Here is a 288,358-nt window from a genome sequence, read left to right as displayed (position 1 = left end):
ATACATGTTATCCAGGGATACGGTACCCTTTCTAACCTTTGTGCAATCACGTGCAATCCATACTGGGCCTGACACCGTCTGAGCCTGCCTCCTGAGACATATATTTTGAATGTGTACGCTATCCATACATGTTATCCAGGGATACGGTACCCTTTCTAACCTTTGTGCAATCACGTGCAATCCATACTGGGCCTAACACCGTCTGAGCCTGCCTCCTGAGACATATATTTTGAATGTGTACGCTATCCATACATGTTATCCGGGGATACGGTACCTTTTCTAACCTTTGTGCAATCACGTGCAATCCATACTGTGCCTGACACCATCTGAGCCTGCCTCCTGAGACATATATTTTGAATGTGTACGCTATCCATACATGTTATCCAGGGATATGGTACCCTTTCTAACCTTTGTGCAATCACGTGCAATCCATACTGGGCCTAACACCGTCTGAGCCTGCCTCCTGAGACATATATTTTGAATGTGTACGCTATCCATACATGTTATCCGGGGATACGGTACCCTTTCTAACCTTTGTGCAATCACGTGCAATCCATACTGGGCCTAACACCGTCTGAGCCTGCCTCCTGAGACATATATTTTGAATGTGTACGCTATCCATACATGTTATCCGGGGATACGGTACCCTTTCTAACCTTTGTGCAATCACGTGCAATCCATACTGGGCCTAACACCGTCTGAGCCTGCCTCCTGAGACATATATTTTGAATGTGTACGCTATCCATACATGTTATCCAGGGATACGGTACCCTTTCTAACCTTTGTGCAATCACGTGCAATCCATACTGGGCGTGAGAACGGCTGGCGAGCTGTTAAGCAAGCTACAGCACCTGTCCAGACAAGTACAGGGATTCCCTAGCGAGGAGACTTATTTGATTGTTTTCAATGTTGGGACAGCAATTTTTGGGGAGCACTATACTCTGGAGAATGATAGATGGGGCCCACCATACACTGGAACATTCCAAAGGTGGACATCAGACACTGGAGCAGCATTTACAGGGCCCATTATACACTAGAGCATTAGAAATGGGGCCCATTATGTTTGGAGCATTATTTGGGCCCATAAGACAGTGGAGCTTCATCCATGGGGACCAACATATACTGTAGCATTATGTGGAGCTCATCATATACTGTTTCAAACATTATATGGGACCAATGATTCTGTATGGAGAAATAGATGGGCCTCGTCATGAGATGTAAAAAGTGAGGTATTTTTCATTGTACTATACCGCTATTTCTCTGCCGTATCGGAGCATGATGAGTTGTGGTATGTGTTAAAGGGGCGCTCTTTCGCCCAGGGCACATGAAAACCTGCAGCCAGCCCTCCCCCCCCCCACAACTTTAGCCAAATAACCCCCATTTTTCAGTGCGTAACTTGTATTATGAAGTTAATTAAGGTTGACAAGCTTAAGTAAGAAGAATTGATGCTTTTGGCATTCAAATGGGCACTGTAGGTGTGTTTCCTGTCCTCCTCTCACTGCCGACTTTTATTCCCCATTGACTTACATTGGGTTTCGTGTTTCGGGACGACCCCGACTTTTCCCTATAATCGGACGATCTTGCTCGACCCGACTTTTGGAAAAGTCGGGTTTCACGAAACGAAACGCGACCCTAAAAAACCAAAAGTCGCTCAACTCTAGTAGCGATGGCTGCAAAATTGGGTATGAACCGGCGATAATAGCCGGCGATCCCCAGGAAGGGTTACACCTGCTTCTTGTTGACAGGTTGTGGCCAGTCCTGAACCGCCTGAATCTTATCAACCTGGGGTTTAACAACACCCCTCCCAATTACATACCCCAAATACCGGGCTTCATCTAGCACGATGTGACATTTCTTGGGGTTCGCGGTTAGACCTGCCTCCCACAGGTCGTCAATCACAGCTTGTACTTTCAGGAGATGAGTCTCCCAGTCCAAGCTGTAAATGACAATGTCATCCAAATAGGCCGAAGCGTACCGCCTATGTGGCCTCAGGACTCAATCCATCAGTCTCTGGAAGGTCGCCGGTGCCCCGTGCAGTCCAAACGGCATATACACATACTGAAATAAACCTTCCGGCGTAGCAAATGCCGTCTTTTCTCTGGCAGCCTCAGCCAGAGGGATCTGCCAATACCCCTTTGTTAGATCTAGGGTCGTAATATACCGGGCTTTTCCTAACCGATCTATTAACTCGTCGACCAGGGGCATAGGATAGGCATCATTCAGTTTCCTGAAGTCATTGCAGAACCGGATGGTGCCGTCCGGTTTAGGAATTAGCACAATCGGGCTGGACCACGCACTGTGCGATTCCTCAATGACTCCTAACTCTAACATTGCCTTCACTTCTCGGGAAACGGCTTCACGGCGCGCTTCCGGGATTCGGTAGGGCTTTACGTGAACTGTGACACCAGGTTCAGTTACGATGTCATGTTTCATTAGCATAGTCTGCCCGGGTTTTTCTGAGAAAAACTTTTGGTTGTGAAGTAGAAACTGCCTGACCTCAGTCTTTTGCCGCTCCGAGAGAGTCTCTGCAACCCGTACCTCCGGTACGGTATGCGAGCAGACGGGACGGGCCAGCTCCGCTGACAAGGCAGACCGATCTTTCCAGGGTTTTATCAGATTTACATGATAAATCTGTTCAGGTTTCCGCTTACCTGCCTGGTATACTTTGTAGTTTACTTCACCAACTCTTTCCTTAATCTCAAAGGGGCCCTGCCAATTTGCCAGGAACTTACTGTCCACCGTGGGGACCAGGATCAACACCCTATCTCCGGGTGCAAACGTACGGATCTTGGCGCCCCTATCATAGATTCTTTTTTGGGCTCCTTGAGCCTGCATCATGTGTTCTTTGACGATAGGCATAACAGCCGCAATACGGTCCTGCATTTGTGTGACGTGATCTATCACTGTTTTAAACGGAGTGACCTGACCCTCCCAGGTTTCTTTTGCAACGTCTAACAGTCCGCGAGGACGTCGGGCGTACAATAACTCGAAAGGCGAGAATCCCGTGGAAGACTGGGGTACTTCCCAGATGGCAAAAAGCAAATACGGAAGTAAATAGTCCCAGTTCTTCCCATCCTTGTCTATCACCTTTCTCAGCATCTGCTTCAGAGTTTTATTGAACCGTTCGACCAACCCGTCTGTTTGAGGGTGATACACGGATGTGCGTAACGGTTCGATTTGTAACAATCGGCAGAGCTCCTTCATTATCCTGGACATAAAGGGGGTCCCCTGGTCGGTGAGTATCTGTTTTGCTATACCGACCCGACTAAACACATGCACAAGTTCCTTGGCAATCGTCTTGGTGGCCGTGTTACGCAAAGGGATGGCCTCCGGGTAACGAGTGGCATAATCCAAGATGACCAGGATATGTTGGTGTCCACGTGCAGACCGTGGAAGGGGTCCAACTAAATCCATCCCAATCCTCTCAAACGGGACTTCAATAATAGGTAGGGGTACCAAAGGGCTACAGAACCGGGGCTTAGGTGCAGAGGCTTGGCAGTCAGGACAAGACTCACAATATACACGAATATCGTGATGCATGCCTGGCCAAACAAAACAGTGTAATATCCTTTCGGTGGTTTTCTGGACTCCCAGGTGACCTCCCATCACATGTCCGTGGGCCAGGTCCAGCACCTGCCGCCGGTAGGGTTTTGGCACGACTAATAGTTGCACCGTACCTTCCCCCTTTTTCTCTATTTGATAGAGTAAATCATTCTCCAGAACCATGTAAGGATATGCCAGCCTAGAGCCAGGTTCTACGGGTACCCCGTTTATCACTTTTACATTTGTCCTAGCCTGAGAAAGGGTAGGATCCTTTATTTGCTCGCTTTGGAAGTCATCTTTCTGAACTTCTAAATCCGGCAAACGGGGAGGTGGACGGCTGTCGGCCTCCTCCTCTTCCCCGGTCTCCTCCGTATCACCCGCCATGACTGAAAACGGGAACTGCAGGTCATTTCCCGCAGACTCTTCCCCCGAGTCTTCCGGGGAGACCTCTTCCAGGGGTTCGGGACCCCCATGCGCCCTGGGAGAAGAATCATGTACACGATTACCCAAGGGCATCAACTGATTCTCCCACAATTGCCAGAAGTGGGGAAAATCCTGGCCCAGGATAACATCATGCAATAACGCCGGGACGAGTCCCACTTTATGTTGCACAGACCCATAGGAAGTAGTAATGCATATGACCGTGGTGAGGTACGAACAGGTGTCTCCATGCACACACGTTACAGAAAATTTGTCTGATGGTCCAGTCGGGGCTGACACCAGACTGGCCTTCACCAGAGTCACCACACTTCCCGAGTCTAACAATGCCACCACATTTTTGCCATCAACAGTTAAATCACACAAGTGTTTTTCCGCATCCTTTTGACCGGCATTCACACTCACTACCCGTGCAACCATAGACATGCGTTTTTTAGAGTCTGTGACGTCGCACTGCATGGGTTCAGTAGTGACCGGACAGTTCGCAGCAATATGTCCCATCTCTTGGCAGCGGAAACACCTAACGGGCCCCTTGCTTAGACCATAGTTCGTTACTCTCGGCCTCGCAGTGCGGGCAGTCCCATTTTCCTCCCCCACTGTCTTAGGGATTTTTCCATCTCCCCTACTCCCTGGAACAGTCTTACCGGTTCCACGTGGAGATGATGAAGAACGAGGTGGAGTAACGTCGTCTCGGAGTCCTTCCGCCATGGAGTAACGTTCAACCAGATCCACCAGTTGATCTGCCGTCGTAGGATTTCCATGGCTTACCCACTTCCTCAGGGCTGGCGGTAGAGCTCTCAGGTACTTGTCCATGACGACTCTCTGGATTATCTCTGGCACTGTCAGCACCTCGGGTTGTAGCCACTTCTTCGTCACGTGGATCAGGTCGAACATCTGTGACCGCGGTGGTTTATCTGGCTGATAAGTCCATTGATGCACTCTCTGTGCACGGACAGCGGTCGTCACTCCCAGCCGGGCCAAGATCTCGGCTTTCAGTTTGTCAAAGTCCTGCGCAGCTTCAGGCTCTAAGTCATAATAAGCCTTTTGGGCCTCACCGGAAAGAAACGGGGCAATCAGGCCGGCCCATCGTGCCTTCGGCCATTTTTCTCGTACCGCCGTCCGTTCAAACGTGGTCAGGTATGCCTCGACGTCATCTTCGGTCGTCATCTTCTGCCAGTACCGACTCACGTGAATCACTCTCGACTCGGCTTCCAGGTTAACCTCATGTAGGCTTGCCAGGCGCTGCGCCACCTGCTGGAGAAGCGAACGATCGGTAGCTGTCATGTCCACCAACTCCTTCAGCTGGGCCATCATCACCCGATTAGCTTCTTGCTGGACGGCGGTGGACTGTACCAGCGCTTTCAACACGTCCTCCATGCTCATGCTTGCAACGTGATGCCCGCGTTCTCCACCACAATGTGATAAAACACTCCGGGATCGCCTTTGCTGGGGTCAAAGGTCACGTGCGTTCAGCATGAAACTCAGGCACAGAGCTGGGGTTCGGGTATAACTGACACTGGGTCAGGTTTATTAATGGTGAAAGCAATGCATAAAGAAATAAAACATAAAACAAATCCTTGCCTGTCCGGCACTAACTAAACAAAGTACAACCTAACTACCAACTGGCGGGCTTCTCCCGTCCAGCCAAACCACAGTTGCAGTGGGCACTGCTTTCACTCACGTGTGTCTCTCACACAGACAGGCTCTCTGTGTTCCCAGGCTGAGACACTCACACAACCACCTGGCATCCTTTTATATCCACCTCCCATTATTCATTAGCAAGCAGGTGCGATACTGACCAGACTAGGCCACATAGGAAAGGTATCTGGGCGAGATATACCTGCCCTCATCCACTATTCCCACATGATTCTCACAGGGGATATTGGTACTGTTCATGTGGGGTTGGGGGCTGAAGGGGGCACAGAGTCTGTGGTGGACATGGCGCATCCTGTTAATGCTATTGAGATTGATGATGATGACAATAATAATGTGCAAAATGTCTGTGATTTCCCCCCTTTGGTTTCCAGCACACAAGGTGCAACAGGCCCCTCTGCTGCAGACCCTCGCCCTGTCAGTCAGCCCAGTGTGGCCCCACAGGTCCCTCCCAGTAATGTTTGGAGCCGTGGCGCTCTGTCCTTTACTTCCGGCGCCAATTACACCGGGCAGGCATTCAAAAGGAGGAATGTGGTGCGGTTCAGGCACAGAGGTGCCAAGGAGGACCTGCCGGAGAGGAGGCTGGTGGTCAGGGAGCTCCTGTGCCGCCAGATGGGGTTTGCGCCGGTTAATATCTTGGCGGTCATCAATCTGCCAGACAGACAGGACTATGATATCAGCTTTAAGCTTATGTCTGATCTGGACAGATTCTGGGCCAATTTCCCCAAGTTCAGGGACGCTGATGGCTGGAATAAGTTCAGCTTCATTCCAATATCTAAGCCGGATACCGTCACGGTTAATATCATCTTTTGGAATGAGGCTGTTCCCCCGCAGGACATTGTGATGTGGCTCCGGAGGCATTGCGATCTTGTCTCCGACCTCACCAAAAACAGGGATGAGGACGGTATATGGACCGGTGAGTGGAAGGTGCTGGTGAAACTGCACCAGCACAACAATATCACGGCTCACTTACCCAACACCTTCTTTATCGGGAGGGAGAAGGGGGTTTGCTTCTACCCTGGGCAGTCACGAAAGTGTTTTAAGTGTGGTAAAGTGGGTCACCTGACAAACACCTGTACCGTGGTAAAGAGCAGCCTGTGCGGGGAAGTCGGCCACTTAGCGGCAGATTGCCAGAACATCAAGTGCAACCTCTGTGGGGAGATCAGCCACCCTCACAGGGACTGTCCGGATGCCTGGCACAATATATGCAAGCTCCTTCCTGATGAGAAGTTAGTGACAGGGACAGAGGCTCAGGAGGAGGAGGCTTTAATGTCAGGGACAGTACTGACCAGGTCAGAGGTCCACCAGGGGTCCGCTCAGGTAACATCAGAGCAGCTTTGCACAGCGGGTACAGTGGGGAGCATGGAGGTCGTCCCTCAGGTCCAGCAGCCACATACAGCCACCACTTCAGTATCACCATCTCTAGCTGAAGAAAGTGGCTGTAATCAGGTAAAAAGGAAAAAAAAAGGACAAGAACTCCCCTAATCATGAGGAGGAGTATGTCACTAGCCAGGGTGGCAGGAAAAAAGTCCAGAGTTCGGCAGGTGTGATGGTCGTGTCCAATAAGTTTGATGTTTTGTCTGAGTCTGATGGGGACTTGGAGGAAGAGATAAAAAGAATAGAGACTGAGTATGACAGGGACGTAGCGGACCATCCCCCTACAAAACGGAAACCCGTACCTGCTGACACAGAGATACAGTCTGACATGGAGACCGGTGGTAGTCAGAACATCTGTGATCCAGACTTATGATGGCGGTTTTTACATCTCTGCTCCTCTGTTGTGGTATTGTGATGGCGGATTTCTCATTAAAAATAACATCCAGTAATGTGAACAGCATTAAGGTGAGGAGGACGAGGCACGCTGTCTATGACCATCTCCGATACCTGGACGCAGATGTCATCTTTCTGCAGGAGACGCGGCTGACGACTCAGGGGCTTATGAGGGAGGCTGAGAGGGAATGGCGGTCTGGTCCCACTTTTTGGTCACTGGCTGTGGAGCCGTACGCCGGGGTCGCCATTCTGTTTAACACCAGGGATGTGACAGTACATAGGATGACGGAGGTGGTTATGGGAAGGTGTCTGGTCCTGGAAGTCACTGTCCATGGGAGGCGACTCCGGCTTATTAACATCTATGGGCCACAGACGGTGACTGACAGGATACAGTTATTTAATGAGGTCAAGCCTTATCTGTTCACCTCTCTTCCAGTGATAATGGCGGGGGACTTTAATGCCATACTGACATCAGGTGACAGCTCCTCAGGTAGAACCGTGACGAAGGATGGTAGGATCTTGAATAACATAGTCCTACAGGCCGGATTAGGTGACGTCTTTAAACGGGGAGGTCGAAAGCCAAAATTAACCTATTCCTGCTCCAATAGAGGCAGTAGAATAGATCTGGCTTTTGTAAGTCCCATGGAAGTCATTGGTGCCATGAGTGAGAGAGTCGTCCCATACTCAGACCATCTTGCTCTATATTTCTGCCTGGGGGCCACTAAGCGAGCTGATGTTGGTAGGGGGTTATGGAGACTTAATTCCAGCCTCCTCCATGATGTCTCTGCCCAGAGTTGTGTCCACTCCCTTTTGCAGGGTCATCTACAGAGAGTGGACTTCTATGACAACATGGCCGACTGGTGGGAGGACGTCAAGGATGATATCAGACACCTATTGAAGAGACTGTCAGTTAAGAAAGGCAGGAGTAAGTATAGCCAGTACCTAAGGCTGCGCAAAGAATTGGAGTCACTCTATTCTGAGGGCGGGGGTAACAAAGAGAAGATCGACCGGCTGAAATCTGAGATAAGGCAGTATCAGTATAGCAGGTATACCTCCTTGGTTCTTGAACGGGATTATGGGGTCTTAGGGGCACCTGATCCTTTTGAGAATTGCCGGGAGCGGGTGGCCAATAAATTGGTCACAGGTCTTATTGACTCCCAGGGTGTATTGCAGGAATCTCGGGAGGGTATCCTGGGGGTTGTGAAATCTTATTATACTGACTTGTTTCAGAGTAAGGCTTTGAATAAACATAAAATGACTCAATTCTTGGAGGCAACTCCAACGCCTGATACTAATGATCTGGACTTTTTTCTTTTGACAGCAGAATTAACGGTGGAGGAGGTTAAGGAGGCCATTGATAAGTTACATCTGAAGAAGGCACCAGGTCTGGATGGTATAACAGCAGAATTTTATAAGAAATTCAGAGACCTCCTGGCTTCAATTCTTGTGTTTACAAAAATTGTCTAGAAAATCACCTGGTGCCTCCATCCATGAGAGTGTCCTCATTAATTCTGCTGTCTAAAGGTAAGGAGCCGAGCGACATCAAGAATTGGAGGCCAATTGCCCTCTTGAATGTTGACAGGAAGATTCTGGCAAAGATCCTGTTTTCTAGGTAAGGCTGGTTTCACATTAGCGCTTTTTAAGCGCACGCACGGCCGGGGGTAGCTCCGCCCCCGAGCCGGCTCTCTGCCCGGCGTGCCCGCCCCTTGCTTGTAGCGCCGCCTCCTAGCAGACAGCGGCGCCTGCGATCGGCGCACCCTATCTTTAGCATAGGGTACGCAGATCGTGCGCAGGCCGTGCGCTAGTTGCGCTTTGACCTGCGCTGCGCACTTTTGACGGTGCGCCGTGCGCGCCAAAATCCGAAAAGTTCGATTTTGGCGCGCACGGCGCACCGTCAAAAGTGCGCAGCGCAGGTCAAAGCGCAACTAGCGCACGGCCTGCGCACGAACTGCGCACCCTATGCTAAAGATAGGGTACGCCGATCGCAGGCGCCGCTGTCCGCTAGGAGGCGGCGCTACAAGCAAGGGGCGGGCACGCCGGGCAGAGAGCCGGCTCGGGGGCGGAGCTACCCCCGGCCGTGCGTGCGCTTAAAAAGCGCTAATGTGAAACCAGCCTAGGTCTGTTTGTCCCCGGCACTGTTGGTAGGCTCTCAGTTTGGCACGGTAAAAGGGCGGAACATCTCTGGAGCAGTCATCTCGATACGGGAGATGTTTGAGAGATGTAAAGCTCTGCGGTGTGGGAGATATGTTGTCAGTCTGGATCAGGCTAAAGCCTTTGACAGAGTTGATCATGATTATCTGTGGGCCACTTTGTCAAAGTACGGCATTCCTAGACAATTTGTGGATTGGCTGAAGACTTTGTACAGAGAGGCGGTGAGCTTTCCTCTGATTAATGGTTGGCAGGGTGGCACTTTTGGAGTTGAGGAGGGGGTGAGACAGGGCTGCCCGCTGAGTCCACTCCTGTATGTTTTTGCCATAGACCCGTTTTTGAGGTCACTGCAGGAGTGTAACTTTTGGGGGGTGCCGGTCCCCCACTGCTTGCCTCTGAAGGTTGTTGCCTACGCGGATGATGTGACGCTGGTGATATCTAATCCTCATGAGGTGCAGATGTTGTCTGCGGCCATCAGAAGTTACTCAGAGGCCTCCGGGTCTCTGGTTAACCTTGAGAAGAGTCAAGCTCTGTGGACATTGCAATCTGACCCAGACTTTGATCTGCCGCAGTTTGTTAAGGCTTCCACCCATATTAAGATCTTAGGGGTTAAATTTGGGAGGGAAGATAATGCCAGCCTAAATTGGGAGGAAAAATTGGAGACTGGAAATGCAAAGGTTCAGCGATGGAAGAACTGGAGGCTGACTTACAGAGAAAGGGTTGCTATGTTGAAGACTTACCTGGTCCCCGTCTTCTTGTATGTCTCCGTCGTTTTTCCTTTGCCAGAATCCTTCTCGGCGAGGCTCCTCAGCCTGTTCTTCCAGCTCTTGTGGGGGAACAGGATGAACGTGATAAAGAGGGAAATAACGTACCTACAGCGGAGTGAGGGCGGGCTGGATATGTTAAATCCAAGGGTTTTCTTTGACTCCTTGCTTCTGAAAGTAAATTTTGGGGGCATGGATTCAAACAGTAGCTCCCTGTGGGCGAATAGTATCAGGTATTGGATATTGCCTTTTGCGGAATCTTTGGTGCGAGGCGGCAGTCTCAAGAGGAGGAGATGGACAGGTGACCACCTCCCCCAGTATCTGGAATATGGTCTGAAGTGTGTCAGGAAGTGGGGACTGGAGAGGTCCTACATTGAGAGTAATAAAAGGAAAGATCTGTGTGCTCATATATGTAGGACTTTCTTCTACTCTCCACTGGCCCTAAGAGATTGTGCCAACAGGACCCTTCAGGACAGTCTCCGATTCCTCAACGGGAGGCGACTTCCAGCAAAGTTTTTTGACATTGCTTGGCTGTCGCTACATGGGAAGATCTTTGTGATGGGGAACTTAAAATATTTAAGTGTTTCGGATCGGAACTGTCCCCTTGGTTGTCAGCAGAAGGAAACCATGGAGCATTTTATTTGTGATTGCTGGGGAGGTAGGGAAATATGGACGGAAGTATCGACCAAGCTGAAAATCCCCAGACAGCTGTCCCTGAATTACCCTGACATTATCTATGGAGTCCCATCCACTGACGGTAACATCGACAGGGGGACAATGTACCTGATCATTACCACCATTAAGTATTACCACTGGCACATGAGAACCCGAGTGTCCCTCCACAGCGAGCCCTTCCATCCCGTCACCGCAGCCACAAAGATACTGTCTGAGCTCAGATGGATAAGAGCGTTAGAGATAAAGAAAAGTCAGAGTAATGAGAGACTATGGAGGAATGTGTCTGTGGGATAATAACATGATCGTGTTACTAAAAGTGTTTATTTCATATTCTTCCATCCACAGGAGTGAACTCTAAGTTACCTTTATTCCTAATGTATTAATTTACTTCTATAATTCTTGTCTGATGCATTCATGAGAATTTATGTTTTGTGTTAAGGAAGAATTCTGTTTATTTTAATTGTATTTGTGGGTTTTATACAATAAAAATTGCCCCTATGTACAAGAATATAACTACTATAATACTGCTCCTATGTACAAGAATATAACTACTATAATACTGCCCCTATGTACAAGAATATAACTACTATAATACTGCCCCATGTACAAGAATATAACTACTATAATACTGCCCCCTATGTACAAGAATATAACTACTATAATACTGCCCCTATGTACAAGAATATAACTACTATAATACTGCTCCTATGTACAAGAATATAACTACTATAATACTGCCCCTATGTTCAAGAATATAACTACTATATACTGCCCCCCCTATGTACAAGAATATAACTACTATAATACTGCCCCTATGTACAAGAATATAACTACTATAATACTGCCCCTATGTACAAGAATATAACTACTATATACTGCCCCCCTATGTACAAGAATATAACTACTATATACTGCCCCCCTATGTACAAGAATATAACTACTATAATACTGCTCCTATGTACAAGAATATAACTACTATAATACTGCCCCTATGTTCAAGAATATAACTACTATAATACTGCCCCCCTATGTACAAGAATATAACTACTATAATACTGCCCCCCTATGTACAAGAATATAACTACTATAATACTGCCCCTATATACAAGAATATAACTACTATAATACTGCTCCTATATACAAGAATATAACTACTATAATACTGCCCCTATATACAAGAATATAACTACTATAATACTGCCCCTATGTACAAGAATATAACTACTATAATACTGCCCCCTATGTACAAGAATATAACTACTATAATACTGCCCCTATGTACAAGAATATAACTACTATAATACTGCCCCTATGTACAAGAATATAACTACTATAATACTGTCCCCTATGTACAAGAATATAACTGCTATAATACTGCCCCCTATGTACAAGAAAATAACTACTACAATACTGCCCTATGTACATGAATATAATTGGACTATGAATCTGGGAAAAGTTGTTTTTTTTTTTTAACTCTTTATACCCTGGGTCGTAAGTGTTACAATTTTCTGGAGGGTTTTCTATCCTCTGTTACCACGCAGACATGGAGCGTTCAGGGACCACAGGAAGCAGTGACGGGGCTTCCTAGTAGCGTATGCAAAATATAAACTGTCTGTTGTTATTCTACAGGGAGAGACAGGCTGGAATTTTAGCCACCAATGTGCATCCAATCAGCCTTTCAGATCCTTAATGATTTCTCAGTTCTCTGCTCTTCCATTTTCTGTCCAATTAATTCTTTTATTGTGCACCGGATAAAGGCAGACAAAAAAAAGAAGCCTTTCCCCGCAATAATGAATCATTAAAATTCAGCAGCTCCCCTCTGCTGCTCCCTGGCCGGTCCCCAGAAGACTAAACTATTTTGCATTTGCTCTGCCCAAGCTGAGATCATTCCCTCATTTAACCCCTGGCAGGACAGAGTAATAAACAGAGGACAGGTCATTAAAGGGTGAATCTCGGCAAAGTCAGTGAGGACCATAAGTCCAGATAATGAGGAGATCCAAGGACAACCACCATCTTTGGTGCCATTTCCCTAAGGATTAGTAGAGGTCTACAAGTTGGGTCCTCACGAGTGCCCCTCAAAGATCTCCAACTTGTGGTGGCACGTTTTTGGAAACCAATGGATAGCAATGGTTGACACAGTCCCTCGAATTTCCACAAAAGTGCCATCAACATACTGTAGTTTGGTGATGTGAATTTATGGAAATTTGGAATGCCAACTCAAGTCATCTTTCACATGCCTCAATGAGTTGTCAGGAGGGACGTATCAGCGAAAGACCATTCTTGGATAGAAGGAATCCAACATCATCCCTTTACCGTGAAACATCATGGAGCCATAGTATCCGAGAAGTTAAATATCGCTTTAAAAGTTGAAATTCATGAATCCTTAAGTCGAGAAGGAAAGTTCCTGTTCAACCAAACGTAGCAGAGTACGAGGGAGATGTATTCCCTAAATGTTATGGAGCCTAGAGATAATCCACTTCTTTACCCTATTCAAGAAGTTTTTGGGTTAGACGGCAGGTGGGCACGTCCAAGATAGGGGAATGTCGGAAGGCAGCCGAGCAGTCCTCTATCAGGTTTCTGTACTAGACGTGAAAGCCAAAGTTGGTCATCCGATGAGTCCTTCACAAAGATTTCCAATATTTCATCCATTTCTTGAGTTTTGTGGGAACTGACCTATTTTGGAGGTTAGATGAAAATTGTTGGGCACCCATAGACCTATCCAAGACAAGAAGGTGGGTAGGGTGATGGTTTCTGTAGACCTCCACTAGATGTGGGGCCAGAGTCAAATGTCCTATGGCTGTTTCCTTCCCTCCCCCAATCCCAACTGTCTATGGAAATAGAGTATATCCCTGACAAAATGTGTAAGTTATGTATAACTTTTGGCCAGTTCGTCTCGCAGATGTCCCCACCGAGTTATCGTTTACAGCTGTGGTTTAATTGTTTTACAATTATTGCCAATAAAATGCACAGAGCGATCGAAGGACAGGAGAAGCAGATACATTTCCTGGTGGGAGATCCCCCTGAGACCACGTAGTCACACTATGTGCTCCAGCTCCGCATCCTGCTCATCTACGTTTTCATGGACAAAATGACCAGATGACTGTAAAAGCTATTCATCACAACGATGGACTCAAATGGGAAAATTAGCTTTACGTCATAATACTTCCAATAATGTAAAGAAAAAACCTACTATAATACTACCCCTATGTACAAGAATATGACTACTATAATACTGCCCCCTATGTGCAAGAATATAACTACTATAATACTGCCCCTATGTACAAGAATATAACTACTATAATACTGCCCCTATGTACAAGAATATAACTACTATAATACTGCCCCCTATGTACAAGAATATGACTACTATAATACTGCCCCCTATGTACAAGAATATAACTACTATAATACTGCTCCCTATGTGCAAGAATATAACTACTATAATACTGCTCCCTATGTGCAAGAATATAACTACTATAATACTGCCCCTATGTACAAGAATATAACTACTATAATACTGCCCCTATGTACAAGAATATAACTACTATAATACTGCCCCTATGTACAAGAATATAACTACTATAATACTGCCCCTATGTACAAGAATATAACTACTATAATACTGCCCCTATGTACAAGAATATTACTACTATAATACTGCCCCTATGTACAAGAATATAACTACTATAATACTGCCCCTATGTACAAGAATATTACTACTATAATACTGCCCCCTATGTACAAGAATATAACTACTATAATACTGCCCCTATATACAAGAATATAACTACTATAATACTGCCCCTATGTACAAGAATATAACTACTACAATACTGCCCCTATGTACAAGAATATAACTACTATAATACTGCCCCCTATGTACAAGAATATAACTACTATAATACTGCCCCTATGTACAAGAATATTACTACTATAATACTGCCCCTATGTACAAGAATATAACTACTATAATACTGTCCCCTAAGTACAGGGATCCTTAAAGGGGTTGTCCACTACTAGGACAACCACTTGAACAAGTGTTTGGTCATGATAAAAGTACCCTATACTCACCTCCCGTGCGGGTGCTGTTCAGGGGTGTCATGCGGGGCTCCTGTGCCGTTTCAGCGCTGGCATTACTGTCCCCGCTTTCGTACAGATTGAACATGAAGAGCAAGTAAGGGATCTGTAGCAGCCTGGACTTCCTTTTCATATTTAGTGAAGGTGGAGTTACTGTTTAACCATCTTAAAGGTGTATATACAAATGTATAATATTTTACAAATATCGCTTAAGAAAAAAAAAAAAAAAAAAAAATCTGAACCATCAACACAAGTAATTATTTCATCAATTCCCCATACATTCAGATTTTCAACGCCAAAGTTTGCATCCGGCCGAAAATGAGCCAATGACACACATTCTAAATTAATTTTACAGTCACTGAATTTCAGACCAAAACTGAAGCAATATCTCCTTACAGCTAATATTCCCCGAGTGCTTGTATCTCTGGTAATACAAGTCGTAGATTGAGTTATCAAACCGTCACATTAAAGTTTCTTGTAGGATTTTTTTTTTTTTTTTTTATTAACAGCCCATTATTCCAAAGTGAAAAGTTTGGCAAACTTTAGAAAACTTCTCAATTAAAGTTTGTAGACTCCTGGGGCACATCAATTATAAGATTAGGGTACATTTTGACAATGTTATTTTACCAAAATTCTCAGGGTAAAAAAAAAAAAAAAAAAAAAAAAAAATTTAAAAAAAATTTCTTTATATTTACCAAAAAGTTAAATTTAAAATTTTTCCTTTTTTCCCCCCCCCCTCCTCATTCAGATGTATGAGTCTTCATATAAAATGTGAACTCAATAAAGCAAACCACAATTCAAACATCTCTATCCCAAAGCAAATAATCTGGAGACGAGGCGCGCGAATAAATTTTTTTTTACGCTGTATTTTGTGCCACATCTTAGGTAAATAAAGCAACCTGACAAATACTTTCCACATTTTCTTAGACTTAATTCAGACTGGGCTGGTCCCTGACTGTCTTGGTTTCATGGATATATGAATCCAATTTAAGAATCAGCCCAAAATAACAAATCTGAATTTTTTTTTTATTTTTTCAAAATTAGAAACCAATTTAACCCAACACTTTTTTTATATTTATTTTTTTTTTATTTTATTTATTTTTTTTTTAAGTTTATTTTTTGTAATTAACGCATGAAGAAAAAAAAACAGTCAGTTTTAATAAAAAGCCATTTTAATTTTCTCGAAGAAAGCATATACAAAAGTTAGCTTTATGGAAGAAAAAAAAAAAAAAGTAAATCAGCAACGTACATCAAACGAATGGAATCGTTCACATGAACTGAAAAATAGAATTTTGGCAGAATTTCACTAAACGCAGAGAAAAAAAAAAAAAAAAAGAAATCTGATGACTTTTATATAAAAAGAAAAGTAGGACAAAAATAATTTGTAGATTTTTTTTTTTTTAATTTACAGAGTTCTCTTTTCTCACATCTTAAAAAAAGGCACAAGTTACCGTAAAGTAGAAATTATATGCTCAGCATACAATAAAAAAAAAAGGAATAAAATAGCCCAAAAATAATATTAGTCATAAAAGTAAAAAAAAATAAAACAATGGGAGAGGATTTTAGTGTCTTAGCTTAAGTGGGAAGACTCTGGTCCCTGGTAATCTATGGATGAAACGGAAGAATTGGCAAAATATATAGGATGGAGTTAAATAATTGAACAAGGCGATTTTTTTTTGGCAAAGAAAAAGGCAACCAGAAGCGATCATTTACTATTAGACATTTGCTGGTCTGACAAATTCAAGATTAAAAGTAAAAAATAAGTTTTTCCTACTTTTCCCCCCCAAAAAGAGTGAAAGATTACCAATTTTCTTCCCATATTATATTTTCTCCCTGTTCTACAGTTTTATTTTAATGAATAAATCACTTATAATATATGGCACATAAATATATTTTATATATATTTAACAGATCTTAAAAAAAAAAAAAAAAAAAAAAAAAAGGTTAATTACAACCAAACATTTTGCCTAAAAATTCACCAAAAGACTATACGTAGTCCAAGCCTGAGACACAATGAAATGGCGGTGGGAAAATAGAAATCAGTATTTTTTTTTTTTTTTTTTCTTTCGGGTGCACCCATGTGTAAAATTTTCCAAAAAGTTTTTTACACTCCCGTTTTGGGAGAATTCTATTGCGTTAGGTCGAGAGGAGAACGAAGGGACTGTGTTAAGTTGACCGTGGATCGGCCCTCTACCCCAGCGCTTCATGAAATGGGCGAGTTGGTCATATCGCTTGGTCTGTATCTCATGTTCTGGTAAACAATAGAACTTTCAGAGTTGTGCCCAGTCTTCATGTGAAAAATATCTGGTCCATCCTTCACGGTAGGTCATGTCGGAGTCAAAAATTATTTAAAAAAATTCTCTAGAAAACTCAGATGGAAATGCTCTTAGCTGGAGATGTTCTCATTTTACTTTTGAGTTTGTTTTTTTTTTTTTTTTTTTTTCAGCAGGCACTTATATAACAACTGGAACAGCGCCTCCTACCTGTACATTCTGTCTTTAGTGCACATGTCTTGGAAGACGTCTTGACAACCAGACATATCTATGGCATGAGTCCTCAGGTTGAAGAAATGGAAAGTTCCTCTAAGGCCTGGTTAGGGTTGTGTAGACCGGCTGATCCCAGTTGGAGTTGGGACTGTGGGACGGAGGAATGGACAAGCTGTTGAGGATGGGAGTGGCGTAAGGGCGCCGAGAGGAATGGAAGTAAGGATACTGGTACAAACTGGAGGGGTAGCTTGTGTAAGGGTTGTAGTAGTTGGAGCTTGGGAGGTCTGTGTAGTCACACTGAGAGCTGGAGAAAGGACTGGGTATTGTGGAAGTGGACACCGTGGTGGCACAAGCCTGGGAACTGTAGGAGGTGTAGTCAGAATGAGTAGGAGATCCATGAGATTGGTCACTGTAATGACTGGGACTCAGCTGCTCCGTCTTGATGTGAGGTCTTTGCTGACCAGACTCGGAAGATGAGGTGGAATTTGAAGGACTTTTATGGTTCCAAACAGGCACTTGTGGGGTTCCGGATGGGTGTGCATATGGCGCGGCATAAGGCGGTCCAGTAGGATTCTGCCCATGGTCAGCTGAAAGAGGCCCATGGCCGTTAAGAGGCAAGTACTGGTCAAATTCATGGACATCGAAGGTCTCAATGTTATTGATGACCTCACTGCTCAACTCGTTAATGTCCACGTTACTGAAGTCAATGTTCTGACGCCCATTGTCCATCAACCTCCGTCCTTCATGTTTCAGTTCTTGTTTCCCACCATGGTGTAAGTCAGTTTTGGGGGTGGTTGGTGGAGTTGGCGGTCCATGATTTTGACCTAGAAGAACAAGAGAATTAGAGTGTTATTCCCATTATCACATATTGTATCCTTTATTGCAATTTAGCAAGCTTTATCTAGGGAAGTTTCTAGAGCTCTTCCAAAAACAGGATGTCTACCTCCAAAAATAAAAAAAGTTTATCGGTTGACGCGGTATCTTCTCGACCATCATGTGTCTAAAGTTAACTTCATGCTTTAAGAAAGAAATCTTAGACGCATATAGATAATCTGTTTCTGGAAAGTTTTGCCTCCTGGGCTTGTGGCTGAGCAAAAAAAAAAAAAAAAAAATTCTAGACAACTAATAGCTTCTGGCTCCAAGTAGCTCTTTTTTTATATATATATATATATATATATATATATATACACACACACACACACATACAGGAAATCAACTGAACTTTAGAGAAGCCGAATAAAAGAAAATATCAGAACTTAAGGTCAAAAATAGCCAAAAAGTCATTATCTGATTATTGTAAGAAGCTGCAATGCTGCTCCAACATCAAGTACATGAAATTCTGGATTGATGAGGTGCACGTTGATCTTAAAGTGGTGTTCTGGTTTAGGAAACACACCCTAAAAATGACAGGGGGGGGGGGGGTTCTCCATTCAGGACCCTCATTTATTAGTCTATCCCACTGAAGGACATATGTGGGTCATACAGACAGATCGTTTACAATTAAACTGTAATTATTCATTTCACCTGCGGGGGCACTGCAGGATAATCAAATACTTGTGCACAATAATAAACAGACTATCTGCCTGTTGAAACCTCATTACCTGCATGCTCTCCATGAAGATGACCATCTCCCATTCCAGAGTCAGACTTGTACATTTGGGAACCAGGGTGGTGGCCCAGTTCGGCCCCAGAATCGGAATCGCTTTGTCCGGCTTTGACGCTCTTCCTCCTGCGCGGTTGATACTTATAATCTGGGTGATCTTTCTTGTGCTGAACTCGGAGCCTCTCGGCCTCCTCTACGAAGGGTCGCTTTTCGCTCTCGCTCAGTAGACTGTAGAAGGAGGGAAAGAGAGGACCGTTAGTTGGAGGCTATATATATATATATATATATATATATATATATATATATATATATATATATATATATATATATATATATACACACACACATATACATATATAATAGGTGCTCTAGTATGTAGACCGGCGGTCAACTACATCTCCTACATCGTTCCATTAGCCCGAGGCAGTCAGGGCCTTCTGGAAGTTGTAGTTTGTTTTTTTTTTTAAACTGTTGTTGACCGCTTGCTTACTGGTTTCTAAAGCAGTTCAAAAAGTATGTCCAACACCTCCAAAAATTATTTACCGCGATGGGGGGGGGGGTCTAACCTACCACCAATTACTATTTGAGTTGGTGGTGTGGAGTTCACCATTTGTCAAATTTTGCCATTAACTTCATTGCGGTAAGAAAGTTTTTGCAAGTCACTGAAATATTATATATTTTATTTTTTTTTTTTTCCACAATTTTATTAAGTTATGGAATTTGTTTTAAATATTACAGTTTAATTCCTTCGACAGCCCCGGAACGTTTCATTTCAAAGCTCCGCTCAGTAACGCTCCATCTTAAAAGCAGACAGGAAAATATTTTGTGGTTTTGCCTTTGGGATCGAGTCATTGTTTTTGTCTCTCTTGAGGTTTTTTTTCTGCAATGAATTTAATCCTGCTTTTCCAAACGTGGCTTAAAAAAAAAAAAAAAAAAGAATTCTAGTCTGAGATTTTTTAATTAGTATTTTTTATTATTTAGTCATTACACGTGGCTGATATACTATTTTAATATCCGATTTGTGTATTTTCTCTTCATTTCTGGCAGGGTTCTCTATATGGATCAACTATAACTATATTATAGAAAAATTTATCCAACCACCCGCTCTGATCCTCTCTCAAAAAAAAACAAAAACAAAAAAAAAAAACACCCCTCTTCAAAATTCCACTTGTTTCCCTCAGTCACATTGTATCACAATCCCAATCCTTGTGCCTCTGCATCTCAGACAACGAGGGGGGTTCATGCTCTCTCATACCACCCTACATATGGTCCACTTCCAATCCTGGCCTTGAAGGGTTAAGTCCCATGTACAGAGAGGTCAGTCCTGAACCAAAAGGTGCAAAAAAAAAAAAAAACCTATACCAAAAAAAGTTTTCTATAACTCCAGAGATGGGCACAGTCGCTAAATATTTATTTTGCAACCCTTAGAGGGAAGGTAAGGAAATGCAGAGGGTTTTATTTTTTTTTTCCCCAGGAGGGTTAACCCTTTCCTTACTGCAGCAGTAAAACTTTTTCGTTTCAGGAATACAATTGACATAACTGATTTATTGATTTTCTTCATCAAAACTTTAATATTTACTACATGTTACACATTTTTATTCTGGAATATTATCAGGTTTTTTTCTAGTATTACGTGTCACCATTACATAATAATAGTATTTTATTTTTATAATTACTTTTCTCATTTAGCGTTACACATTACTCATTTTTTTTTTTGGCATTTTAATAAAAAAAAAAAAAAAAAACACACTGTATCTGTGGCCCCAGTGCAGACCACACAAATAAAAAGTCTGACACTAAACATGAGCTCTATCACACACCTAGTATATAGTAACTGCAGCTCTAGATGCGACTAGAGTATGAACAGAAGAGCAAGTGCAGCTCTAGATGCAACTGGAGTATGAATAGAAGAGCGAGTGCAGCTCTAGATGCAACTGGAGTATGAACAGAAGAGCAAGTGCAGCTCTAGATGCAACTGGAGTATGAGCAGAAGAAGAGCGAGTGCAGCTCTATTTGCAATTGGAGTATGAACAGAAGAGCAAGTGCAGTGGAGACAGGTCTCCTATGCCCCCAGTAAATAATATTAAGCTAGAAAATAATCAGGAAATGTATTTCCCGGTTTCATGATGAGAAGACAGATGGCGCTAGAAGGGTTAACATTACAGATGGTCTCAAGTCAGAACGAGATATTAGGAAATTGAATTAAAGGACCTTATAGAAGGGTCTTATGATGGATCATTTATATGGGGGGGGGGATACTAGAAGCTCAGTTATATGGGGCACACCAGGAGCAGGGGGCTCATTTATATGTGGGGGGACACAAGGAGCAGGGGGCTCATATGGGGCATTTATAATGCAATTTTTCTTCATAAATAGGTATACATGGAGGAGCCAGGGGAATATTGGTAGCAGAATAACTGGGGGCTAGAGAGGCATTTGCTCCAAGGGGGCTCCAGTAAGTCACCTACTGTAGCCAAGGTGTTAATATCCAGGAAAGTCTAAATTACTGCAAATTATTATTATATTGGACCAGTTGTGATCTTGCGGTGTTTTAGCGACAGCCGCCATCATGTGGTTGCAGAACAGAGATTACGATAGTATCGGGACTAGATTTTTGACAAAACAATAAGTGCATTAGAAGTTCACCATAGTAGGAACATGTGGCATGTGCATCTTCCACCAAAAAAAAAAAAAAAAGCAGCAAGGGGTCCCATCATACCACAGCAGCCTTGTCCCACCCTGGTCGGTGGCCATGCTGCAGACGCATGGAGCCACCACCAGACTTCATCCATAGGGGAGAGTCATAGTCTCCACATATTACACTTCAGAGTCCATATGGCTCATGGCCGTCGGACTTAACCCTTGTAAGCCTGAACACAAACAAGTGGACACAGTGGTCATATAAAAGATATTAACCGTAATAAAATACCCCACAGATCATCCCATCGCCAGTAATATTTTTGCACCGAGTTAAACCCAACGAGGGGCACAGGAGCAGCACTGAGTGCTCAAGATCTGTAAACCCAATTCACAAGGAAGGATGGCACCGCAATGGGCACCACAAACCAGCCTTATACTTCAGCCCCTTCATTACTTTATGGGACAAGTAGAAAATAGGGAAAAAAAAAAAAAAAAGGTTGTAATTGCTGCACAGTCCCTGATGCCATCGAAAGGTTACAGCGCTGAGGAATATGTTGGCACTTTGCAAGAAAAATATGGCAAACGGCGCTGTTTGCCCCCATCAGATAAGGCACACTTGTCATCTGCGGTTTGACTTAGTCCCATATATCCAGCCACTTTGTTCACATGAGAGATTGGCACAGTATTATGGAGTGAACACATGTTGGCACAGATGGCACCGAGTGGCCATAAGTGCGCCAATTTGCCCTAATTGTTGCAAGCAATGAACAATTTCACACACCATCAATCATGACCTGTGACCAATACACTTATGGTAAGTCGGTGAGATCATTCGATATGCCACGATTTTGGCACCAAGGATGCAGTGTTTATCAATACTACCATGTCTATCATTGGCAGGAGAAGGGGTTGGTACTCACCGCCAGAGTTTGCCCAGGGTCTTGCTGAGCTCCGCATTGTGTAGATGCGGGTACTGGTCCGCCAACTTCCTTCGAGCCGCCTGTGCCCAAACCATAAACGCATTCATAGGTCTCTTGACGTGGGGTTTGGCTTTGAGGGATCCAGATCCCCGGACTGGCATGGGCACCAAGCTCCAGTCATACCCTTTCAGCACCTGGGACACTGCCTCCCGGATACAAGCTGGGAACCGCTCATCCATGGGCCCCTCGGGGTCATTCTTATTAATACCCCCTGGTCTGTGGGAGTCGGATCCAGCCGGGGACAACGGAGAGTCCGAGTCGGAGTCGGAAACGTGGGACATGGAGCTGGCGGTGCCCGCCGGGCTGCAGGGCGCCTCGGGAGCCTGGTCCTGCTCAGAGCTCATGTTCAACATCTGGGAGTCGGGAGATGGAACTTGCAAAAAATAAAAAATCAGTCGCAAATTTTTGGGGAGTTTGCACCAATCTGGTCCTAAGGGATAGACAGTCCGTGGCACGGGTGGTGCAACGCAATCCAGCCCCTAAATCTAGGCTGGCAGGCACAATGGTTGTGGGCACTGATTGGGCATGGAGACCACTTATTGCACTCAGTGGCTGCGAAGGAGCAAAGACATTTCCAAAGGCTCACCACAACCCCAAAATCCAGCTCTGTACCCTCTGCTGCTCTGCCTGCCAGCCCAGCATTAAGTAGGGGAGCGCTGCTCTCCACCCCTAGCGCCTCAAGCTCTCATTGGCTTCTGCCAGGGAGGGGGCAAGACCAGGACTCTTAAAGGAGACACTTTCCCTTTGCACTGCTTTCCCACGTGTAGTATCTACTTGTGTGTTGTGATTAGCAGGAGAGGGAAGGAGGAGGAGGAGGAGGAGGAGGAGGACACCTGTTAACCCATCGTGCAGCAGAGAGCCTGGTCCAGAAAATAAAGGGTTACAGGCGGCTTGTAAAATATCCAACGATGAATCTGCGCGCACGCTCCGCGGAAACGCTGGCACGTTTGTATGTTTCGCGCGCAGACGTAGCAGAGCTGAATTTGTCATCCAATAGAACTCGTTAAAAAACGACGCGACAAACTCCTTGGGCACCGATTCCTCATTCCGAAAGTCACTTTTCTTTTTCTTTTTTTTTTAACCTTGCGGTATTCGTTGACCGTTTTTGCAAAATTTGCGCAAAATTCAAAATGCTTTTCTTGTTTTTCCATATACTTCAAAGTTGGAGTATTAAAGTATAGATTATCAGCGGTCAAAAGATCGCAGGTTCGAATCCCCCCAGGAGAACTAAAAGACTACTTAAAAAAAAAATAATTAAAAAAAAGTTCGAAAACTTCGTAGTACAAAAAAAATAAAAATAAACAGGTTCGGCTAAAATGTCACAACGTGTTTCCACCCACAATAATATAGACGTACGTAAAATCAGACTGGAGAAGATTTTGAGCAAAAGTTTTGCAACTTTTTTTTTAAAAAAAAAGTTGCGGCTGGAAATGTCCGGAAAGCAAAAACTTTGTGGACAATGGTGAATATAATAATAATAATAAAGCGAATGCGTAGAAAATAGACAAATAAATAAGGCGCTAATAAAAAGGCGAAAAACACAAATAAATAGACGAAAAGGTGCGAATGTAATTGTTTCTGGTGCTGCTTTTCCTTGCGGAGATCCAGCTGGTGGGGAGGCTTCATGGCATTGCTCCCTGGCATCTTGTATACGGACAATTACTGAGGCGCCCCTTCATTGGGGGGTGTAGCGATACGGAGCAGCAATAGTCGTAGTATAATCATTATTCTGTACTAGTTGTAATATTAGAATTATCAGCAACAGTAGAAGAATTATTATTACCAGTAGCAGTGACACTATGCTGATCATAATGGAAGTCGAGGTATTGAAGCTGCATAATATTGGGTAGTAGTAGTATAGTAGTAGTTGGAGCAATACTAGTAGCAATGATATATGTGATATTAGTAGTAATATAATTAGTGCTGCAATTATTACTAGCCTAAGCATTGCATTATCACTATTAGTAGTGTTGGTAGTAGCTTTAGGGTTAGTAGTAGTATTGACAGTAGCCATAGGGTTAGGATTATGGCCAGGGTTAGGAGTAGTATTGGTAGTAGCTGTAGGGTTAGGGCTGGGGTTAGTAGTAGCATTGACAGTAGCCGTAGGGTTAGGATTATGGCTAGGGTTAGGAGTAATATTGGTAGTAGCTGTTGGGTTAGGGCTGGGGTTAGTAGTAGCATTGACAGTAGCCGTAGGGTTAGGATTATGGCTAGGGTTAGGAGTAATATTGGTAGTAGCTGTTGGGTTAGGGCCAGGGTTAGGAGTAGTATTGGTAGTAGCTGTAGGGTTAGTAGTAGTAGTATTGACAGTAGCCGTAGGGCTAGGGTTAGTACTAGTATTGGCTGTAGCTGTAGGGTTAGGGTTAGGGTTAGCAGTAGTATTCACAGTAGCCGTAGGGTTAGGGTTAGTAATAGTATTGGTAGTAGCTGTAGGGTTAGGGCATTGACAGTAGCCTTAGGGTTAGTAATAGTATTGGTAGTAGCTGTTGGGTTAGGGCCAGGGTTAGGAGTAGTATTGGTAGTAGCTGTAGGGTTAGGGTTAGTAGTAGTATTGACAGTAGCCGTAGGGTTAGGGTTAGTACTAGTATTGGCTGTAGCTGTAGGGTTAGGGATAGGTTTAGCAGTAGTATTCACAGTAGCCGTAGGGTTAAGGTTAGTAGTAGTATTGGTAGTAGCTGTAGGGTTAGGGCTGGGGTTAGTAGTAGCATTGACAGTAGCTGTAGGGTTAGGATTATGGCTAGGGTTAGGGTTAGTAGTAATATTGGTAGTAGCTGTTGGGTTAGGGCTATGATTAGGGTTAGTAGTAGTATTGACAGTAGCCATAGGGTTAGGATTTGAACTAGGGTTAGTAGCAGTATTAGTAGTAGCCATAGATTGGGTTCAGGTTAGTAGTAGTATTGGTAGTAGCTGTAGGGTTACAATTAGGGCTAGGGTTATTGTTAGTGGTAGTATTGGTAGTTGCCGTGGGGTTAGGGTTAGTAGTAGTAATACTATTCTGATCATTGAAGGAAGTAGAGGTATTTTAGCTGTATAATATTGAGTGTAATAGTAGAAGTCATAGGAGCATTAATAGCAACAATGATATCTGTGATATTAGTAGTACTATAATTAGCAATGCAATTAGTATTAGCCTAAGCATCGGCATTCATTATTAGTAGTATTGGTAGTAGTTGTAGAGTTAGGGCTACTACTAACCCTAATGCTAGCCGTAACTCAAGCCCTACGGCTACTACCAATACTACTACTAACTTAGTAGTAGTAGTATAGGTAGTAGCCGTAAGGTTAAGATTAGTAGCAGTAATACTATTCTGATCATTATTATTAGTAATTGCAGTAGAATTAGCTGTACAATACTGATGGTGTGAGCATTATTATTAATGGTAATAATACTAGTAACAGTAGTAGCTGCATATAGGAGTATAATTAGTAGTACGACTAGTATTAGTACTAGCAGTGGCATTATTAGCATTATCTATCAGAGCAGGGTTAGTAGTATGATAAGTAATAGTAATAATACTGTTAGGATCATTATTATTAGTGATAGCAGAAGAGCCTGAGCAATATTAATGGTAGTAATAGTACAAGTAGTAGAAGTAGTAGTAACACCATGATGATCATTATTAGTAGATGGAGTACTAGAAGCTTTATAATAGTATTAGTCTGAGCATTATTACCAGTAGAATTAGTACTAGTGTTATTAGTAGTACAGCAAGTATTAGTGCTAGTAGCGGCATTATTAGTATTATTACTATCAGTACTATTAGTCGTAGTGATAGTATGAGTACCAGTAAGATAGCGTGAATATTAGCAATATTAATAGTAATAATGTTGGTATTAATGTTAGTATTAGCAGTGACAGTAATAATACCGCATTAGATACAGCAGTATCGGGAGTAATGACAGCAGCGGTAGTAATAGGACCAGCAGTGATGTGATTCTGCCCCTCAGGAGTATTGTGAGCAGCATGTTACTGAATACTGATAGCAGTGGCAGTGCAGCACAGTATGGCAGCATTATTTATACTTATACTGTCCAGCACATAGGAGTGATACGGAGATGCTCCGGTGTAGGCAGCAGATTTGTGTGACCCTCAGGATATTAACCCCTTGTTGATAAGTCAATAATGTAATGTATTTGGGGTGGGGGGGATGTTGGGCATGCTGGGAGTTGTAGTTTTGCACCTGTACAAGAACAATATCTGGGCCCTTTGCAGTCAAATAATGTGTCTGTGACAGAGGGAGGTGTTGGTGGCCCCTTATCTCAGGGGCCCCTGAGGATGGTGAAATAATACAAAGGCCTGTGTTATAAAGGGCTGGAGCCCCGCTGGCCGGTGCACTGGCCCGGACAGGTGCAAGCACGGGCAGCCGGAACAGGCTGTAAAAGGGACAAGAACAACACCCTAATAATAGCATTGGTGATTGGTGGGTTTATTGGGGCGACCTGAGAACAACAGGACAGCTGTGGGGTGGACACTACAACTCCCAGCATGTCCTGGCAGCTGATGTCTTGCTGGGGAATTACTTTGTAGACAATTGCTCAAGTAGCAATCCCTCAATACTACCAGATTCTCTTCCTTTAGCTGCAGGAGCTATAAAGTCCTGATATTTGGGCAATTGCTTGAAAGGCAACTCCCTAACATATCCTGCAAAGATAAGGAGCAGGAAGGTCCAGGATAGGACGGGACTTTCCTTATCTCAGGCTAACACAGAGTAACACTATGAGCAGTCAGTATCGTCATGTAAAACTCAGAGGTCAGATACTGAGAATTATGCAATTTAGTTTTTTAGCAGCATCTTGTGCAGCACAGAAAATGCCAAAAAAAATCTCATAAAACAACCGAAAGTGTCCAACAATCCTATTAAATTAGTGTTCACTTTAAATCTTACAGCGAGAGATACTAATTATTGTAAAATGACTAATTTAAAAAAAAAAAAATGCAATTCTCACGTTGACCATTGGGGGCAGTCTTCCATTTCAATAGGAGCAGCCACTGCATTTGCTGTTGCAGGACTCCAGGCTCCCCCCCCCCCCCCCTGACTCTGCCATCACTAGAGGTTGTACAGCAATATGTCATTTATGAGAGGGAATGGGGAAGTTTAACCCCTTACTGCACGCCGGAGAATAAAAAAATGGACAGAACAGACGTAGAACTTGTTGGGTTTTGCTTTAGTAAGGTAAAGTAAAGCATATGTGGCAGTATTATTTATAAGAAGGGCTCTGAAGAGTTACTCTGTCTTCAAGGACTGGCATAAAGGATCTGTTGTTCCACAAGCTCCCTCCCCCCACACGTTTATACACTAAAATACTGCCATACAATGCCAAGTAGTACTATACAGTGCGCACACAATACTATCATTCAGTGACCAAATAATACCGCCATGTAATGTTTAACTAATACTGTATATAAATAACACAACCATATAATGCTTACATAATATTGTCATATGCTGTATTGCCTAAATAATACCACTATTCCATGGCAGAAAATTACCATTTAGTGTCCAAATAATACCACCATACACTACCTATGTAATACATCCTTATAATAGTAAATAATAGTTCCATAAAGTGCCACATATTACAGCTATATGGTGTATTTCTTAGAAATCTCACTATTCAGTACACAAATAAAACTACCACTCAGTGCTCAAAAAGTATACTATTATTCATAGCCCTAATCATATTGCTGTACAATCCTAAATTATACTGCCTCCCATTAGTCATATAATAGTACCATGCAGTGCAACGTAGCAGTACCATATACTATATCAGATAAAAATCCCACCATTAGGTTCCAAAATAAAACAACCAAAATAAAACTACTACTCATTACCCGAATAATACCGCCATACACAACCTCTATACAGTAATGAAGTAATAGTAATATATAGTATCAGATAACACTGCCTTATACTATATCACCTATATGATACTGCCATGCAGAGCACAAATATTACCGCCATACACTACCTCCATTCAATGATGAAATAATAGTAATCTATAATGCCATATAACACTGCCTTGCCTTATACTATATTACATATATAGTACTGCCATCCAGAGCACCAATAAAACTACCATTAGGTTGCAAAGTAAAACTACCATTTAGTGCTCAAATAAAACCATCAAACACTACCTCCATACCGTAATGAAATAATGGTAATGTATATTAACAGATAGCACTCCCGTATGCTATATTACCTACATGCTACTTCCATCCAGTGCCCCTAAAAAACTACAATTAGGTGCCAATATAAAACTGCAATTCAGTGCCTAAAATAATACCGCCATATAGTACCAGAGTAATGCCTTCATATAGTACTCAAAGAAAGAAATATATATGACCATATATTACATAAATAATACCACTATTCAGTACCTAAATAATACTGCCATACACTAATACTACGCAATACCTTTTACAATAATAGTACCATATAGTGCAACATAAAGCTGCCATATACTCCCTGTAAGAACACCGCCATTCAGTGCCTATATAATACGGCCATACACTGCTGCGAAGTACCTTTTACAATGTCCAAATACCACTAGAATACAGTGCAAAATAAAGCTGCCATATATTCCTGATAAAAATGCCGCCATAATAATGCCACATTGGTAATGTGGTAATGTCTCTGAGTGAGGGTGCACATGCTCCACAGGCCGGGGACCGCCGCTGCACCACTCGTCCCCCCGCTATAATACGTTACGTCCGGGGGTTCAGGCCCGGCTTGTGATGTGGTTTTGCGGCCTGTAGTGTTTCATTCCCCTGTAATAAGGGTGTTAGTGGCAGATCTCCAAATCCCACCGCAGAGAACACAATATCCCATACAGGGGCGAGCTCTCTGCCAAGGAACACGCGGGGTGAGCGGGCACCGCCTGGCCCATACGGGGTTAAGCCTTGGCCACGACGTTCCGGTCACAGGAATCCCGGTAAAGCTGGCAGATTCGGTGTTTACGTGAATCTCAGACCCCAATCAGCTCGGTTCCTCCTCTGATCAGCCTTGTTTATCCCCCATACACAACATTTTCCTTCCTGCCGTAAACATTTCTCCCGTCAGACTGAAACATTTTCGTTCTGGAAAGATCCGGGCGGATTTCCTAAAGACTTTGGGATTCATGTCAAAATTGTCCAAATTTTGATGAAAACCATGAACCTACATCCCGTAAATGAATGCCATTCATTCGGATGTACCGCCCCTTTAAATGTCACATTAAGGAGTTGCCATGCAAGCGATTGCCTTGTATGGTTGGCAATCAATCACATTAGGAGCAGAAGGGATTCTTCTCATGGTAATCAATTCTTGTACCCCGCCGCTGCCCTGCAGGCGACATCAGCAGGACACAAAAAGCCCCCCCCCCGGGGTATCATTAGTTTAATTGCTTCCATTGCCAATACTCTGGGAAAAATGCTTATAAAGCAATTCCATAATCAGACCTGGCAATTAACATGAGCCTAGAAAATAACTTAAAGGGGCACAGGGGGTGTAATTGCATCAGGACCCTTATGGTTAAGGGTTTCTTCTGCACATAAGGGGGCAGTAAGGAGCCCACCTTTTGGGATTCGGGCCCCATACCTTGAAATTATACCGTCCTTTCCTTATCCAAAGCGTCTATGTGTAATACCCCATTTCTCCTGCGACACATAGGGGGGCGCTAAATATGACATCCGGAAGATGAAGGGAGCAACTACCAAAAGTCATACATGAGACAGAAAATATGTACCTGTGAATAAAAAATGGTATGCGTTCCTGTCGGTAAGGATGGAGACCACGTTGTGGTGGGCTTCAGAGACCCCAGGGCTCATTTATTAGGATTGGAAAGTTATCAGAGGTCTCCAGTTAATGGAATTTTCCATAAAAAATAAGCTAATCACAGTGATCGACGTTGATCTGTAGAACAAGCGAGTGTTCAATTTTACTGCAGTGACACTGCTGGTCAAATGAAGTATTACACTATTCTATTGACATAAGTCATCTGTTTATTTAATGCAGGGTCCTCCACAACCAGGGACAACTCTATAGAGCCGCTGTAACAGAAGAGAATCCGAAAGCCTAAAAGAATGAACACAACCCATTATAACGCAGCTGAAGCCAAGGGGCTCACAGAGGAGCCTGAAGGTTTTATGCACCGCGCTCCCAAAATCTGCTTCCTCCAGATCTCCGCGGAAGCATGGGAACGAGTCTCACTGCGCTGCAAGTTGGGAAAATCGCCAAAACACTTAAAAATTCATTTTGTGTTTTGCTTGTCTTATATTAAAACAGAAACATATTGGCCCGAACATTAACTCCTAATACCAGATCTAATAGCCTGCAGGCGCTCCGACCGGTCTGACTCCTGCAGCTCCCTGCAACAGGCTGCTCATTATATGTTAACAACCACTGAAAGACGCCCTGATACCTTGTAAGTCTCTACACAAGACAACCTCAGGGGGATATGGAAACTCTCCCCTGCGTCCGGTCCGACCGTACAGGCAGTATTATAGTAGTTATATTCTTGTACATAGGGGCAGTATTATAGTAGTTATATTCTTGTACATAGGAGCAGTATTATAGTAGTTATATTCTTGTACATAGGGGCAGTATTATAGTAGTTATATTCTTGTATATAGGAGCAGTATTATAGTAGTTATATTCTTGTACATAGGGGCAGTATTATAGTAGTTATATTCTTGTACATAGGGGCAGTATTATAGTAGTTATATTCTTGTACATAGGAGCAGTATTATAGTAGTTATATTCTTGTACATAGGGGGCAGTATTATAGTAGTTATATTCTTGTACATAGGGGGCAGTATTATAGTAGTTATATTCTTGTACATAGGGCAAGTATTATAGTAGTTATATTCTTGTACATAGGGCAAGTATTATAGTAGTTATATTCCTGTACATAGCGGCAGCATTATAGTTGTTATATTCTTGTACATAGCGGGCAGTATTATAGTGGTTATATTCTTGTACATAGGGGGCAGTATTATAGTAGTTATATTCTTGTACATAGGGGACAGTATTATAGTAGTTATATTCTTGTACATAGGACAAGTATTATAGTAGTTATATTCTTGTACATAGGGCAAGTATTATAGTAGTTATATTCCTGTACATAGCGGCAGCATTATAGTTGTTATATTCTTGTACATAGCGGGCAGTATTATAGTGGTTATATTCTTGTACATAGGGGCAGTATTATAGTAGTTATATTCTTGTATATAGGAGCAGTATTATAGTAGTTATATTCTTGTACATAGGGGCAGTATTATAGTAGTTATATTCTTGTACATAGGGGCAGTATTATAGTAGTTATATTCTTGTACATAGGAGCAGTATTATAGTAGTTATATTCTTGTATATAGGAGCAGTATTATAGTAGTTATATTCTTGTACATAGGGGCAGTATTATAGTAGTTATATTCTTGTACATAGGGGCAGTATTATAGTAGTTATATTCTTGTACATAGGAGCAGTATTATAGTAGTTATATTCTTGTACATAGGGGGCAGTATTATAGTAGTTATATTCTTGTACATAGGGGACAGTATTATAGTAGTTATATTCTTGTACATAGGGCAAGTATTATAGTAGTTATATTCTTGTACATAGGGCAAGTATTATAGTAGTTATATTCCTGTACATAGCGGGCAGTATTATAGTGGTTATATTCTTGTACATAGGGGGCAGTATTATAGTAGTTATATTCTTGTACATAGGGCAAGTATTATAGTTGTTATATTCTTGTACATAGCGGGCAGTATTATAGTGGTTATATTCTTGTACATAGGGGGCAGTATTATAGTAGTTATATTCTTATACATAGAGGCAGTATTATAGTAGTTATATTCTTGTACATAGGGGCAGTATTATAGTAGTTATATTCTTGTACATAGGGAGCAGTATTATAGTAGTTATATTCTTGTATATAGGGTCAGTATTATAGTACTTATATTCTTGTATATAGGGGCAGCATTATAGTACTTATATTCTTGTACATAGGGGCAATATTATAGTAGTTATATTCTTGTACATAGGGGCAGTATTATAGTAGTTATATCCTTGTACATAGGAGCAGTATTATAGTAGTTATATTCTTGTACATAGGGGGCAGTATTATAGTAGTTATATTCTTGTACATAGGGGGCAGTATTATAGTAGTTATATCCTTGTACATAGGAGCAGTATTATAGTAGTTATATTCTTGTACATAGGGGGCAGTATTATAGTAGTTATATTCTTGTACATAGGGAGCAGTATTATAGTAGTTATATTCCTGTATATAGGGTCAGTATTATAGTACTTATATTCTTGTATATAGGGGCAGTATTATAGTACTTATATTCTTGTACATAGGGGCAATATTATAGTACTTATATTCTTGTACATAGGGGCAGTATTATAGTAGTTATATTCTTGTACATAGGGGCAGTATTATAGTAGTTATATTCTTGTACATAGGGGGCAGTATTATAGTAGTTATATCCTTGTACATAGGAGCAGTATTATAGTAGTTATATTCTTGTACATAGGGGGCAGTATTATAGTAGTTATATTCTTGTACATAGGAGCAGTATTATAGTAGTTATATTCCTGTACATAGGGGCAGCATTATAGTAGTTATATTCTTGTACATAGCGGGCAGTATTATACTGGTTATATTCTTGTACATAGGGGCAGTATTATAGTAGTTATATTCTTATACATAGAGGCAGTATTATAGTAGTTATATTCTTGTACATGGGGCAGTATTATAGTAGTTATATTCTTGTACATAGGAAGCAGTATTATAGTAGTTATATTCTTGTACATAGGGGCAGTATTATAGTAGTTATATTCTTGTACATAGGGGCAGTATTATAGTAATTATATTCTTGCACATAGGAGGCAGTATTATAGTAGTTATATTCTTGTACATAGGGGCAGTATTATAGTAGTTATATCCTTGTACATAGGAGCAGTATTATAGTAGTTATATTCTTGTACATAGGGGCAGTATTATAGTGCTTATATTCTTGTACATAGGGGCAGTTTTATAGTAGTTATATTCTTGTACATAGGGGCAGTATTATAGTAGTTATATCCTTGTACATAGGAGCAGTATTATAGTAGTTATATTCTTGTACATAGGGGGCAGTATTATAGTAGTTATATTCTTGTACATAGGGGCAGTATTATAGTAGTTATATTCTTGTACATAGGGGCAGTATTATAGTAGTTATATTCTTGTACATAGGGGTCAGTATTATAGAAGTTATATTCTTGTACATAGGGGCAGTATTATAGTAGTTATATTCTTGTACATAGGAGCAGTATTATAGTAGTTATATTCTTGTACATAGGGGGCAGTATTATAGTAGTTATATTCTTGTACATAGGGGCAGTATTATAATACTTATATTCTTGTACATAGGAGCAGTATTATAGTAGTTATATTCTTGTACATAGGGGGCAGTATTATAGTAGTTATATTCTTGTACATAGGGGCAGTATTATAGTAGTTATATTCTTGTACATAGGAGCAGTATTATAGTAGTTATATTCTTGTATATAGGAGCAGTATTATAGTAGTTATATTCTTGTACATAGGGGCAGTATTATAGTAGTTATATTCTTGTACATAGGGGCAGTATTATAGTAGTTATATTCTTGTACATAGGAGCAGTATTATAGTAGTTATATTCTTGTACATAGGGGGCAGTATTATAGTAGTTATATTCTTGTACATAGGGGGCAGTATTATAGTAGTTATATTCTTGTACATAGGGCAAGTATTATAGTAGTTATATTCTTGTACATAGGGCAAGTATTATAGTAGTTATATTCCTGTACATAGCGGCAGCATTATAGTTGTTATATTCTTGTACATAGCGGGCAGTATTATAGTGGTTATATTCTTGTACATAGGGGGCAGTATTATAGTAGTTATATTCTTATACATAGAGGCAGTATTATAGTAGTTATATTCTTGTACATAGGGGCAGTATTATAGTAGTTATATTCTTGTACATAGGGAGCAGTATTATAGTAGTTATATTCTTGTATATAGGGTCAGTATTATAGTACTTATATTCTTGTATATAGGGGCAGTATTATAGTACTTATATTCTTGTACATAGGGGCAATATTATAGTAGTTATATTCTTGTACATAGGGGCAGTATTATAGTAGTTATATCCTTGTACATAGGAGCAGTATTATAGTAGTTATATTCTTGTACATAGGGGGCAGTATTATAGTAGTTATATTCTTGTACATAGGGGGCAGTATTATAGTAGTTATATCCTTGTACATAGGAGCAGTATTATAGTAGTTATATTCTTGTACATAGGGGGCAGTATTATAGTAGTTATATTCTTGTACATAGGGAGCAGTATTATAGTAGTTATATTCCTGTATATAGGGTCAGTATTATAGTACTTATATTCTTGTATATAGGGGCAGTATTATAGTACTTATATTCTTGTACATAGGGGCAATATTATAGTACTTATATTCTTGTACATAGGGGCAGTATTATAGTAGTTATATTCTTGTACATAGGGGCAGTATTATAGTAGTTATATTCTTGTACATAGGGGGCAGTATTATAGTAGTTATATCCTTGTACATAGGAGCAGTATTATAGTAGTTATATTCTTGTACATAGGGGGCAGTATTATAGTAGTTATATTCTTGTACATATGAGCAGTATTATAGTAGTTATATTCCTGTACATAGGGGCAGCATTATAGTAGTTATATTCTTGTACATAGCGGGCAGTATTATACTGGTTATATTCTTGTACATAGGGGCAGTATTATAGTAGTTATATTCTTATACATAGAGGCAGTATTATAGTAGTTATATTCTTGTACATGGGGCAGTATTATAGTAGTTATATTCTTGTACATAGGAAGCAGTATTATAGTAGTTATATTCTTGTACATAGGGGCAGTATTATAGTAGTTATATTCTTGTACATAGGGGCAGTATTATAGTAATTATATTCTTGCACATAGGAGGCAGTATTATAGTAGTTATATTCTTGTACATAGGGGCAGTATTATAGTAGTTATATCCTTGTACATAGGAGCAGTATTATAGTAGTTATATTCTTGTACATAGGGGCAGTATTATAGTGCTTATATTCTTGTACATAGGGGCAGTTTTATAGTAGTTATATTCTTGTACATAGGGGCAGTATTATAGTAGTTATATCCTTGTACATAGGAGCAGTATTATAGTAGTTATATTCTTGTACATAGGGGGCAGTATTATAGTAGTTATATTCTTGTACATAGGGGCAGTATTATAGTAGTTATATTCTTGTACATAGGGGCAGTATTATAGTAGTTATATTCTTGTACATAGGGGTCAGTATTATAGAAGTTATATTCTTGTACATAGGGGCAGTATTATAGTAGTTATATTCTTGTACATAGGAGCAGTATTATAGTAGTTATATTCTTGTACATAGGGGGCAGTATTATAGTAGTTATATTCTTGTACATAGGGGCAGTATTATAATACTTATATTCTTGTACATAGGAGCAGTATTATAGTAGTTATATTCTTGTACATAGGGGGCAGTATTATAGTAGTTATATTCTTGTACATAGGGGCAGTATTATAGTAGTTATATTCTTGTACATAGGGGGCAGTATTATAGTAGTTATATTCTTGTACATAGGGACAGTATTATAGTAGTTATATTCTTGTACATAGGGGGCAGTATTATAGTAGTTATATTCTTGTACATAGGGGGCAGTATTATAGTAGTTATATTCTTGTACATAGGGGGCAGTATTATAGTAGTTATATTCTTGTACATAGGGGCAGTATTATAGTAGTTATATTCTTGTACATAGGAGCTGTATTATAGTAGTTATATTCTTGTACATAGGGGGCAGTATTATAGTAGTTATATTCTTGTACATAGGGGGCAGTATTATAGTAGTTATATTCTTGTACATAGGGGCAGTATTATAGTAGTTATATTCTTGTACATAGGAGCTGTATTATAGTAGTTATATTCTTGTACATAGGAGCAGTATTATAGTACTTATATTCTTGTATATAGGGGCAGTATTATAGTACTTATATTCTTGTATATAGGGGCAGTATTATAGTACTTATATTCTTGTACATAGGGGAAATATTATAATAATTATATTCTTGTACATAGGGGCAGTATTATAGTAGTTATATCCTTGTACATAGGAGCAGTATTATAGTAGTTATATCCTTGTACATAGGAGCAGTATTATAGTAGTTATATTCTTGTACATAGGGGCAGTATTATAGTGCTTATATTCTTGTACATAGGGGCAGTTTTATAGTAGTTATATTCTTGTACATAGGGGCAGTATTATAGTAGTTATATCCTTGTACATAGGAGCAGTATTATAGTAGTTATATTCTTGTACATAGGGGGCAGTATTATAGTAGTTATATTCTTGTACATAGGGGCAGTATTATAGTAGTTATATTCTTGTACATAGGGGCAGTATTATAGTAGTTATATTCTTGTACATAGGGGTCAGTATTATAGAAGTTATATTCTTGTACATAGGGGCAGTATTATAGTACTTATATTCTTGTACATAGGAGCAGTATTATAGTAGTTATATTCTTGTACATAGGGGGCAGTATTATAGTAGTTATATTCTTGTACATAGGGGCAGTATTATAGTAGTTATATTCTTGTACATAGGGGGCAGTATTATAGTAGTTATATTCTTGTACATAGGGACAGTATTATAGTAGTTATATTCTTGTACATAGGGGGCAGTATTATAGTAGTTATATTCTTGTACATAGGGGGCAGTATTATAGTAGTTATATTCTTGTACATAGGGGGCAGTATTATAGTAGTTTTATTCTTGTACATAGGGGCAGTATTATAGTAGTTATATTCTTGTACATAGGAGCTGTATTATAGTAGTTATATTCTTGTACATAGGAGCAGTATTATAGTAGTTATATTCTTGTACATAGGGGCAGTATTATAGTAGTTATATTCTTGTACATAGGGGCAGTATTATAGTAGTTATATTCATGTACATAGGGAAAAAAGAATGCAGGAAATGTACATTGGAGGCTGTCAGTAATCAATTCTCGTATTTTCCAGTCATTATATTTCACTCGTTATGCGGGTAATGAGCTTACAGAAGGTGTAGAATATTTCCTCCTTCTACGTAAACACTCCCTGTTTAATATTGTGCCAAAAATTTTTTACCTTGATGTCAGTAAGTCGTCACTGAGATTACCTATCAGTAAGGAAGCAAACTCTGAAGCCAAGATCAATATTGGAAATCTGTTGCATACATCTTATTAAATATTAAAGAAAAGTAAATAAAACAAGACGTCTTTATGTTCTAAGAATATAAGAATATTCTTAACATCAGCGCTTTACTGTGTAGTTTCTACAGTGGGTACGGAAAGTATTCAGACCCCTTTAAATTTTTGACTCTTTGTTTCATTGCAGCCATTTGGCAAATTCAAAAAAAGTTCATTTTTGTTCTCATTAATGTACACTCTGCTCCCCAACTTTACTGAAAAAAAAACAGAAATGTAGAAATTTTTGCAAATTTATTAAAAAAAGAAAAACTGAAATATCACATGGTCATAAGTATTCAGACCCTTTGCTCAGACACTCATATGTAAGTCACATGCTGTCCATTTCCTTGTGATCCTCCTGGAGATGGGTCTACTCCTTCACTGGAGTCCAGCTGTGTGTAATTACACTCATAGGACTTGATTTGTAGAGGCGCACACCTGTCTATATAAGAGCTCACAGCTCACAGTGCATGTCAGACCAAATGAGAATCATGAGGTCAAAGGAACTGGCCAAGGAGCTCAGAGACAGAATTGTGGCAAGGCACAGATCTGGCCAAGGTTACAAAAGAATTTCTGCAGTACTCAAGGTACCTAAGAGCACAGTGGCCTCCATAATCCTTAAATGGAAGAAGTTTGGGACCACCAGAAGTCTTCCTAGACCTGGCCGTCCAGCCAAACTGAGCAATCGTGGGAGAAGAGCCTTGGTGAGAGAGGAAAAGAAGAACCCCAAGATCACTGTGGCTGAGCTCCACAGATGCAGTAGGGAGATGGGAGAAAGTTCCACAAAGTCAACTATCACTGCAGCCCTCCACCAGTCAGGCCTTTATGGCAGAGTGGCCCGACGGAAGACTCTCCTCAGTGCCAGACATATGAAATCCCGCATAGAGTTTGCTAAAAAACACATGAAGGACTCCCAGACTATGAGAAATAAGATTCTCTGGTCTGATGAGGCTAAGATAGAACTTTTTGTTGATAATTCTAAGCAGTATGTGTGGAGAAAACAAGGCACTGCTCATCACCTGCCCAATAAAATCCCTACAGTGAAACATGGTGGAGGCAGCATCACGCTATGGGGGTGTTTTTCAGCTGCAGGGACAGGACAACTGGTTGCAATTGAAGGAAACATGAATGCGGCCAAGTACAGAGATATCCTGGATGAAAACCTCTTCCAGAGTGCTCTGGACATCAGACTTGGCCGAAGGTTCACCTTCCAACAAGACAATGACCCTAAGCACACAGCTAAAGTAACAAAGGAGCGGCTTCAGAACAACTCTGTGACCATTCTTTACCGGCCCAGCCAGAGCCCTGACCTAAACCCAATTGAGCATCTCTGGAGAGACCTGAAAATGGCTGTCCACCAACGTTCACCATCCAGCCTGACGGAACTGGAGAGGATCTACAAGGAAGAATGGCAGAGGATCCCCAAACCCAGGTGTGAAAAACTTGTGGCATCATTCCCAAGATGACTCATGGCTGTACTAGCTCAAAAGGTGCGTCTACTCAATACTGAGCAAAGGGGCTGAATACTTATGACCATGTGAGATTTCAGCTTTTCTTTTTTAATAAATTTGCAAAAATTTCTACATTTCTGTTTTTTTTTTTCAGTCAAGATGGGGTGCAGAGTGTACATTAATGAGGAAAAAATGAACTTTTTTGAATGTACCAAATGGCTGCAATGAAACAAAGAGTGAAAAATGTAAAGGGGTCTGAATACTTTCTGTACCCACTGTAAATTTGTTTTTTTTTCTGATGATACCATTAATCCTAAAGACCAACTGACAGTGAACCTGCACTGTTTACCTGCAGTCACCACTAGGGGGAGCTTTGGAGCTAACTGTATACAATTTATACATTGAACTCAATAATAAAACTGTATACAGTGGGCTCCCCCTAGTGGTGGCTGCAAGCAGTGAGACGTTTATCATGGTCTATGCAGGGGATTCCGAGCACATAGGTGACAAGTTGTCACAAGAAATCCTAGATAGTAACGGGGGATGGGGACGGCTTTCTGGTTTCCTTTCTTCCTCCTGGAGATTGATCCATGTTTGATAACACATGGCCGCATCTATTGATTGCACAGAAAAAGTCATGAGAAAATCCCTGGAGTTATTGAGCGGTCTGGTTACATTTTGAGGCAGAAGATGGAGCGGCTGCGGAGATCTGTCCTGAGAAAAACAGATTTACAGGAAAGTTGTTGCCAGTCGCTCTCAGTGGGGTCATAGACTGGTGCACGGTTCTGTGTGTTATATGTCATATTATCTATCTATTATCTGTGTATCTATCTATCTAGCTATCTATCTATCTATTATCTATCTATCTATCATCTATATATCTATTATCTATATATCTATCTATTATCTATCTATCTGTTATCTATCTATCTATCATCTATATATCTATTATCTATATATCTATCTATTATCTATCTATCTGTTATCTATCTATCTATTATCTATAATGTTACCACTGCTGGTCAGGTGAGGAAAATCTCCAGGAGTGGACCCTCTGGACCGTGGCACCGAGGGGCCCCGGGCGAGCTGCCAGGTGGAGCCGACCCCTATACAGGGATCGTTAGGAGCAGGCCCAGGGGTTCGGGTACCACTATAGCTGGTACTGAGAGGGGTGGCTCAGAACGGACTGGAGTAGGAGCACGAGACTGTAGAAGGTAGGACCAGAGTAGGATTGCAGGGCTGGACCACGGATAGCAGGACAAAGCAGGATCACTGGAGACAGGACCGGAGTAGGACTGCGGGACTGGAGCATAGACAGCAGGATGGAGCAGGAACACGGGAGGCAGGACTGGAGTAGGACTGCGGGACTGGAGCACAGACAGCAGGACAGGATGGAGCTGGAACACGGGAGGCAGGACTGGAGTAGGACTGCGGGACTGGAGCATAGACAGCAGGACGGAGCAGGAACACGGGAGGCAGGACTGGAGTAGGACTGCGGGACTGGAGCATAGACAGCAGGACAGGACGGAGCTGGAACACGGGAGGCAGGACTGGAGTAGGACTGCGGGACTGGAGCATAGACAGCAGGACAGGACGGAGCTGGAACACGGGAGGCAGGACTGGAGTAGGACTGCGGGACTGGAGCATAGACAGCAGGACGGAGCAGGAACACGGGAGGCAGGACTGCGAGACTGCAGCAGGAACCACGGAATACCGGGCTGCGGGAGACCAGTGAGTACACGAGGGAGCAGGGCCCAGTGTGCTAGCAAACACGACGATCAGGCACCAAAAAAAGGCCAAACAACATTAAGGCCCATAATTGCCACAATGATCCAAATCCAGAAAAAATGTTATACACACAGCGGCATATTCACATCCTAGGAGCAAACGGGGAAACGCGTCGGGTGGCCTGAACATACGCTAAGTTCCAATTATCTGTATTATTGTATATTGCTCTATTTTTTAAGGCCTTATGTCCCTATGATTGAGGGGCTACCTATTGGTATTACCATAAGTGAATAAGTCTTTTTATCAATGGGGGAGGTTATTGCTCCTAGGTTAATGAATATGCCGCTATGTGTGTAACATTTTTTGAGGTGGCCTAAATATATGCTAAATTTCAATCATTTGCATTATTGTATATGGCTCTATTTCAAAGGCCTTATGTCCTTATGATTGAGGGGCTGTTACATTGATATTATCATATATGAATAAGTCCTTTATTTATGTTGCTCCTAGGATGTGAATATGCCGCTGTGTGTATAACATTTTTTCTGGATTTGGATCATTGTGGCAATTATGGGCCTTAATGTTGTTTGGCCTTTTTTTGTTGCCTGCTAATTCTGGGTTTGAACCTACTAAATGAAATGTTATATATTGTGTAAGGATCTATTCCTTTCATTTCTTTTCTTTGCTATATTGTTTTCCCCCTTATATTGATAGGGTGATATTAGGGGAGAGGGACAGTCCACGTTGAGTGGGGGCGCCAAAAAATCGTCTCTTAGGGTGCCAACCTCCACGGCATGGAAGGAGTCAGTGAGGCATATTGCAGGGTTATTGCAGGCAATTTTGTGTGTCAATATTGTGGGTTATATAGGGTATTTTTTACCCTGCACACTGGGATAGGTGTTTTTTACTATAATAAGGAATTAAAATTGTTTTTAAGGGAAATATATGATCACTATTTGATTCTCCAGGAATAATTTTGTTAAAGTGAGATATTTTTAGGACAGGAGGCCACAAAATCAAGCACATCTTGGTGGAGCGTAGGCCACCAGTAGTGATGCGTGATAAGGGCAAGCATCTTCTTAGTTCCGGCATGTCCCCATAGAAGGACCTTTCGCCTGAGATTTTCAGGCACAAGAGTCTTGCCGGGAGGTGGAGATAGCCAGTTCACTAGAGCCACTGTGATGATTTTAGTGGGCTCAATAATGTGCGAAGGTTCCTCCACTGTTTCGATTGGCTGGAAGACCCTGGATAGGGTGTCGGCTCTGGTGTTCTTGTTGCCAGGGCAAAAACGGAGCTCGAAGTCAAATCGGGCAAAAAATAAGGACCATCTGGCCTAACGAGGATTGAGTCTCTGGGCAGACTGGAGATAGGCCAAGTTCTTGTGGTCAGAGAAGATTACAAAGGGATGGACAGCCCCCTCCAGGAGATGACGCCATTCTTCCAGGGCCAATTTTATGGCCAACAGTTCACGGTCGCCGATCGAGTAGTTGCACTCGGATGGAGAGAAGGCCTTTGAAAAGAAGCCACAGGGATGCAGACGGCCGGAGGCGGATGTCTGGGACAATACTGCCCTGGCACCTGTTGAGGAAGGGTCCACCTCGAGTACAAAGGGTTGGTTGCTTTCGGGACGGTGCAACACCGGGGCCATGGAGAAAGCCCGTTTTAGGGTCTGAAAGGCCTCCTCCGCCTCAGTAGTCCAAGCATTGGGAGTTGTCCCTTTTTGGGTGAGAGCGGAAATAGGTTTGGTTATTGCGGAAAAGTGAGAAATGAATTGCCTGTAATAATTTGCAAATCCGAGAAACCGTTGCATCGCTCTTACTCCAACGGGGCGAGGCCATTTGAGAATGGCCGTCAATTTCTCGGGATCCATCCTTAATCTAGCGTCGGAGATAATGTATCCCAGAAACGGCAGAAAGGTTTGTTCAAAGAGACATTTCTCTATCTTAGCATACAAGCGATTCTCCCGAAGACGCTGTAACACCAGGCGAACGCTCTTTCTGAGGGACGAGAGATCCGGAGAGAAGACGAGGATGTCATCCAAGTACACGACCACACAGGAGTACAAGAGGTCACAGAAGATCTCGTTGACGAACTCTTGGAACACCGCAGGAACATTGCAGAGACCAAAGGGCATGACCAGGTACTCGTAATGGCCGTCTCGAGTGTTGAAAGCCGTCTTCCACTCGTCACCTGCGCGGATACGGATCAGATTATAGGCTCCCCTAAGGTCTAGCTTGGAGAAGACCCGAGCCCCTCTGAGACGGTCAAACATCTCCGGAATGAGTGGAAGACGATACCTGTTCTTGATGGTAATCTCATTCAAGTCCCTATAGTCAATTCACGGCCGAAGAGATCCGTCCTTTTTCTTGACGAAGAAAAACCCGTCTCCCGTGGACGAAGAGGACTTCCATATAAAGCCTTTGGCGAGGTTCTCCCAGACGTACTCGGACATGTCTAAGGTCTCTGCGGGAGACAGGGGGTAGATTCTGCCCTTTGGAGGAGTCGAACCGGGGATTAGTTCAATTGGGCAGTCAAAAGGCCGGTGTGGGGGAAGAACCTCTGCTTCCTTCTTATCAAAGACATCAGCTTAGGAAATGTAGGCTGAAGGAAGGCCCACAAGGTCAGGAGGTGGCCGAGGGGCGCCCGCAAGACGGACAGGAGTCAGGCAGCGAGCTTGGCACGGGTGCCCCCAGCGGAGTACCTCCACTGAAGACCAGTCGAGAACAGGCTGATGAGTCCTTAACCAAGGGAGACTGAGTAGAATCGCATGGAAGAGCTTGGGCAAAACGTAAAAGGCTATCTTCTTTCGATGTAAGGCTCCGACTTGCAACTCCACTTCCTCCGTGACCAAGGTGACGGTCTCCTGTAGCGGTTTGCCATCCACTGCGGCTATCAGGCGAGGATTACATAGGGTAACCACGGGAATTTGGTACTTGTCCACCTCTTCACGCCGGATGAAGTTACCTGCCAAGCCCGAATTCACGTAGACCACCTTGGACCCATGTCTCTGCCCTGAAACCACAATAACAGATATAGTAAGAGGTTGAGAGGAATCATGAGCACCTAGGGAGGCCTCTCTTACCTGAACTAGGTGGAGGAGATTTTCGATTTTTCACGACAGGTGCGGACAAAATGTGACGAACCTCCGCAATAGAGGCATAGTGTTAGGAGTGGCGGAAGGCACTAAATAAAAATATAAATAAAGTGCCTTCGCCACTCGGGGTCCACCGTGCAGAGGATGTAATAACTGCTGCTAGGTGACGACAGAGCAATCTGGCGGTAGTGTGCACAGGGTTAACTGCACCCAATGTGCACTGCACAGACTCTGTTGAACTCACAGAGTCCTAGAAACAACAATAAACACAAAAATGCTGAGTCTGTTAAGGACACAGAACTACAGCGCTGCACCCGCGGTATCTGGTCACAGGAGTAGCACTAGATGACGGTACTTACTCCGTCTAGACCTACCGACAAGGATCGGGTGTAGAGCGTCGCAATTGCGAACGCACGCAGAGCTGCAACTGCAGCGCGGCAAAAACAGAGCCGCTGCAATGACACTGCTAACTAGCAGGCGCAATGCTGACGCTAGGCTGCTGAGGCAATGGAGCAATAGCGCGCTGGCGCAGATACTGGCAATAACTCAGGCACTCTCACAGACGTAGTATCAGAGGGTAGGGGTTTCCAATCAGTCATTCACCAGTCCATGCATCCATCAACAAACATACATCAGCAGTATGGCTATACTAGCGCATGGCGGAACAGCCATGCGCGCTTTTTATAGCGAACGGGACCTTCCGGAAATCTCCAGGTCTCCAAGAGGAGCCAATGGGATCCGACACAGGACCTGAACACCTGACTCCTGAACTCCAATGAGAGTTCGTCCCATGAGCATGCTCAGATGCAGAGGTAGAGGACTTAGCCTCTGGAGAGAGTTGCCGCAAGGCAATCTCCTCTGCAGTCTCCTCTACAGCAGATGAAGAGCAGGAGACTGCAGAATATGAGGATCTAGATGTCAGCAACGGAGAGGCAGAAATCTGACTCCTAACACATAGGCCTTGTGCCCGCCTTTCCCTCTGACGCAACTCAGCCAACTTGAGGTCATCTACCTGCATGGATTCGACCGAGGAGGGAGACGAGGACCCGGCAGGACGGGGACTAGTGGACCGGTTGGAAAGTGAATCCGGTCTAGTGGACCTCCTGTCTCTCGCTGACTCCCAGGCGCGTTCCTGGAAGTGCAGGTCAATGCGGGTGGCCAGCGAGATAAGGTCCTCCAGGATGGTCGGGGTATCCCGACCCGCGAGTTCATCCTTTATTCTGATCTAAAGACCGTGCCAGAATGCCCCTACCAATGCCGTGTTATTCCACCCAAGCTCAGAGGAGAGAGTGCGAAAGCGGATCGCATACTGCCCGACCGTGAGAGAACCCTGATGTAGGTTAAAAAGAGACTCGGTAAGAGAGGCTAACCGACCCGGCTCATCGAAAAGAAGACCGGAAGACTCGAGACAATGGGGTCGTCCCGTTCCCAGAGAGGGTTCAGCCAGGACAGGGCCTCTCCCTCCAGATGGGACATAATGAAGGCTACTTTGGCCCGGTCAGAGGGATATTGCTGAGGCAACCATTCAAAATGGAGGCTACACTGATTTAAGAACCCCCTGCAGAGCTTGGGATCGCCATTAAACTGAGGTGGCTTGGCAAGACGGGGTGCCGGGAGAGCTGTAGACACGGGGGGGGGGGGGGTGGAGTCGGGAGCGCGGCGGCAGACTGGAGGACCAACAAGCGGCTATCAACGGAGGCCATATAACTCAAAATATGGGCTTGAGCATCTCATTGCTGACCCAGCTCTTGTTGAAGACTGGCCAGTTGAGTAGCATTTCCAGGATCAGCCACCTGCAGGGCCGACAAATGGGTGTCCATAGACTTCATGACAGACATGATGCGTCCCTGATTCTCCCATAAAAAGAGCAACTCCTTTTGGGTAGCAGCAGAAGTACCGACGGAGTCCATGGCCTGATCGTACTGTTACCACTGCTGGTTAGGTGAGGAAAATCTCCAGGAGTGGACCCTCTGGACCGTGGCACTGAGGGGCCCCGGGCGAGTTGCCAGGTGGAGCCGACCCCTATACAGGGATCGTTTGGAGCAGGCCCAGGGGTTCGGGTACCACGGTAGCCGGTATTGAGAGGGGAGGCTCAGAACGGACTGGAGTAGGAGCACGAGACTGTAGAAGGTAGGACCAGAGAAGGATTGCAGGGCCGGACCACGGATAGCAGGACAACGCAGGATCACTGGAGACAGGACCGGAGTAGGACTGCGGGACTAGAGCATAGACAGCAGGACGGAGCAGGAACACGGGAGGCAGGACTGGAGTAGGACTGCGGGACTGGAGCACAGACAGCAGGACGGAACAGGAACACGGGAAGCAGGACTGCGAGACTGCAGCAGGAACCACGGAATACCGGGCTGCGGGAGACCAGTGAGTACACGAGGGAGCAGGGCCCAGTGTGCTAGCAAACACGACGATCAGGCGCCTCCCTCAAAGGGGAACGGCCTGATATGCCCCTGTCTGGTCTGCCATTGGTCTGATGGTGCTTCCGGGTCAGGGCATCGCTGGAGCACAAGTGACAGGAGAGAGGCGCGGCCGCCGCCTGCGGCGTATGCACATTGCATGCCGAAATGCCGTCGGCCGCGGACCTGTCAGAAGGGACTGCCATGGCTGTCGGGGGCTGGGGGCTGCAGCGCCGAGCCGAGGCCGGGTGAGTATACAGTGGCGGCATGACATATATATTATCTATCTATTATTTATCTATCTATTATCTATATATCTATCATCTATCTATTATATATCTATCTATTATCTATCATCTATCTATCTATTATCTATCTATTATCTATCTATTATCTATCTATCATCTATCTATCTATCTATCTATCTATTATATATCTATTATCTATCTATCTATTATCTATCTATCATCTATTATCTATCTATTATCTATCTATCTATCATCTATCTATTATCTATCTATCTATCTATCTATCATCTATCTATCTATCTATCTATTATCTATCTATCGTCTATCTATCTATTATCTATCATCTATCTATTATCTATCATCTATCTATCTATTATCTATCTATCGTCTATCTATCTATATATCTATCGTCTATCTATCTATCTATTATCTATTATCTATCTATCATCTATCTATTATCTATCTATTGATGTACCGGTGTCAGTATTACACCGGTGTCCGCCCCGCTTGTGTCCCCGGCTCCTCGCTGATCTACATGCTGACGCCTCCTTACTGTACAGTAATACTAATGTCCCTTTGGCCGCATTTGATTTCAATTACAGCTGAGCCCATAATTACACAAAGCTGAAAGCAATTAAAAAGTAAATTCTATTTAGTGCGTTTTCTTTCCAGATTTTGTTGGGTAACTCTTAAAACACACAGAAATCCACAAAATGTACAAACTAAGAAATTGTTTACCGTTCCCCGAAACTGTTTATTTTAGTATGCAGATGCTTGTGGGGAGGACGCACTATGTGGCGGCACAGAGACAGCGCTGACGTCAGGGTCTGGTGGCAGACAATCTGGCAGAAATCACATGGGGGGTGGTCTGGTCACCTATTCTTTTGCACACACTGGGGCCACCTTGCTGATCTTGCTCATGGGTGGATCCCTCTTTGGACCCGCCTTAATACACTAATTAGCATAGTGCCCATGAAGCTGCTATAGGGCCCACAGAAAAGGGGGCCACCGCTCATGTTGGCTATATACTGGTTTCCTACATGGGGCAGACATATTGCACTTACAGGGACACGGAGATAAAGGGGACGAGAGCCACCTTCTTCTTGTCCAATGACCATCGGGTGCTTAACTTGCTCATGGGCGGATCCTACATTCAGGACCTATGTAATAAATGACCACAAAGGGGCAGAGAGTCGAGTCCTCTGGGCCGAGGGATGTCACTAACAGTGTCCTTGTACTTAGGAGACTCGTCCTATAAGCTGCCGACATCGGGTCAACGAAAGATTTGCTTAAAATAGTCTAAGAGCAAAAAATAAAATAAAATCTACTAAAGTAAAAGGTGAAATGTTTAATGCGTGAATATTTCATCCTAAATCTAAACATAAAGTCCAGAAAATCGCATTGTAGGATTTTTACATAATTAATTTGCATTTTATTGCATGAAATAAGTATTTGATATAATAGAAAACAGAACTTAATATTTGGTCCAGATACCTTTGTTTGTAATTACAGAGGTCAGACGTTTCCTGTAGTTCTTGACCAGTTTTGCACACACTGCAGCAGGGATTTTGGCCCCCTCCTCCACACAGGTCTTCTCCAGATCTTTCAAGTTTCGGGGTTGTCGCTGGGTAATATAAAGTTTCAGCTCCCTCCAAACATTTTCTATTGGGCTCAGGTCTGGAGACTGGCTAGGCCACTAAAGGACCTTGAACTGCTTCTTACAGAACCAGTCCTTAGTTGCCCCTGGTTGTGTGTTTTGGGTCATTGTTATGCTGGAAGACCCAGCCACAACCCATCTTCCGCGCTGTTACTAAGGGAAGGAGATTGTTGGCCAACATCTTGCAATACATGACCCCATCCATCCTCCCTTCAACACGGTGCCCCCTTTGCAGAAAAAAAACACCAAAGAGTGATGTTTCTCCCATCATGCTTCATGTTTGGGATGATGTTCTTGGGGTTGTACTCATCCTTCTTCCTCCAAACACGGCGAGTGGAGTTGATAGCAAAAAGTTCTATTTTGGTCTCATCTGACCACATGACCTTCTCCCATTTCTCCCTTGGATCATCCAGATGGTCATTGGTGAACTTTGAACGGGCCTGGACATGTGCTGGCGTGAGCAGGGGGACCTTATGTGCCCGGCAGGATTTTAATCCATGATGGGGTAGTGTGTCACTAATGGTAATGTTTGAGACTGTGGTCCCAGCTCTCTTCAGGTCACTGACCAGGTCCTCCCATGTAGTTCTGGGCCGATTCCTGACCTTTCTCAGAATCATCCTTACCCCAGGAGGCGAGACCGTACATGGAGCCCCAGAGCAAGGAAGACTGACAGTCACCTTGTGTTTCTTACATTTTCTAACAATTGGGCCAACAATTGTTGCCTTCTCACCAAGCTGCTTGCATATTGTCCTACAGCCCGTCCCAGCCTTGTGCAGGGCTACAATTTTGTCCCTGGTGTCCTTAGCTAGCTCTTTGGTCTTGGCCGTGTTGGAAAGGTTGGAGTGTGATTGATTGTGTGTGGACAAGTGTCTTTTATACAGGTAACGAGTTCAAACAGGTGCAATTAATACAGGTACTGAGTGCAGGGTAGGAGGCTTCTTATTGATAAAAAACTAACAGGTCAGTGAGAGCCAGAATTCTTGCTGGTTGGTCGGTGATCAAATACTTATTTCATGCAATAAAATGTAAATGAATTATGTAACAATCCTACAATGTGATTTTATGGATTTTATTTTTACATTCTGTCTCTCACAGGTGAAGTGTACCTACGATAAAAATTACAGACGTCTCCATTATTTATAGGTTGTAAAACTTCAAAATCGGCAGAATATCAAATACCTATTTTCCCCACTGTTTATCTATCTATCTATTATCCATCTATCATTTTTCTATTCTATATCCAACATCTATTATCCATCTATCTATTATCTATCTATCATCTATCTATTATATAGCTATTATCTATCATCTACAGTATATATTATCTATCCATCATCTATTATCTATTATCCATCTATCATCTCTCTATTATATAGCTATTATCTATCATCTATATATTATCTATCCATCATCTATTATCTATTATCCATCTATCATCTCTCTATTATATAGCTATTATCTATCATCTATATATTATCTATCCATCATCTATTATCTATCTATTAGCCATCTATCTATCAGCTATCTATTATATAGCTATTATCTATCATCTATCTCTATATTATCTATCCATCATCTATTATCTATCATCTATTATCCATCTATCTATTATCTATCCATCATCTATCTATTATATAGCTATTATCTATCATCTATCTATTATCCATCATCTATCTATTAGCTATTATCTATCTATATATTATCTATCCATCATCTATTATCTATCTATCTATCATCCATCTATCTCTATATTATCTATCTATTATCCATCTATCATCTATTATCCACCATCTATCTGTTTATTGTACACAGAGTTCATTCCGCAAGGTCCTGATGGAAACAATATAAATTGTGCTACAATGGAACAAACAAAGGCCCCTCATCACCGCTGCTGGCTCCCACTCAACCACCTTGATGGTACGCTGGGCGCACCCTGGATGACATCACTTATTTTTTTGCAGAGCGCTGGACAGGAAAATGAGGCACATTGTTCCATGGAGAGGACTCACTCCATCGACCATGACTGAGCGGGCACAGCAAGAGCCCGGCCGGGGGGCTGCTGCGGTTTACTGGAAGGCTCCGAAGGGGCGACTCCGTGTTTTCCTGCAGGCCCAAGGCTGGTGCTGGATATTCAGTGGCAGATGACGCCAGTTTCGGTGGAATCTGTGCCCACTGGGCCACCAATATGACCCAAGGGCCTGGTGGGCCGGAGATTACCTGGGGAGATCCTTGCTTTGCCCCATCCTCAAAATATAAATCGCGGCCACTGATCCCAGGCGACCGCGCCGATCCCCCCCACACACACACTGCGCCGATCCCCCCCACACACACCGCGCCGATCCCTCACACACACACCGCGCCGATCCCCCACACACACACACTGCGCTGATCCCCCACACACACCGCGCCGATCCCTCACACACACACCGCGCCGATCCCCCACACACACACCGCGCCGTTCCCCCCCACACACACACCGCGCCGATCCCCCACACACACACACCGATCCCTCACACACACCGCGCCGATCCCCCACACACACACCGCGCCGATCCCTCACACACACACCGCGCCGATCCCCCCCACATACACACCGCGCCGATCCCCCACACACACACCGCGCCGTTCCCCCCCACACACACACCGCGCCGATCCCCCACACACACACCGCGCCGTTCCCCCCACACACACACCGCACCGATCCCTCACACACACACCACGCCGATCCCTCACACACACCGCGCCGTTCCCCCCCACACACACCGCCGATCCCTCACACACACACACCGCGCCGATCCCCCCCCACACACTGCGCCGATCCCCCACACACACACTGCGCCGATCCCCCACACACACCGCGCCGATCCCCCACACACACCGCACCGTTCCCCCCCCCAAACACACCGCGCCGATCCCCCCCACACACACACTGCGCCGATCCCCCCCACACACACACTGCGCCGATCCCCCACACACACACCGCGCCGATCCCTCACACACACACCGCGCCGATCCCCCCCCCACACACACACTGCGCCGATCCCCCCCACACACACACTGCGCCGATCCCCCACACACACACACTGCGCCGATCCCCCACACCGCGCCGATCCCCCACACACACACCGCGCCGATCCCCCACACACACACCGCGCCGATCCCTCACACACACACCGCGCCGATCCCTCACACACACCGCGTCGATCCGCCACACACACACAGCGCCGATTCCCCCCACACACACCGTGCCAATCCCCACACACAGGGCAGATTCATTATTACATTGGCGCCTTTTTTTTTTTTTTATTTGCACCTTACTCTTCTTCTTTGCTTTCACCTCTTTTTTTACGTTTCTCCATTGATCTTTTATTTTTTTCAGTTTTCATCTGATTCATCAACGGCAACTATTTAAAAAAAAAAGTCACAAAACTTGGAGCAAACGTTCTCCCGCCCTCGTCCTAGACTTACGAACACCTGGATTATTTTGGGGGTTTTTTTAGTGCATTTTTGCGACATTTTAATTCATCATGTCAGTTTTGTGCTAAAAAATTTGCAAAAAAAAAAAAGGGTTAAAAACAAAAATATTGGCCCTGATGCCTCATTTATGGGGGGGAGGGGGGGTCATTTTCTATTTTTTTTAGTTTTTTGTTGCTTTGCGCCAAATTATTGAAATAGCGCAGGCGGATCGCGAGTCCGGAATGCTGTGCAATTAGTTTTTTTCTGTATTTTTTGGAGGAAAGTTACATGTTTCGTTGAAATGATGCAAAAAAAAAAAAAGTAGCTTAGATCTCTTGGAAGGGGAAATGGAGGACAATGATCCGACACGTGACAGAAACAAGTGACAGGACGACAGGGAGCGACCACCCACTGACTGGATAATCTCCCCGGGGTTTCTGACTAGATTCCCCCCTTCTCCAGGGTGTAATATCCCGGTACTCTGGGGACGTGCAGTCTCCCCTCCCGCCCGGTGTCCGTCCTGCCGGACACTGAGGGCTCCGCTCCACTGCACAAGGGAGAAGGACAGGTGACGCATGCGCAGTGTGAGGCACAAGATGGCGGCGCCCAGCGGCGAATCCCTGCTGAGGAGAAGGAAGGGAAAAGAAGTGGAGGCTGAGGAAAGGAAGGAGCCGGAGGAGAAGCGGCATGGCAGTCACAGGGATTCCCTGCTACCTGACACTTACTGGCTCACTAGGATAGTGTTGCTGAGAGCTGTGGCGGCCATATACTGTGAGTGTATATTGTGCACTGTATACTAGTGTGTATAGATATATAGGTATATAATCGTCACTGACCCCCACCACACTTCACTGTAGGCGTCACAAGCCCCCACCATCCTTCATTGTAGGCATCAAGAGCCCCCCGCCATCTTTCATTGTAAGCATCAAGCCTCCAGCCATCTTTTGCTGTAGGCATGACGAGCCCCCCCCGCCATCATATACTGTAGGCATTACAAGCCCCCGATATCCTTCGCTGTAGGCATCAGGAGCCCCCGCCATCCTTCACTGTAGGCATCAGGAGCCCCCACCATCCTTCACTGTAGGCGTCACGAGCCCCCGTCACCCTTCACTGTAGGCGTCACGAGCCCCCGTCACCCTTCACTGTAGGCGTCACGAGCCCCCGTCACCCTTCACTGTAGGCGTCACGAGCCCCCGTCACCCTTCACTGTAGGCGTCACGAGCCCCCGTCACCCTTCACTGTAGGCGTCAGGAGCCCCCGTCACCCTTCACTGTAGGCGTCAGGAGCCCCCGTCATCCTTCACTGTAGGCGTCAGGAGCCCCCGTCATCCTTCACTGTAGGCGTCAGGAGCCCCCGTCATCCTTCACTGTAGGCGTCAGGAGCCCCCGTCATCCTTCACTGTAGGCGTCAGGAGCCCCCGTCATCCTTCACTGTAGGCGTCAGGAGCCCCCGTCATCCTTCACTGTAGGCGTCAGGAGCCCCCGTCATCCTTCACTGCAGGCGTCAGGAGCCCCCGTCATCCTTCACTGTAGGCGTCAGGAGCCCCCGTCATCCTTCACTGTAGGCGTCAGGAGCCCCCGTCATCCTTCACTGTAGGCGTCAGGAGCCCCCGTCATCCTTCACTGTAGGCGTCAGGAGCCCCCGTCATCCTTCACTGTAGGCGTCAGGAGCCCCCGTCATCCTTCACTGTAGGCGTCAGGAGCCCCCGTCATCCTTCACTGTAGGCGTCAGGAGCCCCCGTCATCCTTCACTGTAGGCGTCAGGAGCCCCCGTCATCCTTCACTGTAGGCGTCAGGAGCCCCCGTCATCCTTCACTGTAGGCGTCAGGAGCCCCCGTCATCCTTCACTGTAGGCGTCAGGAGCCCCCGTCATCCTTCACTGTAGGCGTCAGGAGCCCCCGTCATCCTTCACTGTAGGCGTCAGGAGCCCCCGTCATCCTTCACTGTAGGCGTCAGGAGCCCCCGTCATCCTTCACTGTAGGCGTCAGGAGCCCCCGTCATCCTTCACTGTAGGCGTCAGGAGCCCCCGTCATCCTTCACTGTAGGCGTCAGGAGCCCCCGTCATCCTTCACTGTAGGCGTCAGGAGCCCCCGTCATCCTTCACTGTAGGCGTCAGGAGCCCCCGCCATCTTTCATCCACATTTCACAGTACAAACAATATGAACGTTTTCAACTTTAAAGGGAATCTGCCACCCCATTTTTCGAGTATCAGCTGCGGCCACCGCCATCAGGGGCTTATCTACAGCATTCTGTAATGCTGTAGATAAGCCCCCGATGTAACCTGAAAGATAAGAAAAACGAGTTAGATTATACTCACCTGGGGGTCGGTCCGGTTTTGGTCCGATGGGTGTTGTGCTCTGGCGCCTCCCATCTTCTAACAGTGACGTCCTCTTCTTTGCTGCCTGTCGTGGCTCCTGCGCAGGCGCACTGCTCTGCCCTATTCAGGGCAGAGCAGAAAACTGCAGTGCGCAGGCGCCGGACTTCTCCGGGCGCCTGCGCACTGCAGGACTCTGCCTGGCCCTCAACAGGGCAGAGCAGTGCGCCTGCGCAGGAGCCACGACAGGCAGCAAAGAAGAGGACGTCACCATTAGAAGATGGGAGGCGCTGGAGCGCAACACCCATCGGACCAAAACCGGACCCAGACTGCCCCTGGGTGAGTATGATATAACTCATTTTTATTATCGTTCAGGTTACATCGGGGGCTTATCTACAGCATTACAGAATGCTGTAGATAAGCCCCTGATGGCAGTGGCCGCAGCTGATACTCGAAAAATGAGGTGACAGATTCCCTTTAAAGCTCTAGAAAAAAAACAAATATGAAGAACCACAACCTTTCTGCAAGAGACATTAATTTTTGGTCTCTGCAATAAGGCTACTTTCACACTTGCGTTTTTTTGCGCTGCGTTTTTGCGCATAAATGCGCAGGCGTTTTTCCCCCTATATTTAACATGGGTGCGCATTGTCATGCGTTTGTACGCGCATGCGTTTTTTTGTAGTCTGCGTCTGGGCGCACAAAATGCAATCCTGTTGCATTTTTTGTGCGTCCGACCTGTCTCAAAAAAACGCATGCGCACTAAATTCACCCAAAACCCATTAAAGTCTATGGGAGCGCTGACGTGCGCATAGTCATGCGCACGTCAGCGCAATAAAACGCATGCGTTTTTTTTTTTGCAAAAGCCATGCGCAAAAAACAAGAAAACGCATTAAAAAACGCATGGCGCGTTCTTATGCGCGTTCAAAAAAGCGCAAGTGTGAAAGTAGCCTTAGTCAGGTAAAAAGCAAAAAGGGACGTAATCGGAGACATCACAAGCCTCCGCCATTCTTTGCTGTGGGCATCACCAAACCATTGCCATGTATCACTGTATTCAGGGTGCTCTCTTCAGCGTGTGCTTCGTTCTTCCTCCTGCAGGTACACCAGAGACACTCGTCATGCAGGGGTGAATAATTCGGAGACTGCAGCAGTCAGTAAAAGCGACACTTGTGTAGGATTTGTAGAAACCTCTTGTTGTGTTAGTTGTAGTTCAGCTCTTTACTTTGTTCTTGTCTATTTTGGATAATCGTTGTCCTCTTTCCTGAGATGGGTGAAGCACATATATGTGACGGACGATCCCGCTCTCTGGATTTTCAGCCTTCGCTGTGGATTTGCTGAGGGTCACGTTGGTGTTTAATGAAAACCATTTTTGCAGCCGTGATTTCACATGAGGGACCTGCCGAGTGGACGAGCGCCGCATCTCCTGGCGGAGGCAGTGATTGCACTGGAACATTCCTGATAACCCCGCCAGCTCCACGGGGATGTTTACTTGGCACGTGCCCCTCTCGATTACCCCCCCCCCCTATGATTCTGAACGCTGTCTTGAATTAGGAACCTTAAACTGGGCAAAATATCGTAAGCAAACCGACCTCACATGATGCATTCCTGGCCCGATGCCCCGTCCGAGGGAATTATTCACATTGTACGGGGACAATAGCAAATCATTTTGCAGATTCACCAGTCTTTATATTATCCCCTTCCTGACATGTCGGGTTTTTGGTAAACTAACAAAGTTCTTTGGTGATTTTTCATTTTTATGCAGCAAATCTGCATTAAAAAACGCAGCGAAATCTGCTTCAGTGGATTCAGACGTTAGATTTGGAAAGATTATTATTATTTCAAGCAGAAACGCCTGAAGAATCAAAATGTTGCTTTTCCTCACACACCCCACCATGTATTCCCTCTGAAATGCCGAGGAAACTTATTCAAAGAATATTTGCAGCAGTTTTTCATAGCCGAATCTGCTCCAAAATCCATCTAAAAACTCTGTGGGTCAAAAGATCCGAGGGTGAATACGGACATCAAAGATTTGTTGCAGATTTTTTGTTAGGCTGCAAATCTGTTCCAAAAACCGCACCAGGATCCTCACGTGTTACGGATTACAGATGGAGATTTTGCTGCTGATTTCAGCCTGTACTTTACAAGGGAACAGATTTTGCCCATTCTTGTCAAGCTGCTGTTAGAGTTAAACCTCTTAATGAGTGGCCGATTTGTTAATATTTTTTTTGCTTTTTCTTATCAGCAGCCATCGTTTTGGATTTTTTTTCCATTGTTTTGGTTATTTGAGGAATTTTTTTAAGCAGAACAGATTTTAATATATATTTTTAGCGCTATCTTGTATGTGTAAATTATTGAATCATTTTATATAATTTTTGTTTGCGATATAAATATTGCAAAAAAAAAAAAAATTGGCTTGGTTTTTGTTTACATTTTTTACTGTTCGTACTTCCCATTGTCATTATTACGGTCATTCGGATACTTTATCTGTAATTTTTATATAAATAATTATATTAATAAAAATGTATTCTATATAGAATTTTTTTTTATGTAGAATACATTTTTTTTTCTGTAGATGTTTTATACATGTTTTTATTTTTTACATCATTTGTCCCCCAAGATATCGAAAAAGATTTCCGGAGAATACATTTTTTTCTTTTATTGTTCCCGGCTGTAACTGGGGCATCCATAGGTGCCCCGGTTACAGGGAGAAAAAACACTCCCTTGACAAGGCAGGCCTGGCAGAGATAATTAGGGTCTGGTAAGACCCTGCAGCTCTGCCAGGGTGGCAGAGACCAGAGATCACGTGATTGCCAGGTCCTACCGAGGCACAATCCTTTGTGCATATTTTTCACTGTGGATTTTAGTCTTTACAGTACATAGAGTAAAATCTGCGCTAAAATCCGCAGCAGAATCTGCATCAAATACACTTGGATTTTTTTTTTTCATATCTAAGACAGAAAGCAGATTTTGTTAAGGGCGCTAATACTTTGTCAAATTTCCTTACAAATTGTCAATAATTGACTCTTTGCTGCACATTTTGCACCCGGTGCGGCGCGGCACGACACGACAGCTGTACTTGTGTGACTTGTGTCCTGGGCGTTCCCGCGGAGGACTGCTCATGTGTGGAGCTCCTTCATTACAGAGGAGAGGAATTTGCGCCGTCCCTCCACTCTCCTGAGAGCTCGTGTTAGAAATGTGGCGGAAAATCAGATATTCTCCCCGCGACGAAAAAAGCTAATGTTCCACCCCAGCTGCTCCAGCTGAGAACAGCTTGAGATGGGAACTGGGGGGGGGTGCAAAAAGGGGTCCAAAATTGACCCTTTTAGAAAGCAGTCAGGCTATTGTGTGAGAATCGGACGGAGTAGGGGGTGCCCTGATTTACACCAGTCTCCATTAGTTAGTTCTTGGGGTATTGCTGTCTCTTATTACTACGACATACCCTGAAAGTGGAAGTTTCCCTCCTGGTACTTCCAAGATTTGAAGGTACAGCAGCACTTCGGAAGCAGAACAGGTCCGTATATAGAAGTGAATAGCAGATCGCTTGCAGTACCATTCTCGACCACTACATAGCGTATGGCGCTGTGCCACTTCCTGTCTTCTTCGATCATATGATCGGTGATCATCACTCTTTAAATCCCAGAAGAATCCCTTTAGGGTCTTCGTATAAACATGCTGATTTAGGTGGGGTCATTTAAACAATTTTTACTCCAATGTCCGTAGAAAGAAAGAAAGATCGGGCATGTTGGATGTCAGCATGCCCAGTCCTTTTGATGTAAAGGGGAAAAAGCTGCCACCAAATGTGTCCACATTGGGATGTTAGTAGTACAGGACTGTGACAGCCAATAAGGCTTATGAAGATAGCTGCCACCCAAAATCTAAGAGCAGGAGACAAGAGGAGCACAAAATTAGAATAGAGTCTCATATTTTTTTTATTCATTTTTCACTTTTGGGGTTGGAGACAGCGCTAGTTCCCCGATAACTTAAATATCTGGCATAAGATTCACTGCTGAAGCTTTGACGTCGCCTCATATTATCACATGTTTGGCAAGTGTACGATTCTGGACTATCTTCTAGGAAATCTTGCGGAGTATGGCTCCTGTATTAATGGAACTATAGGAAGTTTTACGTAAAAATTCCTAGAAGGCGGCAGCCGTGTCTGCGCCACGATCATTACATCCTTATAACGGAGCAGACATCGGACTCTTGTGTTCCCGTCAGTCCAGCTGATCTATGTGCATGAACTATACGACTCTCCTCCTAAAATCGGCCGCCCCACTCCCCTTCTCCCCGCTCTCTTAATTGGCCGTGGTTTCACGCAGCTCTTGAGAAATTTTATTGAAATAACCGTGGAAAATGATATTTTTGGTGAACGTTCATGTTCATAATTAAAATTGGAGCTTAAAAAAAATAAAAAGACTCCGATGTAAATCCTTTCGGAGGCCTCCGTCTTCCGCCGGTGATTAGCGGGGAGAGCGCTGTTGTGTCTGGGTGGCATTTGGTGCAAAAATGAAGCAACTTTTCCAAGTAAAAGTTAAGAAAAAAATCTCCTGTTTTGTGTATACAGCTCCCTGTGTAGATCCTGTTGCTATCCTCCCTTCGATCTCTGCTGGGGCGCAGACTGCCCAGGGTTCCTTTGTAGACTATCACCATGGACACACGTCGGTCTGCATAGGAGCTGCGTACATAAAACGGTAGGAGATTTTTTAAGCAGAATTGTTAGAAAAGATAGAGCCCCCCCACATTGACCCATCCATTTTTTGTCCTACTATGTCTTGGCCTCTCTTTTTGAGGCCTCCTAGATATTTTTGTAGCCTTTGTTCTATGTTCTGGGATTAGGATGATCGTGGATGATTGTACGTCGTGTTTCCAGATCGTGCACAGATAAATGCCCACGTTCAGCATTTAGCGCCCGATGATCTCCCGGATGTGTAGGGGGTTCCCGCCGCCTCGGATTTACTGTTATTACAGGATTATGAAGATTTATTTTTATTTTTTTTTCTGCTGATGTCGGGGCTTAAATAGATCATGGCTGAAATGATGAAATAAAATACGGTGAAGAATAAGTTGACCCAAGGAACCGGCACATAAAGGATGAGCTGTACACGGGCACGGTGCCGGAGATCCACCCTAGCTATGATAATGGGGTGAGAAGTCTCAGTTCTTCTACCCTCCCTGATTCCTCAATGTGTCACTGGCAGCGTCCACAATAAGGGTCACTCCACAGTTTCCACAAAGCCGGTGCATGCAAACACATGTACAGCTCAGAGATGACATGCTCCGGGCACCGTGTGCTACTCCATAACTCGTGATAGGGCATTTTATGGGACCATGGTTTTGCATTCTTTGGGACTGTTGTTTGTGCCCTCTAAAGGACCTCTGGCCACCCTGTGGGACTGTTGTTTTGGGCCACCCTGTGGGACTGTTGCTTTGGGCCACCCTGTGGGACTGTTGCTTTGGGCCACCCTGTGGGACTGTTGCTTTGGGCCACCCTGTGGGACTGTTGCTTTGGGCCACCCTGTGGGACTGTTTGTTTTGGGCCACCCCGTGGGACTGTTTGTTTTGGGCCACCCCGTGGGACTGTTTGTTTTGGGCCACCCCGTGGGACTGTTTGTTTTGGGCCACCCCGTGGGACTGTTTGTTTTGGGCCACCCCGTGGGACTGTTTGTTTTGGGCCACCCCGTGGGACTGTTTGTTTTGGGCCACCCCGTGGGACTGTTTGTTTTGGGCCACCCCGTGGGACTGTTTGTTTTGGGCCACCCCGTGGGGCTGTGTGTTTTGGGGCCACCCCGTGGGGCTGTGTGTTTTGGGGCCACCCCGTGGGGCTGTGTGTTTTGGGGCCACCCCGTGGGGCTGTGTGTTTTGGGGCCACCCCGTGGGGCTGTGTGTTTTGGGGCCACCCCGTGGGGCTGTGTGTTTTGGGGCCACCCCGTGGGGCTGTGTGTTTTGGGGCCACCCCGTGGGGCTGTGTGTTTTGGGGCCACCCCGTGGGGCTGTGTGTTTTGGGGCCACCCCGTGGCATTGTTTTGCATGCTACCGGACTGCTTGGACAGTGTGGCTCTTTTGTGGGTTGATCACGTTCAGCTGCCCCCCTGGAAGTCATTGCGGTCCCTCTGACATTAGGGCCACACACTGTCTCCTCTGTAGGATCCTGTTCCTCTGCAGGCTTAGTACGTTCAGTCCGGGCACATGATCCTGTTATGCAACAATCGGCAGATACTTCTCTGAATTCCCCTAGCAGCTTTCAGCATTGATCTTGAGGAAATGGATTTACTGGACGTCTCTGCCTTGTGCTTGTGTTTTGGGTAATATCAGTCTGTCTCAGAAAATTATATTCTGCTTTAATATCCCAATTGATGATCCCCTCGCCCCATCTGCTCTACGCCTTTTATCTCTAACCTCCTCCTTCGGCCTTTCACAGCTCACTAACGCTCCCACACATGAAGGCGGGAATATGCTGGACCTGATCTTCTCCCGGCTGTGCTCACTGCATGACTTTACTAGCTCCTCTCTCCCACTGTCTGACCACAACCTTCTTTCATTGTCCATCAAGAACTGTCACCCCGCTCAGGACACCCCCACTTTCCACACATATAGAAATATATATGGCATTAACACGCAGAAACTTATGAAGACTTTGCAGTCATCATTGTCCCCTATCTCCTCCCAGGACAATTCGATTCATTCCCAATAGCCACAGTTTTAAGCGTGGCCTAAAAACCCCTTACTTTACACTCTCATATCGCCTAACCTCACTTATCTAACTATCCCTGTTTTGCTCATGCAGAATTTTCATCAAAACCAGAACCGGGGAGGTGGGAAATGGACTTCCGTATATCATCGAGGGTCTGCGACATCCCCTCATTGATTGATGGCACATCACCACTAACCCTTTTTTTTTTTTTTTTTTTTTTTTTTTTTTTAGCTTTTGGATTTTAGCAATAATATTTCTAGCAGGGATCCTGAACACAAAGTATGCTACAAAGTTGGAATCCTGGACAAAAAAATATATAAATAAACTTTTTGGGGGATTATGATGGTGACCGTGGGGTACTGGGACGTCGCTGGGTACAGAAAAAAATGCAAAAAAAAACCAAAAAAAAGAGTTAATGCAGCCGCTCTGAGCTGCGCTTCCTTACACGGGTTTGGTCCCAGGCTCAGGGGCTGTAATTAAATCCCTCAGACAGACTGCGCAGGAAAAGCGCTTCCGTTTGGCCGCGGCGGCCGCGTTTACGGGGCAAATAATGTTAGTCTGCTGCAATGAAAGTGGCTTTATTGGCAGTGGGAGGCGCTGGCACTTTTTATGACTCCTCCATGCCAGGTCTTGGACTAGCTCCTCTACCTTCTGAAACGACCTGGTAATGTTTTTAGGATAGGGGCGAATGGTTTTGACCACACGGACAGGTTGGGATAAAGGTCTCCGGGGACCAAGTCTGCGCTCTGGGGTGGGGGGACTCGCTGTGGACCCTTCTCACTTTCTTTAAGCCAGCCTTTACTGTGCTACATTATAGGGCAGGGGTGCTGAGGATGTTTTAGAAAAGATCCACTTACTTCTGCCCCCAAATTCATTGATGCAACACCACTCATCTCATAAGGACCGTCCATCCCCCCATTTGTCAGACCCCATATAAAGCCCCTAAGATGATTCAAACCCCCACATTACTTTCGACCCTAGGCCTCAAAATGCGGTTACTAGAAAAATTCTCATACTTCCTAAATGAGCGACCCCATACTAAACCCCTGAAATGAATTCAGACCCCAAAATTACGTAGGACTCTAGGCCCCCAAAATCAGTTGCACCACAGATCAAGACTATAAACTCATAAAGACCCTACATTCTCAGTTAGACCCCATTCCAGTCCCCTAAAATAATTCAGACTCCTCATAGGACCCTAAGTCTCCAAATACAGGTACACCACAGATCTCATTAAGACCTTAAATGAGCACCCCCCCAAATCAGACACACCCCATACTAAGCCCCTAAAAATGATTCATACCCCAGGCCAGACCCCTAAAATGAATTCAGACCCCAAAATTAGTTAAGACCATTGACCTCCTAATGCAGTTACCCCACAGATCAAGATTATTAAACTCGTAAAGACCTGAGCTCAGCCCCCTTAATCTGTCAGCCCCCTTACCAAGCCCCTAAAATAACTCAGACCCCAGAACAGACCCCTAAAATTAAATCGGTCCCAAGGCCACCAAATGCAGTTACTTCACATATCTCATAAAGACCCTGGATCAGCTTCCCTTCTGCAACCTCAGACCCCATAACAAGCCCCTAAAATGATTGAGACCCCAGGCCATACCCCTAAAATTAATGCAGACCCCCAAATTACTTAGAAATTTAGGCCCTCAAATGCAGTTACCCCACTTATCAAGACTATTAAACTCCTACAGACCCTAAATCAGTCCCCCCACCCCAATCTGTTAGACCCCAAACCTCAAAGGTTAAATATATATCCCAAACCAGGCCCTTAAAATAAATTTAGGCCCCAGCCCAAACCCCTATAGGTCCAGACCCTATAAATTATTTGTATCCCTGACCAGACATTTAAATAAATATATACCCCAGACTAGAGCTCTAAAATTCTGATTTCAAACTATACCTCTAAGACTATTCAGCCCCCAGACCGTACCCCTAAAATACATTTGGACCCCTAGACCAGACACCCTAAAATTAATAAGTCTTCAAACTACCCTTCTGAAATTACTCAGTCCTCCCAGATCAAAGCCTTAATATGAATCCGACCCCCAAACCAGGACCATCAAACCCAAGATGAAGTCACATCATATCCCTAAAATTAGTCTCCAGACAAGACCCTTAGAATAAATTTAGACCTCTAAATAAAAATTAAACTTAAAACTAGACCTAAAAAATGATTCAGTCCCCAAACCAGACCCTCTACGATAATTTTAGACCCCCTGGGCCAGATCTTCTAAAATGGATTGGACTTCAAAACAGTCCTCTAAAATTTCTCAGGCCCCCAGACCGTACCCCTGATTGGATTCCAGACCAGACCCCTATTCCAGCTATACTTGTCAGGTGTGAATAAAATGCTAGGATGCAGTGCAGACTGACACAAAGTGAGCGCAGACAGAATAATGCATTGCTGTGGCATTTCCTTCTGTGGATCGACCCCCCCCCACTTACTCGTGTCTCTTCCTCTCTCGTAGTCGTGGCTTTTCTCGTGGCTTTACATCAAAACAAGCAGCTGATCGGGGATCGGGGATTACTGCCATGCAAGACGCACCTAGAAAACATCAAGCAGTACTGCGGGGGCAAGATTGGCATGGAAGCCTTCAGCCACGCGCCCACCGTCCTCTGGTTGCTGGACTGGTCCACCATGGATGCCCACCTGGATAACATCGCACTGCTGGGTCTTGTAGTATCAGCCTTCATTGTAATAACTGGATGTGCCAACATGATCCTGATGGGGGCGCTGTGGGTCCTGTACCACTCTGTAGTGAGCGTGGGACAACTGTGGTGAGTGCCCCGGTCTAGTCCACCATCTGTGGAGCGGTATCAACACATCATGGCGCGGGCTTACACTGGTCATTTCATAGTGAGTGCTGCTCTGGGGTATAATACAGGATGTAACTCAGGATCAGTAATGTAATGTATGTACACAGTGACTGCACCAGCAGAATAGTGAGTGCAGCTCTGGGGTATAATACAGGATGTAACTCAGGATCAGTAATGTAATGTATGTACACAGTGACTGTACCAGCAGAATAGTGAGTGCAGCTCTGGGGTATAATACAGGAGGTAACTCCGGATCAGTACAGGATGAGTAATGTAATATTTTGTATGTAACTGGACAACTCCTTTAAGAATTCCCCTGGTGTCTGACTGCACCTGGAGGGAGTATTAGTTGCATGTCGCCCCATAAGCAGCTGTCTCTCCGTCCTACCATTGGGCCAGATTCCCAGACAGCACTGGAGCTCAAGCCCATTGTGACAATCATACATCAAACAACATATTAGTTTCTTTTTTATGCTCAGAAGGAAACCCAGCAGAAGACGTCTCATTGCTGGCGCTCACTGGTGCGTACTTGTACCTTTCATTACACAGCGGCCATGGGTCAGTGACAAGGAGGGCGCATTATGATTGTGCACACACTGTGACACACATGATGGGCAGCTTTATCAGGCTGCGCTCCTGTGTTACGGAGAGCAGGTACCACTCCCCGTATCTGCCGACTGACCCGTCACTGCCCGCACCTGCTCCCCGGCAAGGCCCCAGATTGCCGATACTGCTCACCTGAGCGCTGGCACCGTTGCTTGTACCCAGGCACGCTTGACTAGTCACAGGTGAGATGTTTTTGAGCTCGCTCCCAGAGGGCTGTTTACTGGCAAAATGTGTGCTCGCCCGTAGCGAACCATCAGGGATCGCCCTTGATTTATGGTCGAGGAGACAGGTGCAAGACGATTGGTTAATACGGGTTTGTAAACATTTTTGGCACCACTGTGCAGGGTAGACCTCAATCAGCGCTGTGGCTTCTTCCTTCTCAAGATCGTTGGGGTCTTAAGGGATGGACCCCCATCGATCCTAAAGTGGTGCCACTACCACTGTTCATCCTGAGCTCTCTGGTTCACCAATGCAAAAAATGACAGTAAAAGCAGACCATGGTAAATTTCTCATCGCACCCTACAGTCACGTATTCCCAGAACATACATATCCATGGAGCACGTGCGCATTTACAGGATGCACATCACAGATCTGCTGCAGTCGGAGCGCTCAGCGCCCTCGATGCTCGGTTAATTGCCCATTCCTACCTCCTTTTATCTGTCCCTTCTGTTTGGCCCGGGGAACAGAGTCGCCTTTGTTTTAGTTCATGTTTTTCACAGACTTGAGGATAGAAGACAAAAAGGGAAGCAGATTATCCGCGAGACTTTTAAAAGTCAATGTACAGGGCTCATAGGGGGTCATCCTTCCTGCAAAGGAAGAAGCGTTGAGGAAACTTCCTGTGTCACCAGTGAGAGAAGAGGGGATCAGTTTCAAAGCCAAACTCACACGTCCCTTCTTCCTTCTAGAATGCTGGCGAGACGGTGCCAACGGCATTGTTCCAGCAGCTGAAGGGTGCTACTTTACTATGACCACCAGAAGCATATAGATCGAAAAGAAATCCATACCTCTAAATCCCCAGTATTATATTTATTGATTGGGCGTCATGACCGTAACCTGGAATGCCGATCAGATTGCCTTGATGAACCTCCAGGTCCTTCTCATTCCCTAACACATTCCCATGATGATTCTTGAGGTCATTCTCATTCTGTAGAATGGACCATCACGTAATTTTCATTTCCTTGATGAACCTTTATGTCATTCCCATTTTTTCTTTTGTGGATCTTCTGGTCAATTTAATTTCCTTGTTGGACCTTCTCATTCACTTAATGGACCATTATTCTCATGCTTTTGATAGACCTTCACCTCTTTCTAAAGCTACCGATGAACAGTCAGGACATTCTCACTCATTTGATGGACCTTCAGGTCATTCTTATTCTTTCGAAGGACCGTCAGGCTATTCTCATTTCCCGATAAACTTTCGGGTTACTCTCGTTTTTCTGGTGAACCTTTAGGTCATTTTCATGCTTTTGATGGATCTTCAGGCTGTTCGTTTTCTTTTGTTGGACCTCTAGGTCATTCTTATTTGCCTGATGAACTTTTTGGTCACTCTCATGCTTTTGATGGGTCTTCAGATCATTCTTATGCTTTTGATGAATCTTCAGATCATTCTCATGCTTTTCAGGGATTGTGAGGCGATTCTCATTCTTTTATTTGACCTTAGGGTTATTATTGTTCCTTTCATTTACCTTCGAGTGATTCTCGTTCTTTTCATGACCTGATGACCTTTCTTATTGTTATTATTGACCTGTGGGTCATTCTCGCTCTTTTCCTTGACCTTCGAGTCACTCTTGTTGTTTTTTTGGACTTGTGTGCCATTTTCATTTTTTTCGTGAACGTTCTTGTCGATCTCATTGTTTTCATGGACCTGTGGGTCATTCTTGTTGTTTTTGTGGACCTTCAGGTTGTTTACATGCACTTTATAGACAATCGGGTCATTTTTATTCCTTGGTGAGTTTTCGGTTCGTTTCATTATGACGCTTCTGGTCATTCACATTCCCTGGATGGACTTTAAGGCTATTCTCATGCTTTTGTTGAACTCTCTGATTATTTCCCTTCTTTTTAGGGACCTTCAAGTAATTTTCATTCTGCTAGTGGACCTTTGAGCCAGGCTCACTCTTTTGATAGACCTTCATTTCATTTTTAGTCTCTTAATAAACCTTGAGGTCATTCTCCTGCATTTGATGTTCCTATTTCACATTCTTTTGATGGACCTTCAGGTTATCTTCATTACCATTCAGTTCATTTTTTTTTTTTCTGGATCTTCAAGGTCAGTTTTATTCCCTTGATTGATCTTGATGTCTTTCTCATTGCCTTGACTGAACTTATTGTTATTCTTTTTTCCCCCTGATGGATCTTCATATCTTTTGGGATATTTCTCATTGCACCTCCAGATGATTTTCATTGCTGTGACAAACATATCTGGTTATTCTCACTCCTATGATGAGCCCACAGATTATTTTCCTTGAGATCTAATGTTTGATAATTTAGTAACCTTTAGGATGACCCGAAGGTTAATGAAAAGAATAAAAATGAAGAATGACCTCAAGGTCCATGAAAGGGATGGGAACAGCCGTAAGGTCTGTGAAGAGAACAAGACTGGCCTCCAGGTCCATGAAACAAACAAAAATGACCTTGCAGTCCATAAAAAGAATGACAATGGCCTTTGAGGTCCGTGAAAAGAATGACAATGGCCTCGAGGTCTGTGAAAAGAATGACAATGGCCTTTGAGGTCCGTGAAAAGAACGACAATGGCCTCGCGGTCCGTGAAAAGAATGACAATGGTCTTGAGGTCCATAAAAAGAACGACAATGGCCTTGAGGTCCGTGAAAAGAATGACAATGGCCTCGAGGTCCTCGAATAGAACGACAATGGTCTCGGGGTCCTTGAAAAGAATGACAATGGCCCCGAGATCCGTGAAAAGAACGACAATGGCCTCGCGGTCCGTGAAAAGAATGACAATGGCCTTGAGGTCCGGGAAAAGAACGACAATGGCCTCGAGGTCCGGGAAAAGAACGGCAATGGCCTCGAGGTCCGTGAAGAGAACGACAATGGCCTCGAGGTCCGTGAAGAGAACGACAGTGGCCTCGAGGTCCGTGAAGAGAACGACAGTGGCCTCGAGGTCCGTGAAGAGAACGACAGTGGCCTCGAGGTCCGTGAAGAGAACGACAGTGGCCTCGAGGTCCGTGAAGAGAACGACAGTGGCCTCGAGGTCCGTGAAGAGAACGACAGTGGCCTAAAAGGTAACTGCCCAGTAAATTAGCTTGGTCTTCTGAGACTAGATATATGTTGCTAGATATACGTTGCTTAATTACAACCTCCGTATATAAGGCTGTCAGGCTGCACATCTCGCAGGTCGTCAACTCAAAAATATAGCAAATCCCTTTAAATCTTCTCCCTGCAGTCAGACAACTGAGCTCTGTAATGCATCCCAATGTTTGTGGATTTCCAGAATCAGCACAATATTCCTCTCCCCCAGGGGGGGTAGAACGAATGAAGAAGCACTGCTTGCCTTCACATCTTTTAATCTGGCCCTTACATAACTTGACAAAAGCCAATTTCCACAATGAAAATCGTTGGCCGAGGGCCATTCATAGAGATATAACCAAATCAGGCACCAGTCCGCCTCGCAGTGTCCTGGTGAAATAGGGCAAAGATCCTGGCAGCGACTTAGATTTAATGAGATAATTCACTTTCCATTTCTCTTCCTTGTATGGGAAAGTTTTTATTTTTTCAAGTGTTTTTCTCGTCCAGTCCTCTGACACTTCTGTGTCTATCATGGGCTGCTTCTTAAAAAGTCATTTAGTGGTTAGGTAATATCATTCTGGACCACTTGAAATAATTGGGAGGAGCGCCCCTCTGGTCCTGCTGAAATAGTGATGTTAGATTTTGTCTGAATGTGGATTTTGTGACTGTAGGGACCGGTAAGATTAGGACTACATTATATATGATAATTTAAAGGGGTTTTCACCATCGTCATAAATGGGCTGTTGTCTGATAGTTCTTGCAAATACAAGCAATTTTGCAATTTACTGCATGTTAACATTTTTAATCGTTCTTGAGATATTAACACTTTTGTTTACAGCCTGTTGCATTGGAGACTGACCACCGCTGCTCTTTTCTGTTCACTTTGTAAGCGCTCTTTTGAAGCTGGAAACCGTGGTTTCCTCCTAATCCCAGCCAGCTTAGGTGTAGTGCTTACCCAGAAGACCACAGCGGTGGTCGGTCTCCTAGGCAACGAGCTGGCAACTAAAAAAAAAAAAAAAGTGTTACCGTAATTTTAAGAATGGTTGCAAATTTTAATAAGCAGTAAATTGTAAAAGCTTTTACAGGGTATTTGTTTCCCTGCACATTATACTTTGTGTTCTGTGGTCATAAATCAGCTAAGAGGAGCTCAGAAAAACCTTTCTGGTCAGAACGTGCTCACTGACCGATTGACAGTTAACTCATTCTGCAGCCAGCAGAAGACAATACATAGGCTATAGGACATAAACAATACAACATTCTTGTTTTTTAAAGAAACCCATTTGCAAAATTATGTTTGGCGCAAAATACATACATTTATTAAAGAAAAAAAAATCTGCAAAGCCAGACAATCCCTTTTAAGTTGTATAAGGATCATTTGCATTTACAAGAATCTGGGTGATAAAGCAATTGGGAGATGGGGATAGCATGGCAGGACTACTAAAGTTAAGCTGCTTTTAAAGTCACATGTGACAGTTTGGTTTCTAAGGAATGAGCAGCCTAACAACCAGAGTCTAATCTATGGGGCTGTCGGGCAGCTCTTACATAGCAGCCCGTTTGTATTAGTTTACTTAACTAATAATTATCGTTTTTTTTCATAATTGTATTGTAACTGTCATTTCAGGAGAACTTGCAGTAGAATGTCTGTCTGCCTCTAGCTCCTCCCTCTGTAACTCATTTCAGGAGAACTTGCAGTAGAATGTCTGTCTCTGCCCCTAGCTCCTCCCTCTGTAACTGTCATTTCAGGATAACTTGCAGTAGAATGTCTGTCTGCCTCTTTCACTGTCATTTCAGGAGATGTTGCAGTAGAATGTCTGTGTTTGTCTCTAGCTCCTCCCTCTGTAACTGTCATTTCAGGAGAACTTGCAGTAGAATGTCTGTCTGCCTCTAGCTCCTCCCTCTGTAACTGTCATTTCAGGACAACTTGCAGTAGAATGTCTGTGTCTGCCTCTAGCTCCTCCCTCTGTAACTGTCATTTCAGGAGAACTTGCAGTAGAATGTCTGTCTCTGCCTCTACATCCTCCATAAAACTTTATGAGCACCAGTTGTCATCTATCTTAGTAACAGGAAAAAAAAAGTCTCTTCTCAATGTAAAATTTACAGACTTTGACCGTGAATTGAAAGATCCCACTCTAGTGGTGTGACTTATAGTAAAGTCATAAAGAAACATTTAAAACTACAGAGGAAAAAAAACAAAACAAGCCTTCGCACAGCTCTAAAATAAAATAAAAATAAAGTTGCGTGTTTTGGAAAATGGCGGCTCAAACCAATTTTTAAAAAATCAAAGTTCAGAATTGTATTTTCAGCCAATAAAGAAAGTAATGTTTTTTTTCTATCATTGGTCCTATATATATTTTAGCACATTATATAGTAGCATGAATGATGTTATTGAAAACTATTAGTAGTTCCCTCTAAACCCCCCCCCCCCCCAAGAAAATAAAAAGTTTTCATAAGGCTGCGGAGATGGAAAAATAAAGTTATGACTCTTGGAAGAAGGGGAGGAAAAAAAAAAAATTGGCTGCGTCATTAAAAGGCTAATCATGTGTAGAGTCATTTAAGGTCCTTTACGCAATGCTGGACCCCCAGTGATCAGTTGTGATCGGTTTGGAGACCTGATAGTAAGTGTTCAGTTTTGCTGCAGCACTACCACTGGTGAAATGCGGTATTGCACAGCGTACAATCAAATCAATATCAATGCATTGTGGGCTTAATGCAGGTCAGGTCCTCCAAGGAAAAGGAGACGCTCTTGCTGACTGCTCTCCATCTTGGGCAAGTGAGGGGTTAATTCCGACTCTTGTAATTGCAGAAAGGAGCGTCCCAGATCTCCGAATTCCACAACCCACAATAAAGTGAATCCAGAAACCAGACAAGTTTCATTTACTACCATTCTGTGTTCGCTTCCTTCCCCCTTCTTAAAACCACGTTGAGTCTGCCCGGGCCTTGGCAGCAACGGGAAACAGCTGTCTGAGATTGCCGCTGCTCGCACCACACGCATTACGGCCCGGGCGAGACCCCACCATCCAGTCCTGGAACCAAGAGCGCCGTCTGTTACGGACATTAGGTGCAGAGTTCGCAGACGAGTCTGGGGCGCTCTCCGTAATTTAGGACCTTTTTTTTTTCCTGGTATTGAGCATTTGCTGTAAGGCAGCATTATCCTATAAGTACCGTACACAGTATGGTCGGATCTCCACGGTCGACCTCCAGTGCCAGGAGACCCTCAGTCGCCCACCGGGATCCAGATTTCGTATTAAGGAATTATTTTTTGTGGGATTTTTCTTTATTCTTTAAAATAAATAGCAAAAGAAAACCCCCAGACCTGACATGTGACTGGTATGAGAAATCGAGGCCGCCCATCGCACAAGGTTACGAGAACTGTTGATCCGGAGCTTTGTGTGCACAATGCCAGGCTGAGGCGATAAAGCTCGCACTCGTCTGTTAGGGTCACGGAAACACCTTTTATAGAGTGTATTTCTACGTTTTGTGCCAGACTATTGGAATTTAGCTTTACAAGTCCCTTATCCGCTTTCCTCCATCAGACGCCGAGCCCCCTTGCACCATAATTAGCCCCGCGCCCCGGTCACTGCCCGTTTAGCGCTGACTTTCGCAGACACTGTAATGTGTCGGAGTGATTTGGGTGGTAACAGTGATTAGCGGGAAGTCATAGAGCAGATCGTCCTATAAACGCGCAGACCCTGTGATTTGTCTGAGCGGCGGACTTTACGGTATACTGCCCCGGGATGATTACTGGAAAAATAAAAGTGTACGGGTCACGTAATATAGATATAAAGAACGTTCCCTGCAATTAATGAAACATTTCAGCTATAAACCTCTAAGTGCAGGAAATCGCGTCCTGCTAGAAGTGTTCACAAGTCATCCAGGAGCAGCGGAGGGATAGAGAGATGGATGTTACATAGAAAGGTAGATGAGTATTAGCTATCAACTGTAAAGCGCTGCGGAATATGTTGGCGCTATATAAATAAAGATTATTATTATTATTATTAGCTATCAGAGTGAGATAAATAGATATTACATGCTACATAAGAGAGAGATGGATAGAAAGATATGAGATAGAAGGATGGATTATGACATAAGTAGACCTGATTTAGTCTTAGAAGGTTGGCATCACATAGATAGAGATAGGTAAACGGATAGGTAGACAGATGTGAGTTGGATGGATAGGTAGACAGATGTGAGATGGATGGATAGGTAGTCAGATGTGAGATGGATGGATATGCAGACTGATGTGAGATGATGGATAGGTAGACAGATGTGAGATGATGGATAGGTAGACAGATGTGAGATGATGGATAGGTAGACAGATGTGAGTTGGATGGATAGGTAGACAGATGTGAGATGGATGGATATGCAGACTGATGTGAGATGATGGATAGGTAGACAGATGTGAGATGATGGATAGGTAGACAGATGTGAGATGATGGATAGATTGTGAGATGATGGATAGGTAGACAGATGTGAGAGGATGGATAGGTAGACAGATGTGAGATGATGGATTGATGTGAGAGGATGGATAGGTAGACAGATGTGAGAGGATGGATAGGTAGACAGATGTGAGATGATGGATAGGTAGACAGATGTGAGAGGATGGATAGATGTGAGATGATGGATAGGTAGACAGGTGTGAGATGGATGAATAGACAGATGTGGGATGGATAAGTAGACATGTGAGTTGGATTGATAGGTAGATGTGAGATAGATGGATAGACAGATGTGGGATGGATAGGTAGACAGATGTGAGATGATGGATAGGTAGACAGATGTGAGATGATGGATAGGTAGACAGATGTGAGATGATGGATAGGTAGACAGATGTGAGATGATGGATAGGTAGACAGATGTGAGATGGATAGGTAGACAGATGTGAGATGATGGATGGGTAGACAGATGTGAGAGGATGGATAGGTAGATAGATGTGAGATGATGGATAGGTAGACAGATGTGAGATGATGGATAGGTAGACAGATGTGAGATGATGGATAGGTAGACAGATGTGAGATGATGGATAGGTAGATAGATGTGAGTTGGATGAATAGGTAGACAGATGTGAGATGATGGATAGGTTGACAGATGTGAGATGATGGATAGGTTGACAGATGTGAGATGATGGATAGGTAGACAGATGTGAGATGATGGATAGGTAGACAGATGTGAGATGATGGATAGGTAGACAGATGTGAGATGATGGATAGGTAGATAGATGTGAGTTGGATGAATAGGTAGACAGATGTGAGATGGATAGGTAGACAGATGTGAGATGATGGATGGGTAGATAGATGTGAGAGGATGGATGGGTAGATAGATGTGAGATGATGGATAGGTAGACAGATGTGAGATGATGGATAGGTTGACAGATGTGAGATGATGGATAGGTAGACAGATGTGAGATGATGGATAGGTAGACAGATGTGAGATGATGGATAGGTAGACAGATGTGAGTTGGATGAATAGGTAGACAGATGTGAGATGATGGATAGGTTGACAGATGTGAGATGATGGATAGGTAGACAGATGTGAGATGGATGGATAGGTAGACAGATGTGAGATGGATGAATAGGTAGACAGATGTGAGATGGATGAATAGGTAGACAGATGTGAGATGATGAATAGGTAGACAGATGTGAGATGATGGATAGGTAGACAGATGTGAGATGATGGATAGGTAGACAGATGTGAGATGATGGATAGGTAGACAGATGTGAGATGATGGATAGGTAGACAAATGTGAGATGATGGATAGGTAGACAGATGTGAGATGATGGATAGGTAGACAGATGTGAGATGGATGGATAGGTAGACAGATGTGAGATGGATGGATAGGTAGACAGATGTGAGATGGATGAATAGGTAGACAGATGTGAGTTGGATGAATAGGTAGACAGATGTGAGTTGGATGAATAGGTAGACAGATGTGAGATGATGGATAGGTAGACAGATGTGAGATGATGGATAGGTAGATGTGAGTTGGATGAATAGGTAGACAGATGTGAGATGGATAGGTAGACAGATGTGAGTTGGATGGATAGGTAGACAGATGTGAGTTGGATGGATAGGTAGACAGATGTGAGTTGGATGGATAGGTAGACAGATGTGAGTTGGATGGATAGGTAGACAGATGTGAGTTGGATGGGTAGGTAGACAGATGTGAGTTGGATGGATAGGTAGACAGATGTGAGATGATGGATAGGTAGACAGATGTGAGATGGATGGATAGGTAGACAGATGTGAGATGGATGGATAGGTAGACAGATGTGAGATGGATGGATAGGTAGACAGATGTGAGATGGATGAATAGGTAGACAGATGTGAGTTGGATGAATAGGTAGACAGATGTGAGATGATGGATAGGTAGATGTGAGTTGGATGAATAGGTAGACAGATGTGAGATGATGGATAGGTTGACAGATGTGAGTTGGATGGATAGGTAGACAGATGTGAGTTGGATGGATAGGTAGACAGATGTGAGTTGGATGGATAGGTAGACAGATGTGAGATGATGGATAGGTAGACAGATGTGAGATGATGGATAGGTAGACAGATGTGAGATGATGGATAGGTAGACAGATGTGAGATGATGGATAGGTAGACAGATGTGAGATGATGGATAGGTAGACAGATGTGAGATGATGGATAGGTAGACAGATGTGAGATGATGGATAGGTAGACAGATGTGAGATGATGGATAGGTAGACAGATGTGAGATGATGGATAGGTAGACAGATGTGAGATGATGGATAGGTAGACAGATGAGATGATGGATAGGTAGATAGATATGACATGATGGATAGGTAGACAAGATGTGAGATGATGGATAGATAGACAAGATGTGAGATGGTGGATGGATAGGTAGGTAGACATTTGTGAGATGGATGGATAGACAGATGTGAGATGATGGATAGGTAGACAGATGTGAGATGATGGATAGGTAGATGTGAGAGGATGGATAGGTAGACAGATGTGAGAGGATGGATAGATTGATGTGAGATGATGGATAGGTAGACAGGTGTGAGATGGATGGCAGACAGATGATGGATGGATAGGTAGACATGTGAGATGGATGGATAGGTAAACAGATGTGAGAGGATGGATAGGTAAACAGATGTGAGATGATGGATAGGTAGACAGATGTGAGAGGATGGATAGGTAGACAGATGTGAGAGGATGGATAGGTAGACAGATGTGAGAGGATGGATAGGCAGACTGATGTGAGAGGATGGATAGGCAGACTGATGTGAGATGATGGATAGGCAGACTGATGTGAGATGATGGATAGGCAGACTGATGTGAGATGATGGATAGGCAGACTGATGTGAGATGATGGATAGGCAGACTGATGTGAGTGGATGGATAGGCAGACTGATGTGAGATGATGGATAGGCAGACTGATGTGAGATGATGGATAGGCAGACTGATGTGAGATGATGGATAGGCAGACTGATGTGAGATGATGGATAGGCAGACTGATGTGAGATGATGGATAGGCAGACTGATGTGAGATGATGGATAGGCAGACTGATGTGAGATGATGGATAGGCAGACTGATGTGAGATGATGGATAGGCAGACTGATGTGAGATGATGGATAGGCAGACTGATGTGAGATGATGGATAGGCAGACTGATGTGAGATGATGGATAGGCAGACTGATGTGAGATGATGGATAGGCAGACTGATGTGAGGTGATGGATAGGCAGACTGATGTGAGAGGATGGATAGGTAGACAAGATGTGAGATGATGGATAGGTAGACAGATGTGAGAGGATGGATAGGTAGACATTTGTGAGATGGATGGATAGGTAGACAAGATGTGAGATGATGATAGGTAGACAGATGTGAGATGGTGGATGGATAGATAGGTAGACATTTGTGAGATGGATGGATAGGTAGACAGGTGTGAGATGGATTGATAGACAGATGTGGGATGAATAGGTAGACTCATGTGAGATGATGGATAGGTAGACGTGAGATGATGGATAGGTAGACAGATGTGACATGATGGATAGGTAGACAAGATGTGAGATGGTGGATGGATAGGTAGACATTTTTGAGATGGATGGATAGACAGATGTGGGATGGATAGGTAAACAGATGTGAGATGGATGGATAGTAGACAAGATGTGAGATGATGGATAGGTAGACAGATGTGAGATGGTGGATGGATAGGTAGACATTTGTGAGATGGATGGATAGGTAAACAGATGTGAGATGGATAGGTAGACAAGATGTGAGATGATGATAGGTAGACAGATGTGAGATGGTGGATGGATAGATAGGTAGACATTTGTGAGATGGATGGATAGACAGATGTGGGATGAATAGGTAGACTCATGTGAGATGATGGATAGGTAGACAGATGTTGGATGGATAGGTAGGCATATGTGAGTTGATGGATAGGTAGACAGATGTGAGATGATGGATAGGTAGACAGACGTGAGATGATGGATAGGTAGACAGATGTGAGATGGTGGATGGATAGATAGGTAGACATTTGTGAGATGGATGGATAGGTAGACAGGTGTGAGATGGATTGATAGACAGATGTGGGATGAATAGGTAGACTCATGTGAGATGATGGATAGGTAGACAGATGTTGGATGGATAGGTAGACAGATGTGAGATGATGGATAGGTAGACAGATGTGAGATGATGGATAGGTAGACAGATGTGAGATGATGGATAGGTAGACAGATGTGAGAGATTAGATATGGTGTGTTAGATATGACTTGGTTGCACATTGTATGGGTGACAGTGTCAGGACTTCCCATTATGGCGGGATTGTTCTTTCTATAATAGTTTCTTCTGAGGTGAAACTTTTACATTTGTTCTTTACGTGTCATTATTGATCCTGTCAAAATTAATTTCTCGTTTAATTTTGCGCTGCTTATGATGTACGGAAAAGCAGCACATGACTGCACAGAAAGTGTCCTCGTGAAAAAGAAAAACTTTCTTTTTTTTTTATTTTTTTTTTTGTCTTTTGCTTATTTAAAGAGCAGACCTAAACAATCATTGTGCGTCGGGCGCTGTCTGGATCGGTTTGAGTTCTTGCACTCGGGGGAGGGGATTGGATTTCAAAGATTCATTTCATTATAAACAGCCAGAGCATCCCTGCAGCATCCTGTGCCCACTGCTAATGCCGGCTCCCCCGTCTCCGGGGCTTCCTCTAATAAGTCTGTCTTGGAAAGCTGAATTGCAGTTTCTTAAGGACGGAGAGATATGGTTCACGGACTGTCCTCTGAAGTGGGACCTTCCAGGGTGCACTCACTAATTAATAGCACCCCCCTCCCTTAAATGCTGACATGTGTCTCATTTTTCTTCAATCATCAGTGACATATCGGCATGGAATTTCAAAAAGGAAGTTGTATGAGTTTATGGGGGTTGTTTGAAATTAAAGGGGACCTATTACAAGCCATAACGTATTACTATTTTTTTTTACCCGGTTTAAAAGCCGCTGATCTCCTGAATCCGGCGATGTTTTTCTTTTCTTTGTGCACCTCTCCATTCCGGAGATATGGAAATATATAAATCTGCTCTTTTTAGCCAAGTGGGTGTGGTCCATAACTTCGTTTGTGTGTATTCATAGCAGCCAGGCCCATTTGGCTAAAAAAAAAAACAGATTTATGTACAGGAAAGATGGAGACATATCTCAGGAATGGAGAGGCGCAGAAAGAAAAGAAAAACAATGCCGGATTCAGAAGAACAGCGGCATTTACCCCGGGTAAAAAAAAAAATATTTGATTAGTTGTCCTGATTGAGGAGATTGTGAGAAATTGAAGCCCACCATACACATTAATAAGCTTTTGGAAGTGCCGGATCCTTCTCTCCCCCAGTATGATGGATAGGAGAAAGAATTGGGAGGCCTACAGATCTACATGGGTATGGGGGTCTTATGAAATTGAGGGTATAACATTAAAAGTTGTAAGAAATTGAGGGATCGTGAAGGACTAAAGGGTTTTTATGGGATTACGGAGTTTTTATTAGTAGGATTGTATAATGTTCTAGGATTAAGTTCCTAACTGGGGTATGAGATTATTAGGCTTGTATCAGATAGAGGCCCCCATACATGAAAGATAACAGCTGTCTGAAATGGACCATATGGAACGATCGTTGGATGTTTCAGTGCAACGATTATTATAATCCAAAACGCCAATTGAGGATGTTGGATTTTTTTTTTCAGCCAATTGTAAGCACTGACAGCTTCATGAGGCGGAAAAAAATCCAACATTGATAGTAAATCATGTTTTTCCGCCCTCATTTGGGCAACCAGATAAATAAATTGTCTCAAATTGTATTCATTGTTTTGAGAATTGATGCAGGAATTTATAGTGTTGTATGTAGCACAGCCCCTCATGGGTGGGTCTGAGTTTAGACTTCCTCCTCATTGCTCATGGGCGGGGCTCTAGTTTTTCTTTGCAGACATAACCACTGTCCGTACCAGTCTGCCTTAATGTATTAAACGTTCACCCCTTATATAAGCTCTATAATTGTTTAATGTGTTGCTCTTCTAAAGTCCTGCTTCCTTCTTTTTCAGGTACTCTTTTGGTAAGTGAAACCCCTGAGGAACTCAGCCATTGGTTTTTACTATCATTGTATACTGGGAAAGATGATTTATGGGACTGGTGACTTCTCCACTGCAATGGGGCCATGACCATCTATGACCATGACGAGCAAGTATGTAAAAGGTTAAAGGGGCTCTCTACAACGATGTAAGTAGGAAACTGAATGTAAGAACTGATATCTGAACCTTCAGCTGTGGACCCTGGACCTGAATCCGGGACACATGTTCATTGTCCTCATTTGGGTCAGACTTGGCTGAAACTCCTTTTGTTTCTTTCCTATCGAATTGCGTGATCGCTTTTTTCTTTTCTTTTGCAGTAAGCAGATTTGAAACAACAAGATATTCAGGCTCTTGCGACACATAGGTGCTTTTTCTCTCATCCCAAAACTTGCCGTCTTTCAGTAAATCTATAAAGAAGAAGCAGAAGTTTTCAAGGCTCCTCGTAAAGTTATAATCAGACGTTGAAATGTGGAACTGTTGTTTCCTCAGCGCCAAGGATTGGGCGTTTGCTGGATGTGGAAGTGACCGGGGGACCTCCTCAAATTTACTTTGCCGCATATTGTCCTTTGTGAACACTAGAAATCAGCTATTTCATTGTTCTGTCTGCCGAGAAATCTGGGTGACATCAATGGCCAATTTTAAAGTATGGCTGGTATAAAAGGGTTCCTCGGGCATTTAATGGCTGAAATAAGGGGGGCCCATCCTTTGATTCTACCTGCCAGAATATCTCCAAGTTATCAGTCGTTCCATAGACATTCCTATGGAGGACCACCGTTCCTCTACTGTTCGTAGAGCAGGGTTCCTCAACGTTCCTGAGCGTTGGTCCATCAGAGGTATAGGTTGGGTAATCCTGCCACTGAGCACCATGTTCCCATTATTGTTTGCCAGCTTTTTCGTCCGAAGCTCAGTCCCAACAAATAGAACTGGTTTGCTTTAAGCTACAGTATTTTTATGAATAGTCTCCCGATAATTTATCTTTTCGACGATTCTTCTCTGGACACGCGATGTGAACTCTTCAGCAAATTTTTCCCCTTTCTTGGCCAAACACTTCTTGCCTTCTGATCCGCGTTCCCCTTCACCTGCTTTCCATTTCCTGTTCCTAAACAATACATAGTGTTTTGTCACCCCGGAGTATACACGGACACCCATTTCCTTCATCTCCCCACACTCTTTATAACCAGTGGGACCCCTGTTTTTCTTGTCCTTGGCTAAGATGTTCCTCAAGATCGAGATGAATAAGATGTAAATCCGTCTTGGCTTGGGCAAAACACAGGAAAACCACAATATTATTTGCGTTATGATTTACTTGGAACAACAAGTCTTCTCATGATGCGATCGGCTTTATCTCGGGGAAGGATTCCTTCTGTCTTTCTGAGGTTTGAGAAATGGTTGATGAAGACTTCAAAGAACAATGCTTTGAAAAAAGAAATTCTAAGACCTAGCTTTGTAAGCCATGTCCCTTCCTGTTCTCCGCGGGAAGACGGGCTTTTGAAATCTTATTTCTTTCTTTTCTTAACCCAATTTGAATATCAGTTTTTCCTGTATACACCATGAGCCAAAAAAGTCTCCATCATCAAAAAAGATGGAGAAGAAAGGTCCTCATCAGTATTGTGACCTTGTATATTTGTAAAGACTCATAGATGTAGGTTCTTGTTTTAGTCGAACCCTACTGATAAGAAGATGACTGGTCCTTTACTTGGTATCATGATCATTTTATATGGTATCTCCACATTAACAGCCTTTTCATCTATGATCATTGGCCTGTTCTTAGGCAGTTGGATGGATGGACAGTCATTTTTTATGCCTACTTTTTGATAGCGCTTCATTTTCATGGCAGTATTGTTTTTATAGAGAAACGTTGTTCAACTTTGTCTTTGGAAAATTCAGCTGATCAACAGACGTTGGTTTCTCCTATACCATCTCTTAAATCTAAATAGAATGATGAGTGAATTTGGAACTGTGTTTTTGCTTTTTTTTTCATCTGTGACCATGGACCTGATCTTTGGCTTGAAGGCCAAAGATTATTTGTGAAGACTGATATGTCTACTTCGTGGTTCACCTTCTAGACTAACTTGTTTGTTTATTGAAGCATTCCCCAACTGTGGTCTTTGAAGATGTCAACTAGTCGACAGGCGTTAACTTCTACTCTCTCATCTTTTAAATCTTGATAAAGTCTGGTGGAATTTGTGACTTTTTTTCATCTACGACAATAGACTTGTTCCCGATTTGATAAACTGATATTGTTCTTGGAAGTGTTCATTGGTCATCAAAACTTTGGATTCTCCTATTTCATCACTTCTTCCTTAAATATTGATTTACATATTCTTTTTTTTTTTTCCATCTATGACAATAGAACTGATTTTGGACTTGAAGGTGGATGATTATTTCTGAAAGGGGACATGTATACATTTTGGTAATCATTCATGTTCTAGACAAACTTATTGTTGATGGAACCATTGGCCAACTTTGTGTTCTTGGAGATGTCAACTAATATACAGGTTTTGGATTTTCTTACATCACTTTAACTCAACCTGATTTTATTGAGATTTATGTTTTTTTTTATTTTCTTCTGTGAACATTGACTTGTTTCTGGACTGGTAGACCAATGATGGATGATCATTTGTAAAAAGAGGGATGTTTACGTTGTTGGGACCGTTCATTTTGTAGACAAACTTGTTTGCTGAGGGAACAATTGTCCAACATTTCATTCTTGGGAATGTTAATCCATTGACAGGTGTTGGATTCTCCTCGATCATCAGTTAAATCTAGGTAACATATTGTCTTTTTGGTTGTAGCAATAAACCTGTTCTTGACTTTAAAGGCTGATGGTGGATGATCGTTTGTGAAAGCGGGCTTGTCTACTTTACTTTATAAGCAGAGTTGGTTGTATAGGGAACCATTGACCAATTTTTGTCTGTAGAGATGTCAGTTGATCTAGTTGTGTTGCCTAATTTTCTCTCATCACTTGCATGTAGGTCAGTTGTTAAATAAGGTTGGATTTACGTATTTTTTTCCATCTGTGACCATAGGCTTATATGTGGACTTGGAGGTCAATCGTAGATGACAGATGTCTACTTTGTGTTAACAGTTCTTTTTCAAGTTCTTCCTATGCAGACTTCTTCATAAAGGGAACCATTGACTATCTTTTTGCTCTCGGATATGTCAACTTTTTGATAAGTGGTGGATTCTCCTTTATCTTCAATTTTCTTTACATCTAAATAAATAGTATACTTGAGTTGGATTTATTTTTTCATTTTACATCTGTGACTTTGTGTTAATCGTTGATGTTTGTAGACCAGCAGTCAAAAAACAGGTCTCCATGATCAAAAAAAGATAGAGAAGAATGGTCTGCTAGTGATGTGACCTTTATAACGACTGTTTTACTTTGACCCTGCACGTGAAAATAAGATGATCTTCTACTTGAACCTTCCAGCTAACCATAACTCAACACTGTGGCTCTCCATAGAATCTTTTAAATCATGGTTCCCCAACCCCAGTCCTCAAGGCCCACCAACAGGTCATGTTTTCATTATTTCCTTAGTATTGCCCAGGTGATAATTGCATCACCTGTACAATACAAGGGAAATCCTGAAAACATGACCTGTTGGTGGGCCTTGAGGACTGGAGTTGGAACCCTGTTTTAAAGGATATTTCTACATTCAGGCAATGATTTGTGTTTTTTTTTCATCTGTGACCTGATCTTCGGCTTGAAGGCTTTAAGATGGATGATTATTTCTGAAGGCAGACTTAACCGCTTTCCCTTCAGCTACCACGGCAGTTCACTTTTCAGACATGATTGACTATATCAAGCATCGTAGGTCAACTAATGGAAACTGATCGAAAGCGGTGGTTTCACCTCCAAGGGTCGTTTTTAGGTTTTATCATTTGTTTTTACAAATGGCTCATCATATAGAAGGTTCTTTTTTGGTTTTCTATGGAGAATGTCTCCCATTGTCCCACCAAGGGAGGTTCATGATGGTCCTTCACAATCTAACGAGAACAAGGATGGGTTTCATTGGATTTTTTAGGACTTCTAATATTTTCACGAAAAAAGTGGTATTGTCTGTTTGGAAGGCTCTCATCTCTCTTGCACTTTTGGCCAAGCCCAGTCTCTGAGTTGATGATGGCTTTCGGCAGTCTAATGACTACGGCCAGCTTTAATTGCTAAATATCCTGAACATAGACACTTGCTTCCCAGTGTTTTCAATCAGTTCTTTACCACTCACCAGAATGGGTGACTTACATATTCCCGGTGACCTCGTGCCCTCCCTTCTCTTAAATTCATGCTCTCAGAACAGCTTAATGAGGGGTTTACTGGTCCAATTGGATGTTTTTATTAAAACCCATTAGTGCACTGAAGCAGTCCGCCTGAAGGAAGCAATTAGCGAAAAGTAAGTGAGGTTGGAGATTTCCCTAGTTGTAGCAGAAACATCCCCCCCCCCTCCCTCCCCATGTTCCCCTTAAACTATTCCAGACCAACTCAACAACCAGGTCCTGGCAGCGCCATGTGGATGGAGGTTCTCCGTGCTTCCTACAATATAAACCGTCTGTACGCCGAGTTTTCACGTTTAGCACGTTGTGTCGTGTTAAATAGACACGAATGTAAAATTTGCCAGCGCGCCCGTTTTACCAAATGCCCTTTAGGTCGCATAAATAGACGGCGGCAGGCGCTTGGACTTTTGGAAATTTAACACTAAGGTCTTATATTTTTACGGTTGAGGAGAAGACCAGAACGGATTGTCTTATTGTTTCCAACGCAGATTTATGAACACTTTTACAATTTTTTGACTCGAGGTCCATTCTTTTTTTTAGATAGCTTCCAAAAAGAGCGCCACACGTAAATACTGGTCATGTTTGGTATTGCATTTCCACACCATTGGCTTCAAGAAAGAAGGGGCTGAATTACCACCGACAATTTGTGGGCAGAAGGGGGTGTTGTTTTTGGAAGAAAGTGGCCATGTTTTTGTTATCTTGTACAACCCTTTTACATTTTTCTGGTTACTTTGGGCACATTTATAGTTTTTCTTTGACTTCTGGATCTTTTATTTTTTTTAGGTCTTGTTTTGTGGGGGGGGATTTCTCAGACATACCGGTGGATAGAGATCTCTTATTATAAAGTCTTATTATAAAACTGCGGTTGAGATGTGTGACTACGACACAAGGTCATGTCGTCTTCATGGACTGTATGGTCCTGGGGGTGGAAGGTGATAATTCAGCCTAATTTGGAGAGTAACATGGCAAAATCTGGTGTTCAGTAACTAGATGAAGTCCCTTAGTGGAATAGATGGACATCATTGTCTAGAGTTGCGGATTTCTACTAGAAAAAGGAGACTCGAATGTGGGGGTGACCATGGCGGATCCCAGAAAATTACCAACCAAGGGGATGAAAAAGGGGTTAAATAGTTTTGGCAACTATTCAGCAAGCAACTAACTTTGTGGAGTAGATTAACTGAAATTGACCCTATCATTAATGGACTCCCAACTCCAGGTCCAGTCAATCCCTTTTATTTTGATTTTTTTTTTTTCTCTTTTTCGTTTTTATTATTATTATTATTATTATTATTATTATTATTATTATTATTATTATTATTATTATTATTATTATTTTATTCTATTATTTTTAGTACATTTTATTATTTTATTTTCTATTTTTAGTGCTATTTCTTATTACTAATAATAAAAATTAAAAATAAGTAATAAAATAGCATAAAAGAAAATAAAAATTAGAAAAATTATAAAAATGATTAGTTTATTTTTATATTTTATTCTATTTTTTTTTCTATTTCTTATGCTATGTTTTATTACTTACTATTTGTTATTATTAATTAATAAAAATATCATAAAAAAATAAAAATAGAAAATAAAAATTAGAAAAAAAATATAAAAATGATTAGTTTATTTTTATATTTTATTCTATTTTTTTTCTATTTCTTATGCTATGTTTTCTTACTTACTATTTGTTATTATTAATTAATAAAAATATCATAAAAAATAAAAATAGAAAATAAAAATTAGAAAAAAAATATAAAAATGATTAGTTTATTTTTATATTTTATTCTTTTTTTCTATTATTTCTTATGCTGTTTTATTACTATTTGTTATTATTAATTAATAAAAAATAGCATAAAAAAATAAAAATAGAAAATAAAAAAATCTAAAAATAACAAACTATAAAGAATAGAAGAAAAAAAATAAAAAGAATAGAAGAAAAAAATATAACAATATTGCTATTATATTTTTATATATTTTGTTTTTATTCTATTAATATTTTTTTTATTATATTTGTTTTTTTATATTTTTTTTTTGTGCTCTGTTTAGTTAAAAAAATAAACTGGAAACTTGTATTTATTAATCCCGTCCATCATAAAAGACCCCAACAAAATAAAACCCATTTGTAAAATAGGCCCATACCGATTGGCGTTCCTTAATCCTGCCCTGTGTGATGCAGAGCAGTGTTTTGGGGGAGATCAGTGGAGCCCCCCGATGCAGCGCTCCTGCTACATTTCGGATTTATGTGTCTCTCATTAGCCTGTCTGCTGACCTGGTCAGACTCCACGTAAAATAAGATTGCAGTAATTTATAACCAGTGATTAGAGGCATGTGCACGGCTAAAGGCCTTAGGGGGGGGGGTAGCGAGAAGCAGATCCGACCATGGAAAACACCAAGCCACTCATTTCCGCAAGTCGGACCCCGCTTGTGGCTATTTCCCCTGCTCCCAACTGATTGGGATAAGGTGATCTAACCGCATTGTGGTGTATTACTGGTTTCTGATGTAATGGTAAATGGGCTAACTGGGAGAGCTCTGGAACGTACGGCCCTGTTCATGGTCTACATTAATATGAACAGCATGGAAGAAGCAAGATGGGGGGCGGGGGGCACGAGACGTGTTCTGGAGACAGAACGTTGTAAAAAAAGTTCTCCCTTAAAATAAAAAAATCCTTTAAATAAGAACTTAAAATGTCATCCATTTTTAAGGAAAGAAAGCATTGTGGGTCCTGTACGGTTAATTACCCTGCTTTTTTTTAGACCCAGAAATACAAATTTGCATCAATGTGAATCACTGCAGCCGTTCATTGTGCCCAACATTCATTATAATCTGCGGGGGGATCTAGAGAGCAAGCGTTAAGATTCCCTGCAGTGCCCCCACAGGGGAAATGAAGCATTACATGGTTATTATGGAAATCAAAGGGCTGTAGATGTCATTCATGATCATGCAAGGTCCTCCAGAATGAAGGCTACTCTTTGTAGCTGCTCTGGCTAATAGATGAAGGTCCTGAATGTGGGCCTCTGCTTTATGAGAATAGGACGTGACAGGTCCTTCAGAAGAAGTGACACACTTGCTAGGCAGATTGGCTAATAGATGAAGGTCCTGTATGTAGACCCCAGCTTTTTGAGAATAGGACATGACAGGTCCTTCAGAAGATGTGACACACTTGCTAGGCAGATTGGCTAATAGATGAAGGTCCTATATGTAGACCCCGGCTTTTTGAGAATAGGACGCGACAGGTCCTTCAGAAGAAGTGACACACTTGCTAGGCAGATTGGCTAATAGATGAAGGTCCTGTATGTAGACCCCGGCTTTTTGAGAATAGGACATGACAGGTCCTTCAGAAGAAGTGACACACTTGCTAGGCAGATTGGCTAATGGATGAAGGTCCTATATGTAGACCCCGGCTTTTTGAGAATAGGACGCGATAGGTCCTTCAGAAGAAGTGACACACTTGCTAGGCAAATTGGCTAATGGATGAAGGTCCTGTATGTAGACCCCGGCTTTTTGAGAATAGGACATGACAGGTCCTTCAGAAGAAGTGACACACTTGCTAGGCAGATTGGCTAATAGATGAAGGTCCTGTATGTAGACCCCGGCTTTTTGAGAATAGGACATGACAGGTCCTTCAGAAGAAGTGACACACTTGCTAGGCAGATTGGCTAATGGATGAAGGTCCTATATGTAGACCCCGGCTTTTTGAGAATAGGACGCGATAGGTCCTTCAGAAGAAGTGACACACTTGCTAGGCAAATTGGCTAATGGATGAAGGTCCTGTATGTAGACCCCGGCTTTTTGAGAATAGGACATGACAGGTCCTTCAGAAGAAGTGACACACTTGCTAGGCAGATTGGCTAATAGATGAAGGTCCTGTATGTAGACCCCGGCTTTTTGAGAATAGGACATGACAGGTCATTCAGAAGGAGTGACACTCTTTGTAGGCAACTTGGCTAATAGATGGCCGTCCTGAATGTAGGCCCCCATTTTATAGGACATGGCAAGTTCTTCTGAAGGAGTGACAATTTATGTAGGCAATTTAGCTAATAGATGAAGGTCCTGAATAAAGGACCACACCTTCATTAGATCTTAATTATCTTACAGGGTCCCCATTATTAGAATAATACACGCCGGGTCCTCCAGATGGAGTAACATTTTTTTGTGGCCGCCTTGGCTAATGGATAACGGTTCCTGAAAGTGAGATCTTCCTTTATTACGTGAGACCTTTTTAATAGGGTCTTCCCATGACCTACGGTAGGCTATCCATGTCACGAATGGTCATGTTAGGTCCTCCAGGATTAGTGGGTAATACGTGAGGGGTCCTAAATGATGGGCCACATTTGTTTTTTACCCAAGCTCTAAAGACATATTAATAAATTATATATTTTTTAAAATATGTATATAATAAATTGGAAAAAAATAGTCTTTTCTATAAATATGTGCCCCCCCCCCACTCCGGCTCTTGGCACGTGTAGCGTTACTATCAGGATCGTCAAGATCCATAGTGTGAAACTGGCCCCGTGCCTTCATGGCTCGTCCACCTCGAGGTTAACGTCTAACTTCAGAAAGCTGCTCTGCATTTCAAGAGCAGGAACTCCGAGTACTGAGAAATGTTAATTTGCCATGCCCCGAAGCGGAGAATATGCTAAATATTCTGAATATATCAAGACTAAATGGCCCCGTGTTGCTAGGCCCAATTTCCGCTGAAGGGAAGCATGTTCTTCTTCATTGCTGCTCCATTAGGCTGAGCGAGGCCATTACCACGGCATTTTTCTTTCAGCCTGGCCCCCGTGGCACCTGTATGGACTTAAGCCATCTGCAAGGAGGAAGTTTGGTTGCCACGGCGACTGGAACTTTAAAAAAAAAAATAAAAGTACCATGACAAAAGCAGAATAGGCCGAAGGGTCAGTGCGGAGGGTGAGCCGGTCATTGGGGTCACTTCCTCTCCACCACCTCCCCCCTTTTTAATAAGGCCGTGGAGAAGAATATGCAAAACATTACAGCTGCCGGCCTCCGGTTGTCAGGCTGCAGTAATGCGGATCGGGTCGTTTCGCTACTTCATTGATGGAGATTTCAAGGCTATAATGTAATAACCCTTGTAATTTCTGGCATTTTGAAGCATTTTTTTTTATCATGTCCTTGCAGGGGAGGAGAGAGCACTGGTGTGATTTTCTGTGTGACGCCTTAGTGACTATAGCACTAAAAATGACTGCTGTTACTTAAAGGGAATCTCTCCCTTCCCATAAATATGTAAATTTTTTTAACTGGTGTAAATGCTGCTTTTCTGCTGAATCCGGCAATGTTTTTCTTTTCTTCCTGTGCCTCTCCGTTCCTGAGATATGACCCCTTCTTCTGGGTATATAAAACTTATCAGCTCCTCCTCGTGGGCGGTATTTTTATGACCACGCCCACTTAGATGACAAGGCCTAGATTTATATACAGGGAAGAAACGGCCGTATCTTAGGAATAGAGAGGAGCAGGAACAAAAGAAAAACATCGCCGGATTCTTGAGGACAGCGGCATTTTCACTGGGAAATAAGATGATATGTTTATGGCAAGTGGCATGTCCCCTTTAAATAGGCCCTGACACTGAGGAAAGTTGACATGAGACTGAAAAGAAAATCCTGATGTGGATTTGCAAGAAAATATGTCTAGTAGAAATCCAAAGCTGACCATAAGATGGATCAGAAGCTTGATATGCTACGGATCCACACTCAGATCAGACCCATTCAATAGGGCTAATCCACACTTGGCATGTACCTTTAATAAATGACTTGTCAGTAAATGTCGAATTCACCTTAACCGCTATCTTTCCCGGCTTCCCCATACACATGAACACTCAGTTTGGCTGAGCGTGCATGTGATTTCAATGGGCAGGAAGCCATTGTTAGACTTTGCTAGAAGTGACTTCTCTCCACTTAAAGTGAAGGGATGGAGCATGTTGAAATCAAAGTGCACAATCCTTTTGTCCTTCAGCATTAGATGATGAGTTTTCAGTCTAATATGTATAAGGGGCCTTTAGGATGTGTTCTGACACGGACTCTGAACCAAAATCTGCACAAAATCCATCCACCCCGTCACTTATTTACTAAATTTTTTTGGTTATTGCACAGAGCTTACGCCTGACTTCTGCAGTTTCGGAAAAGCAAATTATTATCCTCCTTTACTGATAAAGGAGATACTCTGTATGGATCCATGTTGAAAAGGCTGTGCACGCCTCCTATGCAACCTCTCTGTCTGCGTCTGGCCAGGGACGAGATACCTGAATTTCTCTTAAAAGGGTTGTCCACCTTTTGAGGCCAATTTTTTTTTTTTTTTTACATTTGTGTCTAAAAATTATCTTTGTAATTGGGTTTCATTCAAAATTTTGTACATTTTGGCTTTTACAGGCTCCTTGTTTTCCTGCACATTCAACTTTGGTGTGGTCTTTGGTCATAAATAGGCGCCTTAAAAAAGACTGCTAAATGACTGTCACAAAGGCGCTCACTGATGGATTCCCCGTTAACTTACTCAAGTTATCAATAGACAGTATTATACAGAAGGCAAATGGTGCCAAAGTTTTAATGAGACCCAATTTCAGAAATAAATTTTAGGCCTAAATATATGAATAATTTTTAGACCTAAATATATGAATAATTTTTAGACCTAAATACGTGCATTTAGGTAGATAAAAAAAGACAACAAAAACTGAAATATTGGGTACTATATCCTGATGACTGTAGTCCAGCAGTATCCCGTATCATTAGTGTTTTCCCCAGGAGGGGCTGAGATCTTCTGCACACGGTGGGAATTTTCATGTGTCGCACATTTCCTTTGGGTAAATGATATGAAGTCGTCGTCTCTCTCTTGAAACACTCTTTGTGCAAGATCAAGGATTTCCTCGCATTGAACGCCCACAGATTTGCTTCTGCCATTGATATGGGGTCTTTATTTTTCAGAAGTTGGCCTCCTTTTATTTTCCTCTACAAAGAGCGACCAGTGCCGCTACCTCTACCCTCCTACACACAGGTGGGCATTACAGCCCCAGGCTGAAGAATGATGGAAGAGGCGGAAGAACACCTCCGACATTGTCTTTGGTTTGGAGTTGGGGGGGGGGGAAAGTCTTAAAGTTTTAAAAATTAAAGAAACATTTAGGTTTTGTAATAATCCAACACCTGTATGATCTATACCAGTGATTTCCAACCTGCGGATCTCCAGCTATCGCAGAACTATAACTCCCAGCATCCCCTGTCTGACTCTGAGAGTAGTCCACACTTCTTTCTTGACCACTGTATATGGGATATTGCTTGACAGGTCGTCGGATACGCCATTCCTGGTAGTGTCGGGTGCTGGTTTAGTGCGGAGCCGTAGTGTCAGCTCCCTAATGGCTTTACAAGCTGCTGTGACACCTGTGACAGTGACGGCTGGGCCGGCTGCAAGTGTCCTGCTGTCACTGAGAGCTGACGACAGCTTCTACGGGACGGTGGTGTCCAGACCGCGCGTATCCTCAGTGAGCAAGTCCTGTTTCCCTCCAATAAACCCCTCTGAGCTCTGCCCACCTGCCCCGAACACCCCACACCTGTGAGAAGGATGAATTTAGACACACAGTCTTCTCTGTCTGTCATCCATAAGTGTCAGCGTCGTCCCGTACCCCCGAGTGTCGCTGTCCCGTACCCAGTGTGTCGGCGTTGCTGTCCTGTACCCCATGTGTCGATGTCGCAGTCCCGTACTCCGTGTGTCACTGTCCTGTACCCCATGTGTCAGTGTCGCTGTCCTGTACCCAGAGTGTTGGCGTCGCTGTCCCGTACCCCGAGTGTCGCTGTCCTGTATCCCATGTGTCGCTGTAACGTACCCTGAGTGTCGCAGTCCCGTGCCCCGAGTGTCGGCGCCGCTGTCCCGTGCCCCGAGTGTCGGCGCCGCTGTCCTGTATCCCATGTGTCGCTGTAACGTACCCTGAGTGTCGCAGTCCCGTGCCCCGAGTGTCGTCGTCGCCGCAGTCCCGTGCCCCGAGTGTCGTCGCCGCAGTCCCGTGCCCCGAGTGTCAGCGCCGCAGTCCCGTGCCCCGAGTGTCAGCGCCGCAGTCCCGTGCCCCGAGTGTCGGCGTCGCAGTCCCGTGCCCCGAGTGTCGGCGCCGCTGTCCCGTGCCCCGAGTGTCGGCATCGCAGTCCCGTGCCCCGAGTGTAGGCGCCGCTATCCCGTACCCCGGGGATCGCCGTCCCGTATCCCGAGTGTCGGTGTCGCTGTCGCGTGCCCCGAGTGTCGGCGCCGAATGTCGGCGCTGCCATCCCGTACCCCGAATGTCAGCGCCACCTTCCCATACCCTGGGGATCGCTGTCCCGTATCCCGAGCATCAGTGTGGTCGCTTTTAGGATATGTTCACATGTTGTGCTTTTGCTGTGTTTTACTTCTGCAGATAAAACCTGCTCTCTGGCAGTAAAAACACACAAACAACAATGGAGCCTATAACCCATAACCACGAGTCTGTATATTTTCATTAGATATAAAGATGTTTTATTAAATACAAAAGACAGACTACAATTATTTACTTCATGTGATAACCATAGAGAGCAGATGGTGAAGATCCAGGTGCACCGGTAACTACAGCGCACTGTGACGTGGGCCAGCAAGAAACACCACCCTATAGAATGTCCATATCATGGTGAACTACCATATAAGTGAGACCTCAGTCATATGCAATGCCAGTGCCGTCTTAAACATAAGAGTCAATCCACAAAGTAGGGAACATAGGGGGGATAATAAAATCTGATGGTTAATCACCCATGCTGGATGTTTGACTAGGCATTTGGTCATATTATGCTTTCTGTGCTCGAGTTCTTGTTTCTCTGGCAGTAAAGAAGCCGCTTACATAGTAACATAGTTAGTAAGGCCGATAAAAGACATTATTCCATCCAGTTCAGCCTATAAAATTCTGTCAGAATAAATCCCCAGATCTACGTCCTTCTAAAGAACCTAATAACTGTAAGATATAATATTGTTACGCTCCAGGACGACATCCAGGCCTCTCCTGATCCCCTCGGCTGAGTTCGCCATCACCACCTCCTCAGGCAGGGAATTACAGATTCTCACTGCCCTAACAGTAAAGAATCCTCTTCTATGTTGGTGGAAAAACCTTCTCTCCTCCAGACGCAGAGAATGCCCCCTTGTGACCGTCACCTTCCTTGGTATAAACAGATCCTCGGAGAGATATTTGTATTGTCCCCTTATATACTCATACATGGTTATTAGATCGCCCCTCAGTCGTCTTTTTTCTAGACTAAATAATCCTAATTTTGCTAATCTCTCTGAATATTGTAGTTCCCCCATCCCCTTTATTAATTTTGTTGCCCTCCTTTGTACCCGCTCTAGTTCCATTATATCCTTCCTGAGCACCGGTGCCCAAAACTGTACACAGTACTCCATGTGCGGTCTAACCAGGGATTTGTACAGAGGCAGTATAATGTTCTCATCATGTGTATCCAGACCTCTTTTAATGCACCGCATGATCCTGTTTGCCGTGGCAGCCGCTGCCTGGCACTGGCTGCTCCAGGTAAGTTTATCATTAACTAGGATCCCCAAGTCCTTCTCCATGTCAGATTTACCCAGTGGTTTCCCGTTCAATGTGTAATGGTGATATTGATTCCTTCTTCCCATGTGTATAACCTTACATTTATCATTGTTAAACTGCTTCTGCCACCTTTCGGCCCAAGTTCCCAACTTATCCAGATCCATCTGTAGCAGAATACTATCTTCTCTTGTATTGACTGCTTTACATAGTTTTGTATCATCTGCAAATATCGATATTTTACTGTGTAAACCTTCTACCAGATCGTTAATAAATATGTTGTAGAGAAGAGGTCCCAACACCGACCCCTGCGGTCCCCACTGGTCACAGCGACCCAGTTAGAGAATATACCATTTATAACCACCCTCTGCTTTCTATCACTAAGCCAGTTACTTACCCATTTACACACATTTTCCCCCAGACCCAGCATTCTCATTTTGTGTACCAACCCCTTGTTTGGCACGGGATCAAACGCTTTGGAAAAATCAAGATATACCACATCCAATGACTCACCTTGGTCCAGTCTATAGCTTACAACTACAACGATCAGGTTTTGCTGCGGTTTTTTTATCATTTACATTTATCTCTTGTTCATGCTGATAATGTTTAGTGCCCCTACAAAAAATATTTTTCTGCATGAAAAACAGAGCAAAACCCGATACCTGCTTTTTTTTTTTTTTTTTTGCTGCGATTTTGGCACTTAATCATTTCTTTCTATGGGTGAAAAAATGCTGAAAGTGTCATGCTGCCGATTGCAAACACGCAGGAGTTTTCCAATTCAGTGAAGAAAAAACCTGTGTGCGTGCAATGAGATTTCTGAGATCACACCGCTTTTGCTGGTGCTGTAAAACAAAGCTTACCTAAAAACCTGCAGCAAAAACACAATGTGTGAACATAGCCTTAGTGTGGACATAAGTACTTGCAGACTCCTGTGCAGTATTGGGGCGGACTTGTGCCCTCGCACCAACAGATGATTGCACAGGAGGGGTGCCGGGTTCCGGGTCTGCAGGTAGCACCACACCACCCCCTGTCACAGCCCTCACTGACAGGCTCATTACACCGAGAGCGATCTGTCAAAGTGACAGACGCCTTCATCAGAACGGAGGAGGGGAGCGGCACGGGATCCATTAGAAGGGTAATTAATGATAAAACCTCTCCCTGAATCATCCACCCAAGCACAAAGTGGAGGATGTATTCCCACGGCACCAGGAGGGGAGGCAACCGAGGAAAGGCTTTTTTTTTTTTTTTTTCCCCCCTTGAAAAAGTTTTGTTGCTTCAAATAGATTCCAGATAATTAGAAAATGGCGAGCGCTCCAGCAATGATGACGATGGTAAGGGCTCCAGCGATAATAGCGAGAGCTCCGGCAATGATGGTGAGGGTTCCGGCAATGATGGCGAGGGCTCAGACAATGATAGCGAGGGCTCCGGCAATGATGGTGAGCGCTCCAGCAATGATGGCGAGGGCTCTGGCAATGATAGCGAGGGTTAGGCAATGATAGCGAGGGCTCCGGCAATGATGGTGAGGGCTCCGGCAATGATAGCGAGGGCTCAGGCGACGATGGCAAGGGCTCCAGCGATGATAGTGAGAGCTCCGGCAATGATAGCGAGTGCTCAGCTAATGATAACGAGGGCTCCGGCAATGATGGCGAGGGCTCAGCCAATGATAACGAGGGCTCCGGCAATGATAGCGAGGGCTCAGGCAATGATAACGAGGGCTCCGGCAATGATGGCGAGCGCTCCAGCAATGTTGCGAGGGCTCAGGCAATGATAGCGAGGGCTCCGGCAATAATAGCGAGGGCTCCGGCAATGATGGTGAGCGCTCCAGCAATGATGCGAGGGCTCAGGCAATGACAGCGAGGGCTCCGGCAATGATGGTGAGGGCTCCGGCAATGATGGTGAGGGCTCCGGCAATGATGGTGAGGGCTCAGGCAATGATAGCGAGGGCTCCGGCAATAATAGCGAGGGCTCCGGCAATGATGCGAGGGCTCAGGCAATGATAGCGAGGGCTCCGGCAATGATGTTGAGCGCTCCAGCAATGATGACGAGGGCTCAGGCAATGACAGCGAGGGCTCCGGCAATGATAGCGAGTGCTCAGGCGACGATGGTGAGCTCTCCAGCAATGATGGCGAGGGTTCAGGCAATGATAGCGAGGGCTCCAGCAATGATGGTGAGGACTCAGGCAATGATAGCGAGGGCTCTGGCAATGATAGCGAGGGCTCAGGCGCCGATGGCGAGCTCTCCAGCAATGATGGCGAGGGTTCATGCAATGATAGCGAGGGCTCCAGCAATGATGGTGAGGGCTCAGATGATAGCGAGGGCTCAGGCGACGATGGCGAGCTCTCCAGCAATGATGGCGAGGGCTCAGGCAATGATAGCAAGGGCTCAGGCGACAATGGCGAGGGCTCAGTTGACGATGACAAGGGCTCCAGCAATGATAGCGAGGGCTCAGGCGACAATGGCGAGGGCCCCAGCAATGATGGCGATGGCTCTGGCAATGATGGCGAGGGCTCAGGCAATGATGCTGAGGGTTCAGGCGATGATGCTGAGGGCTCAGGCGATGATGCTGAGGGCTCAGGCGATGATGCTGAGGGTTCAGGCGATGATGCTGAGGGCTCAGGCGATGATGCTGAGGGCTCAGGCGATGATGCTGAGGGCTCAGGCGATGATGCTGAGGGCTCAGGCGATGATGCTGAGGGCTCAGGCGATGATGCTGAGGGCTCAGGCGATGATGCTGAGGGCTCAGGCGATGATGCTGAGGGCTCAGGCGATGATGCTGAGGGCTCAGGCAGGGATAGTGAGGTCCGCGGTGATGATGACGAGGCGCTCTAGGAATGATAGTGAGGGCTAAGGCTGTTTTTAATCAGTGCTGGATCTTACCTGCCCTTTACATATGTAGGTTTTGCCCCGGGAGAGATGTGGGATAAATATTAGCTTTTTAAGGTCTAATCAGAGAGAGGGTCACCTTGTCATGGCTGGTGGGCTCTCATGAATTGGCCAATTTGTGTGGTCTAAAAATAATTCCTGTATTCAATATTTTCATACATGTTATCACACATTTATGGAGACCATAAATTAATCGCCACTTGGCTTTTCTAGAAACCAGAATGGATCCCCAGATTTGGCAGCGTCTGCATGACATTGTGTGGGTCTATATCTGTTCCCATCATTCCATCAGGGTGCCCCATGTTATAGGAGGCAGATCAAAGGAGAAATCACCCTGAAGATGAAAGGTTCAGCAGTGAGGGGGTTAATATTAGATTGGGAGGTGCAGCACCATCCAGCGCTGGGGGAGCCTCTTATTTATATCTCACTTTTGCCTTGGTCCGGCACTGACAATAGGGCCCTTTGTGCCTCTCCATGCAGCTGCCAGGACTACGGCCTCCCAGTTACTGCTGCACATAGGAGCAGGTGGGCCAACAGCTCCGAGCCGTCCGCAGCCACGGCTCCTATCTGGTTATGGTGGGAAACCCAGTACGCTGGTGACTGGGAGAACTGGTCCCCACCATCAAACTTGAATAGTCTGTTGTTCCCGCGTGTAGGGAAGGAGCGACGGCGGTAGTGATGGTTAATAGCTCCAGATGTAGTAGAGCTGAGTTTGTCACATACTCCACACTGATGACAGTATAGATAACATTTATTATGCAAATCCCTATCATCCTCCAGCGTCATTTGGGAGTAGTCCGGGGGGCGACAGCTCCAGGTGAGGCTCTGGCCTCCGCTCACCGTTATACTCCGCTGGGTGTTTTGCCTTTCAAAGCAGCTGCATTTCTTATCGACTTTCCTAGAATCCAAAATGCAAATCTTCTGTTTGCATATTAGAAGATCAGTGTCATAAAAATCCTTCCGTGGTAGACATCCTGTGTGTGTCAGATAGGTACCTGTCAAAGGAAGACCCATAACAGAGAAAAACAGAATGCTAGACCCCTCTAGTTAATGTGCTGAAGGGTCTGCTCAATGTCGCCATAATAGTGTCATCATAGGTATATCTGATATTGTTTCCTATAGTTAATCTAAGCTTTCAGAGTAATTCTGTAGTGATGTGTACCACAATGCCCCCGTAATGCGTCTACTGCAGGGCCCTCGTGTTGTGCCCACCACAGGGCCCTCATGTTGTGCCCACTGCTAGGACCTCATGATGTGCCCCCCACAGTGCCTTTATGTCGTGCCCACAGCAGTGCCCTCGTGTCGTGTCCACTGCAGTGCTCCCGTAATGCGTCTACTGCAGGGCCCTCGTATTGTGCCCACCGCAGTGCCCTTGTGTCATGCCCTTCACAGTGCCCTTGTGTCGTGCCCACAGCAGTGCCCTCGTGTCGTGCCTACCACAATGCATTCATGTCATGCCCCCCGCAGTGCCCTCGTGTCGTGCCCACAGCAGTGCCCTCGTGTCGTTCCCACAGCAGTGCCCTCGTATAGCATCCACTGCAATATCCTGATATTAGTGCCAACCACAATGTCCTATAACAGTGACTTCCATATTATCCCAGGGCAGCCCTGGTACTTCCGCATTGTAGTATCGACTGCTCTCCTGGACAACACAAGGTTGTCGCCCCTTTAATTCTGTCTGGCTGTAAATGTATTTTGCAATCTTGTCTCACATCAAGCATGTAATGATTAGATAAGATTGTGACCCGCTCACAATCACCAGCATTGTCCGGGATCACTCTGGAGCATTATCAGTAATTAAGTGATAATTATTGGGATTTTTCGCATCCAGTCTGTGAATGATCCTGTTAGAACGAACCAAGCGTTAACGGGCAACGCGTGACCTGCCACACCGGGCAGCCTTCCTACAGTGTGGGTTTTATGGCATCTTCTTATCTTCTCTCTGCAGGTTGGGAGTCTCAGCTGCTGGAAACAGGATTTCTTGGGATCTTCCTGTGTCCTCTCTGGTCCTTGGCTCGAGTTCCAGATCGTACCCCTCCATCGGGCATCGTCATCTGGGCCCATCGCTGGCTCATCTTCAGGATCATGCTGGGAGCGGTAAGTGGCACTGGCTGGAAGCTACAATTGTCCACAATGTATTGTGCTGGAGCATTACGATTTTGCAACACTGGAATTAAGAGGCTGAGGCCGCCCCCTGATAACAGCCCATAGCATTATCCTCCTCCACCGTCTGTACGGGGGCACAATGCAGTCAGGGGGTAACGTCCTCCTGGAATCACCAAACCCAGACTCGTCCATCAGACACAGATAGAGAAGTGCGATCCATCACTGCTCAGGACACGTCTCCTGCAAAGTCCAGTGATGGCAGCTTTACACCACTCCATCCGACGCTCGGTATTGTGCATGGTGATGTACGGCTGCATGCAGCTGCTCGGCCATGAAGCTTCCGGCGGGACGCAGTGTTTGTGCTGATGTTATGCTAGAGGAGATCTAGACTCTGCAGATGTGGTCAGCAGAGCGTTGGTGACTTTTCTGACCTCTGCTTTTCAGGGGGTCGGATGTTATTCATCGGGAGGGGGTAGCGGCATGGAAGGGAAAACTTGAACCTGTGCGGACCAATAATCCAGCATCGGGGTAATCTGCTTACTCTTAAAGGCGAAGAGACCACAGCAAGAAATCCCAGGGATTCTAGGTAATGATCCATATTAGGGTTCACCTGACATGAGACCCTGCAGGAGCACGAGGGCGGCCATTGTGCCCGCACTTGGCACGAGGGCAGGCTCCGAACTGAGCCCGTATGGCAATGTGTAGTGCGAGGCTGGTAATCCCACATGTTGTCCCTCAGTGTTTTCACAAGATAAGAGGAGATTACCCTCTAGCATAATAAAACGGTGGAATACTGGGGGGTTTGTCTTCGGCTGCTTTCCTTGGCTCGGGCCCGGGGCTTTATCTCGCTCTGCTGCTCCGCTATCGAGGCGCACACATGTGTAATCCTGCAGCTTTTCTATAGGTGCACAAGCAAAGGTTGTAACATGTGGCATTAAAGAGAAGCAGGGATCACAATGCAAACACAGGGCTCCGCGCAGAACAAAGGGCCCACCAGTGCCCCCTGGACCGTGATTGACAGCTCCTCGCCAGAAATGAGACCCCCTGTAACCCTTAATAAGCTGCGCTCCTACGGAGGACCCTACGTTTGTGTGCCGTCCTGTATATATTATATACTTTGTTTTTTTTTCATCTGTCACATGGAACTGCCAAAAAAGAATTGACCCAAATATTGCCCTACAAATACCACCGCCATCCAACGCCTGAATAATGCAGATATCTGAATAAAACTGCCACAGAGTGCCCATGCTACACTGCCGCCTTTCAGTACCCATAATGTCTAACCTGTTTCCCAATTATAGCAACATACAGTGTCTGAAAATCTTCGATACCGTAACCTCAAAATACTGCGTTACAGCCCATATAATATTGCCAAATAGTGCTGAAATTAAACTGAGGTATACTGACATCCTACATAATACCAATTACTATGTACTATTCAAATAATCTGAACTTGCCTAATACCGCCACATGGTGCCAAACAATCTGCATTAAACATAAATCATATCATTATAGACATAATGCCGCCGTATGATGTCCATATAATATACAGTATTCATTAATACTCGCATCTCTTATTTGGTCTACAGTGGCCATTTTCTACTATTGTTTTATTCCCGCTTTTCTCCTCAGTTTTCTACATTTTGCTCTTTAAAAATCCACAGTATGCAGAATTTTTTATTTAGAGGTAGTTTTTCTAGTCTTTTGCCACAAGGGCGTGTCTCACAAGATCCTCGGGGGTGTGTCTTTAGGCTGCTCTGCATAATTTCTTAGTAAGCACCGCCCCTAAAGACCTTAAAAGATGGCACTCATTAAAAAGGCCCATATCTCTGGAACTGTATGGCAGATTTTTAAACGTGAAAAAAACTAAATATTCAAGAAAAGCAGCGGGAATTAAAATAAAATAAAAATCTGGATACTTTTGCCCCAATGACAGATCTCCTTTAATGCCGCCATATAGTGCTCAAATAATTTTTTTTCTAAAGGACCCGCATAATACCACCCTATAGTGATGAAGAATAAGCAGTATTAATACTTTCTTATATGGAATACTGCTATATGGTGCCCACATAATATGCTGTATTTAATGCCCTCTTTAAGAATAGAATTAATACCACCATATAATTCCCAAATAATAGACTGTGTTCAAATATTAATACCCCCTTAAATGTCTTGCATAATACTGACATACAGCGCCCAAATAATAAGCAGTGTTTGAATAATACTTTCTTAAAGGGACCGTGTAGTGCCCCAAAAATGTGAAGTGTTCAAATAACACTTTCTTGTAAAGCCAACATAATACCGCCATCCAGTGCTCAGATAATACCCCTGTAAATGTAATACCAGCATCCGGTACCCAAGTAATATGCTATATTCAAATCATGCTGAAGTAATACCACCAGATAGTACTCAAGTAATACTGCATATAGTGTCCACATAACCTGTAGTATTCAAGCAAATACCCCCTAAAAGAATACACCGCCATATGGTGGCCAAATGTGCAACATTGGGGTAATGCTCCTTAGTGGAGCCCACATAATACCGCCATATAGTCTCCACATAATGCACAGAGCTCAATAATGATGGATGGCTTTAGGTTTCGCATGGGGTTCCTGTCCTCAGGGAGGGGCCTCGTAGTATTGGGGCCATTGCACAGTTCTGCCAGTATGGCGGCACACCGGGAAGACATTTTTGTTATTGAGGACTTTCGGAAAGCCAGGTGGCAACCTCCGAGGGAGCGGTATCGGCAGATATTATTTTTTTTAAAGGGGCATGCCTGATAATCCTGTTTCCCACCAGAGTCCTGCAGGTCCTGGATCGCCCGGCGTTGGTCACATGAGCCCCCGATGACAGGTCAGTGTGACGCCGCTGACGAGCGAGGGATGGGAAGAGCATTAACAGGCAGTGTAATCCCCGCGACTACAGGCGCGTGATTGATGGCAGCGCTGTCACCGTGAGCCCGAACACTTGTATGTTTCCTTCTCCGAGGGGATAATGATCCTGACAGGAGCTGTAAAGTCGGCCTCATGCGTGAAAGTAACGTTTCCTTCCAGGCTGGAGCGCACCTGTCTGGGGGGCCGGGGGGCACGTTTTATGATTTGTGCCCAGAGCCAGCTGAAGGGCCGACACATGGACCCGAGGTCTGCGCCCCTGACCAGCGCAGGCCGCCCTCAGGAAAAAAAAACGAGTGGAAACATTACATGGCGGGGTGAAAATCACAGGGGAAGGGGGTTAGCTGCTGCAGAACCTCATAATACAGACCTCAACTGCTGCAGAACCTCATCATATACCGCTCTACTGCTGCAGAATCTCATAATACAGACCTTCGCTGCTGCAGAACCTCATCATACACACCTCAGCTGCTGCAGAACCTCATCATATACCGCTCTACTGCTGCAGAGCCTCATAATACAGACCTTCGCTGCTGAAGAACCTCATAATACACACCTCAGCTGCTGCAGAACCTCATAATATACAGCTCAGCTGCTGCAGAACCTCATCATACACACCTCAGCTGCTGCAGAACCTCATCATACACAGCTCAGCTGCTGCAGAACCTCATCATACACACGTCCGCTGCTGCAGATCCTCATCACACACAGCTCAGCTACTGTAGAACCTCATTATACACAGCTCAGCTGCTGTAGAACCTCATAATATACAGCTTAGCTGCTGTAGAACCTAATCATACACACCTCAGCTGCTGCAGAACCTCATCATACACAGCTCAGCTACTGCAGAACCTCATCATACACACCTCAGCTGCTGCAGAACCTCATAATACACACCTCAGCTGCTGCACGACCTCATCATACACAGCTCAGCTGCTGTAGAACCTCATAATATACACCTCAGCTGCTGTAGAACCTCATCATACACACCTCAGCTGCTGCAGAACCTCATCATATACCGCTCTACTGCTGCAGAGCCTCATAATACAGACCTTCGCTGCTGAAGAACCTCATAATACACACCTCAGCTGCTGCAGAACCTCATAATATACAGCTCAGCTGCTGCAGAACCTCATCATACACACCTCAGCTGCTGCAGAACCTCATCATACACAGCTCAGCTGCTGCAGAACCTCATCATACACACGTCCGCTGCTGCAGATCCTCATCACACACAGCTCAGCTACTGTAGAACCTCATTATACACAGCTCAGCTGCTGTAGAACCTCATAATATACAGCTTAGCTGCTGTAGAACCTAATCATACACACCTCAGCTGCTGCAGAACCTCATCATACACAGCTCAGCTACTGCAGAACCTCATCATACACACCTCAGCTGCTGCAGAACCTCATAATACACACCTCAGCTGCTGCACGACCTCATCATACACAGCTCAGCTGCTGTAGAACCTCATAATATACACCTCAGCTGCTGTAGAACCTCATCATACACACCTCAGCTGCTGCAGAACCTCATAATACACACCTCATCTGCTGCAGAACCTCATCATACACAGCTCAGCTACTGCAGAACCTCATCATACACAGCTCTACTGCTGCAGAACCTCATAATATACAGCTCAACTGCTGCAGAACCTCATAATATACAGCTCAACTGCTGCAGAACCTCATAATACACAGCTCTACTGCTGCAGAACCTCATAATATACACCTCAGCTGCTGCAGAACCTCATCATACACACCTCAGCTGCTGCAGAACCTCATCATACAAACCTCAGCTGCTGCAGAACCTCATCATACACACCTCAGCTGCTGCAGAACCTCATCATACAAACCTCAGCTGCTGCAGAACCTCATCATACACACCTCAGCTGCTGCACGACCTCATCATACACAGCTCAGCTGCTGTAGAACCTCATAATATACAGCTCAGCTGCTGTAGAACCTCATCATACACACCTCAGCTGCTGCAGAACCTCATAATACACACCTCATCTGCTGCAGAACCTCATCATACACAGCTCAGCTACTGCAGAACCTCATCATACACAGCTCTACTGCTGCAGAACCTCAGAATATACAGCTCTACTGCTGCAGAACCTCATAATACACAGCTCTACTGCTGCAGAACCTCATCATACACACCTCAGCTGCTGCAGAACCTCATCATACACACCTCAGCTGCTGCAGAACCTCATCATACAAACCTCAGCTGCTGCAGAACCTCATCATACAACAGTTCTGCTGCAGAACCACATCACACACAGGTCTACTGCTTCAGAACCACATCACACAGACCTCAAGTGCTGCAGAACCTCATAATACACATCTCAGCTGTTGCAGAACCGCATCACACACCTCCGCTGCTGCAGAACCTCGTAATATACACCTCAGCTGCTGCAGAACCTCATCGTACACACCTGAGCTGCTGCAGAACCGCATCACACACACCTCAGCTGCTGCAGAACCTCAATATACCCACCACAGCTCCTGCAGAACCTCATCGTACACACCTCAGCTCCTGCAGAACCTCATAATACACACCTCAGCTGCTGTAGAACCTCATAATACTCAGCTCAGCTGCTGCAGAACCTCATCACACACACCTCAGCTGCTGCAGCTCCAGTTTCAGAAGGAAAGTGCATCTTAAGGGCCTGCTGCGTTAAGCAGAATGGATGACTGTCCCTTTAAGAGCAGTGTTGGGGACCACACTGAATATCACCCAGCTTTCCCAGAATCCGATCGATCTCCGTACTGTACTGATGAGTGGAGGACGCCGTCCGGGGGGTCTCGGGTGGAAAGTTCTCCTGATTATTTCTGGTTTTGCCGAGATGCAGAGCTAAGCTCATTCTGCCCTCACCCCCTGCTGATAACGTCATCGCTCATTGTTTTAAAAAAAAAGTGTGAATTTTTGGAATATTTTCAGAACTCTGCGTTGCTCCTGTCGCCTGCAGCGGGGAAGCGGATCTGATGCCCCCATTATCAGCTCACAAATGGTTAAATGGCTGTGACCACAGCAGGGGGATTAGCACAGGATGCAGCGGGCGCAGCAGTCACCGCACGGGGCTTATGAGGGGTGAGCAGGTCACAGCACCGGGTGTGAGGAGCCGAGCCTTGATTGACAGCAGCAGAGCAAGCAGCAGGTTGCAAATTGTCAAGGAAATGGAGGGAACAGGGTGAGTTATGAGGCCTGATGTCACTGCATTAACCCTGTGCTCGCTCCACTCCCCAAACATATGTATCCGCACCATTGCATCATTACTGTAAAGCAGCAGGGGCATGCTGGGGGTTGTAGTTCAGCATTGCTGTGAAAAAAATGAAATAAAAATTAAGCGCTCTGTATTCTCTTCTAATAAAAGCCTCAGATGCTGCAGAACAGCATAAGCCAAGAGCCCACAGCCGAGTGATCAGGAGCCCTTTCAATATTCACTTGTTGCTAAGTGACGGCCACTTCTTCCCATCTCCCCGGCCTCATAAAGTCGCCATCGACTCTGAAAGAAAGCAGTCAAGATAGGCTGGCAGATCACTGAGGTATCAGATTACAGCTGCCTATTAAAGTCTATGGAGAGTGGAGCACTCGTGCAGACAAGGGCAGGTCAAACTGCAGCTTGAAGCACATTTATTTTTACTTCAAACCTGGATTCACAGTCGTGCTGTTTAGTAATGCTGTTTAACAGGCTCGATGTTGCTGCTTTTTAGTAAGCGTTTCATCTCACACAAGTGCTGAATTCCCAGCTTGACTGCTCAATACTGCTAAATAACATCCTTTATTCTGCTTTCTAATAACATTTTAATCTCTCTGTTGCTGGATTCACAGCCACAGTACTCAGTACTGCTGCTTAATGACCTTTTTGCTACTTTCTAGTAAGAGCTTCATCTCACCCCTGTGCTGGAATCACAGCTTGACTGCAAAGTATTGCTTTATAACATCCTCTATTCTGCTGCTGCTTTCTGGTAAGAATTGATTCTAACCCTTGTGCTAGATTCTCAGTTACACTGCTCAGTACCAATGTATAATGATCTATATTATGCTGCTTTCCATTAGGAACTTCATCTCAACCTGGTGCTGGATTCACTGCTATACTGCTCAGTACTGCTGTATGCAGCCTGTATTCAGCTTACTAGTATAAGCTTCATCTCACCTAGGTGCTGGATACACAGCTGTACTGCTATATAGCATCCCCTGTGCTACTGTTGCTTTCTAGAAAGAGATGCTGCTTTTGCATATGAGTTTAATTTTGCCCTGGCACTGGATTTACAGATACACTGCATAGTACTTCTGTTCTGAACTCATTTTCTGGTTTACCTCTGGCTTCTGGTGAGGGTGGTGGAGCTGGCTGTGTTGACAGAGGAGTCGTGAGTTCTCCATCCGGGCTCCCTCTGGTGGTGACAGCAGGTAATGAAGCTGATCTAAATGGCAGAGACCTGCCACCTGAGGAGGAGGACTGTGATTGGACATCAGGAGTCTCTGACTGGATTTAAGACAGCCGACTCCCTAATTTTGTGCTGGTGATTTTTTCCTGCCCTGTGGTTCTGGTTTCCAGCTCTGTTTCTGCCTTCTCAAGCTAAGTGTGCTCTGCTATTTTTTCACATGAGATTTGGTCTGGTTTGCTCAGTTTTTGTGGTCAGCCAGCCCCTGCTGGGGCTGTGCTGAATTTCCATTCTTATGTCTCTGTTTATGCCAGTTTGCTTTTTGTCCCTGATCAGATTGGTCTCTTTTTGCTCTGTCTTCAGAATGTACCAGAGTGCTGATATAGGAAATTGAAGTCTAGCGACTTCAGGGTTTTTGTTATCAGAAAGTGTTGGACATTTCTTGGCAGGGTTTTGTGCGTGATTGCAGACAGCATCTTTCCTTTCCTGTCCTTTCTAGTTAGTGTGGGCCCCATCGTTTGCTCAGCCTATTTTTCTGTCTGTGTTTTCATCTTGTCTCACCGACAATACATGTTTGGGGGCTGTCTATTGCTTTGGGGTCTGCTCTGGGGCAGTTTAGATTTCCCCTTTTCTTGCTTTAGGCTTATTTAGTTCTCCGGCTGTGACAAGGAGTCTAGGATCATCGTAGGCACGCTCCACGGCTACTGCTAGTTGTGTGGATAGGATCAGGGGTCTGCAATCCGCTTAGTTACCAACGTCTCTGGTTTTCTGGGGCTTAGCTTGTTTTTGTTTTTCCTCCTCGGTGACTCATTCAAAACAACTTCTGTATAATGACCTCTGTGCTGCTGCTTTCTAGAAAACGTTTCATCTCATCCCAGTGTTGGATTCACAGCTATACTGCTCAGTACTACTGTAAACACCCTTAATTCTGCTGATTTTCAGTAATTTTTTTTCTCACCTTGCTGTTTATTAGTTTGTAGATGAAACCAGAGCTGCATTCACAATTCAGCTGGAAACCATCAGCAGTCTTGCTTCCTCATTACAAATATGAACGCTACACTTCCTAGAGTGTAAATCACAGTATTGAGCTCTGTTCAGACACCGAGTAAACAGAAAATTGTGCGAGATTTCAGCTCTGAAGCCTGCAGAATTGCATTTAGAAAATGCTAATTAGGCAATCCCCTGGCTTATTCTCCAAACAGGATCTTTTCTTTGCTGCTTCCAGCCTGGCACTGTGAGGGTCAAGTCCGACTGGAGATTTTCCTCTTTTATTTTACCGTAACAAACTCCGAAAAAGAGTATGAGAAATAACAGGATGTGATGGTGAACCTCAGACCGCGCTCTGAATCTTATCTGTAGCTGGCAGCGGGACGCGGACTCCTGCCCATCTCATTGGCTCAGCCTTCATCTGATTTGCTTGCGGTTTATTTGCTGTGGTTTTTCTCTCTCCCCCTTTTTTTTTCTCTTCTGTGACTCGGCCAAAAGGCATTATTTTTTTGCAAAACTGTCCTCATTTCAAAAAGTATTTCCTCATTTTTTTATTATCAGCAGCCGATGCCAGCGATGACACACGGGGTCCGGGCCCCTAACTGGAGAGAAAAATCTACAGGAAGAAAAAAGTTTTCATGTTCTACAAAGAGAAACCGGACATAAAAATCTACAGGAGCAGCCGGTAATGAGCGATGGGGGAGAGACCCTATGTAAGACTGCGCAGAGGAGAGCGGGGAGAAGAGTATAGACACACAGTGCTGACCCTGCACTGATCCTGACTCACATCCTGTATTATACCCCAGAGCTGCACTCACTATTCTGCTGGTGCAGTCACTGTGTACATACATTACATTACTGATCCTGAGTTACCTCCTGTATTATACCCCAGAGCTGCACTCACTATTCTGCTGGTTCAGTCACTGTGTACATACATTACTGATCCTGAGTTACGTCCTGTATTATACTCCAGAGCTGCACTCACTATTCTGCTGGTGCAGTCACTGTGTACATACATTACTAATCCTGAGTTACATCCTGTATTATACCCCAGAGCTGCACTCACTATTCTGCTGTAAATTCTCAGTTTCTCTCCTCTTACCCCGGCTATCCTGCGGCTGACCTCCTCCCTCCACGTCCAGTCTGTGGACCCCGCCTCGTGTCATGGGCGCTGATCTCGCTGCCCCTAGATGAAGCGGCGCTCATACTAATTAGCTTTATTACATTAGTGGGGGAGGAAGTGAAGAAAGACGGCTTTCTTGTGCTGCCCCCTAATTATTCATACAGGGCATCGGGGCTTCATGGGATTTTTTTTTTTTTTTTTTTTTTTGGGGGGGGGGGAGTGAAGTCTAAAATATGTCAGCCTCTGACTCCTTCCCACTTGCACCCCCCACCCCTCTTCGTCATCCGGGGGTCCCACACTCAGCAGCTCTTTGTCTCTGATCTTCGCACTGTAACGCTGGAAAGTTTTAATGACTTCAAAAAGTTTTATTTCTCTTCTGTCATCTCTTAAACTATAAATTCAGGTTCTGGGGTCTTCGGGGCTTCCGGAATCCCCCTTTATATTCCCCATAAGGGTCCTCCGCAGTCCAGCAGATAATGAATGAAGTGGTGGCGACCACCCTAACTGGCATTTAATGGTCCCATTATCAGGATCGCTGGGGGTCTGAAAGATAAATGTTCACCTATCCTATGGAGACCCCTTAAGGGGAACCTGGGACCATATTTCTGCATGGAGGCCGTGGACCCACCGCTGCTCATAGGTCAGAATTTTCTAATCCCTTTAAGATCTCCTGTCGTCTTCTGCTTCGGCACGTCATCGGTTAATAATTCAGAATTGGATCATTTAGCGAGATGAAGAGGATTGGAGGCCGGTGGGATCCATGCCGCCACGTTACGCTTCGGAGCACCTCGACGCCAGCTGAGACGCGCTGCTGGCACCTCAGCTCCTCCGCCGTCACCACCGGAGTAATGATCACTGGGTTTAGGGATGTTCACCTAACCTGCTCCAGCAATAACAAACAGCGAGCAACAAGGGAGGATCAGCAGAATAGTGAGTGCAGCTCTGGAGTATAATACAGGAGGTAACTCAGGATCAGTAATGTATGTACACAGTGACTGCACCAGCAGAACAGTGAGTGCAGCTCTGGAGTATAATAAAGGCTGTAACTTAGGATCAGTAATGTAATGTATGTACACAGTGACTGCACCAGCAGAATAGTGAGTGCAGCTCTGGGGTATAATACAGGATGTAACTCAGGATCAGTAATGTAATGTATGTACACAGTGACTGCACCAGCAGAATAGTGAGTGCAGCTCTGGAGTATAATAAAGGCTGTAACTTAGGATCAGTAATGTAATGTATGTACACAGTGACTGCACCAGCAGAATAGTGAGTGCAGCTCTGGGGTATAATACAAGAGGTAACTCAGGATCAGTAATGTAATGTATGAACACAGTGACTGCACCAGCAGAATAGTGAGTGCAGCTCTGGAGTATAATACAGGATGTAACTCAGGATCAGTAATGTAATGTATGAACACAGTGACTGCACCAGCAGAATAGTGAGTGCAGCTCTGGAGTATAATACAGGATGTAACTCAGGATCAGTAATGTAATGTATGTACACAGTGACTGCACCAGCAGAATAGTGAGTGCAGCTCTGGAGTATAATACAGGATGTAACTCAGGATCAGTAATGTAATGTATGAACACAGTGACTGCACCAGCAGAATTGTGAGTGCAGCTCTGGAGTATAATACAGGATGTAACTCAGGATCAGTAATGTAATGTATGTACACAGTGACTGCACCAGCAGAATAGTGAGTGCAGCTCTGGAGTATAATACAGGATGTAACTCAGGATCAGTAATGTAATATATGTACACAGTGACTGCACCAGCAGAATAGTGAGTGCAGCTCTGGGGTATAATACAGGATGTAACTCGCCTCCTCCTGCCGCCTCAAACTCAAAAATATTTCCCGGATCCGCTCATTCCTCAACCATGAAACCACAAAAGCACTAGTGCATGCTCTTATCTCTCGCCTCGACTACTGCAACCTCCTACTCTCTGGCCTCCCCTCTAGCACTCTGGCTCCAGTCCATCCTACACTCTGCTGCCCGACTAATCCACCTGTCTTTTCGTTATTCCCCAGCCTCCCCCCTATGCCAGGCCCTTCACTGGCTTCCTATCGCTCAGAGGCTCCAATTCAAAACCCTAACCATGACATACAATGCCATCCACAACCTGTCTCCTCCATACATCTGTGACATGGTCTCTAGATACCTACCCGCACGCAACCTTCGATCATCTCAAGATCTCCTTCTCTACTCCCTCATCTTTTCTTCCCACAACCGCATACAAGACTTCTCCTGTGCTTCCCCCATACTCTGGAACTCTCTGCCGCAACACATCAGACTCTTACCATCAACGGAAACCTGCAATAAGAACCTGAAGACCCACCTGTTCCGACAAGCCTACAACCTACAATGATCCTCAGTCTACTGAACCACAGCATGACCTGCTCTACCCTCTGCTACTGTATCCTCACCCATCCCTGTAGACTGTGAGCCCTCGCGGGCAGGGTCCCCTCTCCTTATGTACTTGTGTGTCCCTTGTCTTACACATGTTTACTATACTTGTCTATGTATTTCCCCTTTTCACATGTAAAGCGCCATGGAATAAATGGTGCTATATAAATGCATAATAATAATGATAAAAATAACTCCAGATCAGTAATGTAATGTATGTACACAGTGACTGCACCAGCAGAATAGTGAGTGCAGCTCTGGAGTATAATACAAGATGTAACTCAGGATCAGTAATGTATGTACACAGTGACTGCACCAGCAGAATAGTGAGTGCAGCTCTGGAGTATAATACAGGATGTAACTCAGGATCAGTAATGTATGTGTACACAGTGAATGCACCAGCAGAATAGTGAGTGCAGCTCTGGCGTATAATACAGGATGTAATTCAGGATCAGTAATGTAATGTATGTACACAGTGACTGCACCAGCAGAATAGTGAGTGCAGCTCTGGCGTATAATACAGGATGTAACTCAGGATCAGTAATGTAATGTATGTACACAGTGACCGCACCAGCAGAATAGTGAGTGCAGCTCTGGAGTATAATACAGGATGTAACTCAGGATCAGTAATGTATGTACACAGTGACTGCACCAGCAGAATAGTGAGTGCAGCTCTGGGGTATAATACAGGATGTAACTCAGGATCAGTAATGTAATGTATGTACACAGTGACTGCACCAGCAGAATAGTGAGTGCAGCTCTGGGGTATAATAGAGGATGTAACTCAGGATCAGTAATGTAATGTATGTACACAGTGACCGCACCAGCAGAATAGTGAGTGCAGCTCTGGAGTATAATACAGGATGTAACTCAGGATCAGTAATGTATGTACACAGTGACTGCACCAGCAGAATAGTGAGTGCAGCTCTGGAGTATAATACAGGAGTAACTCAGGATCAGTACGGGAGGGTTCCCATCTTTTCCCCTGTAGGCCCATGCTTTTTGTGCCTTGCTGATCCTCGGACAATGGCTGACTTTGGGATGTAGGATGGATGCTAATATTCAGTGCCGTCTTGTGGATCCACGCTGTGATGAGCGGTATCTTCGGTGTCCTGTAGACGCTTATCCCCGGTGCCATTTCTATATCCCGGCATTCGGCCCATTAATTAGCAGTGTTGGGACCAGTGTCATAATCAGGGTGTCAGGATACAGACATCTGCTTGGATTGTGGAATTTCAGGACCCTCAGACCTTAATCTTTATAACATGGAGGGATTAAAAATGAAAAAGAATTTAGAAAATATTCCTGGCCTGCGCCTGTGGAGCTGACACTCTGCTGCCCGGTACTGACGCCGGGGGCAGTGTCTGCCGATCCTTGCCACTTTCCCAAGCTTTTATCAATGGAATTTTTACAGGCGTAGCGGAGGGTCACCTAACTTCTCGGGCGTCCTCCCTCCCCATTGGCCTGTCCGTGCCATCTCGCCCCCTCCTCATCCAGCTTCACTTTGGGCTGAGAAGGGGCTGAATGCCGGCTTTGTTCCTCTGACACCGCAGAGAAAAAAAAAAATTCTAAAATCCGTGGAAAATCTGACATCTGTATTGTGGAGAAGAAATCAATAGATCCGGATAATATGGTCGTTCCCCACTTGTGAAGGAATCCCGTCAGCTCCTCATGTCGGCTTAGCGCTCCGCTGACATTTTAATTATCCCCCATTTTGCCCTTGTTGGGAAACAAAGTGCGCAGACGTCTTTTTGCAGATTTGCAATCTTCTTTAAAGGGACGGTGTCAAGAGAATGGCTGTGTATGAAATGCATGGCATCGCTTTTTGCCTTTTACCGATGCGGGGTATCGTGGGTGTCCCATATGGCGGTAGTATTTATGGCGAGGGACCAAATACCACTCGTCTCGTAATTCAGAGGGTTATTCATTCTCTATAGAATAGGTGATAACTTGGGGTTCCAACTACTGGGACCCTCCATGATCGGGGTTCTGTACCCCTGTCCCGACAGTAGCAAAGGGGACCTCACTCCATTCCTTGTCCTTGGCTTTTTCCATCAGCCCCATAGACAATGACGAGAGCGGATGCCGCTCATGAGCATCTTCGCTCCATTCGGGATGGGGCCGCAGGTCTCTGAATCGATAAGGGGTCAAGCGGTCGACTCCCCCAGTGATCACCCAGGTATAGGATAACCATTTTTGAGGCATACTCCTTTAAGGATGCACTCCGAGCAGTAACTGGTTCTAGAGAGGAGATCCTTGGCGAGGCTTAGGATTAAGGATGGAAATATTAGACCAGTGAACTTCTACTTGTAGCTCTTGAGCTATTATGAAACTACAACTCCCAGCATGCTTGTCGGGTCTTGCAGCAGCCTTTGTTAAAGACCCTCGGACCAGAGCGAGCAGGGAGTTGCCTAGATGGGAACCGACAGACATAATCAGATTTTTGTATGTTTTCAGTCTTCTGATGCCCCAGTTCGTCAATCCGTTTTCCCCAGAATTCTGACGTAAAACTGAAATGTCACAAAATGTATAGTTTTATTTCTGACCCGCACAGGGCTGTTTTTCGCCTCCTCGTACAACTTCATTTAAAGACGAACTGTCACTTGTGATAAATAAGTCATGTTTTACCTGGTGTAAATGCCGCTGTTCTCCTGAATCCGGCGATGTTTTTCTCTTCTTCCTGCGCCTCTCCGTTCCTGAGATACGGCCCCTTGTTCCGTTATATATAAATCTGGTCTTGTTAGCCAAGTGGGCGCGGTCATCAACGCTCCTCTGGGTACGTCTTTTTATAGACCACACCCACTCAGTTAACAAGAGTAGATTGATCTACAGGGAAAAAGTAGCCATATCTCCGCAATGGAGAGGCGCAGGAAAAAAAGAAAAACAGCGCCGGAATCGGGAGAGCGGCAACATTTACACCAGGTAAGAAAATTACATATTTATGTCAAGGGACTGATGCCCTTTAAGTGAATATTCCTGTGGGGCCAGCAGGTTATGATGGTGGGGGACCCCTTTTTATTGGTCTGTTGGTTTTTGGGGATACAGGAGGGTAATAATTTGGGATGATAATGTTCCCTATAAATGGGTAACTTATAAATGAGCACGCTCAGCTCCCGCCGTCCGCTACTTGGTTTTATGACCTTTGGCAGGTAACATGTATCCTCCTGGACTGAACACCATTTTAATCTAACAGAGGATTGTCTACACTGGACACAATTGTACCAAACCCTCAGCTGCTAACAGTATTTGATCAGCCACAGCAGAATGCAAGCAAAAATGAATCCGCTCATGGGCAGCAAGCAGAGATCTTGAAGGAAGAAGAATTACTTTGGAATATTTTATGTATTTTTCCTTTTTTTTTTTGATGAGGGTCAGAGGTTGATTTTAGGTACAGGTGGTTTGTGTCTGGTGATGTCTAGAGGGAAGAATTGTATCGGGGCAGAGGGTCTTGGGAATGTCCGATAACTCTTTAAAACAAAAAAAAATTAATTTAATCCAGGTTCTCCCATCCAGAAAGTAATTGCTAGAGTTTGCGAGGGCCTGACGGCGACGGGGGTCGACCTCCCTGGTTGGGAATCTCTGTGCCAGAGGCTCGGCGGCAGAGATTGCATAAATTGGGTTAGGGACGAGTTTTGTGGTCTTCAGAAGGGGAAGGGTCAAGGTCTTAATCCAGTTAGGGCACCTGTTTCCTGTTCTTTATCGAATTTTACTTCTTCCCAAGAGAACTTTTTTTTTTTTTTGACAATTTTGAAAATTTTCATTAGAAAGGTCCAGCATCCAAACGGGGGCTGAACCTTGGCCCTTTTCTATTTCTGTTCAATTGGAAACTGGCTTATTTTTCTGCTAGTACGGTAACTATATAATAGAACCAGTTTGTGCCTATAAGGTTATATGGACATCATAGAAAGAAGAACCTCTGGAGGACTCATTTCATGCTCTATTATACATCTGCATGCAATGCCAAACTTCCCCTGTAGTGGCCGCTGTTGGGAAACCATGAAGCTTTTCTCGATCGCGATTGATCACGTGCGGATTCTTGATTAGAAAGCCAGTTATCCTGATAGCTTTTTTAAAGTCAGTCCCTTTCTCGACGTGACAGAAGGTTTTTTTATGTATAGTTATTGGTAAAGGAGAGAATAGTTGGAATTAGATGTAAAATTCAGCATCAAACAATATTCAAGGGATCGGTGAGAAAACGTCCGATCACTGGGAGCTCCATCGATCGAGAGGGGGAAGGCTCCAATGGAATGGAGCTGTAGTGAGCGTGTGCGACCACCATGCCTATAGACACTGAGTGGTCGCACATGCTCAGTACAGCTCCAGTCGCCCAAAGCTGGGGAACCATATTTATGGACCCATCCCAAAAACGACCAATAGTCCCTAATATTACGTTTTCATCCAAAACCCTGCATCCAGCGCCTTCTAGAAATGAGGTTCTGCCACCGATCTTACACCATTACGGGACCGGGAGCCAGAATACACAAGTCCTGTTTCTGGCCGCTTGTAAAAGCTGCTTTTGTGCCGCTGTCAAGTAGACGGAGATAAAGATCAGCATCGTGGCAGCTGTGTTCTGTATTGGAGCATTATCGCTGATACGACAGGTCCAGGACCCGGCGTCACCACCCTGTACTGCGCCTGCCCACCTCTGCCCCTCTGGGCTCTGCTAGCCGTGGGAGAGTTTCTCTTTGACTTTGCATTTTTGGAGCAGGAGATTAGTACATGCACGCTCCTGATACCGTACAGGACTTATCAGCCATTCAATCCTACAGGAACACTCTCGCCAAGCAGTCCCATGCAAGCCCTGGATCCAAGCAACTGATCATAGGCTGCACCGAGAGCGGCAACTTCACTCTCAGGAGGAGGAAGGGAAGCGACTACAATAATAACAAGATCCCCCCCCCCCAGTAGAAGGTCACCTGAAAAGAAAAAGTAGGGTGATCCGTGTAAATATCTAGGAAGCACCCTCAGTTAAGAAAAATTACAGGGACAGCCACATATTGGTTGGAGGCCTCAAGGCAAAATGTGTGGGATTAAATAAATCCACCAACATGTGCCAAATAATAGTGCAGCTAATGCAGTGGCCACATAATACAACCATGGAGTAGCAAAATAACTGCGCATTAATGATGCCACCAGCGTGTCCGATAAAAGTGCAACAAATACAGCGCCCACGTAATACTGCCGCAAAGCACCCATGTAATATTGCCGCATAGCACCCACGTAATACTGCCATCTACCCAAATAACACTCTCATGGTAGCACCTGTACTTGCTCAATATATCAAAACATAGTGCCCACATAATAATGCCTGCGCAATACCGCCATATTGTGCCCAGATAACATTGCCAAATAATTACACTTGAATGTGCCCATTAGGAGTGCAAAAAGCATTAGCGCGCAACTAACACTGCCCTGTAATGCCTACATAAGACTGACATATGGTACCCAAGTACAAGTGACTAGTATGTGCCCAATTAAAGTACAACAGACACAGTGGCCACATAATAGTGACACACAATTGTCTATATAATACTTCCATATAGTACCCAAATGCCAGTGGCAAAAGTATAGTGGCCACATAATATATTACCTACATAATCCTGCCATATAGTGCCTCCATACTACTGCCATATAGCACTGTCATAATACTGCTATATGGTAACACCATTATACTGCCATATAGTAACTTCATATCACTGTCATATAGTGGCTACATAATACTGCCATATAGATGCAACGTAATACTGTTATATAGTACCGGCATAATACTTCCATACAGTAACAGCATATTACTGCCATATGGTGCCTACATAATACTGCCATATAGTGTCCACATAATACTGTCATATAGATGTGACATAATACTGCCATATAGTGCCTACATAATACTGCCAAATAGTATCTATATAATACTGCCATATAGATGTGACATAATACTGCCATATAGTGTCCACATAATACTGTCATATAGATGTGACATAATACTGCCATATACTGCCTACATAATACTGCCATATAGTGCCCACATAATACTGCCATATAGATGTGACATAATACTGCCATATAGTGCCTACATAATACTGCCATATAGTATCTATATAATACTGCCATATAGATGTGACATAATACTGCCATATAGTGTCCACATAATACTGTCATATAGATGTGACATAATACTGCCACATAGATGTGACATAATACTGCCATATAGTACTGGCATGATACTGCCATATAGCATCTACATAATACTGCTTATAGTATCTAGATAATACTGCCTTGTAGTACCTACATAATTCTGCCATATCCTGCCTACGTAACACTGTCATATAGTGCCTATGTAGTGCCAAGGTAACACTGCCATATGATACCTATGTAATACTGCCATATGGTACCGAAATGTGCCGCATGGTAACAAAAAAGACATCACCTTTGCCTAAATTTACAGGCGGTTTACACCTTTTGGGGCAATGCAGACATCACATGACCAAGCTGCGCTAACAGTGTGACAGATCCCACAATGCACTGCTGTGAATTGAGAAGAGAAAAAAAAGTAATCAGCGTCCTCTGCAGGTCTGTTGCCCCTGTGGACAGTTTTCCGGATTCTTGCGGAGTCTTACATCATCTCTAGAAGCACCGATCCGGAATAATCACTCATTAGCGAGTGCTCGCTGCTTCTTCATCGGAAGGGAAGCCCATCGTGTGTCATATCAGTCAATGGCAGTCACTCGGCAACTGAGACCTTGGTCAATAATCCACGGCTGCACAAACAAGAGAGAGACCTGCTCAGACCTGCACATCCCAACTGTACGCGGTCACTGACGCCATGCGTAGTGTGCAGTTACTGATTGACACGATCACGGTGACTACTGACTGTGAGCAAGCTGCAATCAAATACATATTTACTGATGAAGAAAAGCCACACAACTCAAAGTGGCAACCCGACCTGCGATCAGAGAAGTTATCCCTTTTTACCCCTGCATTATACAATCAGTTCAGCAGTGAGAGCAAGACAAAGCTCCTCAGGGGCGTGTTGTGACGTGCCGTGATGTGATTGGCTGCAGAATGTCCCGCCCACTCGGAGTCTTAACGTTCCATAAATGAACCAGAAATGTTCTCATCTGATCTGTCCCTCTTTCATGCAAATTGCTTAGCTAGGGGGCGACAATGAGTAGCTTCTTTATATACACATGTAGCAGCGTTAGTTTTGTTATTTAACCCTTTGACAATGCCCTGTTAGTACAGCGGGGAAAATAAGTATTTGATACACTGACGATTTTGCAAGTTTTCCGACCTACAAAGAATGGAGAGATCTGTAATTTTTATCGTAGGTACACTTCACCTGTGAGAGACAGAATCTAAAAATATTAATCAGAAAATCTCATTGTTGGATTTTTACAAAATTAATTTGCATTTTATTGGATGAAATAAGTATTTGATACAATAGGAAAACAGAACTTAATATTTGGTACAGAAACCTTTGTTTGCAGTTACAGAGGTCAGACGTTTCCTGTAGTTCTTGACCAGGTTCACACACACTGCAGCAGGGATATTGGCCCCTTCCTCCATAGAGATCTTCTCCAGATCTTTCAGGTTTCGGGACTGTTGCTGTGCAACATTGTCTTTCAGCTCCCTCCAAAGACTTTCTATTGGGTTCAGGTCTGGATTCTGGCTAGGCCACTCCAGGACATTGAAATGCTTCTTATGGAGCCACTCCGTTGTTTCCCTGGCTGTGTGTTTTGGGTCATTGTCATGCTGGAAGACCCAGCCACGATCCAACTTCAATGCTCTTACGGAGGAAAGGAGGTTGTTGGCCAAAATCTCACGATACATGAACCCCATCCATCCTCCCTTCAGGATAGTGCAGTTGTCTTGTCCGTTTTACAGAAAAGCAGCCCCCAAGGTATGATGTTTCCCCCACCATGCTTCACGGTTAGGATGGTGCTATTGGGGTTGTCTTTCTTCTTCTAAAAATGCAGCGAGTGGCGTTAATACCAAAAAGTTTTATTTTGGTCTCATCTGACCACATGACCTTCTCCCATGCCTCCTCTGGATCATCCAGATGGTCATTGGCGAACTTCTAACCGTCTTGGACAAGTGCTGGCGTGAGCAGGGGGATCTTGCATGCCCTGCAGGATTGTAATCCATGACGGCGTAGTGTTTTACTAACGGTAATGTTTGAGACTGTGGTTCCAGCTTTCTTCAGGTCATTGACCAGGTCCTCCCGTGTAGTTCTGGGCCGATTCCTGACCTTTCCCAGAATCATCCTTACCCCTCGAGGCGAGATCTTGCAAGGAGCCCCAGACCGAGGAAGACTGACAGTCATCTTCTGTTTCTTCCATTTTCTAATAATTGTGCCTACAGTTATTGCCTTCTCATCAAGCTGCTTGCCTATTGTCCTATAGCCTGTCCCAGCCTTGTGCAGGTCTATAATTTTGTCCATGGTGTCCCTAGACAGCTCTTTGGTCTTGGCCATGGTGGAGAGATTGGAGTGTGATTGAGGGTGAGAATACGAATACACTGCTCTGCATGACCATCTCCGCTCGTCTACCCTTTGCAAGTTCAGCCCTGATAGCTCTTGATAAACTTAGCTCTGCTACATCTAACCAATGAAGCAGAGCTGCACTGTACAAACCTGGCACATCCTACTGCAGTGCATCAGACAAACTCAGTTCTGCTACGTCTGGGAAAATTCAACTTGGCGCCATCTGCAGAACTCTGCTGCATCTGACATTCTCATGTCTGCTGCACTTCTCTGGTGTCTCTGGTCATTGGTGGGTCCAGGGTTGCAATAAATCCTGTTTTTTTTTCTTTTAGAGGGAGGCATAATAAAGTGCAAAACGTAAAAAAAAATTTTTTATTTTCCAATTAGAGCGGGATCTGCTCCCTCCTGCCGCCTGCTCCGCTGCACATAAGCGCCCAGTGTTCTATAAACAGCCTCCGCGCGGCGTCCGTCCGTCCCTTGGGTGGAGATAGAGGCCGTGTTTATAATAAATGGCTGACGCCATACCCCAGCAATTTGGAGCTGCCGTACTGTACCGAAACAGCTGTTCTGCTGCAGCAGCGGGCGGTAATTAACCCGGAGCCAATTAGCGAGGCCTTCATTCATCTCATTGACTCTTGATTTATGTAGAGATGGCCGCTACTTGGAAACCTCTTACGAGCTGACGCCAATGCGCCAATCGGAGGCGGGACGCCATCTCCTCTCCATACCACTTCTTATATCCTTGTATATATTTATCTTGCTTTCATCGGCCCCAAAGTGTCACGTCGGTTTCCTGCCTGGCTATCAGCGATGATGGATGTGACCTACTGCTCCAAAAAAGAAAACTTCTCCAGATCTAAAACTGGTCATACGTGTTACATGGCCCCTAGTCTTTGTTGATTCTCTTATACACATGCGCGCTCAGTTCGACTGAGAGTGCATGTCTTCTGAAAATGTGGACAAGGAAGTAATGCATGGCCAACATTTCTGGTTGTCGATTATCTCCCTGGAGACCATTAGGATGGGGCACGTTGAAGTCCAACAGCCTGATCCTTCTCTCCCGTGTCATCATACACAATAAATGGTCCGCCGAGACAGCTGAATGTGGCAGGATGTGCTGATATTCATTCGTATATAAGCCCGTGTAGTGCAGGTAGAGGACACTGACCTCCTTTAGCCTTCTGATCGACTCCATTCCCTTCCTTACATTGTATCACTATCCTTCCCCTTTGTAGAACTAGACAGGTCAGTGTCTCCCTCAAGAACAGCACACTCTTCTCCTGCTGCTGACAGTATACTCACAGTCTTATTGGCTACAGATAGTTTTATCCCACTCCACATCTTGTTTGCTGAAATATTCTGTAGAGAATCCTGCTCTTTGTTAGCATGTGCTCACTGACACATGAAGAACTGGTTACTGCCTCCTGCAAGATCAACACACTCCTCTTCTGCTAATGACAATATACCCAAGGTCTTATTGGATACAGATAGTTTTATACCACATCACAACGTTTGTGATTAAATTCTCTGTCGAGTAACCTGATCTCTAACTTTTGCTCAATGGCAGATGATGGACAGGTCACTTTCTCCTGCAAGATCAGTACACTCCTCTTCTGTTGCTGACAGTATACCCAAGGTATCATTGGCAACTTCTGTGATTAAATGCTCTGTAGAGAATCCTTTTATTTCTACCTTGTGCTCACTGACACATGATAGACAGGTTACTGCCTCCTGCAGGATCAGCACACTTCGCCTCTGCTGCTGACATTATAACTATGATCTTATTGGTTTATCCCACTTCACATCTTCTTTGCTGAAATACTTTAAGAAAATCCTGCTTTTTCTAACTTGTTCTCACTGAGACATGATGTGCAGGTGACTTCCTCCTGCAAGATCAGCACACTCCTTTTCTGCTGCTATTTTTCCCAACATTTGATTAGTTACATGGCATTCTACCTCTGCCTACTTCTTTTCTTGGTGAAGAATCTTACTTTTTCTAACTTGTTCCCACTGACCCCTGATAACTGCCTCCTGAAATCCAACACACAGTCCTCTTCTGGCGCCGACATTGTTCCCAACGTTTGATTGGCTACAGATTGCTCTATACTCGCCCACTTCACAACTCCTTTTCCCGTGGAGAATCCTGCCCTTTCTAACTTGTATTTAGCGACAAACGATGGACGGGTTACTGCCTGCTTCAAGATCAACACACTCCACTTCTGCTGCTGACATCATAACCAAGATTTGATTGGCTACAGGTTCTTCTATACTCGCCCACTTCACAACTTTCTCTGTAAAATATCCTGCTCTTTCTAACCTGTGCCCACTGACCCATTATGGACAGGTCACTTCCTCCTGCAAAATCAACACACTTCTCTTACCGCTGTGCTCTTTGCTAACTTCCTACTCCTCGACCACTACTTATCTCTGCTAACTCTAACAAGTGCAAGGGGAAAGTGGGGAAACCAATCAAATTGAAGCTTTACTTTTTGAGACCCCTTTCATAAATCAAGCCAGCAATCTGATTGGTTAAGAGCTACTTAATTTTTCAAGTGGGAGTCGTATTGTGACCCTGATGCTGCCCTATACTTTTTTTTTTTTTTAAAGGTAGCATATAAATGGTTAACTCCGAAGTAGGGCTATCCAAAAGTGTTTTTTCTATCCTCCTATTACTTTTCTCCGCATTAAATAAGGCGCTCCCCTCCTCCATCTTTACATCTAAAGCTGAAGGAAGCTGGCAGCAAGTAAGACGGGGCAGTGTAGACTGGTGAAGATCGCTGCCAATGACATTACCGCCTGGGCGCGTGATCTACTGTCACAACACAAAGGCTGGACGGAGTCCGTCACCGGCCTCTGTAATTACTGGGGATGATTATACACATCTACAGCTTGCAGGACATTCAACTGCAGACCAAACTGGCAATGGAAGTGAATATCTGGATGAGCAGAATTAACTAACTTTTCCCTCAGAGCAGCCATTGTAATTCAACTGTAGTGCATGCACTGATGAGGGTGGTAAGAGCGAAACATGTCTGTAAGGAGATCTACTTAATGTTCTACTCAATGCCCCATCTACTCTACTCTGTGCCCCATCTATTCTTCTCAATGCCCCATATATTCTCAGTGCCCCTCATCTACACTTCTCAATATTCTCATCTACTCTTCTCCATGCTCCATCTACTCTTCCCGATGCCACATATACTCTTGTCAGTGCCCCATCAAATCTACTCAGTGCTACCATCTGCTCTTCTCAGTGCCCCATCAACTCTTCTCAATGCCCCATCTACACTTCTCAATGCCTCCATCTACTCTACTCAGTGCCCCAATATACTCTAATCAATGCCCCATCTACTCTACTCAGTGCCCTATCTACTCTACTCAATGTCCCATCAACTCTTCTCAGTGCCCCATCTATTCTACTCAATGCCCCCCGTCTACTCTACTCAGTGCCCCATCTACTCTACTGAATGCCCCATCTACTCTACTCAATGCCCCCTCTGCTCTACTCAATTCCCCATCTACTCTTCTCAGTGCCCCATCTATTCTGCTCAATACCCCCAACTACTCTACTCACTACCCCCATCTACTCTACTCAGTGCCTCATCTACTCTACTCAATGCCCCCTATCTTCTCTACTCAATTCCCCCATCTACACTTCTCAATGCCCCCATCTACTCTACTCAATGCCCCCATCTACTCTACTCAATTCTCCCTCTACTCTACTCACTTCCCCATCTATTCTTCAGTGCCCCCTCTACTCTACTCAATCCCCCCCATCTACTCTACTCAATCCCCCCCATCTACTCTACTCAGTGCCCCTATCTACTCTACTCAGTGCCCCATCTTCTCTACTCAATGCCCCCTATCTTCTCTACTCAATGCCCCATCTACACTTCTCAATGCCCCCATCTACTCTACTCAATGCCCCCATCTACTCTACTCAATGCCCCATCTACTCTACTCAATGCCCCATCTACTCTACTCAATGCCCCATCTACTCTACTCAATGCCCCCTCTGCTCTACTCAATTCCCCCTCTGCTCTACTCAATGCCCCATCTATTCTTCAGTGCCCCCTCTACTCTACTCAATCCCCCATCTACTCAATCCCCCCCATCTATTCTACTCAGTGCCCCTATCTACTCTACTCAATGCCCCCTCTACTCTACTCAATGCCCCCTCTGCTCTACTCAATTCCCCATCTACTCTACTCAGTGCCCCATCTTCTCTACTCAATGCCCCCTATCTTCTCTACTTAATGCCCTATCTACACTTCTCAATGCCCCCATCTACTCTACTCAGTGGCTCATCTACTCTACTCAGTGCCCCCTCTACTCAATTCCCCCATCTTCTCTACTCAATGCCCCATCTACTCTACTCAGTGCCCACTCTCTACTCAATGCCCCCTATCTTCTCTACTCAATGCCCCATCTACACTTCTCAATGTCCCCTATCTTCTCTACTCAATGCCCCATCTACACTTCTCAATGCCCCATCTACTCGACTCAGAGCCCCATCTACTCTACTCAATTCACCATCTACACATCTCAATGCCCCATCTACTCTACTCAATTCCCCATCTACTCAATTCCCCATCTACTCTTCTCAGTGCCCCATCTATTCTACACAATGCCCCCCCATCTACTCTACTCACTACCCCCATCTACTCTACTCAATGCTCCCTATCTTCTCTACTCAATGTCCCATCTACTCTACTCAGTGCCCCCTATCTTCTCTACTCAATTCCCCATCTACACTTCTCAGGGCCCCCATCTACTCTACTCAGTGGCTCATCTACTCTACTCAATGCCCCCTATCATCTCTGCTCATTGCCCCATCTACAGTTCTCCATGCCCCATCTACTCTACTCAGTGCCCCATCTTCTCTACTCAATGCCCCCTATCTTCTCTACTTAATGCCCTATCTACACTTCTCAATGCCCCCATCTACTCTACTCAGTGGCTCATCTACTCTACTCAGTGCCCCCTCTACTCAATTCCCCCATCTTCTCTACTCAATGCCCCATCTACTCTACTCAGTGCCCACTCTCTACTCAATGCCCCCTATCTTCTCTACTCAATGCCCCATCTACACTTCTCAATGCCCCCTATCTTCTCTACTCAATGCCCCTTCTACACTTCTCAATGCCCCCATCTACTCTACTCAGTGGCTCATCTACTCTACTCAGTGCCCCCTCTACTCAATTCCCCCATCTTCTCTACTCAATGTCCCATCTACTCTACTCAGTGCCCCCTATCTTCTCTACTCAATTCCCCATCTACACTTCTCAGTGCCCCCATCTACTCTACTCAGTGGCTCATCTACTCTACTCAATGCCCCCTATCATCTCTACTCATTGCCCCATCTACAGTTCTCCATGCCCCATCTACTCTACTCAGTGCCCCTTCTACTCTATTCAGTGCCCCCTATCTTCTCTACTCAGTGCCCCCTATCTTCCCTACTCAGTGCCCCATCTACTTTACTCAAAGCCCCAATATACTCTACTTAGTGCCCCCATCTACTTTACTCAGTGCCCCATCTTCTTTACTCAGTGCCATCATCTTCTCTACTCAGTGCCCCCATGTTCTCTACTCAGTGCCCCTGTCTACTCTACTCAGTGCCCCATCTACTCTACTCGGTGCCCCATCTACTCTACTCAGTGCCCCATCTACTCTACTCAGTGCCCCATCTACTCTACTCAGTGCCCCATCTACTCTACTCAGTGCCCCATCTACTCTACTCAGTGCCCCATCTACTCTACTCAGTGCCCCATCTACTCTACTCAGTGCCCCATCTACTCAACTCAATGCCCCCATCTACACTTCTCAGTGCCCCCATCTACTCATTGCCCCCATCTACTCAACTCAGTGCCCCATCTACTCTACTCAATGCCCCATCTAATCTACACAATGCTCCCTCTATTTTATTCAATGACACCCATGTATTCTTCACATTCCCCCCATTTAGGACCCCTGCTAAGATAAAGGTGGTAATTTTTACTTTTGTATACATTCAGCACTTCATCCTTATGATGTAAATCTGCTTTTCCTGTACTGAATTCTTAGCTGGATATTCAGCAGCCATTCTAAAAAAAAAAAAAAAAAAAAAGCAGAGCTGCAGTGTAAAGTAAGGCGATAGATAAAACAGCAGCCCATCTGTGTCTTCTCTTGGATTCCCAGAAGTCACAGCCCCATTAATAAAATCCTTGTGGTACATTCTGCCACCTTTAAAGGGGTGGTCCAGAAAAGAAGGGGGTCTTTCTTTCAGGATCCACATTTCTTGTCCAGGTAGAAGAGTGGTTACAGAGAATTTCTCTCGCTCTTTAGGACATATCCTGGATTACACATATAACTCATTAATTTCAATAGACGCTGTGTAATGCTTAATGTCTCCTGCGGGGGTGCTGCAGGAAAACTAAACACTGCCAGGTTTCCTTAAAGATTATAGTTGCTTGCTGATTAACACTTAATGATCGACTTATTGTCATGGGACCCAGAGCGGAGAACTTTTTTTTTGGGCTTTCAATATGATCACAAAATGTAATAAGAGTAAAATATCTAATATAGACACTACTAGGGGGAGCTCAGGAGCTTACTGCATACAGACTTTACATTGAAATCAATAATGACATAGTATGCGGTGAGCTCCCTCTAGTGGTGGCAGAGCTGTATGTATCTTGTAGCTGTATGTCCACAGCAGGAGGTTTGTAGCTCTGCATCCCGATTACTTTATATTGATCAATTATGAAATGAGTTGGCACAGAAAAATTGGACTTAAAAAGCAACATGAAGGCAGTCAAAAAAGGTGCAGATTCCCCTTTAAAGCCACCTGTTTGCGGCTGGAGATACAGAGGAGCCTTGTCTGAGGGATGACACCCGGTGATGAGCAGAGATGTCTCATTATTAACATGTGCGCTCAGTGATGGCCGCTCCTCTGTGCAGCCGCTCAGATGAAGAGGTGAAGACATGCTTTGTGTCAGGCCACATGTGGCCGCCCCTGGATGCCGCCTTCTGACCGTCCTTCATCAGAAAGTTTGTGATCTTAATCAGCAGAACGTTTTTTATTCTCAGATCAAAGCAGAAAGGAGACAGAGGCCTGGCCCGAGGCAGAGAGCGGGGCACAGAGTGTACAGTGTACACAGTGACTGCACCAGCAGAATAGTGAGTGCAGCTCTGGGGTATAATACAGGATGTAACTCAGGATCAGTAATGTAATGTATGTACACAGTGACTGCACCAGCAGAATAGTGAGTGCAGCTCTGGGGTATAATACAGGATGTAACTCAGGATCAGTAATGTAATGTATGTACACAGTGACTGCACCAGCAGAATAGTGAGTGCAGCTCTGGGGTATAATAAAGGATCAGCAGGGCAGAGAGCGAGTCAGGGAGCGGGGCAGAGAGCGAGTCAGGGAGCGGGGCAGAGAGCGAGTCAGGGAGCGGGGCAGAGAGCGAGTCAGGGAGCGGGGCAGAGAGCGAGTCAGGGAGCGGGGCAGAGAGCGAGTCAGGGAGCGGGGCAGAGAGCGAGTCAGGGAGCGGGGCAGAGAGCGAGTCAGGGAGCGGGGCAGAGAGCGAGTCAGGGAGCGGGGCAGAGAGCGAGTCAGGGAGCGGGGCAGAGAGCGAGTCAGGGAGCGGGGCAGAGAGCATGTCAGGAAGCGGGGCAGGAAGCGGGGCAGAGAGCGACTCAGGAAGTGGGGCAGAAAGTGAGGTAGAGAGCGAGTCAGGGAGCGGGGCAGAGAGCGAGGCAGGAAGCGGGGCAGAGAGCTAGGCAGGAAGCGGGGCAGAGAGCGAGGCAGGAAGCGGGGCAGAGAGCGAGGTAGAGAGTGAGGCAGAGAGTGGGGCAGAGAGCAAGACAGGGAGCGAGCAGGGCAGAAAGTGAGGTAGAGAGCGAGGCAGGAAGCGGGGCAGAGAGCGAGGCAGGAAGCGGGGCAGAGAGCGAGGCAGGAAGCGGGGCAGAGAGCGAGGCAGGAAGTAGGGCAGAGAGCGAGGTAGAGAGTGAGGCAGAGAGTGGGGCAGAGAGCAAGACAGGGAGCGAGCAGGGCAGAAAGTGAGGCAGAAAGTGAGGCAGGAAGCGGGGCAGAGAGCGAGGTAGAGAGTGGTGCAGAGAGCGGGGCAGAGAGTGGTGCAGAGAGCGAGGCAGGGAGCGGGGCAGAAAGTGAGGTAGAGAGCGAGGCAGAAAGTGAGGTAGAGAGAGGGGCAGAGCGATGCAGGAAGCGGGGCAGATAGCGAGTCAGGAAGCAGGGCAGGGAGCGAGGTAGAGAGCGAGGCAGAAAGCGGGGCAGAGAGCGAGGTAGAGAGTCAGGAAGCAGGGCAGAGAGTGAGGCAGGGAGCGGGGTAGAGAGCGAGGCAGAGAGCGAGGCAGGAAGTGGGGCAGTGAGCGGGGCAGAGAGCAGGGGCAAGGAACGGGACAGAGAGCAGGGCAGTGAGAGAGGCAGGGAACAGGGCAGTGAGCGCGGGGTGGGGCAAGGAACGGGCAGAGAGGGATAGTGAGGCAGGAAGCTGGACAGAGAGCAGAGCAGGGCTGGGAGTGGGGCAGGGAGCGGAGCAAGAAACGGGGCTGGGAGCAGGGCTAGGAACGGAGCAGAGAGTGGGGCAGAGATCAGGGCAGGGAACCTGGCAAAGACCATGGCAGAGAGCGGGGCTGGCTCATGTCCCCTGCCCAGCGTGCCCAATTGTCTTCTCTGCTCCATCTTAGGTCTTCATCATTAACCCCATATGTGGAGGAATGTATTAGTCCGAGCTTTTCATACCTATGGGATCATAAGTTGTCGTCCAGCTTTTCTGGACTCCCAGCTGTCAGTTTTGCACAGCTATGAATCCGGCAAAATAAAGTGGGTCATAAGGGTGCAAAAAGTAACCGGGTGTACACGAGTGAAGGGTGGGGATCGGGAGGATCACTGTGCAGCTGCCATATTTATGTCGCTGATGTTTAATGGGGTCTTTTTTTCTCTCGATTTCAGGGTCTTATTAAAATCCGAGGAGACAAATGCTGGAGAGATCTGACCTGCATGAACTATCACTATGAGGTCAGTACACGAAGAGCGGCCTGTTGTGAATTCGCTTTCTTGCCTACCTCTGGTTACTAGTGGAGGTAGTGGAGCTGGTCAGATTGACAGAGGGGTCGCGAGTTCTCTTTCTGGGCTCCCTCTGGTGATTACTGGAGGTAATGGAGCTGATCTGATTAACAGAGGCTTGCCACCTGATAATGAGGAGGACGATTGGAGATCTGGGGTTTCCGACTGGATTTAAGACAGCCGACTCCCTCTATCCCTGCTGGGGATTTTTTCCTGCTTCCTGAGGTCTTAGTTTCCAGCTCAGTCCCTGCATGCTCAGCTAAGTGTTCTTTTGTTATTGTTCACATTTCATCTGATTTTGTCTATTTCAGTTTTGTGCAGGTCAGCCAGCTCCGGCTGGGGCTGTGCTGAATCTCCATCCATATGTTACTGCTTGTACTAGTTTGTTTTTGTCCCTTATTAGATTGGCCTCTTTTTGCTCTGCTTTCAGAATATACCAGAGTGCTGATATAGTGGGCGAAGTCGTGCGACTTCAGTATTTTTCTATCAGACGTGTTGGACATTTTTTGCAGGGTTTTTTGCGTGATTGCAGCCAGTGTCTTTCCTGTCCTTTCTAGTTAGTGTGGGCCGCATCGTTTGCTCAGTCTATTCTCCTACCTGCGTTTGTGTTTTCATCGTGTCTCACCGACAATATTTGTTTGGGGGCTGTCTATTCCTTTGGGGTCTGCTCTGGGGCAGTTTAGATTTCCCCTTTTCTTGCTTTAGGCTTATTTAGCTCTCCGGTTGTGTTGAGGCGTCTAGGATCATCGTAGGTACGCTCCACAGCTACTGCTAGTTGTGTGGATAGGATCGGTGGTCTGCAATCCGCTTAGTTACGAACCTCTCTGGTTTTCTGTGGCTTAGCTTGGTCTTGCTCTCCTCCTCGGTGACCCAATCATAACAGTGTACACAGTGACTGCACCAGCAGATTAGTGAGTGCAGCTCTGGGGTATAATACAGGAGGTAACTCAGGATTAGTAATGTATGTACACAGTGACTGCACCAGCAGAATAGTGAGTGCAGCTCTGGGGTATAATACAGGATGTAACTCAGGATCAGTAATGTAATGTATGTACATTACATTACTGATTAAATTTGCTGATGACACAAAGCTAGGAGGGATAGCTAATACTAGAGAAGAGAGAGAGAGGATTCAAAAAGATTTAAATAAACTGGAGAAGTGGGCAGCAACAAACAGAATGGTTTTTAACAGGGAGAAATGCAAAGTACTACATCTGGGCAATAAAAATGGAAAAAGCATATATAGAATGGGAGGAATAGGGCTAAGTGACAGCACATGTGAAAAAGACTTGGGTATACTAATAGATCACAGACTGAATATGAGTCAACAGTGTGATGCAGCAGCAAAAAAGGCAAATGCAATTCTAGGATGTATTAACAGAAGCATACAGTCTAGATCACGTGAAGTCATTATTTCCCTCTACTCCTCTTTGGTCAGACCTCATCTGGAATATTGTGTCCAGTTTTGGGCACCACATTTTAAAAAAGACATCAACAAACTGGAGCAAGTTCAGAAAAGAGCGACCAGAATGGTGACCGGTCTGCAAACCCTGTCTTATGAGGAAAGGTTGCAGGATTTGGGAATGTTTAGTTTGCAAAAGAGAAGACTGAGAGGAGACTTAATAGCTGTCTACAAATATCTAAAGGGCTGTCACATTGTAGAAGGATCAACTTTATTCTCATTTGCACAAGGAAAGACTAGAAGCAATGGGATGAAACTGAATGGGAGGAGACACAGATTAGATATTAGAAAAAACTTTTTGACAGTTAGAGTGATCAATGAGTGGAACAGGCTGCCACGAGAAGTGGTGAGTTCTCCTTCAATGGAAGTCTTCAAACAGAGGCTGGACAGACATCTGACTGGGATGATTTAGCGAATCCTGCTTTGAGCAGGGGGTTGGACCAGATGGCCCAGGAGGTCCCTTCCAACTCTACGATTCTATGATTCTATGATTCTACACAGTGATTGCACCAGCAGAATAGTGAGTGCAGCTCTGGGGTTTAATATAGCATGTAACTCAAGATCAGTAATGTAATGTATGTACAGTCATGGCCAAAAGTTTTGAGAATGACACAAATATTAATTTTTACAAAGTCTACTGCTTCATTTTTTCTAATGGCAATTTGCATATACTCCAGAATGTTATAAAGAGTGATCAGCTTAACAGCAATTACTTGCAAAGTCAATATTTGCCTAGAAAATTAACTTTATCCCCCAAAACACATTTCAACATCATTGCAGCCCTGCCTTAAAAGGACCAGCTAACATCGTTTCAGTGATTGCTCCATTAACACAGGTGTGGGTGTTGATGAGGACAGGGCTGGAGATCAATCTGTCATGATTAAGTAAGAATGGCACCACTGGACACTTTAAAAGGAGGCTGGTGCTTGGCATCATTGTTTCTCTTCTGTTAACCATGGTTATCTCTAAAGAAACACGTGCAGTCATCATTGCACTGCACAAAAATGGCCTAACAGGGAAGAGTATCGCAGCTAGAAAGATTGCACCTCAGTCAACAATCTATCGCATCATCAAGAACTTCAAGGAGAGAGGTTCCTTTGTTGCCAAAAAGGCTCCAGGGCGCCCAAGAAAGACCAGCAAGCGCCAGGACCGTCTCTTAAAAGTGTTTCAGCTGTGGGATCGGGCTACCTGCAGTCCAGAGCTTGCTCAGGAATGGCAGCAGGCAGATGTGAGTGCATCTGCACGCACTGTGAGGCGGAGACTCTTGGAGCAAGGCCTGGTCTCAAGGAGGGCAGCAAAGAAGCCACTTCTCTCCAGGAAAAACATCATGGACAGACTGATATTCTGCAAGAGGTACAGGGAGTGGACTGCTGAGGACTGGGGTAAAGTCATTTTTTCTGATGAATCCCCTTTTCGATTGTTTGGGACATCTGGAAAACGGCTTATTCGGAGAAGACCAGGTGAGCACTACCACCAGTCTTGTCTCATGCCAACTGTCAAGCATCCTGAAACCATTCATGTGTGGGGTGGCTTCTCAGCCAAGGGAATGGGCTCTCTCTCAGTCTTGCCTAAAAACACAGCCATGAATAAAGAATGGTACCAGAATGTCCTCCGAGAGCAACTTCTCCCGACCGTCCAAGAGCAGTTTGGCGATCAACAATGCCTTTTTCAACATGATGGAGCACCTTGCCATAAAGCAAAGGTGATAATTAAATGGCTCAGGGAACAAAACAGAGATTTTGGGACCATGGCCTGGAAACTCCCCAGATCTTAATCCCATTGAGAACTTGTGGTCAATCATCAAGAGACGGGTGGACAAACAAAAACCTTCAAATTCAGACAAAATAAAAGCATTGATTTTGCAAGAATGGACTGCTATCAGTCAGGATTTGATCCAGAAGTTGATTGAGAGCATGCCAGGGAGAATTGCTGAGGTCCTGAAGAAGGGTCAACACTGCAAATATTGACTTGCTGCATTAACTCATTCTAACTGTCAATATAACCTTTTGTTACTCATAATATGATTGCAATTATATTTCTGTATGTGATAAAAACATCTGACAAACACAAATAAAAACCAGAGGCCAGCACATCATGTGAAAATATAATATTTGTGTCATTCTCTAAACTTTTGGCCATGACTGTATGTACACAGTGACTGCACCAGCAGAATAGTGAGTGCAGCTCTGGGGTATAATACAGGAGGTAACTCAGGATCAGTAATGTAATGTATATACACAGTGACTGCACCAGCAGAATAGTGAGTGCAGCTCTGGAGTATAATACAGGAGGTAACTCAGGATCAGTAATGTATGTACACAGTGACTGCACCAGCAGAATAGTGAGTGCAGCTCTGGAGTATAATACAGGATGTAACTCAGGATCAGTAATGTAATGTACACTCACTGGCCACTTTATTAGGTACACCATGCTAGTAAGGGGTTGGACCCCCTTTTGCCTTCAGAACTGCCTCAATTCTTCGTGGCAGAGATTCAACAAGGTGCTGGAAGCATTCCTCAGAGATTTTGGACCATATTGACATGATGGCATCACACAGTTGGCGCAGATTTGTCGGCTGCACATCCCTGATGCGAATCTCCCGTTCCACCACATCCCAAAGATGCTCTATTGGATTGAGATCTGGTGACTGAGGAGGCCATTTGAGTACAGTGAACTCATTGTTATGTTCAAGAAACCAATCTGAGATGATTCGAGCTTTATGACATGGCGCATTATCCTGCTGAAAGTAGCCATCAGATGTTGGGTACATTGTGGTCATAAAGGGATGGACATGGTCAGCAACAATACTCAGGTAGGCTGTGGCGTTGCAACGATGCTCAATTGGTACCAAGGGGCCCAAAGAGTGCCCAGAAAAAATTCCCCACACCATGACACCACCACCACCAGCCTGAACCGTTGATACAAGGCAGGATGGATCCATGCTTTCATGTTGTTTACGCCAAATTCTGACCCTACCATCCGAATGTCGCAGCAGAAATCGAGACTCATCAGACCAGGCAACGTTTTTCCAATCTTCTACTGTCCAATTTCGATGAGCTTGTGCAAATTGTAGCCTCAGTTTCCTGTTCTTAGCTGAGAGGAGTGGTACCCGGTGTGGTCTTCTGCTGCTGTAGCCCATCTGCCTCAAAGTTCGACGCACTGTGCGTTCAGAGATGCTCTTCTGCCTACCTTGGTTGTAACGGGTGGCAATTTGAGTCACTGTTGCCTTTCTATCAGCTCGAACCAGTCTGCCCATTCTCCTCTGACCTCTGGCATCAACATGGCATTTCCGGCCACAGAACTGCCGCTCACTGGATTTTTTTTCTTTTTCGGACCATTCTCTGTAAACCCTAGAGATGGTTGTGCGTGAAAATCCCAGTAGATCAGCAGTTTCTGAAATTCTCAGACCAGCCCTTCTGGCACCAACAATCATGCCACGTTCAAAGGCACTCAAATCACCTTTCTTCCCCATACTGATGCTCGGTTTGAACTGCAGGAGATTGTCTTGACCATGTCTACATGCCTAAATGCACTGAGTTGCCGCCATGTGATTGGCTGATTAGAAATTAAGTCTTAACACACAGTTGGACAGGTGTACCTAATAAAGTGGCCAGTGAGTGTATATACACAGTAACTGCACCAGCAGAATAGTGAGTGCAGCTCTGGAGTATAATACAGGATGTAACTCAGGATCAGTAATGTAATGTATATACACAGTGACTGCACCAGCAGAATAGTGAGTGCAGCTCTGGGGTATAATACAGGATGTAACTCAGGATCAGTAATGTAATGTATGTACACAGTGACTGCACCAGCAGAATAGTGAGTGCAGCTGTGGAGTATAATACAGGATGTAACTCAGGATCAGTAATGTAATGTATGTAGACAGTGACTGCACCAGCAGAATAGTGAGTGCAGCTCTGGGATATAATACAGGATGTAACTCAGGATCAGTAATGTAATGTATGTACACAGTGACTGCACCAGCAGAATAGTGAGTGCAGCTCTGGGGTATAATACAGGAGGTAACTCAGGATCAGTAATGTATGTACACAGTGACTGCACCAGCAGAATAGTGAGTGCAGCTCTGGGGTATAATACAGGAGGTAACTCAGGATCAGTAATGTAATGTATGTACACAGTGACTGCACCAGCAGAATAGTGAGTGCAGCTTTGGGGTATAATAAAGGATCAGTAATGTAATGTATGTACACAGTGACTGCACCAGCAGAATAGTGAGTGCAGTTCTGGAGTATAATAAAGGATCAGTAATGTAATGTATGTACACAGTGACTGCACCAGCAGAATAGTGAGTGCAGCTCTGGGGTATAATACAGGATGTAACTCAGGATCAGTAATGTAATGTATGTACACAGTGACTGCACCAGCAGAATAGTGAGTGCAGCTCTGGGGTATAATACAGGATGTAACTCAGGATCAGTAATGTAATGTATGTACACAGTGACTGCACCAGCAGAATAGTGAGTGCAGCTCTGGGGTATAATACAGGATGTAACTCAGGATCAGTAATGTAATGTACAGTATATACACAGTGACTGCACCAGCAGAATAGTGAGTGCAGCTCTGTAATATACTACAAGATGTACAAAAAGTAATGACCCCAGGAATGAATCCTGTAAGTGTAGATGAGCTGACTTTGATTTAATTGACACACTCATCTCGGCTTCATCTCTCTGCATTAGTTGCTGTGTGTGGAATTTATGACCTGGCACAAATCTGCTATTTCATCCTGTTTTATGGACCCCAGGTACCGTCCTGGGGCTGTGCTGTCCTTTGTGTCCCTGTGGGGGGCTCGTCTTATGGAGACATAATGGCGACATTAATGTGCTGACGTTACAGGGCTGTCATGTGTAATCAGGACGTAGCCGCGACCATGGGGCAGATTATAATGTCATCGGGCCCCATGTAGTCATGTAGAGTACCCAGGATTGGAGGGAGGGTCCCTTTAAGACCGTCCTCATCATCAGAAAGCCTCAGTCGTCTGTCGGTTTCCCTTGATTTCAGACTATTGCAGATTTAGTTGGTTTTATGGCGACTTCACCACTGATCACTGGAGTTCCCCAAAGTTAGGTGTAAAAAGGAGGAAATAAATAGAAATTTGCCCGGGGAATTTGTGATTAATGGTAAGAAAAATGTATTCCCGTCATGGTGAAAAGTGCGGCCCCAGAAACCGCCCCGGCCCCTCGCTGATGTCTGAGATTAGCGCAAGTGGCCATCACTTACTGTAAGAGGAAATGTGTAATGTCTAATATCTATCTATCTATCTATCTATCTATCTATCTATCTATCTATCTATCTGTCTATCGCTATATATCTACTGTTATTTTTTGTACTCACATAGCGCCATTAATTCCACATCGCTTTACAGACATTATCATCGCTGTCCCCGATGGGCGCACAATCTAGATTCCCCATCCGTCTTTATAGTGTGGGAGGAAACCGGAGAACCCGGAGGAAACCCACGCAAGCACGGGGAGAACATACAATCTCCTTGCAGATGTCGTCCTTGGTGGGATTTGAACCCAGGACCCCAGTGCTGCAAGGCTGCAGTGCTACCCACTGATCACCCATACAGTGCTAGATACTATCCACCGTGCAGTGCTAACCACTATGCTACCCTACAGTGACAACCACTGACCCATCATACCGTGCTAACCACTGAGCCACCGTACAGTGCTAACCACCGAGAGCTCTTTATCTCTATAGCTTCATCTCTCCTTTCTCTGTCTTCCTTACTTTTTCTCCTCTTACTCTCTCTTTTCTCTCTCCTCCCTTACTCTTTCACTTCTTCCCTCTTTAACTCTCTTCCTCTCTGTCTCTTCTCCTCTCTTTACGTCTTTCTTTTCCTCTGTCTCCCTCTCCGTAGCCTTCTATCTCCATGTCTTTCTTCATCTTTCTCTCTGTCTCTCTCCCTTCCTCTCTTTTTCTCTCTCCTGTCCTCTTTTTATCTCTATTCTTGTATTTATCTTTATCCCTCTTTCTTTCTTTCTTTCTCTTTTTCTCCTTTTCCCTCTTGCTTTTTTTCTCCCACTTCTTCTGTCTGTCTTTCTCACTCTTCCTTTCTGTCCCTCTATTTTGCTCTGTTTCCTTCTCTTTCTCTTTTTCCTCTGTCTTCCTCTTTCTCCGTAGCCTTTTCTCTGTCTCTTCTTTTATTTACCGTATCTCTATCCCTATCCTTCTTCTCCTTTTTCCTCTCTCCGTGTCGCTGTTTGTCTCTCCCTTCCTCTTTGTCTCTTTCACTCTTCCTTTCTGTCCCTCTCTCTCTTCCTGTTTCTTTCTCTTTTCCTCTGTCTCCATCTTTCTCTGTAGCCTTCTCTTTCTGTCTCTCTTTCTTTCTTTTTCCCTGTCTCCCTCTTTCTCTGTAGCCTTCTCTTTCTTTTCTCTTTCTTTTCCTCTGTCTCCCTCTTTCTCTGTAGCCTTCTCTTTCTTTTCTCTTTCTTTTCCTCTGTCTCCCTCTTTCTCTGTAGCCTTCTTTCTTTTCTCTCTTTTTCCCTGTCTCCCTCTTTCTCTGTAGCCTTCTCTTTCTGTCCCTCTCTCTCTTCCTCTGTCTCCCTCTTTCTCTGTAGCCTTCTCTTTCTGTCTCTCTTTCTCTGTAGCCTTATCTTTCTGTCCCTCTCTCTCTCTTCCTCTTTCTTTCTCTTTCTTTTCCTCTGTCTGCCTCTTTCTCTGTAGCCTTCTCTTCCTGTCTCTTCTTCTTTCTTTCTCTTTTCCTCTGTCTCCATCTTTCTCTGTAGCCTTCTCTTTCTGTCTCTCTTTCTCTCTCTTCCTCTGTTTCTTTGTTTCTTTTCCTCTGTCTCCCTCCTTTTCTGTAGCCTTCTCTTTCTGTCCCTCTCTCTCTTCCTTTGTTTCTCTTTCTTTTCCTCTGTCTCCCTCTTTCTCTGTAGCCTTCTTTCTTTTCTCTTTCTTTTTACCTGTCTCCCTCTTTCTCTGTAGCCTTCTCGTTCTGTCCCTCTCTCTCTGCCTCTGTCTCCCTCTTTCTCTGTAGCCTTCTCTTTCTGTCTCTTTCACTGTAGCCTTCTCTTTTTGTCCCTCTCTCTCTCTTCCTCTGTTTCTTTCTCTTTCTTTTCCTCTGTCTCCCTCTTTCTCTGTAGCCTTCTCTTCCTGTCTCTTCTTCTTTCTTTCTCTTTTCCTCTGTCTCCTTTGTTCTCTGTAGCCTTCTCTTTCTGTCTCTCTCTCTCTATCTCTTCCTCTGTTTCTTTCTCTTTCTTTTCCTCTGTCTCCCTCTTTTTCTGTAGCCTTCTCTTTCTGTCTCTCTCCCTCTCTTCCTCTGTTTCTTTCTCTTTCTTTTCCTCTGTCTCCTTCTTTCTCTGTAGCCTTCTCTTTCTGTCTCTCTCCCTCTCTTCCTCTGTTTCTTTCTTTTTCTTTTTCCCTGTCTCCCTCTTTCTCTGTAGCCTTCTCTTCCTATCTCTCATCTTCTTTCTTTCTCTTTTCCTCTGTCTCCCTCTTTTTCTGTAGCCTTCTCTTTCTGTCCTTCTCCCTCTTTTCCTCTGTCTCCCTCTTTTTCTGTAGCCTTCTCTTTCTGTCTCTCTCCCTCCCTTCCTCTGTTTCTTTCTCTTTCTTTTCCTCTGTCTCCTTCTTTCTCTCTAGCCTTCTCTTTCTGTCTTTGTTCCACTGTTTCTTTCTCTTTCCTTTTCCTCTGTCTCCCTCTTTCTCTGTAGCCTTCTCTTTCTGTCCCTCTCTCTCTTCCTCTGTCTCCCTCTTTCTCTGTAGCCTTCACTTTCTGTCTCTCTCTCTCTTCCTCTGTTTCTTTCTCTTTCTTTTCCTCTGTCTCCCTCTTTTTCTGTAGCCTTCTCTTTCTGTCTCTCTCCCTCTCTTCCTCTGTTTCTTTCTCTTTCTTTTCCTCTGTCTCCCTCTTTCTCCGTAGCCTTCTCTTTCTGTCTCTCTCCCTCTCTTCCTCTGTTTCTTTCTCTTTCTTTTCCTCTGTCTCCCTCTTTCTCCGTAGCCTTCTCTTTCTGTCTCTCTCCCTCTCTTCCTCTGTTTCTTTCTCTTTCTTTTCCTCTGTCTCCCTCTTTCTCCGTAGCCTTCTCTTTCTGTCTCTCTCCCTCTCTTCCTCTGTTTCTTTCTCTTTCTTTTCCTCTGTCTCCCTCTTTCTCCGTAGCCTTCTCTTTCTGTCTCTCTCCCTCTCTTCCTCTGTTTCTTTCTCTTTCTTTTCCTCTGTCTCCCTCTTTCTCCGTAGCCTTCTCTCTCTGTTTCTCTTTTCATCCTTTTCTCTCTCCAGCACGACCACATGAAGCGCGCGGTGTCGGTGCGGCAGCGTTTTCCACCTTTTCCCCTCCTTTCATCAGTGACAGCAGCAGCGCCGCCCTGTCATCTCCCCGTCCTCATCCGGCAGCTCTCAGGCAGCAGCGATGGCTTCCAGGTGACGGTCAGATAATCAAATCAGCTCCTTTGTTGCCCTAAGCCGAGTCCTGGAATGCAAATCTTTATGATGCAAATCTCGCCGCCCCGTGGACCCGAGCAGAGGAGTTTGCATATAAGAACCGAAAATACACAAAAAAACTCCGCAGGACAGCTACACATGCAAAACCTGCCACCAAGTGTCATTTTCATGGGGCAGAACATGTCGTCATGTCTGACGTCATCTTCCCTCTGGGAGCTCAGGACTGACAATAAACCCCAAATTTTAAGATTGTGGTCCGGAGTCGGCTGAGGACTGTGAAGCGCGCGGTGTCGGTGCGGTCACACGGCGCCGGTCGTATTCCTCTTTATCGTTACTTCCCTTCTTACATGTGGGTTTTCTCAGACTATATTGGTTTGATGGAATAAAGAAATGCGACCTCCGAGATAAATTCCCCGGCTGCTGCAGAACATCATTACGGCTGGTACGGAGCGACAGTAAAATGCTTCAGATTTGGTGATCAGTGGGATCCCGGCGATCACACTTCCCGTCCGGTGAGATCTCGATAACTCACCCTAACCCTATAACAGAAGAGGAGCGAATCGATGCCCAGGACCCAGGCCCAGCGGCCCCATCAGTTTTCGGATCTCGGCCGCCTCTTCTGATTGGGGCGTGATATAATGATGGTGGAATGTAGGAGGTAATTCACAGATCTTCCATCCAGCGGCCACAAAATAATTCAACTTTTTGCCATGACGGCGTAAAATGAGCATGCCGCAATCGCATGGGTGTCGAAAGGGACAGCCCCGTCCGTCTCCAACCTGTTAGATGCCGCTGTCACGATTGACAGCAGCATCTAAGGAGTTGAACCGCTGCAGTCAGGACCCCATAATGTGCGCACCTATGGTTGGAAATCTGGTCCAAGTAGAGCCCCCCCCCCCAGGCAGTGGACCCCGATATTTAACTTGTGGCACATAATGACTCTCTGGGGGACTGTCGATAAAGCCGCTTTTTTCCGGAAGCCCTATTTCTGTTCGCCCCCCGTAACCTTCCGACACAAGACAATGGAGCGAGAGCCGCCGTTAATGACCGTTACCCCCCAAATCTGGTATTTTATTAAACGCAAATAACGCGTTTCGGAGGGGGGAAAAAAGAAAGTTGCACAAACATGGAAAGCAGTCGCCTTCCGTCCCCCCTCCGTAACTCGGAAAATAAACTCCATCTGGGGGAACTTAATTAAAATTACAGATCCCTTTGTTATTGTTATATATCTTCAAAGTGCCTTGATGTCTGCAAATCGGCGGCCGAGGGGTTAACCCCGTCGTATTAAAAGCCTCGTTCTTAATTAGCCGTCTTCTCATAATTGCTGGCAGGAATGGAGGCGCATGCTGAGTTACACTGCGCCGGGGCTAATAAGACCAACATCTTAAGAGGTTGTAATTACTCAAGATACAGCCGAGATCCGACTCCCGGCAAAGGATATCTGCATCCTGGTGTCGGCAGCGCCATCAGTAGACGGCAAGAATCCGCTCATCCAGATTCATTATTACACATTCATGGAAAAAAAAAACAGAATTTGGAACAGCGCCCCTCTCGTGTACAGGTTGCATGCGGTATTGCAGCTCCACTGATGTGAATAGGGCTGAACTGTAATACCGCACTCAGCCTGAATGCAGAGTGGCGCTCTTAATAAAAAAAAAAAAAAGAAAGAGACCGGTCATGTTTTTCTGTTCCTGGGAAACACAGAAACTTCCTGACCATTAAAGGGGTTGTGAAGAGTTACTAGCAATTTTCACTTATGTAATTGATAGGTGGCATGCAGTAAGATCAGTGGGGGTCTGACTGCTAGGAACCCCACTAGGTACAAGACCTGGGGTCCTAGTACATGTTTTTTTAGCTCTTCTGCTCCTGTCGCTGCCAGAGGTAACCGAGTGCTGACTTCTGAAGCAGTAGCTCTAATGCTTGGCCTCTGTTTCATGATACCTGACCCCCTTTTGGCGATCAGTTGGGGTCCCATCGATCAGACCTCCACATTGATCTAGCATCTATAAACTATCCAGTAGATAGGTAAAAATTGGTAATAAACCGATACAGCACTTCCCACTACTAGGTTGTTTTTGGTCCTACCCTCATGTGACCACTGCAACCAATCACCGGCCTCAGCAATGGAATATCAATGAACTATTTAGAATATGGTCACTGGAGAACAGCTAGTGAAGTCTGGTGGGGCAGCAGGAGCGCTGGTGGATATATGGGGTCATTAAATATTGTTTTATTATTTTATCACACAAAAAAATGATATTGTTGCTACCTGCAGACACCACTAGAGGGAGCACAGTGCATACACTGAACTCAGCAGTCATACAGAATGTGGTGAGCTCCCTCTAGTGGCAGCATGGAATATCCAAAAGGAAACCGCTGTATATTTAGGCTGATTGGCCATTCAGGGCCCTGGAAAAGCTGGGTAATAATCAGAGAACTGGAAGTGCACATTTATTAGTAGAAAATTTTGCAATAGTTTTTTTTTTCCATATCCCGTTAGCAAATTTATAAGAAGGCCTTAAATGTAAAATATAACGGCACGAAGGAAAAAGCCGGCGCGCTCCTCCCGGGCATGTTACGTGGTCATCACTCCTGGATAATAACCTTTTCCATGAAGTGCAAGAGAAAGACAAATTGTACCGATTAACACTCATTGAGGCTGATTGGAGCGCGGCTCGCGACGTCTGATCCGGATTTCTGGAAGGAGTTTTTTTTCGTCAGACCATCCTGAAGCAGTAAAACCTCAGACCTGCATGTAAGCAATTAACAAGCGGCTTCCCGTGCAGGACGGGCGCACAGGCAGGAACGCTGGCAGATAAATGTCAACATGCCATCAAAACCTTATTACCCGGAGTCTGGAGTTTGTATTCAATGCTCAGCTTTATAGAACTTTATAATGGTCCGCTGAATCCTTAATGGATCCCAGGTGCGGACGGCGCACAACTGTTTGCTGATTGGAGACGCGGCGACTAAAAATCCGCCGGGCGAAATGTACTAAATGACGCATTGTGGTTATGTAACTTGTTCATATAGAACTACTCTGATTTAGTCACAGCCAGAGCTGCATTCAGAGTTCTGCTCAGCTCGCATCAATGCTTTAGCTCCACCCTTCTTTCTGACATGTGATTTCATAACTCGCCTCCCACAATGCACTGCTGCCTGATAACAGCCTATCAGAATTCTGGGGGCCACCCAAGTGCTATGGGGCTGGTGGGTTAATCCCGCTTTCGGCCTGCTTCTCTAAATATTTGTCGAATATATATAAAATATATATATAGCAAAAAAAGGAGGATTTCTGTGCAGCAGGCACTTGCTCCATACCACTCTCCGGTAACGTGTTTTGATTCGAGTTCCCTCTGTTTGCATCAGTTTAACTCCTTTTAGATGCCACAGTGAACAGCGAGCACGGCATCTAACCGGTTAGTCCCTCTGTCACCCTGATTAGACCTCTGTATTTGGAAAAAATTAGGAGGATTTCAATGCAGCTGGCGCTTGCTTCATACCACTCACAGGTAATGTCTGTGATTGGAGCCGCCTCTGTTTGCATCACTTTAACTCTTTTAGGTGCCACAGTGAACAGCGACCACAGCATCTAATCGATTAGTTCCTCTGTCACCCTGATTAGGCCTCTGATTTTGGCAAAAATAAGGAGGATTTCTTTGCAGCAGGCACTTGCTTCATACCACTCACTGGTAACATATTTGATTGAAGCTCCCTCTTTTTGCATTGGTTTAACCCCTTTAGATGCCACAGTGAACAGCGACCACGGCATCTAAGCTGTTTGTCCCTCTGTCACCCTGATTAGGTCTCTGCAGTGTGATCGTGGGATCCCAGTAGTTTGATTAGTGCCAGCCAGACGTTCCCAGGTTTCCACATACTCCCCTGACACTGACCGATTATGTAGACAAAACTCATGAACCCCTAACTCAAAATAAACTAGGACCAAAGCTGCAGGGATTGTGTCATCTACCCATGTGACCACCGGGGCCAATAATTTGTATATACACTGATATATGGAAATGTTTTATGGTATAAAAACTGTGGGGATAATAATGGCAATAAAAAAAGACCGGAGTCTTTAGAAAAAGATAGGCATGTCTAAAAGATGTATTTTAGGGCACAACTAAAATTATGGTAGTTGGAAATTATTCTGATTAACTGGGGTAGCAAATTCTAGAGAAGTGGTGCAGCACAAGAGAAGTTATGGAGAAAGGAGTGGAAGGTTCGATTGTGGAGGATGTTAGTCTTAAGGTTCCCATACACATTAGACTAATGTCAGCCAAAGCCACCAATGTCAACAGTCTAATGTGTTTAGGGGTGCCGACAGGTGATTGTTGGAGGGGAGATAAGGATCCGGCATGACCAATTTTGGACTGCCAGTCCTTTTCTTAAGCCCTCGCCAGTGATGTCCTTCCGGTAGTGGCTCTATTATAGAGAACACAGGAATGTTTGGCAGAGAGCGGGGGGAGAGTTAGGCGAAATAGCTGCCGGCCAAATGAGCAATCTAAAGTGTATGGGGTGGACTTCACATCATTAGTAGAGCGGAAAGCTTGGGTCGGGTGGTAGACCAGGATTGAGGGAGGAGATCATAGAATCATAGAATCGTAGAGTTGGAAGGGACCTCCTGGGCCATCTGGTCCAACCCCCTGCTCAAAGCAGGATTCGCTAAATCATCCCAGTCAGATGTCTGTCCAGCCTCTGTTTGAAGACTTCCATTGAAGGAGAACTCACCACTTCTCGTGGCAGCCTGTTCCACTCATTGATCACTCTAACTGTCAAAAAGTTTTTTCTAATATCTAATCTGTGTCTCCTCCCATTCAGTTTCATCCCATTGCTTCTAGTCTTTCCTTGTGCAAATGAGAATAAAGTTGATCCTTCTACAATGTGACAGCCCTTTAAGTATTTGTAGACAGCTATTAAGTCTCCTCTCAGTCTCCTCTTTTGCAAACGAAACATTCCCAAATCCTGCAACCTTTCCTCATAAGACAGGGTTTGCAGACCGGTCACCATTCTGGTCGCTCTTTTCTGAACTTGCTCCAGTTTGTTGATGTCTTTTTTAAAATGTGGTGCCCAAAACTGGACACAATATTCCAGATGAGGTCTGACCAAAGAGGAGTAGAGGGAAATAATGACTTCACGTGATCTAGACTGTATGCTTCTGTTAATACATCCTAGAATTGCATTTGCCTTTTTTGCTGCTGCATCACACTGTTGACTCATATTCAGTCTGTGATCTATTAGTATACCCAAGTCTTTTTCACATGTGCTGTCACTTAGCCCTATTCCTCCCATTCTATATATGCTTTTTTCATTTTTATTGCCCAGATGTAGTACTTTGCATTTCTCCCTGTTAAAAACCATTCTGTTAGTTGCTGCCCACTTCTCCAGTTTATTTAAATCTTTTTGAATCCTCTCTCTCTCTTCTCTAGTATTAGCTATCCCTCCTAGCTTTGTGTCATCAGCAAATTTAATCAGTTTACCCTCAATTCCTTCATCTAAATCGTTGATAAAGATGTTGAACAATACAGGGCCCAGGACAGAGCCCTGTGGTACCCCACTTGAGACATTCTTCCAACTGGATGTGCAGCCATTTACGACCACTCTTTGGGTCCGATCACTAAGCCAGTTATGAATCCACCTAACAGTTGGATATAGGGCCTTGCTGCATGGTGGACAGCTTTGTATGGGAGTGTGATAAGTTTATATTGCATTGTATAGCGGCAGACTGTAGTAGTTTGGGCCCACCAGAGAAAATTATTTTTGGAGCCCACCATGCATAAGTGGTACTAAAAGCAGAGTCTGCCCTAATCTTTATCTCCTGTCCTGTCAAGTTGATAATCGGGGAATGAGCAATTCATAGGAATGATTCTTCCCAACTATTGACTTCCAGTAATCGCTTGACAAATCAACAAAACGCAGCTGGATAACCTGTGCAATGACTGGCACACGGTTGAGGCATCATTGTAGCTGCTGGATAGAAACCTTTGTCTGGCTGCCTCAGAATAGATTGGAGAGTGAAGACTTTAGTGATGGGCACATGCTCTGCCACTTTTCCCTTTTGATGGGAGTCCTTTTCGCCAGACCCCTAGCGGTATACATACTAGGAGCAGATGGGTAATAAGTTGTGATCTTCGTTCAACCTCTCAAGTTTCAGGCGCAAGATGCCATCATTTGATCCCCCTGACCGGAAGAGATGGTCGAGCATTGACGTCTCTCACTTATGTTCTGTTACGTCTTTAGGTTCTATATAAAATCGGCGTTGGTATGGTAACCAGTCCCAGAAAGTGTAAGAAAGAAATGAGCACTTTATATAACGGAGGGTGACCACAGATGCCCAATGAGTCCTGCGGGGGGACCGGTCACCGATCGGACACTGACGGCTTCTACGGTCTATACGTCACCAGTGAGTAAGTAAGTGACCCCCTCCCAGTCATTATGGGGTTATTGTACGTGCTCGGGGTCCTATAGGTTGATCACTTCATCCTTGGTCGTAATCAGTTCTTCCAGGAGGGATATGGCAGCCGTGGCCGGGAGCCTGGGACTGTCATGGTGGAAGAGAAATTAGGGCCCTTGCTGATGTGCGGAGACAGCGTCTTGTCGAGCAGTTAATTGACACAACAGACGCCCGGGGGCTATATTTTTAATTACGTCAGTGCAAATTCCACAAGATTTGGGATCTATTGTTGCTGCTAATTTTCTGTCCGCCCCCCCGCTGGGCTCCCATCTGCAGCCCCCTAGCAGCTTGCATTCCCCTCTGTGAAGCTTGCGGAGCTTCTTCTACCAGCCCGGCCATCTTCCTACGCTGGCAGTCACCACTCGTGAGCTGCCGTCTGCTGCTGCGGGCGCCTCGTATTGCAAGCGTCCTTAGATTGTAATTTTATTTAGTGATGGATTTAAAAAAATTGCCCTAAGTTTTTTTTTTTTTATTTTTAGACCCCGATCAATCACCCCAACCATACATTAGTAAAATTAAAATTTTCCAGAGATCGAAAAGTAAAAGCTCTGCTCTCTCCCAAGAAACAGTGCCTCCCTTGCTCACAGGTTGTGTGTGGTATTGCAGCTTAGTCCCATTCACTGTTTTAGTTTTATAATGGCAGGCGGGAATGCTTGTTAGTGGATATATACCATAATTGTGCCCAGTCCGCCCTGTACACACTTATCTAGTACTGATTGGGTAAAGGCATCCGGGGGTTGCTTATCCCCCACATGTGCTCACATGTCAGCGCTCACAACATCATGCAGCCATTAACATCACTGACCCCGCTGTCTGCCCCTATAATCAGCCCCGCGGAGCAGAGAAACAACAATCCTACTGACCCGGGCTGAGCGATGTGTCAATAATCGCATCAGTCCTTCTCTGGGTCTGGTATAAGGATGACCTGCAGTACCAGCAACGGCCATAGACAAGAGCGGCACTGTGCCAGGAAGAAAGAAAAAAGCCAGTCTTATCGTGCCCCTATTACAGAGCCAGTCATATCGTGCCCCTATTACAGAGCCAGTCATATCGTGCCCCTATTACAGAGCCAGCCATATCGTACCCCTATTACAGTGCCAGTCATATCGTGCCCCTATTACAGAGCCAGTCATATCATGCCCCTATTACAGAGCCAGTCATATCGTGCCCCTATTAGAGAGCCAGTCATATCGTGCCCCTATTAGAGAGCCAGTCATATCGTGCCCCTATTACAGAGCCAGTCATATCGTGCCCCTATTAGAGAGCCAGCCATATGGTGCCCCCATTACAGAGCTCACCATATAGTGCCCCCATTACAGAGCTCACCATATAGTGCCCCCATTACAGAGCTCACCATAGAGTGCCCCCATTACAGAGCTCACCATAGAGTGCCCCCATTGCAGAGCTCACCATAGAGTGCCCCCATTGCAGAGCTCACCATAGAGTGCCCCCCCATTGCAGAGCTCACCATAGAGTGCCCCCATTGCAGAGCTCACCATAGAGTGCCCCCATTGCAGAGCTCACCATAGAGTGCCCCCATTGCAGAGCTCACCATAGAGTGCCCCCATTGCAGAGCTCACCATAGAGTGCCCCCATTGCAGAGCTCACCATAGAGTGCCCCCATTGCAGAGCTCACCATAGAGTGCCCCCATTGCAGAGCTCACCATAGAGTGCCCCCATTGCAGAGCTCACCATAGAGTGCCCCCATTGCAGAGCTCACCATAGAGTGCCCCCATTGCAGAGCTCACCATAGAGTGCCCCCATTGCAGAGCTCACCATGGAGTGCCCCCATTGCAGAGCTCACCATGGAGTGCCCCCATTGCAGAGCTCACCATGGAGTGCCCCCATTGCAGAGCTCACCATGGAGTGCCCCCATTGCAGAGCTCACCATGGAGTGCCCCCATTGCAGAGCTCACCATGGAGTGCCCCCATTGCAGAGCTCACCATGGAGTGCCCCCATTGCAGAGCTCACCATGGAGTGCCCCCATTGCAGAGCTCACCATGGAGTGCCCCCATTGCAGAGCTCACCATGGAGTGCCCCCATTGCAGAGCTCACCATGGAGTGCCCCCATTGCAGAGCTCACCATGGAGTGCCCCCATTGCAGAGCTCACCATGGAGTGCCCCCATTGCAGAGCTCACCATGGAGTGCCCCCATTGCAGAGCTCACCATGGAGTGCCCCCATTGCAGAGCTCACCATGGAGTGCCCCCATTGCAGAGCTCACCATGGAGTGCCCCCATTGCAGAGCTCACCATGGAGTGCCCCCATTGCAGAGCTCACCATGGAGTGCCCCCATTGCAGAGCTCACCATGGAGTGCCCCCATTGCAGAGCTCACCATGGAGTGCCCCCATTGCAGAGCTCACCATGGAGTGCCCCCATTGCAGAGCTCACCATTTAGTGCCTCTATTACAATGTCCTCCCTTACAGGATGTTCCCAGACTGCTCTCACCTAGCGGCCACCACTGAGTCCTTTATGCTGTTACTCCTCGCGGCCTGTAGCCGACGTCACAGTGTTGTAGATTTCTCCCACTAATCGGGATAATCCTTCTAGTTCCCCTTCGAAGCCACTTAATCAGCTCTTCACCCACAGCGTCTAATTGGTTTTTAGCTCATTGATCTGGCTCGTTAAGCCGCGAGGATACAGAATCACCTTCTCCAGTTCCAGGCCTGGAATCCCTGGCTGCCGTAAGCTGGAGATGGAGACCCTCGCTGTAGCTGTATTGTTTCTGAATTTTTGGGGGTATGTATTAAATCAGTTTTCAAAGTGGCAAATTATGGTCCAAATTGGGTCGATGACGCCAAACGCAAGTAGTTTCAGTTAACCCCCATTTTCCGACCTGCTGGATGACTCTTTCAGAAGATCTTCCCAGACATTTTGACTTCCAACTTTTTTCTTTGTGTATTGGAGGCGTATGCTCTTCTATTTGACAAAAAAGTCTCGCCAAGAGACAAACATGAAGTTTTTGTCTTTTTTTCTGCATTTGTTTAATAGATTGTTTTATTATACCCTGATTTATAGAGGTTGTCCCAACTTGACAAGTTATAAACTATCCACCGAGCCATGGCTCAGCATTAAAATTCACCAACAGGACAGGGATAATACACACAGTGATGTCACAGTACAGGGACAATGCACACAGTGATGTCACAGTACAGGGATAATACATACAGTGATGTCACAGTACAGAGATAATACACACAGTGATCTCACAGTACAGGGATAATAGACACAGTGATATCACAGTACAGGGATAATACACACAGTGATATCACAGTACAGGGATAATAGACACAGTGATGTCACAGTACAGGGATAATAGACACAGTGATATCACAGTACAGGGATAATAGACACAGTGATGTCACAGTACAGGGATAATAGACACAGTGATGTCACAGTACACGGATAATACACACAGTGATGTCACAGTACAGAGAAAATACACAGTGATGTCACAGTACAGGGGTAATACACACAGTGATATCACAGCCCAGGGATAATACACACACAGTGATGTCACAGTACAGGGATAATACACACAGTGATATCACAGTCCAGGGATAATACACACACAGTGATGTCACAGTACAGGGATAATACACACAGTGATATCACAGTCCAGGGATAATACACACACAGTGATATCACAGTACAGGGATAATAGACACAGTGATATCACAGTCCAGGGATAATATACACACAGTGATGTCACAGTACAGGGATAATACACACAGTGATGTCACAGTACAGGGATAATACACACAGTGATGTCACAGTACAGGGATAATACACACACAGTGATGTCACAGTACAGGGATAATACACACAGTGATATCACAGTACAGGGATAATACACACAGTGATATCACAGTCCAGGGATAATATACACACAGTGATGTCACAGTCCAGGGATAATATACACACAGTGATGTCACAGTCCAGGGATAATATACACACAGTGATGTCACAGTACAGGGATAATACACACAGTGATGTCACAGTCCAGGGATAATATACACACAGTGATGTCACAGTCCAGGGATAATATACACACAGTGATGTCACAGTGCGGGGATAATACACACAGTGATGTCATAGTACGGGGATAATACACACAGTGATGTCACAGTGCGGGGATAATACACACAGTGATGTCACAGTACAGAGATAATGCACACAGTGATGTCACAGTACAGAGATAATGCACACAGTGATGTCATAGGACAGAGATAATGCACACAGTGATGTCACAGTACAGGGATAATGCACACAGTGATGTCACAGTACAGGGATAATACACACAGTGATGTCACAGTACAGAGATAATGCACACAGTGATGTCACAGTACAGAGATAATGCACACAGTGATGTCATAAGACAGAAAATGCACAGTGATGTCACAGTGCAGAGATAATGCACAGTGATGTCACAGTACAGGGATAATGCACACAGTGATGTCACAGTATAGAGATAATGCACAGTGACCCATTTAGGTCCCCATCAGGAGTAATGTCCTCTATTGTGCCGTTTTTCACAAAGAAAATAAATTCTCACCAGTCCTTCGTCCCCTCTGCGTCTTTTCTGCACATGTGGTCTGTAGGCACTGCAGACCCCTTGAAGAATGTGGCGCAGTTCAGGAGGCCAGCAGTGTCAGCTCTATTGCGTGTCCTTGGAGCTGACATCGGTGTGCTGGTCCTGAGCAGTGAGGTCATAAGCCTCCACGCCAGATCCCCGATGTCAGCTGCTGGCCTCTGCCATTGGTATCTCTGAGCGACAATACATTCAATTGAATGTGGGTCCCAGGATCGCTTGGAGACCCCACTGATCAGCAGGTTATCACCTGTCGTGTGGATCGGTGAGAAGTATCTTGCTAGGTTGGGACACCCCCATATTTCCCAAATGAGAACCAGACATTGTCCAAAAAGTTTCCCGGTAATTTGGTTATCGGGACGCTTCTTCTATACGTTCTGCTGGTGTGTGCCAGGAGGAAAGAATAGGACTAGTGCCATGCAGGAACATGGCACCATTGATTTCCATCCACATGCCATGTTACCGGCACCAAAAAAATGGTAAACACAAGTTATCTATATGTCTGTGTGCCCCGCAGTCGTGTGCATGGGGCTGACCCCTCGTCTGAGCAAATAAATCACCTGGCAGCCCCATTATATGTAGAATCGTAAAGCTCTGCCGGCACAATGGGCGCCTTTGTCTTCCACTAATTTAATTTATAGCTCGGACTTTCTGAGCAGTAGCAAACAAAAGCTGACATATTATACGCTCCCCTCCAAAACTGGCACAGGACCCAGTAACCTACATGGGACATTAACTGCTTCACTGCATCCAGAGTTCAGCCGTGTCCCGATACTGGAGCCAACAACGGGATCTGTCATTACTCGTAGGGAAGCGCTCCAAAAACGATAGATAGCCGGGACAGCATGGCGGAAATCTATCCACAGCTTGTCTGTGACCACACAGGGCTATCTAGTGTCACCCAGCCCTGAAATATATAATTATACCAGAATTATAGTAGTTATATTCTTGTACATAGGGGCAGTATTATAGTAGTTATATTCTTGTACATAGGGGCAGTATTATAGTAGTTATATTCTTGTACATAGGGGCAGTATTATAGTAGTTATATTCTTGTACATAGGGGGCAGTATTATAGTAGTTATATTCATGTACATAGGAGCTGTATTATAGTAGTTATATTCTTGTACATAGGGGGCAGTATTATAGTAGTTATATTATTGTACATAGGGAGCAGTATTATAGTAGTTATATTCTTGTACATAGGAGCAGTATTATAGTAGTTATATTCCTGTACATAGGAGCAGTATTATAGTAGTTATATTCTTGTACATAGGGGGCAGTATTATAGTAGTTATATTCTTGTACATAGGGAGCAGTATTATAGTAGTTATATTCTTGTACATAGGAGCAGTATTATAGTAGTTATATTCTTGTATATCGGGGCAGTATTATAGTAGTTATATTCTTGTACATAGGGGGCAGTATTATAGTAGTTATATTCTTGTACATAGGAGCAGTATTATAGTAGTTATATTCTTGTATATCGGGGCAGTATTATAGTAGTTATATTCTTGTACATAGGAGCAGTATTATAGTAGTTATATTCTTGTACATAGGAGCAGTATTATAGTAGTTATATTCTTGTATATCGGGGCAGTATTATATTAGTTATATTCTTGTATATAGGGGCAGTACTATAGTAGTTATATTCTTGTACATAGAGGCAGTATTATAGTAGATATATTCTTGTACATAGGGGCAGTATTATAGTAGTTATATTCTTGTACATAGGGGCAGTATTATAGTAGTTATATTCTTGTACATAGGGGACAGTATTATAGTAGTTATATTCTTGTACATAGGAGCAGTATTATAGTAGTTATATTCTTGTACATAGGAGCAGTATTATAGTAGTTATATTCTTGTACATAGGGGCAGTATTATAGTAGTTATATTCTTGTACATAGGGGCAGTATTATAGTAGTTATATTCTTGTATATAGGGGCAGTATTATAGTAGTTATATTCTTGTACATAGGGGCAGTATTATAGTAGTTATATTCTTGTACATAGGGGACAGTATTATAGTAGTTATATTCTTGTACATAGGGGGCAGTATTATAGTAGTTATATTCTTGTACATAGGGGCAGTATTATAGTAGTTATATTCTTGTACATAGGGGCAGTATTATAGTAGTTATATTCTTGTACATAGGGGGCAGTATTATAGTAGTTATATTCTTGTACATAGGGGCAGTATTATAGTAGTTATATTCTTGTACATAGGGGCAGTATTATAGTAGTTATATTCTTGTACATAGGGGCAGTATTATAGTAGTTATATTCTTGTACATAGGGGCAGTATTATAGTAGTTATATTCTTGTACATAGGGGCAGTATTATAGTAGTTATATTCTTGTACATAGGGGGCAGTATTATAGTAGTTATATTCTTGTACTTAGGGGGTAGTATTATAGTAGTTATATTCTTGTACATAGGGGCAGTATTATAGTAGTTATATTCTTGTATATAGGGGCAGTATTATAGTAGTTATATTCTTGTACATAGGGGCAGTATTATAGTAGTTATATTCTTGTACATGGGGGTAGTATTATAGTAGTTATATTCTTGTATATAGGGGCAGTATTATAGTAGTTATATTCTTGTACATAGGAGCAGTATTTAGTAGTTATATTCTTGTACATAGGGGGCAGTATTATAGTAGTTGTATTCTTGTATATAGGGGGCAGTATTATAGTAGTTATATTCTTGTACATAGGAGCAGTATTATAGTAGTTATATTCTTGTACATAGGAGCAGTATTTAGTAGTTATATTCTTGTACATAGGGGGCAGTATTATAGTAGTTATATTCTTGTACATAGGGGGCAGTATTATAGTAGTTATATTCTTGTACATAGGAGCAGTATTATAGTAGTTATATTCTTGTACATAGGGGGCAGTATTATAGTAGTTATATTCTTGTATATAGGGGGCAGTATTATAGTAGTTATATTCTTGTACATAGGAGCAGTATTATAGTAGTTATATTCTTGTACATAGGAGCAGTATTTAGTAGTTATACTGCCCCCTATGTACAAGAATATAACTACTAAATACTGCTCCTATGTACAAGAATATAACTACTATAATACTGCTCCTATGTACAAGAATATAACTACTATAATACTGCCCCCTATATACAAGAATATAACTACTATAATACTGCCCCCTATGTACAAGAATATAACTACTATAATACTGCCCCCTATGTACAAGAATATTATAGTAGTTATATTCTTGTACATAGGGGGCAGTATTATAGTAGTTATATTCTTGTACATAGGAGCAGTATTATAGTAGTTATATTCTTGTACATAGGGGGCAGTATTATAGTAGTTATATTCTTGTACATAGGGGGCAGTATTATAGTAGTTATATTCTTGTACATAGGAGCAGTATTATAGTAGTTATATTCTTGTACATGGGGGACTGCACATAATACCGTCACATTCCTCATCCATGTCTTGTATTCAGCATGGTTCATTACATCAGCAGCTTTGTCCTGGCCGTGAGGGTCTGGGGCTGGGATGAGCTGCAGCAGGTGGGGTTGCGCAGGTTGGCCTTGTTTTGTGGCAGCGTCAGATGAGTTCGGCAGCCATACGTATTCGTGTGCCTCTGCTTGTCCTGGGGCAGATAATAAATAATGCTCTGTCCTCACATGTTTATCCACCGATAAAGTTGGCTTTGTAATCTAATATATGATCACCCTAGAGATGTAGGAGATAGTGCGGACCCGTCTCTTGGCAGAGTGACTCCTTCATGAGACGGATAGTCCCATAGTGGCGGTGGTTATGGGGCGATGAGGACAATTCTCCTTCACTACATTGGGTACATACAGTGTGCCGCCACACCCCCCCAGTCTTACTATGTCGCTGTACCGTGCGATTATTAGTGACATCTGCGCCTCTCTCGCCGTTCGTGGCTCGGTCAGGAGACACAGTGCCCATCAGTCTGCAGAATCCCCCTCCAGGACCCTATAACCGAGCTTAATGATTACTACAAGGGGTCATCTCCAGCCGGGAAGGTCGCCACTAATTTGTATCTGCAGGCTGCGCCGGGGAGGTGAGAATCCCACTTGTGAGGGCTGGACACAATGTCTCTGCGGGGCGTCAGTGAGCGTCCTATGTCCTGGAGATCGCTCCTCACATGCCGCCAGTGCCCGCAGCGCCGACCCTCAGACGTGGGCGGATAAATGGCCGTGCCCGGGGTCACTCGTCGCTGCCTCCTCTCATTTATAAGACCTGCTGGACGGGACGGTCATTTCTAGGATGGATCGATTTATAGAAATGCCATAGATATGATAGGACGTCCAGGACTCTCAGACGGTCTATCACCGCCATATAGTGCTGTGCAGTCGGGATTCTCAGGATTGGCGATCTGATCAGCCAAGAAGAGAAATGTTACTAATTATTATCAGTGAGGAAAGCAAATGTATTAGAAACATGTGCGACTACCACAGCCGGCCGGCCCGGCTCTGCGCTGATTGCCCCTGACTGACAGAGTGGCCACTAGAGGCCACCGCACCCCCTGAACATCCCGGGGCGTTATTAAAGTCCTGTCCAAACACTGAGCACAATGGCAGCTCCCGGACGTCAACATGCTCATCTCTTCGCAATTGGGTAAATCACATTTCGTCTGACAGATTTGATTTGATCTTCACAGCTCTGCTGCATCTCACCCTGTCTGCTCTGCTACTGCTAATTGACTCAGCTCTGCTACCTCTCACCGTGTCCGCTCTGCTACATCTGACTGTCTCAACCCTGCTACATCTGAGCATCTCAGCTCTACTACATCTGACTGTCTCCTTTTCGCTACATTTGAACGTCTCAACTCTGCTACATCTTACTGTCTCAGCCATGCTAAATCTGACTCTAACGGTTGCAGCCTCAGCTCTGCGACATCTGGCATCTCAGCCCTGCTGATGTCTCTTCTTTGTTACATCTGACCATCTCCTTTTCTCTACATCTGACCATCTCAGTTCTGCTTTATCTCATTGTCTCCTCTCTGCTATATCTGACCGACTCAGCTCTGCTACATCTGGACATCTCAGCCAAGCTACATCTAACTGACTCAGCACTGCTACATCTGACCGTTTTGGAGCCTCCGCTCTGCCACATCTGACCGTCTCCTCTCTGCTACGTCTGATTTCAGCACTGCTACATCTGACCGTCTCAGCTTTACTACATCCATTTATTTATTTCTTTCCTCTTCATTTTCCATCACCTCTTCCCAGTCCTCGGCTGGTTCAGACACCGTCCAGTCTGTGCTGCGCTCCTTACGAGCGCTGAGGTCCTGTTTCCCAGCAGGAGGATGGCGGGCTGGAGAAGACAGGAGACTGCAGCCGGCAGGAGGACGGTGGGCCGGAGCGGAGATCAGACTGCAGCTGGCGGTAGGACGGTGGGCCGGAGCGGAGAGCAGACTGCAGCCGGCGGTAGGACAGTGGGCAGGAGCGGAGAGCAGACTGCAGCCGGCAGGAGGACGGTGGGCCGGAGCGGAGAGCTGACTGCAACCGGCAGGAGGACGGTGGGCCGAAGCGAAGAATAGACTACAAGCTGGAAGGAGGACGGTGGGCCGGAGCGGAGAGCTGACTGCAGCTGGCAGGAGGACGGTGGGCCGGAGCGGAGAGCTGACTGCAGCCGGCAGGAGGACGGTGGGCCGGAGCGGAGAGCTGACTGCAGCCGGCAGGAGGACGGTGGGCTGGAGCGGAGAGCTGACTGCAGCCGGCAGGAGGACGGTGGGCCGGAGCGGAGAGCTGACTGCAACCGGCAGGAGGACGGTGGGCCGAAGCGAAGAATAGACTACAAGCTGGAAGGAGGACGGTGGGCCGGAGCGGAGAGCTGACTGCAGCCGGCAGGAGGACGGTGGGCTGGAGCGGAGAGCAGACTGCAGCAGGCAGGAGGACGGTGGGCTGGAGCGGAGAGCAGACTGCAGCCGGCAGGAGGACGGTGGGCCGAAGCGAAGAATAGACTACAAGCTGGAAGGAGGACGGTGGGCCGGAGCGGAGAGCTGACTGCAGCCGGCAGGAGGACGGTTGGCCGGAGCGGAGAGCAGGCCTAGGCCTAATATGTGCCATACCGTCTAGTAAACCAGTGTGCGGTGCTGTCTGGTGTCCCGTGTATCTAAGCTTATGAAATGCCATACATTCTGATATAGCTCTGTATCTAAGCCCATCACATGTGATACAGATAACCAAGAAATTACTGCATTCACAATCAGGTGCTGCTGAGCCCTTGTATCTAAACTTATCATGTGTGATAGTGTATCTAAGCTTACCATGTGTGATAGTGTATCTAAGCTTACTATGTGTGATAGTGTATCTAAGCTTATCATGTGTGACACATGTCTTATTGTATCTAAACCTCAAATGTGTGACACTGTTTTAGAGAAAGGCTTAGATACAATGAGACAGTATCACATATAATTGGCTTAGATATCATAAGACAGTATCACATAATTTAGGCCTAGATACACCGTGATACACTTAGATACAGTTTAGGCTTAGATACACAGCTGGGGTACATTGGATAGTTGTCTTTCTTGGGGAGAGCTAATTTGCATGCTGTTTCCCATGATGCACTGCCAGTAAGTCTCCGTACTGCAGCTGAGGATCAGTCCCCTTTACCCGAGGCAGAAACTGAAATGACAAAAGGGGGTAAAGGATGAGGGTCACCCCAAGATCAGAGACGAGTGCAGCTCTGGAGGACTGGAGGCTTCTATAAAAACCGGAGCCTCCCCACCCCATCACTCTTCCCAAGTTATGTGATCCGCACAGCGCCATTAATGGTCTGATGGTGGGAATATCATGAGACCGCAGCCGCCAGGCTTTCATATTCACATATAACTTTTTAAAGCCTTATATTTTTTATGGTCACTGTCCCTTTAAGAATGATTTTAAGCCCCTCACCCCCCCCCCCTTCCATTATAGGGAACTGACAGGGATTCCAGGTAATTAGTCTTGACCTCTGACCCCGGCCATTGCCCGAGAGGGAGATGATGGTGACGGCCGCATTGCTTGGAGATCCCTCAAAGGCGGAATCAGTCATCTTTCCATAGATGTAATATTCCATCATTCCGACGTGTGACGCACATCTGTCCAGTGACGGGGGCTGGGGAGGATGGGAGGCCAGGGAGGATGGGGGCCAAGGATCCTGGGGACTAGGGATTCTGGGAGCCAGCGAGGATGGAAGCTGGGAATGATGAGAGGCCGGGGATAATGGGAGGCTGGGGGGCCGAGGATGATTAGGGGTCGGGAATGCTGTGGGCCGGGATGCTGGGGGCTGTGGATGCTGGGGACAGGGGATGCTGGGGACAGGGGATGCTGGGGACAGGGGATGCTGGGGACAGGGGATGCTGAGGGCCGGGAAAGCTCAGGGCCAGGGATGCTGGGAGTCGGGAAAGCTGGGGACCAGAGATGCTAGGGGCCATGGATGCGGGGGTCGGGGATGATGGGGGGGGGGAATCCTCCGATGCTGTAGAACTCACATAATGACTGGTCCATACACTTTGTCAGCAGTGACAGTCGCTGCACAACACTGCCCTCTGTAGGAAGTTTTCAGACCTGCACGTATCCATTACACTACATGAGAAACAGGCGGAGAACATCTGTGCTGCAGGGGGGTGCATTTACTTGATTCTCTTACGTTTGTTATGGCATTTGCTAAATTGCAATGATGACGAGGATTATTAACCCCTTACTGTCCAAGACCCCCCGGGGCATCCTGCTGTTGGCTTTAGCGGTCCCATGACAGTGTCGCTCGTCGCAGTAACCAAGACGATCGCCTCCATTAATACATATTTTACAAACCCATAATAATCTGTGTGAGCTAGAAAGGGTCAGGTCGGTGTTTCAGCCTCTACAGGTGAACAAAAAAAAAAAAGTTTTCATTCTCTGATTTCAAGCAAAGATCTTGAAAATGGAAAGGAAACACAAAGTGTATGGCGAGGTTGTAGAACTTTTTGTTGCTATTTGCATAAAACTTGATTATTCCCTTCAATAAGCTTCTCCCGGAGGCAGTTACCGTCATAGATCACCCAAAATTCAGCACTTTCCTATCAGCGTAGGAGCCATTTGTCTGTCTATACAGATCCTCCTGGTTCATGGCGAGTATAAGCCTCTATGCAGTTCAGGGTTTGTGAAAAGATGGTGTTACTCACCTCTGCTATTCTGGGTATCAGGTTACCTTGGAAAGCTTGAGAATTTGGGTAGTTGGCATTTGCCGCTTTATTCCTGTTCCGGTATTAGATTTACACTGCTGTAAACCCAGCTCTGCTGTATTGCTGAGTCATCTATGAAAAACTACTGTGCCGTCTCTGCATTAGTGAATTCTGCTGCAAACCCAGCTCTGCTATATTCCTGGATCTCCTCTACAAAACTGCTGTGCGGCTCTGCAGTAGAGAACTGTACTGCACACCCAGCTCTGCTGTATGGCTGGGTCATCTCTGCAGTTGTGGATTCTGTTGCAATCCCAGCCCTGCTACATTGCTGGGACAATTTTGCAAAACAACTAGGACTCTGTTGCAAACCTAGCCCTTAGATATTGCTGGGATATCTCTGCTGTATGCCTTATCAGCTATACAATCGTGGATTCTGCAGCCAACCCAACTCTGTTACATTACTGGAACAACTCTGTAAAATGTCTGTTCCAGCTCTGCAGTGAGTGACTCTACTGCAAACCCAGCTCTACAATATTGCTGGTTTAGCTATGGTGTATTCTGTGCCAGCTCTGCAGTTGTGGATTCTGCTGCAAGGTCAGCTTTGCTACATTGCTGGGACAACTCTGTAAAACTATGCGCCAACTCTGCAGAAAAAGGACTCGGCTGAAAACCTTGCTCTACTCCATTGCTTGGTAGAGCCAGTTCTTTAATTGTTAATTTTGGTGCAAACCCAGCTCTGCTATATTCCTGGATCTCTTCTACAAAGCTGCTGTACCAGCTCTGTAGTAGAGGACTCTACTGCAAACCCAGCTCTGCCGCATTGCTGGGTTATCTCTGCTGTATGCCATGTCAGCTCTGCAATTGTGGTTTCTGCTGTAAATCCAGCTCTGCAACATTGGTGGGATAACTCATCACTGCTGGGCCATCCCTGCAATCAAGGAATTTGCTGCATACCCAGCTCTGCTATATCACTGGTTCAGCTCCACAATATCGGACTCTTGTTACAAACCCAGCTCTGCTACATTACTGACCTAACTTGGCCATATGGCTGGATTAGCTCAAGTGCAATTCAGCTCATCTAAGGCGGTTCCTCTCTGCTGAGGATGCCCAACTCCCATACACCTGTCACCTTCCTGCCACCAACTCCCCATGTTCCCACTGGGTCGCCCTGCTGCACCATCGCCGTCTGTTCATGTGGCTGAACAGCTGCTTGTCCTGACTGAGGGCTTCAGGGACCGACATCGACATGTGAGGCACAACAGATGGGTTCAGAGCATCACAGGTCCTCAGGACAGGTCATCTATACCAGATCCAAGGGGGTCCGACACCCTGCACCCCAACGATCACCTATTTGATGGGCAGGTGGCAGCCAGAGAGTGTAAGCACTGTACAGAGCCAGGCACAGCTCCATACACAGTGTAGTGGCCGTTCTCGGGTACTGCAGCTCAGATCACATTCACTTTAATAGGAGCTGAGTTGCAGTACCCGAGAACGGCCACTACATAGTGTACGGCGCTGGGCTGTTCTCGCTCCATAAACTCTCCGCCCATAGAGAACAAGCACTTTGTTGTGTTGCGACTTTACCTGCGGCCGCAGAGACATTGGCTACTGTTACCCGACCCAGTTGATTTATTGACTCTGCAGTCTGGGACTTGTTAGGTTACATTTCTGACATGGAATGTCTAAAGGAAATATACTGTATGCCGAATATCTAACCCCCCTCCCCAACCCGGCCCCTCCAAATCCACCGCTCCCTTCCCCTGGACTTCGTCCAGATCTGACATGGCAGACAAGGTGTTCAATGAAGCTGGTCCGCTTCAGCACAGGAGGGGTTAATGGGACCATTGCCAGGACTCGTGTTACTGGCATTGCCCATGGTGGCCAAAAAAGCAATATGTCACAGGCACCTTAAAGGGGTTGTCTACTAGGATACCTGTGACCTGGCACTCCCACCTGTCAGCTGTAAAAAGCACAGCTCCATACATGTAGTGGCCGTTACCCGGTACTGCAGTTCACATCACATTTACATCAATAGTACCCAAAAATGGCCACTACACGGGTGCTCTGACTCCATTCACTGTGCCGAATTTGGGACCCCCACTTATCTGATATCAATCACCTAATTTAAAAAAAAAAAATAAAACTCATGAAATAGGCCTGGACAGAAATGATGGTGCCCTTGAAAATAATGTGACAAAAGGGACATGTTACATAGCAGTGTGTCCACTAATTAGCATCACAGGTGTCTACAATCCTGGAATCAGTGAGTGGCCTGTATAGGGGCTACAGATACTCACTGTGCTGTGTGGTGACACGGTGTGTGTCACACTCAACATGGACCAGAGGAAGCGAAGGAAAGAGTTGTCTCAGGAGATTAGAAAGAAAATTATAGACAAACATGTTACAGGTAAAAGTTATAAGACCATCTCCAAGCAGCTTGATGTTCCTGTGACTACAGCTGCACATATTATTCAGAAATGTAAGCTCCATGGGACTGTAGCCACAGGAGAATTGATGACAAATCAAAGAGACGGATAATACGAATGGTAACAAAAGAGCCTAGAAAACTTCTAAACAGATTAAAGGTGAACTTCAAGATCAAGGAACATCAGTGTCAGATCACACCATCCGTCGTTGTATGAGCCAAAGTGGACTTCATGGGAGACGACCAATGAAGACACCATTGTTGAAAAAAAATCATAAAAAAGCCAGACTAGAATTCGCCAAACTACATGTTGACAAGCCACAAAGCTTCTGGGAGAATGTCCTATGGACAGATGAGACAAAAATGGAACTTTTTGACAAGGCACATCAGCTCTATGTTCACTAATGGAAATTGAAGCACATCAAGAAAAGAACAATGTCCCTACTGTGAAACATGGAGGAGGCTCTGTTATGTTTTGGGGCTGCCTTGCTGCATCTGGCACAGGGTGTCTAGAATCTGTGCAGGGTGCAATGAAATCTCAAGACTATCAAGGGATTCTAGAGAGACATGTGCTGCCCAGTGTCAGAAAGCTTGGTCTCGGTCACAGGTCATGGGTCTTACAGCAAGATAATGACCCAGAACAAACAGCTAAAAACACCCAAGAATGGCTAAGAGGAAAACATTGGACTATTCTGTAGTGTCCTTCTATGAGCCCTGACCTAAATCCTATTGAGCATCTTTGGAAAGCGCTGAAACCTGCTGTCTGGAAAAGGCAACCTTCACACACGAGACAACTGGAGCAGCTTGTTCTTGAGGAGTGGGCCAGAATACCTGTCGAGAGGTGCAGAAGTCTCACTGACAGTTACAGGAATCGTTTGATTGCAGTGATTGCCTCAGAAGGTTGTGCAACAAAATATTAAGTTTAGGAACCATCATTTCTGTCCAGGCCTATTTCATGAGTTTTACTTTTTAAAAATTCTGGGGAAGCATGGCTGAAAAGCAATGTCTGACTTTCATTTGTTCATTTTCATAGATTTTTATTTATAATTACTTTTGTCATATTCAAGTTATTTCTGTCACCATTGTGGATTTTTCTGTCATTAAACCAAGGGTACCAACAATTTTGACAGTGTAGCTCCTCCCTCTGTAACTGTCATTTCAAGAGAACTTGCAGTAGAATGTCTGTGTCTGCCTCTAGCTCCTCCCTCTGTCACTGTCATTTCAGGGAGAACTTGCAGTAGAATGTCTGTCTCTGCCTCTAGCTCCTCCCTCTGTAACTGTCATTTCAAGAGAACTTGCAGTAGAATGTGTCTCTGTCTGTAGCTCCTCCCTCTGTAACTGTCATTTCAGGAGAACTTGCAGTAGAATGCCTGTGTCTTTCTCTAGCTCCTCCCTCTGTAACTGTCATTTCAAGAGAACTTGCAGTAGAATGTCTGTCTCTGCCTCTAGCTCCTCCCTCTGTAACTGTCATTTCTAGAGAACTTGCAGTAGAATGTCTGTCTCTGCCTCTAGCTCCTCCATCTGTAACTGTGATTTCAGGAGAACTTGCAGTAGAATGTCTGTTTCTGCCTCTATCTCCTCCCTATGTCTCTGTCATTTCAGGAGAGCTTGCAGTAGAATGTCAGTGTCTGCCTCTAGCTCCTCCCTCTGTAACTGTTATTTCAGAAGAACTTGCAGTAGAATGTCTGTGTCTCCCTCTAACTCCTCGCTCTGTAACTGTTGTTTCAGGAGAACTTGCAATAGAATGTCTGTGTCTGCCTGTAGCTCCTCCCTCTGTAACTGTCATTTCAGAAGAACTTGCAGTAGAATGTCTGTGTCTGCCTCTAGCTCCTCCCAATGTCTGTCATTTCAGGAGAGCTTGCAGTAGAATGTCTGTGTCTGCCTCTAGCTCCTCCCTCTGTAACTGTGATTTCAGGAGAACTTGCAGTAGAATGTCTGTGTCTGCCTCTATCTCCTCCCTATGTCTCTGTCATTTCAGGAGAGCTTGCAATAGAATGTCAGTGTCTGCCTCTAGCTCCTCCCTCTGTAACTGTTCAGAAGTACTTGCAGTAGAATGTCTGTCTCTGCCTCTAGCTCCTCCCTATGTCTCTGTCATTTCAGGAGAGTTTGCAGTAGAACGTCAGTGTCTGCCTCTAGCTCCTCCCTCTGTAACTGTCATTTCAGGAGAACTTGCAGTAGAAAGCCTGTGTCTTTCTCTAGCTCCTCCCCTTTCCATCGACTTCTAAAAGTACCAGCTGTCGTTTACTATGTAAGTAATGGGAAGATCTGTCTTCACTGAATACAGAGTATACTCATTAATTGAAAGTGAAAGAGCAATGCAGGATGAGAAAGAAGCAGATTTTTCTGCTAAGATATATTACAAAGTTTCTTATTGTCACGCGTACTATTGATTTATGAAATAAAAAAGGAAACAAAGTTTCCACTGTAAATTTGTAACAGTAGTATATAGGGGCCTTCAGACCTCCGCCGATTCCAAAAATTTAAAGGGCCACAAAATTACAAGAAACCAAAATTATAACAACGTTCTTAAAGCGCGCCGTCCCTTTAATAGTGCTATTTCCATACTTTTCGGGCGCTGATCAGCTGACGGCTCTCGGTTTTGTTTGCACAGAGATGGATGAGGGGTAAACAGGCCACAACCCTCGGCAAGGGGGGGATCAGTCTACGCCTTCACACCAGACACTGGTCCCATTGAGGCCGGGGAGGAGGATTCGTTACAAGTCGTCAGGTTAATAGCCAACGGTTTGGCGTTACCCCCTTCCTCCATCACTTCTCCTGCAGACTGGCTGTCAGCGCGGCCCAGGGGATGTTTATTTTAATGGTCACTTGTGGTTCAGACTGGTGCCAGTCGTACAGCAGAACGGGCGCTGGGGTGGGGTATCAGACCCCCATCTCCCACCCCCAAAATATTTCTTGCAGCACCTTTACTTATATATTCCCCCGTATACAATAAGACACTTTATGTTTACATCTTCTTCGCCGGAGTTGGGATAACAGGAGTCCTGGCGGCTGCGGCACAGCTGGCACCCGCCGATGGAGAAAGGGGATCACCCAAAAAATGGTCTGATTTCTGTTTTTCGTTACTCCAGGAGCGATCCGCTGTGAAGTCTTCATTAGGACAGATGCAGCGAGGCCATAAAACATGGAGACATCCCGTCTCATCCGCCTGGGAGACTGCAGAGCCCCCGCACTTCGGCGCTTCGTGCGTTTTATGGGGTTTAATCAAGTCCGATAAACCCCACCTAAAAAATAACAATTCTGGATTTTATCAGTCTCCCACCCCGGAAAATGTATAGAAAAATCATCTCTGATGTCGGCTATTGTACTAGGCCGATAGTGAGTCCTTCCATGAATATAATTCCAGATCTGCAGTAAGAACTGACACGTCAGTCTACATGATCCCCTCACAATGCAGATGCACCTGACCACCAACATCTGAGTTATCTCTGATCTCAGGCGTTGTTCCTGGACGTTTATCTGTCCATTCATTTCATCTTTCCATGAATATAATTTTAGAATCGCGGTAAAAACTGACACATTAATCTATATTATCCTCTCCTAATCCAGAGTCATTTGCCAAACAAGATCTGACTTTTCTCTGATGTCAGTCGTTGGTGTAGGAGGCCGGCGGCTGTCAGTCGCCCTTCTTTATAGCACTTTCCATTCTCATCATCCTTCCATGAATATGATTCCAGATTTGCAGTAAATACTGACACGTCAGTCTATCTTATCAGGAAGATCCATATGATAACCCATCACGTTCCCGCTTCTGACGGTTTTGTTTGATGTCATGAGCATGAGCTTCCCCATCTGACATGGATTTAGTGCGGGGACGGTGGTCTGCCAGCAGTCTGTGGCTTTGTTGGCCCCCAATCAAACTAGTTTCCAAAGCTCAACTCAGCGGTTACAGGAGTAGTGTGTGTCTGATGAGAATGAAGAGGCCGGGTCTCACTCATCACCTGCAATCCGCACAGATTCAGGAGGGTCTCCCCCGCTGTATCCGATCCACGATGTTCCTGAAGTGGCCGACATGACATAGCGGCATCCTACAGTCTGTACCCCAGGGAGCCGCAGCCAAACATACAGCACAATGGTGCACATGTTCCCGATAAGTGCCTTCATCTTATAGGAAACAGTTCTGCAACTTTCTACATACTATAGTAATTCTATTCTTCTACATAGGAGCAGTATTATAGTAGTTATATTCTTGTACATAGGGGGCAGTATTATAGTAGTTATATTCTTGTACATAGGGGGCAGTAATATAGTAGTTATATTCTTGTACATAGGAGCAGTATTATAGTAGTTATATTCTTGTACATAGGGGGCAGTATTATAGTAGTTATATTCTTGTACATAGGGGGCAGTATTATAGTAGTTATATTCTTGTACATAGGGGCAGTATTATAGTAGTTATATTCTTGTACATAGGGGTAGTATTATAGTAGTTATATTCTTGTACATAGGGGCAGTATTATAGTAGTTATATTCTTGTACATAGGAGCAGTATTATAGTAGTTATATTCTTGTATATAGGGGGCAGTATTATAGTAGATATATTCTTGTACATAGGAGCAGTATTATAGTAGTTATATTCTTGTACATAGGGGTAGTATTATAGTAGTTATATTCTTGTACATAGGGGCAGTATTATAGTAGTTATATTCTTGTACATAGGAGCAGTATTATAGTAGTTATATTCTTGTACATAGGGGTAGTATTATAGTAGTTATATTCTTGTACATAGGGGGCAGTATTATAGTAGTTATATTCTTGTACATAGGAGCAGTATTATAGTAGTTATATTCTTGTACATAGGGGCAGTATTATAGTAGTTATATTCTTGTACATAGTGGCAGTATTATAGTAGTTATATTCTTGTACATAGGGGCAGTATTATAGTAGTTATATTCTTGTACATAGGAACAGTATTATTGTAGTTATATTCTTGTACATAGGAGCAGTATTATAGTAGTTATATTCTTGTACATAGGGGTAGTATTATAGTAGTTATATTCTTGTACATAGGGGGCAGTATTATAGTAGTTATATTCTTGTACATAGGAGGCAGTATTATAGTAGTTATATTCTTGTATATAGGGGGCAGTATTATAGTAGATATATTCTTGTACATAGGAGCAGTATTATAGTAGTTATATTCTTGTATATAGGGGGCAGTATTATAGTAGATATATTCTTGTACATAGGAGCAGTATTATAGTAGTTATATTCTTGTACATAGGGGGCAGTATTATAGTAGTTATATTCTTGTATATAGGGGGCAGTATTATAGTAGATATATTCTTGTACATAGGAGCAGTATTATAGTAGTTATATTCTTGTATATAGGGGGCAGTATTATAGTAGATATATTCTTGTACATAGGAGCAGTATTATAGTAGTTATATTCTTGTACATAGGGGGCAGTATTATAGTAGTTATATTCTTGTATATAGGGGGCAGTATTATAGTAGATATATTCTTGTACATAGGAGCAGTATTATAGTAGTTATATTCTTGTACATAGGGGTAGTATTATAGTAGTTATATTCTTGTACATAGGGGCAGTATTATAGTAGTTATATTCTTGTACATAGGAGCAGTATTATAGTAGTTATATTCTTGTACATAGGGGTAGTATTATAGTAGTTATATTCTTGTATATAGGGGGCAGTATTATAGTAGTTATATTCTTGTACATAGGAGCAGTATTATAGTAGTTATATTCTTGTACATAGGGGCAGTATTATAGTAGTTATATTCTTGTACATAGTGGCAGTATTATAGTTGTTATATTCTTGTACATAGGGGCAGTATTATAGTAGTTATATTCTTGTACATAGGAACAGTATTATTGTAGTTATATTCTTGTACATAGGAGCAGTATTATAGTAGTTATATTCTTGTACATAGGGGTAGTATTATAGTAGTTATATTCTTGTATATAGGGGGCAGTATTATAGTAGATATATTCTTGTACATAGGAGCAGTATTATAGTAGTTATATTCTTGTACATAGGGGTAGTATTATAGTAGTTATATTCTTGTACATAGGGGCAGTATTATAGTAGTTATATTCTTGTACATAGGAACAGTATTATTGTAGTTATATTCTTGTACATAGGAGCAGTATTATAGTAGTTATATTCTTGTACATAGGAGCAGTATTATAGTAGTTATATTCTTGTACATAAGGGTAGTATTATAGTAGTTATATTCTTGTACATAGGGGTAGTATTATAGTAGTTATATTCTTGTACATAGGAGCAGTATTATAGTAGTTATATTCTTGTACATAGGGGCAGTATTATAGTAGTTATATTCTTGTACATAGGAGCAGTATTATAGTAGTTATATTCTTGTACATAGGGGCAGTATTATAGTAGTTATATTCTTGTACATAGGGACAGTATTATTATAGTTATATCCTTGTACATAGGGGCAGTATTATAGTAGTTATATTCTTGTACATAGGAGCAGTATTATAGTAGTTATATTCTTGTACATAGGGGAAGTATTAAAGTAGTTATATTCTTGTACATAGGGGGCAGTATTATAGTAGTTATATTCTTGTACATAGGGACAGTATTATTATAGTTATATCCTTGTACATAGGGGCAGTATTATAGTAGTTATATTCTTGTACATAGGAGCAGTATTATAGTAGTTATATTCTTGTACATAGGGGAAGTATTATAGTAGTTATATTCTTGTACATAGGGGTAGTATTATAGTAGTTATATTCTTGTACATAGGAGCAGTATTATAGTAGTTATATTCTTGTACATAGGAGCAGTATTATAGTAGTTATATTCTTGTACATAGGGGGCAGTATTATAGTAGTTATATTCTTGTACATAGGGACAGTATTATTATAGTTATATCCTTGTGCATAGGGGCAGTATTATAGTAGTTATATTCTTGTACATAGGAGCAGTATTATAGTAGTTATATTCTTGTACATAGGGGTAGTATTATAGTAGTTATATTCTTGTACATAGGAGCAGTATTATAGTAGTTATATTCTTGTACATAGGAGCAGTATTATAGTAGTTATATTCTTGTAAATAGGATTAGTATTATTATAGTTATATTCTTATACATAGGGGGCAGTATTATAGTAGTTATATTCTTGTACATAGGAGCAGTATTATAGTAGTTATATTCTTGTACATAGGGGGCAGTATTATAGTAGTTATATTCTTGTACATAGGGGCAGTATTATAGTAGTTATATTCTTGTACATAGGGGCAGTATTATAGTAGTTATATTCTTGTACATAGGGGAAGTATTATAGTAGATATGTTCTTGTACATAGGGGCAGTATTATAGTAGTTATAATCTTGTACATAGGGTCAGTATTATAGTAGTTATATTCTTGTACATTAGGGCAGTATTATAGTAGTTATAATCTTGTACATTAGGGCAGTATTATAGTAGTTATATTCTTGTACATAGGGGCAGTATTATAGTAGTTATATTCTTGTACATAGGGGCAGTATTATAGTAGTTATATTCGTGTACATAGGGGCAATATTATAGTAGTTATAATCTTGTACATAGGGGCAGTATTATAGTAGTTATAATCTTGTACAGAGGGGCAGGATTATAGTAGTTATATTCTTGTACATGGGGCAGTATTATAGTAGTTATATTCTAGTACATAGGGGGCTGTATTATAGTAGTTATATTCTTGTATATAGGGGTAGTATTATAGTAGTTATACTCTTGCACATAGGGGGCAGTATTATAGTAGTTATATTCTTGTACATAGGGGGCAGTATTATAGTAGTTATATTCTTGTACATAGGGGGCAGTATTATAGCAGTTATGTACAGGGTCAGGCTTGACAGAACACAGCTCAGCTTTGCTGAATGTCTCCACTGTACATAATTAAGAATAAATCGCTGTGTGTTGGGCGTTATCTCAGAATTCGTGGCCCCGGACCCTGCTGCTGAGGGTCTCCTGTTCTGTGGGAGGCTGCTGTATTTTGACAGGGGGTGAGATAAGCGGTGCTAATCTGCAGAGCAGTAATGATTATAGGGTTAGCTCATGTGAAGTGTGTGGTCAGTCTCCCGGCTCGTTAATATTGTGATGTGCAGAATGATAACATTAATGATGATGTGAGCCAACATGACCCCACTGATATTCCATGTGCATAAGGCAGGTGGGACTTAGTCATGAGGCCTGTGGGTCAGGGTGTAATCCCAGTGCTCGGGGGAGAGACATTATGGGGTTCCCACCTGGGAATAGGGTTGTCCGCCTTTTCTGGGGTTGTTCGCACATATGGAAGGCATTGTGCTGGGAACACACACACAGCGAGCGCCCTCAGCCTCCTCTCTGCAGGCTCCCTACCTCGGATACACACTGCCTCCCCTATTAACCTCCGCTTAACCCCTTAATGTCCACAGCGGTGCAATAAAAATGGCGATTCCATCGTTGTTCGGCAGCTCCAGTTATTGCTGTCAGAAATCTGCAAAAATATAATAATACCTATTATCCTATGAAAAGAAAAATGGGGTATATTTAGACAAATAATTTATTTCCACTAGGTGGCAGTATAGAGCACAAGACGTCTGGGAGCCCTGGTGGGCTGGTGGGTTTGGCGCCAAATTCTTCCAAATTGTCAAAATGGCCTTGAAAAATTGGGGTAAATTCTAAAATGTATTTGAGGCAAATTTATCACCGAATTTGTGCCTTTTATTATTTTTTTAGCTTTTTTGCGTAACTCATTTTTATGTGTTACACTTTTTTTTTGCCTCTTTTTTTCAGTTTTTTTTAAATTATTTTTTTATAAGTTGCAAATAAATAATAAAAGGAAAACTCTTAAAAAAAAAAAAAAAAAAAAAAAGAAAGAAGAAATACCCAAAGTTCCAAAATTATATTTCCAGGGTTACCATGGGGGTAATTTTTAAACTGATATTTATTTTTTATTTATTTCTTAAGGATTATTCATATTTTAATGGTAAAGTAGCGTAAAGCGAGCACAAAAAATATGAGTTTGCTTAAAAAAAAACCCAAAACTTATTTTCTTACTATTTTGATTTTTTTTTAGGGATTAAAATCACTCGATCCTTTTAAATAAGCTTTAAAATGTTGCACTTTAATCCTGAACCCCTCCAAAAATGAAGACTCTAATGTACATGTTTGCAACATTTTGAAATGTCAAAATTAATAATTTATTTCTATTTTTTCATTTAATTTTTGGAATATCACATGGCTGTTTAAAGAGGATTGTCCAATAAAACCAACATGTATCCACTATCGTCAGGATAGATGGTAAATTTGAGGCTGTTGTGGGTGTGGCTGCTCAGACCCCTATCGATCCCGAGATCAAGAAGGGTCATAGTCCTTTAAAAATAGAGCGGTACTGAGCATGTGCGACCATCCTTCCTATAGAGCAGTGGTCGCACATGCTCACTATCGCTGCGTTCACGTAGGGGACTTTAGAGCAGGGCTGTGGAGTCGGGGCTCATTTTTGTGGAGTCGGTATAAAATGGACCGACTCCTAAAATATATAATAAATTGGGTACAGTATTTCAATGCAGAGTATGCTGAATATTTTCATAGGAATTTGGGAAAGTTATGAAATGTCCTATAAATGACTGTTATATTCCTGATCTAAGGCTACATTCACACACAGCGTTTTTGCTGCGTTTTTTGAGGATACGTTTTTCAGCTGCAAAAGCAGATCAGCTTTTTAAAAAACCGCATCACCTGAAAGGTTTTTGAGCTCATAGATAATGTTTTCAATAGCAAAAGCAGATTAGAAATCTGCTCTATCTATCCATTTATCCATATCTGTCTATCCATATCATATCTGTACCGAAAAGAATGAAAGGCAGGTAGCACACAGACTAACACTCCTTTTTTTTTTTTTTTTTTTTTTTTTTTTTAAGCACCAGTCAGGTACACCTCATAGCTGCCCAAAAGGACGCCCAGGACAGGCATTGCTCGTCTTCAGTAACACATCCACATCAATTGATAGTTGGAATAAACAGACTGCATTCATTACCACATCTTCTTAAGGTGCAGGCTTTATTTTCAAGTGTAGGGGTGTGCAGTATGAGGTTCTGCAGCAGCTGAGGTGTGCAGTATGAGGTTCGGCCCCCCCTTGGTTTGAGATAGATAGAGAGATATATATATATATATATATATATGTCACGGGGTCCTTCTCTGGTATCACACAATCAACAGAGCAAGCGAAGAGCGAACAATTCCAAGACCTTTATTCAGGCAAAAATACGAAAAGGTCCATATTCAGTCCACCACACAAAGGATAAGATAGTCCAGAATAAGAATGCAGTCAAGTATCAGGATAAAATGTCCAGGGAAACGAGATTCCACAACTCTAGCATTCAGAGGATAAAAATGGATCCTTCTCTCTGAAATGCAGCCTTTTCACCATCATGTCTATACCGGAACTGACCTGTCCAGCTGCCGTTCTTCCCCCCACCCCCTTCCTTGTCCAGGGGTAGTCCAACAAGTTGCCTCCCAGAGGACAACAAAAGGCCGTAGGGATTAATGCACTACAGGGGGTCATCAAGAGACAGATACAGTGAGGCTGTAGACTTACAATGTAATAAGAAAAACACTATGAAAATAACTGGAATTGTTAAAAATAGGAATATACAAAAAATGACATCCACATAACATATCACACCATCACAACCTCTCCCCCTCATAATAAGTGAGCACACCATGAGGTCTACACAGACCTCTGGCCTGCTCACTTTAGTCCACATTGCTCAGTTATTTATAGTTCCTTGTACAGTGGCAGGGGTAGGTCGGCCTGGGGAGCCTATGGTTCTTCTTGTCGAGACAGTCCATCGGCGTTCTGGTGTTGGCTTCCTCGCTTGTATTGGATGGAGAAGCTGTAGGGTTGTAGGGACAAGCTCCACCGCAGCAATCTTCCATTGTCCCCTGATACGCGGTTCAGCCATGTGAGGGGGTTGTGGTCTGTAACAATTGTGAAGTTTCTGCCATACAAGTAGGGCTGCAATTTTTTTAGCGCCCATATGATGGCAAAGCACTCCTTTTCAATAGTGGCATAGGCAACTTCCCGATCCAGTAGTTTCCGACTGGCAAAAGCAACAGGATGTTCTTCTCCGGCGGCGTTCACTTGGCTAAGTACTGCCCCAATCCCAAAGGTGGATGCATCTGTCTGCACGAGGAACCTGCGGTTATAATCCCGGGCAGCCAAGACAGGAGCAGTGACGAGGGCAGTCGTTAACGCTGAAAAGGCATCCTCGCATGCCGTCGTCCACGTCACATTCCTAGGCATGTTCTTGCGGGTCAGGTCGGTTAGGGGCTTGGCCAAGGTGCTGAAGTTAGAAACAAATTTGCAATAGTAACCAGCAGTATCTAAAAATGCAAGTACCTGCTTTTTTGTCTGGGGTCTACACCAGTTGCTAATGGCTTCCACCTTGGTAGGCTCAGGCCTTAGTGTCCCACCCCCTACTCTATGCCCGAGGTACTGCACCTCAGCCATCCCTATTTGGCACTTATCAGGGCGAATGGTCAGTCCTGCAGTAAGGATACAGTCTACCACTATGCCCAAGTGTTTAAGATGTTCCTCCCAGGTTGTGCTAAAAATGGCAATGTCGTCTAAGTAAGCACAGGCAAAGTCCTGACATTGTTGTAACAGTCGATCTACAAGTCTCTGGAAAGTAGCGGGGGCAGTTTTCATCCCCAAGGGCATTCCCAGGAACTCATAAAGCCCAAATGGAGTAATGAAGGCTGAGCGCTCCCGAGCGTCCTCCGTTAGGGGTATCTGCCAGTACCCCTTGCTCAAGTCTAAAGTGGTCACAAATTGGGCACTGGCCAGACGATCCAATAAATCATCAATCCTGGGCATGGGATAAGCATCACTCTTGGTGGCATCATTTAGTCGTCTGTAATCAACGCAGAATCGTGTTGTACCATCCTTCTTGGGGACCAGGACGACAGGAGAGGCCCAAGAACTGTGAGATGGCTGAATAACTCCCAGTTGTTTCATCTCCTCCAGTTCGTTCTTTATCATGCCTTGAACAGCCTCTGGAACCCGGTAGGCAGCCTGCTGGATGGGGCGTTGTCCGGGGGTTTCCACCTGGTGACTGGTGAGAGTAGTCTTCCCCGGCTTTGAGGAGAAAGCAGCAGCCCTCGGCCTTAGTACGGCGACAATATCGTCCTTTTGTATATCCGATAAATGGGAGCCCAGGGGCACTTGTTCCAGTGATCCTCCCGCTTGGGCAACCTGGAGGAGATCTGGGAGATACTCGTCGTCGGCGGTATCACTAGGGGGGTGGCAGACAGCTAGAACAGGCAGAGATCGGTCGTGGTAGTCTTTCAGCATGTTAATGTGGACGGTTTTCTGTCGCCGACCACTAGAGTCCAGGGCAATAACATAGGTAGTGTCATTAATTTTCTTGACAACCTGATAAGGGCCTTCCCACACTGCTTGAAGCTTGTTGGCAGGGGAAGCAGTAATCATGAGCACTTGCTGTCCTTCCATAAATTCCCGGTTCCTGGCATTACGGTCATACCAGGTTTTTTGTCTGGACTGGGCCATTCGCTGATGTTCTTTAGCGAAGGTAGCTAGCTGGGCGAGACGGTCTCTGAGCTCTAGAACATAGGGAACGATGGGCATTCCGGTATCTGAGATGTCTCCCTCCAAATGTTCTTTCAGAAGAGTGAGAGGCCCACGGACCTTCCGGCTAAACAGTAGTTCGAAGGGAGAGAACCCTGTGGACTCTTGGGGAACCTCCCGATAGGCGAAGAGGAGATGTGGCAGGTACTTTTCCCAGTCTTTTTCAACGTCAACAAAAGCCCTCAGCATATTTTTTAGGGTTCCATTAAAGTGTTCACATAGTCCGTTGGTCTGCGGGTGGTATGGGGTGGTGCGAATGGCTCGAACACCACAGGTATGCCATAGGGACTGGACCAGATCTGACATGAACTGAGTGCCTTGATCCGACAATATTTCACTAGGAAACCCTACCCGGGTAAAGATGGTAACCAGGGCCTCGGCTACCTTTACTGCTGTAATACTGGACAGGGACACAGCTTCAGGATACCTAGTGGCATAGTCCACCACGGTCAGGATATATTTTTTCCCCGACCTGCTGGGGTGGGCCAGAGGACCTATGATGTCGACGGCTACACGTTGAAATGGTTGCTCAATTATGGGCAGGGATTGCAGGGGTACCTTATGTCGAGCTCCTGGATGCCGCATTCGCTGGCACACATCACAGGTGCGGCAATAATGGGCTACCGACTGCGAGACGCCCGGCCAGTAAAAACTTTGGGTGAGTCTCTTTTCAGTCCTTTTTCTCCCTTGATGCCCAGCCAAGGGGATGTCATGGGCCAGTTGAAGTAGCTGTGCCCTGTACTTCTGAGGCACAATGAGTTGCCTGGTCGTTGCGTCAGGGTTGCCCTGGTCACTGCCCTTTGTTACACGATAATACAGTCCGTTTTCTCGAGTGAAGCCATCCCCATTATCTCCCATGTGCCCAGTTTCTGCCTTTCGCCTAAGGGCTGCTAAGGTACTGTCACCCTCTATTTCTCTCCTAAACTCCTCTCTGTCCCAAGACTCTCCCAATGTAGTAGCAGCGAAAGTATTGCTTACCGACTCTGATGCGGTTCGTGGTGGTTGCTCTCCGGTGAGGTCCGGATGATGTAGTGCTTGTAGGGCCTGTAGTCGGGTGACTGCTCCCACAAATTGGCACTGTAACTCCCCAATGTCGTTCCCAAGGAGGATATCTGCAGGAAGTCCTCCCATAACTCCAATCCAACACAGTTTTTCTCCACAACCATAATCCAAACGCACAGAAGCTCGCTGTATATATTTGCGGGCACCGCCCCCCAGGACAATGGGAATTCCCGGACCCTGGTAAATTGCCTCGGGTCGAACCACACGGGGGTCAGCGATAGTCAAGAATTCCCCCGTGTCTCTAAATCCTGACACTTTGTATCCATCAATAAAGACATCCTTCAGGTGGCGCTGCCGTTGCTCTGAGTAGCTAAAGGACAAAGGCCAGAGTCCGTACACTCCAGGAGGGGTATCTATGGTGCCGTGGTCGGTGGTCCACTCTGGTGTGGGTGGTGGTAGCTCTTCCTCAGGTGTGGTGGAATGTACAAGATGCACTGGACGAGGTGGGGCTGCGTGGGGCTCCCTCCGAATCTTGGAGGGGCAGCCAGACTGCAAATGTCCAGGTTGCCCACACCCATAACACCTCCTCTCTGTGATACCCCCAAGTCGTGGTCGGAACTGTTGGGGCCTAGGATTGTGAGGTGTGATTGTCATCGGCTTGCGACTAGGTGGAAGGGCAGATATAATTGGAGGGGGACGGGCGCGGGAGCAGGCCGTGGTTCATTGTCTAGAAGCCTCCTCCATTGCGGCCGGATAGTAAGGGCTTCATCGGCCAGGGCTGCAGCTCTGTCCACGGTACACGATGTGCGCTCCCGGACCCATTCCCGTACCTCTGCAGGGCACTTGGCAAGAAATTGTTCTATAAGGAACGCCTGTATAACATCTTCCACAGTAAAGGTGTTTTCTGCTTCCAGCCATCTCCGACATGCCTCGGACATCTTATGTGCATACATCCTAAACGATCCACCCGTGGTGCCTGGGAGGTCTCGGAACTTGGCCCTATATGAGTCTGGGGTGATAGCATGGTAATCCAGGATAGTCCGCTTTACAATGTTATAATCCCGATTCCGCTGTGCATCAATGGTTCGGTAAGCCTCCGCCAAGCTTCCGTTCAGGAGCCCCACTAACAAACGCATCCAGCTAGAGTGGGGCACCTCCATCACAGCACACTGCTGCTCAAAGTCTTTGAAGAACCCCTCCACATCTCCAGAAGCCTCATCAAATGGCTTAAACTCTGTCCGGGTGATCCGTACAGGCTCCCGGATTGTTGGGGTTACACTCCACATTTCGTTACTCCCTTTTTCAAGCTCCATTGCTTCCTGTCTCTGCTGTGCCCGGCGGGCAGCCTCCTCCTTGTACTCCTGAGAGACGCCGGGGCCAAGAACCGCCATCTCTTCTTCATACCACACCAACCACTGGCTTTTCTGGATGGGGATCCTGGTCTCCAGTGCTCGTCCTTCAGACATCTGTGAGGAGGTGGCCGGGCTAGCGCCCACCAGTAGATCGATTAAGGCCTCTTTAGTCAGTTCCTGGTAGTTCAGGCCCAGGTCTCTGGCTCTCTCCTGTAAACTGCATACTGTCCAATTTCTGTACTCACTCTGTGGGTGGTTCTCCATTGGGTTACGCTCTGTTGATCCCACCGCTGCCGCCAGTTGTCACGGGGTCCTTCTCTGGTATCACACAATCAACAGAGCAAGCGAAGAGTAAACAATTCCAAGACCTTTATTCAGGCAAAAATACGAAAAGGTCCATATTCAGTTCACCACACAAAGGATAAGATAGTCCAGAATAAGAATGCAGTCCAGTATCAGGATAAAATGTCCAGGGAAACGAGATTTCACAACTCTAGCATTCAGAGGATAAAAATGGATCCTTCTCTCTGAAATGCAGCCTTTTCACCATCATGTCTATACCGGAACTGACCTGTCCAGCTGCCGTTCTTCCCCCCACCCCCTTCCTTGTCCAGGGGTAGTCCAACAAGTTGCCTCCCAGAGGAGAACAAAAGGCCTTAGGGATTAATGCACTACAGGGGGTCATCAAGAGACAGATACAGTGAGGCTGTAGACTTACAATGTAATAAGAAAAACACTATGAAAATAACTGGAATTGTTCAAAATAGGAATATACAAAAAATGACATCCACATAACATATCACACCATCACACTATATATATATATATATATATATATATATATATATATATATATATATATATATAATTTTTTTTTTTATATAATTAACAAAAAAGTGTGAAACAACTGAAAATATGTCTTGTATTCTAGGTTCTTCAAAGTAGCCACCTTTTGCTTTGATTACTGCTTTGCACACTCTTGGCATTCTCTTGATGAGCTTCAAGAGGTAGTCACCGGAAATTAATCATAGATCATAGAATCATAGAATCGTAGAGTTGGAAGGGACCTCCTGGGTCATCTGGTCCAACCCCCTGCTCAAAGTAGGATTCGCTAAATCATCCCAGTCAGATGTCTGTCCAGCCTCTGTTTGAAGACTTCCATTGAAGGAGAACTCACCACTTCTTGTGGCAGCTTGTTCCACTCATTGATCACTCTAACTGTCAAAAAGTTTTTTCTAATATCTAATCTGTATCTCCTCCCATTCAGTTTCATCCCATTGCTTCTAGTCTTTCCTTGTGCAAATTAGAATAAAGTTGATCCTTCTACAATGTGACAGCCCTTTAGATATTTGTAGACAGCTATTAAGTCTCCTCTCAGTCTTCTCTTTTGCAAACTAAACAATCCCAAATCCTGCAACGTTTCCTCATAAGACAGGGTTTGCAGACCAGTCACCATTCTTGTTGCTCTTTTCTGAACTTGCTCCAGTTTGTTGATGTCTTTTTTAAAATGTGGTGCCCAAAACTGGACACAATATTTCAGATGAGGTCTGACCAAAGAGGAGTAGAGGGAAATAATGACTTCACGTGATCTAGACTGTATGCTTCTGATAATACATCCTAGAATTGCATTTGCCTTTTTTGCTGCTGCATCACACTGTTGACTCATATTCAGTCTGTGATCTATTAATATACCCAAGTCTTTTTCACATGTGCTGTTGCTTAGGTCTATTCCTCCCATTCTGTATATGCTCTTTTCATTTTTATTGCCCAGATGTAGTACTTTGCATTTTTCCCTGTTAAAAACCATTCTGTTAGTTGCTGCCCACTTCTCCAGTTTATTTATATGTTTTTGAATCCTCTCTCTCTTCTCTAGTATTAGCTATCCCTCCTAGCTTTGTGTCATCAGCAAATTTAATCAGTTTACCCTCAATTCCTTCATCTAAATCGTTGATAAAGATGTTGAACAATACAGGGCCCAGGACAGAGCCCTGTGGTACCCCACTTGAAACATTCTTCCAACTGGATGTGCAGCCATTTACAACCACTCTTTGCGTCCGATCACTAAGCCAGTTATGAATCCACCTAACAGTTGCCTTGTCCATTCCATACTTAGTCATTTTTTCAATAAGGATTGTATGAGAGACTTTGTCAAATGCTTTGCTGAAGTCAAGATATACTATATCTACAGCATTTCCTTGATTCACCCAATCAGTGATTCCATCATAGAAGGAAATTAAGTTAGTCTGACATGACTTATTAGTTACAAACCCATGCTGACTCTGTTTAATCACTTCATTCTTATCCAGGTACTGACATACATGTTGTTTAATAATTTGTTCAAAGATCTTTCCTGGTATAGAAGTCAGACTCACCGGCCTATAGTTGCCTGGGTCCACCTTCGTCCCCTTTTTGAAGATAGGAACAACATTTGCTCTTCTCCAGTCTTCTGGGAGTTCTCCTGTTCTCCAAGAATTTTCAAAGATTATGGAGAGGGATTCAAAAATTTCTTCTGCTATCTCCTTCAGTACTCTGGGATGTAATTCATCTGGACCTGGAGACTTGAATTCATTTAGGTTAGCTAAGTGTTTCCTCACTATCTTTCTGTTTATAGATATCCTTGATTCTTCTATTCCCTTAATAGGACAGTGAAGAACAGCTGATGTTACATTTCCTTTCTGAGAGAAAACAGATGCAAAATAGGAATTTAAAAGTTCGGCCTTCTCAACATCCTGTCTTACCATTTCATCATTTTCATCCTGTAAAAATCCTATAGCATCTTTGACTTTTCTTTTACTTTTGACATATCCCCAAAATCCTTTATTATTGCTTTTGACATCTCTTGCAAGTCTCAATTCATTGTCAGCTTTAGATAATCTGATTTGTGCCCTGCAGGTTCTGCAGACAGCATTATATTTTTCTTTAGATATGCCTCCCTCTTTCCATTTTTTAAACATTTTTTTCTTCCTTTTTAGCATGTGGTTAAGTTCTGTGTTCATCCATCCTGGCTTCCTTAAATGCTTCCTATTCTTCCCTCTTTTCGGAATTGTTAACAATTGTGCTTTGAGAATTTCATTTTTCAAGATTTCCCATCCTTCCTGGACATTTTTGTCTTTAAGGATATCCAGCCATTGGATCCCTCCAATTCTCTTTCTGAATCCCTTAAAATCTGCCTTTCTGAAATCTAACCTTGACTTCTGAGTCTTCACAGGTCTTCCGCCTCTAGTTATCCAAAATTCTAAAATAGCATGGTCGCTACCTCTTAGGGTTCCAGCCACTTTTACCTCCTCAACCATTTCCTCCCTGTTTATAAGGATTAGATCCAAGGTAGCAGTTCCCCTTGTTTTCTCCTTTACCTTTTGGAAGATAAAGTTGTCAGCAAGAGAGGATAAGAATTTCCTTGACCTGTTAGTTTTGCCTGAGAGAGATTCCCAACAAATGTCTGGATAGTTGAAATCTCCCATGACCACTATGTCATATTTTTTGGAGAACTCGGCCTTTTGACGCATAAAGAGTTCATCCATATCTTCAGCTTGCACAGGCGGCCTGTAGTAAATGCCTACAATGGTGTCCTTTCCATTGTTCTGTCCTTGTATTCTTACCCAAACAGTTTCCACAGAACTCCCAGTCTCTGAAGCTTCAATCTCTGTTCAGATATACGCGTTTCTAACATACAATGCGACACCCCCTCCTCGTTTATCAAGTCTGTTTCTTGCAAATAAGTTGTATCCTTCTAGTCTTGTATTCCAATCATGTGTATTGTCCCACCAAGTTTCAGTTATTCCAATGACATCATATTTCTTTTCCTGTGTTAGTAGTTCCAATTCTCCTTGTTTGTTGCCCATGCTTTGTGCATTAGTATAGAAACCTTTTTTGTTTGTGATTGGTTTCTCTTTCTCCAATATTTTTATTAATTAAATTCTTTTGTCTTTGTTCTTCCTTTCCACTTCTAATAGCAGAGTTCTCAATAGCATTTGTCAGGTGTATGGCTTTTTCTGGTCTTTTGCTTCCCTTCCCATGTTGTTCTAGTTTAAAGCTATCCTTATAAGTGTAGAAAGGCGACTTCCAAATACATGCTTTCCAGTCTTCGTAAGGTGCACCCCATCTCTAGCAAGTAGTCCATCGTATAAGTAGTTCACTCCGTGATCCATAAATCCAAATCTTTGCTGACGGCACCATCGACGTAGCCAGTTGTTCACCTGCAGAATCTTATTCCACCTCCTTGTTCCATGGCCATCCACTGGGAGGATGGAAGAGAAGACCACCTGCGCTCCCAGTTCTTTCACTTTCTTGCCTAAGTCTTCAAAGTCTCTGCAGATGGTTTCCAGGTCGTTTCTTGCGGTGTCATTTGTCCCCACATGTAGTAGCATGGTTTTCACTTCACAGGTGTGCCCTGTCCGGTTTAATAAGTGTGATTTCTTGCCTTATAAATGTGGTTGGGACCATCAGTTGTGTTGTGCAGAAGTCTGGTGGATACACAGCTGATAGTCCTACTGAATAGACTGTTAGAATTTGTATTATGGCAAGAAAAAAGCAGCTAAGTAAAGAAAAACGAGTGGCCATCATTACTATAAGAAATGAAGGTCAGTCAGTCGGAAAAATTGGGAAAACTTTGAACGTGTCCCCAAGTGCAGTGGCAAAAACCATCAAGCGCTACAAAGAAACTGGCTCACATGAGGACCGCCCCAGGAACGAAAGACCAAGAGTCACCTCTGCTGCGGAGGATAAGTTCATCCGAGCCACCAGCCTCAGAAATCGCAGGTTAACAGCAGCTCAGATTAGAGACCAAGTCAATGCCACACAGAGTTCTAGCAGCAGACACATCTCTACAACAACTGTTAAGAGAAGACTTTGTGCAGCAGGCCTTCATGGTAAAATAGCTGCTAGGAAACCACTGCTAAGGACAGGCAACAAGCAGAAGAGACTTGTTTGGGCTAAAGAACACAAGGAATGGACATTAGACCAGTGGAATTCTGTGCTTTGGTCTGATGAGTCCAAATTTGAGATCTTTGGTTCCAAACACCATGTCTTTGTGCGACGCAGAAAAGGTGAACGGATGGACTCTACATGCCTGGTTCCCACCGTGAAACATGGAGGAGGAGGTGTGGGGGTGTGGGGGGTTCTGTTGTGAGTTCATTTTCCCCTTCACTACTGAGGCCCGAGGAACTCCCTCTTCTGGTGAAGAAAGGTAGTGAGCCTGATTATCAAACACCTGAGCCTGATGATGATGACTGGCTGAGTTGAGTTACTGACTGGATATAAGGCTGCCGACGTCCTTCTGCCCTGCGGGTGATTTCTCTGTGGGATCCTTGGAGACCAGTCTGAATTCCTGCTCTTCTAAAGCTAAGTTTTCTGCTCGGCTTTTTGCATTTGTGCTTTGACTTTGTTTTGCTTTGTTTTTCTGGATTTCTGCCATTCCCTGCTGGGGTGAGCTGAATTCCTTTAGCTCTGTCTTCTGAAAATACCTGAGTGCTGATTTAGTTTTTGAAGCCTAGCTGCTTCAGGGTCTTTTTCCATATCCGCTTGTTGGCTTATGTCTTTGATAGGGTTTTGGCAGATTGCAGACAGCAACCTTCCTTTCCTGTTCTGTTTAGTTAGCTTGGGCCCCATCGTTTGCTCAGCCTATCTTTCTATCTGTGTGAGTGTTTTTTCATCTTGCTTCACCGTCATTATATGTTGGGGGCAGCCTTTTACTTTGGGGTCTGCTCTGGGGCAGTTTAGATTTCCTTTTCTGTCTTTAGGCTATTTAGCTCTCCGGCTGTGATCGAGGGGTCTAGGGCACCGTAGGAACCCCCCACGGCTACTGCTAGTTGTGTTGATAGGTTCAGGGGTCTGCAATCTGATAGTTGCCAACTTCTCTGGTTTTCTGGGCGTAGCTTCTATTTTTGTGTCTGCCTCCTACGGTGACTCAATCATAACAGGGGGCTTTGCTGGTGACACTGTTGGGGATTTATTCAAAATTGAAGGCATACTGAACCAGCATGGCTACCACAGCATCTTGCAGTGGCATGCTATTCCATCCGGTTTGCGTTTAGTTGGACCATCATTTATTTTTCAACAGGACAATGACCCCAAACACACCTCCAGGGTGTGTAAGGGCTATTTGACCAAGAGGGAGAGTGATTGGGTGCTACGCCAGATGACCTGGCCTCCACAGTCACCAGACCTGAACCCAATCAAGATGGTTTGGGGTGAGCTGGACCGCAGAGTGAAGGCAAAAGGGCCAACAAGTGCTAAGCATATCTGGGAACTCCAAGACTGTTGGAAGACCATTTCCGGTGACTACCTCTTGAAGCTCATCAAGAGAATACCAAGAGTGTGCAAAGCAGTAATCAAAGCAAAAGGTGGCTACTTTGAAGAACCTAGAATACAAGACATATTTTCAGTTGTTTCACACTTTTTTGTTAATTATATAATTCCACATGTAATTCATAGTTTTGATGCCTTCAGAGTGAATCTACAATTTTCATAGTCATGAAAATAAAGAAAACTCTTTGAATGAGAAGGTGTGTCCAAACATTTGGTCTGTACTGTATATATGTAATCGATATTATACAGTGTATTACATATTTACAATTTATTACAGTTTTTTGTGTTCTAAAGTTGTATTCCAATAAATAGATATTCTGTTCTATCTAAATATCTTGATTATTGGATCATAAAAATGATTAAATGTCTGATGTTCACATTGTACTACAATAAATTTTTCACTTAAATATAAGCAATATGTGTGGGAGTCGGAGTCGTGGAGTCGGTGTAAGGGAAATTGAGGAGTCGGAGTCGCAGGTTTGGCTTACCGACTCCACAGCCCTGCTTTAGAAACCCCGTTTTTGGCATTGATTACCGTCCCAGCTGTCAGATCCCATCAGTCATACATTTATCATTGCTCCTGTGGCTTGCTCATAAATGTTTCTTCTAGAACTGTCACTTTAAACGGATTATTCTCTTTATCTATGGATATTTTCGGAAAGAGTTCGTCAAAACAAGAAATTTTGCAATTTGCCGCTTGTTAAAATTTGCAGCCGTTCTTCAGATATTAACACTTTTTCTTTTGTTGACCTCTCGTCGCCTTGGAAACCGACCACCGCTGCTGTCTAGCTTGTAACCTCGGTGATGAAGGTGGCTGGAATTTAGGAGGTAACGGTATGCTCCAGCTTCAAAGCAGAGCTTAAAGGCTCGATTAGAAAAGAGCTTGTAAGCACTGTGCGTGTTTTGCTGTCCATCAGCGGTGGTCGGTCTCCTAGGCGACCAGCTGTAAGCACCAAAAAAAGTGTTAATATCTCAAGAACGGCTGGAAATTTTAACAAGCAGCAAATTGCAAAATTGCTTGTTTTTACAAGCTCTATCCGACAATACCCATTTCTAAAGACGAGAAAAAAACCCCCTTTAAATACAATTCAGTTGTAGTTGTGTAGATGATGCAACTTGTATCAGGGTCCTGCTTCTGGAACCCCCATTAATCTGCTTAGAGGAAGGTCCACCTAATGGTCCGGGGGTCCTTAGTCTGAGATCCCCCTTTTATGACGTTCATATGGGGTGGGGGTCCCCTCTTGTAACGTATGGCATATGTAAAGGGGGTTGTCTGATGGGTACTTGCAAATCAAAATATTAACGTTATGTCATCCAGCCGCCATCTTCCTCGGACCCCCGAGACCCCCCGCTCGGGGTCCATAATGGTCCCGTAATTATGGGTGTATGAAGCCGGATCTGGGCCAGCGCTATCACCCCAATATTTCCCCTTCGTGTAGGTCTGAATTAGGGGCGATCACCCCCCCCAGCTGTTTTCTTAGGGCCTGTATTTTCATCTTCGGACCCCCCTATTTTAATGCAGACCTTACACGCCAGAGATCTTTCTTCTTCATTTTCGAAAACAATATTTACCAGTAAATTACGTGGCGCAGTTAACCCCTCCTCGTACAGTAGAGCAGCCGACGGCTTTTTCCGTATTGGGCTTTTTTTTTATGGTTGGGGGGGATGGCGGTGATGGGGATGCAAGTGTTAAAAAGAAGGAACATTTCTTCCCCCCTGAGAGGGCACTGTGCTGAACCGGAAAAATATCAAAACCGCAGCCTCTCCCTATGTCCTCTCGCTCCCACCCGGCACCAGCTTGGCGCCCCCTCTAACACCCATCCTCCCCTCTCCTGACAGAGGAAGGATAGAGGGATGCTGCGTCCACTCCACGGGACGGGTGGGTGGGAGATTGGATGTATCCCCCCCATGTATCTGGGGAGAAGCTGATGCTTTCCAGCTCTTCTCATAAAATAATAACAATAGCAGATTTGGCAGAGAGACGAGGAGCGGGGCAGCCCCACCACGCCCGGTGCGGAGCGCCAGCAGTGTATGCCCTGGCATGGAGGGGGCTTCCCAGCAACACTTCTTACACAGCCTCTGCTCTATCCATGGGGTGGGGGGCACACAGTTCCAATTTTCCTACTGAAGTGACCCACCATGTAGTCCGTGTAAACCCTGAAGCATCGTATCCATACTGTCCTGGTGAGCTAGTGGGGAAATGATCGTCCCTGGTGGCCCAGAGGTTACATTTAGTTTGCAAGAAGCTAATTGTAGCTGGTTTCTGAAGAGACTAGCAAATAAACGAAAGAGACAAGCAAATAAGCAGCGATCTCTTCTCTAAAATCGGGCGGAATGGTCTGATAATGCGCTATATCAGCCGGTCAGTGATCGCAGCAGTTCGGTTTTATATGCATTCTGCATTAACCATGTAGCCCAGTGTCATTGTGTTATCCCTGGTCATCTGGTGGGTATTTAATCGGTGGTCATACACTGTCATTTTGTTCTCCCTGGACATCCAGTGGCATTTTGTGATCCCTGGTCATCTGGTGGCTTTGTTTGATCTGTGATTATCCAGTGGCATTTTGTCATCCATTGGCATTGTGTAGTTCCTGGTAATACAGTGGTATTTTGTGTTCCCTGGTCATCTAGTGGCATTGTATCATACCTGGTCAAATAGTGGCATTGTGTAATCCCTGATCGTCTATTGGCATTAATAATCCCTGGTCACCTAGTGTCATTGTATCGTCCCTTGTCATTGAGTGTCATTGTATTGTCCCTGGTCATCTAGTGACATTGTATCATCTCGCGGCATTGTATAGTTTCTTGTCATTGAGTGGCATTGTATTGTCCCTGGTCATCTAGTGTCATTGTATCGTCTCGTGACACTGTATAGCTCCTTGTCATTGAGTGACATTGTATTGTCCCTGGTCATCTAGTGTCATTGTATCGTCTCGTGACACTGTATAGCTCCTTGTCATTGAGTGTCATTGTATTGTCCCTGGTCATCTAATGACATTGTATCATCTCGCGGCATTGTATAGTTTCTTGTCATTGAGTGGCATTGTATTGTCCCTGGTCATCTAGTGTCATTGTATTGTCTCGTGACACTGTATAGCTCCTTGTCATTGAGTGACATTGTATTGTCCCTGGTCATCTAGTGACATTGTTTCATCTCGTGACACTGTATAGCTCCTTGTCATTGAGTGACATTGTATTGTCCCTGGTCATCTAGTGACATTGTATCATCTCGTGACACTGTATAGCTCCTTGTCATTGAGTGTCATTGTATTGTCCCTGGTCACCTAGTGATATTGTATTGTCTTGTGACACTGTATAGCTCCTTGTCATTGAGTGACATTGTATTGTCTTGTGACACTGTATAGCTCCTTGTCATTGAGTGACATTGTATTGTCCCTGGTCATCTAGTGACATTGTTTCGTCTCGTGCCACTGTATAGCTCCTTGTCATTGAGTGTCATTGTATTGTCCCTGGTCACCTAGTGATATTGTATTGTCTTGTGACACTGTATAGCTCCTTGTCATTGAGTGACATTGTATTGTCCCTGGTCATCTAGTGACATTGTATAGCTCCTTGTCATTGAGTGTCATTGTATTGTCCCTGGTCACCTAGTGATATTGTATTGTCTTGTGACACTGTATAGCTCCTTGTCATTGAGTGACATTGTATTGTCCCTGGTCACCTAGTGATATTGTATTGTCTTGTGACACTGTATAGCTCCTTGTCATTGAGTGACATTGTATTGTCCCTGGTCACCTAGTGATATTGTATTGTCTTGTGACACTGTATAGCTCCTTGTCATTGAGTGACATTGTATTGTCCCTGGTCACCTAGTGATATTGTATTGTCTCGTGACACTGTATAGCTCCTTGTCATTGAGTGACATTGTATTGTCCCTGGTCACCTAGTGATATTGTATTGTCTTGTGACACTGTATAGCTCCTTGTCATTGAGTGTCATTGTATTGTCCCTGGTCATCTAGTGTCATAGTATAAGCCCAAGGGACTGAAGAGAGAGCAGAGAGGCTGTCAATGGCCGGCTGCTCCGTGCTCTGAGATCAGTCAGGATCACGCTGCTCGCTTGATAGAACCCCGCGGCCAGAAGCAGTGGGCCCCATGTTTCATACCTTGCCTTTAGTGATGTCTGCTCCCTGGTATTTGGATAGCTTTGTGTTGTCCCTGGTGAGCTAGTGGGATTGTGATCATCTGAGGTTTCCTGGTTCTGACAAAAACCTGAACTCGTTAGAAGAGAGGAGCAATTGGCAGCCGATCCGCTGATTGTTCTGCGCTGTTGCTGCGCATGTTCTACGCCTCGCACACCGTCGGTACGCGCCTCTCCCCCTCCTGCTTTACCCTTCCACAATTCGGCTACAAATAATTTAAAGATGTTTTGTCTCCTTCAATTACACAAGGCCTCAGCCTGGAAGCTTCGCAAATCCCACATCCTTACGTAACCCCTTCCCAGCAGCTCCGGTCTAGATTGTGCCGTCCTTGAAACAGATGGAAGTGGCCACAGCGAGAGCGCCAGCGATGGGCCGATCTCCTGTATCACCTCTCCGGGAGTGATGGCGGCCAACTCTCATTTAATGCCTTGTCTTCTCTCATTGCAGACGCAGCCGGTGCCAAACCCGTTGGCGTATTTCATGCACCGCAACCCAGTGTGGTTCCACCAGTTTGAAACCTCGGTCAATCATTTCATCGAACTAGTCGTGCCGTTTTTTATATTCATGGGAAGACGCATGTGTATTCTCAATGGGGGCCTGCAGATCCTCTTCCAGGTGAGGTCACGCCGGTAATATAGCAGACATATTTTTATACATAGGGGCAGTATCATAGTAGTTATATTCTTGTACATAGGGGCAGTATTATAGTAGTTATATTCTTGTACATAGGGGGCAGTATTATAGTAGTTATATTCTTGTACATAGGGGCAGTATTATAGTAGTTATATTCTTGTATATAGGGGCAGTATTATAGTAGTTATATTCTTGTACATAGGGGGCAGTATTATAGTAGTTATATTCTTGTACATAGGGGCAGTATTATAGTAGTTATATTCTTGTACATAGGGGCAGTATTATAGTAGTTATATTCTTGTACATAGGAGACAGTATTATAGTAGTTATATTCTTGTACATAGGGGCAGTATTATAGTAGTTATATTCTTGTACATAGGGGCAGTATTATAGTAGTTATATTCTTGTACATAGGGGCAGTATTATAGTAGTTATATTCTTGTACATAGGGGCAGTATTATAGTAGTTATATTCTTGTACATAGGGGCAGTATTATAGTAGTTATATTCTTGTACATAGGGGCAGTATTATAGTAGTTATATTCTTGTATATAGGGGCAGTATTATAGTAGTTATATTCTTGTACATAGGGGCAGTATTATAGTAGTTATATTCTTGTACATAGGGGCAGTATTATAGTAGTTATATTCTTGTACATAGGAGCAGTATTATAGTAGTTATATTCTTGTACATAGGGGCAGTATCATAGTAGTTATATTCTTGTACATAGGGGCATTATTATAGTAGTTATACTCTTGTACGTAGGGGGCAGTATTATAGTAGTTATATTCTTGTACATAGGGAGCAGTATTATAGTAGTTATATTCTTGTACGTAGGGGGCAGTATTATAGTAGTTATATTCTTGTACATAGGAGCAATATAATAGTTATATTCTTGAACATAGGGGGCAGTATTATAGTAGTTATATTCTTGTACATAGGAGCAGTATTATAGTAGTTATATTCTTGTACATAGGGGAAGTATTATAGTAGTTATATTCTTGTACATAGGAGCAGTATTATAGTACTTATATTCTTGTACATAGGAGCAGTATAATAGTTGTTATATTCTTGAACATAGGGGGCAGTATTATAGTAGTTATATTCTTGTACATAGGGGCAGTATTATAGTAGTTATATTCTTGTACATAGGGGCAGTATTATAGTAGTTATATTCTTGTACATAGGGGCAGTATTATAGTAGTTATATTCTTGTACATAGGGGCAGTATTATAGTAGTTATATTCTTGTACATAGGGGCAGTATTATAGTAGTTATATTCTTGTACATAGGGGCAGTATTATAGTAGTTATATTCTTGTATATAGGGGCAGTATTATAGTAGTTATATTCTTGTACATAGGGGCAGTATTATAGTAGTTATATTCTTGTACATAGGGGCAGTATTATAGTAGTTATATTCTTGTACATAGGAGCAGTATTATAGTAGTTATATTCTTGTACATAGGGGCAGTATCATAGTAGTTATATTCTTGTACATAGGGGCATTATTATAGTAGTTATACTCTTGTACGTAGGGGGCAGTATTATAGTAGTTATATTCTTGTACATAGGGAGCAGTATTATAGTAGTTATATTCTTGTACGTAGGGGGCAGTATTATAGTAGTTATATTCTTGTACATAGGAGCAATATAATAGTTATATTCTTGAACATAGGGGGCAGTATTATAGTAGTTATATTCTTGTACATAGGAGCAGTATTATAGTAGTTATATTCTTGTACATAGGGGAAGTATTATAGTAGTTATATTCTTGTACATAGGAGCAGTATTATAGTACTTATATTCTTGTACATAGGAGCAGTATAATAGTTGTTATATTCTTGAACATAGGGGGCAGTATTATAGTAGTTATATTCTTGTACATAGGGGCAGTATTATAGTAGTTATATTCTTGTACATAGGAGCAGTATTATAGTAGTTATATTCTTGTACATAGGAGCAGTATTATAGTAGTTATATTCTTGTACGTAGGGGGCAGTATTATAGTAGTTATATTCTTGTACGTAGGGGGCAGTATAATAGTAGTTATATTCTTGTACATTGGGGCAGTATTATAGTAGTTATATTCTTGTACATAGGGGCAGTATTTTAGTAGTTATATTCTTGTACGTAGGGGGCAGTATTATAGTAGTTATATTCTTGTACATAGGAGCAGTATTATAGTAGTTATATTCTTGTACATAGGGGGCAGTATTATAGTAGTTATATTCTTGTACATAGGGGGCAGTATTATAGTAGTTATATTCTTGTACATAGGGGCAGTATTATAGTAGTTATATTCTTGTACATAGGGGGCAGTATTATAGTAGTTATATTCTTGTACATAGGAGCAGTATTATAGTAGTTATATTCTTGTACATAGGAGCAGTATTATAGTAGTTATATTCTTGTACATAGGGGGCAGTATTATAGTAGTTATATTCTTGTATATAGAGGGCAGTATTATAGTAGTTATATTCTTGTACGTAGGGGGCAGTATTATAGTAGTTATATTCTTGTACATAGGAGCAGTATTGTAGTAGTTATATTCTTGTACATAGGAGCAGTATTATAGTACTTATATTCTTGTACATAGGAGCAGTATAATAGTTGTTATATTCTTGAACATAGGGGGCAGTATTATAGTAGTTATATTCTTGTACATAGGGGCAGTATTATAGTAGTTATATTCTTGTACATAGGAGCAGTATTATAGTAGTTATATTCTTGTACATAGGAGCAGTATTATAGTAGTTATATTCTTGTACGTAGGGGGCAGTATTATAGTAGTTATATTCTTGTACGTAGGGGGCAGTATAATAGTAGTTATATTCTTGTACATAGGGGCAGTATTATAGTAGTTATATTCTTGTACATAGGGGCAGTATTTTAGTAGTTATATTCTTGTACGTAGGGGGCAGTATTATAGTAGTTATATTCTTGTACATAGGAGCAGTATTATAGTAGTTATATTCTTGTACATAGGGGGCAGTATTATAGTAGTTATATTCTTGTACATAGGGGGCAGTATTATAGTAGTTATATTCTTGTACATAGGGGCAGTATTATAGTAGTTATATTCTTGTACATAGGGGGCAGTATTATAGTAGTTATATTCTTGTACATAGGAGCAGTATTATAGTAGTTATATTCTTGTACATAGGAGCAGTATTATAGTAGTTATATTCTTGTACATAGGGGGCAGTATTATAGTAGTTATATTCTTGTATATAGAGGGCAGTATTATAGTAGTTATATTCTTGTACATAGGAGCAGTATTATAGTAGTTATATTCTTGTACATAGGAGCAGTATTATAGTAGTTATATTCTTGTACATAGGAGCAGTATTATAGTAGTTATATTCTTGTACATAGGGGGCAGTATTATAGTAGTTATATTCTTGTACATAGGGGCAGTATTATAGTAGTTATATTCTTGTACATAGGGGGCAGTATTATAGTAGTTATATTCTTGTACATAGGGGCAGTATTATAGTAGTTATATTCTTGTACATAGGGGGCAGTATTATAGTAGTTATATTCTTGTACATAGGAGCAGTATTATAGTAGTTATATTCTTGTACATAGGGGGCAGTATTATAGTAGTTATATTCTTGTACATAGGAGCAGTATTATAGTAGTTATATTCTTGTACATAGGAGCAGTATTATAGTAGTTATATTCTTGTACATAGGGGGCAGTATTATAGTAGTTATATTCTTGTACATAGGAGCAGTATTATAGTAGTTATATTCTTGCACATAGGGGGCAGTATTATAGTAGTTATATTCTTGTATATAGAGGGCAGTATTATAGTAGTTATATTCTTGTACATAGGAGCAGTATTATAGTAGTTATATTCTTGTACATAGGAGCAGTATTATAGTAGTTATATTCTTGTACATAGGGGCAGTATTATAGTAGTTATATTCTTGTACATAGGGGCAGTATTATTATAGTTATATTCTTGTACATAGGGGCAGTATTATAGTAGTTATAGTCTTGTACATAGGAGCAGTATTATAGTAGTTATATTCTTGTACATAGGGGCAGTATTATAGTAGTTATATTCTTGTACATAGGGGGCAGTATTATAGTAGTTATATTCTTGTACATAGGGGCAGTATTATAGTAGTTATATTCTTGTACATAGGGGCAGTATTATTATAGTTATATTCTTGTACATAGGGGCAGTATTATAGTAGTTATATTCTTGTACATAGGGGCAGTATTATAGTAGTTATATTCTTGTACATAGGGGCAGTATTATTATAGTTATATTCTTGTACATAGGGGCAGTATTATAGTAGTTATATTCTTGTACATAGGGGCAGTATTATAGTAGTTATATTCTTGTACATAGGGGCAGTATTATTATAGTTATATTCTTGTACATAGGGGCAGTATTATAGTAGTTATAGTCTTGTACATAGGAGCAGTATTATAGTAGTTATATTCTTGTACATAGGGGCAGTATTATAGTAGTTATATTCTTGTACATAGGGGGCAGTATTATAGTAGTTATATTCTTGTACATAGGGGCAGTATTATAGTAGTTATATTCTTGTACATAGGGGCAGTATTATTATAGTTATATTCTTGTACATAGGGGCAGTATTATAGTAGTTATAGTCTTGTACATAGGAGCAGTATTATAGTAGTTATATTCTTGTATATAGGGGCAGTATTATTGTAGTTATATTCTTGTACATAGGGGGCAGTATTATAGTAGTTATATTCTTGTGCTTATGGGCAGTACCTGTGCTCCTATGTCACAGTTTGCCCCATAAGTGGCACATTTCCCCTTGGGAGTGACAGTACATTAGCGCGGTGTACATTTGGGCTCAGCGCCCTATAAGGAGCCTCTTGTGTGCGGCTCTTCATAAATAGCGCACAGTAAGGAATCTACCTTACATCCTGTTCTGTGCGGCCGGTGGGCTCCGGCCCTCCCAGCACCGGCCTGACACTGGCTCCCTTCATCCCCACTGACCACAGCAGCAGCCTCCACTCATTAGGAGAAGCCTCAGTTTTGTTTACCAAGTGGGAACATAAATATCGTCACCTTTGGGGTCCGGGCAGGAATGTGATGGAGCGTCAGAATCCGCTGCTGCTTAATCTTCAGCCACCGCCAGCTCCTCATTACGTTGACAGTATGGCGGTACGGGGACTGGACCGTAATTGTGCTGACGGTCTGATCCACAGGGCTCTGATTATATTTGAGAGTAATATCGGGGGTGAGCCATTACTGTCCCAGACCCTTCTCCTGTATTGTCCCATATACCTCACACTCGGCTCTGCTACATCACTGTTACTAAACCTTGAACCATCTGACCACACATATCACAACTTCTGTAACACAAACTCGACTCTGCTACATCACGGTTACTGATTAGCCAATTTTTCTTCTGACCAGCACTTCTATAACGCAGACTCATCTCTGCTACATCAGTGTTACCAAACCTTTAACTACCTGACTACACTTTTTACCACCACTTCTATAACACAAACTCGAGTCTGCTGCATCACCGTTACTAAATTCTGGATTGTCTGATTACTCTCCTGACCATTGCTTAGGCACCATAAATTCAACTCTGCTACATCACTTTTAATCCCTGATTGCTTGAGTACACGTCTGATGACCGATTCCATAAAGAAAAACCCAACACTGCTACATCACTGTTACCGTATCCTGGATTACCCGACTACCCATCTGACCGCCACTTCTTTACAACAAACTAAACTCTGCGACCAAACCTTGAGTTTCCTGACTACTTATCGGATCACCAACTCGACTCTGCTATACCACTGTTACTGAACTATAAATTGCCAGACTAGTCTCTAGATCACCACGTCAATTCCTCAAACTCAACTCTGCTACATCACTGTTATCAAATCCTGGGTTACCTGTCAGCTTTCCTCGCCGCCTCTTCTGTACCAACTCAACTCTGCTACATCATCGTTACTGAGTCCTGGAATTTCCGATTACCCTGTCCCCTGCCGACCACTGCTTTTGTACCATAAAATCACTAATACCTGGAATTAAGTTGCCTGGATATTGTCCTGACCACCACTTCTATATAGCAAAGTCGACTCTGCTGCATCACTGCTGCCAAACCATCTGATTCGTGACTTCTCATCACCTCTTCTGTACAGCAAGATAAACTCTGCTAAATCACCATTACAAACTAATAGATTGCCTGACTTTAGACTTTGCTTGTAACGCACCCTCGACTCTGCTGCATCACCATCACCAAACCTTGACTTGCCTGACTATTTTCCTGACCACCGCCTCAATTCCACCAACTCGTCTCTGCTACATCACCGTTACTGGATTTTGGATAGCCTGACATCTCACCTGACCATCTCTTCTGTATTGCATACTTGAGTTTGCTATATCACTGTTACAACAAAGCCTTGAATCGCCTCACTACCCTCCAGACCACCACTTTTATACCATAGACTCAACTCTGTTACATCAATGTTTCCAAACCATGCGTTTCCTGGCTATACTGTGTGTGTAATGCAAACTCGACTCTGCTACATCACCATATTTTGAGATGACTATTTTCATGACCACCGCCTCAATATCACCAACTCAACTTTGTTACATCACCGTTACTGACTCGCGGATTGTCTGACTGCACCTACCAACCACCGCTTTCGTTTCACAAAGTTAACTCTGCGTCATCATCAATACCAATCTTTAAATTGGCTGAATATGGTTCTGAGCACCGCTTCTGTATCGCAAACTGGACTGCTACATCTTTGCTACCAAATTGTGAAGATTCCTGACTAGGCTCGCTTTCACCTTCTCCGTTCAGCAATCTCAACTCTGTGACATCACTGTTACTAAATCCTGAATGCCTGACTACTATTCTGAGCACCATTTCTGAACCGCACCCTCGGCTCTACTACATCACCGTTACCAAGCCGTGAATTTTCTGACTACACTCCGGACCACCTCTTCCTTACTGCTACATCATCATTACTAAATTTTAGATTGCCTTACTACACTTCAGAACGCCACTTTTGAATCACATTCTCGATTCTGCTACATCACCGTTACCAAGCCGTGAATTTTCTGACCACACTCCGGACCACCTCTTCCTTACTGCTACATCATCGTTACTAAATTTTAGATTGCCTTACTACACTTCAGAACTCTACTTTTTAATCGCAATCTCGATTCTGCTACATCACCGTTACCAAGCCGTGAATTTTCTGACTACACTCCGGACCACCTCTTCCTTACTGCTACATCATCGTTACTAAATTTTAGATTGCCTTACTGCACTTCAGAACGCCACTTTTGAATCACATTCTCGATTCTGCTACATCACCGTGACCAAGTCGTGAATTTTCTGACTACACTCCGGACCACCTCTTCCTTACTGCTACATCATCGTTACTAAATTTTAGATTGCCTTACTACACTTCAGAACTCCACTTTTGAATCGCAATCTCGATTCTGCTACATCACCGTTACCAAGCCGTGAATTTTCTGACTACACTCCGGACCAGCTCTTCCTTACTGTGCGCTCACCTCTGCTACATCATCATTACTAAATTTCAGATTGCCTTACAACACTTCAGAACGCCACTTTTGAACCGCAATCTCGATTCTGCTACATCACCGTTACAAAATCATGAATTTCCTGACTACACTTTATATCGCTCTTTTTGTTTGGCAAACCTGACTCTGCAATGTCCCAACCTAGAATTGGCCTGACTACTCTCCAGACCAGTGTTCTTTTATACCGCATTTTCGGTTCTGCTACATCACCGTAATAAATCCTTGAGTTGTTTGACTATTCACCAGTACTTTTATATGGAAGTCCTTTCCGCAGGAGGAATCGCTGGACAATCTAAAGGGAGAAAAGTCATTGGGTCCACGTAAGTTAGTCGACCCGAATTTGGAGGAAAATTGTTCACGGTAGATGAACCTGTGCCGCCTTGTTGGTTTTTTTTGTTGTTGTTGGAGCAGTTTAGGCATCGTGTGCTGGATTGTTTTTTTTTGTTTTTTTTTGTTGTTGGAGCAGTTTAGGCATCGTGTGCTGGATTGTTGGTTTTTTTTGTTTTTTTTTGTTGTTGGAGCAGTTTAGGCATAGTGTGCTGGATTGTTGTTTTTTTTTGTTGTTGTTGGAGCAGTTTAGGCATCGTGTGCTGGATTGTTGGTGTTTTATGTCCGGTGGATCATTCACCACCTGATTGTTTCCCGCTGAGGAGCTTCTCCAGAATTGAATGGCGGCCTCTAGTGGACAACTGCGCGCACTGCACGTTACCTGCACAGTGTCAGTGCGCAAGCAGCCAGAAGGATTTAGAAAGCTCCCATAAAACCTTGTAATTATGCGGGTCCGACCACGAGTTAATTGCTATTTTATTGACGGGTTCACAATTACGGACTTATTTATTCCAGCGGCGGGGCGAGGACTCCGCACGAGGAGCGCGCAGAGTAACGCAGGAGGGATCTGGCACTCAAACAAAACCCTGCTTCTTTCTCACACACAGTCTCCGCATTCAGCCGGGGCTTTATGGACAGACTCCTGTTCTGCAGAGGAAGCTGTAAACTTTAATGCTGATATGCCATTTAATACGCACGCTTGAAGATCTCCATTGACATTTCATGCACGTTTTATGGCGCTTTTTATAATTGTTATTGGAGTCGCGGTGGCGGGTCCGACTGTGGGATTTTTTATATATATATAATGTATACACCCTCCTCCTTTTATTTTATTTAGATATATATTAAAATCAGGAGGATCGTTTCACAATTAGCAACCCCTTTAAATGCAGGTGTAGCAGAGTTGGGTTTGTCGGATGGAGCAGAGCAGAGTTTGTCTGGTATAGCAGAGCTGATGTGATCATGTAGCACACTGCAGGGTGATAACAGAGGATTTTTTTTTTTTACTCCTCGGACGCAAAAAAGAAATAAATTACTAACTCGGCTCTGCTACATCTATATATGAATATTATAATAGCCATTGAGCTTCCCTATAATAATCCGGAAACTCTGCTGCTCTGGAAGCCAAATGATGTTAATGCTCCACCTGCCGACGACTTTGACCCCAACGTAAACTGTTGCCCTCAGTTAGGTGTATGCTTAAATATATGTAGGTGTAGCAGAGTTGAGTTTGTTGGATGCAAATTTTGTAACTGTTTTTTTTTTTTTAATTTATGTGCAGTAGGTAAAAACAGCATCGTTCTGGATTATTGGACTGGACAGTCCAGTGATCCGGCACTGTGCCATGTACGCTTGCAGATGACGCATTGATAGAACTGTAAGAATCCATTCAGCATATTCATTTTTACCCCTCCCACATCGATCCCTTAGAAAAACGGGACAGATGCGAAAGTAGCAAACAGTGAAATATATTCTGGATTATTGGACAGTCGAAATAAAAGTATATAAAACAGGGAAGAGAACTTTATTAAAGGAGCCCTCCGGATCAGACTTGTGTTTGTTGGCTCTGCATGGGCGGGGCATGACGCAGGGGATTTCTTATTGGTCAATCATATTCCAACCCCTAAGGTTCCCTGCAATAGCCATAATGAAATGTACTAGTATTGCTCCCTTTAAGAAATTATTAAATTTCGGGGTCAATGTTTTAGAAAAGGGTGGGGTGGACCCTCTCTTTAAATATTGGTGATGGCCAAGCAAAGTATGAAGGTGGGAGTCTGGGGGTCCTGGATGAGTTGGTGAAATAGTTAAGTCGGTCCAGCCGGCTCCCATTAGGCTTTTATCCCTGTGACAGAGTCAGGGTCGTCTCCAGTCCGCGCAGCTGCCGCCTCTGCCTGCCAAGGGACCAGGTGCCGACTCTGGGGAAGGAGAGTTTAAGCACTTGGCACAAGGGGCCGGCGGGTGATGCCAGAGCCAGCTCGCTTTATGTGTGTGCATCTGTAAGCCGAGTGTGCATGTGCGCCCATAAAGATCTGCGCCAAAGTGCTGTGAAAATCCAGTCCTCATGATCTGTCCGCTGCCTGTATCACATCCCAGTAACCATCACACTGCATCATCCTGGCACTATACATGGCGGCAGGGTTTAGTTCACAGGGTTTTTCCATATATGGCTTCACATAGTTTTTCACGTTTTTTTCAAGTTTAGTTCATGTGGTTTTCATGTGTTTTTTGTTCAAGTTTAGTTCACATGGTTCTAAATGTTTTTTTTTAAGTTTGGTTCATATGTTTTCTATTTATTTTTTTTCATGTTGAGTTCACATGATTTTTCATGTTTTTTTCAGGTTTTGTTCACATGGTTTTTCATGTTTTTGTCAGGTTTTGTTCACATGGTTTTTCATGTTTATATCAGGTTTTGTTCACATGGTTTTTCATGTTTTTATCAGGTTTTGTTCACATGGTTTTTCATGTTTTTATCAGGTTTTTGTTCACATGGTTTTTCATGTTTTTATCAGGTTTTTGTTCACATGGTTTTTCATGTTTTTATCAGGTTTTGTTCACATGGTTTTTCATGTTTTTAACAGGTTTTTGTTCACATGGTTTTTCATGTTTTTATCAGGTTTTTGTTCACATGGTTTTTCATGTTTTTATCAGGTTTTGTTCACATGGCTTTTCATGTTTTTATCAGGTTTTGTTCACATGGTTTTTCATGTTTTTATCAGGTTTTGTTCACATGGTTTTTCATGTTTTTATCAGGTTTAGTTCACATGGTTTTTCATTTTTTTCCCTACAAACTACTCCTTCAGGGCATACTGGATTCTGTAGTTTGGTAGAAGCTGCAGAGCCATAAATTAATGATTAGAAGGCTATACCGTGACATACATTCCTTATACATTGCTTGGATGGTTGGATTGAGGTGGTTTTTCATGTTTTTTTTTTTTAGTTGCTTTTTAAAAAAAAAAAATTTCCCAGTGCATGCTGGGATCTGTAGTTTTGCATCAGCTGGAGCTCCACTGGTCAGAGATTACAGGCCTAAATCAAGAGAGATTTATTACACATAATACTAAGGTTGGGCTCGCGTGGTTTTTCACGTTTATTTTCCCCAACATTTTTCACGTTTTTTTTCCCCTCCAGCTTACTGCATTCCTTTATTTAGTAATTTCAAATGGTCTGCGTCCTCTAACATCCACCAGAAAATCAGTCTTGATTTCAAAAATTTAATTCCGTTTTGTGTACACAGCTCCTGTGCAGAGCTGTGTGTATCCATGGTTACAGACTCCAAACAAAGTCTGATGTGAGCTGATGCATAGTAGTCCTGTCTTTGATGAGTTTTAATTCGTCCCCTTCCGACCCTACGCTAGCCATAAGGCAGTGTATCGGTTGTATGCGGAGTGTCCCTTTAAGAAATGGCCCTTAAAGGGGAAATCTATTTTCACATTATCTATGTGAGGAATCGATCGTCTCAGCGGACCCGGACTATTCTTATACTGAGCAGAAGCGGGGACAGAAGTAGCCGTCCAAAAAGTCGCCTACGAGACGTGCAATGTGTGCGCACGGCGCGAAAAGTTGGTCCTGGTCGTGTGTTGCAGGATATAAAGGAAAGGGATCAGCGGAGGACTACAGCTGCAAGATCTGACTACACAGGTGTGTATGTAGTCTGTCGCCGTGGAGACGCTTAGCTCTGCATGGGAGCTGTAGACACAAAACAGTAGAAGATTTTTAGTTAAAATTCCAACTTTTTTTTTTTATAGCAGATTCATTGAGGCATGAAAAACAGGCTTGCAAAAGTTTACACACCTCTTAAGTGAAACAAAACGTGCTGGGAGTTGTAGTGTCATCACATTTTGGCCAGTGCTTGCACAGCATAGGTCTTCTCCGCTCACTACCAAAGCTGCCTCTTCCTCCAAACACAGCACAACTCGCCTGCTCTCTACAGGCTCCATCTGACTTTTTTTTTTTTTTTTTATTATTATTATTTTTTCCGCCATCACAGCTAATTCAGGTTTCCTGCAAATTATTTTGCTAGGTAATATAACAATTTGTTTTTCATTAGCGGCTGTCCGCTCCGGAGCCCCCTTCAAGGTTTGAGAAACAGCAGCCGGCGAGAGGGGGGCCTCGGAGGGGAACCCTTGGGGGAATACGGGGGCAGAGCGCACCGTACAGTTTACTGCTCGCAGCCAGGCAGGCACGGGATTTAACGACGCACTCCCCATATAGGGGGATCACATGCGTGTCCCCACCGCCAGCTAATTAGGGCAGCCCCCATGTCAACATGCAGAATTGTTAAAGTCTTAGCTACTGTGAAATGCATAAAAAATAGTATTAACCCCCCCCCCCCCCGAGCGGAGCACGGACAATTTATGGAGAAGATTATAGATCCTAACGATCGCTCAGGCGGCGTTGGCCTCAATGGGGGGAATAGTCCTACAGTATAGAGGTCTGGGATTTATACTACCTGGGCGGAGAACCACTAAAAGGGGCTCAGGAGGGTCACACAGATAAATGTTTATATGAGACATTGACTGTAAAGAAAGGAAATCCCTACTGCTGATTAATAGAAGGCTCCGATCACCCATCCTGTAGATAAAAGCTCGAGAATCTACATTTCAGAAGTCACCACTAGAGGGAGCACAGGAGCTTACTGTATACAGTCTGCAGTGAGCTCCCCCTGGTGGTGGCTGTAAGCAGGCAGGGTTTTATCATTTATTTTATATCCGTGTTTGCGTGTACACACTCACACATATATATATATATATATATATATATATATATATATATATATATATATATATATATATATATATATATACACACATATATATATATACACAGTTATTTTACTCATTTATATAGCGCCATCAATTCCTCAGTGCTTTACAGGCATCATATAATATGTGGGTGTGTGTGTTCATACATATATAAAGACGTACATTAAATGATAAGATCGGAACTGCCGTCAGCCACCACCAGGGGGAGCTCACTGCAGACTGTGTACAGTAAGCTCCTGTGCTCCCTCTAGTGGTGTCCACGCTCAGATAAGTGTCACTCCCAGTGATGCACGACCCACCACTCTGCTATAGTGAGGTCACTGCGCGCTGAGGACCCACAGGAGACAGTCGACACAGGATTAATAGGGACTGGTCGGCTGTCCTGACGTGTCTGTTGTATTTACTACTTATGTCACGTTGGAGCTTCTTTTATCAGATCTCTCCACAGTCCTTCTCTTATTCCTCTTGGAAATGAGCAACAGTACTGACAAGTGGAGATCCCGGATGTCTTGACTCGATCAGATCCTGCCGGAGACTGGTCCCATCCTGACAGTCTGAGCCTGAGATGCCTCCATGGTGCTCGGAGGCTCGTTGACCTCACGGCGTCCTAGAGGCTGGTTTTCCGGCCTCGGTCCCATATATCGGTACGTGTAATTAGACGCTAATCGGATTACTTGGAGCCACTGCAAGAAAGCGGCCGAGGAGGAGGCCCCGTGTCTTGGGGAGGTTGCCCCGGACTGTGGAGGTTACGTCCACTGGTGAAGCCGCACCTGCCGATTTCACATGTAGCGGCTGCACTCAATTACTGCACATCGGGGGAGGAGGATCGGAGGACACACATCCTCTTCCTTCTAGAGATCAAGTAACATCAACCCCGCAACATCTGGTCCTGGCCATCCCCCAGGGCCACTAACCTCTGCCTACATTAACTCCACAAGGCCTGTCACAGGCCTGGCCGACAGCGAGTGACAGCTGGCAGCAAGTGTCCGACAGCAGCAGCGTCTGTTAATCGTGACGTGGCTTCCAAAGTTCTGCAACTTTCTAATGTACTTTGTGTATTAATCCAGCGCCATTTTCAGGACCTTGGCTCGCTCACAGGAATATTTCTATGCACTGACTGTCAGTGTAATTGTTCAAGTATGGCCGCCCCATCCTGTATCCACTATTGGGGCATATGGATAGTATAGTGGAAATATTCAAGGGGGCTCCCCCACCTGGGCATATGGCATATCCATAGAATAGATGTGGGTTTTATCCTCTGTCAATGAAGATGTTACTGCGCATGTGCAGCTCCTTCTAAGTTACTGTTCATATCAGCTCCCTTTATGTCACTGCATGTGTGCAGCTCATTCTAAGTCACACACATCTGCAGCTCTCTCTACTCACCGTGCATGTGGTGCTTTATGTCACAACCCATGCGCAGCTCCCTAAGTTACCATGTATGTACGACTCCCTTTAGTCACCACACATGTACAGCTCCCTCTAAGATGCTGCGCATGAGCAACTGCCTCATAGTCACTGCACATGGGCAGCTCCCCTTAAGTCCTTGCTCATGGGCAACTCCCTCTTATTCACGGTACATGTGCAGCTTCCTCAAAGTCGCTGCGCACAGACAGCTCTCTTCAAGTCACCGCGCATGTTCAGCTCCCTCTAAGTCACCGCGCATGTGCAGCTCCCTCTAAGTCACCGCGCATGTGCAGCTCCCTCTAAGTCACCGCGCATGTGCAGCTCCCTCTAAGTCACCGCGCATGTGCAGCTCCCTCTAAGTCACCGCGCATGTGCAGCTCCCTCTAAGTCACCGCGCATGTGCAGCTCCCTCTAAGTCACCGCGCATGTGCAGCTCCCTCTAAGTCACCGCGCATGTGCAGCTCCCTCTAAGTCACCGCGCATGTGCAGCTCCCTCTAAGTCACCGCGCATGTGCAGCTCCCTCTAAGTCACCGCGCATGTGCAGCTCCCTCTAAGTCACCGCGCATGTGCAGCTCCCTCTAAGTCACCGCGCATGTGCAGCTCCCTCTAAGTCACCGCGCATGTGCAGCTCCCTCTAAGTCACCGCGCATGTGCAGCTCCCTCTAAGTCACCGCGCATGTGCAGCTCCCTCTAAGTCACCGCGCATGTGCAGCTCCCTCTAAGTCACCGCGCATGTGCAGCTCCCTCTAAGTCACCGCGCATGTGCAGCTCCCTCTAAGTCACCGCGCATGTGCAGCTCCCTCTAAGTCACCGCGCATGTGCAGCTCCCTCTAAGTCACCGCGCATGTGCAGCTCCCTCTAAGTCACCGCGCATGTGCAGCTCCCTCTAAGTCACCGCGCATGTGCAGCTCCCTCTAAGTCACCGCGCATGTGCAGCTCCCTCTAAGTCACCGCGCATGTGCAGCTCCCTCTAAGTCACCGCGCATGTGCAGCTCCCTCTAAGTCACCGCGCATGTGCAGCTCCCTCTAAGTCACCGCGCATGTGCAGCTCCCTCTAAGTCACCGCGCATGTGCAGCTCCCTCTAAGTCACCGCGCATGTGCAGCTCCCTCTAAGTCACCGCGCATGTGCAGCTCCCTCTAAGTCACCGCGCATGTGCAGCTCCCTCTAAGTCACCGCGCATGTGCAGCTCCCTCTAAGTCACCGCGCATGTGCAGCTCCCTCTAAGTCACCGCGCATGTGCAGCTCCCTCTAAGTCACCGCTGATGTTCAGCTCCCTCTAAGTCACCGCTGATGTTCAGCTCTCCCTCTAAGTCACCGCTGATGTTCAGCTCTCCCTCTAAGTCACCGCTGATGTTCAGCTCTCCCTCTAAGTCACCGCTGATGTTCAGCTCTCCCTCTAAGTCACCGCTGATGTTCAGCTCTCCCTCTAAGTCACCGCTGATGTTCAGCTCTCCCTCTAAGTCACCGCTGATGTTCAGCTCTCCCTCTAAGTCACCGCTGATGTTCAGCTCTCCCTCTAAGTCACCGCTGATGTTCAGCTCTCCCTCTAAGTCACCGCTGATGTTCAGCTCTCCCTCTAAGTCACCGCTGATGTTCAGCTCTCCCTCTAAGTCACCGCTGATGTTCAGCTCTCCCTCTAAGTCACCGCTGATGTTCAGCTCTCCCTCTAAGTCACCGCTGATGTTCAGCTCTCCCTCTAAGTCACCGCTGATGTTCAGCTCTCCCTCTAAGTCACCGCTGATGTTCAGCTCTCCCTCTAAGTCACCGCTGATGTTCAGCTCTCCCTCTAAGTCACCGCTGATGTTCAGCTCTCCCTCTAAGTCACCGCTGATGTTCAGCTCTCCCTCTAAGTCACCGCTGATGTTCAGCTCTCCCTCTAAGTCACCGCTGATGTTCAGCTCTCCCTCTAAGTCACCGCTGATGTTCAGCTCTCCCTCTAAGTCACCGCTGATGTTCAGCTCTCCCTCTAAGTCACCGCTGATGTTCAGCTCTCCCTCTAAGTCACCGCTGATGTTCAGCTCTCCCTCTAAGTCACCGCTGATGTTCAGCTCTCCCTCTAAGTCACCGCTGATGTTCAGCTCTCCCTCTAAGTCACCGCTGATGTTCAGCTCTCCCTCTAAGTCACCGCTGATGTTCAGCTCTCCCTCTAAGTCACCGCTGATGTTCAGCTCTCCCTCTAAGTCACCGCTGATGTTCAGCTCTCCCTCTAAGTCACCGCTGATGTTCAGCTCTCCCTCTAAGTCACCGCTGATGTTCAGCTCTCCCTCTAAGTCACCGCTGATGTTCAGCTCTCCCTCTAAGTCACCGCTGATGTTCAGCTCTCCCTCTAAGTCACCGCTGATGTTCAGCTCTCCCTCTAAGTCACCGCTGATGTTCAGCTCTCCCTCTAAGTCACCGCTGATGTTCAGCTCTCCCTCTAAGTCACCGCTGATGTTCAGCTCTCCCTCTAAGTCACCGCTGATGTTCAGCTCTCCCTCTAAGTCACCGCTGATGTTCAGCTCTCCCTCTAAGTCACCGCTGATGTTCAGCTCTCCCTCTAAGTCACCGCTGATGTTCAGCTCTCCCTCTAAGTCACCGCTGATGTTCAGCTCTCCCTCTAAGTCACCGCTGATGTTCAGCTCTCCCTCTAAGTCACCGCTGATGTTCAGCTCTCCCTCTAAGTCACCGCTGATGTTCAGCTCTCCCTCTAAGTCACCGCTGATGTTCAGCTCTCCCTCTAAGTCACCGCTGATGTTCAGCTCTCCCTCTAAGTCACCGCTGATGTTCAGCTCTCCCTCTAAGTCACCGCTGATGTTCAGCTCTCCCTCTAAGTCACCGCTGATGTTCAGCTCTCCCTCTAAGTCACCGCTGATGTTCAGCTCTCCCTCTAAGTCACCGCTGATGTTCAGCTCTCCCTCTAAGTCACCGCTGATGTTCAGCTCTCCCTCTAAGTCACCGCTGATGTTCAGCTCTCCCTCTAAGTCACCGCTGATGTTCAGCTCTCCCTCTAAGTCACCGCTGATGTTCAGCTCTCCCTCTAAGTCACCGCTGATGTTCAGCTCTCCCTCTAAGTCACCGCTGATGTTCAGCTCTCCCTCTAAGTCACCGCTGATGTTCAGCTCTCCCTCTAAGTCACCGCTGATGTTCAGCTCCCTCTAAGTCACCGCTGATGTTCAGCTCCCTCTAAGTCACCGCTGATGTTCAGCTCTCCCTCTAAGTCACCGCTGATGTTCAGCTCCCTCTAAGTCACCGCTGATGTTCAGCTCCCTCTAAGTCACCGCTGATGTTCAGCTCCCTCTAAGTCACCGCTGATGTTCAGCTCCCTCTAAGTCACCGCTGATGTTCAGCTCCCTCTAAGTCACCGCTGATGTTCAGCTCCCTCTAAGTCACCGCTGATGTTCAGCTCCCTCTAAGTCACCGCTGATGTTCAGCTCCCTCTAAGTCACCGCTGATGTTCAGCTCCCTCTAAGTCACCGCTGATGTTCAGCTCCCTCTAAGTCACCGCTGATGTTCAGCTCCCTCTAAGTCACCGCTGATGTTCAGCTCCCTCTAAGTCACCGCTGATGTTCAGCTCCCTCTAAGTCACCGCTGATGTTCAGCTCCCTCTAAGTCACCGCTGATGTTCAGCTCCCTCTAAGTCACCGCTGATGTTCAGCTCCCTCTAAGTCACCGCTGATGTTCAGCTCCCTCTAAGTCACCGCTGATGTTCAGCTCCCTCTAAGTCACCGCTGATGTTCAGCTCCCTCTAAGTCACCGCTGATGTTCAGCTCCCTCTAAGTCACCGCTGATGTTCAGCTCCCTCTAAGTCACCGCTGATGTTCAGCTCCCTCTAAGTCACCGCTGATGTTCAGCTCCCTCTAAGTCACCGCTGATGTTCAGCTCCCTCTAAGTCACCGCTGATGTTCAGCTCCCTCTAAGTCACCGCTGATGTTCAGCTCCCTCTAAGTCACCGCTGATGTTCAGCTCCCTCTAAGTCACCGCTGATGTTCAGCTCCCTCTAAGTCACCGCTGATGTTCAGCTCCCTCTAAGTCACCGCTGATGTTCAGCTCCCTCTAAGTCACCGCTGATGTTCAGCTCCCTCTAAGTCACCGCTGATGTTCAGCTCCCTCTAAGTCACCGCTGATGTTCAGCTCCCTCTAAGTCACCGCTGATGTTCAGCTCCCTCTAAGTCACCGCTGATGTTCAGCTCCCTCTAAGTCACCGCTGATGTTCAGCTCCCTCTAAGTCACCGCTGATGTTCAGCTCCCTCTAAGTCACCGCTGATGTTCAGCTCCCTCTAAGTCACCGCTGATGTTCAGCTCCCTCTAAGTCACCGCTGATGTTCAGCTCCCTCTAAGTCACCGCTGATGTTCAGCTCCCTCTAAGTCACCGCTGATGTTCAGCTCCCTCTAAGTCACCGCTGATGTTCAGCTCCCTCTAAGTCACCGCTGATGTTCAGCTCCCTCTAAGTCACCGCTGATGTTCAGCTCCCTCTAAGTCACCGCTGATGTTCAGCTCCCTCTAAGTCACCGCTGATGTTCAGCTCCCTCTAAGTCACCGCTGATGTTCAGCTCCCTCTAAGTCACCGCTGATGTTCAGCTCCCTCTAAGTCACCGCTGATGTTCAGCTCCCTCTAAGTCACCGCTGATGTTCAGCTCCCTCTAAGTCACCGCTGATGTTCAGCTCCCTCTAAGTCACCGCTGATGTTCAGCTCCCTCTAAGTCACCGCTGATGTTCAGCTCCCTCTAAGTCACCGCTGATGTTCAGCTCCCTCTAAGTCACCGCTGATGTTCAGCTCCCTCTAAGTCACCGCTGATGTTCAGCTCCCTCTAAGTCACCGCTGATGTTCAGCTCCCTCTAAGTCACCGCTGATGTTCAGCTCCCTCTAAGTCACCGCTGATGTTCAGCTCCCTCTAAGTCACCGCTGATGTTCAGCTCCCTCTAAGTCACCGCTGATGTTCAGCTCCCTCTAAGTCACCGCTGATGTTCAGCTCCCTCTAAGTCACCGCTGATGTTCAGCTCCCTCTAAGTCACCGCTGATGTTCAGCTCCCTCTAAGTCACCGCTGATGTTCAGCTCCCTCTAAGTCACCGCTGATGTTCAGCTCCCTCTAAGTCACCGCTGATGTTCAGCTCCCTCTAAGTCACCGCTGATGTTCAGCTCCCTCTAAGTCACCGCTGATGTTCAGCTCCCTCTAAGTCACCGCTGATGTTCAGCTCCCTCTAAGTCACCGCTGATGTTCAGCTCCCTCTAAGTCACCGCTGATGTTCAGCTCCCTCTAAGTCACCGCTGATGTTCAGCTCCCTCTAAGTCACCGCTGATGTTCAGCTCCCTCTAAGTCACCGCTGATGTTCAGCTCCCTCTAAGTCACCGCTGATGTTCAGCTCCCTCTAAGTCACCGCTGATGTTCAGCTCCCTCTAAGTCACCGCTGATGTTCAGCTCCCTCTAAGTCACCGCTGATGTTCAGCTCCCTCTAAGTCACCGCTGATGTTCAGCTCCCTCTAAGTCACCGCTGATGTTCAGCTCCCTCTAAGTCACCGCTGATGTTCAGCTCCCTCTAAGTCACGGCTGATGTTCAGCTCCCTCTAAGTCACGGCTGATGTTCAGCTCCCTCTAAGTCACGGCTGATGTTCAGCTCCCTCTAAGTCACGGCTGATGTTCAGCTCCCTCTAAGTCACGGCTGATGTTCAGCTCCCTCTAAGTCACGGCTGATGTTCAGCTCCCTCTAAGTCACGGCTGATGTTCAGCTCCCTCTAAGTCACGGCTGATGTTCAGCTCCCTCTAAGTCACGGCTGATGTTCAGCTCCCTCTAAGTCACGGCTGATGTTCAGCTCCCTCTAAGTCACGGCTGATGTTCAGCTCCCTCTAAGTCACGGCTGATGTTCAGCTCCCTCTAAGTCACGGCTGATGCTCAGCTCCCTCTAAGTCACGGCTGATGCTCAGCTCCCTCTAAGTCACGGCTGATGCTCAGCTCCCTCTAAGTCACGGCTGATGCTCAGCTCCCTCTAAGTCACGGCTGATGCTCAGCTCCCTCTAAGTCACGGCTGATGCTCAGCTCCCTCTAAGCCACGGCTGATGCTCAGCTCCCTCTAAGCCACGGCTGATGCTCAGCTCCCTCTAAGCCACGGCTGATGCTCAGCTCCCTCTAAGCCACGGCTGATGCTCAGCTCCCTCTAAGCCACGGCTGATGCTCAGCTCCCTCTAAGCCACGGCTGATGCTCAGCTCCCTCTAAGCCACGGCTGATGCTCAGCTCCCTCTAAGCCACGGCTGATGCTCAGCTCCCTCTAAGCCACGGCTGATGCTCAGCTCCCTCTAAGCCACGGCTGATGCTCAGCTCCCTCTAAGCCACGGCTGATGCTCAGCTCCCTCTAAGCCACGGCTGATGCTCAGCTCCCTCTAAGCCACGGCTGATGCTCAGCTCCCTCTAAGCCACCGCTGATGCTCAGCTCCCTCTAAGCCACCGCTGATGCTCAGCTCCCTCTAAGCCACCGCTGATGCTCAGCTCCCTCTAAGCCACCGCTGATGCTCAGCTCCCTCTAAGCCACCGCTGATGCTCAGCTCCCTCTAAGCCACCGCTGATGCTCAGCTCCCTCTAAGCCACCGCTGATGCTCAGCTCCCTCTAAGCCACCGCTGATGCTCAGCTCCCTCTAAGCCACCGCTGATGCTCAGCTCCCTCTAAGCCACCGCTGATGCTCAGCTCCCTCTAAGCCACCGCTGATGCTCAGCTCCCTCTAAGCCACCGCTGATGCTCAGCTCCCTCTAAGCCACCGCTGATGCTCAGCTCCCTCTAAGCCACCGCTGATGCTCAGCTCCCTCTAAGCCACCGCTGATGCTCAGCTCCCTCTAAGCCACCGCTGATGCTCAGCTCCCTCTAAGCCACCGCTGATGCTCAGCTCCCTCTAAGCCACCGCTGATGCTCAGCTCCCTCTAAGCCACCGCTGATGCTCAGCTCCCTCTAAGCCACCGCTGATGCTCAGCTCCCTCTAAGCCACCGCTGATGCTCAGCTCCCTCTAAGCCACCGCTGATGCTCAGCTCCCTCTAAGCCACCGCTGATGCTCAGCTCCCTCTAAGCCACCGCGCCTGTGCAGCGCCCCCTAAGTCACCGCGCCTGTGCAGCTCCCTCTAAGTGCTGTCTAACCTGTGACTTTCCAGTTGTTTCAAAACTACAGCTCTCAGCATGTCTTTTAATAAAACACCGAGGTTGCCATGGCAGACGTAAGCTGTGACACTGACAAGACACAGGTATGACATCCTTGACAAAGGGATAGGCAGCACAGAACATGTAAGGTCACATTCTGGGAGTTGTAGTTCTACACGCCACACTAAAGTAGGCTAGAATTTATATAAGAAGCATCCAAAGGCATAGAACAGCCATCTCCATGTGATTCATTACTACAACTCCCAGCATGTTTTGACAGCTGAACACTGCTTTTACCTTTGCCAGTCATCATCATTCGAGTTTTGTCTGCAGTTGTCAGGGCATGCTGGGGGTTGTAGTCCTGACATAGGTTGAAGATACCGTAACTGACAAAGAGAAATGTGGCATCTGAAGTGACATGATGGGAGTAGTATTTCTCTTAATGCCATAACTGAATTCACAGAGCAGCGTGTAGTAAGGGAAGGATAATATTGACCTTCAGATACAGCCTGGGATGGGCCTGACAGTAATGGATGTGGAGGATGTAAACAGGAGAGGTTCCTGGCCTTTGTGTTACCCTCCCCTGCAGAGCAGCGCGGCACATGCGAGTCTCCTCGTCATTCACAGCGTATTTGGTATTATGTCTGATCCACGTCTCAGTAGTGTTTGCAGCGGGATCATAAGACTGCACCACAACATCTGTACAAGGCACTCACATAGCATTGTGAGCAGCTGCATTCACAGCATTCAAAGCTGAAATCTCCCTTAAGTCCTTCATATACAGTGACTGCACCCCCAGAATAGTGAGTGCAGCTCTGGAGTATAATACAAGATGTAACTCAGGATCAGTAATGTAATGTATGCACACAGTGACTGCATCAGCAGAATAGTGAGTGCAGCTCTGGGGTATAATACAGGATGTAACTCAGGATCAGTAATGTATGTACACAGTGACTGCACCAGCAGAATAGTGAGTGCAGCTCTGGGGTATAATTCAGGATGTAACTCAGGATCAGTAATGTAATGTATGTACACAGTGACTGCACCCGCAGAATAGTGAGTGCAGCTCAGGGGTATAATACAGGATGTAACTCAGGATCAGTAATGTATGTACACAGTGACTGCACCAGCAGAATAGTGAGTGCAGCTCTGGAGTATAATACAGGATGTAACTCAGGATCAGTAATGTATGTACACGGTGACTGCACCCGCAGAATAGTGAGTGCAGCTCTGGGGTATAATACAGGATGTAACTCAGGATCAGTAATGTAATGTATGTACACAGTGACTGCACCCGCAGAATAGTGAGTGCAGCTCTGGAGTATAATACAGGAGGTAACTCAGGATCAGTAATGTAATGTATGTACACAGTGACTGCACCAGCATAATAGTGAGTGCAGCTCTGGGGTATAATACAGGATGTAACTCAGGATCAGTAATGTAATGTATGTACACAGTGACTGCACCAGCATAATAGTGAGTGCAGCTCTGGGGTATAATACAGGATGTAACTCAGGATCAGTAATGTAATGTATGTACACAGTGACTGCACCAGCAGAATAGTGAGTGCAGGTCTGGGGTATAATACAGGAGGTAACTCGGGATCAGTAATGTATGTACACGGTGACTGCACCAGCATAATAGTGAGTGCAGCTCTGGAGTATAATACAGGATGTAACTCAGGATCAGTAATGTATGTACACAGTGACTGCACCAGCAGAATAGTGAGTGCAGCTCTGGAGTATAATACAGGATGTAACTCAGGATCAGTAATGTATGTACACAGTGACTGCACCAGCAGAATAGTGAGTGCAGCTCTGGAGTATAATACAGGATGTAACTCAGGATCAGTAATGTAATGTATGTACACAGTGACTGCACCAACAGAATAGTGAGTGCAGCTCTGGGGTATAATACAGGATGTAACTCAGGATCAGTAATGTAATGTATGTACACAGTGACTGCACCAGCAGAATAGTGAGTGCAGCTCTGGAGTATAATACAGGAGGTAACTCAGGATAAGTAATGTATGTACACGGTGACTGCACCAGCAGAATAGTGAGTGCAACTCTGGGGTATAATGCAGGATAAGTAGTGTATACACACAGCCCCATCTTCTACATGAAGCTATATGAGACCTGGTGTAAAAGTTTCCCTTTAAATGCCTCATTTCTGTAAAGAAGATCTGGGACTGAGGTTTCCTGGAAATTATTAGACAGGATAGAATTATTCTTGAATTGTAAACAAAAAAGTTAAATATTTTCTACTTGGTTGAGCATGTGTGAAATGTTCCGGGGGCTATTCTTGGGTACATCTACGTGGGTATGGATTAAACCAATATCCAGGTCTCTAGTGGAAGAATAAAGTTTGACTTTGCAAATAAAAACACAAAGATGAGGCGTGAGGGTGAAAGGTGTCAGTACAGCCAGTCCCTGCATGAAGGCCGTAAATAAAAAGAAGGGCAAACGCTGATGACTACCTGTAAAAGTGTCCTCAGACTTTCCAATGCGCCTCATAGTGTTCCTCTATATGATGGATAATATGTCTCCTGGCTGACACATTGCACTGTGCGCTTCCTATGCATTTAGCTTACAGAGGATTGTCTGCACGGGTTACAAGCTGTCAGCTGCGAGAGGAATTATATATGTATTGCTTTTCAACCTCACGATGTGAGCAAAAATTCCTCCTCTTAATTTACAGCAAGCAGAGATATTAACAGCAAAAAGGATTTGAAGAATAAAGTATTGTTTAAGAGCTGCATTATTTCTCTGGGCCATCAACTATGTCCATATTTTCCCTGATAACAGCACTTGCTGTCCCCAGTTCCCTGCGGCTGTTATTCCCAGATCCTTTCAGTTGTTATTCCCAGATCCTTTCAGTTGCTGTTCCCTGCAAATGCTCTTCCCAGGTTTCTGCAGTTGCTCTCTCTAGTTCCCTGAAACTGCTCGCAGCTCCCTGCATCTACACTTCCCAGTTTGTTGCATCTACTGTTCCCAGTTTCCAGCAATTGCATTCAGTATTTCCTTACAGCTGCTGTTTCCCTGCATCTACTATCCCCAGCTCCCTGCGGCCGCTCTCCCCGGCTCCCTGCGGCCGCTCTCCCCGGCTCCCTGCGGCCGCTCTCCCCGGCTCCCTGCGGCCGCTCTCCCCTGTTCCCTGCGGCCGCTCTCCCCTGTTCCCTGCGGCCGCTCTCCCCGGTTCCCTGCGGCCGCTCTCCCCGGCTCCCTGCGGCCGCTCTCCCCGGCTCCCTGCGGCCGCTCTCCCCGGCTCCCTGCGGCCGCTCTCCCCGGCTCCCTGCGGCCGCTCTCCCCGGCTCCCTGCGGCCGCTCTCCCCGGCTCCCTGCGGCCGCTCTCCCCGGCTCCCTGCGGCCGCTCTCCCCGGCTCCCTGCGGCCGCTCTCCCCGGCTCCCTGCGGCCGCTCTCCCCGGCTCCCTGCGGCCGCTCTCCCCGGCTCCCTGCGGCCGCTCTCCCCGGCTCCCTGCGGCCGCTCTCCCCGGCTCCCTGCGGCCGCTCTCCCCTGTTCCCTGCGGCCGCTCTCCCCTGTTCCCTGCGGCCGCTCTCCCCGGTTCCCTGCGGCCGCTCTCCCCGGTTCCCTGCGGCCGCTCTCCCCGGCTCCCTGCGGCCGCTCTCCCCGGCTCCCTGCGGCCGCTCTCCCCGGCTCCCTGCGGCCGCTCTCCCCGGCTCCCTGCGGCCGCTCTCCCCGGCTCCCTGCGGCCGCTCTCCCCGGCTCCCTGCGGCCGCTCTCCCCGGCTCCCTGCGGCCGCTCTCCCCGGCTCCCTGCGGCCGCTCTCCCCGGCTCCCTGCGGCCGCTCTCCCCGGCTCCCTGCGGCCGCTCTCCCCGGCTCCCTGCCGCCGCTCTCCCCGGCTCCCTGCGGCCGCTCTCCCCGGCTCCCTGCGGCCGCTCTCCCCGGCTCCCTGCGGCCGCTCTCCCCGGCTCCCTGCCGCCGCTCTCCCCGGCTCCCTGCGGCCGCTCTCCCCGGCTCCCTGCGGCCGCTCTCCCCGGCTCCCTGCCGCCGCTCTCCCCGGCTCCCTGCGGCCGCTCTCCCCGGCTCCCTGCCGCCGCTCTCCCCGGCTCCCTGCGGCCGCTCTCCCCGGCTCCCTGCCGCCGCTCTCCCCGGCTCCCTGCGGCCGCTCTCCCCGGCTCCCTGCCGCCGCTCTCCCCGGCTCCCTGCCGCCGCTCTCCCCGGCTCCCTGCCGCCGCTCTCCCCGGCTCCCTGCCGCCGCTCTCCCCGGCTCCCTGCCGCCGCTCTCCCCGGCTCCCTGCCGCCGCTCTCCCCGGCTCCCTGCCGCCGCTCTCCCCGGCTCCCTGCCGCCGCTCTCCCCGGCTCCCTGCCGCCGCTCTCCCCGGCTCCCTGCCGCCGCTCTCCCCGGCTCCCTGCCGCCGCTCTCCCCGGCTCCCTGCCGCCGCTCTCCCCGGCTCCCTGCCGCCGCTCTCCCCGGCTCCCTGCCGCCGCTCTCCCCGGCTCCCTGCCGCCGCTCTCCCCGGCTCCCTGCCGCCGCTCTCCCTGGCTCCCTGCCGCCGCTCTCGCCGGCTCCCTGCCGCCGCTCTCGCCGGCTCCCTGCCGCCGCTCTCGCCGGCTCCCTGCCGCCGCTCTCGCCGGCTCCCTGCCGCCGCTCTCGCCGGCTCCCTGCCGCCGCTCTCGCCGGCTCCCTGCTGCTGGTCTCCCTAGTTCCCTGCAGTTCCTCTCCCTATTTTTCTGCGGCTGCTCTACCTCCATTATTTTGGACACTTACTTTACCTTAATGGAGAGATTTGACATTTATGATACAACCGTTTTTCATAGAGACGATACAGACACTGTAATTAGCCAGGTGATTACTTCCCCTATTGCCAAATTGTTCTGTACCATCCCCGATTTCCACTATATTGTGACATCCGTTTAGGCTTATGTGTAGGATGGGGTGGGGGTTAAAGAGCCAAAAAAATCCTGTTGCATTTCTCACCCCCGGCTGAGATCAGTTCAGGACCTAAATGAAGGCTCAGGAATGAGCTGGTTCTGGTTTTGTGTCTGAGCACCTGCAGGTGTCGAGGTTACTTTGAAAAGTATCTCTGTGCACCCGAGCCCGGCTTTCATCTGTATCAAAGCTATGCCCTGAAGCCCCTGGCCTCGCCAGGGTGCCCGCAGAAGGGAACCTGACCCATACTGATGGTAATTGAGTTATGTCTCCTATGGCGCCGGACACAATCCACTACAATCATCATTCTATGCAAAAGACATTTTTAAAGGCCACCAAACACCCTACACACATCCCTTTAAATTAAAGACATTTTTTTGTATTATCCAAATACTTTTAAAATAAAATAAATTTGCAAAAAAACCTATCATTCTTTTGTGAGCAGCTCATTTACAAACGTTTCTGTCTCCATGGTAACAGACTACAAACAAACGCTATGTAGTCTGATCTTGAAGTCATTCTCTCCCCATCCGTCCTAACTTCTGGCTAGCATCAATATCATAGGGCTGCAAGGCGTAGATGGAAAATGTAAGGGATTGTGACTGCAGAATCTGACTGCCCGTGCTGTGTTGTAGTCACTGTGGCCGCACGTAGGGCTGCAGACATGAAACCATAGAACATTTTTGTAATCGTTGCCTTTTACAAAAAGTTGCACTTGAATAAAGATAGTATGGACAGCGGGTGTCCTCTTGAGACAACTCTTTTAAGTGATATCATTACACAAGGAGTGATGACATCACTACATTCAGTCCAGGAGCTGAAGGCGCATCATGTACCTGTTTATCCTAGAAATTACTACAGCTGATCTGTACGGTCTCCAGTATCTATGTTTGCAGTACAGGTCAGGTCAGTGCCCGCTTTGCGGTACAGGTCAGTGCCCGCTGTGCGGTACAGGTCAGTGCCTGCTGTGCGGTACGGGTCAGTGCCTGCTGTGCAGTACGGGTCAGTGCCTGCTGTGCAGTACAGGTCAGTGCCTGCTGTGCAGTACGGGTCAGTGCCTGCTGTGCAGTACAGGTCAGTGCCTGCTGTGCGGTACGGGTCAGTGCCTGCTGTGCAGTACGGGTCAGTGCCTGCTGTGCAGTACAGGTCAGTGCCTGCTGTGCAGTACAGGTCAGTGCCTGCTGTGCAGTACGGGTCAGTGCCTGCTGTGCGGTACAGGTCAGTGCCTACTGTGCAGTACAGGTCAGTGCCTACTGTGCAGTACGGGTCAGTGCCTGCTGTGCAGTACGGGTCAGTGCCTGCTCTGCAGTACGGGTCAGTGCCTGCTGTGCGGTACGGGTCAGTGCCTGCTGTGCAGTACGGGTCAGTGCCTGCTGTGCGGTACGGGTCAGTGCCTGCTGTGCGGTACGGGTCAGTGCCTGCTGTGCGGTACGGGTCAGTGCCTACTGTGCAGTACAGGTCAGTGCCTACTGTGCAGTACGGGTCAGTGCCTGCTGTGCAGTACGGGTCAGTGCCTGCTCTGCAGTACGGGTCAGTGCCTGCTGTGCGGTACGGGTCAGTGCCTGCTGTGCAGTACGGGTCAGTGCCTGCTGTGCGGTACGGGTCAGTGCCTGCTGTGCGGTACGGGTCAGTGCCTGCTGTGCGGTACGGGTCAGTGCCTGCTGTGCGGTACGGGTCAGTGCCTGCTGTGCAGTACAGGTCAGTGCCTGCTGTGCAGTACAGGTCAGTGCCTGCTGTGCAGTACGGGTCAGTGCCTGCTGTGCGGTACGGGTCAGTGCCTGCTGTGCGGTACAGGTCAGTGCCTACTGTGCAGTACAGGTCAGTGCCTACTGTGCAGTACGGGTCAGTGCCTGCTGTGCAGTACAGGTCAGTGCAATACAGATCAGTGCCTGCTGTGCAGTACAGGTCAGTGCAATACAGATCAGTGCCTGCTGTGCAGTACAGGTCAGTGCAGGTCAGTGCCTGCTGTGCGGTACAGGTCAGTGCAGTACAGGTCAGTGCCTGCTGTGCGGTACAGGTCAGTGCCTGCTGTGCGGTACAGGTCAGTGCCTGCTTTGCGGTACTGGTCAGTGCCTGCTTTGCGGTACAGGTCAGTGCCTGCTTTGCGGTACAGGTCAGTGCCTGCTTTGCGGTACAGGTCAGTGCCTGCTGTGCGGTACCGGTCAGTGCCTGCTGTGCGGTACAGGTCAGTGCCTGCTGTGCGGTACAGGTCAGTGCCTGCTTTTTGCGGTACAGGTCAGTGCCTGCTTTTTGCGGTACAGGTCAGTGCCTGCTTTTTGCGGTACAGGTCAGTGCCTGCTTTTTGCGGTACAGGTCAGTGCCTGCTGTGCGGTACAGGTCAGTGCCTGCTGTGCGGTACAGGTCAGTGCCTGCTGTGCGGTACAGGTCAGTGCCTGCTGTGCGGTACAGGTCAGTGCCTGCTTTGCGGTACAGGTCAGTGCCTGCTTTGCGGTACAGGTCAGTGCCTGCTTTGCGGTACAGGTCAGTGCCTGCTTTGCGGTACAGGTCAGTGCCTGCTTTGCGGTACAGGTCAGTGCCTGCTGTGCGGTACAGGTCAGTGCCTGCTGTGCGGTACAGGTCAGTGCCTGCTGTGCGGTACAGGTCAGTGCCTGCTGTGCGGTACAGGTCAGTGCCTGCTGTGCGGTACAGGTCAGTGCCTGCTGTGCGGTACAGGTCAGTGCCTGCCGTGCCGTACACTATGTAGAACGTGCAGTGTAGACCACATTCCCATGTCCTGCTGTCTGTAGATGTGACATACACATGTATATAAGTAGATGATGGAGATGTCCCTTGACGGTCGAGTCTTCTCCTCCCAGGACATCTTCTTGTCTGACCCCCAGCCTCCTCACATGTCCCGGCAGCCGTCCGTTCTCCTCTCATCACGTCTTTGCTTTCTCCTCCCGAGGACACATGAAGATGCCGACGTTCAGTCATTTGTTGTTTCCTGGTGCAGGGCCCTGTGTACAGTGACTGAGAAGGACATACACAAAAAAATAATTGTTTTCGGGCCTAAAACCAGGAAAAACTGCTTTTCCAAATTAATCCACAGAGAGCAATGAATCCCCAGCATTTCATAGCACACTTCATAAAACTCCAGTCATAATCCATAAAAGTGACATTATTAGATTAAAACCTTGGCGCTCCTCTATAAGGTGCTCCCTCATTAGACATGCCGTGGTTTTATAACCTCGCAGCACCTACCCAATTACCCCGATTAATGCTGTGCCTAATGAATACAGCCGGGCGAGTACCAGCACCTTTACGTCTTGGGTGCAGATCCTTCACCCACTCTAGACCCTCCCGTATGCTCGGCTGAGGAACTGTCAAATCCTCGAGAGCCTGGTCATTCCATATCATTAATGTCGTAGTGTCCCATAGACATACATCACCTATTGACCGAGGTCTAACTGATGAGACCCTCACTGATCACAAAAACGGGGTGTTCAAAGCCCCCGAAGTGAATCCAGCTGTCCTGAGCATGTGCGACCACCACTCCTATAGGCGGAGCTGAAACAGTGGTCGCCCATGCTCAGTAGTGCTCCCTGTTGTTTAAGGGGTTAACCCTTTAAGAAGGGAAATAAAATAAAAGTAACATCCTTACTTTAAAGGGGAAACTCATCGCCGGACCAGGGGATGGTGAGAAAAGTTATTTTTGTGGAGAGATTTTCTGAAATTGGAAAGCACCTTTAGGATTTCTGCAAATGACGACCCCCATACAATATTCAGCAGTTTTCAGAAAATGGACCCAAGATGACCAGCTATATCATCTGAGCCATCCATAGTGGAGGCAACACCTGATCAGTGGGAGTGAAAAGTTTCGGACCCCCACCGATGTGATATCGATGACCTATCCTAAGGATAAGTTATGAATATAATGGTAGAGGACAACCCCTTTAATCGCAGGAGGTCCTCATTTTTTGGCCAAAAATGAAGAGTGGCTTACAACGAGAGTCTCTTCCTCTGGAGGACCCGTCCTGTCCTGCATCACACAGAAAACCCATTGATTTGAATGGACACGGTGTAATACTTTATTTCCCCTGTGGGGGCAGTGCAGAGAGATTAAACACTTTACACCGGATTAGAAGTGACCCCTGACGGACGCATTTTTGAGACCCCTCTCAGTAGTGTGGCTGGTCCAAAGGGAGGCGTCCCTAAAAGATGAAGACATGGCTTATAAATAAGAAATATCTGCCAAAGTCTGACTCTTCACATTCCTGAGATCCCACATAAATCTGGGCTCACCTTAAGATGGCGACATCAATGATATGTGCGCCGGCGGCAGCGTGACGGAGGAACAATGTCCAGTCCGGGACTCGATGATCAGTATCTAATTACAAGATCAAAGCTCGTCAACGACTCCCGTATCTCACCTCATAGAAGAGGCTCCGAGACGTTCTCTGAAGATGTCTCTCCGGTCACGTCATTTATCATCATCCTGCATCCACAACCAGGATTTATGGTGACACCGCGCAATTATCTATGCCACAGATATGGAAATCAAGTCCAGGTTTCAAGATGGAAGACAGATGAGCGGTTGGAGGGGGGTCCTCCAAGAATTGCTCAGTATCAGCAAGGAATAGGGACTGTAAGGGGCTCCACTAAAGTAAATGGGGCTAAGCCGCAATACCACAACCTGTGCCGCTGTGAGAAGGAGGCGGCCATGTTTTATCACTTTAGGTAACACCTTTTCAAAAGACGTAGGTTATGAAACCCACAGACTAGTGGTAGATAATTCCAGTATACGGCAGGTCTTGTGGGGTGTTCCCTGTATACTGCAGGTCTTGTGGGGTGTTCCCTGTATACGGCAGGTCTTGTGGGGTGTTCCCGGTATACAGCAGGTCTTTTGGGGTGTTCCTTGTATACGGCAGGTCTTGTGGGGTGTTCCCGGTATACAGCAGGTCTTGTGGGGTGTTCCCTGTATACGGCAGGTCTTATGGGGTGTTCCCGGGAAACAGCAGGTCTTGTGGGGTGTTCCCTGTATACGGCAGGTCTTGTGGGGTGTTCCCGGTATACAGCAGGTCTTTTGGGGTGTTCCTTGTATACGGCAGGTCTTGTGGGGTGTTCCCGGTATACAGCAGGTCTTGTGGGGTGTTCCCTGTATACGGCAGGTCTTATGGGGTGTTCCCGGGAAACAGCAGGTCTTGTGGGGTGTTCCCTGTATACGGCAGGTCTTGTGGGGTGTTCCCGGTATACAGCAGGTCTTGTGGGGTGTTCCCTGTATACGGCAGGTCTTGTGGGATGTTCCCTGTATACGGCAGGTCTTGTGGGGTGTTCCCTGTATACTGCAGGTCTTGTGGGGTGTTCCCTGTATACGGCAGCTCTTGTGGGGTGTTCCCAGTATACGGCAGGTCTTGTGGGGTATTCCCGGTATATGGCAGGTCTTGTGGGGTGTTCCCTGTATACGGCAGCTCTTGTGGGGTGTTCCCGGCATACTGCAGGTCTTGTGGGGTGTTCCCGGTATACAGCAGGTCTTGTGGGGTGTTCCCTGTATACGGCAGGTCTTGTGGGGTGTTCCCTGTATACGGCAGGTCTTGTGGGGTGTTTCCTGTATACAACAGGTCTAGTGGGGTGTTCCCAGTATACGGCAGGTCTTGTGAGGTGTTCCCAGTATACAGCAGGTCTTGTAGGGTGTTCCTGGTATACAGCAGGTCTTGTGGGGTGTTCCCTGTATACAGCAGGTCTTGTGGGGTGTTCCCGGTAAACGGCGGGTCTTTGTGGGGTGTTCTCTGTATACGGCAGGTCTTGTGGGGTGTTCCCTGTATATGGCAGGTCTTGTGGGGTGTTCCCAGTATACAGCAGGTCTTGTGGGGTGTTCCCTGTATATGGCAGGTCTTGTGGGGTGTTCCCAGTATACAGCAGGTCTTGTGGGGTGTTCCCAGTATACAGCAGGTCTTGTGGGTTGTTCCCGGTATACAGCAGGTCTTGTGCAGTGTTCCCTGTATATGGCAGGTCTTGTGGGGTGTTCCCGGTATACGGCAGGTCTTGTGGGGTGTTCCCGGTAAACGGCGGGTCTTTGTGGGGTGTTCTCTGTATACGGCGGGTCTTGTGGGGTGTTCCCAGTATATGGCAGGTCTTGTGGGGTGTTCCCAGTATACAGCAGGTCTTGTGCAGTGTTCCCTGTATATGGCAGGTCTTGTGGGGTGTTCCCGGTATACAGCAGGTCTTGTGCAGTGTTCCCTGTATATGGCAGGTCTTGTGGGGTGTTCCCGGTATACAGCAGGTCTTGTGCAGTGTTCCCTGTATATGGCAGGTCTTGTGGGGTGTTCTCTGTACACGTCAGGTCTTTTGTGGTGTTCCCGATATACGGCAGGTCTTGTGGGGTGGAGTGTTCGTGGTAGAAGCGGATCTATTTTGGTACTCCCGTTGTATATCGGGTCTGGTTCGGTACTCCCGTTGTATATCGGGTCTGGTTCGGTACTCCCATTATATATCGAGTCTGGTTCGGTGCTCCTGGTATACAGTGGGTCTTGTTCGGTACTCTAGGTTTGGTTCGGTACTCCTGGTACACAAAGGGTCTGGTTCGGTACTCCAGTATTCAGCTGGTCTGGTTCGGTACTCCGGTATACAGCGGGTCTGGTTCACTACTCCTGGTATACAGCGGGTCTCCTGATGTTGCCTATAATGTTTATGTACGTCACTTACCAGTTATAATAAGTTGACCTTTATGTGTACTGTCTCTTTAAGGATGACAGCATGGCCATACTGTCAGTGCCCCGGTGTCCTCCGTGACCAGTGCCGCCACTATTTATGATGCATATGGGAACCATACCGATATATTGCTCCTGTATAATTGTCAGGTTGCATTAAATGTCAATCTCTTGCCTGGCTGATTGCTCGCTCCCCGCCATGTTACCCCGGCCCATTAATGGCAGCAGTTAGACTACGAGCAGAGAGAGGAAATGCTCGTTATGGGGTTTCAGTCTGGAAATGAAGCGGCACGTCTTCCATCAGGGGCGTTATTGTTTCAGCAGCTTGTACGCCGCAGCCGCTTTATGGCTTCTGTTTGCTTTTATGGAGCAACATATTGAATTTTTCCCCTTGCTATTTCAGCTGACATACCCCCCTGGAAGGGGCAAGGGCTTGTAATACGATGGGGGTAATTGGTCAGCCATATTCCACCATCTCTTACCGTCTACAGACTGGAATCACCGCACGGGGACCACTCGTTAACGAGCCCGAGCGATTCATTATAGTGTGTATGATTACATGCCATGTTATGAGGGCAGTTACTGCTAACGGGGGGGAGGGCGAAAGCATTAGCAAGGAGCGTTTCACCTCTCAATATGGGCCCAACTCAAGGGTTTGGCTTTATTTCATAGTGGGGAATTTAAAAAATTTTTTTAAGGGGTTGTTTAAATTAGAAAACCCATTTTCCAAAAATCTATTAGGAAAATTTAAGTTCCGTAATAGACCCTCATTTATAACCTAGAGCATGACAGCAAGAAAAATCCTGCAGAAGTGTATATCAGCTGTAATCTATGGAGGAACCTGGCAGCAAGTGTGCAATTTCCCAACAGCACTCCCGCAGGAGGACTGAGGAATTGCATCTGCATCTCCCATTGAATTTAAAGCGGGATTTAATAAAAAGACATATAAATGCATAAATAAAAATGTGTCTAACAGAGGTGAAAAATTAAAAATAGCTGATACCCACCCCTTTAATGCCTCACAACTCCAATGCTGGTCTCCATTGGTTCATGGTTACTTCCAATCTCCTGACCGCTGATTTGGGCAGAGATGTTGGCGTGCTTGTGTGATGTTATCACTGCAGGGAAGTAAGCAAAGACCAACTGAGTCTTTGAATCTCCATCAAAAAGATTGAAATTGTAAGTATTGGTTTATTTATTATTTATTATTTTTTTTTTTTACAAAATATTCTAATCCTTTAATTTCAATAAGAGATACGGTTTGTAATGCCTCATATGTCCTGCGGGAGTGCTGCAGGGAAACCGATCACTTGTCACCGAGGTCACAGGAGGTTTCACCCTTTATGCTTCACCCCGGGTGACTTTTGTGACCGTTTTCTTATTATACTTGGTTGTTTTTCTTTTGGATTTTGTGGAAATTCTCCCTACCAAGGATATATCAGTGTTTTTTTTTTTTTTTTTCTTGGGCAGAGTCTCTTTACATTCTTCTTCCTCAGCGGGAGAGAAGAGCAGTTACATAATTGATCAGCACTCGCCGTCATCGGCACGCAGCTCTCCTTCCAGTCTCCCCTGCCGCTGTGAGTGTTTCCTTTGTTTGTGGATGCCACCTTCACAAGTCATTATACTTATCCTTCGCATATTGCCTGGGCATGAGATTCATACTCCTCCCCTTAAGCCATCCTCTAGGTCTAGAATCAATTTTAGGGGGGAGTGTTCCTTTAAAAATACCGTATATTGTGAAGGTACTTTTGTTGTTCTTCCAGCTCTACCTTCCTCAACATGTCTAAAGAGGCATCCAAACGCCGACCACCCCCCCCCCCCCAATCTGCAGCAGGGTATAGTAAGGATCTGCAGGATCAGACTACACAAATGGTTTGTTTGTATTCTATAACCATGGAGACACATCGATCTGCATAGGAGCTGTAGACACAAAACGGGAGGAGATTTTTATATGTGCACTCCTGCTTCTTATTTTGGAGGCTCTTTGGTCTTCTTCTTTGGTGTTGAGCTGACCATAAAAGTCGTCCTGGATGCTATATTTATGCGCGTATGCTAATTGATTTTCCTTTACAGTATTTATACTAATTAGCCAGTTCTTAAAGGGGTTTTCTCATCATATGGTCGTTTTGATTTTACCACCACTTCATGATCAGTGGGGTCTGGACTGATCCTGAGAATGAAGGTCTGGCTCCTCCGGCACTTTTCCATTTAGGATTTGGTTTTGCCGGGTTCTCCTGATCCAGGGCCCCAATCTTGGGGGCAGCAGCAGCGTGGTTGTGCATGGAAAAGCAAAAATGGGGCACAGCACTACACCAGGACTGAGGGTCCTTCATCGTCAGCATTGGTGGAGGTCTGAGGAGGTCATAAGGTGACGGCATATATTTTGTAATATTAGAATACCCATTTATTTCCCAAATTGAAAGCCATCCCAAGTCAATAGGATAAGGGATAGCTTACTGATCGCCGGGGGTCCCGTCTTGAAAGGGGTGAAGCTGCGGGTGCACCATTCATTGGAAAATGCACAAGATCCCCATTCCCACCCTCATGATCTTGGCCTGTGCGGTGGTGACCATATTTCCGGCGATCACCTGGTGTTGGATTCTACTTTTTCAGGCAGCAATCTCCTCTCCACTCAAAAAAGGGGTGCTATAGAGCGCAGTGTTTTGGGACCCAATGCCGCTTTCTCGAGTGGTCAGAACCGCAGCAGTCAGTTATTTCCTATCGTAAGGATAGGGGTTAACGTTGGAACAATGGGGGGGTTTATGGAGTACTGAAGATAAGCCGAGTCTCCAGGAGCAGGTGAAAAAGATGAATTTATACCTATAAATGTGACTTTTTGCCCGGGAAGGGTTAAGGACCGTGGTGCAATTACGAGGTGTCTGCTGAGAGAACTCACCACCCACTGGTAGGGTGGGAGCCTGTGAATCAGCTGCCGAGCCCCCTTCTGCTGGCCGCGGAGCAGACCCCGGAGCCGATATTCCAAACTGCCCAGCCCAGAGCTAGCATCGTGTCAAATTAATGGCTGTGACTTTGACATATCCCAGCCAGGAAAGCCCTCCATTAAAAAGAAAAACCCGAAAGCCCCACAAGTGCCCCTGGCATTCTGCTCACAGTTTGTCTGTTTTGGCCCCAAATGATGGAATAAGATTAATCTTGAGAAATTTGACATGAGCAAGAAACAACTTTATTTTTTTTTCTCTTCTTGCTTTTATTACCCGATTTCACAGTCAACACGTTTAGTGTTAACCCTGTCATTACTGGGGGGGGGGCTTTGTAGTGGAAAATGTAGTTGGAAAAGTATCTTCCCACAATGATTGGTCGACTTAAGATGGCGGCAACTAGTATAATTGGATCAGGACCGTTGACATTGACCCGGGGTGCTCAAAAGAGTTGGGCGGTACTGTGAGACCCCCCAATGTCAAGGTAGGCATCTGCACACACTTAATGTGTCCCTATTGGACAGAGCCGTGACCCTTTTTTCCTCCGTCTCCAGAGGGTTTTCCAGCACCTCTCATCTTGGACATCAGACTCTACATGCAATGCCGGATAACCCCTTTAAGGTGGCCATACACAATAGAAAAACATTATCCGAATTTTCCGCGACCACCCGACCTATCTTTATTCATCCTTATGCCGGAGAATCAAAGGCTCAGGCATATTAGAATTCAACATGTCTGATCCTTTTTAAGCTTCTGCCAGAGGCGTTTATGGGGAGTTTGGGAGAAATAACTCTCAGCCCAGTGAGCCCTTGGTCATCTGGTATTTCATGTTCATGGTCAACTTTTGTTCCCTACATTCGATTCAGGTTTGGTGGCTGCTGATCTCTTAAGGGATCATGAATGCTGAAAGCTGACATGCCCAACCATTCTTTCCCCCAACATTGCATCTATCTCGTCCACATTTTCTTCGAGTCCTCCATCCACCATTTTCCCCAAAACCCCTGATAGACCTTTCTGTGGTGGAGATCGGCCACCTCAAGGGAAAAAGATACTTTAAAGCCCCACATCGTTCTGATAGTACGGCTGACCCATGTCTCGAAGAATTCTTCATCTTCTACCGGGTGGACAATGACCATCTTGACTTCTCCATCTTTGACGTGCAATGTTCTGTTGGCCAATATCTGGCCAACGCTTGGCGTCCCCCAATACAGGTGACCCCAAGCTTCAGGCATAGTAGCAGCCTGAAAGTCAAGCAAGAAGGTGTAATTTCCCATCGACTCTTAAATCGTGTACTATGGCATAGAGGTCGGCCATTCCTTGCCTGGTCTTCACTTACGTGGATGGAAGACATGCGACCATGTCCTTTTAACAAGTGGTTTTCCATTCTTCATGCCTACAGACCTCTCCGCTCTCTCTTTTTTACTAGGTGCTTCTGATCCTCAGCGGCAACCTCAGCTTCCTAAACTGGCTGACCATCGTGCCAAGTATCGCCTGTTTTGATGATGCCAGCCTCAGCTTCCTGTTCAGCAGCAAGGATGGGTCAGCAAAACACCAAGTGTCCAAAATCCAGAGCCAGACGTCAGCTGGAGAGCGGCCAACCAGAAGCTACGGTGAGTCGTCCAATGGACCGATGCGCTAATGACGGTGTTATGGGGGGGGGCCCTCTTGTTATCAAAACCATCCAATAATTTGTGTTTGTATCTCAAAAGATAACAGTGAAAAAAATATAATAAAAATTCCAAGATCTCGTCCAGCCTCACACGGATTGTAATGTCTGAACCTATGGGGTTCTGTTTCGTATTTTTAGATCTATTTTTTCCTCATATAGCGCTTCCTTTAATCCCGTCACATTCTCAGTTTATAACATTATGGCTCCCTACAGCCACCACTAGAGGGAGCTCCTTGCATACAGATTTATACACCCATCACAATAGGGAGCTCACTACATCTAGATTCATACACCCACCACTAGGGGGAGCTCACTACATACAGATTTATACAGCCACCACTAGGGGGAGCTCACTACTTACAGATTTCTACAGCTACAGTACCACAGAACTCAATAATAATTCATAAATCAGTGGCGGTTGCTGGTATGGAATAGATTTAATAGAGCAGTTATCCCCCTGCATGCAGGACTATAATATTGTCCCATCTTTAAAATAGGCAATTCACATGACCACAAATTCCCCAAAATTAAAGGACAGGCCGTCCATATTATAGATCTATTACAGCCCCCTGGGGCACTGGCACATGAGGGGGATGGACGCTTTGTCTAAACAAAAATGAAATATATGGAAGATGGATGCATTAGAGGAAGAATAAGACGAAAGTGGGTCAGATTATCAGGTGTAAACCTTGACAGGTGTAAATACTGCCCTACAGTGCTGTCACCTCCATACACGGCAAGTATAAAAAGAATACTTCCCTACAGTGCTGTCACCGCCATACACTGCAAGTATAAAAAGAATACTGCCCTACAGTGCTGTCACCGCCATACACTGCAAGTATAAAAAGAATACTGACCTACAGTGCTGTCACCGCCATACACTACAAGTATAAAAAGAATTCTGCCCTACAGTGCTGTCACTGCCATACACTACAAATATCATAAAAAGAATACTGCCCTACAGTGCTGTCACCACCATACACTACAAATATCATAAAAACAATTCTGCCCTACAGTGCTGTCACCGCCATACACTACAAATATCATAAAAAGAATACTGCCCTACAGTGCTGTCACCACCATACACTACAAATATCATAAAAAGAATTCTGCCCTACAGTGCTGTCACCGCCATACACTACAAATATCATAAAAAGAATTCTGCCCTACAGTGCTGTCACCGCCATACACTACAAATATCATAAAAAGAATTCTGCCCTACAGTGCTGTCACTGCCATACAATACAAATATCATAAAAAGAATTCTGCCCTACAGTGCTGTCACCACCATACACTACAAATATCATAAAAAGAATTCTGCCCTACAGTGCTGTCACCTCCATACACTACAAATATCATAAAAAGAATTCTGCCCTACAGTGCTGTCACCACCATACACTACAAATATCATAAAAAGAATTCTGCCCTACAGTGCTGTCACCTCCATACACTACAAATATCATAAAAAGAATTCTGCCCTACAGTGCTGTCACCACCATACACTGCAAATATCATAAAAAGAATTCTGCCCTACAGTGCTGTCACCGCCATACACTACAAATATCATAAAAAGAATTCTGCCCTACAGTGCTGTCACTGCCATACAATACAAATATCATAAAAAGAATTCTGCCCTACAGCGCTGTCACCACCATACACTGCAAATATCATAAAAAGAATTCTGCCCTACAGTGCTGTCACCGCCATACACTACAAATATCATAAAAAGAATTCTGCCCTACAGTGCTGTCACTGCCATACAATACAAATATCATAAAAAGAATTCTGCCCTACAGTGCTGTCACCTCCATTCACTACAAATATAAAAAGAATTCTGCCCTACAGTGCTGTCACTGCCATACACTACAAATATCATAAAAAGAATACTGCCCTACAGTGCTGTCACCACCATACACTACAAATATCATAAAAAGAATTCTGCCCTACAGTGCTGTCACCACCATACACTACAAATATCATAAAAAGAATACTGCCCTACAGTGCTGTCACCACCATACACTACAAATATCATAAAAAGAATTCTGCCCTACAGTGCTGTCACCGCCATACACTACAAATATCATAAAAAGAATTCTGCCCTACAGTGCTGTCACTGCCATACAATACAAATATCATAAAAAGAATTCTGCCCTACAGTGCTGTCACCGCCATACTCTGCAAAGATCATAAAAAGAATACTGCCCTACAGTGCTGTCACCGCCATACACTGCAAATATAATAAAAAGAATTCTGCCCTACAGTGCTGTCACCTCCATACACTACAAATATAAAAAGAATTCTGCCCTACAGTGCTGTCACCGCCATAGACTACAAGTATCATAAAAAGAATTCTGCCCTACAGTGCTGTTACCGCCATACTCTGCAAAGATCATAAAAAGAATACTGCCCTACAGTGCTGTCACCGCCATACACTGCAAATATAATAAAAAGAATTCTGCCCTACAGTGCTGTCACCACCATACACTACAAATATCATAAAAAGAATACTGCCCTACAGTGCTGTCACCACCATACACTACAAATATCATAAAAAGAATTCTGCCCTACAGTGCTGTCACCGCCATACACTACAAATATCATAAAAAGAATTCTGCCCTACAGTGCTGTCACTGCCATACAATACAAATATCATAAAAAGAATTCTGCCCTACAGTGCTGTCACCGCCATACTCTGCAAAGATCATAAAAAGAATACTGCCCTACAGTGCTGTCACCGCCATACACTGCAAATATAATAAAAAGAATTCTGCCCTACAGTGCTGTCACCTCCATACACTACAAATATAAAAAGAATTCTGCCCTACAGTGCTGTCACCGCCATACACTACAAGTATCATAAAAAGAATACTGTCCTACTGTGCTCTCACCGCCATACACTACAAGTATCATAAAAAGAATACTGCCCTACAGTGCTGTCACCTCCATGCACTGCAAATATCATAAAAAGAATTCTGCCCTACAGTGCTGTCACCGCCATACACTACAAATATCATAAAAAGAATTCTGCCCTACAGTGCTGTCACTGCCATACAATACAAATATCATAAAAAGAATTCTGCCCTACAGTGCTGTCACCGCCATACTCTGCAAAGATCATAAAAAGAATACTGCCCTACAGTGCTGTCACCGCCATACACTACAAATATAATAAAAAGAATTCTGCCCTACAGTGCTGTCACCTCCATACACTACAAATATAATAAAAAGAATTCTGCCCTACAGTGCTGTCACCGCCATAGACTACAAGTATCATAAAAAGAATTCTGCCCTACAATGCTGTCACCTCCATACACTACAAATATAAAAAGAATTCTGCCCTACAGTGCTGTCACCGCCATACACTACAAGTATCATAAAAAGAATACTGTCCTACTGTGCTCTCACCGCCATACACTACAAGTATCATAAAAAGAATACTGCCCTACAGTGCTGTCACCTCCATACACTGCAAATATCATAAAAAGAATTCTGCCCTACAGTGCTGTCACTGCCATACACTACAAATATCATAAAAAGAATACTGCCCTACAGTGCTGTCACCACCATACACTGCAAATATCATAAAAAGAATTCTGCCCTACAGTGCTGTCACCACCATACACTACAAATATCATAAAAAGAATACTGCCCTACAGTGCTGTCACCACCATACACTACAAATATCATAAAAATAATTCTGCCCTACAGTGCTGTCACCACCATACACTACAAATATCATAAAAAGAATACTGCCCTACAGTGCTGTCACCGCCATACACTACAAATATCATAAAAAGAATACTGCCCTACAGTGCTGTCACTGCCATACACTACAAATATCATAAAAAGAATACTGCCCTACAGTGCTGTCACTGCCATACACTACAAATATCATAAAAAGAATACTGCCCTACAGTGCTGTCACCTCCATACACTGAAAATATCATAAAAAGAATTCTGCCCTACAGTGCTGTCACCGCCATACACTGCAAATATCATAAAAAGAATTCTGCCCTACAGTGCTGTCACCTCCATACACTACAAATATCATAAAAAGAATACTGCCCTACAGTGCTGTCACCGCCATACACTACAAGTATCATAAAAAGAATTCTGCCCTACAGTGCTGTCACCGCCATACACTGCAAATATCATAAAAAGAATACTGTCCTACAGTGCTGTCACTGCCATACACTGCAAATATCATAAAAAGAATACTGTCCTACAGTGCTGTCACCGCCATACACTGCAAATATCATAAAAAGAATTCTGCCCTACAGTGCTGTCACCGCCATACACTACAAATATCATAAAAAGAATACTGCCCTACAGTGCTGTCACTGCCATACACTACAAATATCATAAAAAGAATGCTGCCCTACAGTGCTGTCACCGCCATACACTGCAAATATCATAAAAAGAATACTGCCCTACAGTGCTGTCACCGCCATACTCTGCAAATATCATAAAAAGAATTCTGCCCTACAGTGCTGTCACCACTATACACTGCAAATATCATAAAAAGAATACTGCACTACAGTGCTGTCACCGCCATACACTGCAAATATCATAAAAAGAATACTGCCCTACAGTGCTGTCACTGCCATACACTACAAATATCATAAAAAGAATACTGCCCTACAGTGCTGTCACCGCCATACACTACAAATATAATAAAAAGAATACTGCCCTACAGTGCTGTCACCACCATACACTAACTACAAATATCATAAAAAGAATACTGCCCTACAGTGCTGTCACCACCATACACTACAAATATCATAAAAAGAATACTGCCCTACAGTTCTGTCACCACCATACACTACAAATATCATAAAAAGAATACTGCCCTACAGTGCTGTCACCGCCATACACTACAAATATCATAACACGAATACTGCCCTACAGTGCTGTCACCACCATACGCTACAAATATCATAAAAAGAATACTGCCCTACAGTGCTGTCACCGCCATACACTACAAATATCATAAAAAGAATACTGTCCTACAGTGCTGTCACCGCCATACTCTGCAAATATCATAAAAAGAATTCTGCCCTACAGTGCTGTCACCTCCATACACTACAAATATCATAAAAAGAATACTGCCCTACAGTGCTGTCACCTCCATACACTACAAATATCATAAAAAGAATACTGCCCTACAGTGCTGTCACCGCCATACACTGCAAATATCATAAAAAGAATTCTACCCTACAGTGCTGTCACCGCCATACACTGCAAATATCATAAAAAGAATTCTGCCCTACAGTGCTGTCACCGCCATACTCTGCAAATATCATAAAAAGAATACTGCCCTACAGTGCTGTCACCGCCATATACTGCAAATATCATAAAAAGAATACTGCCCTACAGTGCTGTCACCGCCATACACTGCAAATATCATAAAAAGAATTCTGCCCTACAGTGCTGTCACCGCCATACACTGCAAATATCATAAAAAGAATTCTGCCCTACAGTGCTGTGACCGCCATACACTGCAAATATCATAAAAAGAATACTGCCCTACAGTGCTGTCACCGCCATACACTGCAAATATCATAAAAAGAATTCTGCCCTACAGTGCTGTCACCACCATACACTGCAAATATCATAAAAAGAATTCTGCCCTACAATGCTGTCACCGCTATACACTGCAAATATCATAAAAAGAATTCTGCCCTACAGTGCTGTCACCGCCATACAGTACAAATATCATAAAAAGAATTCTGTCCTACAGTGCTGTCACCGCCATACGCTGCAAATATCATAAAAAGAATTCTGCCCTACAGTGCTGTCACCGCCATACAGTACAAATATCATAAAAAGAATTCTGCCCTACAGTGCTCTCACCGCCATACACTACAAATATCATAAAAAGAATACTGCCCTACATTGCTGTCACCGCCATACGCTACAAATATCATAAAGCGAATACTGCCCTACAGAGCTGTCACCGCCATACACTACAAATATAAAAATAATTCTGCCCTACAGTGCTGTCACCGCCATACACTACAAATATCATAAAAAGAATACTGTCCTACAGTGCTGTCACCGCCATACTCTGCAAATATCATAAATAGAATACTGCCCTACAGTGCTGTCACCTCCATACACTAAAAATATCATAAAAAGAATACTGCCCTACAGTGCGGTCATCGCCATACACTGCAAATATCATAAAAAGAATACTGTCCTACAGTGCTGTCACCGCCATACACTACAAATATCATAAAAAGAATACTGTCCTACAGTGCTGTCACCGCCATACTCTGCAAATATCATAAATAGAATACTGCCCTACAGTGCTGTCACCTCCATACACTACAAATATAAAAATAATTCTGCCCTACAGTGCTGTCACCTCCATACACTAAAAATATCATAAAAAGAATTCTGCCCTACAGTGCGGTCATCGCCATACACTGCAAATATCATAAAAAGAATACTGTCCTACAGTGCTGTCACCGCCATACTCTGCAAATATCATCATAAATAGAATACTTCCCTACAGTGCTGTCACCGCCATACTCTCCAAATATCATAAAAAGAATTCTGTCCTACAGTGCTGTCACCGCCATACACTACAAATTTAAAAAGAATTCTGCCCTACAGTGCTGTCACCGCCATACACTACAAATATCATAAAAAGAATACTGCCCTACAGTGCTGTCACCGCCATACACTACAAATTTAAAAAGAATTCTGCCCTACAGAGCTGTCACCTCCATACACTACAAATATCATAAAAAGAATACTGCCCTACAGTTCTGTCACCGCCATACACTACAAATATCATAAAAAGAATACTGCCCTACAGTGCTGTCACCGCCATACACTACAAATATCATAAAAAGAATACTGCCCTACTGTTCTGTCACCGCCATACACTACAAATTTAAAAAGAATTCTGCCCTACAGTGCTGTCACCTCCATACACTACAAATATCATAAAAAGAATTCTGCCCTACAGTGCTGTCACCGCCATACACTACAAATATCATAAAAAGAATTCTGCCCTACAGTGCTGTCACTGCCATACAATACAAATATCATAAAAAGAATTCTGCCCTACAGTGCTGTCACTGCCATACAATGCAAATATCATAAAAAGAATTCTGCCCTACAGTGCTGTCACCGCCATACTCTGCAAAGATCATAAAAAGAATACTGCCCTACAGTGCTGTCACCGCCATACACTGCAAATATAATAAAAAGAATTCTGCCCTACAGTGCTGTCACCACCATACACTACAAATATCATAAAAAGAATTCTGCCCTACAGTGCTGTCACCGCCATACACTACAAATATCATAAAAAGAATTCTGCCCTACAGTGCTGTCACTGCCATACAATACAAATATCATAAAAAGAATTCTGCCCTACAGTGCTGTCACCGCCATACTCTGCAAAGATCATAAAAAGAATACTGCCCTACAGTGCTGTCACCACCATACACTGCAAATATAATAAAAAGAATTCTGCCCTACAGTGCTGTCACCGCCATACTCTGCAAAGATCATAAAAAGAATACTGCCCTACAGTGCTGTCACCGCCATACACTGCAAATATAATAAAAAGAATTCTGCCCTACAGTGCTGTCACCTCCATACACTACAAATATAAAAAGAATTCTGCCCTACAGTGCTGTCACCGCCATACACTACAAGTATCATAAAAAGAATTCTGCCCTACAATGCTGTCACCTCCATACACTACAAATATAAAAAGAATTCTGCCCTACAGTGCTGTCACCGCCATACACTACAAGTATCATAAAAAGAATACTGTCCTACTGTGCTCTCACCGCCATACACTACAAGTATCATAAAAAGAATACTGCCCTACAGTGCTGTCACCTCCATACACTGCAAATATCATAAAAAGAATTCTGCCCTACAGTGCTGTCACTGCCATACACTACAAATATCATAAAAAGAATACTGCCCTACAGTGCTGTCACCACCATACACTGCAAATATCATAAAAAGAATTCTGCCCTACAGTGCTGTCACCACCATACACTACAAATATCATAAAAAGAATTCTGCCCTACAGTGCTGTCACCACCATACACTACAAATATCATAAAAAGAATACTGCCCTACAGTGCTGTCACCGCCATACACTACAAATATCATAAAAATAATTCTGCCCTACAGTGCTGTCACCACCATACACTACAAATATCATAAAAAGAATACTGCCCTACAGTGCTGTCACCACCATACACTACAAATATCATAAAAATAATTCTGCCCTACAGTGCTGTCACCACCATACACTACAAATATCATAAAAAGGATACTGCCCTACAGTGCTGTCACCACCATACACTACAAATATCATAAAAATAATTCTGCCCTACAGTGCTGTCACCACCATACACTACAAATATCATAAAAAGAATACTGCCCTACAGTGCTGTCACCGCCATACACTACAAATATCATAAAAAGAATACTGCCCTACAGTGCTGTCACTGCCATACACTACAAATATCATAAAAAGAATACTGCCCTACAGTGCTGTCACTGCCATACACTACAAATATCATAAAAAGAATACTGCCCTACAGTGCTGTCACCTCCATACACTGAAAATATCATAAAAAGAATTCTGCCCTACAGTGCTGTCACCGCCATACACTGCAAATATCATAAAAAGAATTCTGCCCTACAGTGCTGTCACCTCCATACACTACAAATATCATAAAAAGAATACTGCCCTACAGTGCTGTCACCGCCATACACTACAAGTATCATAAAAAGAATTCTGCCCTACAGTGCTGTCACCGCCATACACTGCAAATATCATAAAAAGAATACTGTCCTACAGTGCTGTCACTGCCATACACTGCAAATATCATAAAAAGAATACTGTCCTACAGTGCTGTCACCGCCATACACTGCAAATATCATAAAAAGAATTCTGCCCTACAGTGCTGTCACCGCCATACACTACAAATATCATAAAAAGAATACTGCCCTACAGTGCTGTCACTGCCATACACTACAAATATCATAAAAAGAATGCTGCCCTACAGTGCTGTCACCGCCATACACTGCAAATATCATAAAAAGAATACTGCCCTACAGTGCTGTCACCGCCATACTCTGCAAATATCATAAAAAGAATTCTGCCCTACAGTGCTGTCACCACCATACACTGCAAATATCATAAAAAGAATACTGCACTACAGTGCTGTCACCGCCATACACTGCAAATATCATAAAAAGAATACTGCCCTACAGTGCTGTCACTGCCATACACTACAAATATCATAAAAAGAATACTGCCCTACAGTGCTGTCACCGCCATACACTACAAATATAATAAAAAGAATACTGCCCTACAGTGCTGTCACCACCATACACTAACTACAAATATCATAAAAAGAATACTGCCCTACAGTGCTGTCACCACCATACACTACAAATATCATAAAAAGAATACTGCCCTACAGTTCTGTCACCACCATACACTACAAATATCATAAAAAGAATACTGCCCTACAGTGCTGTCACCGCCATACACTACAAATATCATAACACGAATACTGCCCTACAGTGCTGTCACCACCATACACTACAAGTATCATAAAAAGAATTCTGCCCTACAATGCTGTCACCTCCATACACTACAAATATAAAAAGAATTCTGCCCTACAGTGCTGTCACCGCCATACACTACAAGTATCATAAAAAGAATACTGTCCTACTGTGCTCTCACCGCCATACACTACAAGTATCATAAAAAGAATACTGCCCTACAGTGCTGTCACCTCCATACACTGCAAATATCATAAAAAGAATTCTGCCCTACAGTGCTGTCACTGCCATACACTACAAATATCATAAAAAGAATACTGCCCTACAGTGCTGTCACCACCATACACTGCAAATATCATAAAAAGAATTCTGCCCTACAGTGCTGTCACCACCATACACTACAAATATCATAAAAAGAATTCTGCCCTACAGTGCTGTCACCACCATACACTACAAATATCATAAAAAGAATACTGCCCTACAGTGCTGTCACCGCCATACACTACAAATATCATAAAAATAATTCTGCCCTACAGTGCTGTCACCACCATACACTACAAATATCATAAAAAGAATACTGCCCTACAGTGCTGTCACCACCATACACTACAAATATCATAAAAATAATTCTGCCCTACAGTGCTGTCACCACCATACACTACAAATATCATAAAAAGGATACTGCCCTACAGTGCTGTCACCACCATACACTACAAATATCATAAAAATAATTCTGCCCTACAGTGCTGTCACCACCATACACTACAAATATCATAAAAAGAATACTGCCCTACAGTGCTGTCACCGCCATACACTACAAATATCATAAAAAGAATACTGCCCTACAGTGCTGTCACTGCCATACACTACAAATATCATAAAAAGAATACTGCCCTACAGTGCTGTCACTGCCATACACTACAAATATCATAAAAAGAATACTGCCCTACAGTGCTGTCACCTCCATACACTGAAAATATCATAAAAAGAATTCTGCCCTACAGTGCTGTCACCGCCATACACTGCAAATATCATAAAAAGAATTCTGCCCTACAGTGCTGTCACCTCCATACACTACAAATATCATAAAAAGAATACTGCCCTACAGTGCTGTCACCGCCATACACTACAAGTATCATAAAAAGAATTCTGCCCTACAGTGCTGTCACCGCCATACACTGCAAATATCATAAAAAGAATACTGTCCTACAGTGCTGTCACTGCCATACACTGCAAATATCATAAAAAGAATACTGTCCTACAGTGCTGTCACCGCCATACACTGCAAATATCATAAAAAGAATTCTGCCCTACAGTGCTGTCACCGCCATACACTACAAATATCATAAAAAGAATACTGCCCTACAGTGCTGTCACTGCCATACACTACAAATATCATAAAAAGAATGCTGCCCTACAGTGCTGTCACCGCCATACACTGCAAATATCATAAAAAGAATACTGCCCTACAGTGCTGTCACCGCCATACTCTGCAAATATCATAAAAAGAATTCTGCCCTACAGTGCTGTCACCACCATACACTGCAAATATCATAAAAAGAATACTGCACTACAGTGCTGTCACCGCCATACACTGCAAATATCATAAAAAGAATACTGCCCTACAGTGCTGTCACTGCCATACACTACAAATATCATAAAAAGAATACTGCCCTACAGTGCTGTCACCGCCATACACTACAAATATAATAAAAAGAATACTGCCCTACAGTGCTGTCACCACCATACACTAACTACAAATATCATAAAAAGAATACTGCCCTACAGTGCTGTCACCACCATACACTACAAATATCATAAAAAGAATACTGCCCTACAGTTCTGTCACCACCATACACTACAAATATCATAAAAAGAATACTGCCCTACAGTGCTGTCACCGCCATACACTACAAATATCATAACACGAATACTGCCCTACAGTGCTGTCACCACCATACGCTACAAATATCATAAAAAGAATACTGCCCTACAGTGCTGTCACCGCCATACACTACAAATATCATAAAAAGAATACTGTCCTACAGTGCTGTCACCGCCATACTCTGCAAATATCATAAAAAGAATTCTGCCCTACAGTGCTGTCACCTCCATACACTACAAATATCATAAAAAGAATACTGCCCTACAGTGCTGTCACCTCCATACACTACAAATATCATAAAAAGAATACTGCCCTACAGTGCTGTCACCGCCATACACTGCAAATATCATAAAAAGAATTCTACCCTACAGTGCTGTCACCGCCATACACTGCAAATATCATAAAAAGAATTCTGCCCTACAGTGCTGTCACCGCCATACTCTGCAAATATCATAAAAAGAATACTGCCCTACAGTGCTGTCACCGCCATATACTGCAAATATCATAAAAAGAATACTGCCCTACAGTGCTGTCACCGCCATACACTGCAAATATCATAAAAAGAATTCTGCCCTACAGTGCTGTCACCGCCATACACTGCAAATATCATAAAAAGAATTCTGCCCTACAGTGCTGTGACCGCCATACACTGCAAATATCATAAAAAGAATACTGCCCTACAGTGCTGTCACCGCCATACACTGCAAATATCATAAAAAGAATTCTGCCCTACAGTGCTGTCACCACCATACACTGCAAATATCATAAAAAGAATTCTGCCCTACAATGCTGTCACCGCTATACACTGCAAATATCATAAAAAGAATTCTGCCCTACAGTGCTGTCACCGCCATACAGTACAAATATCATAAAAAGAATTCTGTCCTACAGTGCTGTCACCGCCATACGCTGCAAATATCATAAAAAGAATTCTGCCCTACAGTGCTGTCACCGCCATACAGTACAAATATCATAAAAAGAATTCTGCCCTACAGTGCTCTCACCGCCATACACTACAAATATCATAAAAAGAATACTGCCCTACATTGCTGTCACCGCCATACGCTACAAATATCATAAAGCGAATACTGCCCTACAGAGCTGTCACCGCCATACACTACAAATATAAAAATAATTCTGCCCTACAGTGCTGTCACCGCCATACACTACAAATATCATAAAAAGAATACTGTCCTACAGTGCTGTCACCGCCATACTCTGCAAATATCATAAATAGAATACTGCCCTACAGTGCTGTCACCTCCATACACTAAAAATATCATAAAAAGAATACTGCCCTACAGTGCGGTCATCGCCATACACTGCAAATATCATAAAAAGAATACTGTCCTACAGTGCTGTCACCGCCATACACTACAAATATCATAAAAAGAATACTGTCCTACAGTGCTGTCACCACCATACACTGCAAATATCATAAATAGAATACTGCCCTACAGTGCTGTCACCTCCATACACTACAAATATAAAAATAATTCTGCCCTACAGTGCTGTCACCTCCATACACTAAAAATATCATAAAAAGAATTCTGCCCTACAGTGCGGTCATCGCCATACACTGCAAATATCATAAAAAGAATACTGTCCTACAGTGCTGTCACCGCCATACTCTGCAAATATCATAAATAGAATACTGCCCTACAGTGCTGTCACCTCCATACACTACAAATATAAAAATAATTCTGCCCTACAGTGCTGTCACCTCCATACACTAAAAATATCATAAAAAGAATTCTGCCCTACAGTGCGGTCATCGCCATACACTGCAAATATCATAAAAAGAATACTGTCCTACAGTGCTGTCACCGCCATACTCTGCAAATATCATCATAAATAGAATACTTCCCTACAGTGCTGTCACCGCCATACTCTCCAAATATCATAAAAAGAATTCTGTCCTACAGTGCTGTCACCGCCATACACTACAAATTTAAAAAGAATTCTGCCCTACAGTGCTGTCACCGCCATACACTACAAATATCATAAAAAGAATACTGCCCTACAGTGCTGTCACCGCCATACACTACAAATTTAAAAAGAATTCTGCCCTACAGAGCTGTCACCTCCATACACTACAAATATCATAAAAAGAATACTGCCCTACAGTTCTGTCACCGCCATACACTACAAATATCATAAAAAGAATACTGCCCTACAGTGCTGTCACCGCCATACACTACAAATATCATAAAAAGAATACTGCCCTACTGTTCTGTCACCGCCATACACTACAAATTTAAAAAGAATTCTGCCCTACAGTGCTGTCACCTCCATACACTACAAATATCATAAAAAGAATTCTGCCCTACAGTGCTGTCACCGCCATACACTACAAATATCATAAAAAGAATTCTGCCCTACAGTGCTGTCACTGCCATACAATACAAATATCATAAAAAGAATTCTGCCCTACAGTGCTGTCACTGCCATACAATACAAATATCATAAAAAGAATTCTGCCCTACAGTGCTGTCACCGCCATACTCTGCAAAGATCATAAAAAGAATACTGCCCTACAGTGCTGTCACCGCCATACACTGCAAATATAATAAAAAGAATTCTGCCCTACAGTGCTGTCACCACCATACACTACAAATATCATAAAAAGAATTCTGCCCTACAGTGCTGTCACCGCCATACACTACAAATATCATAAAAAGAATTCTGCCCTACAGTGCTGTCACTGCCATACAATACAAATATCATAAAAAGAATTCTGCCCTACAGTGCTGTCACCGCCATACTCTGCAAAGATCATAAAAAGAATACTGCCCTACAGTGCTGTCACCACCATACACTGCAAATATAATAAAAAGAATTCTGCCCTACAGTGCTGTCACCGCCATACTCTGCAAAGATCATAAAAAGAATACTGCCCTACAGTGCTGTCACCGCCATACACTGCAAATATAATAAAAAGAATTCTGCCCTACAGTGCTGTCACCTCCATACACTACAAATATAAAAAGAATTCTGCCCTACAGTGCTGTCACCGCCATACACTACAAGTATCATAAAAAGAATTCTGCCCTACAATGCTGTCACCTCCATACACTACAAATATAAAAAGAATTCTGCCCTACAGTGCTGTCACTGCCATACACTACAAGTATCATAAAAAGAATACTGTCCTACTGTGCTCTCACCGCCATACACTACAAGTATCATAAAAAGAATACTGCCCTACAGTGCTGTCACCTCCATACACTGCAAATATCATAAAAAGAATTCGGCCCTACAGTGCTGTCACTGCCATACACTACAAATATCATAAAAAGAATACTGCCCTACAGTGCTGTCACCACCATACACTGCAAATATCATAAAAAGAATTCTGCCCTACAGTGCTGTCACCACCATACACTACAAATATCATAAAAAGAATACTGCCCTACAGTGCTGTCACCACCATACACTACAAATATCATAAAAATAATTCTGCCCTACAGTGCTGTCACCACCATACACTACAAATATCATAAAAAGAATACTGCCCTACAGTGCTGTCACCGCCATACACTACAAATATCATAAAAAGAATACTGTCCTACTGTGCCCTCACCGCCATACACTACAAATATCATAAAAAGAATACTGCCCTACAGTGCTGTCACTGCCATACACTACAAATATCATAAAAAGGATACTGCCCTACAGTGCTGTCACCTCCATACACTGAAAATATCATAAAAAGAATTCTGCCCTACAGTGCTGTCACCGCCATACACTGCAAATATCATAAAAAGAATTCTGCCCTACAGTGCTGTCACCTCCATACACTACAAATATCATAAAAAGAATACTGCCCTACAGTGCTGTCACCGCCATACACTACAAGTATCATAAAAAGAATTCTGCCCTACAGTGCTGTCACCGCCATACACTGCAAATATCATAAAAAGAATACTGTCCTGCAGTGCTGTCACCGCCATACACTGCAAATATCATAAAAAGAATACTGTCCTACAGTGCTGTCACCGCCATACACTGCAAATATCATAAAAAGAATTCTGCCCTACAGTGCTGTCACCACCATACACTGCAAATATCATAAAAAGAATACTGCACTACAGTGCTGTCACCGCCATACACTGCAAATATCATAAAAAGAATACTGCCCTACAGTGCTGTCACTGCCATACACTACAAATATCATAAAAAGAATACTGCCCTACAGTGCTGTCACCGCCATACACTACAAATATCATAAAAAGAATACTGCCCTACAGTGCTGTCACCACCATACACTAACTACAAATATCATAAAAAGAATACTGCCCTACAGTGCTGTCACCACCATACACTACAAATATCATAAAAAGAATACTGCCCTACAGTTCTGTCACCACCATACACTACAAATATCATAAAAAGAATACTGCCCTACAGTGCTGTCACCGCCATACACTACAAATATCATAAAAAGAATACTGCCCTACAGTGCTGTCACCACCATACGCTACAAATATCATAAAAAGAATACTGCCCTACAGTGCTGTCACCGCCATACACTACAAATATCATAAAAAGAATACTGTCCTACAGTGCTGTCACCGCCATACTCTGCAAATATCATAAAAAGAATTCTGCCCTACAGTGCTGTCACCTCCATGCACTGCGAATATCATAAAAAGAATACTGCCCTACAGTGCTGTCACCGCCATAAACTGCAAATATCATAAAAAGAATTCTGCCCTACAGTGCTGTCACCGCCATACACTGCAAATATCATAAAAAGAATACTGCCCTACAGTGCTGTCACCGCCATACTCTGCAAATATCATAAAAAGAATACTGCCCTACAGTGCTGTCACCGCCATATACTGCAAATATCATAAAAAGAATACTGCCCTACAGTGCTGTCACCGCCATACACTGCAAATATCATAAAAAGAATACTGCCCTACAGTGCTGTCACCGCCATACTCTGCAAATATCATAAAAAGAATTCTGCCCTACAGTGCTGTCACCGCCATACACTGCAAATATCATAAAAAGAATTCTGCCCTACAGTGCTGTGACCGCCATACACTGCAAATATCATAAAAAGAATACTGCCCTACAGTGCTGTCACCGCCATACACTGCAAATATTATAAAAAGAATACTGCCCTACAGTGCTGTCACCGCCATACTCTGCAAATATCATAAAAAGAATTCTGCCCTACAGTGCTGTCACCGCCATACACTGCAAATATCATAAAAAGAATTCTGCCCTACAATGCTGTCACCGCCATACACTGCAAATATCATAAAAAGAATTCTGCCCTACAGTGCTGTCACCGCCATACAGTACAAATATCATAAAAAGAATTCTGTCCTACAGTGCTGTCACCGCCATACGCTGCAAATATCATAAAAAGAATTCTGCCCTACAGTGCTGTCACCGCCATACAGTACAAATATCATAAAAAGAATACTGCCCTACATTGCTGTCACTGCCATACACTACAAATATCATAAAAAGAATTCTGCCCTACAGTGCTCTCACCGCCATACACTACAAATATCATAAAAAGAATACTGCCCTACATTGCTGTCACCGCCATACGCTACAAATATCATAAAACGAATACTGCCCTACAGTGCTGTCACCGCCATACACTACAAATATCATAAAAAGAATTCTGCCCTACAGTGCTGTCACTGCCATACAATACAAATATCATAAAAAGAATTCTGTCCTACAGTGCTGTCACCGCCATACTCTGCAAATATCATAAATAGAATACTGCCCTACAGTGCTGTCACCTCCATACACTACAAATATAAAAATAATTCTGCCCTACAGTGCTGTCACCTCCATACACTAAAAATATCATAAAAAGAATACTGCCCTACAGTGCTGTCACCTCCATACACTAAAAATATCATAAAAAGAATACTGCCCTACAGTGCTGTCACCTCCATACACTAAAAATATCATAAAAAGAATTCTGCCCTACAGTGCAGTCATCGCCATACACTGCAAATATCATAAAAAGAATACTGTCCTACAGTGATGTCACCGCCATACTCTGCAAATATCATCATAAATAGAATACTTCCCTACAGTGCTGTCACCTCCATACACTGCAAATATCATAAAAAGAATTCTGCCCTACAGTGCTGTCACCGCCATACTCTCCAAATATCATAAAAAGAATTCTGTCCTACAGTGCTGTCACCGCCATACACTACAAATTTAAAAAGAATTCTGCCCTACAGTGCTGTCACCGCCATACACTACAAATATAAAAAGAATACTGCCCTACAGTGCTGTCACCGCCATACACTACAAATATCATAAAAAGAATACTGCCCTACAGTTCTGTCACCGCCATACACTACAAATATCATAAAAAGAATACTGCCCTACAGTGCTGTCACCGCCATACACTACAAATATCATAAAAAGAATACTGCCCTACAGTTCTGTCACCGCCATACACTACAAATTTAAAAAGAATTCTGCCCTACAGTGCTGTCACCTCCATACACTACAAATATCATAAAAAGAATTCTGCCCTACAGTGCTGTCACCACCATACACTACAACTATCATAAAAAGAATTCTGCCCTACAGTGCTGTCACCGCCATACACTACAAATATCATAAAAAGAATACTGCCCTGCAGTGCTGTCACCGCCATACACTACAAATTTAAAAAGAATTCTGCCCTACAGTGCTGTCACCTCCATACACTACAAATATCATAAAAAGAATACTGCCCTGCAGTGCTGTCACCGCCATACACTACAAATATCATAAAAAGAATTCTGCCCTACAGAGCTGTCACCGCCATACACTACAAATATCATAAAAAGAATACTGCCCTACAGTGCTGTCACCACCATACACTACAAGTATCATAAAAAGAATACTGCCCTACAGTGCTGTCACCTCCATACTCTGCAAATATCATAAAAAGAATACTGCGCTACAGTGCTGTCACCACCATACACTACAAATATCATAAAAAGAATTCTGCCCTGCAGTGCTGTCACCGCCATACACTACAAATATCATAAAAAGAATACTGCCCTACAGTGCTGTCACCACCATACACTACAAGTATCATAAAAAGAATACTGCCCTACAGTGCTGTCACCTCCATACTCTGCAAATATCATAAAAAGAATACTGCCCTACAGTGCTGTCACCACCATACACTGCAAATTTAAAAAGAATTCTGCCCTACAGTGCTGTCACCGCCATACACTGCAAATATCATAAAACGAATACTGCCCTACAGTTCTGTCACCGCCATACACTGCAAATTTAAAAAGAATTCTGCCCTACAATGCTGTCACCGCCATACACTACAAATATCATAAAAAGAATACTGCCCTACAGAGCTGTCACCACCATACACTACAAATATCATAAAAAGAATTCTGCCCTACAGTGCTGTCACCGCCATACACTACAAATATCATAAAAAGAATTCTGCCCTACAGTGCAGTCACCGCCATACACTACAAATATCATAAAAAGAATACTGCCCTACAGTGCTGTCACCACCATACACTACAAATATCATAAAAAGAATTCTGCCCTACAGTGCTGTCACCGCCATACACTACAAATATCATAAAAAGAACTCTGCCCTACAGTGCTGTCACCTCCATGCACTGCAAATATCATAAAAAGAATACTGCCCTACAGTGCTGTCACCGCCATACACTACAAATATCATAAAAAGAACTCTGCCCTACAGTGCTGTCACCTCCATACACTACAAGTATCATAAAAAGAATACTGCCCTATAGTGCTGTCACCTCCATACTCTGCAAATATCATAAAAAGAATACTGCCCTACAGTGCTGTCACCACCATACACTACAAGTATCATGAAAAGAATTCTGCCCTACAGTGCTGTCACCGCCATACGCTACAAATATCATATAAAGAATACTGCCCTACATTGCTGTCACCGCCTTACCCTACAAATATCATAAAAAGAATACTGTCCTACAGTGCTGTCACCGCCATACACTACAAATATCATGAAAAGAATACTGCCCTACAGTGCTGTCACCTCCATACACTACAAATATCATAAAAAGAATACTGCCCTACAGTGCTGTCACCGCCATACACTACAAGTATCATGAAAAGAATTCTGCCCTACAGTGCTGTCACCTCCATACACTACAAATATCATAAAAAGAATACTGCCCTACAGTGCTGTCACCTCCATGCACTGCAAATACAAAAAGAATACTGCCCTACAGAGCTGTCACCGCCATACACTACAAGTATCATAAAAAGAATACTGCCCTACAGTGCTGTCACCTCCATGCACTGCAAATACAAAAAGAATACTGCCCTACAGTGCTGTCACCGCCATACACTACAAATATCATGAAAAGAATACTGCCCTACAGTGCTGTCACCTCCATACACTACAAATATCATAAAAAGAATACTGCCCTACAGTGCTTTCACCACCATACACTACAAGTATCATGAAAAGAATTCTGCCCTACAGTGCTGTCACCGCCATACGCTACAAATATCATATAAAGAATACTGCCCTACATTGCTGTCACCGCCTTACCCTACAAATATCATAAAAAGAATACTGTCCTACAGTGCTGTCACCGCCATACACTACAAATATCATGAAAAGAATACTGCCCTACAGTGCTGTCACCTCCATACACTACAAATATCATAAAAAGAATACTGCCCTACAGTGCTGTCACCACCATACACTACAAGTATCATAAAAAGAATACTGCCCTACAGTGCTGTCACCTCCATGCACTGCAAATACAAAAAGAATACTGCCCTACAGAGCTGTCACCGCCATACACTGCAAATATCATAAAAAGAATACTGCCCTACAGTTCTGTCACCGCCATACACTACAAATTTAAAAAGAATTCTGCCCTACAGTGCTGTCACCTCCATACACTACAAATATCATAAAAAGAATTCTGCCCTACAGTGCTGTCACCACCATACACTGCAAATATCATAAAAAGAATTCTGCCCTACAGTGCTGTCACCTCCATACACTACAAATATCATAAAAAGAATACTGCCCTGCCGTGCTGTCACCGCCATACACTACAAATATCATAAAAAGAATTCTGCCCTACAGAGCTGTCACCGCCATACACTACAAATATCATAAAAAGAATTCTGCCCTACAGTGCTGTCACCACCATACACTACAAGTATCATAAAAAGAATACTGCCCTACAGTGCTGTCACCGCCATACACTACAAATATCATAAAAAGAATACTGCCCTACAGTGCAGTCACCACCATACACTACAAATATCATAAAAAGAATACTGCCCTACAGTGCTGTCACCGCCATACACTACAAATATCATAAAAAGAATACTGCCCTACAGTGCTGTCACCACCATACACTACAAATATCATAAAAAGAATACTGCCCTACAGTGCTGTCACCGCCATACACTACAAATATCATAAAAAGAATACTGCCCTACAGTGCTGTCACCGCCATACACTACAAATATCATAAAAAGAATACTGCCCTACAGTGCTGTCACCACCATACACTACAAATATCATAAAAAGAATACTGCCCTACAGTGCTGTCACCGCCATACACTACAAATATCATAAAAAGAATTCTGCCCTACAATGCTGTCACCGCCATACACTACAAATATAAAAAGAATACTGCCCTACAGTGCTGTCACCACCATACACTACAAATATCATAAAAAGAATACTGCCCTACAGTGCTGTCACCACCATACACTACAAATATCATAAAAAGAATACTGCCCTACAGTGCTGTCACCGCCATACACTGCAAATATCATAAAAAGAATTCTGCCCTACAGTGCTGTCACCGCCATACACTGCAAATATCATAAAAAGAATACTGCCCTACAGGAGAAAAATTTTAAAATTCTTACACGCTGGTACAGATGCCCTGACGTACTGCATAAGATCTTCCCCACAGTACCAGATACCTGCTGGAGATGCGGAGTCGAAATTGGTACTATGAAACATATATGGTGGGATTGCTCCTTGATAAGGTCATTCTGGGATTCAATTTTTGAAGTATACTTTCAACTGTCGGGTATTCGAGTAATCCCCACTCCTCAAATAGCCTTACTGTCCCTAATTCCTGGATCTCTCTCTGTGACCAAAAGAGGTATCTTGCGTTTTTTTCTCATCACTGCTCGTATGATTATTCCAAGACATTGGAAGACAACTACCACCCCCTCTATGAGGGAATTTTTGGAGGAGATAAATAGATTGGAGCGTATGGAATCCCTGATGGCAGATGACAGTGACAAATGGGATGCACATGCTAGCACGTGGACTTCCTGGCTCATTTTCCGAGAGACTCCGGAATATTCATCTTGGCACAGATAAGGGGCTATACTGTGGTCGTTTATCCCCCAGGTGCCTTTAACAGATATTTGTAATCTTTATGAAGATTCGGATATTTGTGCGTATGAGCTCTCTGGACGCCCGACTTACTCCTATCTATCTATCTATTCCCCCCCCACCTCATACCCTCTTCTCTTTCCTATACCTATCTCTTTCTTCCCTCTTTTCTCTTTCTGATCTTCACTCAGTCTTTATAGTTAAAATAGTTTCTATAATACTATTTTGAGAAGTCTTACCATGACACGGTATAATCTGAATTGATTTGCTTTCTCTGTTTTTTCTGTTTTCTTTTCTTATTTTACCATTCCTATCTTGGTAAAAGTATTCACAATACAGTGCTATTTGCCTGATCCACATGTTTGAATTAACTTTAACCGATGTACATTTACATTTTATATGTGATATGAGCGATACTTTGTTCACTTTGCCTTAAACGTAATAAAATTATTTACTGAAAAAAAAAAAAAAGAATACTGCCCTACAGAGCTGTCACCACCATACACTACAAATATCATATAAAGAATACTGCCCTACAGAGCTGTCACCACCATACACTACAAATATCATAAAAAGAATTCTGCCCTACAGTGCTGTCACCGCCATACACTACAAATATCATAAAAAGAATTCTGCCCTACAGTGCTGTCACCACCATACACTACAAATATCATAAAAAGAATTCTGCCCTACAGTGCTGTCACCGCCATACACTACAAATATCATAAAAAGAATTCTGCCCTACAGTGCTGTCACCACCATACACTACAAATATCATAAAAAGAATTCTGCCCTACAATGCTGTCACCGCCATACACTACAAATATCATAAAAAGAATTCTGCCCTACAGTGCAGTCACCGCCATACACTACAAATATCATAAAAAGAATACTGCCCTACGGTGCTGTCACCACCATACACTACAAATATCATAAAAAGAATTCTGCCCTAAAGTGCTGTCACCGCCATACACTACAAATATCATAAAAAGAACTCTGCCCTACAGTGCTGTCACCGCCATACACTACAAGTATCATAAAAAGAATACTGCCCTACAGTGCTGTCACCTCCATACTCTGCAAATATCATAAAAAGAATACTGCCCTACAGTTCTGTCACCGCCATACACTGCAAATTTAAAAAGAATTCTGCCCTACAGTGCTTTTACCACCATACACTACAAGTATCATAAAAAGAATTCTGCCCTACAATGCTGTCACCTCCATACACTACAAATATCATAAAAAGAATTCTGCCCTACAGTGCTGTCACCACCATACACTACAAGTATCATAAAAAGAATTCTGCCCTACAATGCTGTCACCTCCATACACTACAAATATCATAAAAAGAATTCTGCCCTACAGTGCTGTCACCACCATACACTACAAATATCATAAAAAGAATACTGCCCTACAGTGCTGTCACCACCATACACTACAAGTATCATAAAAAGAACTCTGCCCTACAGTGCTGTCACCTCCATGCACTGCAAATACAAAAAGAATACTGCCCTACAGAGCTGTCACCGCCATACACTGCAAATATCATAAAAAGAATACTGCCCTACAGTGCTGTCACCTCCATACACTACAAATGTCATAAAAAGAATACTGCCCTTCAGTGCTGTCACCGCCATATACTGCAAATATCATAAAAAGAATTCTGCCCTACAGTGCTGTCACCTCCATACACTACAAATATCATAAAAAGAATACTGCCCTACAGTGCTGTCACCGCCATACACTGCAAATATCATAAAAAGAATACTGCCCTACAGTGCTGTCACCTCCATACACTACAAATATCATAAAAAGAATACTGCCCTACAGTGCTGTCACCGCCATACACTGCAAATATCATAAAAAGAATACTGCCCTACAGTGCTGTCACCACCATACACTACAAATATCATAAAAAGAATACTGCCCTACAGTGCTGTCACCGCCATACACTGCAAATATCATAAAAAGAATTCTGCCCTACAGTGCTGTCACCGCCATACACTGCAAATATCATAAAAAGAATACTGCCCTACAGTGCTGTCACCGCCATACACTACAAATATCATAAAAAGAATACTGCCCTACAGTGCTGTCACCACCATACACTACAAATATCATAAAAAGAATTCTGCCCTACAGTGCTGTCACCGCCATACACTACAAATATCATAAAAAGAATTCTGCCCTACAGTGCTGTCACCGCCATACGCTGCAAATATCATAAAAAGAATACTGCCCTACAGTGCTGTCACCACCATACGCTGCAAAGATCATAAAAAGAATTATGCCCTACAGTGCTGTCACCGCCTTACACTACAAATATCATAAAAAGAATACTGTCCTACAGTGCTGTCACCGCCATACTCTGCAAATATAAAAAGAATTCTGCCCTACAGTGCTGTCACCGCCATACGCTTCAAATATCATATAAAGAATACTGCCCTACATTGCTGTCACCGCCTTACCCTACAAATATCATAAAAAGAATACTGTCCTATAGTGCTGTCACCGCCATACACTACAAATATCATGAAAAGAATACTGCCCTACAGTGCTGTCACCTCCATACACTACAAATATCATAAAAAGAACTCTGCCCTACAGTGCTGTCACCTCCATGCACTGCAAATACAAAAAGAATACTGCCCTACAGAGCTGTCACCGCCATACACTGCAAATATCATAAAAAGAATACTGCCCTACAGTGCTGTCACCTTCATACACTACAAATGTCATAAAAAGAATACTGCCCTACAGTGCTGTCACCGCCATACACTGCAAATATCATAAAAATAATTCTGCCCTACTGTGCTGTCACCACCATACACTACAAATATCATAAAAAGAATACTGCCCTACAGTGCTGTCACCGCCATACACTGCAAATATCATAAAAAGAATTCTGCCCTACAGTGCTGTCACCTCCATACACTACAAATATCATAAAAAGAATACTGCCCTACAGTGCTGTCACCGCCATACACTGCAAATATCATAAAAAGAATTCTGCCCTACAGTGCTGTCACCGCCATACACTGCAAATATCATATAAAGAATACTGCCCTACAGTGCTGTCACCGCCATACACTACAAATATCATAAAAAGAATTCTGCCCTACAGTGCTGTCACCGCCATACACTGCAAATATCATAAAAAGAATACTGCCCTATAGTGCTGTCACCACCATACACTACAAATATCATAAAAAGAATACTGTCCTACAGTGCTGTCACCTCCATACACTACAAATGTCATAAAAAGAATACTGCCCTACAGTGCTGTCACCGCCATACACTGCAAATATCATAAAAAGAATTCTGCCCTATAGTGCTGTCACCACCATACTCTGCACATATCATAAAAAGAATTCTGCCCTACAGTGCTGTCACCGCCATACGCTACAAATATCATATAAAGAATACTGCCCTACAGTGCTGTCACCGCCTTATCCTACAAATATCATAAAAAGAATACTGTCCTACAGTGCTGTCACCGCCATACACTACAAATATCATAAAAAGAATACTGCCCTACAGTGCTGTCACCACCATACACTACAAGTATCATAAAAAGAACTCTGCCCTACAGTGCTGTCACCTCCATGCACTGCAAATACAAAAAGAATACTGCCCTACAGAGCTGTAACCGCCATACACTGCAAATATCATAAAAAGAATACTGCCCTATAGTGCTGTCACCTCCATACACTACAAATGTCATAAAAAGAATACTGCCCTACAGTGCTGTCATCGCCATACACTGCAAATATCATAAAAAGAATTCTGCCCTACAGTGCTGTCACCACCATACACTACAAATATCATAAAAAGAATACTGCCCTACAGTGCTGTCACCGCCATACGCTACAAATATCATATAAAGAATACTGCCCTACAGTGCTGTCTCCACCATACACTTCAAATATCATATAAAGAATACTGCCCTACAGTGCTGTCACCGCCATACACTACAAATATCATAAAAAGAATACTGCCCTACAGTGCTGTCACCACCATACACTACAAATATCATAAAAAGAATACTGCCCTACAGTGCTGTCACCACCATACACTACAAATATCATAAAAAGAATTCTGCCCTACAGTGCTGTCACCACCATACACTACAAATATCATAAAAAGAATACTGCCCTACAGTGCTGTCACCTCCATACTCTGCAAATATCATAAAAAGAATTCTGCCCTACAGTGCTGTCACCACCATACACTACAAATATCATAAAAAGAATACTGCCCTACAGTGCTGTCACCTCCATACTCTGCAAATATCATAAAAAGAATTCTGCCCTACAGTGCTGTCACCGCCATACACTGCAAATATCATAAAAAGAATTCTGCCCTACAGTGCTGTCACCACCATACACTACAAATATCATAAAAAGAATACTGCCCTACAGTGCTGTCACCGCCATACACTACAAATATCATAAAAAGAATACTGCCCTACAGTGCTGTCACCGCCATACACTGCAAATATCATAAAAAGAATTCTGCCCTACAGTGATGTCACCGCCATACACTGCAAATATCATAAAAAGAATTCTGCCCTACAGTGCTGTCACCGCCATACGCTACAAATATCATAAAAAGAATACTGCCCTACAGTGCTGTCACCACCATACACTACAAGTATCATAAAAAGAACTCTGCCCTACAGTGCTGTCACCTCCATGCACTGCAAATACATAAAGAATATTGCCCTACAGAGCTGTCACCGCCATACACTGCAAATATCATAAAAAGAATACTGCCCTATAGTGCTGTCACCTCCATACACTACAAATGTCATAAAAAGAATACTGCCCTACAGTGCTGTCATCGCCATACACTGCAAATATCATAAAAAGAATTCTGCCCTACAGTGCTGTCACCACCATACACTACAAATATCATAAAAAGAATACTGCCCTACAGTGCTGTCACCGCCATACACTGCAAATATCATAAAAAGAATTCTGCCCTACAGTGCTGTCACCTCGATACACTACAAATATCATAAAAAGAATACTGCCCTACAGTGCTGTCACCGCCATAAACTGCAAATATCATAAAAAGAATTCTGCCCTACAGTGCTGTCACCGCCATACGCTACAAATATCATATAAAGAATACTGCCCTACAGTGCTGTCACCGCCTTACACTACAAGTATCATAAAAAGAATACTGCCCTACAGTGCTGTCTCCACCATACACTACAAATATCATATAAAGAATACTGCCCTACAGTGCTGTCACCGCCATACACTACAAATATCATAAAAAGAATTCTGCCCTACAGTGCTGTCACCACCATACACTACAAATATCATAAAAAGAATACTGCCCTACAGTGCTGTCACCACCATACACTACAAATATCATAAAAAGAATTCTGCCCTACAGTGCTTTCACCGCCATACACTACAAATATCATAAAAAGAATTCTGCCCTACAGTGCTGTCACCGCCATACACTGCAAATATCATAAAAAGAATACTGCCCTACAGTGCTGTCACCTCCATACTCTGCAAATATCATAAAAAGAATTCTGCCCTACAGTGCTGTCACCACCATACACTACAAATATCATAAAAAGAATACTGCCCTACAGTGCTGTCACCTCCATACTCTGCAAATATCATAAAAAGAATTCTGCCCTACAGTGCTGTCACCACCATACACTACAAATATCATAAAAAGAATACTGCCCTACAGTGCTGTCACCTCCATACTCTGCAAATATCATAAAAAGAATTCTGCCCTACAGTGCTGTCACCGCCATACACTGCAAATATCATAAAAAGAATTCTGCCCTACAGTGCTGTCACCTCGATACACTACAAATATCATAAAAAGAATACTGCCCTACAGTGCTGTCACCGCCATACACTGCAAATATCATAAAAAGAATTCTGCCCTACAGTGCTGTCACCACCATACGCTACAAATATCATATAAAGAATACTGCCCTACAGTGCTGTCACCGCCTTACACTACAAGTATCATAAAAAGAATACTGCCCTACAGTGCTGTCTCCAACATACACTACAAATATCATATAAAGAATACTGCCCTACAGTGCTGTCACCGCCATACTCTACAAATATCATAAAAAGAATTCTGCCCTACAGTGCTGTCACCGCCATACACTGCAAATATCATAAAAAGAATAATGCCCTACAGTGCTGTCACCTCCATACTCTGCAAATATCATAAAAAGAATTCTGCCCTACAGTGCTGTCACCACCATACACTACAAATATCATAAAAAGAATACTGCCCTACAGTGCTGTCACCTCCATCCTCTGCAAATATCATAAAAAGAATTCTGCCCTACAGTGCTTTCACCACCATACACTACAAATATCATAAAAAGAATACTGCCGTACAGTGCTGTCACCGCCATACACTGCAAAGATCATAAAAAGAATTCTGCCCTACAGTGCTGTCACCTCGATACACTACAAATATCATAAAAAGAATACTGCCCTACAGTGCTGTCACCGCCATACACTGCAAATATCATAAAAAGAATTCTGCCCTACAGTGCTGTCACCGCCATACGCTACAAATATCATATAAAGAATACTGCCCTACAGTGCTGTCACCGCCTTACACTACAAGTATCATAAAAAGAATACTGCCCTACAGTGCTGTCTCCACCATACACTACAAATATCATATAAAGAATACTGCCCTACAGTGCTGTCACCGCCATACACTACAAATATCATAAAAAGAATACTGCCCTACAGTGCTGTCACCACCATACACTACAAATATCATAAAAAGAATTCTGCCCTACAGTGCTGTCACCGCCATACACTACAAATATCATAAAAAGAATTCTGCCCTACAGTGCTGTCACCACCATACGCTACAAATATCATATAAAGAATACTGCCCTACAGTGCTGTCACCGCCTTACACTACAAGTATCATAAAAAGAATACTGCCCTACAGTGCTGTCTCCAACATACACTACAAATATCATATAAAGAATACTGCCCTACAGTGCTGTCACCGCCATACACTACAAATATCATAAAAAGAATTCTGCCCTACAGTGCTGTCACCGCCATACACTGCAAATATCATAAAAAGAATACTGCCCTACAGTGCTGTCACCTCCATACTTTGCAAATATCATAAAAAGAATTCTGCCCTACAGTGCTGTCACCACCATACACTACAAATATCATAAAAAGAATACTGCCCTACAGTGCTGTCACCTCCATACTCTGCAAATATCATAAAAAGAATTCTGCCCTACAGTGCTGTCACCGCCATACACTGCAAAGATCATAAAAAGAATTCTGCCCTACAGTGCTGTCACCTCGATACACTACAAATATCATAAAAAGAATACTGCCCTACAGTGCTGTCACCTTCATACACTGCAAATATCATAAAAAGAATTCTGCCCTACAGTGCTGTCACCGCCATACGCTACAAATATCATATAAAGAATACTGCCCTACAGTGCTGTCACCGCCTTACACTACAAGTATCATAAAAAGAATACTGCCCTACAGTGCTGTCTCCACCATACACTACAAATATCATATAAAGAATACTGCCCTACAGTGCTGTCACCGCCATACACTACAAATATCATAAAAAGAATACTGCCCTACAGTGCTGTCACCACCATACACTACAAATATCATAAAAAGAATTCTGCCCTACAGTGCTGTCACCGCCATACACTACAAATATCATAAAAAGAATTCTGCCCTACAGTGCTGTCACCACCATACGCTGCAAAGATCATAAAAAGAATTATGCCCTACAGTGCTGTCACCGCCTTACACTACAAATATCATAAAAAGAATACTGTCCTACAGTGAAGTCACCGCCATACTCTGCAAATATCATAAAAAGAATTCTGCCCTACAGTGCTGTCACCGCCATACACTACAAATATCATAAAAAGAATTCTGCCCTACAGTGCTGTCACCGCCATACACTGCAAATATCATAAAAAGAATACTGCCCTACAGTGCTGTCACCACCATACGCTGCAAAGATCATAAAAAGAATTATGCCCTACAGTGCTGTCACCGCCTTACCCTACAAATATCATAAAAAGAATACTGTCCTACAGTGCTGTCACCGCCATACACTACAAATATCATGAAAAGAATTCTGCCCTACAGTGCTGTCACCGCCATACTCTGCACATATCATAAAAAGAATTCTGCCTTACAGTGCTGTCACCGCCATACAGTGCAAATATCATAAAAAGAATTCTGCCCTACAGTGCTGTCACCACCATACACTACAAATATCATAAAAAGAATACTGCCCTACAGTGCTGTCACCACCATACACTGCAAATATCATAAAAAGAATTCTGCCCTACAGTGCTGTCACCACCATACACTACAAATATCATAAAAAGAATACTGTCCTACAGTGCTGTCACCGCCATACACTGCAAATATCATAAAAAGAATTCTGCCCTACAGTGCTGTCACCGCCATACACTACAAATATCATAAAAAGAATACTGCGCTACAGTGCTGTCACCGCCATACACTGCAAATATCATAAAAAGAATACTGCCCTACAGTGCTGTCACCGCCATACACTACAAATATCATAAGAATTCTGCCCTACAGTGGTGTCACCGCCATACACTACAAATATCATAAAAATAATTCTGCCCTACAGTGCTGTCACCGCCATACACTACAAATATCATAAAAAGAATTCTGCCCTACAGTGCTGTCACCGCCATACACTGCAAATATCATAAAAAGAATTCTGCCCTACAGTGCTGTCACCGCCATACACTACAAATATCATAAAAAGAATACTGCCCTACAGTGCTGTCACCGCCATACACTACAAATATCATAAAAAGAATACTGCCCTACAGTGCTGTCACTGATATATGCGCCATATGTAATACAAGTGAATATTGTCATACACTGCAGTCGTATGAAAAAAGTAAATATCTCCATATAGTGCTATCACTGCTATAAAGTGCAAACAGATTATCAAAAACATACTGCCATACTGTGCTGTCACCGCCATACACCGCAAACATAATATAAAATAAGATATCACCATATTGTGCAATCATTGGCAAACAGTGCAAATTTTATGTAAAAAGACATGCTGCCATACAGTGCAAAAATAACTTTAAAAAAATACCTCCATGCATTGCCGTCACCGACATATACTGCAAATATAATAAAAGAAAAATACCTCCATGCAGTGCTGTCACCGCCATATACTGCAACTATAATATAAAATAGGAAAATACCACCATATTGTGCAATCACTGGCAAACAGTGCAAATTTTATGTAAAAAAAAGGAAATACTGCGCAAAAAATAATTAAAACATAACGCCATGTAGTGCTGTCACTGTGATACACTCCAAATATAATATGGAAAAAAATACCGCAATGCAGTGCTGTCACCTCCATTCGATGGGAATATCATATGAAAGTAGTACATACCGCCATACTGTGCCTTCACCGCCGTATACATAGTCATCGAATACCAGTGTCGCATCACACAGGTCCTATTATTTATGAGCTTTTGGGTGAGGGCTGATGTCCCCTTCTGCAGGGGTGGCTGATGCACCCGGTCTGATACCCCTAAGGCCATCCCCGGACATTATGTAGGCCTGAAACTTATCGCAGCAGAAGGTGTGTTACAGTGTATGAGAATGACATCAGGTGCACAGCTCTCTCTCCTGTGCTGCTGGTTTGTTACAGTGTGTAAGTGCCGCTGCAATGTACAGTATCTTGGTGATGACTTCCTCCGCAGGGTCCTACGTCCGCCGGGTGCTTCACGTCTCTCTGGGCCTCCTCATCGCCTACCTCAGCGTCCCGGTGGTCCTGAACCTGGTGAACTCCCGGCAAGTCATGAACGCTTCCTTCAACCCCCTGCGGATCGTCAACACATACGGAGCCTTTGGCAGGTACCAGCGCCCCCCACTGACCAATACGCCATCATTGCTGGCCAAGCGAGGGGGCTGTCGCCCAGCTTACCCAGACCCCCCCAAACAGTCACTCTTCCTCCATATGCAGCAGTGCAGTATCGCTGGACTGATTAGCCACTCAGGACCTTAGAAAAGCTGGGTGACCACTGCTGGGGAGGAAGATGTAATGGCGATCGCCCCCATTCTTCTTCTGCAGTAACCACTAGAGGTGAAACCAGGTATTACACCCCCTCCCCCCACTTTCATAGGTAGGGATTGCTGGGATTCTAAAGACAGGAGGTCATAAATGGGCTGTAATACCACACACGGCCTGCAGTCAGGGGTGGCGCTATTTTTTTTTTTTTTTTTTAAGCCATGTTTTCTAGTAGCAGTTAACCATGAAGGGAGCTGCAAAAAATGTTTTTTTTTTTGGGGAGTGCATTACTTTCTCTCACAGCCCCCCCATCTCCCATCAGGATATTTTGGCCTCTGTCCTTTTATAAAACGATGGAAAATCCATATTTTTTTTCCCCCAGTATTTTCCTTTTCCATCTGATTCTGGATTTCGTGTTCCTGGCCACAGTGGAAGGTAAACACATGTCGGGGGACTTTTTTTTTTTGGACGGCGGAGGCCGAGTCTTGTGCGGGGCCCAGAGGACGGGGCTCGTCCAGAGCGAGAGCGGCGCCAACACAAACAGCTTCTGCCGAAATCCATCACCATAAAATCATCTCCAGCCCAAAGTGGATGGCGGAAAGTAGCTAATACCCCGCAGCGGAGGGGGACGGAGGGTGGCGGGAGGGCAGCGCCCGCAAAACCTACGGGTACGTGTAGAAGACCGGCCCCCATAGCACACGCTGCGGAGGCGTCATCCCGCCTCGCCCATAGGGATCCTCATGACGATCGATCATACCTAATCCCATAGGTAGAAATCCCTGCCAAGGACAGTTTTTTTTTTTTTTTTTTTTTTAAAGCGGTGAAAAAAAAATCATAAATTTATAAAAAAAAAAGAGGTTTTAAAATTAAATTTTCATTAAAATTAAGGATTAAAAAAATGAATTATCCTTTATTTTGATAGACGCAGATTTTATGGGCGCGGCAATGCCAGACATGTTACCACTTTATTTTTAAAGTAGGACGAGTTAGAACTTTTCTATGTTTTTATTTTTTATATGCGTATAAACAAAGAATATATAGCAAAAACTAAAAAAAAAAAAAAAATTATATATATAATTTATTTTAATTTTTTTTTTTTTTTTTTTATAGATTTTTGACACTTTTTTTTTTTATTCAATTGCTTGACGTATGTAGAGAAAATCCCGTCCGTTCTGCTATGAAGCCCGGCCTCAGGAATATGAAAATGGCAGCCCCCGTAATGACGTCCCATCAGTGCCCCGTTATCGTATCGTTTAAATGCCGCTGTCAGTGATTGCCAGCAGCATGTAAATGGTTGTACAGCAGGGATCGGACCAAGCTCCGGTCGCTGCTGGTTTACATGCAGGTGCCGGCTGTGTAGCACAGATGACGTCTGGTCGGGTACGAATGCGGGCTCATCATGGGGATAAAGATCAAGGCGTCAGTGGATGGAAAAATATTTTTTTTGCTGCTGGTGTACGGATATAAAGAAGTTTGTTTGCGTTCACTGTGTCTTGAAATGATAAGAAATTAACAGTTGCGAAAAATTAGGAAAAAAAAATGGCTGCTTTCTTTATAAAATGGCGCCACACCTGCCCACAGGTTGAACGCGGTATTGCAGCTTAGCCCCAAATGCAGCCGAGAGGCAGTAACTGATGGTAGGCTGTCAGATTTGGCTGGTATGGAGCGACCGCTGTAGACGGAGTATGGCTGCCAAGTCTGCGCGCCCCGCGGCTCGCGGGACCCTCCGTGGACTGCCGCCCTTCCGCTCTCCGGCGCTCGGTTCTGATTTCAGGACGACGCCGGCCCCGAGACCCCTGGTAATTTCAGCCTAAAGAAATAAAGCCCCTCGGCCGGTAATGAATCGGGGAGGACGTGGGACCTGACAGCCCTGCAGTCGCACAGTAGGAAGCCTCTTTTATGACTAATTTGGTGTCCCTGATTTACAAAGTGTTTGTTACCGCTGGGCTGCCAGCCGCGGCCATAACTCACCCGGCACTGCTACATATGAAGCGTGCGGCCCCCGCAGTCTAATAAAACCGCCCCTCAGATTTGCCGGAATAACTCTCCATTCCTTAATCGAGACGGGCCCCGGTGACTAATGTCGCTAAGAACGTGCTCATGAAGCAGGAGGTTCAGGATGAACAAATATCAATCTTAGTATGCCGCAGAAGCGGTGTATTTGTGTACTCATGGACCAGGAGGCTCAGGATGACAAATCACAGCGCAGCTTTCATTTAGAAAACTGAGGTGGTAAAATGAAAGCTGCTCTGTGATTGGTTGCTATGGGTAACAAAGCCAGGCACTTTTGTTAAAATGAGGCCTGTAACACTTGTGGTCATCCTGAGCCTCCGGATTCATGAGTACACATATAGAATGCATCAATGTCTTTACCTGATGTTGGTGAGTATTTCTATAGGCATTTGGAAGAGGCTTATGAAACTTGCCAGGAGCCTTTGGTGAAAGACATTGAGTCTATAGAGGTATTTGTGATAGATTTGTCCTCATGAACCAGGAGGCTCAGGATGAGCAAATGCCTATTCCTCCTTCTGACACAACAGAGGATGTATATCAGGAGTGTACATGGTGATGGAAGCCACCTAGAGCCTCTTTGGCTTGTAAAGTGGAAGCCCTTGTTATAGATCTGTAGTCATGAACCAGGAGGCTCAGGATGAACTGCGGTATAAATCTCCTCCGGAGCAGTACTGTATAGTTCACGATGGAGCCACCAGGTGACATCAGTCACCTGCAGCCATGATGGAAGCTGCTCAGCTAACTTCCATCCTTGTAGATGTGTACTGGTGAACCAGAAGGCCCAGGATGAACATAAGTTAGAAGTTCAGTCCTTTTGGAGACCTCGATCTCATTTTCTTGTTGCATTACTCCCCCAGTGTCACCAAGGAGCGGACGGAGGTGATCATCCAGGGGACGTCCAGTCTGGATCCCAACGACCCCAAAGCTGTATGGGAGGAATACGAGTTTAACTGCAAACCGGGAAATTTAACCCGCCGCCCCTGCGTCATATCCCCCTATCACTACCGCCTGGACTGGCTCATGTGGTTTGCAGCGTTCCAGGTAAGAAGCCAAATGTCCGTCCTGTCACTGCTGAAGAATGTGAGCGTCTGTGAGAAAGGCCAAAATGTCGTGTACAAGACGGGGTCTGAGCATCTCCAAACCGTGGGGTCTTGTGGGATGATCCCGGTATACAGCAGGTCTTGTGGGGTGTTCCCGGTATACGGAAGGTCTTGTGGGGTGTTCCCTGTATACGGAAGGTTTTGTGGGGTGTTCCCTGTATACGGAAGGTTTTGTGGGGTGTTCCCGGTATACGGAAGGTCTTGTGGGGTGTTCCCTGTATGCGGAAGGTTTTGTGGGGTGTTCCCGGTATACGGGAGGTCTTGTGGGGTGTTCCCGGTATACGGAAGGTCTTGTGGGGTGTTCCCGGTATACGGAAGGTCTTGTGGGGTGTTCCCGGTATACAGCAGGTCTTGTGGGGTGTTCCCGGTATACGGCAGGTCTTGTGGGGTGTTCCCGGTATACGGAAGGTCTTGTGGGGTGTTCCCTGTATACGGAAGGTTTTGTGGAGTGTTCCCGGTATACGGGAGGTCTTGTGGGGTGTTCCCTGTATGCGGAAGGTTTTGTGGAGTGTTCCCGGTATACGGCAGGTCTTGTGGGGTGTTCCCTGTATACGGAAGGTTTTGTGGAGTGTTCCCGGTATACGGCAGGTCTTGTGGGGTGTTCTCTGTATACGGCAGCGCTTGTGGGGTGTTCCCTGTATATGGCAGGTCTTGTGGGGTGTTCCCGGTATACAGCAGGTCTTGTGGGGTGTTCCCGGTATACGACAGGTCTTGTGGGGTGTTCCCGGTATACGACAGGCTCTGTGGGGTGTTCCCTGTATCCGGCAGGTCTTGTGGGGTGTTCTCTATATCCGACAGGTCTTGTGGGGTGTTCCTGATATACGACAGGTCTTGTGGGGTGTTCCCTGTATATGACGGGTCTTGTGGGGTGTTCCCTGTATACGGCAGGTCTTGTGGGGTGTTCCCGGTATACGACAGGTCTTGTGGGGTGTTCCCGGTATACGACAGGTCTTGTGGGGTGTTCTCGGTATACGGCAGGCCTTGTGGGGTGTTCCTGGTATACAACAGGCCTTGTGGGGTGTTCCCGGTATACGGCAGGCCTTGTGGGGTGTTCCCGATATAAGCGACAGGTCTTATGGGGTGTTCCCCGTATACAGCTGGTCTTGTAGGGTGTTCCCGGTATATGACAGGTTCTGTGGGGTGTTCCCTGTATCCGGCAGGTCCTGTGGGGGGTGTTCTCTGTATCAGTCAGGTCTTGTGGGGTGTTCCCGGTATACAGCGGGTCTAGTGGGGTGTTCCCGGTATACGACAGGTCTTGTGGGGTGTTCCCGGTATACGACAGGTTCTGTGGGGTGTTCCCTGTATCCGGCAGGTCTTGTGGGGTGTTCTCTATATCCGACAGGTTCTGTGGGGTGTTCCCTGTATCCGGCAGGTCCTGTGGGGGGTGTTCTCTGTATCCGTCAGGTCTTGTGGGGTGTTCCCGGTATACAGCGGATCTAGTGGGGTGTTCCCGGTATACGACAGGTCTTGTGGGGTGTTCCCGGTATACGACAGGTTCTGTGGGGTGTTCCCTGTATCCGGCAGGTCTTGTGGGGTGTTCTCTATATCCGACAGGTCTTGTGGGGTGTTCACGATATACGGCAGGTCTTGTGGGGTGTTCCCTGTATATGACGGGTCTTGTGCGGTGTTCCCTGTATACGTCAGGCCTTGTGGGGTGTTCCCGGTATAAGGCAGGCCTTGTGGGGTGTTCCCGATATAAGCGACAGGTCTTATGGGGGTGTTCCCCGTATACAGCTGGTCTTGTAGGGTGTTCCCGGTATATGACAGGTTCTGTGGGGTGTTCCCTGTATCCGGCAGGTCCTGTGGGGTGTTCTCTGTATCCGGCAGGTCTTGTGGAGTGTTCTCTGTATCCGGCAGGTCCTGTGGGGTGTTCTCTGTATCCGGCAGGTCTTGTGGAGTGTTCCCGGTATACAGCGGGTCTAGTGGGGTGTTCCCGGTATACGACAGGTCTTGTGGGGTGTTCCCGGTATACGACAGGTTCTGTGGGGTGTTCCCTGTATCCGGCAGGTCTTGTGGGGTGTTCTCTATATCCGACAGGTCTTGTGGGGTGTTCCCTGTATATGACGGGTCTTGTGCGGTGTTCCCTGTATACGGCGGGTCTTGTGGGGTGTTCCCAGTATATGGCAGGTCTTGTGGGGTGTTCCCGGTATACGGCAGGCCTTGTGGGGTGTTCCCGGTATACGACAGGTCTTGTGGGGCGTTCTCGGTATACGGAAGGCCTTGTGGGGTGTTCCTGGTATACGACAGGCCTTGTGGGGTGTTCCCGGTATACGGCAGGCCTTGTGGCGTGTTCCCGATATAAGCGACAGGTCTTATGGGGTGTTCCCAGTATATGACAGGTTCTGAGGGGTGTTCCCTGTATCCGGCAGGTCCTCTGGGGTGTTCTCTGTATCCGGCAGGTCTTGTGGGGTGTTCCCGGTATACGACAGGTCTTGTGGGGTGTTCCCGGTATACGACAGGTCTTGTGGGGTGTTCCCGGTATACGACAGGTTCTGTGGGGTGTTCCCTGTATCCGGCAGGTCTTGTGGGGTGTTCTCTATATCCGACAGGTCTTGTGGGGTGTTCCCTGTATCCGACAGGTCTTGTGGGGTGTTCTCGGTATACGGCAGGTCTTGTGGGGTGTTCCCGGTATACGACAGGTCTTATGGGGTGTTCCCGGTATACGACAGGGTCTGTGGGGTGTTCCCTGTATCCGGCAGGTCTTGTGGGGTGTTCTCTATATCCGACAGGTCTTGTGCGGTGTTCACTGTATACGGCAGGTCTTGTGGGGTGTTCCTGGTATACGGCAGGCCTTGTGGGGTGTTCCCGGTATACGACAGGTCTTGTGGGGTGTTCCCTGTATATGACGGGTCTTGTGGGGTGTTCCCGGTATACAACAGGTCTTGTGGGGTGTTCTCTGTATCCGGCAGGTCTTGTGGGGTGTTCTCTGTATCCGGCAGGTCTTGTGGGGTGTTCTCGGTATCCGGCAGGTCTTGTGGGGTGTTCCCGGTATACGACAGGTCTTATGGGGTGTTCCCGGTATACGACAGCTTCTGTGGGGTGTTCCCTGTATCCGGCAGGTCTTGTGGGGTGTTCTCTATATCCGACAGGTCTTGTGCGGTGTTCCCTGTATACGGCAGGTCTTGTGGGGTGTTCCTGGTATACGGCAGGCCTTGTGGGGTGTTCTCTATATCCGACAGGTCTTGTGGGGTGTTCCCTGTATATGACGGGTCTTGTGGGGTGTTCCCGGTATACAACAGGTCTTGTGGGGTGTTCTCGGTATACGGCAGGTCTTGTGGGGTGTTCTCTATATCCGACAGGTCTTGTGGGGTGTTCCCTGTATATGACGGGTCTTGTGGGGTGTTCCCTGTATACGGCAGGTCTTGTGGGGTGTTCCCTGTATATGACAGGTCTTGTGAGGTGTTCCCTGTATACGGCAGGTCTTGTGCGGTGTTCCCTGTATACTGCAGGTCTTGTGGGGTGTTCCTGGTATACGGCAGGCCTTGTGGGGTGTTCCCGGTATACGACAGGTCTTGTGGGGTGTTCCCGGTATACGACAGGTCTTGTGGGGTGTTCTCGGTATACGGCAGGCCTTGTGGGGTGTTCCTGGTATACGACAGGCCTTGTGGGGTGTTCCCAGTATACGACAGGCCTTGTGGGGTGTTCCCAGTATACGGCAGGTCTTGTGGGGTGTTCCCGATATAAGCGACAGGTCTTATGGGGTGTTCCCCATATACAGCTGGTCTTGTAGGGTGTTCCCGGTATATGACAGGTTCTGTAGGGTGTTCCCGGTATACGACAGGTTCTGTGGGGTGTTCCTGGTATATGGCAGGTCTTTGGTGTTCCGTGTATCCGGCAGTTCTTGTGGGGTGTTCCCTGTATACGGCAGGTCTTGTGGTGTGTTTCCGGTATATGGCAGGTCCTGTGGGGTGTTCCCGGTATGGGGAGGGCTTGTGGGGTGTTCCTGTTACATGGCGGGTCTTGTGGGGTGCACCCAGTATATGGCGGTTCTTGTGGGGTGTTCCCGGTATATGGCTGGTCTTGTGGGGTGTTCCCGGTATATGGCTGGTCTTGTGGGGTGTTCCTGGTATACAGCGGGTCTTGTGGGGTGCTCCCGGTATACGGCAGGTCTTGTGGGGTGTTCCTGGTATACGGCAGGTCTTGTGGGGTGCTCCCGGTATACGGCAGGTCTTGTGGGGTGTTCCTGGTATACGGCAGGTCTTGTGGTGTGCTTCCGGTATATGGCGGGTCTAGTGGGGTGTTCCCGGTATACGGTGGGTCTTGTGGTGTGCTCCCAGTATACGGCAGGGCTTGTGGGGTGTTCCCGGTATAGGGAGGGCTTGTGGGGTGTCCCAGTTATGGTGTGTCATGCCATAGTTAAAATTAGGCTAATAAAGTAAAAGTGAAGGTTGGGGATAGTTGTCCAGCGTCCATGTATATCCCCCTGTTTAATATGATGATGACTGTGCAGCACTTGGACATTATACAAACCTGCAGTCCTGATTCACTGTATAACCCCTGGTGACAACACACCGTTACATACACAGACTTATTTATAGGGGCATGACTTTTTTTTCCCTGTAAGGTCAATATGTTTCTAACCTTTAAAGAAAGTATTGTGGATTTGTATTTGCACTGTAGGAGTGCCGCTGTATTAAAGGGGATGTCCAGAATTAAAAAAAAAAAACATCACTGTATAAAATGCGCCATTACTTCCTATTGTAGTGTAAAACCTCTTGAATTTTAAAGGATCTGTTCACTTTTGACAAAACACACTGATCCCAAGGTGTCTTTTTGATTCTCGAGGATCGACTTTGATCTGTGATGGATCCTGGCAGCAGGTGTGAAGTTTTCCTACAGCACCACCGCAGACGACAGGGAGTATTACATGGCGATTATTGAAATTAATGGGTCGTCCATCTACAGACTGGGGGTCTTTTTTGGTAAAGCTTAGTGACAACCAAAAATAGATGCCAATTTATCTCCCATATGGGTTGTCAGGAGTTTCTTAGACTAGCTACATAGTTAGGGAAATTTGGATAGTGGCTCATTGGTTGCTGTTTCTCACCCCGCTTTCCCAGGGGCAGATAATTAGGATATTTAATTGGGAAATACTCTATAAAATTTTTAGAAGAGTGCAAGAATATTTGGAGAAAGGGTTAAAAAAAATACAATTTAAAAGGCCGCCCTCCGCCAAGTCGCTCCTCTTTACTATGCAGGGCAGGGTCCAGGAATAACAGCGCGTTTCGAGTTTACAGTGGAAAAGTCAGCGGCAGCTGGCACCCCGGGGAGGCAGACTTTTTGGGGGGGTGGGAGAGGGGCATTAGATTAATGGCGGCGGGTACGGCCATGCGTGTGGAAGAGAAATATTTAGGCAAAGCTACTTGTTTATGCAGCGGCCGCATGTGTCACTGTGCCGGTCACTGGTTGGCACCGACGCAGCAGTGGTGCCAACACGGAGAATATGTAAATGGTCTGTTATGTGGAAGCGGCAAGGGAAGGAAAACAAGGACAGAAGGGTCCAAAGAGAGCAGGGATGAATCGGACCCCATCCTCTTAAGGGCACAGTAGTAGCCGCCCTGGAGCCCGGTTTCCATAGCTTTGTATGGAATGTCACGCCTGACAACCCCCATGGGATTTGGAATGGCAGCCATATTGGTTGTCACCCAGGTTTTCTCACTGTTTTCAAGATCCCTGATTGCTGTAAAGTGACTGAAAACATTATTGGATACCCCCAGAGTGGGTAACAAGCCCTCCGTTTCCATCCACCGAGGGCAAGCAGAGGTGGAAAGTCACGAAAACTTTTGAAAGTTGCAGAACTTTTTGGACGCCCCTTTTACGAAAGTGGGGCTTGTATGGACATAGATGGCAGACATCATGTAGCCCCAGCAGCTCTTACAGCGGTGGCCCCCGGAGGTTGAGTGCCGCTGCCGCCGCCTGCTGCTGCTGCAGATCCAGGCCTGACGGTCGCGCACGGGGCCGCGATTGCCGCTGCCAGTCAGGAACGTGCTCAGAACAATGCAGCAGTGTTCCCCGTCTCGCCTTCTGCCAGTCTGATTCACACCTCACATCCTGACACAAGCCAGCAGGATCCGACTGCGCCCGCACCACCCCGACACTCAGGAGGAACCCTGCACTGATCGCGCCGGGATTTACACAGATGCTCATCAATGATGGAGTCCGTCTGCCGGACCTAGACAGTGGGGGGAAATAAGTATGTGATACGCTGCCGATTTTGCAAGTCCAAAGATTGGAGACGTCTGTAATTTTTATCGTAGGTGCACGTCACCTGTGAGAGACAGAATCTAAAAATAAAATCCAGAAAATCACATTGTATGATTTTCACATAATTAATTTACATTTTATTGCATTAAATAAACATTTGATCACCGACCAACCAGCAGGAATTCTGGCGCTCACTGACCTGTTAGTTTTTCTGTAAGAAGCCTCCTACTCTGCACTCATTACCTGTATTAATTGCATCTGTTTGACCTCGTTCACTGTATAAAAGACACCTGTCCACACACTCAATCATACTCCATCCTTTCCACCATGGCCAAGACCAAAGAGCAGCTTAAGGACAGCAGACACAAAATTTGTAGACCTGTACAAGGCTGGAATGGGCTACAGGACAATAGGCAAGCGGCTTGGTGAGAAGGCAACAAGTGTTGGCACAATTATTAGAAAATGGAGAAAACATGAGATTACTGTCACTATTCCTCAGACTGGGGCTCCATGCAAAATCTTGCGTCTTGAGATAAGGATGATTTTGGGAAAGGTCAGGAATCAGACCAGAACTACACGAGAGGATCTGGTCAAGGACAAGAAGAGCGCTGGGACCACAGTCTCAAACATCACTGTTATTAACACACTATGCCATCATGGATTAAAATCCTGCAGGGCATGCAAGGTCCCCCTGCTCGCGCCAGCACATGTCCAGGCTCGTTTGAAGTTCGCCAGTGACCATCTGGATGATCCAGCGGAGGTATTGGAGAAGGTCATGTGGTCAGATGAGACCAAAATAGAACTTTTTGGTCTCAACTCTACTCGCCGTGTTTGGAGGAAGAAGAAGGATGAGTACAACCTCCAGAAAACACCCTCCCACCCATGAAGCATGGAGGGGGAAACATCATACTTAGGGGGGCTTTTCTGAAAAGCGGACAGAACGACTGCACCGTATTGAACGGAGGATGGATGGGGTCATGTATCACAAGATTTTGGCCAAGAACCTCCTTACCTCACTGTCGTCAGTATATCAAATACTTATTTTCCCTACTGTTGCTCCAACATAGAAGAAATTGTTTTCTTGAATATATTTTTAAGATCTCTGCTTGCTACAATTGAATTGCAAAATTCATAGTTTCCATTCAGAGATTCAAAAACCACCCTGACCTACTGCTGAGGGTTTGTTTCAGTGTGTCAGTCCACACTTAGTACATGTTATAGTGTAATAGCGCAGACGTCTCAGTCCGGAGAGGCCGATTATCGTTTGCGCTGGACTCAGGTGTAACAAGTGCGTTGCTCTGTAATACTGTAGTATTGCAGTGTACTGTAATATTACCAATCTATGAAGCTCAGACGCAGACATGGGGGTCTTCAGTAGGACCCCAACTGCCATGACAGTACCATCAGCCACCGGTCATCCCCCATTTACAACCTCTTAAGTGCCAGTGTCGCCATTGATTGCGGCATCTAAGACGGTAAACTGCCATGATGGGACACGGCTCGGAGGACGGCTGTATAACACAGCTCCGTATACGTCCACCATACATGTGCTGCAGATGATGCCGATGATAACTGGAGCCGAGTGGGTCGGCCGTCTGTCGGCGGTGGGCACAAGGACTTGCCTAAATCCTCAGGTTCTGGTTGTAAATATTCGGGTTTTCATTCATTGACGGCAAACAGAGAGCTTGAAAATAGTAAAAAAATTACATCTCCAGAAAAAAAAAAAAAAAAAAATATAATATATATAAAGCTCTATGTATGTATGTGTGTATGTATGTATGTATGTCCAAGATTGGCATCCGCATCGTCGCAGCTACAGCCACAAAATTTGGCACAGTCACACGTCTGGACCCCGAGAGTGTCCTAGGCTATGTTGTGAGGCGAAATTTTAACCCCGCGCGTTCCAATTCACCAAACAATTTTGCCCCTATCTACATAATGGGGAAAGCTCTACACACAGTGGCTATTTATCTCTAAGCTCCTCAGTCTGTTCATATAAAGATCATTCATTGTGCAACACCCAAGTAGTGATCTCCGAGGCAGAGGTGATACGCATCCTGAAGGGACTTAAGGTCAAAAAGGCACCTGGCCCTGATGGTGTATCTGCAATGTGTCTGAAAGTATGTGCTTCCCAGCTTGCCCCTATACTGACAAATATACACAATGTGTCACTGAAAGAGTGCGTTGTACCTCAGTGTTGGAAAAATTCCACAATTATCCCTGTCCCCAAGAAAGTGGGATCCTCTGAGTTGAACGACTATAGACCAGTAGCACTCACATCTGTAGCTATGAAAGTCTTCGAAAGAATTATGATGTCCCACCTGATAAAATTCACGCAGAAGCTATGGGACCCGCTTCAGTTTGCCTATAAGGAGAATCGTTCGGCAAACGACACTGTCAATCTGGCACTGAAGTACATTTTGGATCATACAGATGAACTGCACTCATATGTCCGGATTCTTTTCATGGACTTTAGCTCAGCGTTCAATACCATTGATCCGAATTTACTTCATAAGAAAATGGTAGCTCTTGGAGTCCCTCTCAACTTATGCTTGTGGATTTATAACTTCCTGACAGCCAGGATACAGAGTGTAAAAGTTGGACCATTCACTTCGGACACCTTGGTCACAAACATCGGGGCACCTCAGGGGTGTGTTTTGTCCCCGTTACTGTTTTCTCTCTATACGAATGATTGCATCTCTTCAGCAGACTCAGTAAAAATCTTGAAATTTGCCGATGATATGACACTGATTGGTCTCATCAGGGGAAATGCTGAAGACTTGTATCGGAGTGAGGTGGAAAGAATATGTGACTGGTGTAAAGCCAATAATCTTGTACTCAACACTAAAAAAACTGCTGAGATGGTTGTGGATTTTAGGAAAGATCAACATGAGATACTTCCAATCTACATCCATGACGAAGTGGTTCTTAGGGTCACAGAGACCAAATTCCTTGGTGTTATCATCTCTCATGATCTTAAATGGGGGAAAAACGTGGATGCTGTTATAAGAAAAGCACAACAGAGGATGTTCTTCCTGCGTCAGCTGAAAAGATATGGTTTGTCTAAGAATCTGCTGATCTTATTCTTTAATGCTGTCATCAGATCTGTGATTTGTTCCTCTCTGATAGTCTGGTATGGGGGAGCCACTGCGCATGACAAACTCCGCTTACAAAGGACTTTCAGAACAGCAGAGAGAATTATAGGTTCCCCCCTGCTTAAAATCCAGGATCTTTATGATAAGAGTATTCGATCCCACGCATTGAAAATTTCATCCGATCCCTCTCACCCGGGACACTCCTCATTCCAACTACTCCCTTCAGGACGTCGCTTCAGAGTCCCCAAATGCAGCACCAACCGCCATATGAACAGCTTCTATCCACTCTCTGTTCAACAATTAAATCGTCATGTGTAGACTATATACTGTATCTGTCTTGTTAGATGTTACTTGTTGTATCTGTTGTTATATATTATGTTGCCTCTTTGCCACAAAGAATTCCTTGTATACTGTATATGTAATATGTACTTGGCGATAATAAATTTGATTGATTGATTGAAACAGTGTGTGCGTGTCAAGCCCCGCCCCTCATTATGATGTCATAATGGTTGACTATGGGATGGAGGATGTGTGATGGGTATATGGGCACTGGACTATGGGATGGAGGATGTGTGATGGGTATATGGGCACTGGACTATGGGATGGAGGATGTGTGATGGGTATATAGGCACTGGACTATGGGATGGAGGATATGTATGATGGGTATATGGGCACTGGACTATGGGATGGAGGATATGTATGATGGGTATATGGGCACGGGACTATGGAATGGAGGATATGTATGATGGGTATATGGGCACGGGACTATGGGATGGAGGATATGTATGATGGGTATATGGGCACTGGACTATGGGATGGAGGATGTGTATGATGGGTATATGGGCACGGGACTATGGGATGGAGGATGTGTGATGGGTATATGGGCACTGGACTATGGGATGGAGGATGTGTGATGGGTATATGGGCACTGGACTATGGGATGGAGGATATGTATGATGGGTATATGGGCACGGGACTATGGAATGGAGGATATGTATGATGGGTATATGGGCACGGGACTATGGGATGGAGGATATGTATGATGGGTATATGGGCACTGGACTATGGGATGGAGGATGTGTATGACGGGTATATGGGCACGGGACTATGGGATGGAGGATATGTATGATGGGTATATGGGCACGGGACTATGGGATGGAGGATATGTATGATGGGTATATGGGCATGGGACTATGGGATGGAGGATGTATGATGGGTATATGGGCACTGGACTATGGGATGGAGGATGTGTGATGGGTATATGGGCACTGGACTATGGGATGGAGGATGTGTGATGGGTATATGGGCACTGGACTATGGGATGGAGGATATGTATGATGGGTATATGGGCACTGGACTATGGGATGGAGGATATGTATGATGGGTATATGGGCACGGGACTATGGAATGGAGGATATGTATGATGGGTATATGGGCACGGGACTATGGGATGGAGGATATGTATGATGGGTATATGGGCACTGGACTATGGGATGGAGGATGTGTATGACGGGTATATGGGCACGGGACTATGGGATGGAGGATATGTATGATGGGTATATGGGCACGGGACTATGGGATGGAGGATATGTATGATGGGTATATGGGCATGGGACTATGGGATGGAGGATATGTATGATGGGTATATGGGCACTCGACTATGGGATGGAGGATATGTATGATGGGTATATGGGCACGGGACTATGGGATGGAGGATATGTATGATGGGTATATGGGCACGGGACTATGGGATGGAGGATATGTATGATGGGTATATGGGCATGGGACTATGGGATGGAGGATATGTATGATGGGTATATGGGCACTCGACTATGGGATGGAGGATATGTATGATGGGTATATGGGCACGGGACTATGGGATGGAGGATATGTATGATGGGTATATGGGCACGGGACTATGGGATGGAGGATATGTATCATGGGTATATGGGCACGGGACTATGGGATGGAGGATATGTATGATGGGTATATGGGCACGGGACTATGGGATGGAGGATATGTATGATGGGTATATGGGCATGGGACTATGGGATGGAGGATATGTATGATGGGTATATGGGCACTCGACTATGGGATGGAGGATATGTATGATGGGTATATGGGCACGGGACTATGGGATGGAGGATATGTATGATGGGTATATGGGCACGGGACTATGGGATGGAGGATATGTATGATGGGTATATGGGCATGGGACTATGGGATGGAGGATATGTATGATGGGTATATGGGCACTCGACTATGGGATGGAGGATATGTATGATGGGTATATGGGCATGGGACTATGGGATGGAGGATATGTATGATGGGTATATGGGCATGGGACTATGGGATGGAGGATATGTATGATGGGTATATGGGCACTCGACTATGGGATGGAGGATATGTATGATGGGTATATGGGCACGGGACTATGGGATGGAGGATATGTATGATGGGTATATGGGCATGGGACTATGGGATGGAGGATATGTATGATGGGTATATGGGCACTCGACTATGGGATGGAGGATATGTATGATGGGTATATGGGCACGGGACTATGGGATGGAGGATATGTATGATGGGTATATGGGCACGGGACTATGGGATGGTGGATATGTATGATGGGTATATGGGCATGAGACTATGGGATGGAGGATAATTATAATTTGCTATAACTAACCACAGTTAGTTACTATGCCCGGGCAGCGCCGGGCTCTTCAGCTAGTGTGTGTGTGTGTGTGTATATATATATATATATATATATATATATATATATATATATATATATATATATATATATATATACACTTCTTAAAGTAATGATGGCCACTCGTTTTTCTTTACTCAGCTGCTTTTTTCTTGCCATAATACAAATTCTAACAGTCTATTCAGTAGGATTATCAGCTGTGTATCCACCAGACTTCTGCACAACACAACTGATGGTCCCAACCCCATTTATAAGGCAAGAAATCCCACTTATTAGACCTGACAGGGCACACCTGTGAAGTGAAAACCATTTCCGGTGACTACCTCTTGAAGCTCATCAAGAGAATGCCAAGAGTGTGCAAAGCAGTAATCAAAGCAAAAGGTGGCTACTTTGAACAACCTAGAATATAAGACATATTTTCAGTTGTTTCACACTTTTTTGTTAATTATATAATTCCACGTGTGTTAATTCTTAGTTTTGATGCCTTCAGAGTGAATCTACAATTTTCATAGTCATGAAAATAAAGAAAACTCTTTGAATGAGAAGGTGTGTCCAAACTTTTGGTCTGTACCGTGTGTGTGTATGTGTATGTATATGTGTATATATATATCTCAAACTTGGGCTCCTGTTTACGAAAATTGATTAATCAACATTTTATTAACATCCACAATTGTACATCCCTGAAAAGAGTTTTTTCCAGCACTTTTCATTTTTTTATTCCCTGAATATTAAAAATATATATTGAATTTTTATTACCCGAATATATTAGATTGCTGATCGGCTGCTTGGAGTGACCCCAGTAGCTCACTAGGAAGTGGCACAGCGCCATGCAAGTTGCTGTGGCTGTGAACGGTACTGCAAGTCTTCTTCCATTCACTTGTATTTAGCCAATTGGGGTGCAAACGAGGACCCTAAATCATATTGAAAATTGCAAGCTCTTTAAATTAATCCAGATTACTTTTGCGTTTTGGACGTACCCGGTTCTTTAAACATCTTTAACTCTAGTCCTCCTGCATGTACAGGTTGGGAAGGGGTTAACGCTTGTAGTCAGCGACTAGATGTGCTAGGACTCGATGTTGCCTCCATTATTCCCACAGAACCAGTATTTCATTATGCTGCCCTGCCAGCCGGTATCCATGGTTAGAAGTTGGCAGTGCCCGTCAAAAGCAGCACTGCCCAAAGTACTGGGGTGGAAAGCAAGAAGCTGGAGTCACGTCGTAACCTATCCGAGGAGCAAACGGCGGCTCCGTGGGCATCGCCCTGACACATGTCCCTCACCGAGATCCAGTCCGTAGCTGTGTCTCCATGAATCAGCAGGGGAACCCACTCCTGCCATAAATACGTCTCCTGGTCCGCAGAACTGGCTCTCACTTCTGTGCGCCCACTGGGAGCGGGCTCGGCATGGCGGCACTGACTCACCCCGAGAGGGGGAGGAAGCCCTGCCAGTCCGTCCACGGCACACGGGGGGCCCGTACGTCTCATTCCCTGGGCCAAAAAATCATGTAAAGAGCCGGATGAGAAGGCAGGAAAGCTACCGGCAGCAGAAAACGGCATGAAATGTAATACATAATGGTGCTCTGCGGGTGCTCGCCTGTGCTCCACAAGCTGCTCTTTTCTATCCCTTGAATTGTAGAATGGCAGCAGCAGAAGTCTGCACACCCTATAGAGCCACCGCACGTGTGAACTGTAGCAGGACTCGCATTCCCGTCATGGACACTAGTTCTACCAATTCTCAACCTGTAGTACTAACAAATAGAGAAACCTGGTCAGTAGATGCCCAAAATTAATTAATTTTGGCATAACTAATGCATCGACTGTTTTTTTCCAGGGTGCTAAACAGTTTAATGCAATAAGATATACGATGTGTCAGTTACTCTCTGCAGCCTTTCCACCTGTCAATAACACATCAAACTGATTGCTTTGGGAAAAAGTACACCTACTGGCCGTCTGTAGGTAGTGCGCTTTATTTACAGCATATATTTGGTCAGCCATTAATTTCCAGAGTGCATTTAAAGTCCCAAATTATTAGATTTATTGATACTGTGAGTTAGTGACTGTCTGTAGCCTTTCCATCAATATTGATATGTCAGTGACTCTGCAGCCTTTCCATCAATATTGATATCATGTCAGTGACTCTCTGCAGCCTTTCCACCAATATTCATATCATGTCAGTGACTCTGCAGCCTTTCCACCAATATTCACCATATCATGTCAGTGACTCTGCAGCCTTTCCACCAATATTCATCATGTCAGTGACTCTCTGCAGCCTTTCCACCAATATTCATATCATGTCAGTGACTCTCTGCAGCCTTTCCACCAATATTCACCATATCTTGTCAGTGACTCTGCAGCCTTTCCACCAATATTCATCATATCATGTCAGTGACTCTGCAGCCTTTCCACCAATATTCATATCATGTCAGTGACTCTGCAGCCTTTCCACCAATATTCACCATATCTTGTCAGTGATTCTACAGCCTTTCCACCAATATTCATCATATCATGTCAGTGATTCTACAGCCTTTCCACCAATATTCACCATATCTTGTCAGTGACTCTGCAGCCTTTCCACCAATATTCACCATATCTTGTCAGTGACTCTGCAGCCTTTCCACCAATATTCATCATATCATGTCAGTGACTCTGCAACATTTCCACCAATATTAATCATATCATGTCTGACTCTCTACAGCACTTCGAACAATATTCATCATATCATGTCAGTGATTCTCTGCAGCCTTTCCACCAATATTCATCGTATCATGTCAGTGACTCTCTGCAGCCTTTCCACCAATATGCATCATATCATGTCAGTGACTCTCTGCAGCCTTTACACCAATATTGATATCATGTCAGTGACTCTGCAGCCGTTCCACCAATATTCATCATATCATGTCAGTGACTCTCTGCAGCCATTCCACCAATATTCATAATATCATGTCAGTGACTCTCTGCAGCCTTTCCACCAATATTCATAATATCATGTCAGTGACTCTCTGCAGCCATTCCACCAATATTCATAATATCATGTCAGTGACTCTCTGCAGCCATTCCACCAATATTCATCATATCATGTCAGTGACTCTCTGCAGCCTTTCCACCAATATTCATAATATCATGTCAGTGACTCTCTGCAGCCATTCCACCAATATTCATCATGTCATGTCAGTGACTCTGCAGGCGTTCCACCAATATTCATCATATCATGTCAGTGACTCTGCAGCCTTTCCACCAATATTCATATCATGTCAGTGACTCTGCAGCCTTTCCACCAATTTTCATCATATCATGTCAGTGATTCTACAGCCTTTCCACCAATATTCACCATATCTTGTCAGTGACTCTGCAGCCTTTCCACCAATATTCATCATATCATGTCAGTGACTCTGCAGCCTTTCCACCAATATTCATCATATCATGTCAGTGACTCTGCAACATTTCCACCAATATTAATCATATCATGTCTGACTCTCTACAGCACTTCGAACAATATTCATCATATCATGTCAGTGATTCTCTGCAGCCTTTCCACCAATATTCATCGTATCATGTCAGTGACTCTCTGCAGCCTTTCCACCAATATGCATCATATCATGTCAGTGACTCTCTGCAGCCTTTACACCAATATTGATATCATGTCAGTGACTCTGCAGCCGTTCCACCAATATTCATCATATCATGTCAGTGACTCTCTGCAGCCTTTCCACCAATATTCATAATATCATGTCAGTGACTCTCTGCAGCCTTTCCACCAATATTCATAATATCATGTCAGTGACTCTCTGCAGCCATTCCACCAATATTCATCATGTCATGTCAGTGACTCTGCAGGCGTTCCACCAATATTCATCATATCATGTCAGTGACTCTGCAGCCTTTCCACCAATATTCATCATATCATGTCAGTGACTCTCTGCAGCCTTTCCACCAATATGCATCATATCATGTCAGTGACTCTCTGCAGCCTTTACACCAATATTGATATAATGTCAGTGACTCTCTGCAGCCTTTCCACCAATATTCATCATGTCATGTCAGTGAATCTGCAGCCTTTCCTCCAATATTCATCATATCATGTCAGTGACTCTCTGCAGCCTTTCCACCAATATTCATCGCGTCATGTCAGTGACTCTGCAGCCTTTCCTCTAATATTCATCATATCATGTCAGTGACTCTCTGCAGCCTTTCCGCCAATATTCATATCATGTCAGTGACTCTCTGCAGCCTTTCCACCAATATTCATCGTATGATGTCAGTGATTCTCTGCAGCCTTTCCTCCAATATTCATCATGTAAGTGACTCTCTGCAGCCTTTCCACCAATATTCGACACATCATGTCAGTGACTCTGCAACATTTCCACCAATATTAATCATATCATGTCTGACTCTCTGCAGCACTTCCAACAATATTCATCATATCATGTCAGTGATTCTACAGCCTTTCCACCAATATTCATCATATCATGTCAGTGATTCTCTGTACAGTCATGGCCAAAAGTTTTGAGAATGACACAAATATTATATTTTCACATGATCTGCTGGCCTCTGGTTTTTATGCGTGTTTGTCAGATGCTTTTATCACATACAGAAATATAATTGCAATCATATTATGAGTAGCAAAAGGTTATATTGACAGAATGAGTTAATGCAGCAAGTCAATATTTGCAGTGTTGACCCTTCTTCTTCAGGACCTCAGCAATTCTCCCTGGCATGCACTCAATCAACTTATGGATCAAATCCTGACTGATAGCAGTCCATTCTTGCAAAATCAATGCTTTTATTTTGTCTGAATTTGAAGGTTTTTGTTTGTCCACCCGTCTCTTGATGATTGACCACAAGTTCTCAATGGGATTAAGATCTGGAGAGTTTCCAGGCCATGGTCCCAAAATCTCTATGTTTTGTTCCCTGAGCCATTTAGTTATCACCTTTGCTTTATGGCAAGGTGCTCCATCATGTTGAAAAAGGCATTGTTGATCGCCAAACTGCTCTTGGACGGTTGGGAGAAGTTGCTCTTGGAGGACATTCTGGTACCATTCTTTATTCATGGCTGTGTTTTTAGGCAAGACTGAGAGAGAGCCCATTCCCTTGGCTGAGAAGCAACCCCACACATGAATGGTTTCAGGATGCTTGACAGTTGGCATGAGACAAGACTGGTGGTAGCGCTCACCTGGTCTTCTCCGAATAAGCCGTTTTCCAGATGTCCCAAACAATCGAAAAGGGGATTCATCAGAGAAAATGACTTTACCCCAGTCCTCAGCAGTCCACTCCCTGTACCTCTTGCAGAATATCAGTCTGTTCATGATGTTTTTTCTGGAGAGAAGTGGCTTCTTTGCTGCACTCCTTGAGACCAGGCCTTGCTCCAAGAGTCTCCGCCTCACAGTGCGTGCAGATGCACTCACACCTGCCTGCTGCCATTCCTGAGCAAGCTCTGCACTGCTGGTAGCCCGATCCCGCAGCTGAAACACTTTTAAGAGACGGTCCTGGCGCTTGCTGGTCTTTCTTGGGCGCCCTGGAGCCTTTTTGGCAACAAGGGAACCTCTCTCCTTGAAGTTCTTGATGATGCGATAGATTGTTGACTGAGGTGCAATCTTTCTAGCTGCGATACTCTTCCCTGTTAGGCCATTTTTGTGCAGTGCAATGATGACTGCACGTGTTTCTTTAGAGATAACCATGGTTAACAGAAGAGAAACAATGATGCCAAGCACCAGCCTCCTTTTAAAGTGTCCAGTGGTGTCATTCTTACTTAATCATGACAGATTGATTTCCAGCCCTGTCCTCATCAACACCCACACCTGTGTTAATGGAGCAATCACTGAAACGATGTTAGCTGGTCCTTTTAAGGCAGGGCTGCAATGATGTTGAAATGTGTTTTGAGGGATAAAGTTCATTTTTTAGGCAAATATTGACTTTGCAAGTAATTGCTGTTAAGCTGATCACTCTTTATAACATTCTGGAGTATATGCAAATTGCCATTAGAAAAAATGAAGCAGTAGACTTTGTAAAAATTAATATTTGTGTCATTCTCAAAACTTTTGGCCATGACTGTAGCCTTTCCTCCAATATTCATCATGTAAGTGACTCTCTGCAGCCTTTCCACCAATATTCAACACATCATGTCAGTGACTCTGCAACATTTCCACCAATATTAATCATATCATGTCTGACTCTCTGCAGCCTTTCCACCAATATTCATCATATCATGTCAGTGATTCTCTGCAGCCTTTCCACCAATATTCATCGTATCATGTCAGTGACTCTGCAGCCTTTCCACCAATATTCATCCTATCATGTCAGTGACTCTCTGCAGCCTTTCCACCAATATTCATCCTATCATGTCAGTGACTCTCTGCAGCCTTTCCACCAGTATTGTTATCATGTCAGTGACTCTCTGCAGCCTTTCCTCTAATATTCATCATATCATGTCAGTGACTCTCTGCAGCCTTTTCACCAATATTCATCATATCATGTCAGTGACTCTGCAGCCTTTCCACCAATATTCATCCTATCATGTCAGTGATTCTCTGTAGCCTTTCCTCCAATATTCATCATGTCAGTGACTCTCTGCAGCCTTTCCACCAATATTCATATCATGTCAGTGACTCTGCAGCCTTTCCTCCAATATTCATCATGTCAGTGACTCTCTGCAGCCTTTCCACCAATATTCATCATATCATGTCAGTGATTCTACAGCCTTTCCACCAATATTCATATCATGTCAGTGACTCTTTGCAGCCTTTCCACCAATATTCATATCATGTCAGTGACTCTTTGCAGCCTTTCCACCAATATTCATATCATGTCAGTGACTCTCTGCAGCCTTTCCACCAATATTCATATCATGTCAGTGACTCTCTGCAGCCTTTCCACTAATATTCATCATATCATGTCAGTGACTCTCTGCAGCCTTTCCACTAATATTCATCATATCATGTCACTGACTCTGCAGCCTTTCCACCAATATTCATCATATCATGTCAGTGACTCTGCAGCCTTTCCACCAATATTCATCATATCATGTCAGTGACTCTGCAGCCTTTCCACCAATATTCATCATATCATGTCACTGACTCTGCAGCCTTTCCTCCCATATTCGACACATCATGTCAATGGATGCTGGTAAATATGCACCCTGCTGGCCATTAGTTGGTATTGCACCTTATTACAGGAAATGAAGCTGCTTTGTTTTGATCATGTAATGTTTTTTTTGCCTCAATTATGTCACGGATATAAAAAAAAATGTGGCAAAAACAGTGCGGTTTACCACAGTTGCAACAACAAAAAACGCAATGTGTGAATGCAGTATTAATCTCAATGTAGTTAGTTTAGGAAATATGTATATTTTAGGTGTTTTTTTACTGTATTTTTGCTATATATCTTGTGTTTCTTTCATCTCAGACCTATGAACAGAATGAATGGGTAATACATCTCGCAGGGAAGCTACTAGCAAATGACCCCACAGCAACCTCCCTCCTGGCTTTCAACCCCTTCCAGGAGAAAGGACCCCCCAGGTAAACTACTCATCAGCAGGGTAACATTTTCTGAATGTTATATCATAAAGGGTCACCCCGCCTTATAGGAAGTCCTTATTGCCATTACTGACTGTGGTGCCCAATAGCAGCACCACTCTGAATTTAAAGTGACAGCAGCACTAAATGTAACTTTTTCTGTAATGGAGATGTTGCTGAGTGTTTGAAAAGAATATGCTGTTCACAGTGGTAAAAAGTGGTATTGCATATAAAAATTATTTAACAAAAAGTATCATGTCAAAAATGAAAGGGGATGCCCAGAATTTTTGAAAAATGGTCACAAATCAAAGAATGGAATAAAAATTAGTATTACATGCCATCCATGCTCACATGCTTAATAGGGTGTATGAGAATGGGATTTCTAAACTTGACATCCCCTTTAATTAGGTGAGTTTTTAAAGCCAGCTTAGTGACCTGCTCTGCTGAGACTCTCGACACTGACAACCTCAGAAAAGTCTGCACGTCCTGGGTACAGTAGTGGGTACTTATTCAGCCCCATCAGTAAAGATACTGCTATGCAGTGAGCTCCCCCTAGTGGTGGCTCAGAGCAAAACCTCATTTAAAGGGTGTTTCAGGGACAGATTTATCAAAGTGGTTCATGCTGTTTGATAATTCTGGCACACTTTTATATTGTTTAGTCTAAGTTTACACCACCACCTATTAGTTGGTTTACTTTGTGCCACGATTTTGATGTGTTTTTGGTACTTGTTTGGTCATGCCTCCTTCTCACTAAACCATGCCCATTTTCCTAAATCCACACCCCTGCAGAGAGGCCTCGCCCTCTTGTCAGATATCTTATAATAATTAGGATGCAATTCATGAAAGACAGTTTTTTGGCACAAAAAAAAAAATTAGGGCCCGATACATTTTTGCTTTTGCGCCCTTTTTTGCCTAGTTTTTCGTTGCTTGTTTGTTTTTCATTTACTTTTCATTCTAATTTTGTGTGTTATGTGTTCACCTGTTTTCTTTTGTTTGTTTTTTAGGCAGAGTTTGTGAGTTTTTTTAGCTGTTCTCTTTATTTTTTTTTTCTCTCGTTATTCGTTGACTTTTGTAATTCTACAAAATGGCGCACGCGGTTCATGAATTTTGCTCAAAAGTTAAAAAAATGCTCTTAATTTTTGTTTCAATATAAAACTAAGGAAAAAAGAAAGCGCAATAGGGTCTTGTCTGGGTGGAAAATGGAATAAATTCTGATGGAATCTACTCACCTTTTCCAAGAAAGATATAAGCATGTAAATCAATGTCAGCCTGCTGCACGCCCCGAAGGTCCACAACGTGACCGCCAAATAAAACTCCTTTTGGATAAAATATTCTGACTCAGGCTTACTGTGCGCTGCTAGACCAGGATAAAATCACCACATGAGAAGTTTAACCATTTATTCCCAACGCGTTTCAAAGTGTAGACCACTTCTTCCTCACCCTTTTTTGTTACCTTTTTATACTCGCCCATTTTGCTAAAATCTTTCAAAAAAATCCAAATGTCCATAAAAAAATGATTCCAGTAGGGCAGGACAATTTTGCAATTTTGTACAAAAAAAAAAGTCGCAATTGATGAATTGACCGCAAACATCTGGAAGCTCCGAAACAAGAAACATAAAAACAAACAAAAAACAGGCGAACACATATAAAAGAGACACTAAAAAAAGGCACAAAGTAGGATAAGGTGCAAATGAAAAATAGGTGAAAAACACCAAAATCTAAACAACAAAAAAAGGCGTAAATGCAACAATGAATCGGATCCTTTGTAGCAGATTTTTTTTTTATTATTATTATTATTACGATGTATTAAAGAAAAGGAGAAATCCTCTTTAACGACCAAATTAAAGGGGAAAATTTACTGTAAGGCGGTATTATATAGAATTTTTTTTTTTTTATCCCAACTCCCACAGTGTCCCCCCAATTAATGCGCCTATTACCCAGTCCCTATGACCTGACACGGTTTATTAGCGCCGGTGATATACGCACCACGCGCTCCTATTGCCGAAACATCTCACCTCGGCCGCAGAGGAATTACGGCGAAACGCGAGATCCAATCTTAAGAAAAACAAAGTCCGCCTATTAATTGGCGGGGACTTTACACACTGGAATGACTTTATATCCGCGGCTAGCAGGCCCGAGCTGAAAACCGGGAGAGGGTTTTTATGGCTTTTAATGAATTTATGTCTCTCCGCCGAAGTCCCCTCTTTGATTTACAATTAGGAGGGAAACCCAGCAAAGAAGTCTCCAGATAAAAAAAAAACAAAAAGCAGCAAATCAAGTATATTAAAGGCAGGGATAGAATAATAAAACTCATGTTTCGGCTTATTCCCCACCCTCGCCGCCTTTGTCAGGTCGTTAATTTTGACAGAAAACACAGTTCCTGTTTTTCCCTCCAAAAACCTCTCAGCTGTTCGGCCGGGGGGGACAGCTGTTGCCCTCTGGAACTAATTACAGCTGTCTGTGAGATTTAGCCCCCTCCTCCTCCCGAAATCTCGAATATTGCTTCTAATTTTTAGCGCTTACAGTTGGAAGATGTCATAACACCAGGCCGCTCATGCGATACGACCATGAAAGCCCCCCTCCTCCGCTCTCGCAGCTGCTACCGGGCAACATGGAGTACGGTCGTGTTAACTGTTTCTCGGCAAGACGGAGCTGAAAACATCAAATTCATTTTATAGAGGACGCATCACCGGATATAAAAAAAAAAAAAAGTGGCCAATTTTTGCCCTCATCTTGTTCTCTGTGCTCCCCTGAGTATTCCGTTTTTTGTTTTTTTTAAATCCGCCATACGGATCCAGAGATATGGTGTCTTTTCTGTTAAGTCCTACTTTTTATGGTCTTTATTAAGAGGGCGTGGCTCACAAGGTAATTATGCAGAGCAGCCTAAAGACACGCCCCTGAGGCTCCCGTGAGACGCATTAAAAGCCATAACTAAATAAAATGGACTTTGGATTTAAGAAAAATAAAAGACTGAATTCTGAGGGGAGGAGCAGGAATAAGATTAGAGGAAAAATGGCCACTTTTGAACTCCCTTAAAGGGAGTTTTGGCCACTGTGGGTCTAACTCAGCTTTTCGGTGGCCGTAAAGTATCCAGTTATGCAGGGATGCATCACTTTATTGTTACCAGGCTTTCTAGACTAGATACTTTTTCAAGGCCGTTACAACTGCCCCACTTTGGGGCTTTTTTCTTCTGCTCTGTTGATAAAATAGGGACATTTAAGTCCCGCCTTCAGGACTGCCATGAGAATGGGCACAATTAGGCAAAATAAAAAAAACACTTTTGGTTGGGGTTTATGTAAGTCACTCTTTTTTTCAGACCAAAATTTTCCAAGATCGTTTCCAAGGATTCTCAACGGTCCCAGCAAATTCAGGACTGTTGGCGGTTCTACTTTTATCGAGGCTTATTTAGCATTCAGGTCGAGGAGTCAATGGGGAGAGGCTACTGACCTAACCATGAGTAGGCCCAGGGTTTAACGGATCCACATAGATGCATGAGGCTCTGCTGTGTCCACCAATGAAGCCAGTTCTGCTGTAACTTATCTAAAATAAAAAAAATAAACAACTTTGTAAATGGAATAATATTCTCCAATCACAGAAAGTTGGGAACTGATGCAAGGGGGTGTGGCTTGGGATCAGACTACACAGGGTTTGTTTGTAGTCTGTTACCATAGAAACATATAGATCTGTATTGGAGCTGCAGACATAAAATATTGGATTTTTAATTATGTTTTCATTTCATATATATTGGAACAATAGAAATGTTAGGTTTCAGAGGTAAAACCTTCCCTGGCATACAGAAGTGAGGCGGAGAAGATCACCTTCCTAGCATTAGTGTGGTACTCAGTCGCCCTCTTCCATAACCACTTCCACCCAACATGTTCTGCAAACAACCTGTTTCTTCCACTTCTGCCCCCTGCAGGTGGATCAGAGGAGAGCACTTCCGATACAAATTCACTCGCATCTGGGGTACACATGCCTCCGAGGGAAAGTGGTGGATAAGGAAGAGGATTGCCCCGTATTTCCCACCTGTCAATCTTCAAGGACTCAAGAAATATTTCCAGTCTCGATCTTGGCCTCTGCCTTCAACAACAAGCAAGCATAAATAAGAGCATATACCTGGTATACAGATTATAGCGCCGAACCTGGACCCTCTACGAGAGGTTTTTTTAATGCTGCTCACCAAGGGCTATATAGTACAGGACCAATCCTATCTATACACACACACACATCCGTTTTATTTCAAGAAATCAATGCATACAATGTTTAATTTCACTTTGAGCTTAACGCTGGGGGCGCTGTTGCATTGGTGCCTATGGAAAAAGATGACTTTACCAACACACTGGTGAGAAATGGTACTGCATGTGAATTTTACAATTAGAATGAATCTCCGCCCATGCTTAAAGGAAGGTCGACTGGGACAAACTATCATTAAAAAAAAAATGTAGTTCTGGTAATTTATTTGAAAATTTAGATGTAGCCATAAAGTACACTCTCTCTCCATCTATGCAGGAGTGGGGCGGCGCGGCACAGCCACGTCTGGATCCCGGCCATCGCTCACAATGAAATGTTGGATACAGCGTCCAATGCAACCTGCTGCTTTCAGTAACGCTTGGCGGTATTGTACTATGTGCGGGAATTCCCTGCAAAACACGTCCCAGCTGTTCTGTGCAAACCATAAAACCCTAAACCCTCCGGGCCTGGAATTCCGTCCATTAGCCGCATTCTTATCTACCGGGGGTTTAATGATCCATGCAAGGTTCCGCAAACTCACAGATTTGGTAACAGAATCAGAAATACATGTTTGCTTCTAGATTTTTTTTATTTTTAAAAATATATATATATTTTTATTTTTTATTTTTTTTAATGTTCCGATTAGGTCCCATATATTCTTCATTATAAATACCCCTTTAATTTTTCCATCAGCTTTTATCAAAGTGGTGACACCCGTAGACCACTCACCTCGCCTGATGGCCCCGTAAAGGCGCAGGTCTGTCCATCCGTCCATCTCGCTTCTCCCTTTTTTTTTTTTTCTTTCCCCCCACATTCTTGGTGACATATAAATTATCGTGAAAAACGTTTTTCATAATTTTTTTTTTTTTTTTTTTTTAATCATTGGCAAAGTGCAAATAATTAAATTCAGTCTATGTAGGATTGATTCCACAGTGATACCACAATGGTCCTAACTTGTGGCCCTCCAGAAATTAAAACTCCCAGAATGCCCTGCCAAAAAAAAAAAAAAAATTGCTAAAATTGCATAGTGTAAAAGAGGGGAAACGTGAGACCACTTGCCTCTTCTTCTTGCCCATAAGGACTCAGGACTTTCCTAAATAGAATATATTTGGAAAGTTTCCTGCTCCCCCCCTTTTTCCCAACATTATTAGTAAAATCTAAATTATCGTGAAAAACGTTTTTCATGTTTTTTTTTTTTTACTTTAACTATTGGCCAAAGGCAGAATAATTGAATAATTTAACTTGTTCTATATCGGATTGATTCCTCTATCATGGTGATTTCCAATTGTGGATCTACTGTAGTTATAAGACTAAAACTCCCAGCACACCCTCCCCTCCCCAGCGCCCCCAAAAAAGTTGTCATATTGGTGACACACAAGACCACACTCACCTATTCTGATGGTCCATAAAGGCTCAGAACTGTCTGTAATGGAATTTATTTGATAGTTGATACACCCTTTTTTGTCCTCCAATTTAAAAAAAAAAAAAAAAATTATCGTGAAAAATATTTTTCACTTTTTTTTTTTTTTTTTTTAAATCTTTACCGGCGAAATGCAGACCCAATAGTTATTTGAAAAAAAAAAAATTGGCTTTGGCACAAATTTAAATCGGCAAGAAAGGGATTGACGTCTCGACCGCAGCGGTTCCAAAACTTGTGGCTTCTTCCCGGCGACTGTGAAACTACTACTCTCATCAGCAAAGAAAAAAGTTTCATGAACTTTGCAAAAGTAGAAGAGGTGACGCGTGAGCCCTCTCGCCTCTTCTTAGGGACTTACATCGACGGAGTATATTTGGTAACCTTCCTGAACCCATCAGCTTTTTCCTTATGTACAGATATTAAAATATCATGAAAAATATTTTTCACGTTTTTTTTTATTAGTTTTTTTGACAAAGTGCAGATTGTGCATTTTTTTGCAGGTTTGTATGAGAATGGTTTTCCTACTGCAGTCGGCCTCAGCCTGCACAACTACAACTCCCAGCATGCCGGGCTGGGTAGCCGCCTCATTCCCCGGCACAGCCATAAACCGCCAGCCATTGTCCCGTCCCTTTCGCCTTGAAACATTGCCAACTGTATGGCGCTAATATTAAGTAAACAGCGTCCCGATGAGTTGTACCAGCCACCATGCTCCTCCTGTATATAGGGGAGGGGGTTAGTGTCGTTCCCTGGGGTGCGGTAAAGAACAAATGAGCATTCGGGGCTGTTTAAAGCAAGGGGTCCTGGTGCCAGAAAGTGCTGGAACTAGTCCAGAAATCCTTCAGACTTCTGTCACCTCATTAACTTTGAGGTCACAAATCAATTCTTAATTATAAAAGAAAAAAAAACCCCGTGGAGGCGCTGGTGAGGCGGGCGTGCGGCACTGAGCGCGGGGGAGAAGACGGCTCCCTCAGGCTCTGCGCCGCAGCTTTACCAAAGTGATGGCACCATCACGGTGAATTATGAGAACACATAAATCTGGGGGGAAACATCACAGGACCGGTGCCTGAATTGCCCCCTCAACGTCCATTATAGCTCTTCACACTTGATGTAGCGGGGGTCCGGTCGCAGATTCACACTGTGCACAGCTTGGCGTTAAAGTATTGGCGCCCCCCCCCCCCCCCTTCCCTGTATTTCACGGCCATTATTAACAATTTAAAGGGGAATTTCAGAGTTTCTTTGTATGGCAGAACCAGTAGCACCCCCAAATCTCCAGGACCCCCAGCTATTAGCAATAGTGGTGGTCTTCTCATGGGCCAAAAGACCTTCTGGGCTTCCTTTGGCTGATCCTCCTAGATTGCTTGACCCATAGGGTACTTTAGGGGCCATCTAAGCCTCGGTGGGGGCAACGGTAATTGATACACTGGGGGCATCTCCTTGGCGCGCACCTGAGACTGATACACTGTAGGGGAGCTCTTTAAGTTGGCGCTCTAGAGGGCAAATGAGGTTGAGATTGGGACATTTAACACTGAGACTGTATGGGAGCATTTATAGATGATACTCTGGGGGCATCGGCAGTCAGCATACTGGGGGGCATCCCTCTTGCAGGCACTCTAGGGGGCATCTGTGGCTGAGACACTGTATAGGGTCATCTACAAGTAGCAACTTGGGCAGCATCTCTATGGTAAGCGATTTATGGGGGCATTTGGGACTGAAATTGGGGTTATCTTTTCTTCCCACTCTGGGGCGTCAATTTGGCATACACCTGGGGTTAGCACAACAGGGCATCTCTGTGCCGGGCATTCAGACGTATACTCTGTATGGCAACTTCAGCAATGGTACATTGGGGGCATCTCTATGGCCGCTATGGTAGAGGGGCATCTCTGTGGCAGGCACTCTATGGCCACTATGGTAGAGGGGCATCTCTGTGGCAGGCACTCTATGGCCGCTATGGTAGAGGGTCATCTCTGTGGCAGGCACTCTATGGCCGCTATGGTAGAGGGTCATCTCTGTGGCAGGCACTCTATGGCCGCTATGGTAGAGGGTCATCTCTGTGGCAGGCACTCTATGGCCACTATGGTAGAGGGGCATCTCTGTGGCAGGCACTCTATGGGCACTATGGTAGAAGGGCATCTCTGTGGCAGGCACTCTATGGGCACTATGGTAGAAGGGCATCTCTGTGGCAGGTACTATGGCCGCTATGGTAGAGGGGCATCTCTGTGGCAGGCACTCTATGGCCGCTATGGTAGAGGGTCATCTCTGTGGCAGGCACTCTATGGGCACTATGGTAGAAGGGCATCTCTATGGCAGGCACTCTATGGCCGCTATGGTAGAAGGGCATCTCTGTGGCAGGCACTCTATGGCCGCTATGGTAGAAGGGCATCTCTGTGGCAGGCACTCTATGGCCGCTATGGTAGAAGGTCATCTCTGTGGCAGGCACTCTATGGCCGCTATGGTAGAAGGGCATCTCTGTGGCAGGCACTCTATGGCCGCTATGGTAGAGGGACATCACTGTGGCAGGCAATCTAGCCGCTATGATAGAGGGGCATCTCTGTAGCAGGCACTCTATGGCCACTATGGTAGAGGGGCATCACTGTGGCAGGCACTCTGGCCACTATGGTAGAAGTGCATCTCTGTGGCAGGCACTCTGGCCGCTATGTCAGAGGGTCATCTCTCTGGCAAGCACTCTGGCCGCTATGGTAGAGGGGAATCTCTGTTGCAGGCACTCTGGCCGCTATGGTGACGGGCATCTCTGTAGCAGGCACTCTGGCCGCTATGGTGAAGGGCATCTCTGTTGCAGGCACTCTGGCCGCTATGGTAGAAGGGCATCACTGTGGCAGGCACTCTGGCCACTATGGTAGAAGTGCATCTCTGTGGCAGGCACTCTGGCCGCTATGTCAGAGGGTCATCTCTCTGGCAAGCACTCTGGCCGCTATGGTAGAGGGGAATCTCTGTTGCAGGCACTCTGGCCGCTATGGTGACGGGCATCTCTGTAGCAGGCACTCTGGCCGCTATGGTGAAGGGCATCTCTGTTGCAGGCACTCTGGCCGCTATGGTAGAAGGGCATTTCTATGGCAGGCACTCTGGCCGCTATGGTAGAAGGGCATCACTGTGGCAGGCACTCCGTGATGGCACTCAAAGATCACTAGTTGACACCCTTGTCCCGTCTCTGTGCCAGGTACTGTATGGAAGCTTTTCTATTGTATGCACTCCATCTGGGGCTGAGACACTGTATGGCAGCACAGGTGGTTGGCACTTTGGTGAGCTGGTGGTGGTCATGCCTTTTTTTTTTTACCATTTTTTGACATTGGAGGCTACGTCAATGTTCAGGGCAGGTGGAGGGGCACTTGTGAGATTTTTGCACATGACCTACATAAGTCATCCCTAGACCCACAGACATAGACGTTACAGAAGAGCCTAATGGAAAAAAAACTGCAAATACCCAAGTGATCATTATCCAGTGACCGCATGGCAGAAGTGTCACTTGCTTATTACCTTCAGATAAATGACCAGGTTAAGGCACACATGGTGTATGGTACTGATACTGCATATAATGCCATGAATCCAATCACCCTACAACGTTGTCTATGTCCCTTTTAGCAGCATACCGTCGGTACATTTCGCCTCTTTGCAGTATTATCAGCTGCACATCTAACATAGTGTTCGGAGCGGGGTCATTAGCGGGGCAGATCAGCTTCAGCTGAAATTACTTCTGAGTAGGCAGAAATACCGTATATTTTATGGGCCGGGATCTCCAGCAGTGAAAGGGTTAAAGATTCACAGCCTCGGCGAGCATTTATTCCCACACACCCTTAACCTCCGCTGTAATCTTGGGTCTGTCTTCTGCCTACACCTCTCCATCTGGATGGATCGTGTGGCGTAACCCCCATCCCACAATGGGTGCAGCATCTGTAGCACAGGCCCCTGGTGGGGCTCGGATAATTCTTTTCCCCCCTTTAGCTTCCCTTGCACCCCCACATCCCATTAGGTGTCCACTCTGTGAGGTTATAGAAAGCGGGAACAAAGCGCCAACTGTCTCATGGATGATAGATACGTAGAAAGATAGATGAATATATAGATGGACACTTTACAGCCTGCAGTACACTGAAGGAATGATCTATAGGCTGACACCTGCTCGTCGTTCAGTGAGCGCAGCGTCTGCCCGGATCTGCCCGAGCCTGGCACTACCAGTCTGGTAACTCACCATTTTGAGGAATAATCACCAGATGTCTAAGCTGGAGGCGTCTTGACTTTGGAGAAGAAAAATGGGTCTTTGTTTTTGTCATTCATTAACATATTCAGTGCCTGGATATTGTAGTAGAGTAGTAGCCAGGCACTGAGTCTAGGACATGGGTGCTACAAAGACCCATGGCTGCACCCCGGGAACATATTTGGGATTATGGAACCCTATTTCATAAATGAGGACACCATAAGTTCTGGTTGTGTTATCACATACAGGTAAAATTTACCCTTGAAAGTGGCAAATTAAGAAGATTGGAGATTCCTTCGACTCTGCTCTTATATTAGCCAGCAACTAACTAATTTTGGTTCAATGATCCACTTCTCCACTTTGGATAATGCAGTAGCATATGGTGAAACCTATGGCTCCTAAGGAAGAGAGGTCTCAGTCTTAGTTGAGCTCCTCACTCCCTGTTCCAAACTTCCCTTCTTCATGAGTTACGCAAGCTAGAAAATGCGGGAGGAAGAAATTGTTTTAAGGGTCATGTTAAGAATTAGGGGAATATGGGACAAACAGTGGTTCTTTCTGTTCAGGAATAGTTGTGAAGTTATATGAAGTATTAGAAGTCAATTTGATTCTTTCATGAGACCTCATCTTCATTATGTATACCCTATTTTTTGGTTTAGATTTCGTCCAAATGGAGATGGACCACCAGCCATTCGTCTATATCACAAAAACTGGAAATGGGCTGCTGATCCTTCCACATTTCTATTGACTGGAGATCGGGCACTAGTCCTCCTCCTTCTTCTGCATTTCATTGAACTGGAGATGGACATCCAGTCTTACTTCTACATGTCTTCTAACTGGATATGGACCTCTAGACCTCCTTCTACATCTCTTTCAGTTGGAGGCAAGCCACTGTTGTATTTCTTCAAATAGTTAATCCAGAAATCTTCCAACCGTCCTCCTATTACAATTCTTTCTCTTGGAAGATGGGCTATCAGTTTTTTTTTCTTGCCCAACTGCTGAAGGGACCACTTGTCCTTTTTCAACATCTTAGCCAAATAGAGATGAGCCACCAGTTCTTCTTCTACAACTGGAAAAAATGGCACCAACCCTTTATCATACTCAACTGGAGTTGTGCCACCAGTCTTTTTAAACCTCTTCCAACTGAAGATGGACCACCAATCCTTTTACACCTCTTCCAACTGAAGATGGACCACCAGTCCTTTTACGCCTCTTCTAACTGAAGATGGACCGACAGTCCTTTTACACCTCTTCCAACTGAAGATGGACGACCAGTCCTTCACACCTCTTCTAACTGAAGATGGACCACCAGTCATTTTACACCTCTTCTAACTGAAGATGGACCACCAATCCTTTTACACCTCTTCCAACTGAAGATGGACCACCAGTCCTTTTACGCCTCTTCTAACTGAAGATGGACCGACAGTCCTTTTACACCTCTTCCAACTGAAGATGGACCACCAGTCCTTTTACACCTCTTCTAACTGAAGATGGACGACCAGTCCTTCACACCTCTTCTAACTGAAGATGGACCGACAGTCCTTTTACACCTCTTCCAACTGAAGATGGACCACCAGTCCTTTTACACCTCTTCTAACTGAAGATGGACGACCAGTCCTTCACACCTCTTCTAACTGAAGATGGACCACCAGTCATTTTACACCTCTTCCATCTGATGGACCCACTAGTACTACTTCTTCGTCTCTTTCAAATGGAGATTGGTCACTAGTCCTCCTTGTACATCTCTTCCAAATGGAGAAGGGCCAAAAGTTCTACATATTTTCCATCTGAAAATGGGCCACCAGCCCTCATTTACATCTAATCCAACTGAGGATAGTCCTTCAGTTCTTCTAAATCCTTTTCACCTGGCGATAGGCCGCCTGTTTTTTTTTCTTTTTTTCAACTTTTCCATCTGGCGATGGTCCACCAGTCCTCTTTTACATCTCTTCCAACAAGAGAATAGGCTATCAGTTTTCTTACTACATCTTTTCCAGCTGGAAATGGCCCACCAGTACTTCTGCTATATCTCATTTTACTTGAGTTGGGCCACCAGTGCTTCCTGTTCAATGTTCGGCCTCATTACGTCAATGAAATTCTGGATTATGATGATCACAATAGTTTTCTAGAATTCTGAGCTTTATCCGTACTCGTTTTCTTCATCTACTTTCAGACCTATAAGGAACCATAGAAAACATCACCGTGTGGACAATCCCAGTCCAGTTGGAAGCAGAACTTACACAAAATGGTGGGGACAAGACTGGCTTAACCTGTCACCTACAATCTCATGTGACGTGGGCTGCTCGTACCTGCTATTAATCACAATTCTCCCATATGATGACTGCGGGGTATTAATTACACCGGCCTGTGCCAGCTCTGGAAAGCAGCCAGGCCACGAAACTGACACCGACTGCGGGCCCGACACGTTCTACTTTGTTTCTTTGTTACTGCGATTTCCTTTTTTAAGAGGCTGATTTTGCTTTACGTCTGTTTTTCATGAATTTGTAAAATCCTCCTTATCCCT

General features: G+C 44.7%; 2 protein-coding genes across 3 annotated transcripts; one reads left to right on the top strand and one right to left on the bottom strand.

The window, feature by feature from the left end:
- Positions 1–17,486: 17,486 nt before the first annotated feature.
- SOX8 (SRY-box transcription factor 8) lies at positions 17,487–23,409 on the bottom strand. The gene is made up of 3 exons (XM_073558441.1): positions 22,718–23,409; positions 19,156–19,385; positions 17,487–18,378 (listed from the first exon to the last, which is right to left on the bottom strand). Exons 1-3 carry the CDS (start codon positions 23,128–23,130, stop codon positions 17,651–17,653), a joined length of 1,371 nt encoding a protein of 456 aa, XP_073414542.1. The 5' UTR covers positions 23,131–23,409; the 3' UTR covers positions 17,487–17,650.
- Positions 23,410–52,559: 29,150 nt separating this feature from the next.
- Positions 52,560–282,072, top strand: LMF1 (lipase maturation factor 1). Of its 2 annotated transcripts, XM_073558439.1 has the most exons (12): positions 52,560–52,898; positions 63,612–63,921; positions 78,349–78,359; positions 97,012–97,160; positions 124,523–124,612; positions 126,411–126,476; positions 183,915–184,082; positions 221,183–221,366; positions 253,049–253,202; positions 256,227–256,410; positions 275,877–275,989; positions 279,906–282,072. In XM_073558439.1, exons 1-12 carry the CDS (start codon positions 52,703–52,705, stop codon positions 280,090–280,092), a joined length of 1,812 nt encoding a protein of 603 aa, XP_073414540.1. In that variant the 5' UTR covers positions 52,560–52,702; the 3' UTR covers positions 280,093–282,072. The 2 variants fall into 2 exon arrangements, with proteins under 2 accessions (XP_073414540.1, XP_073414541.1); XM_073558440.1 differs by lacking the exon at positions 124,523–124,612 and having other exon boundaries at positions 52,565–52,898.
- Positions 282,073–288,358: the final 6,286 nt, after the last annotated feature.

The sequence above is a fragment of the Dendrobates tinctorius genome, unplaced genomic scaffold (genome assembly GCF_039654945.1).
Source record: "Dendrobates tinctorius isolate UK_male_01 unplaced genomic scaffold, ASM3965494v1 ptg000257l, whole genome shotgun sequence".
Lineage (NCBI taxonomy): Eukaryota > Metazoa > Chordata > Amphibia > Anura > Dendrobatidae > Dendrobates > Dendrobates tinctorius.
This window is presented reverse-complemented; position numbering and strand designations above follow the sequence as displayed.

Coding starts and splice junctions, on each gene's coding strand:
- SOX8 (XM_073558441.1), bottom strand. CDS start 23,130: ATGTTGAACATGAGCTCTGAGCAGGACCAGGCTCCCGAGGCGCCCTGC. Junction 19,386..22,717: donor ACCCTGGGCAAACTCTGGCG/GTGAGTACCAAC, acceptor CTCCTTCTACAG/TCTACTGAGCGAGAGCGAAA. Junction 18,379..19,155: donor TCTTCATGGAGAGCATGCAG/GTAATGAGGTTT, acceptor TTGTTCTTCTAG/GTCAAAATCATGGACCGCCA.
- LMF1 (XM_073558439.1), top strand. CDS start 52,703: ATGCGCAGTGTGAGGCACAAGATGGCGGCGCCCAGCGGCGAATCCCTG. Junction 253,203..256,226: donor ACATACGGAGCCTTTGGCAG/GTACCAGCGCCC, acceptor TTACTCCCCCAG/TGTCACCAAGGAGCGGACGG. Junction 256,411..275,876: donor TGTGGTTTGCAGCGTTCCAG/GTAAGAAGCCAA, acceptor CTTTCATCTCAG/ACCTATGAACAGAATGAATG.